Genomic DNA, 208373 nt, shown 5'->3' on the forward strand with positions numbered 1-208373 from the left:
TTTGGTAGCAGGTTTGTTGTTTTCTCTGCAATTGGACCCTTTGTAATAAAACCCTTTTGTAATAACAAGACAAAGATGAAGGGGGAGCCTATCCAATATAAACTCCAACTGCCTTGTTTTTGGCCCATTTTGCGTGTGTGGAGAACTTCATGATCAAAGGTTCGGTGTTGAACACAAAGAAATGTGAAATTATGATAAAGGAGCTCCTGTTGCAATTACGGAGAGGTTGAACTTTTCCCCCCGCAGCGATGATTGAGCATTGACCTCAAAAGTTATGCTTTTCGTGATGAAGATCCCTGATAGGCTTTGTAGAGATATCACCGCGACACACAAAACCGTGTATTTTCAGGCAAATGTCGGACATTTTCACAGAGATTTGGACTCGGTTTTTATACAATATTACACTTAACAAACTAGTCAGTTTACCCTGTATTGCAGGGGTCTCAAACATGCGGCCCACTGGCCAAATGTGGTCCGCAGTACACTAGTTTGAGGCCCCCGCCTTGATATAAAAGTTTAATGTTAGTGCGGCCCGCGCAAGTTTGATATGGATGCTGAATGGTATCATGTACCCAGAAAAAATTATTACGTTTGATTAATGTTCATGTTAAAGGTTAAATAACTGTTAATAGTTATCCTCCCTATCCGTGTGGAAGTGGTAAGTTTTTGGCTATTTAAGTTTAAAGGAAATAACTTGAAGGCTACTGTTTAGGTCGCTAGCTCTCGAGTTTGCGAGTCTCAAGACCCTGCAGTTGCGCAATATGTCGTAAGTAAAAAAGCATAAATGTGACTATAGTCGTGTTTTGTCTACAGGGCTCTAATAATGCTTTAATTTTAATCTGAAAAAATAATTTGTCTACCCACCAACTATATGTGGTTTCTTAGGTTTTTATTATTTGCCGTTTTATTATTATTATTATAATATTTATTTATTCATTACTGATTGATTGATTTTCTTTATTCTTGATTTGTTTATTTATTTTTCATCTTATTTTGTGTAGAAAAATAAAAAGTAAGATATTTGAGAACAGTGGAATGTTTTATCAGAGCTTTTCTTGTAGAAAATTGGAACCAAAGCAAAGTTTTTTTAATTTTTTTGTTTTTAATAAATGCGTTGTTTTTTTTTTGTTTTTTTTAAAAAACCTAATGCGGCCCAGTCTCACCCAGACCCGAGCTCCAGCGGCCCCCAAGTAAATTGAGTTTGAGACCCCTGCTGTATTGTATCTCTTCACAAAACGGAATGCCTGAATAAAAATAAAATAAACCGCCACGGGGCCAAAGAAAGTTGAGCGTACCATCACATTGATAAAGGCTGTGAGAATCACGATTAGTGTCGTCTGGATGTACGGGAAGTCCAACAAGGCACAAGTTATTTTGGATTGTTTTACGCATGTAAAAACAAAAAGTTAAACTATTTTATTCTATTGCAACCCTACTCTATAAACACACTACACATATATGGAATATTTCTTAATGGTTGGCTTCCCTCTTCCTAGCTACTTTTTCCAGCTCCTCCAACGACCAGATTGGGTGACAAAAACTTGCTGATCCTTGAATTAGCATGTTAGCATAGCTACAGTATGTGAGTTACGCTCACATATTGGGTCAGCCTATTGGCTCAAGATAAGTCAAACCGTCAAACTCCACTGATTAATCAGCTCCACTGATTAACGGTTAGTGAGCAACGCTATGGTCTTTATTTTAAGATGTGTAGTGAAGCCTGCTTTTTTTTCCCTTCATGGCACTTCTTTTAAGCCTGCAGCTGCATTTTCACACAACCTTCTCCTGTATGCATGGGAACGTGTCCTTTTCCCCCTGTAGCCCCCCCCCCCCCCCCCACCCCCTCCACTTCCACTTCCTACTATCTTCAGGGCCAATCTGCAGCCACACTATTACAAGTCCTGTACTCTCGGTGTGTTGGCGGCCGATTTAGAACATCAACACCATCAATCAAAGCGAGTGATGGGGGCGGGGGGGCAACCAGCTGGCTGGACCATCCTGTCCCACTGCAGGACGATTTGTCATCAGGCAAGGCCAAGTTGGCCTTGAAGCACTCAACACTGCTCTTCGCTCCTTCTTGTTCAAAACTTATTTTGATGACTTTTTAACTCAGCCTTTTTCTTTCAGGCTTGGCCCGGCGCTCTTTCACACGGCTTGTTTTCTTTCTTTCTTTTCTTAATTTATTTCAGACATGCATACTATGTTACATTATTCTTTCTCACATATACACTTACAATATCTATTTATATATACGTATATACGTATATGTATATACACATACATACACACATATATACATACATATACATACACACATATCTACATATATATACATACACATACATGCACACACACAACACCTCATTACTACACATGTCTGAAAAGGAGCAGGAAGAAGCAAAGCTTATCAAATCCTACCCCTTCTCCACGCCATAGCAGTTACCAATTCAATATGTCCTCATTCATTCATTTTCTACCGCTTTTTCCTCACGAGGGTCGTGGGGGTGCTGGAGCCTATCCCAGCTGTCTTCGGGCGAGAGGCGGGGTACACCCTGGACTGGTCGCCAGCCAATCACAGGGCACATATAGACAAACAACCATTCACACTCACATTCATACCTATGGACAATTTGGAGTCGCCGATTAACCTAGCATGTTTTTGGAATGTGGGAGGAAACCGGAGTACCCGGAGAAAACCCACGCATGCACGGGGAGAACATGCAAACTCCACACAGAGATGGCCGAGGGTGGGAATTGAACCCTGGTCTCCTAGCTGTGAGGTCTGTGCGCTAACCACTCGACCGCCGTGCCCAATTCAATATGTGATTTTTTTTTTTTCACACAGAATCTTACATAAGACAAAACAACAAAAGAAGAGTGGGAACATCGGACACCCCAACAAAAACCCCAGGACATTGCTGAAGCACACCACCAACCCCGCCAGTCAACCCACCTGGCCCCGACCCCCCTAGCCCCTTTACAATATGGCAAACAAATAGAAAAGAAAACATTAGTCAACATTGGATATGGTTACCTTTGCTTGCGTAAACACGTTTTGTATCTTTTTAACCTAAATAAAAATCATCAGAAAATGAACACAATTCCAACAACACCAAAGTGTCAATCAGCGCAACAAGTGCAGCACAGTGCTCGGTGGCCCGTCGCAGCCCCCCTGCTACGCTTTCCCCGTGTCTTTGCACCACGGCTGTGCACAGCCAGACCGCCAGCTGCATGACCGGCTGCCCCTTTACCAGTTTAATCAGCCGAGGTCACCGACAATCAAGCGGTGATGATGCACATGTGTGTGTCTGTACAACAGGCGGGAAGGTACTGACTTCTTTCAATAAAACAGTCATTTATTTCCCCGGCTCCACGTAGAAAGCTTACTCCGGCCAAACTTTGCAAGTGAGTGTGTGAGGGATTAACAAGAGTCTTGAGGGAGAATTAAACAGAACCATACACACCAAAACTGGGCGCCCTTTAAGCCGGTCGCACGCAACTTTATTTGCCTGTAAATAATTTTCCTACATCCCATTCAGGAATCGGCGCCTTTGATTTCAGTTTTATGAGTTTTATAAACACTACACGGGCCAAAAGAAACTTGTACCTGGCAGTCATACTAAACTGGCTTTGCACTGTTAATGAAGGCTGATTCAAGATCAGATTCGTTCTGAGTCAGGGCCAAAAAAATATTGCATGACAACTGAGCCTCAACTTCATTTCGACACATGAAACTATTTAGGCTTCTGTCAGTCTGATGAATTGAAGGTGCTGGACGATCGTTTATGTCATGTCTTACTGGCTACTTGAGGTAACTACCAAGAAAAAGTACCCAAAAAGGTGTAGGTGGAGAAATTGGAGTGCAATTATGACGTAAATTAGATTTTTGTCTGGTCTTCAATGAGGATGAATGACAAATCATCACTTTTCATTTCACTGGTTGACCTGCAAAGATGGAGTGGAGCATTTTATCATTGGGTTTGAGAAGGCTTTTTTGTAGGTAAGTAAATGTAATTAAATTAAAAAATATATCAATATAAATTAAATTATTTCATAATTATTCATTATTTAATTATATTTAATTAAATAGATTAATTTAATTAATTCATGAAATAAAGTAAATCCATCAAAACAGCAAAAACTGCATGGAGTAAAGCACTAATTTTTTCAATGATAAAATCAAATCAAACCAAACCAAACCAAATTAAATTAAATTAAATTAAATTAAATTAAATTAAATTAAATTAAATTAAATTAAATTAAATTAAATTAAATTAAATTAAATTAAATTAAATTAAATTAAATTAAATTAAATTAAATTAAATTAAATTAAATTAAATTAAATTAAATTAAATTAAATTAAATTAAATTAAATTAAATTAAATTAAATTAAATTAAATTAAATTAAATTAAATTAAATTAAATTAAATTAAATTAAATTAAATTAAATTGTCACAAGAATGGGTGCAAAAATGCAAGTCAGAAAAGCTGTACGGCATAAAAGTCATTTTTAAAAATGATACCAAACCAATTAAATTAAACATTAAAATTGTTATTAAATGACAAAAAAATGCATTTTTAAATTACTTAAAAATAACAAATTATATTCAGAATAATACAAATAAAAAATTAAATAAACAGTTTTTTATAATCGGACTGAAACGTATTTCATCTGTGTTATTTTTGTTCTGCAATTCAATGCCTCTGCCTGAAAGATATTAAACAGACACAGTGCACCTTGGTATTAGAATTCAATGAAGGAGAAGAAGCAATCAAGAGAAAGTAATGCCTACACCTTCCTTGCTGTTTTATCATTAGGTTTTCCTTTGCAGTACAATAACGCCGATGACGAAGCCAATCGAATGTTAATAGGGACTGGGAAAACACTGCATTTAATCCCAAAGCATCTTTATCTGTTGGGTAAAGTTGGACTGGTAACAAATAAAAACAACAGGGGTTGTTTTGATAAAGCGCAAATAATTACACCTCTTTGCCCCGTGCAGGCTGAGCAAACACACAACCGTTGACCTCAACGGAGTGGATTGTGTCTCGTTTCACACATGAAACCACAGTCAGATCTGACGGATGACGGAGGGATGCCAAAGCCCCCCCCCCCCCCCCCCCCCCCCAAAAAAAAAGGAGGTCCAGGTGACCACCGGCATTGGCTGTCTGCAGCCTCGTCTTGAAGCCCTAACTACTTAATAAGTAGCTGTCCCAGGTTTCCTGTACATTGTCCAGACACACTGAGGCCCCCGTCCCAGCGGACGCCCAACAGCATGGAGGGAGAGGGGGGCTTCATTTATCAATCACGTAGACTTTTCCTGGTCTTGGGATGACCACATGCGCGGGATTATGTGCATGGGATTCAGTATATAAATTGTAGACATTTAGTCAGTGAGAGATCAACAATGAAAAGACCAGGATTACCTGGCATTAGGTCTCAATCAATCATCTGTCAATGGGGCTTCAATAGGCAACGTATTGGGACATTTGAGCCAATCCGCATGCCAGATAAAAGTTCATCTGCAAAGCGTGGAGTAGGTAATTATCCACCCGACAGAAAGAGTGAGGTGAGCTGTCACCCTCACCTCTGCTATCTGCTCATTTCCATATTCGCCGGCTGCACCCTGATGACAGTCGAGGAAGAAGAACAGAGCAGGTCTTGTCACTCATCCGCTGAGGGACATGCACTCTTTGACATACATAACAAGGGGGAGAGGGAGGAGTGTCTCTTTGCGGGTGTGATCGACGGAGAAACCACTGGGAATAGGAGACGAGAGACAAAAGGGAGCGATGATAGATACGTATGCAGTGAGGATATGTAATTAGCTGCTTAAAATAGCATGTGGACAACACAAAAAAAGAAGGCAGGATATATTTGTTAGGCAGTGAAAGTGTTTAAGTGAAGGTATTATATGGACAGCGTGATCCGTGGACTTGTCACAGCACAATACACGCACTTGAAAATGATCTCTCAAGCCGGGGGTCTCAAACACGCGGCCCGCGGGCCAAATGTGACCCACAGGACACTAGTTTGAGGCCCCCGCCTTGATATGAAAGTTTAATTTTAGTGCGGCCCGCGCAAGTTTGATATGGATGCTGTATGGTATCATGTACCCAGAAAAAAATATTAAGTTTGATTAATGTTCATGCTAAAGGTTAAATAACATTTAATAGTTATCCTCCCTATCTGTGTGGAAGTGGTAAGTTTTTGGCTTTTTAAGTTTAAAGGAAATAACTTGGAGGCTACCGTTTAGGTTGCTAGCTCTCTAGTTTGCGAGTTAGCATGTGTCTCAAGACCCTGCAGTTGCACAATATGTTGTAAATAAAAAGAGTATAATTGTGACTATAGTCGTGTTTTGTCATGTCTACAGGGCTCTAATAATGCTTTGTTCATTTTAATCTGAAAAAAAAATTTGTCTACCCACCAACTATATGTGGTTTCTCAATTTTTAATTATTTGCCGTTTTATTATATTATATTTATTTATTACTGATTGATTGATTTTCTTTATTCTTGATCTTATTTTGTGTAGAAAAATAAAAATGAAGATATGTGAGAACAGTGGAATGTTTTATCAGAGCTTTTCTTGTAGAAAATCAGAACCAAAGCAAAGTTTATTCATTTTTCTGTTTTTAATAAATGCGTTTTTTTTTTTTTGGAAAACCTGATGTGGCCCAGCCTTGCCCAGACCCTAGCTCTAGTGCCCCCCAGGTAAATTTTGAGTTTGAGACCCCTGTCTCAAGCCAACAGAAAGGTGCCTTACATCAAGCTATTTCCGTAATTATACATCGTATTGTATTTTTTTTAATGCTGCAAATTGTGTTGTTGCTATTCCCATTCTTTAATCCATCTCATTTATTAGCAGCAGTCAATGAACATTTGTTTCCATTCATCATACCAAAAAATAAAAAAATAAAAAATACAATGACTTTTTTACACAGAGGACAACTTAAGCTAATGACTTTGTGTCAGCACAAGGATAGACTTTGCAGATAATGGGTACTTCCAATTAGAGTGCTTTTCACAGAGGGGGTTATCACCTATGGTGAGAGCGTGTGAGTGCTTTTTCACATACAGTATAGGGCCAGGGCATTGGAGCATGGACGCAGGGCTATTACACTGTTAGTACACTGGGAATAAATTGTTTTCTTTTTTTTTTTAGAATTGATTTAAATTTCGTTTTTTGGGTGGAGGGGTCTAAACATGCAGTATATACATGGGTTTGAATCTCCACTCGGGGATCTTTGCATGCTCTCCTGAGTACTCCGGTTTCCTCCCACATTCCAAAAACATGCTAGGTTCATTGGCGACTCCAAATTGTCCATAGGTATGAATGTGAGTGTGAATGGTTAGCGTGCAGGCCTCACAGCTAGGAGACCCAAGTTCAATTCCACCCTCAGCCATCTCTGTGTGGAGTTTACATGTTCTCTCTGTGGGTTTTCTCCGGGTACTCCGGTTTCCTCCCACATTCCAAAAACATGCTAGGTTAATTGGCGACTCCAAATTGTCCATAGGTATGAATGTGAGTGTGAATGGTTGTTTGTCTATATGTGCCCTGTGATTGGCTGGTGACCAGTCCAGGGTGTACCCCGCCTCTCGCCTGAAGACAGCTGGGATAGGCTCCAGCACCCCTGCAACCCTCGTGAGGAAAAGCGGTAGAAAATGAATGAATGAATGAACTGTAGTTTATGACAACGTACAAGCCACCAGTTCTATCTGAAATATGCAGGAATCTCTCTCGGAAGTGGAAGTGGAAGAGAAATTTCATTGACTTTTGCATCAGAGTTTCTTGGAATTGACAAGGCAGATCATTATAAGCAGCTGGTGGCAAAACTCCTGATGGGATTCTTACAAGAATTAATATTTACACTGTCTTCCCAAGCATGACCCATCATGTCTATCCTTTTTTCAGCACTACTCTCTACATTACACAATCCACCAATAGAGATGTCATTGTTCTGATTTCAGTTGGACCCCCCATATTTCATTTCTCCCCCGCTGATAGCATTTATCAGCAGTGACCTGATAAAAAAAAAGACAAAATATGCAACTTAAGCCCCGGCAGGGCTAAGCCACTGATTTGGCCAGGATTACCTTGGAGGCCAGACAGGACAGGCATCAGATTGTAGCATCATAAAGGGCCATTAGGCTCTCGGTAAACTGTACCTCAAGCCCGGGATGACAGAGCGTTTCAAGACGGACAGGGGAGGCAAAATATGAAAGTTCAATTCTTCTTGACAGACGTCTCAATGAATAGAGACTTCTAAATCAGATCATTGCGCTTTTATTCTCTAAGTCCATTTGATACCATTTTAGGACTACATAGATCATCAACATCCTCCACTCGGTTTTTTTTTTTTTTTTTTGGTACAAAAAGGCAGCCACACAACAGACAATAGAGCAGACTTACTGACTGGCTGGGATTAAATTTAATACAGGAGCTTGACAGACATATCCTGGAAGCATAGTTTGATCCTTGCAGACTTCCTTTGAGCAAAGCTTACATGTTTTTTCTTGGGATTTGCTTCATTAATTGAAAGGTTAAGCCTCCTAAGTCATGATCACTGCCTTTTAAGATCATATATCTCATCACGTTCCCCTCTTAAGGTTTGATGAGTTCATCACAGGAATTTTGTGAGAAAAATTGAAATGTGCAATGTCAAAAATGCTCCTATTATGCTTTTTCCGCTATTCTGACCCATAAATGTAGTTAGAATGTTGTATTCTGGTGTTAAACCATGCCAACGCTTCAGATAATGTGGTTTTACGCATTTGGAAGTGAGCCCTGAAAGAAGTTTGGGATGGCTCAAAACGCTCGGTTTCAGAAGGCGTGGTAAAACCGCCCCTTTGTGATGTCACAAAGGAGCAGACTTCCTTATATGGCTGTGGCTATAAGCCAGATAAGCTCTCTGGCCTCCCCCAAGCTCTGTTTTTTGGTTTACATTGCTAGCAATGGCTTGTAAGGGAAAGCCACATTTATTTATAATTCCGAAAGACGCCACCATCAGGCACAAGTGGATGGAGTTCCTGATTCCCTACCAGCAAAAGAAATGCATTTTAATCTGACAACGGCATTTCACACTGGACTGTTTTGTGAACACGGGCCAGTATGCAGCTGGACTAGCTGACAAACTTGCCTTTCCAACTTTACTTGGTCGTGGGGAAGAGTCAGAAGAGAAAGCAGTTTATTTTGTGTAAGTCATAGAGCAAAAGCGCTTGCATGTGTAGCATTATAGAGTGTGCATACAGGAAGTGGGGTTGCTAATAGCCGTTTCACACCACAATGATTGTCTCTACATAAGTTTTTTTTTTAAACACCGGTAGTCCTGCAAAAATCATTACACATTTTGATAACTGTTTAACGTTGACGCTAAAATGCTAAAGCTACTTAACATTGACAGACGTCCGGAAGAAACCTTTTTTAATTGAGAAAGTTTAGACTGTCCAGTCTCTATTTTATGATCAACTCCTGTACCGTTTATGAACTCCGTGACCAACCACAGTGAAGTTGGCATGCCTGGAGGTGGGCCCTGGGTGGACTAGATTACAACAGACCGTTTTTGCAGGAAGCACAAAATCCAAAGAAATACAGATGAATAGGTGCAGATTCTGGAAGAACTAAAAAACTTTCCAAAATGTGTCTCTTTTTCAAAATTTTTGCCCTGGTTATACAATATTACATGCAACAAAGTTTTATTTTAACCTTTGGCAGGCTGAATTGAAAGATGTACTCCCAGTATTGGTCGTTTATCCAGTCATCATAGATCACAAACAGCAAATCTAAGGCCCTAAGAAATCTCCAATTCATCTCATGCTATTAAAATTTCTTCTATATAAGCTGTCCTCTCTCTATGGTGCGCTCTTCTCCAGCAGACATCTACAGCTGTGTGTCGGACGGACCCACCTGATGTCTTTCCCTGCCTAATCAATCTTGACAATGTTGCCCATGAACGTGGAACTCACCCCATGGTGGTAGACAAGAACAATAGGTATATTTGAGTCATTAACTTAACACTGGTTTGGACGACTCAGCATAGACGACACAGCAGACGGACGGCGGTACCCCTTTGGAAGGTAATCCTCCCGTGCTGTATACATGCCCCCCCCCCCTTCCCAGCGTGCACTGTCTCAAGGCTACAAGCCAAGCCTGTGATAAAGAGAACCGTAGTAGACAGTATCTATGAGGAATGTACAGTGTCTCTTCCAATGTACTTGTAGCTGCTGCCGACCTGTCCCTCCCCAGGGGGCTCTGTCTCAGGACAGAAATGTGATGCTGCTACTCAGACACAAGCCAAGGTGGATGGAGGCTGTATGTACTGTGGTAGCCACTCTTTTGTGAACCTCCCCACTACTTTCTTTTTGGGAGGGGGGAGCTGGGAGACTGCAGGCGCCAGCCACAATGTAACTGCAGTCTCAGGTATGCTGGGCGGACGAGAAGGACACTTTCTGGTGCTTCACCTGTAAAGACTGAGGGACTTTGGCATCACAGTCAACTCCACATTCTCTATCATAAGTCATGCTTTTGTCAATTGCACTGGCAAGGGATGAAAACATAGCCTTTTAAGCACGACATGCTTTTCCCCCCATTCATACCAAGTCCTTGTATACACAATTTGATGAAGAAAAAACCCAAATAATATCATATACATTCATGCATTTCTCCAACAAACATGTCTCTCTGCCTTGCCAAGGAATGTTGCGGCACTGTCATGTGGAAATGCTTAGGATGATGACATAATGATGTACAAAAACCAAAATATTCTTAGGTTGAGGTTAGCTCCATCTGTCATCAGATGTCTTCATTGTGTATACAAGAGGTTTTGTAGTACATTAGCCTCATTTATCTTGAATGCATTTACAAACTGTGGTTGATGCTTTATTTATTATACAAAAGATACGATGCTTTAGTTGATTGTACACAAACGTATTCAGAAAATGTGTCAATATCTTATTTTATGCTTTATCTTCAGTAATCGCTTGTATATACCATTCAAAGCTGCATGCTGCGCTTCACTGCGCATTCCGCGCAGTTATGACCCGCTTGAAGCATTTCTCTTTCCCACAATCCTTTGCGCGCCAGTCACTCAACAGCAACGGGTGAGCACCCTCGCATCCCGCCGGTGAGCATGTCAGACAAAAAGCAAACCGTTGACCTGGGTTTACTGGAGGAGGACGATGAGTTTGAAGAATTCCCAGCTGAAGGTTAGTATATGTATAGTTCTATGTATATGCTGTGACTAATATTTATTTTACTAACGCATGCTCGACCGTATGACAGTGACTCAACTAGCCTTGTCATGCTAGCTTTAGCAATACCTAGCGATGCTAGCGAAATAGTATTTAAGGAATGGTTAGTTAACTTGCCTTTTATTTGCAGAGCATAGCGCTCCGTTTTATATCATAATATTTTGTTAGTATGTTCATATTAAAATTGATAGACAGTATATGGCTATGACTACATTGTCAATATGAGCTACACTAGCGCCTATAATGCTAGCTAGCAGCTTACCCGTTCCACTGTGTGTGTGTACACGGTGTTACTTGCTATGTTACGACAACTGGGCAAGGCGTGTGCTTAAAGACTTATTCCTCACCTTCTCATCATTTGCTTCGGTCAAGACCGCTTTTAACGTGCTGTTTGCGGTCCACTATGAATTTATCCAGATTGGACAGGTCTGGACGAGGATGAAGATGCACATGTTTGGGAAGACAACTGGGATGATGACAATGTGGAGGATGACTTCTCAAACCAGTTAAGGTATGTTTGTCTATAAACGTCTGCTGAAATGTGCGGGGGATCAGGATGACACAAGCACAGTAAATAGTTAGGAATGCCATTATTTACATAAGCACAATAAATAGCAGTTAGGAATGATATTGTCTACACAAGCACAGTAAATAGGAATGACATTGCTTATAGAAGCACTGTAAATAGTTAGGAATTACATTATGAGTTAAAAGCAGTGGGTTGAATGTTTTGCAAGTCCCTTTAGTCAATACACAGAAAAAAATATTAATATATACTTACATGATATTTTTGAGAATTTAGAAATGCACCATGAGATCCGTTTGAAGTTGTGTGACGATAAGAATGCTCAGTTGTGATTTGACACGGTTAAAGAGGTGTTAATTTTACACCTCTCTTTATTATTGAGGTTGTAGTTTGCAGTGCATCATACTGACAGCTGTTGTATGACACGGGAACCTTTTTTATGTAATTATGTTCCAAATAATCAAAACAATACATGTTTCTCTAAGAAATAATGTAAAGCCTATCCGTTCAGGGCACATTTTACACATTGTGCTTATTAGAGGAAGGAAGGAGACAGATACGAGTTATTCATCATTCTGTGTGTCTTCTATGAACAAACAAACCACACACAAACACATCATGAAGATGATTAAAGGATGACCTGGCCGAAGTCTTGTCTATGGTGTCCCACTATCCATTCTTCACAGAGACGTGTGGGTGATTTTGTTTGAGCACTTGACTCCGCAGACCAGTTTAGCCGTACGATAACTAATGTACTTTAACACAAAACGTTGTCCAAAACCAAGGTTCTACTCTATTTTGGTTAACTAACTTAGTGGCACATCAGTATGATGCAGTGTTGAGCACTATTACCTTACAAAGACAGAATTTAACATCTGTTTTAAATGCTATAGTTTTGTGCGGGTAGATCTAATAAAGTGTCCTTTTAGTTCAGCTTTAAGTGATGCTTGCACGTCATTGCCAGACCTTTCATCTTAACGTACCGTAATGTTCTTCCAATATTAAGTGACAATGACTTGAATTTTAAGTTATACATATTGTTTTTCTCCCTTCCTGCAGAGCCGAGCTAGAAAAACACGGCTACAAGATGGAGACGTCGTAGTCGCTGACAAGTTTTGGGACAGCTTTGGATAGTACGGACATTTCTATGTGAATATTACAGGTTGGCCACAAAAGAGAGAAGAAAAGGTGTTCTTTCATGTGTTCATTTGTTTCGTTTTTGTAAGAGTTGCTGATGGAAGTAAAATGTTTAGAGAAAACATTGTCTATTTGTATTTACTCATTTTGATACCATTGTCGTCTTGCTTGAATTATTTGGGTTGACATATTTGCAGCCCTAAAAGATCTGTAACAAGTAGTTCTCAGAATTATTCAAGTGGAAAAGCGCTAACTTTTATTCATTGGCATGTTATAATTTTTTTTTCCTACCTAAACTGCTTTCATGTAAAATAACTAAAAAAAATTCATTAGTGTATGAAGACAATTAGTTATTTACTTTAGTGTACATTCTTGTCATTGATATGCAGCCTATAGCACACTAATTAGGTTGCCATAAAAATTCCCAACATATATTTTTAGCTTGTGTTGAAGCTGTCAAAGCGCTGTCTACTTGAAGTGTGCGTGCGTGTGTGTGTGTGTACAGTGTAGTCCCCTTCCCCTTTCAGGCCTGCAACACCGGGCCAAGACCCTGAAGGAGAGATTATCCACTGGCGTGTTTGTCAGAGGTAGGGAGGGGGTCCCAGCATGGGGCCCTCGAGTCCGCCTTGCCTGGGCCTGCCTCCGCTGCCAGTCGGGCCCTGCTCTTCCGCACGGCACAGCGGGGTTTCTTGTACTGAACCAGAGGCCAATTTATCCTCTCCACGCTCCCTCTGCAAAATAGTTTTCTTGCAGTGTTTTGTCCTTTCTGGCTTCTGGGGGTCTTTTAATGTGGTGAAATGGATGCCAGTGTGAGCAGGATCAGCTTTCGTCCCCTTCGGATGAAGCCACAAATAGGAAATAACACTCAAATTGGATTATTTACATAGACGACATGATTTCTGCCAACCCATGTTGTGATTTGGGTACCTTATTTAGCAATCCAATAAGAGTTACACAATATTACACCACCTTTTATATGGGCTAATGTATTGGATCTCAGATGTGTAGCTAAGTGGTTCTAATGTTGTTTGGCCCGATGTTTAATTTATTTATGTAACTATCCGATAAAGCCAGGATGTACAGTGGTGATACACATACCAATGACAGAAATCAATGTGTTATAAATGTGATATGAACCAGTGGCATGTTTTTCAATTAACAATAGCTGTGTGTGTCTGTGCCCCTCTCGGCCCTGTTGATTATTATTGGCTGGTTGTGAAGGCACTCAACCGAGGTAATCGTTAAGTGCGAGCAACAGAAGACAAACCCTCGGCCATTTTGTTTGTGCTGAGAGGTAAGATTATTCCCTTGTGTTTGACGCAGTGAGGGCCTCCACGGGCCCACGTCGTGTATTCAACCCCTGCATACCCCACCCCCTCCGCACTATAGTTTTTGTCTTTGATGCTGCGTAATCAGCTATTTAATTTGTGCGAGCATTTTGTTGTTTCTTTTGTGACCCCTCCTGATTCAAACATGAAAGTGAAAGCTGATGTTGACTGATGAAAGGATGATAATTTGCTGGGTTGAACACGTGCGTTTTAAATATGGAAGCCATCTCTCTCTGTGCTGATTTTAGAGGTGCCAAAAAGCGACCATCCATATATTCACCAGACAGATGGATGGATAGACTTTAATAATCCCTTGAGGGAAATTAGGGAACTAATTGTGTGCTTACATTCTATGTTGTCAGTCATTATAATACTCTCTTTGGACACAGTCTCCTTAATGATGCCGAATTCGAAGAAAAATAATGCAGCGTTATTACTATGTTAAAAGCAGATTTCGGTTCCTGTCTTGGAGCTTGACTAATAATTAATTAATGTTAAATATAACATCACAAAATAGGCTTTGTATATAAAATATAATAATTCTCCACTTTTGAGAGAAGTGTTCAAACAGTTGGTTTAACCCTCTTTCCTCGAGGAGATGATACCACCTCTGACCCACCCTGAGCGGAATCTGTCTGCCCAGTGTATGCACCAACAGGCTTCGCCACACATCTTAAAATGTGCAAGTAAACTACTGTAAGTTTGACCATTTAGGTTTTTTTTTGTTTTCAGATAATATGTTAACCTAACATGATGATGCCGTTAAAATGTGAGTGTAATGTTAGCACAGTAGCACACATAACTATGCTAGTTTTGCTTGCATTTTTGCTCTCCTGTCCCACTTCTTAATGTTATGTTGTTTTATCTACTATATGGCATCTATATCACTGGACAAGTGCAGCATTACGGTGTATGAATACAGTAAAAAGTGCACAATAGTGCTTCTTGGAGACACACACCCTATCACTAAAGCAACATATTGACAAAACGGCATGGTCCCAGCAGGTCTTACTAAGAGCACTTCGATTGTGGGACCTCTAAGACTTGAAAATGGAAAATGATTGAAAAAGACATTTTAATCAAAATCAAGCTGAAAATCTTTGTAGGCAGCAAAGAAAGACACTATTAAATGATGATGCTTGACAAAATGGATGCTTATTCAAATGTTTATGAAGATGCGATTGCAATTCTTCAGCCATGGCGGTGGTCTGTGCTGTACTGCGTGTGCCCCTTCTAGTTCAAAAGAGCATTTTCCTACTTGCAAATCAACCCACACAGCGGTGAACCACATGACTGCATGCGAGCGAGCAGCCAATGGAGCTGCGGCGAGGCCTTTTTTTTTTTCATAACGCTTCACGTTGGGAGATGGCAGATCCATTGTTCTCAAAGCCTGCGAGCCTGTGGGCGAGACTCCCCGCTGCGTCTTCACTGAAGAAACACACCACTCTCACAGGCCTTATTTTCTTGTCTTTCCTGCACATGCTGGAGGCCACTTTGACCGTTCCATGCTTCTGTAAAAACTCTCGTAGCCAGGGAGAAGACGGCGCTGTCGTTGTGCGGCTGGGGAGCACACAGCTGCCGCTATAATAGCCCTAATTGCACGTTGCTTTTGTCGGGTTGAAATTAGCAACTGGGCTACAATGCTACTACTAAACCCCCCCCCCCCAAAAAAAGTAGCGATGGAGTGGAGTGAGCGAGAGAGCTAATCGCAATAAAAAAAAAAAGACTCTCGGGGGGTGCACGCACTAGTGAGTCGACCGAATGGCCCACACCTGCACACTTGCACCCCTGCTAAAATAAACACAGATAATAAGGTGTAATTACTTTAGAAAATAATAACGAGGAGCAACCCTCCAGACCCCCCTTCCTGCTGGTGACAAAGGCCTGCCTGTTTATTGTGGGGGTGAAACAGGCCCAAAGGATGCTGGCGAGTGCCCTATCAAAAGACCTGAAGGCCGGACTGAGGGTCCCTTATAAGACAGTCATCAGTGTCAAAGGGAGGGGGGGGCTTTAAGTCTCTTGCAGCCTAACTGCCTGAATTAAGCAGTCTGAACTGACCACAGGCTACTTTCTATATCATGGAAATCATCCATGACCTTCTCTAGCAAAGAAATGGCGCTGAAATTTGATTGAAACGCTACATTTAATTGTTTCTCTGCAGAAAGCTGATACATGGATTTCATATAATGTCTATTACTTCACTAAACAACACAACCAAAAGCAATCCCCGCTGCCTGTTATTCCCCCAAAATAGCATAATATGACACCATCATTACTGTGATTCCTGGAAACGTAAGCCATCATGTTGACCCTTGAGTGAGCATTTTGACCTTAAATGTCACGTATGCTATGGAAATATTCACACAGACTAAAAAAGCGGGTATTATTTCACACTTTCTTCTGATTTTCTTTTCCTCAGAGCAATTGCACCCGACCATCGGATCATCGAAGAGGTGTATGATGCTGCCGTGGCCTCACTGTCACTTACGCCCGTCCAGGTTTTAACCCGATCCGACATGTAGGCACACAGATGGGTATGTTTCACGTTAACACTATCCTGGTGCTTATGTCATTACGCAAACGCCAGACTTTAATCTGATGTCAGCATGCATTAGGAGTGCCTTGCTTGTAGACATGTAGTTTCTGACATGGGCCATCTTGCAGAACATGAAGCACAAGGAAAGCATAAAATAGGTTAAAGGGGACCCATAATGGTTCATAAATCGCTGTTTATTATCAAGTCCTATAAAGTTGGGTTCGCAGCTAGCGGCACTCGGAAGTGTGACCAACCACAGCGGAGTAGGCGTGCCTGGAGGCGGGCCGTGGGTGGAATACATTAAAACAGACCGTTTTCACAGGAAGCACAAAATCCAAATAATTACAGCTGAATAGGTGCAGATACTGGAAGAACTAGAAAGCTTTCTGTGCTGGTTATCATGTGTAGCTGCTATACAGGAGTCCACAAAGGGCTGAAAAATGAGCATAAATCCCGGGGAATATGAAACACTGTTGACCTAGTATAACACTAAGCAACACCAAATCCGATATTGCTTTATTCATCCATGACAAATCTAAATTGTAAATACGCCTTTTAACATTATTAGAGGTGTCTAGACATTGCACAACACCTCGATTTAGCCACCGTGACGCTAGAAGCAACAAAGCAGGCTTAATGTTATTATCATCACTGGGGAATTATCAACCCTCTGATAATTGTAATTAATCAATCAGCAGTCATTTCAGATCTGCTTGAGCGGTGTTGACCAAAAGAATCAGTGTGCAGCCACCATTCATGCAACAGCTTCCTCAAGTTGTCCGACCAAGTAATTAGTACGTGATTAATTGCATGTCACAGTATCTGCATCATCGCCGCATGAGGGAGCGAGACCATGTCAAACACTAACATCGCATCTTTTTATTCGCGGGAACATAAAACATCACTGTATTTACTCCCCCCAAAAAAGTGGCGCACACTGACAGAGATTACATTCTTCTTCTCTGCTTTTCATCACTTTCTCACTCACACACGTCTAGAGGGACAGGGTGGGAGGCCTTGGCCCAGCCACAGTCCAACCGGTCCTCGCTCGAAACGAGGAAACAATTAATCATGTGTGAGCGCCTGTCGGAGTGTCTGCGCTCTGGACAACAACAACACTCCGCCATTTATCTCTTTTCACACATGCTTTCAGCGTAGGTGTAGCACGTGCACACGCTGGGATGCACCCAGAGCACATTAATGCAGGCGCATGGACGGGACATTGAGTCAGGCAACAGGTGCGTGTTGTTTGGTCAGCTGAAGCCGACATGGTACTCGAATGGTTACAGTCAACCTGATGTATACAAACTACATGTTATAGTGTCATATTTACAGTATGTGACATTGCGGCTGTTAATAGAGTCATACTCACTAATGCTAATTCAGTGTACTACATATCTGTCCATGCTTTTATCGATATCTGATGCTGGTGTATTGGTAATATATTGCGATATTAATGTTTTTCCTGCCCTGTGATTGGCTGGTGACCAGTCCAGGGTGTACCCCGCCTCTCGCCCAAAGACAGCTGGGATAGGTTCCAGCACCCCCTGCAACCCTTGTGAGGAAAAAGCTGTAGAAAATGAATGAATGAATGATGTTTTTCCCCCACGACCAATCTGCAAAGCAGGTTAAAGTTGAGCTTGAAATACGTCTCATTTATTCCAGTTACATGAACGAGCATCCGCAAACGCAGACGGGAGTGCATGTGTGCTTGTACCGTAAAGTGTAAACCTCAAGTGAAGCAAACAAAGAGGCCGGTGTGAGTTTCAGTGGTGTGGCACCTGGATGGCATCAAGGGAGAGTAGCAGATTGGTGGTGACAAACAAGGTAGTGCACAGGTCCCTGGTGGGAAATACATCTTTAGTGGAAGAGGGGCTACAGTATATTCCATGTTTTTACGGCTACACCACCCATATCGATGGAATCAGTAGAAATCGGACATCTTGAAAAGTGACTTCAACAAACGAAGTTTACAAACACCCCAGACTATGGTTCGGTATTGTTGACATATTATCCGATACCAGTGCCAAATCGGTATCGGACGAGGAACACAGACACACTCATTTTCATTTATTGTGTGATTAATTGATTAATTATCATCCCAGGATGATACCCACTAGACTTCTTGTCACATTTTAATCTTGTGAGATCTTGTGACACCACTGCCTCTGCCATGTTTGTGGAGTTATCATTCCTTTTGCACGCCGACACAAAGTATATATGACTTCCTTCCAAATACTTGTCGGTTTAGGATATGCAGGATAGTTCACCACCAAGACACGTTCAAAGACTAATGAATGCCAGATCCTTCCCGTTTGACTGTTTTTCAATGATATCTTCTGCATGCAGGGGTGTTGATAGAGGGCGTGGACTTTTTACAGTATGGATCGTGCCAGAAAAGACGCTTCCTGTGTTCCTGTTTTTTCTGCAGCAGCGACTTCCATCATAATGTGGCATGAAAAAGCACAAATGAATGATAATTGTATTATGATATAGTTTGACAGGTGCAACCAGGTATGGTTCTATTGCATGGAAGTGTGTTGTCAATATTCTCATTTTTAATGATTTCTTTCAAAGGGAACAGGTACTGCATAGGATCCGTTTGTAGAGTGACAGCTCAGCATCAAGCTACTGTTAAAATGAATAGCTATCCACATCATTTAGTCACACTATTCATACCACAGTCTAAAACTCCATGCATCACCAGGATCTTCAATTAAGCAATTAAGACAAACGTGAGCATGCTCTCAATCATGCCATCGCTCCCTCTTTCAGCCCAGGTGGCAGCTTGACAGGAAGAGGAACAGGAAAAGACTTAAAGATTTGCTGCTGCTGCTCTCATTCGCCTTCAAAGGCAAATGCCCCTCTGATCATTTCCCACAATGCACGTCGCACACGCAGGCGTCTGTGATCAGCGCTTATGAGAAAGTGCAGGAATCTGACAGACAACCAGGCAAGGAGGGGGAGGGGGGGGGGGTGCACACGGAGGGGCCCTCCCCCTCATCCTCCCCACTTGCTCATTCCCTCATCCTGCTCCCATCTGGGTTCACTTATCCCAGCCCGGGCCAGCCGGAGGACCCCTGTGCCCTCTCGGGTTGCAGGGTCTGAGTGTGCTTCAGTGTGGGTCCTTGTTTTTGTGAAAGGGAAGCGCTTGAGCCGGCCCACAATGCCTGTCTGGACCATCTCACAGCTCCCACCCAAGTCTCGTAGCCAACCCAGATGCCCTGAAGGCATGGTTAGTGTTTTGCCTCATCACAACTGAAAGATACTAAACAGATTCACCCAGAAGCTCCTCCATAGACAGTCCACCTTGAGGCGGAATTTCACCAAAAGGAAGCAAAGCTGGCACTTTGAATTAATTCATACAGCTGGCAGATATCCACTAAATGTTCCATGTTTATGGAGTGCACACACATGCATTTGCATATCCAGACATGCGGATGTGCACTGCGTTTGTAAAGCGTGTGCAGGAAGTGCCCTCCCGTGTGTGTTTGGAGCACAGGTGAAACCACCGAGAAGTCCACTCAGCCCAATGTTTGGAATAATCCACCATCCAATCCAAGCTAGACGTCAATCTGGGTTATCGCGCTGCACCGCTGAATGGAAGCAGAGCGAGCCGGGACTGCTTACTTAAAGTCATTGAGAAGTTATTCAAACACTCCGTTATTGTGGACTAAACAAAGGCAGCCTGTCACTCTCTATTACACATATGCTGTTTGCAGGATGATGCCTGACAACTAACTGATTGGACCGATGACATTGTATTGTTGTTCAATATACAGCAGTGCACAGTGGACTGTTATTTAGCTAATCAGCTCCATGTTTGACACCGCAGCAAATGATATGGTACAATTAATGCAAACAACCATTTTGCATAATATAACAATTGTAATTGTAATGAAACGGAGCCATTTGTTCTTAACTCCCCCATTGTATTATTTTCTAATTAAAAAAATAGTTTTTTTCAAAAATAATTTCCACACATGTTCAATATTTACTCAGGATTTCTAAGCGATGCTTCATCTGCAATGGTAGCCATAATTGCACTGCCTATTGAGAGGTGCTACATAGGTTAAAGTCACAGATATTTAAATATTAGATGAAAAAACAGGCTTTATGCAAAGAACAAAACAACCTTAATTAGGTACACCCGCGTTATCTAATGTCAAGATTCTAAAATGTAAAAAAAAAAATAGCAGAATAATTCATTTTGATTCATATTCCAAGGAAGGAAGAACTGTACGTACTGCATGCTTTCTCCTGTATATAGCTATATATTTTTAAAATATCGGACTCTATGCAAAAAATAATGACTAAGGTTTGATGATTGAAATGTTGCAATAACCGAATTACATACTGACATGCCACCCTCAACCTCGCTTTCCTCTTATTTGTCACAATGCACGTATGTAATAGATAAAGTACCAGTATTTCTTCTGTAACTGTACTTCCTTGACACATTTTTGGACTAATAAACCACCCGTTTTATAGCTCGTCAGTGCTTGTTGAGATGTCAAGTGACAGATCACCACTTTTCTCTATTCCCCACATGTGAAAATGACAAAGCAGTAGGAGTAAGTGGCTGGGAAACACTATTATGTAGTAGTGGTACTCAAGAACAAAGCCCGTAACCGCAAGATTTTTACAGACCAAAAATGTCTTATACGTTTGAATGTCATTATCATGCCATAAATACGACTCTTTTTGGCCTCCATTAGGCATTACAATAAGAATCCTGGCTTTGAAAAAAAATGAAAATAAAGCTTGAACATGACTGTGCAGCTGTTTTAGTTGACTTAGGAAAGATGTGAGTGAGTGACTGACAGATGATAGCAATAAAAGTATAAGAACAAACTGGCCATTTTGCTGCGGTGGAGCCATTTGAGAAGGGATTATTAACTTGTCAGCAATTCAAAGTAAGACACAACTTTTTTTTTTTTTCTCCTCGAGAGCACATCCAACATGCCCACCGTACTTTTATTAGAAAGCCTTTAAACCTTTCGACCCCAGTGGGCCTCCGTTATTGGCTGTTAATAGCGACGTGCTGGTCAATAGGGGAGACCCCAGTGGCCTAGTAATCATTTGTTTAGGGTTTTGGGCTCTATTTTGGAGGCTCTGTGTTAAAAATAGCCGATTGAGACAGGCGTCCGCCACTCATCGCTCATGCTGTCAGGACACGTGGGCCCTTGGGGACACAGGGCAGGAGACCCCTGCAGCCGTGGAAGTTCAAAGGTTACACGGTTTATCATGATTACCCACTTAGTCGGTGGCAGAATCCTTGCTAAAAGTAGGAGCGACGGACGAAAATCTGAAGGCCGTTTTAGCTGAACTGAAAGAGTTCTACAGTACCTCTGAGACGCGGTCGCTTATGCTCTCTTTGCATCTCATGAATAAAAGACGAGGACCCCAATTGTGTTTATACACACATCCTACACTAAATGCCACAAGTAAGTGAGTTACTTGCCGCAGATTGACAGCCACGGGAAATGAAAATGTCACGTATCAAATCATTAATCTTGTAAAATATTGTCATACGACGCGAGAAAATAGCAGCATGTGGAGATGGTATCGGCTGATAAAACATTACTTACGACCATTTTTCCAATAAGCCATGGACTTGAGGCTGTCAATATTTGGAGGGGATATGAGATATACCCTGCCAAAGGCCATTTTGAAAGGAGTAGAGAGCCTGCTGGGAAAAATACAGCGTCTCATGCTGGGCCTCCGGGAAGCTGAAAAGCCACTGCGGCAAAAAGCTATGAATTATTTTGAGCACAAAATACATTTTCTTTGAAGACGCTTGGGCCATTAGAGCCCCTTTGCTCCCTTTTAAATTGTTTTTATGCTGTGAGTAATGTTAACCTTTGCTTTTGTAGTCGTCACATTTTCTTTGCACCTTTTCCCCCTCTGAGCAAAAAAAGCGCAGATGGACTAGAGATGCGGTAAATAAAGTACAGGAAGCATTTACTCCACCAATTATGAGGACGGAACTATAGCTTTTAATTCTCACGGCGCTGAGAATCTAAGAATAAAAATGCACAAAAATAGTCCTGTTAATGTTCAATACCTGAAATGGAAATACCTCAAAGTGCAGAATACAAACTAATATGCCATGTACTGTATTGGGGACTTTACTTTTTTGATATACAAAAACCCAATAGAGTGATAAGAAATGATCACTGTTTTGTGGTTGACTATGGCCTATTATTATGAAAAAAATATTAAAAGCCAAGTCATATGTACTTTTGTGATCAATGACCCATGACGTTAGCTTACATGACACAGCATGGATAACGGCTATGGAGCTAGCAGAGCCCAGCCGAAATGCCATGACTCAGATCCAGTGGAAAAAAGGTTCACCTCTCATTCCGTGTGGAAGTGGTTTTTGTCTTCTTTGTCTTCCTTCCCCATACTGTCCGAAACACTTTAGATCTAGAATAAGTAAATTGGAGAGGCTACTAGTTAGCTCGCTAACTTACTATGTCAATGGCGGCTCCCTATCCCTCCAGTGATGATCACATCGCCTGAGCGATGTGATGTAAGCAAAGAATAATAGGAGTGTAACTGGGGACTATAGGGGTGTTATTTCATGTCCACTCGGCTCTAATAATGTCGAACCTGTATCAAGAAAGCCATAAAGAGATTTTCTATGCTCTCACTACTATTTGTCAACATTGAATCCTACTACTGAATACAATTTAATGGGACAGGTGTTAGAATTTAAGTTATAAATGTAGGTTTGTGTTCGTGGTAGTCTTTCAGCCAGCAGAGAAGGCTTTGCTGGCCCCGACGGCACACCGCTGCATAAACTAAAACAAAATCATTCAGTTTCTAACAGCCCCACGAGCATGTCAGAGGATCCATTCAAAAATACTCAAACCACGCCATTGCAAAAATGACCCGCACTTCAGTTTTTTTGTCAAGCGGTCTTGTTTTACTGTCAAGCGTGCTTGAACAGCTTTAGCGATAATGTAGCTTAATAATGATAAGGCTAATTGATTAGCAAAATAGCTGCAGTTTAGCTTTAAGTTGATCAGCTAATCATCTAATCGCTGCAGCGTTGATGATCACACTCACGGAGATGGCATAAGAGCTGATTACACACACACACACACACAGAGGATAGATGATGATTTAGCCGATTCATGCTTGATACAACACTTGAGTAAATTCACACATGCTCATGTACACACGTACAGTGGTGTACAATTATGATCATGAAAGAGTAATAGACGCATAGTTGACCTGTCTTTGCAGAAATAGCAGAAGCTTTATGCACTATTTTTGACTTACGGTAGGGATGTGTGTCTCACATGATTCGCTGTAAGATAGTAGTAACTTTGGAAGTCTGGAAGCTGATACTGTATATTGCCAAGCGTGTCGACATGCATACAGTATAATGTTATCCCTTTGATTTGTACTTTAATTAAACCGACCTATGACTGTGAATGCTTTGGAGTGCACATGGTGTTGTTCATACTTCAATCATATGGTGAGGAGACATCAAACCACCAAAGGCCGCTTCAGTTGTTTCCCTCTTTGTAGATGCACCCCTCTCCTCCATCAATTTCACACTTACTCCTCCTGCAATCCCCACCACCACCACCACCACCACCCCTGTTTTTTTGCATTAATATGTATGTATTTAATGATACATAATGATAGGTAATAAAATGTTAGGGTAAGTATAAAAAAAAGGAGAAAAAATATCACCATGGTTACCACCTGGGCTTCTACAAAGAGCAAAGTGCACATGGCTGTGTCGTTCCTCACTATTACATCTGCTTTAAGGTGTGTGTGTGGAGTAGTGGGGGGTTGGAATTGGGGAAAAAAAACGCAGGAGAGAGAGAGGAGCAAGGCACGCACACAAAAACACACACATGCACTGTAATTGGCCGTGCCATTCAGGAGCACTCGGCTGCATTGTGCGCCTTTGGAACAGGATAAATGGCGGCTGTACCATCAGGCTTAATCTATTAGGAACCTATGACCCAGGTTCTCTATACAAACCTCATTTTGATTTTTGCACAGGAAATGGACAGAAATTGCAAGGAAAAAGTTGAGGAAATAATTTTGGAATATACGCGTACGGCGGAAGCCGTTCATGTCGACTTAAGCGGTTGTCGACAGCTGAAATCAAAACTGAAACTAGACATTGCTTGCACATTTATTTGTGACGTTCACTGGAGACATACGGAGATCTTAGAACACAAGGATTTTAGAACTTAAAGCAGTTTTTTTGCATGTTTTTATTATTATTGTATGTCTCTCAGGGCCGGCGAGCAGGCCCTGAATCTGAAATGTGATGGGTTAAAGTTATCGTTAAAGTTATAGTTTAGCATTCAGTTTCTCCATGCGAACTTCAGGAACAGATTTAAATACAAATATTTTCAACTGGCGATGGTTTACTTTTTATATCTGACTGCCACGCCCCGCTTTTACTCATGTTTTAACTGTGTATTAACAGATGAATGTTGTATTTTAATGTATCTGTTACTCTGTTTACTTACTTTTATTCAACTCCATTCTTCTGTAAAGTGTCTTTGAGTATTTTGAAAAGCGCTATACAAATAAAATGTATTATTATTATTATAATTATGTACAGATATGTCACTTTAGATTGGTAGATGAGTGGTACGGTATAGTAATAGTTCCTATAGCTACCGTCTTTCCAATATTTTGACTCAACTCTAGTAGAAAAGCACGAGGGGAGATGTTACGTTTTCATTCACATGTCTAGTAGTTTCACTTTCTGTTACAGTACATGTTCTTTTGGGGCACTGGCTTACTGGCTAACTTTAGATATTGACTTATCTTTTACTATTTTACTTTTAACGTGTGGCGTGGGCCACAAATAGCTGCACTTTTGATCCCCCACCCACTTATGTGGAAGTCCAATTCCTCCATCTTAAATCTTTCCGTTCCTTTGTCTCATCTTCCTGCATCTTTATATCTTAGAGGTTCAAAAAAAAAGCATTGACAAGAAAACATGCTGGGAAAATAGCCTTCTGCCAGCTGCTTGTGGGCATTCTGCACTCAGACTGGTGGGTGTCCTTTCTGAGACACCAAACAGATACCAGCTACCAGCACTCACCTGTGTGTATGTGTGTGTGTGTGTGTTGCCGCAGAGGTGTGTCAGTGTGCAAGTGCACTCTAGGTGGGTGGAAGGCTGTCAGTAATAATATCAAGATGCCAGGTACAGGGGGATTATTGCTCCTCTTTGCCACTACTATCAGCAGAGGAGAGCTGTCTTTCTATCAAGCCGGGCCTACCCCACACCATGCATTTATGTTACTTGTAAACAACGTTCCCAAACCTGAATTTTGCTTCAGAGGAGTGTAGTTATATGGCTGCTGAGAAGGGATAACAGCTAGGTGACGAAGATCAGATAAGATAAAAAAAAAAACAAAACTGTGTGGAATATACTACAAGTGGCATCACCGACTGGCGAGATTATGTTGTGTTGGCATCACTCAGCTGACATTGTGAAGAGTGTGCAACTTGCCTGTTTAAAAGTGTTTTAAACATAAAAACACAGTTGGCATAGGCAGGTGATATAATCTCACAACAGTTTAAAGGGGTAGTTTAGATTTTTTGACATGAAGTTCTATGACTCCCCCATCAGTTGCTGGGGTCTCTTAAGTTAAGCCTTTTCCATTCTAAAGAGTAATACATTTGCATCACACTGTTGCCCACAAAAAAGTCCGACCTCTCAGTCGCTCTCTGTTCGTGTGCCGGAACTGCTTTCCTCCACAAGAAAACCAATCAGAACTCCGCTTACGGGACGAAGTGGGGTAAATGTCACTGTTGATGCACTGGGGACGTCATACAACCTCCAAACTATTCCTTTAAAGGTTCTTTTTTATGCAAAATAGACTTTCTAAAGATGTTATAACATCACTGTGGGTCCCTAGAACGTGTTTATGAGAATCAAATTTGAGAAATCGCCTTAAAGGGGGACCAAAAATGACCAAAACAGACCAAAAATGATCTGTTTAATTTGCTCCACCCCCGGCCCACTGCGCCGTGATTGGTCACACTTCCAAGTGCTCCAGAGGACTTCCAGATATGTACTAGGTCCACGTTTACTGAGGGCAGGCAATCTGTAGCCCATATAAGGAAGTCTCAATTGCATTGATGCCACTAGAACTCAGCAAAACCGAGCATTCAGAGTGATTCAAAACTTCAGGGTTTACTTCCAGATGCGCAAACCTCATTATCTGACACTATGGCATTGTTTAACACGAGAATACAACATTTATCGGTCAGAAAAGTGGAAAACGCATCATAGGTCACCTTACCGACCTAACTAATTAGCCTCCAATGTAATCATTCATTCATTTTCTACCGCTTATCCTCACGAAGGTCGTGGGGGGTGCTGGAGCCTATCCCACCTGTCTTCGGGCGAGAGGCGGGGTACACCCCGGAGTGGTCGCCAGCCAATCACAGGGCACATATAGACAAACAACCATTCACACTCACATTCATACCTATGGACAATTTGGAGTCGCCAATTAACCTAGCATGTTTTTGGAATGTGGGAGGAAACCGGAGTACCGCGGAGAAAACCCACACATACACGGGGAGAACATGCAAACTCCACAAAGTGATGGCCGAGGGTGGGATTGAACTCCTAGCTTCCTCCTAGCTGTGAGGTCTGCGCGCTAACCACTCGAACGCCGTGCAGCCAGCCTCCAATGTATTTATGCTAAACTGACGAAGAGGAAAGAAGGACAAAGTAAGAAGTTAAAAACCTACCACTTCCACACAGAATGGGAGGACAACTAGTTTTTAGTGTGTTGCCAACTAGCACTAAAATAAAATTTGGTTTTCAAAAAGGAGAGGGAAGAAAAAGAGAAAAATGGTTAGGGCTGAATCGTTTGTCACAATTTGAAAATAGTCTAAAATCAAAAATCAAATTCTTTCTGCTCTGTCACTAATAACAATAATGTTTTCCATAATAAACACATACAGCTAAATTCTCCAAACAGACCCTCATCTGAGTCATCCTATATTCAAGCCATGAATATAGGATGACTCAGTTTTGCTCTCCAAGTTCATCCTGGGTTGCGTCCATGGGCTGAGCTGGACTCAAGCCACGGCAGTTGATGGTTGGGAGAGGTTGTCGGTTGATTTGAGGCTGGTCTGCGTAGAAACAAGTAAGACCTCACCCGCTCACCCCCCTTCTCTCAAGGTAATCATTTTCCCGCCGACATGGCGCTGCTAATCAACCATCATAATCTTCCTCCCTTGGCTGCGCCGCTGTGTGTAGAAAAGTTAAGCAGTGGGCCTGTCAGAGAGATGCCCCCTGGATCTTGTCCGGACTTTCTGGTCCAATCCCATCGTGATCAGCGGCCTACTCGGTTACACTAATATGCTGATTATGTGTGTCTGGGAAAACACAGACGGGACGTCCAGATTGCATGTAAATTGATGTGAGGTCTTTTCCTCAGTTCTGTGTCTGCACCGCCGCGTAAATGTCTTTGTTAACCTCTCTGAGGTATAAATCATGAACGTACTTTACATCTGCCACCAAGAAATGAACATTATTCATGAATTTGATAGTATTCCAGCAGCCTTACAAGCTCAGCTTTGTTGATCACAATGAATCTACAAACGCAGCAGTGTGCTTTTGTGCCCCCTTCCACCTACTTGCCATCAGCCATGCTCGGCTATTAAGAATTACCTGCTTGGTTAATAACAATTGGTCTTGACTTGACGGGAATTGAGGCAGTGCAATTAAAAAGTAATTAAATATTATCAATGTCGCAGTATGGCGAAGTGCAATATTCAAATTGTGTGAGCTGTACCTTTTTTTTTTGACAGCGTTAAAAAGTGTGACAACATATTATTATGAATTAAGCACTACAGAGATACCCGAGGCTAAAAATATTTCTATTGCTTTTGTTATAGTAAAACGGAAATTCCTCAAATTGGTCAAAACTGTTTATGTTTTCAACATATTTTTTTTTCTCAATTTAATTAGCAACAGAATTAATTGCAAAACACAGAAAAACACAATGGTGTCCAACCCTTCCCTCGAATTTAAAATAGGTTTCATAGATGAATGTTCTGGGGCCACTTATTAGCACTGATCCCTTCTGTAATTATAAGATCCATTTGTGATATTCATAATGCAACTGCAAAGCAGGCCTTCCATAATAAGGGCTGGACTGCGTGGTCCAGGTCTCTCCCAAAGGGGCCCTCAGTGGGTTGTTTGTGTTTATTTTTTTTATTGATGGTGCAATGTGGGCATTTGTCTTGCTGTGGCGAGGCGGCAGATGAAGTCGTATTTATCATAACACCGACACTTGGAGAAAGTGCAACTCATTTTTCATTTAGTTGCCTTTCCTTATTAATGTCTGACTTTTCATCAAGCGGCCTAATCACATAGAAATCTTGATATTTAATCCGTTTTCTGCTTCTGAGTTAAATGCCAGTTGCCAACTCAAGACACTCAGTGAGCCTTTTATCCATTTGTTATTACTGTCACACATAACGTAACGTAACCACTACTCATAGTCATAGTATAGTATTGCATAGTATTGACTCTCGGCGTATGAGCCTTAGTTCCATAGCAACTACTCTAAATGTATGTGCTTTAATTCCTCAGTAACTATTCTACTCATTAGTTGCTCATTATTTGTGAGTTCCTCAGTAACTACTCTAAATGTATGTGCTTCAGTTCCTCGGTAACTAATATACTCATTCGTTCTTCATCAGTTCCTCAGTAACTACTCTAATGAACTCTAATGTACGTATGTGCCTTAGTCATTAGTTCTTTAGTAACTACTCTAAATGTATGTGCCTTAGTCATCAGTTCCTTGTTAGTTCTCCAGTAGGTCTTCAGTAACTACTATAAATTTGTTTCCTCGTCATTAGTTCTTCATTAGTTCCTCAGTAACTACTCTAAATTTGTACCTTAGTTATTAGTTTGTCATTAGTTCCTCAGCAACTACTCTTAATGTATGTACCTTAGTCATTAGTTCCTTGTTAGTTCTTAATTAGTTCCTCTGTAGCTACTCTAAATTTATACCTTAGTCATTTTTTTGTGTTAGTTCATCTGTAACTACTCTAAATGTATTTGCCTTAGTCATTAGTTCTTCATTACTTAATTGGTTCCTCTGTAGCTACTCTAAAATTGTACATTGTTCATTACTTTTGTGTTCATCTGTAACTACTCTAAATGTATGTGCCTTAGTCATTAGGTCTTCAGTAACCACTCTAAATATGTGCCTTCATCATTAGTTCTTCATTAGTTCCTCGGTAACTACTGCACATTCATGTGCCTTAGTCATTAGTTCTTCATTAGTTCCTTGGTAACTACTCTAAATCTATGTGCCTTAGTCATTAGTTCTTCATTAGTTCTTAATTAGTTCCTCTGTAGCTACTCTAAATTTGTACATTTGTCATTACTTTTGTGTTAGTTCCTCTGTAACTACTCTAAATGTATGTGCCTTAGTCATTAGGTCCTCAGTAAGCACTCTAAATATGTGCCTTCATCATTAGTTCTTCATTAGTTCCTCGGTAACTACTCCACATGCATGTACCTTAGTCATTAGTTCCTCATTAGTTCCTTGGTAACTACTCTAAATCTATGTGCCTTAGTCATTAGTTTTTCATTAGTTCCTCAGTAACTACTGTAATTGGTCCCCTTTAATAAAAACACGTTCTACCGTTCTACTCACTTCCTGTCCACCTGCCTCTGTCGTCAGTCATTCCACTTGTCTTTTTGCAGCCACAATGACCAAGGCCACTTGTCCGTAACGCTGCACGGTTTGCACTTGCTTTCAAACTATGTATAAATAGAAGAACACGGGCCGCAAACAGTTTCAGGTTTGATAAATCAAATTACGGATGCAAAAAGATCACATTTGCTTCTTCTCCTCCCATTATTTTGCACATTGTGATTATTACTGTAGATGTGGATGATTGGCACCATTACCCTCATGCCAAGAAGTTTGCAGGAGAAACGACATTTATTACCGCTGCTTATTTCCCATTTGCCTAATTGACTTAAACAAATGGAATGCCAGCCAGCCTGCTGTATATGTGAGGCGTGAGCACATTAGGCATGATTTGAAATGCGAGGGCGCCCATCCCGCTAAACATTTTGTTGTAATCGTTGCTGTTGACAGTGTTCATTGCAGGCGATTATTTATGCACATATGTAAATTTTCCTATTTAAAAGGATCAATTAGAGTGACGTTTTCTTCTGTGGCAAATTAAAAGGTCTGCTGTTTTAAAGGTTAATGAATATCCTGATGCCTGTGAGCTATGCGGCTTGCATACAAGTGGAAAATTGCATGAAAAACATAAAAAAAAAGTGCATCACGCCACGCGCAAACACTGAGTGCAGTGTGTGCCACTTGCAGCAGGGCTTCCATTCCTCTAAAAGTAAATAACCTCTGACTGAGATTATAGGCTTGTCAAAGTTGCTTTATTGTGACACACTGCAGCATTCGCCCCCTTTTTCTCCATTGGTTTGATTGGAATCACTAAGGAAATATAAAGAACTGCACTCTTTATTGCCTATTACGAGCATTAATGGCTGTAGCTTATGTTGCTTTAAAGCCCCATTTGTTTTCTTATTCAATAAACGTCTCTAGTCTTGATTTCTTTTTCTTTTACTTCTCTGTAAAAGCATTTTATTTGATAATAACCATCGTCATTTTTCTAACATGTAGGCGGCATGGGCTGTGAGTTTTACATTTTTTTTTGTTTCGCTCATAAAATTTGCAACATAACACCGTGCATGAAATGGTAATTGAACCCGAGCCAGAATATAAACTAAATAATAAATAAATAAATGTGACGGAGTGTTGACAGGTCTATAAAAGCAGATCACATAAACGACAGGTTCTCGAGCGGCCTCCCCCTTTAAAGACTTGTATATTTATTGCCTCATTAAAGTGTAAAGAAAAAAAACACAACAACGCCTAAGCTGTCTCCCTGTGTAAGGTAAGGCAGAGCTGAGGTAAATATGGCCACTTTCCTACGTTCCCCTACTCGTTCGCCACAGCTTGTTTGGTAATAAGAAACAGGTCGCTCTATTGGTTTGTTTTTGTTTCTTTAGTAAGGCTGTAATTTAGGACTCATGTTCAGTGTCTCTCCACTCCAATGGCTGTGGAAGCTTAGTGGGTTCAGGCTGCGGGACATAAGCGAGAGGAGACGCCAACACGGCTCGAACAAGTTCTGCCATGTGTCATTCAGTCTTAATCAGCGTCCAATTGTTCTCCTGGGATTGACATTTTGTCATAATCACTAATAATAAAAAAAGAGAAATAATGACTTACAAAATGGTACACAGATGCTATTTGTTATAGCTTGTAGCCAACACATTTGAGGTGTTAATTAGAGCAAGCAGAAAGACATATTTGATAATTGTTTTCAGAAGGGAACCATGCTGTAGTGTGAATCTAAAACAGAGTTTATGTTATGTAATTATAGTAACTGGGTTGTTGATTTGGCTCCCTGGTTTTTAATGGGTTATCATATTGTTGTATTTTTTTGCAGTGGGGGGAAAATGGGCCCAAGAACAGGTGTAACCCTTGCAAAAAGTTTTCCCTTTCATTTCAATTGATCAGTTATAACAAGAAACAAAAACAGACATGGGTTCGAATCTCCATTTGGGCATCTCTGTGTGGAGTTTGCATGTTCTCCCCGTGCATGCGTGGGTTTTCTCCGGGTACTCCGGTTTCCTCCCACATTCCAAAAACATGCTAGGTTAATTAGCGACTCCAAATTGTCCATAGGTATGAATGTGAGTGTGAATGGTTGTTTGTCTATATGTGCCCTGTGATTGGCTGGCGACCAGTCCAGGGTGTACCCCGCCTCTCGCCTGAAGACAGCTGGGGTAGGCTCAGCACCCCCCGCAACCCTCGTGAGGAAAAAGTGGTAGAAAATGAATGAATGAATCAATGCTAACTGAGGTTATGCTAACTGAGGTTCCACAATACTTATTTACAACTTATTTCCTTAGTGGATGGAAACAGTCAAATAATACAAATGTGTGAATTGGCGACTCCAAATTGTCCATAGGTATTGATTGTGAATGTGAATTGTTGTTTGTCTATATGTGCAGTCTAGGGTGTAACCTGCCTCTCGCTCCAAAATCAGCTGGGATAGGCTCCATCATACCCGCGACCCTAGTGAGGATAAGCGGCATAGAAAATGGATGCATGGATATTATTATTCAATAATAATGTTGCTTTCATCAAATTAAAACTGTTTGAGACCTACCTTCACCGGAACAAACAGTCGCAGTTGTACACAATGCTCTGAGTGACACAGAAGGAGAGGGGAAGAACATAGTAAAACATAACAAAACATAGTACAGTCGGACAGGAAGTGACATTCTTCTGATGTTCTCCAACATAGTTTTGTTGTCCAAATCATAGTGCTTATCTATCTGTTTATTCAAACTACCTTATGTGTTCCCCCCAGAAATTGATTTGATTTATCCAAATATCTGTTTCTCCTCCACCAGCACATCATCTTCATGTTTGTACACAATGATACTACATAATTTTTTTTTAACCTATACTCATTGAATTTGGCACTAAATTGAAGCATGTACTGTAAGCGCTTGAGTGATTATGGTTCACACTTGTGGCGTGTGAGCCATTTTCAATATGATGTCTAGACTCAAACTGCATGGTGACGCAAGGGCCCCGCGCTGAGCCAAGTTTGCATCCACGCTCGCTATGCATCTGAATGAGCTTTTTATATGACATATAACCTAGTCCAGATGTGGGCAGCCATACATGCATTGGATGCAATGTGTTTCTCAGCACCGTATGCATGCTTTTGCATTTGATTTATTCCCACCATATGTATATTTGTTTTCCAAATGTGTGGTGTTGCAGTTTTACATACTGAAGTTACATACTGTATCCTGTTTTTTTCCCCCTCAAATACAATCCTGCATTTTATATTCAACCATTTTGTTTTTTCTACCGCAAATTTCAAACTGTGAAACAGTGAAGAGATAGATAGACTCTCAAAAATGGAACTAGCCTTGAGCCGGAGGATCCGATTGGCTGTATGTAAAGACACAGGACCATCGTCTATCCAAATGAAGGTTGTTGCGAGTGCCAAGCGAAGGCTAATAACCATCAGACGCCATCTTGATCTGGGAAGTTTTTCCTTCAGTGGAACAATGTAGCTTCAGTTTGTGCAGGGGCGTCAAATGGCAGCTGTTGATGTGGAGATGTTGCAGGGGGAATCTGTCATAACAGAAGGCCCTCAACCATGTGGTAATAACAAAGGACTTCTTCCTGAGGAATAACTAACCTCACTAATAATAATGCAATGTGCTCTAATAACGATTTCACATTTAAGTGTGCATGTTAAAGTTATATTTTCAATAATTCTTTTTAGTACACCCTGCCACCCTTTACTTCCTCTCTATACTTCCCTACTATGCGTACAGTGTGTGCTTATTTTGTTTTGGTGCCACTTTAACCACACCGCTGCCAGACGCTCACAAGATGGGATTATCAGGGAAAACGTTTGCGCCCGCCGCATATTTCTCACAAGGGCTCTCTCTGGCCAATTACTGTCCTGATGGAAACCAGAGATTCTCACCAATTACATGCATTTTTCCAGTCGCACACGTGGACGCTGGCCAAGGCTTAGCTATCGTACGCTGTCGGCTCTGCTTTGACTTGTCGCATATTGCGTCTTGTTATGTTTCAGCATGCTTTGCGGTGTTTCCGAATATACTGGATCCCCACACGTTCGTGAATCAGTGTTCACCATTTGTATTTTTGTACAAAAAAAAATAGCTTGTGTATTCTGCAGAAAACACATCTTGTTCAACATAATGTAAATACATGATAATACAGGTAAAATATACAGCATATATTATTGCGGTTAATTGATTCCAGACTGTGATAAGTGAACTACCACAAAATTCAATATTAATAAATGGAATATTTTCATAGGTAAAGCATAGAATCCCTTTCTAAATACAGTTTTTATTAGAGTCCTGTAGACATGAAATAACAACCCTATAGTCACTACTATTATTAACACATTATTACTATTATTATTATTAACACATTGCTCAACTGTACAGAATGTGCAGGCTACAGGATCGATGCAGGGATATAGCACATAGCAACCTACCAAGGTAACTACGGTAGTCAGCCTCTAATTTATTTGTTCTAAACTTGAATTTAGGGATGTTTGATATTGGCTTTTTTGTTGAAAACCAATATGCCGATATTGTTGAACTCTGAATTTCTGGTTTGGTAGAACTACATGCTTGAGTCGTACCTTCAGCAGTAGCCACTACAACGTCAGGAGGACGGGAGTGTACATTTTGTCGCAATGTATAACTTGAAAGAAAGGCTTCTTGGATTAAAGCATAGCAATTTGTTTCTAGCACGTAATTATACGCTTCATTATTAAAAACATGATCCGATATATATATATATGTATGTATATATATATGGTGTCTCTTTAACTAATGAATATTTCAGGGCCCCTTGTTGCTGATTTTTCCCCTGATTAATTGTTTCATTATTTGCTTAAAAATACACACGAATGCCTGACCAACAATCAGTGAATGCGAAGAGTAAACCAAAAAAGTGTTGGTTGACTAATTGAACACTTTCGCTTTATGATTACTATATGAAGAACAGCTCTCAAGGAACTCTTGTTGCTGGTATGATTCAAGAGCTCATTGGCTAATTAAATGTAGTACGTTGCTTATTATGACTTATCTTATGCTTTAATTTTGCTTTGCTGTAGATTTTGCTGTAGGTGTGTTTGAGTCCAAGTAAGAACTGGTATCATGGTTTGTTTACATCGTCCCTCTGCAGAATTGCGCTTGCAGGTACCGCAGATAATGGCTGCTAATTTCAAAATCCTGATGGGAAATGTCCCTGTGGGCCTTTTGAGTGTGTGTGCAAGAAGAAGAAAAAAACTGAGCAGTTAGTTGATTAGCCATCTTGCCTGTACGTGCACGTCTGTCTATCTGTGTGTGTTTGTGCGGGTCTCCCTCAAGTGGTTTTAACTCGGGACGGTGTGAAAAGCCCCTGTGACTCCCCACTGAGGCAGGCCACCGCTCATGGGACGACACAGGCCTCGATGTCTGCTTTAACACCTGAGAAGGGGCTCTGGGACCGGGGGCCCGTCTAAGTTGCATATGAGAGTGAAATAATGTGTATTTAATTGTATGACACTAATGGGGTATACGTCATTTGGTACTCCTGCAGAATTGAATGGGATCTAATACAAGAACTATGTCAAAATGTTATATTGATTATAATATTGGTTGTTTGCATTCATAGATTAAAACAATGCATGCAAACACGGCATCAATTTGTAGCTTTGGAAACACTCCTTGGTTGTAACATTAGGCAGTCCTTCCATAGTGCATCTTACTAAGTGGTGTTTCCGTTTTGATCCGTATGTCACACTTGTGCTATGGTTATTATCACACTCCTCTAACAAACTACAACCAATAACACACACTTGGCTCAATACATATGTAAAATAACATGTTTTATCAAATAGTTACAGTCGTCTCTTTTTTTCTTTCATTGCAGATGCATCTCAAACATGCCGGCCACATGCTTTTATGCACCCGATCAGGCATCATCATCAGGCGGCGCACACTCGCATCATTTCTGGATGAATGCTTTACTGCGGTACGTTTTTGCCATTTACTGCAGTCCCGGGTTATCCCAGTGAATTTCAATGAGTTGCTCCTCTGAATTTTTATATTATAATATTGGCTAGAATGTAATATTGGTTGATATTGATAGTGATATCCACACAGTATGCTGAGTATTTGTACGGTTGTACTTTGGATTTGACTTTATACTTATACACCCTGGATGTTTGTGCAACTTTCCAAATTGTAGTCGGCCAACATTACTTAATTTGATTCTTATTTGTGAATTAAATGTAGTACCATATTGGTAGCATTTTTTCAGGCACTTAGATTGTCTTATTCTGCATTAACAATGTTTCTTTATGAAATGCATCCAGTGCCATCACGGTAAAAGATGCATACATAATGTTGTTCATTCATTACACCAGATGTAAGAGCTGCCGCCTAGATATCAGTATTCGAAATGAAGTACTACACAATATCGGTGATAAAGCCGATATCAAGCATCTCTAATATACGTATATCTCCTAATGAAATCATTTCACATCACATGTAAAACTGCTCTCTATCCCTCTGTACCCTGCATTTCCCCGTCCATGTAGCCATCTATCCCTCCTTTCATCCGTCCTCTTTCCTTCCCTCCCTCCATTCCCTTCCTCTTTCGCTCCCTCCCTCCCCTCACGTCTCTGTCTCTTCCCCAACATGTCATTAAGTCTAACCTCTGTGGCAGCGTCAAAGCCAAGCAGGCCAGCGAAATGGGCCCATCGAGACAGAGATAGATGGGGGTGGTGGTGGTGGGGTGGTGGGGGGGTGCTTTGCAGTCCGTCCTCTTACTCTTTATGTGTGTGTGCGTGTGTGTCACGATTTTTTCGAGTGTGTTGCCTCGTGCCTTGTGTTGGTGTCTTTCCCCCCATTTCATAAACACCTTGTTGACTCTGTCATTCTCTCCGTTGTTTACTTCTCTGACCAGACATCTTGGTGTGATGTGCATAAAGTCTGCACACACACACACACACACACACACATGCACGCAGTTAAAAGCCCATAAACACTGCAGATGCATCAAAGTAGTGTTGTAGAAGGTCATAACAATGTAACAGCACCCTACAACAAACATGATAATTGATAAGCATCACACTCCCGTCCAGGAGGATGGTGTGTTTGATATTATGGGGACCTCATGCCATTCAGGACATAAATACAAGACATAAACAAATACAAAATTCTTCTCTTGTTTGGAGCAGTTAAAGCTTCTATTCCCACCCCCTTTCCCCCCCCCCATTGGAAGCCTTGAGCAGGCATGCTTCTGCAAAGCAAACAGTGCCATCTAGTGAAAGGTCTGGTCCGTCAATAAAAGCCTTCACTGTTACCTGATTTTCCAAAAAGCAGGCAAAACATTTAGAAAAAATATCGATCATACCTATTTAGTCACGCTTCACAACTTGGAGCTCACACACAACATTTTGTGAGTCTTCTGGAATGTTCTTTTTTTAATTTCCTACCTTTCCTCTCTATTTTCTGGACTTTTACCACTTCCTCCACCTCGTAAAAAGACTTAATTTACTTCTGTTTTTTTGTGTAGTCGGAAAATGTTGCAGGAAAACATTTTGTTGTCCTTGAGAAGAAAGAGTACATGCAGGAACTTGACGTACAGGTTATGTGAAAGTACAGTTAAAAAAAAAAACTTCCCTTGCCATCAATCCTCAAATGTTCTCAGTCATGAGGGATGCCCCGTGCAACATTTCCACATAGCCAGCTGCTGTTTGACGCCCCTGCACAACATGAACCTCCATTGTTCCATTGAAAGAAAAAGCTCCCCAGATCATGATGGTGCCCCCTCAACTGTGTAGTATGTGAAACATCTCAGGTGGGATCTTCTTGTCATGCCATGAGGCCTGTCAAGAATCCATTTTATTAGGTTACTTAGTTTTCTAATTGACAGTGTTATGGGGGGTAACTTCTTTTTGTTTGCCATGTAAATGTCCATGCTGGACATCTCACGTATTCTGTCCACACAATCTCTAATGGAAGGGACACACCTTGGCACTAGTTTGCTTGAGAGACTCTAAAATCTGACAGGAAAAGATTTTATTTTCATAAACCAATTTGCACTCGCTCTGTATGGCCCTGGAGCCAATGTAGTGTAGCTTCATGATGCTATCTGGGGGCTTATCAGGGGTGTGGAAAGTACTAAGCTCCAGACCAAAGACCCGCAACACTCCCCTGGCTGTTCCCACCAAGGCCAGGTTCAGCTCAACCCACAGTGGCACCACCAACCCCTCCTTAAGTCATTAAGGCCTCCTTGGGGACTGCCAGTGCTTAGCTTAATTTTGTATTGGCCCTCACACACACACATAAACCTGTATGCAGTATGTACATACTGTATTTGTCAATACACCATTTTAATACAATTTGTCTGTGTTGGTTTCTGTGTACAGTGCGACCTCGGTTTTCATTCAATGAAAACTGAGGCAATCTTTCCTACAGGGAATAATTTAAATCCCATTAGAAACCCAAAATGATAACAAAAATGCATTCTAGTTTTACATGCAGAAAACAATGTAAAATCATTATACATGATGACTGGAGGGCGGCACGGTGGTCGAGTGGTTAGCGCGCAGACCTCACAGCTAGGAGACCAGGGTTCATTTCCACCCTCGGCCATCTCTGTGTGGAGTTTGCATGTTCTCCCCGTGCATGCGTGGGTTTTCTCCGGGTACTCCGCTTTCCTCCCACATTCCAAAAACATGTGGACAACAACGGAGACAGCTGTGATAGGCTCCAGCACCCCCGCGACCCTTGTGAGGAAAAGCGGGAGAAAATGTATGAATGAATGCATGATGACTGGATGGAACATATTGTTGGCACTCACAACTTCCTTTGGCCCCGTGGCGGGTTACTAAGCAGTTGCACAGACAGACGGTGAATCAGCGTAGCGTGTTTTACAGTACAGGGCAAACAGACTACTTTGTTACGTGCAATAGTGTACGAAAAGCGAGGCAGTTTCTGAAAAGCGAGGCAACTGAAGACAAAAGTTTCATCGGAAACCCAATCATCTGATATACGAAGTTTGACTGTACTATGTGTAGCGTGTATTGCTGAGTGTGTATGCTGTGTAACATGCCTGTTAACAATATTGTCTGGAGAGCCTGTTTTCACATGAGATAGATTTCCATGCCCCTCCCCCCCAAAAAAATGCATTGTAATTATCCTTCAGCTTATGCTCACTGGGGTCGGTTATGCTGGAGCTGTCTTTGGGTGAGAGGCGAGGTACACCTGGACTGGTCGCCAGCCAATCACAGGACACATAGAGACAAACAACCATTCACACTCCCATTTAAATTCAAGGCCTGTGGGCCAGATGTGGCCCACAACATCATTTTATGTGACCCGCAAAAGCTTTGGAATAATGTGTGTCAATCATGCACGTCAAATTTTTCCTTCGTGCCTGAAAACCGAATGTAGTTCTTCTAAACGTCAATCTTATCTGATAATTCAACAACATATTCCACTTGAAGGTCTGCTCGTCACCTTGACTTTCTTACGTCACTTCTTATTTCAAAACAGAGTTTGACACCTCTGATGTCCAGTATGTGAATAAGAGTAAACTGAGCCTCCAAGCGGGTTAATAGCTCAAGTCAATGACGACTTTGTCACAACCTTAGTCTGCTGCTTATAGAATAAGGCGGGTCTAACAAAGCGGACTCCTCCACCGTAAGCCACCCTAGAGTCAACCTGCTCATTGTTACGCCAACAAAAGCTCAGCACTTAAGTTACTGCATTACTCAAGAGTCCCCTCAAAGGGGCTCATCTCTGGACTTTCTGGCTTTGAAGAGTCAGTGTCATCTACAGTCATGGGCAAAAATATTGGCACATCATTGTTTTGGGCCATGACTGTATAAATGAGGCTGTTTTGGTTGTTTTCCATACAGGCATGGCCAAAATCATTGGCACTATTTTTGGCTGTAACTGTAGTTTGTGATATAAAGACAAACATGATGTCATGTTGCATTTATTATGAAAATAATATCCCATCGCCCTCGTGCTCCCTCACCTCTAGTGTGCTCCAAAACGTTGTAGCCCCAGCCTGGGATTGTTATTCCTGGGCAAGGGGATACTTTAATAGCCTTCTCTGCTGCCCTCGATTGACGATGTGACAGATAATAGCTCGAATATTCTACTGAGGAAAAATGGAAGGGGTTTGTGTTCCCCATTCTCTCAGTTTGGGGAAGTCAAGTACCGTCATATAGCGATCTGATGAAAAGATTCAGAAAGACTGAATAGGTTCCATTCCTAGTATTGGATGTCTTTGTTTTGCTTGGATGGCGGTGTAAACGACTCCTTTAGATCAGTTGGCTCACTGGGTCATAAGTGAAAGTCGTTTCACATTGAGGGCAGGGAAATGTCTTCAATCATGAAGTCACCACAGACTGACGATGTGCAAAGGTTATACAATGACCAGAGATTTTACACTGGCCAAACACTTATTTAAAGCTATTTTCCAACACCCATTTACTTTTCCTTAAGCCAAGTCTGCTCACGCAACACTTCCTCATAAATATCGATATGGTACACCAATTGGATCTGTTCTGTGCTTCGTCATATTGAGAGGTGTTTCTAATGTTTTGGTTACTTCAATTAGCTTAGTGTAAATCTATGTATATGTGCTCTGTGATTGGCTGGATGTACACCTCTCAGCTGTGATAGGCTCCAGCTCACTCGTGACCCTAACGAGGACAAGCGGTCTAGAAGATGAATGGAACTAGTGAAGTAGCGCAAAAATCCATACCAAAGTCACATTTCCATAGCATATAACTTACAAAGAGACTTTCTTCCCAGAAATCCCTGCCTTACCTCTCCTTGACATGCACTTGAAGTCTTAAAGAAAACACTCAAATCCATAGCATTAAAGGTTTTTCACTGCAGCCGCTAGAGTTGACAGTCAGTAGGGCTTTGGCGGGCTGTTTGGTCTGAGCCCATTTGGTCCGTTCCCCATGGTGTGTTCCAACGCTCCAGTGAGGCCCTGGCCTGGACGTACTGGATCAGTCTGGGGCCAAAGGGGAGAAAGCAAAGGGACCCAAGTCTACACAGACGCCAGTCCCACCACAATGAGCCACTTTAGGCCCTTGTGGTTAAGCCTCAGAGGCTGTCGGCCAGCTAGCCGCAGCTCCCTCCATCTTCTGCTTGTTCTCTCGACTCCCCTCTCTGATTTTTTTTCTTTCCTTTTTTTGTACCATTTTGACTTTGTATTTTGTCTCCCTTTAATACTCCTTGCCAAGAGTCATCAGTCATTGGGCAGGATGGGAGAAGTGGAAGTGAATGTGGGGGGTGGGGGGGGGGGGGGGGGGGGAATAGGGGGAAAAAGAAACCTCAGAGTTAATTCTGACAGATGGACCTGTTCTGGAGAACCCCCACCCCTCTCTCTCTCTCTCTCTCACACACACACACACATATATATATATATATATATATATATATATATATATATATATATATATATATATATATATATTGTGCACTCCCCAATTCCCTCCCCCAGTGTCAAAAGGTCAGGACTTGGGGGACCAGACAAAGCAACAGGTACCTCAGGTGGAGGGAAGTTTTTTTCTTTCTAAAATCTAAGAATCTATTCTCATTTAAAAACGTTGATTGGTTTGAAACTTCTCAAACACAAAATGAAGCATTTAGAAGCTAGAACAGTGGTTTCCAAAGGTTCTGTGTGTTTTAAAGGTATAAAAACAGATAAAAAGAGGCAGCTAAGACTGCACCTAATGGGATGCACCGGTCTCACTTTACAATAAGGTACTAAAAAATACAGTGGTTACTGAGGAACTAAGGCACATACATTTTGACTAGTTACTGAAGGACTAAAGAAGAACTAATGAGTAGATGGGTTACTGAGGAACTAAGGCAGACACATTTAGAGTAGTTACGAACAAACCAATGCTAAACTTATGAGGAACTAATGACTAAGGCACATATAATTTAGAGTAGTTACTGATGAACTAATGAAGAACTAACAATGAACTAATGACTGAGGCACATACATCAAGAGGAGTTACTGAGGAACTAAGGACTAAGGCACATATATTTAGAGTAGTTGCTGAGGAACAAATGAAGAACCAATGGGGAGAGTAGTTACTGAGGAACTAAGGCACATGCATTTAGAGTAGTTACTGAAGGACAAAATAAGAACTAATGAGTAGAGGAGTTACTGAGGAACTAAGGAAGATTAATTTAGAGTAGTTATTGAGGAACTAATGATGAACTAATGAGGCACTAACGACTAAGGCACATGCATTTAAGAGTAGTTACCAAGTTACAAATTAAGAACTGATGAGGAACTAATGGCAAAGACACATACATTTAGAGTAGTTACCAAGGAACTAATGAGGAACTAAGACACATGCATTTAGAGTAGTTACTGAAGGACGAAATAAGAACTAATGAGTAGAGGAGTTACTGAGGAAGTAAGGAAAATTCGTTTAGAGTAGTTACTGAGGAACTAATGAAGAACTAATGAGGCACTAACGACTAAGGCACATGCATTTAAGAGTAGTTACAGAGGAAGTAAATAAGAACTAATGAGGAACTACTGACTAAGACACATACATTTAGAGTAGTTATCAAGGAACTAATGAGGAACTAATGACTAAGGGACATACATTTAGAGTAGTTACAGAGGAACTAGTGATGGACTAATGAGGAACTAATGACTAAGGCACATACATTTAGAGTTGTTACTGAGGAACTAATGAGGAGAGTAGTTACTGAGAAACCAAGGCACATACATTTAGAGTAGTTACTGATGAACTAATGAAGAACTAATGAGTAGAGGAGTTACTGAGGAACTAAGGAAGGTTAATTTAGAGTAGTTATTGAGATTGGTTCTTCATTAACGACTGTAGTTTTGTCTACATTATTGTAAAGTGTTCCTATTCCGCCATGTGAAAAAAGCTCCAAAAACCGCCAACCAGGCTGTATTTACATAATGACATATTATCTGCATATTACCAAAGCTTCAGCTTCTTCTTTACATACGTGTGTCTTCTGTGGGTTCCTTCCACAACACGTGTCTGTTTTTATGCTAACCTTTCTGTGTGAACACCAACACTCCTCGCTGCCTCTCAGTCTTGCGTCAATGGCAGGGGGTAAAGTTCACGGGCCATTGGTTCCCTGCATACCTTCATCCCAACAGCCTACCTGCCCCTCATCCTGTGTTCCTCACAAGACAAGGTTGTGAGAGGGAGAACAATGGCCCCTCTATTGCCCTCTCCTTAGCCTGGAGGAGCAACAGTTTGTCCTCTGCTTAAAGAGAAATGCTCCCACTCTTTCTTCTTCCCGCTATCTTTCCCGTCGTCCCTCATCCGTCTGTCTCTGGACATACTTATGGAGATTCTTTTGTACCTGTTTGAGTGATCAGAAGAGTCAGAGTGGGGGCGAGGGGGGAGGAAGGGGAAGCTTGGGTCGCCCACCTTGTGATGGACTCCCCACTAGTCTTTCCTACTCCTCCTCTTCCTCCCTTGTCATCCTCCTTCTATCTCAAGGGAGACAGTGTAATAAGGAGGTATGGTTTTGCCATCCCTTCTTCTCTCTCTAATTAAGTCTGTCGCCTTGGGTTGCTTTATGTTTGTGTCCGTCTGACACGTGGCTAAAAACGCTTTGACGTCTTTCTTAACGTAAATCCCTCACACATAGCCACTTCATCCTCTTAAAGGGTCACTTTACTCTTTCTCCACAGTCTAGTCTTCAGTTGTTTTCGACACGAAAAAAGGGGTGGCCTGACATAGTGCACATGCATTAAATATGCACAAATATTAAATCACGCTGAGCAAGTGATGAAACGTATATGGGTTTTTGTCCTTGTGTTGGAGTCTTGACCGGAGTCTTGACCTGAGGTCTTTTGAGGTATGGGTAATGTCTTGTATGACATTTTCCTCCGGATTTTAGTCCATCTTGGAATCAGCGACTGTCGAGGTTCCACTACAATGAACTCCAAGGTACCCCAAAATGTACTTTTTCCCCTGAGAACTTTTCAAGTGATTCATTCATTCATTCATTCATTCATTTTCTACCGTTTTTTTCCTCACGAGGGTCGCGGGGGGTGCTGGAGCCTATCCCAGCTGTCTTCGGGCAAGAGGCGGGGTACACCCTGGACTGGTCGCCAGCCAATCACAGGGATATATAGTCAAACAACCATTCACACTCACATTCATACCTATGGACAATTTGGAGTTGCCAATTAACCTAGCATGTTTTTGGAATGTGGGAGGAATCCGGAGTACCGGAGGAAACCCACGCATGCACGGGGAGAACATGCAAATTCCTATAAACTATGGTATTTACTGTACACATGCAAAGGACTCATCTCAGTACAGCTCTTATCCTCGCCATTAGAACCTTCCACATTCTGTGGTGCCAAAGTGCTCACCACTGAAGCGCTGATGCTTTTTGGCATATCACAGCAACTACAGCATTACCATGGTTACCGGGTCATGCTGGAGTACTGTGCAGGCACAAGGCGGTGCACGGTATTAGCCAAAAATTCAAGCAAATGTGTGAAAATAAGACTCAAGTAGGTTCTCCGATTTTTCAAAGAAGAAGAAGAAAGGCTTGGTGGTGACAGAAGACAAAAGGGGAGGCATGAGAAGAAAAGTGTCAGGTGGGCAGGAGGGCTTACTTCACCTCCGTGGTGACCTGTTTCCTTTTGAAGTGATTACCTGGCTGCTTGGGGACTTTCTGCACAGGACAACGAACACCGCATACTTTAAGGCCTGTGTCACCATGTGCTGATGTCTAGACTTATACACACTCGTGCACCCATATGCAGGCGACGACTTGGGCTTGCAGGTAGACACATACCATAAAGTCCCTAATGAATACCTGCTCGCTCGTCCAGAATTGGGGGGGGGGGGGGGGGGGGGGGGGTTGGTGTGTCTGCGTCTTTATTGTTCAGGAGAACTGAAAGAACAGCTTTTATGAATCAATGGCGACCCCCACCCTTCCACCTTAAAAAAAAAATCAAGGTTTTGATTGACAGTGCAGATCTCCCGGGAGGAAAGTTGAACGCTTGAGTTTCTGTCGGAAACACAAAAGGGCGCTCAGATTAGAAAGACCTCAGTGACACACAGGAAGAAAAGTCTGGCTCCGGAGAGATGGCCAGACTGCTCCCAGGAGTGCCAAACAGCAGTTATGTAACATAAGCTGGAACGCCTTCACTGTCAGGAAAGAGGAAAGAATGTGGAAGCAGCATCAAGGATTCACATTTTTCCTTTCGGGCTCACATCATTGCTGGATATGCTCTACATGCACCTTATGGCAATTTCAATGTTTTAATATGATATGACGGCGGCACGGCGGTTGAGTGGTTAGCGCGCAGACCTCACAGCTAGGAGACCAGGGTTCAATTCCACCCTCGACCATCTCTGTGTGGAGTTTGCATGTTCTCCCCATGCATGCGTGGGTTTTCTCCGGGTACTTCGGTTTCCTCCCACATTCCAAAAACATGCTAGGTTAATTGGTGACTCCAAATTGTCCATAGCTATGAATGTGAGTGTGAATGGTTGTTTGTCTATATGTGCCCTGTGATTGGCTGGCGACCAGTCCAGGATGTACCCCGCCTCTCGCCCAAAGACAGCACCCCCGCGACCCTCGTGAGGAAAAAGCGGTAGAAAATGAATGAATGAATGAATATGATATGACAGTACTTCAGTCTGGTGTACTTCATGGTGCATTCAAAGGATGCCACTGCATCACCTGTCAGTCAAACAGTGTACTTATAGGTACATACTTGCAATTAACAAACCATGTTCTCCGGAGGAAGGACGGCATACTTCAACATATTATTGCTATGTGTTAATTTAACAATTTAACAGGACACAAACTTTCTGTAAACATATAGAATATTCATCTTATAAAATGACAAAAAAATGCTTTATTTGAGATAAGAAATTGAATCTATTCATTCATTTTCTACCTCTTATCCTCACAAGGGTCGCAGGGGGTGCTGGAGCCTATCCCAGCTGTCTTCGGGCGAGAGGCGGGGTACACCCTGGACTGGTCGCCAGCCAATCACAGGGCACATATAGACAAACAACCATTCACACTCACATTCATACCTATGGACAATTTGGAGTCGCCAATTAACCTAGCATGTTTTTGGAATGTGGGAGGAAACCGGAGTACCCGGAGAAAACCCACGCATGCACGGGGAGAACATGCAAACTCCATACACAGATGGCCGAGGGTGGAATTGAATTCGGGTCTCCTACCTGTGAGGCCTGCACGCTGGTTTGATACCAGACAAACCATGTGATGATCTTATTATTACATACAATTTAATCATGAGCTTATTATCACGTACTATTTAATCAAAAGACCATTTTGTTTCCAGAAAACTTTCAGTTTATTACATGAATTATATCTAAACAGTGTAAACACAATAATTGCAAAAATATTTCGACAATAATATTTTATCAACAGTCTTATCTTATCAATGTCTGTCCTCCTCATTAATGGTGATAAAATGTTCCATTTCTAATATTCTGTTTGCTATTTTCCCTATTTGTCTTTCGCCGGGAGTGTCAACCGCTGACATGTTGACATGTTGACAGAGCACAGACGGCAACAAAACAAACGCTGTGTGTTCACGCTTGTGCGCTGTTCTCTGATTGGTTGTTTCAGGGGCACGATACCAGAGCAGCGCTCTCTGAGTGGACAGCTGATACTGGACATGGTAAAACTCTATATTTTATCAGTATCACTGCCCTGGGCTTTGACACAGTATCATTTCGGCCTTTTCCTGTATCATTCATGGACGGTTTCTAGGGTACAGGGCCAATTAATACTGTAGTATGTGATAATATAGGATACACTGGTGTGCAGTGATATCAACACTTTTCCATCCTCAGCGTCTGCAGTAATGCGGTTGCTGTAGCGGACCATCGTGGTGAAAAGAGTGGATGGATGATTGCATGGTACTAGCTCTCACTGTGTTTGGCGAAAAAAACAAATTTAAATGGTACACTTCCTATTCTTACAAGGAACATAAAGAGGACACCTGCAGCTCATAGCACTCAATACTGTTTTGGACTCAATATCATCATTTCCTGGAACTCTAGTAAACATTCTCTATGTTGGAAAGAAGAAAGTGTTTGTGTACCTAATGTGTCCACCTTGACTCACTTAGTTTCAAATAGATAAGACCCCAAGCTGTGTTTTTTTTTTTTACTGTGTTGTGTTTATTTGTATCCAGCTTCTAATTAAGCTCTGAAGAAATGTTTTGGTTGCTTTTATACTTTTTCCTACTCTGGGAATCCAGCCCTCTTTTATTTCCTCTCCTTACACCTTTTCTTTCTCCTCTTCCATGCTGATGTTGCCTCGCTCCACATCAGTCGACTTCATCAACGTCTTGCAGGGTCGAACACACGCAGCTTCATGTGGAGTCAGTAGAAGTGTGTAGTGTGTGTGTGTGTGTGTGTGTGTGTGTGTGTGAGAGAGAGAGAGAGAGAGTGGGGGGACCGCAGCACTCTTTTTTTTTTTTTCTAATCATATCGTCGTTTTCCTAATGATAGGTCTGGTGCCACAGCTACTGGGTGTGGCGCCGGAGCGAGCCTTAAAGCTCATACATGCAAGGCAATGTGTCAGTACGTCAACGTCATGTATGCATGCATGTTCATCCAAATGGATTTATGTCCCAAATGTGCAAAACATCTCCCGTTCAGAAGTATTGATACCCTGGTTTATGACACAAGTCAATAATCAATGGCATAGACATTAGTAGTTAGTAGGTAGTTGACTACCAGGTTATGGTGTGTTTCTATTCGGACTTTGGCTCATTCCTCCTTTGAAATTCTTTCCAGGTCCTTCAGATTGGATGGATTTCTTGCACTGATCTTCACCTTGAGTTCCCGTCAAGGTTCGGCTTTGGCTTGGCTACTCCAAAACATTGATTGTATTGTCCTCAAACCACTTTTTTGGAGGTATTTTTGGGGTCCTTATGTTGTTGGGGCATCCAAGTTTCGTAGCAGACTGTTGGGATGTTCTGCCTGGAGGATCCCGATGTACCGTTCCTTCCGCACGATGCCGTTCACTTTAACGAGGTTCCTGTCTAGCTCGCCGAGATATTTACCTCGTCCAGGTATTTTTTTGAGTCCAGACGAACTCTCGTGCCCTATTCAATATCCTCTGAGTGTCTGTCTTGAGATACAGGTTCCCTTGTCACTGAGACAATGCACGTTATACAGGGGTCAATGGTGGTGACCCGTACAAATTTTCTTGCCTGCCCGGCCGAGACTTTAGTCTTCCTTCCGGGGTCTTTTCAGGTTCTTCACTGTCTGAAATTCTTTAAACTCCTTAATGATGCCATGGACTGTAGCCGTATGGACCTGAAATGCTTGGATATTGCTTTGGAGCCCAAACCTTCCTTGTGTGCATCCACAGTATCCTCACTCAGTTCTTTCTTCTTGACTATTGTGGAGAATCCTGCGATAACTAGGAACTGACAGTGACCTCACCAATACTTCTCAATTTATAGGGTCCAAGGAACTTGGATTTGTTGCCCAACATTTCAGGGACCAACAGGACACATCTTGGGAGTGGCAAAATACATGAACAATGAAAAACAGATGACTTTGTACTTGAAGAAGGGTATGAATACTTTTGTAAATAGAAATGTTATCATCCGCATCAACCCAAATCAAATGTGATTTGGATTGTTGCATAACAACTATGTATGTCTAACTGAGTCTAGGTGTATTCCTAACATCCATGCCCAATTGTAGAAAATCATTGAACATTACTAGATTTTGATTTTTCAAAGGGGTATGAATACTCCAATAACTCCCACTACTGTGAAAGCTAACCAAAGTCATCCGCTGTCCGAACTCCACAAGTCACAATGAGTCAGTGATGCCTCCTCTCTTCATGGAGTCTTCTCTTCAGAGCTCACAGTGGTGTAATGATGCTTTAGGCGAAAGTACACAGACACATCTGAGTGACGCCCTGTCTGACAGTCAAACACACACACACACACACACACACACACACATGCCATGTCACGGTTTGTTGATGGAATGTACAGAGATTGCACTGAAAACAGCCTAAGCGCTACAAACTGTGCAGGTTTTTCTCATGATGCTCATGCATGACAGACATGCAGTCTAACAGAGTGAACAGACCAGCATTTTTTCCAGCTAAAATGTCCCCATGATAACATTGGATGTGAAAACATACACACACCTGCATACTTAATACCAGGTATTTGGTGCCTGGGCCTTCAGCAGACACTGTGAGAGCCAGTATCATCAAAAATATGTATATATAATATTAATTGTCTAATAACTTATAATATTAATTTATTTTTAAATTTTATGAATTTCCCGGACGCCTCCCTGGTGAGGTGTTCCGGGCATGCCCAGCCGGGAAAAGGCCCCAGGGCAGACCTAGGACACACTGGTGGGACTATGTCCCACAGCTGGCCTGGGAACGCCTTGGCGTCCTCCCGGTGGAGCTGGAGGAGGTGGCCGGGGACCATGCAGTCTTAGTCTTCCCGACTAAGACTGCTGCCCCCGCGGCCCGGACCTGGATAAGCGGAGGAAAATGGATGGATTTTATTAATTTATCTAATAACTTGACAAAAATATGTTTTCTCTAAATCACATCCACACACCAGAAATATATTTTTTCTCCTCAGTCAGCCATTGTGGGTGTAACTTGGCTTGTTAAAGGTTCGTTCTCATCAACCAATCGGAGGATGGGCAAAATGCTGATTTCGAATCAGCATCACGCAAATCGGAAATCTGATCGCCCCATTGCTAATAGTATATATGTGACATGGGCCAGCACCTTTGATTGTGAAGGCTCTGGGCATTACATTGATATGGCAACATATAGAGGCTGAAATCTGATTGGAAAAAAATATAAAAAATCAATACAATGTTATCTGAGCCACACAAACACATTGTGAGTGGTTGTTTCAGCCAAATGAAAGGAAGTCTTTGAGTCCAGTCTTTTTTTGATACACATGATTCCATTGGGGGCGGCATGGTGATCGAGTGGTTAGCACGCAGACCTCACAGCTTGGAGACCAGGGTTCAATTCCACCCTCGGCCATCTCTGTGTGGAGTTTGCATGTTCTCCCCGTGCATGCGTGGGTTTTCTCCGGGTAATTGGTGAATTGGTAATTGAATTGGTCTAAATTGTCCATAGGTATGAATGTGAGTGTGAATGGTTGTTTGTCTATATGTGCCCTGTGATTGGCTGGCCACCAGTCCAGGGTGTACCCCAACTCTCGCCCAAAGACAGCTGGGATAGGCTCCAGCACCCCCGCGACCCTCACGAGGAAAAAGCGGTAGAAAATGAATGAATGAATGATTCCATTGGCCCATTCAGGTGACCTTATGAGATATGTTTAAACACAATATATACACAATATACCTTGTGAGAAATAGCTTGTTAGACATTCCTTGTGGATCAGAACCAGAACAGAAGCATAGTGAGAGGATAAATGGAGAGGAGAGGAGTGTGGATAGATGGATTTTTCCTCTCCCACCGCACCCCCCCCACACCCCCACTGCCCTTGTGAGATGCAGTGACAGCTCCTTTCATCCTGGCTGAGGCCCCTGTGTTAATGCTGGCTGGCACCGCACTCTGCCTGCCACTTTACCTGACACACATATACACACGTAGAAGTGTGTTAGTCCAGCCGCTATACATGGAATCTGTTTGGATCCTTTTGCTAGCTGTGAAAGCTTTGGACCACAGTGTCAGGCTCGGAGCCAGCCAATAGTTGAGACAACTCATTCAGGAGATGCGATTTAGGATTAACGCTGTGTTTTTTTTGTGTAATTTGACCCCCATAGCTATTGTATACCCTAGCTTCTAGCTATTGTATACCCTAGCCTCTAGCTATTGTATACCCTAGCTTCTAGCTATTGTATACCCTAGCTTCTAGCTATTGTATACCCTAGCTTCTAGCTATTGTATACCCTAGCTTCTAGCTATTGTATACCCTAGCTTCTAGCTATTGTATACCCTAGCTTCTAGCTATTGTATACCCTAGCTTCTAGCTATTGTATACCCTAGATCAGGGGTGCTCACACTTTTTCAGCATGCGAGCTACTTTTAAAATGACCGAGTCAAAATGATCTACCCACTACAAAAATGCAAAACATCTATTTATTTTCAAATGTATTGAGGATTATTTGTACGTACAACGTATGTCGATGTACCTTACATAACCAAATGAGCCAATATTGCAAAACACACATAATTAACTATTAAATTTTTTTGTAATTACCTGAGTTTACTTTGATGACTTGCACTGAATTGAACCAGCCAGGGATGCATAGTCCGGACAGTAGCTGCTGATAGCCAGCCTCAAGCACACTTCCAAATGTTTATCAGTCATGGATAATATCCGTATCACAATATCCGTATAATATTCCATATCCGTATGGAAGTGATATGTTTTTTGCCTTTTTACTTGGTCCAGCTCCTTCACTCATTTTAGTGACCATAAACTTTAGCGAGGGCTTTAAAATCTCGCAATTCGCCGACTAGCTTAGCACTTTGCATCGTTGTTTACGCATGAGCGGTGACCTAAAGGTCAAAATTCAGTTGTCATCTGATTGGTTGTCCTGTATGTCAATCAAGCAACGGGGATGGATCATAAGTTCTGCTGCACTTAGAGACGTTGTTTGATTTGATTGGTCACCCAAAGGGCAACATTCAGTTGTCATCTGAATGGCTGCCCTGTATATCAATCAAGTGACGGCATTGATGCTGGGATGATATTTTTTTAATGTCACGCCGCGATCGACCAGCAATCGACCAGTACCACCTCCGCGATCGACCGGTAGCTCGCGATCGACTTAATGAGCACCCCTGCCCTAGATTCTAGCTATTGTATACCCTAGCTTCTCGCTATTGTATACCCTAGCTTCTAGCTATTGTATACCCTAGCTTCTAGCTATTGTATACCCTAGCTTCTAGCTATTGTATACCCTAGCTTCTAGCTATTGTATACCCTAGTTTCTAGCTATTGTATACCCTAGCTTCTAGCTATTGTATACCCTAGCTTCTAGCTATTGTATACCCTAGCTTCTAGCTATTGTATACCCTAGCTTCTAGCTATTGTATACCCTAGCTTCTAGCTATTGTATACCCTAGCTTCTAGCTATTGTATACCCTAGCTCCTAGCTATTGTATACCCTAGCTTCTAGCTATTGTATACCCTAGCTTCTAGCCATTGTATACCCTAGCTTCTAGCCATTGTATACCCTAGCTTCTAGCTATTGTATACCCTAGCTTCTAGCTATTGTATACCCTAGCTTCTTGCTATTGTATACCCTAGCTTCTTGCTATTGTATACCCTAGCGTCTTGCTTTGCAGCTGGAAGGAGTTCAATTAACATGCGTGATGATGGTGATGACACAAACACCAACTATTGTTATTCAATTTGGAAACTTCCTGTACTTTGTCAAAGTTATCCCTCACTTTATTGCTGGTTTTCAAAAATGTATTAATTCATGGTAAAATGCATATAAGTTACATCACATGTGATTGGGTTGAGTTGTGGCTGATAGCAGCTCCTGTGTTTCAACACCTGTTAAAAAAGTGACATTTTGCACTGTTGGATATTAAGGAGGTTGTAAGCAGAGCTTGGGAATAAGTTTTTTTTTTTAAAATGTTGAGTAAGTTGAATAAGCAATTTATCGCAAACCACCATTCTAGTGAAATAGGCTGCTCATCCCGCTGATCAACAGTTTGAGACCATAGCTCAGAAAAACTTTGAGATTAGTTTTCTTACTTTTTCATATTTAGACTTAGCATTCATTTTGATCAAATGATCTGAGAAACATTGTGCTTGTGTGCATGAGGTGCTTCCCGTTGCAGGTTTCCAAGCATCACCTTGCCTTGTAATTACCTGGGAATCATCAGAGAGCAGCCGACGCTGTCACTCCATAATAACCACCTTCAGCTCTGTTGAACTCAACCTCTTCTTGTTTAAACTTCTCCTCTGTCTGCTTTGGTCCCACTTACCAAATCTCATTAGCTGTCTCATTTTGACCCGTCTTCCCCCCTCTGACATTTGACCATGCAGCCGCAATTCAGCTTCCCAACTCTTATTTATAATCGGATGGCAGAATCTCTCGTTGAATATTCTGGACTCCTTTTGTATCAAGCTGAATTATATTGTGTAATTGTTGACATTAATAATCAATTAATGGTATCTCATATAACATACACACTAGTAAATATACACACAAATGTCATAGGATGCTATGCATTGGGATGTAAACTAAATATTATTTCAATTTGTGCACACCATGATACAAAATACACGTGGCATTTCCATTTGGTGATGTAATGACCTCAATGACGTCTGTTGCCTATATTAGTCTCACGCTTGGATCGTTGTGGTTCCGCACAAGCCATTTGTTTTTCTTTTTCCTATTCTCAGGTTATCTGTGTGTGTGTTTGTTTTTTTTAGGCCTAATTGCCAGCTCATCTCTCCAAACAGTGCTGTTGTTTGTTCACAACAGTGTCTCCGGTCCATTTAGCATCCAGGGGAAGCGGGCCAGCGCTGCTGGAGGCCAGCAGCAATAGCCTCTTAACGCGTGTGCTATTAGCCAGCGTGTAATCAACTGGGTTATTTCCATAAAACAAGTCATAAAGAGTTAGCCGTGAAAGTCTCTTGTCTGGCCCGCATGGATGCCAAAGTCTGTTAAAAAAGCAACCACACACGGCAAGATAGTTATGATCCTACTTCCTCACTTTTCTAATGGCACAAAAATGCAGCAGGGTCCAAATAATGAATCCGAATCAGCAGGCAAACAATAACAGAAACATAAGTGGGATCCTTCTGGGTTATCATATATGTGGATTATTTTTAAAAACATTTTATCACCAGTCCAAAGCACGTTTTTTTTCATTGGCACAATCTAAAAGTATCATTTAAATTAAAATTTTAATTATTAGAAGACAATTTACAAGAAGAGAGATGGAAAAGTTGAAGAATAGAGAAAAAAACAACAACAAAAGGAATGTGAAAAAACAGCTGTAATTTTATGAAAATGAAGTCAAAATATTAAGGGAAAAATATTGTATTCTATCAAGAATTTTCATCCGTAAAATAAACCTGTAATTTTGAAAAAAATGTCATTTTATTAGCATCATATTAATTATTAACTAAAACTGGTTTTTAAAGTCATAAGAAAAACAAACCAAATTAGTTTTTTAAGAGAAAGTTGGAATTGTTGGGGAAAAGAAAAAAACAACAGCAAAAATGGGAAAAACAGCTGTAATTTTATAAAAAAAGAAGTAAATTTTTCTTATTCTAACAAGAAAAAAGTAGCAATTTTACAAAAATAAATCTCTAATATTATGAAAAGTCATAATATTATGAGAAGAAAATTTACAAAGAGAAATAGTTAGAAAATAAAAAAAACAACAGCATAATTGGGAAAAACAACTGTAATTTCTTTTTAAAAGAAGCAAAAATATGAAAATAAAAATGGACTCTAATAAGAAAAAAAGCAATTTTATGAACATAAACCCGTAGTATTATGAAAACAAATTTATTAACACTGAATTAAAATATTAAAGATGTTTTTAAAGTCATAATATAAGAAACAAACAAAACAAAATAAAGTTGTTGTTTTTTTAATTAGCTTGGAGAAAAGTAAATGGCACTATGGGAATAAAGTCATAATATTACATATACAACATAAAGATTATTTATGAAGAAAGCTGCAATATTTGGAAAATTTAAAAATAGCAAAAATGGGGGACAAAAAGTCCATACTAATGATATACTTTTTCACCTGTATCACAAAGCAGAGATGCAGTACTTGTGTTGCAAGTGTCCCTTGCATACTTTCATTTTTCATTTTTTGTGGGGCCCGCTCACAAAAACATATTCACCACTATGCCGATGTACTGACTTTATTGCATATCAAGAAACAAAAGACGTCATAAATAAACATGATCACTACCATTCTATTTAATATTGTTTGTGTGTGTTTGGAGCTCTGAAATAGTTAGGACCAATGTTGCTACGCTACCTTTTCCTTAATAGCAACTTATATGAAAGACGCCATTGTGGGGGCAACATGATGACAGAGGACAAGATCTAACAGGGATAATGATGTACATCGCAGCAAACAAAGGTGGGGCAGAATTGGTTTGGTTGTCCCGTTCCTTCTTTTTGCTCACAGTGACAGTCGCTGTTGGCGAGCACTCGCTGTAAGAAAAGGTGAGAATAGTTCAGACAGACGACACGGGAAGAGAGTCCAAAAGACATTTGGTAAAAATGCTGAAACATCGCAAGCGTGAGCTTCCACAGTGTTGTCAGATTCATTCGTCTCGTCACGAATGCAGCTACCACTTTTCCCCATAAGGCCAAGAAGACGCTAGTCTCAACTTGCTGCTTGTAAAGTACTGTTTTTTGGAACAGAAGTGCTGGTCCTTGCTGGGGGGGGGGCGGGGGGGCTGAGCCAGCACTATTCCGACCTACGTATATTGATGGATGAAACACTATAGTCCTGCAATTCACTCTCATTCATTCATTCATTCATTTTCTACCGCTTTTCCTCACGAGGGTCGCGGGGGGTGCTGGAGCCTATCCCAGCTGTCTTCGGGCGAGAGGCGGGGTACACCCTGGACTGGTCGCCAGCCAATCACAGGGCACATATAGACAAACAACCATTCACACTCACATTCATACCTATGGACAATTTGGAGTCGCCAATTAACCTAGCATGTTTTTGGAATGTGGGAGGAAACCGGAGTACCCGGAGAAAACCCACGCATGCACGGGGAGAACATGCAAACTCCACACAGAGATGGCCGAGGGCGAAATTGAACCCTGGTCTCCTAGCTGTGAGGTCTGTGCGCTAACCACTCGACCGCCGTGCCGCCAATTCACTCTCTATTCATCATATTTCTTTTTGCAGAGGTCACATCAGGGTCAAGGGTCACTCTGCCAGCAGGTAGCTTGTGCTTGACTGGACTTTACAAGGTGCCAAATTGCTGCTTTGGACATGCTGGTAAATGTCTTCACTCACTGGACACATGCAAATATTTACATAACATTCTGCATTTATTGTTTATATTCATTGTCAGTTTATATTTGCAGCCTGTGATTTACTAATTGATGACACGTTTAAGTATTTATATTAATGTGTTGTTAGTTAAAACAGGAAATATAATTATATTACCGCATAAAAATATTTCATCCATCATATGTACATTCTATGATATTTCAATCCCATTAACATTTAACCAATAATTGAATTATTGACTGTACATATGATCTGGTGCCAACAATACCACACACAATTCATGCCTAAAAGCTGTCTTTAAGGCTAATTGCAATAAGTGGTATTTTCCAAGTGCACAGAAATTACAGTGCACCCTTTGTGGTGTGAAAGTGCGTGGAAGATTAGAATGTCACATCAGGGCCAAATATAGTGTATCATTCATGTATAAATATTGTGACCTCTCTGGGCTACTAATGGAGGCTGTTGTAGCAGGCCACATTAGGGAAATTCATTCCATTTAGTAGGATTCGCAGTGTAGAAGGTAGAGCGGGTGGTCCAAAAAACGGAAGGCTGATGGTTCGATTCTTGTTCCACCTCCACTGGTGTAAGATCATGCACAACCAATGTTGTAAATGCATCGTTTCAGATCTTTTGCCATGACCTTATGTCATTTCTAACAAGAAGATACCCATTGAAATATTGCCAGGGTATATATTGTAAAAAAAAAGTTTTTTAAAGTCATACAAAAAACAAACCAAATTAAGTTTTTTAGAGAAAGTTAGAATTGTTGGAAAATAAAAAAAACAACAACAAAAATGGGAAAAAAACAGCTGTAATTTTATAAAAAATTAAGTAAATTGTTCTTATTTTAACAAGAAAAAAAGCATCAATTTTACAAAAATAAATCTGTAATATTATGAAAAACTATGTCACCTTATTAGCATCTAATTAAAATATTAAATAAAACTATATTTTCCTTAAAGTCATAAGAAACACATTTTTTAAAATTAATAATTCAATTCTTTTTTATAGTATTATGGGAATAAAGTCATAATATTATGAGAAGAAAATTTACAAAGAGAAATAGTTGGAAAATAAAAAACTAAACCAGAATTGGGAATTTTTTTTAAAGAAGCAAAAATATGAAAATAAAAAATGGACTCTAATAAGAAAAAAAGCAGCAATTTTATGAACATAAACCTGTAGTATTATGAAAACAAATTTTATTAACACTGAATTGAAATATTAAAGAATGTTTTTTAAGTCATAAGAAACAAACAAAACAAAATAAAGTTGTTTTTTTAATTAGCTTGGAGAAAAATATATGGCACTATGGGAATAAAGTCATAATATTACATGAAGAACATATAAACAGGAAATAGATTTAGCAGGATGGAAATGGAAATGGATCATGGGGGGGAAATCCCCCAGTTGAGTTTCGGCCTCATGGGGGGGCATAACACAGGCATGATTCAGGACCAGTTTGTTTGTTTGTGTGCAACTTCCTGTGCCCACTAAGATATCAACCTGGATGAGCATCCTCACACTGCATGCTAAATCCATTTGTAGCATCATAAGAGCTGATCGATGATGCCAGTTGTATTGAGTTGAATGAACTTGATCCAGGTTTTGACCTCTGTAAAGCAGGTACTTTGTGGACTTCACCGAAGGCTTCAGTAAATCTTTTGGCTCTTTTTTAACAAGGCTGTAAAAGCACGTGGAGCCTCCTCTTGTCTCGCCAACATGTCTCGGTAATTTACGACCGTGCTGGCATGTGCGCGCCGATATAACCTGGCTTACCTGTACGAGTCATGTGCACACTCTCGCGTGCATCTCGCACAGGGGACAAAGTGCATTGATAAAGCATGCAGCGCAGGGAGGCGGAGGAGACGAGCTACGGCCTGCAAGCCCCAGACGGCATGGCTCCGCCGGGGCTGCACCCAGGCACAGAGCCGCCTTTGTCAGGCTAATTATCCTGACGCTCAGCCTCCTCTTCGGACGGAGCTCGCAGGTTGGCTTACGCTCTAGCGCCACCATTCATCGCCGGGGGAAAGCTGTCAGTGTAGCGACATGGATGAAAGTGTGTGCCGACAGCATTACCTGGAGAGCTTTCAGCAGCACCGGGCGATCTGCCAGGCAACAGAAGGGACATGCAGACACCAAGGGGGGAAAATGATAGCCTGGTTATCTCTCTGTGTGTGTGTGTGTGTGTGTGTGCAAAGCATCCCCTCACCAGAGTTAAACAAGGCTCATCCGCAATCAAAAGGCCCCGCTGAAGGCCTGTTGTTGACTCTACTTACTGTACTAAGGTGGTGACACCAGGGAATCCAATAAATTTGATCATCTACAGCAGGCATCCTCCATTGTTTTGAACCATACTTATAATAAGTGTGACTGTGTGGGGATGCTGCACTGTGCTTCCGTCTGCCGCCATAACACAGGCTTGCTTGATCTGGTCTGCACCCCTTAATTATGTGAAGAAATGTAACCTAATTAATGAAAAAAAATTCTTTTTGACAGCCCTTAAGGAAATATTTTTTTATTATTTAATTATTGTATTAATTTAAAAAGATAAAAAAATATTAATAAAATATTATTAATAATATATATATATATTATATCTAATTATATATATTACATATATATATATATTAAAGTATTATTATAATTATAATATAATATAATAATTATTATAATTATAATATAATATAATATATATTATAATTATAATAATTATTTTATTATATTATAATTATAAAAATACTATAATCATAATAATTTTATATTTAAAAACATATTTTTCTATTTAAAAAAATGCAGTTTTTTCATCTCTATGGAAGAACGACCATGAATTATTTAAAATGTTAATTATTATATTTATATATATTATATCTAATCATATTATATATATATATTAATAATATAATTATGATAATAATTATTATATTATATTATAATTATAATAATACTTTAATCGTAATAATTTTATATTTAAAAACAGATTTTTTCATAAAAATGCAGTTTTTTCATCTCTATGGAATTATTATATAATGGGAATTATTATATAATTATTATATAATTAATTGAAAATGGAAAAATGAAGTATGATACTACACTTTTGTATGCTAAAATGTCTAAAATCATTTGTAAAACCTCCATGGTCAACCAAAAAGTAGGAAGTGCTGGTTCTCGGCGTTGACGGCATGAGAGATCCATGTCGGTGGGAGCCAGGCCGCCTGTGACCGCAGGCTCCACGGCGGTCGCTGCTAATTGGAGCGCTGCTGCCTGATTGGGGGACTGTTTTCTTGTAGCCTGCCAGCAGCCATGCCGGCGGGGTGGCTTTCCAACCCTAATGTGTTGTTCATGCACGTACAAAGACTGACTGCAGGCGTGTGCAATGTTTTGGAAGATGTACTAAGCATGCACTAGTAGTTTTGAAGCCTGATGGTTTTCATGAGGAATTGATCACATCTGGTCCTGATATGTTATAGTGTAAGTGATTCATGGGTATGTCACATGGTATTGTGGAAACATGAAACATTTGCATAAAGATTTGTTCTACGTCGACTCGGAAAAATCCTTCATTCCATTTTTCTTTGCTTTCTCACCACAAGACTGGAAGTCACAGACTGCAGAGCCATGATTTCTGCCTGCTTGTCATCATTGCGACACTTTATCCTCCCTGTTCCACATTTATTTATCAGCGGTTTCAGCAGTTTGGCAATTAGTGTTTCAGCGTCCGCGCAGGAAATTGAATTACTTGCTCGGTTTGTCGAGCATCATTGCTGCGTCGGTGAAAAAGTCACCGCTGGCCTGGAAGCCTCGCAGATGGAGCCGTTGGATGCTGCGCGGTCCATCAGGGGTTGTAAACTTTCCCAAACTGTGTGCTACTTGTGATGCTACACGATATAACGTTACTGCTGAGGTTAACGTGGCCTCGTGGTGTTAAATGAGCTAAATCAGCACAACAGGCTGCAAACTACAACTACTTTCCACATGGTGTCTAAAACCCAATTGAAAGTAACTTTTCTTTCATTTTATTGCACAAGTAAAGGAGATAGTGTAATGAAAAGCATATTTTTTGAGTAATGGCCACAAATTTCTTGCACAAATTCTGCACATTCTGTGTTATTTTTCCTTGTTTTGCAAACAACAAAAGGTTAAAATATAATTAATTCATTCAAATAATATTATAAATAGGATTAATGACATAAATAATAATAAAATATAAATAAATAAATATTATATATAAATATTATTAATAATGTAAATATGATTCAATGTATTTTGTGTGTATTTAAATATATATAAATATTTTTTAATAATATGAATAATACAATCTAATTAATTAATGTAATTTTAAAGCAAGGACAAATAAGGTCAAATATTGTTAATATATTACATATTATTTTTAAAGTTTTGAATATTAATATATAAATTAAGATAGAAATATTCTTGATAATATCAATTATTACTATTTTCATATATTAGCAAGATTTTTTAATGCTAAAATACAATTGAACTCATTAATTATCATTCAATCAAAATATGTTACTGACATATAAGGGTGAATTCATATTGAATATAATAAAATACAAATAAAAAAATAAAAATCGCAACAGAAATAATTAAAAATACATAGAGTATTTAATGAAAAGTAATAACATTTACATGTGCATTTATGCAGAAAATCATTTTAAAATATACATATCTACATGTCAGTAAATATTACTCACATATAAATATATATGCAAATGTTATTATTACTTAAAATGTTTGACTTGAGTTGAAGCAGCTTTACCGGTCTGAGTACTTTGTGACTTCCCATCCAAATAAGTGATACCTTTCAGAAAATCATGTAACTGTGAGTATGCACGGAAGCCACATACGTGCTACACTACATGGTCATGTGGTGGCCGGGTGCGGGTGGTCAGTCTCTCCCAGGTGGCCGTGGCTGACCTCCTGACTAGTTCGCCTCAAAAAGCAAAAAGTAGTCAGGAGTAAATTGTCAAGAGGTGCAGTTGATAGTAATGATGATTGAGCCCATTCATGCACAAGTGGACGGGGGGGGTGCAATGTAGTCACTGGCCTCAGTCCGCCAGTCACTTTGACAGTGTGCATTGCTCTCATTACCTTCCATTGTCTGGCCCCCCTTCTGAGAAGGAGCAGAGGGAAAAAGGGCTAGTGATGAAATAATGACCTTGCCACTGGATTTCTTTTTATGTAATACACTGTGGCCGTGCTTATACTGTACTGTGTGTGTGTGGCGCACATCCCGCATGATCACTAACAACCTTGAAGAAGGTGTAGCGCGATAATACAACCCCCTCAATCAGAAATGCTTGATTAGATTTGAGATTTCAATAGATTGCTGATTTGGAGATGTGATTTTAAACACGTCTGGCGGTATGGAGGAGCTGTTGTATGCTTCTCCACGGGGATGCAGTCCAAGGGTGGCCAGAACATCTCCACTGGGGGAAAGCAGCTTTGTTTACGCACCGTCTTTCATTATTACATAAGAAGCAATTCATGATAAGGAGTTAGTCATTTGTAATTAGTAGGAGTAGCAATTCATTCCCCTTACGTCAGTAGTCATTTAGAAATACGTGATAACAGAGGTCAAATGTCATAAATGCAACTTTAACTAATATTCTATAACTTTATTCAATGGCAGTTTCATCCCAACACCATGTACTGTATGTATCTCCAACTTACAAACACACCTCTTGTCTGCTCGACATCCAAACGACGTGTCACAAGGCGACTATTAGGTGCGTTCAAGGATACTCCGAACAGATTGTGCGTGTATGTGTGGTCTACATTAACAGTACTTCTAGTTGTGCTATGTGAGTGGTAGTGTCATGGAAGGCTATTAGACCAAACCTCAATATCTAATAAATAGGGATGTCCGATATAGTTTTTTTTTTTGCAGAAAACTGATATGCTGATATTGTCCAACTCTCAATTTCAGATACCGATATGTGTAACATGACATATCTCCTGTGATGGAATGAACACATACGTGTTGTATACACCATTTTTTTAAATCTCAGTTTTCGTGATCAGGAAAAAAACTATATTTCATTTTTATGCTCATATCGGGCCGATAATTATCGGTACCAATAATAATAATCGGACATCCCTAATAATAATTACCGTATTTTCTGGACTATAAGTCGCTCCGGAGTATAAGTCGCACAAGGCCAAAAATGCATCATTAGATAGAAAAAAAACATACATAAGTCACACCGGTGTATAAGTGGCATTTTTTGTGGGTAATTTATTTTACAAACTACTTGACCAAAACAGACATTACGTCCTCTTGGAAGGCAAGTTGTAACAATAAAAGAATAGCGAACAGGCTGAATAGGTGTAAGATATGCTAACACAATGCTTATTCAGCTACACAAAAAATAAACATGAACAGAAAAGGTGTCTTTAATTAATAAGCCGCTCTGGAGTATAAGTCACAGGAACAGCCAACCTATGAAAAAAAGTGCGACTTATAGTCCGGAAAATACGGTATAAGTAACATGGTCTCATAGTGACAATAGACCGGTGTTGGTGTTTGGACCCTCGCTTTGACACAGACACTGAACCTTGCATTGCTAGTTCTGTAACACAGTAAGTTTGATCTAAGATGTGACAAAATAAGCATTGGACACTTCTAGCTGTTAATTAAAGATGCCCACTAAACAACCTAAACCATTGGAATACTAGCATTTCAAAGCTGTTGTGCAGATGTGTACATAGAAAAGGACCAGTGAATTGAACGTGTGCTCATACACAGTCTATTTATTCCAGGGTGTACAAACATTGAAGTAAAAGCCGAGGAGGAAACCAAAGACAACAAGCTCTCCGCATTACCAGGTATGAAACTGTTGTCATCCGTGATGGAATTTTAAAGTTACACACCGAGATGACGCCAAAACCCACATGTGACAAGCACGCAATATCATCTGTGGAATACTCATGGGATGTGGCGCATGCAAGAAGCATGATGTGAAGTGATGGTGATGTTTGTAAACAGTTGATTACGATTTCCAAGGCAGAAGGGAGGCACAGCAGCTTGAGAAACTGATTTTGTGGGACATTTGAAGGCAAAATGAATGTATATTTAATTATTACATTGGGAGAGTACATAACATATGCTCCACGGGAGGTTCACTATGCCACACTACAGGTCTTAGGCTTTTCCCACTTGAGTACGGTATGACCCACCCAATAATAGACAGTACAGGGGAGCAGTATCAGAACATACAGTAACAGCACACCAGAACCACACCCAAAGTAAACATGCTACAGTCGACACTGAGATGTTTGAAGGCGTTGCTCTATGAAGCCAGCTCCATAGGCCCCTCCTCCTCGCCATCAGCACGGTTGGCACGGATCTCCATCAGTGTACGGGCGAAGCGAGTCCAGTCGTCACTGTGGGCCACTGACAGCTGGAGGGAAAATATGATTAAATATGTTGGCCGTAAAAAGGACTTTGTTGTCATAGTCGGGATGATGACTCCACATTTTCTAGGAATGTCCCATATTGGCTTTTTTTTGTCAAAAACCCATATGCCGATATTGTCCAAATCTCAATTACCGATAACTGCCGATACCGATATGTGTAACATGAGATCTATCGTGAAATTTTTTTCATACCGGTTTTCATGATCGATATTAACCGATATCAATTTTTTTTGCTGATATCGGACATCCCTAGTATTTTTCACATTTTCTTCAGTAAAAACTGCTCATTTATTTCTACAGACTCTGTCTTTAATGTAAGCGTAACATCTTTATTCTTGCTAATCAGGTAATAAAATTTACAGAAATGTCATACGGGAGCATCGTGAGCTTGTGCTTGTCACGGCCGTTCTTCCATAGAGATGAAAAACTAGCATTTTTTTGTTTATTTTGACAACTGGACAGCAACAAATCCCAAAGAACACAACATTCATTCCTTCATTTTCTACCGCTTTTTTCTCACAAGGGTCGCAGGGGTGCTGGAGCCTATCCCAGCTGTCTTCGGGCGAGAGGCGGGGTACACCCTGGACTGGTCGCCAGCCAATCACAGGGCACATATAGACAAACAACCATTCACACTCACATTCATACCTATGGACAATTTGGAGTCACCAATTAACCTAGCATGTTTTTGGAATGTGGGAGGAAACCGGAGTACCCGGAGAAAACCCACGCATGCACGGGGAGAACATGCAAACTCCACACAGAGATGGCCGAGGGTGGAATTGAACTCTGGTCTCTTAGCTGTGAGGTCTGCGTGCTAACCACTCAACCACCATGCAGCCCTGTATAACATGACATGTATCATGTAATTTTTTTGCAGTTTTCATGATCGATATCAACCGAAATCAAATTTTTTTTTGCTGATATCGGACATCCCTAGTATTTTTCACATTTTTACACTAATCAGGTAATATGGGAGCATCCTGAGCTGGTGCTTGTCACGGCCGTTCTTCCAAAGAGATGAAAAACCAGAGTTTTTGCTTTTTTTGACAACTGGACAGCAACAAATTCCAAAGAACACAACATTTTTCAGTTAAATAAATGAGACTAAGAAGTATTTGAAAACATTTCTCTTAATGAGCAACCCTCCAAAAGAGGCAGCGCCTCACCAGCCATGAACCTCACCGCACGTCACTGGTGGTAGTGCACTCGAAATGTCTTGCTGGAGTGCTTCTGTGTGGGTCCGAGCTAGCAAGACAGAAATTATGGCCGCCACCCAGGGTGTCTGCGGCCACTTTATGCTCAGGTTGTAATTAAAAAAGAATCTGAGGGAGAGCGCAAATATTTAGAGCTATCCACCCCCCCCCCCCCCCCCCAAGGCGGCACAGTAGCTAAGTATTACTGTACACAACATTTTGTACATTCGCTACATCATCCCATACAAAAGTTGCATGAAACATTCTGCCCTTATTTACTGACTTTATGAAATGTAGTATTTATACATTTATGAATGTAGTATTTATACATTTATGAATGTAGTATTTATACACCAGTCATCCCGTGTTTATTGTGGTCAATTAGTTCCAGACCCGACTGTGAGAAGTGAACTTCCACCTAAAAGGATTTCTTATTTATAAATGGAATATTTTCATAGTTACAGATATGCCTATATATGTTTATAAACATTATTAGAGCCCTCTAGACATGAAATAACACCCCTATAGTTACCTTTAGGCTTGTTTTACCCAATATAGTAGATATAATAACAGAAAGTCAGCCACGTGGGACAAAATTATAATTATTGCTATGATAGTTGCTATTGTTTTAGTGTATTTTTATCATAGTTTGTTGTACATTTGTACTTTACATATATAAATACTGTAAGTATAGTGATAGGTCATCATTAAAGCACCAGGCCGCACAGGTGAGCATCAAGGCCTTTTGTTTCGTGATGACGCTTTGTTATGGCGGTCGTACATAACAAGAGCATGCTAAAATTAGCTGAAGCGCAGACACACAGCGCTCCTTAAAAAGCCCGCCCGCTAACATCGGCGGCGTGCTCGGCCGCTTTGTGTAACGATGGAGAAGTCATGCGGAGGCGATTTTACAAGAACGCCAAGAAGAAGAAGAAGAAGGAGGAGGGAGGGGGGGGGGATCAAACACACGCATCCATAGCAGTTGTGACATTTGGGTAAACACGGGGGACTAAAAGTCCTAAAAGGATCCGTTGTGGTGCTTTTGGAGGCTTTTACCGTAGCATAAAGTACTTGATGATTTGAGCTCATTTTGCTTGTCTTTCACCAGAAGCCCAAACATACATGAAACATCACGAGAGGTCAGCGTTCACAGCATGAAGTCGGTTATGTGCAATTTTACCACATTGTTTCCCGCCACATGTTGGCATCTCCATGAAAAAGGCATTTCTGATGTTTCATTTAACAACCGGCAATTCCAAAAACTGTTGGGCTCTTTTATACACGACACGGACCTAAGTGTTGGAACATTACTCCGACAGGAAGCAAAGTGCTTTTACTCTTCTGGGAAGACTTTCTACAAGACTTTGGTCTGTGGGATTCATCCAGAAGAACATTTGTCATAGATATGATTTGAATCAGATCTCTGGCAGACTATATACCCTGTCAATGTCAGCCTGGTGTAATAAGTCATTATTTACACCCACAGTAAATACAAATACACCCATGGTTAAAGCATGGAACATTCCAATTATTAAGGCACATATTTTTTCTTTTACAAAAAAATATTTTAAAAAAATCTTATTTTAAGAATAAAGTCAGAAATTTACGAGAAGAAAATTAGACGGCTATGAAAAGAGGAGACTTGACCTTTGGCCCTTAGGAGGGCAGAAGTGAGAAGGGCTAGACATGCTAATCTATTTATGCTAATAATATTTTTTATAATATTTTTTATTTTTTATAATTATAAATAAAAGCTCGTCTGGAGCAAGAGGAAAGTGTATTTTCTCTCTGACATGTATAACACAATGACATCTACATTTACGTCTTTATTCACATAAATTTACAAAAAAAAATTCTTGTAAATTTTTGATTTTATTCTTGTAAATGTTTAAGTTTCTTCTCAAAATATTACAACCTTTTGTTTTGTAAATGTTATCGTTTTTTCGCAAATTTACAATTTTATTCTCAAAATATTACGTCTTTTTCTTGTGTACATTTTTACATTTTGTCTCGTAAATTTATGACGGTGTTCTCAAAATGTTCACAACTTTTTTCTTGTAAATTTGCGAGAATAAAGTAAATTACGACTTATTCTCTAAATTACGACTTTATTCTCGTAACTTTTTTGTCTCATACATTTATAACTTAATTCTCAAAAATTCACAACAGTTTTCTTGTGATTTTACGACCCAATATTGTGACGTTATTCTCGTAAATGTATGACTTTTTTCTTGTAAATATACGACTTTATTCTCATAAATGTACAACTTTCTTGTCAGAATATTATGACTCTTTCTCTTGTAAATGTACGACTTTATAATTTACTACTTTTTTTCTGGGAAATTAACAACTTTATTCTCGTAATGTTACAAGTTTTTGCAGGGGGTGGAAGCTGCGCCTTTGGTTGGCTTGCCGTGGCTGGATGTAACTTTTGTTGCCATTCAGATTAATGACTTTTTGTCTCATAATTTTATTCATCTCATAAATTAAATCAACTTTTCTTCTTGTGAATTTGAGGACTTTATTCCCGGAAATTGACGACTTTATTCTCAAAGTCTCACTGATGTCATCAGTGGTTGACTGTCAGAAATGTTAACACACAACCAAGGTTTCGATGTATATCATAAAATATGCTGTCAAATATGATATGTGGCGTAACAGCTGTCAGTTCCTGACAGTAGTCATTTTCATATTTATGTTGGTTTTTTATCTGTATTTTGAGTGTTTGTTCTGGCTTTAGTATTGAAATCTAAAGACCTGAGACGTAACCTTGCATATATCCACGTACGATATAACACTATGGCATTTTTGTGTGTCTTATTTAGTACCTCTCCGGTATCGTAGACCCAAACCCGTCCTTCTGAGTCTCCCACAGCCACCTCCTTGCCTCCAGACGACCAGCGCACTCTGTTCAAGGCCGACGCACCTTCGATAGTGGCACTGGCGGTGGGTACCTGCCACACAATACAACATTACATCTCTTATTGTGTGTGCTTGTGTTGTACCTTTTTTTTAAAGCTTAAAAAACACACAACATTTGAAGGCTTTGCGTATAAACTGTTCCTGACATGTGGCAGGCGAGTCTGACATATGTCACCAGTGGAGACAGAGAGGCCTTGGCATCACGTCGCCTCACACAACGAGCTGCTGCTGCGTATTTAAAGCAGCACTAACCACAGACTGACTGCCATTAACCCGCTTGCTCCGCCCCAGTAGATCGGAACGCAGCGCTTTCAATTGACTGTATATAAATGTGTGTGTGTATGTGTGTGGATATCTGCTGGAAATGAGAACCAGGCGCTCTGCACTTCTCCGTTAATGCTGTTATGACTGTGTGTTTTTAATATGATGCTAACAATGGAAGTCTGTTGCTATTAGACTGTGTGTGTGTGTGTGTGTGTGTACCTTCTGTACGTGTGTGTGTGTGTGTGTGTGTGTGTGTGAGAACGAGAGAGAGAGAGCAAATGTTTCTCATAAAGCACATTGTTAGGCCAGTTAGGACGTCTATAATGAACTCTTCCTCTGTGGAAGAAAAGGTCCCTGTTGAGGGAACCATGGGAAAGCCGTCATCAACCACCCAGCGTTGCTGATGACATCATTACTCATCATCGGCTTGCATTCGTTGGCAATATTCAATATTGCAGTGATTATTATTGCCACATCACGCGTCAAATTTCATGGCTTCACACAATCACGTTTTTTTTTTTTTTTAATATATTAATAAATCATGCTGTTTTATAGCTGGCACGGCGGTCGAGTGGTTAGCGCACAGACCTCACAGCTAGGAGACCAGGGTTCAATTCCACCCTCGGCTATCTCTGTGTGGGTTTTCTCCGGGTACTCCGGTTTCCTCCCACATTCCAAAAACATGCTAGGTTAATTGGCGACTCCAAATTGTCCATAGGTATGAATGTGAGTGTGAATGGTTGTTTGTCTATATGTGCCCTGTGATTGGCTGGTCACCCCCGCCTCTCGCCCAAAGACAGCTGGGATAGGCTCCAGCACCCCCTGCGACCCTCGTGAGGAAAAAGCGGTAGAAAATGAATGAATGAATGAATGTTTTATAGCTCAATTATTATAATAATAAAATATGTGCAAGTAAGCAATATACTGTATTTTTTATAATAATAATCAGCCATATTGAGCCCGAAACAGCATGATTTATTGATATATTTTGAAAGTGTTGCGTCAGTAATGTTCGGTGAGACACACAAGCACCAGACTTGATGGTCGGAACAGCAGGCTTTGAATTATTTCACAATAATCCCGAACACGGACTACTATGGCGACCCCCTGACCTCACTTCCTGTCCGCTTTTAGCACGGTAGCACATTTACAGCAACGCACACAAGTCTTATTTATATCGTATATGGCTTATTTACTCTTACGTATGTTTACTATATTGGGTAATATGAGTATAAAGGTGACTATATGGGTGTTTCCTGAACAAGCTTGTGCTACGAGTTACCAGCTTGAGTCCTACGTCGCGGAAATTCACTTATGACCAGATGTGGAACCAATTAACCGTTATAAACGAGGGATTACTGTCAAGTATCTCAAACATTTGCATTTCTTTCAAAACTAAAGTGTAGTTTCTGACATTTTATTTAGTGGTCTGACATCAATCAGCAATATTTCCAAACAATTTTGAGGAGGTTTGATTTGTTCACTTGTCAGTATTTGTTATAAATCATCCAAGACTGAAGTGGTTGATGAATCTCCAAATAAATATCACATCCTGCAGCTTAACTCCTACACGTTTCGGTCTCCAGCGTGTGATTGCAAGGCCCGAGAGGAGTGGCGATGCTGAGGTTGCGTGAATGTTGTACAGGAGTTGGAGGAATGTCAGCATGGTAGCTGGGAGGGAACGGGGACGAGAAGATGTCACCCTGTGTGATTTAAAGCCAGGGCTTGTGGGAAACGCCCACGGGGCAACGAGGGAGGGGAAAGCTAGGGTGTTTGGTTGTGTGGTTCAGGTTGAGGCGTAGCAACGGGCCCTCAGGACACACACACACACACACACACACATACATCAACATGGAGAAAACACACCCATGATGACCTTCAATCACCCATCCATCATGGAAAAAACACACACCTCTGTGTCATTGTTGAGGTTCCACAGGTCGAGACGACCCATGCCGTCCACCGAGGCAAAGATTGCAGGGTGCACAGGTGACCACATGACATCATACACATAATCTGCGTTGTCCTCAAAAGAGTAGAGAGGCTTGTTTTGCTGAAAAAAGAACGATCACACAACGTTTATGATGAGGAAAAGAGTCAGTGTTCAGACTTACAGTTTTTGACTGGCTATAGACGTTGGAAAAAAAAAAGAAAAAAAAAGAGAGAGAACGGAGCGAGGGAGTGAGCGAGCTTCAGACAGAGTGGCGCTGCCTCAGCCTTGGGGCCTGTCTGGGTGTACAGCCTAATTAAAAAGCCTAGCACATTCACACAGCGCCATAAAACCGCTGGGAGAGATGAAAGAGTGCGCCCCTCCACAAGGTGTACTGTAACCTCAACACAACAGCTGTCTGACAGAGGGATGGCATGATGTAGAAAAAAAAATCAATTCCTCTCCCACTTTTCCCCAGTATTTCATGTAATACAAAGGTGGCTGCATATTGATACTTTTGTAAATTTAAGTTTTATGCAGCAATCTTGTTTACTAGATGTGACAAATCTTAAGTGTAGAATTACTCCAGCTTCTGTTTGGACTGCGGTAAAAAGTGCCTTGATTCTCATCATCTGCGCTAACGAGTGATGCCGGGAACATCGCGCTGACGTTAGGATTGCAAGGTTTATAGCATGTCTTTCTTTATAGTGTATCCACTGTCATCAACAGGTTTCGACAGGCCGGATGAGTGTATGATAAAGGAAACAGCTCAAGCAAAAGGTCTAATTTGCATCGATATGACAATGACACCGGAACAACAAAAGAGCGAGGGAGGCTGACAAAGTGTGTGACGAACGAATTCTGAGAATTCTGAAGCCGAATGACTTTTCAGGTAGGATTCTGTTTAATTAACCGTGTCACACAAATCGGCGGCTGATGGACCGGTGCAGCCTACATATGTACATTTTTTTTTCCTCTTATATTATCTATAGTGGATGCCTCTTGAATACCGGAGTGCTTAATACTCCGGAAATTATGGTGTTTCTAGACATATTTTGTCCTTTTGTTTTTTACATTTTTTAAATTGTTCCAAAAGTACCAATTTGTAAAATGTAAACGATACCCAATCTGGCAACACAAGTGATTGCACCTCATAATGAGCGTCCAATATTTTTCGTATATCCAGTTTTCATTTCTACAGTATGATATTCATGAGATTCAGTATATTCAACTGCTTGCATTGAATTGAGTTAGAAACTATTCACACCTTTGCGGTATGAGGTCACACTATTTACTGTACATAGTTGACGCATTCATCAGAACCGCGGGTCTGATCAGGGTTCATTGGTGTGATTTGTACTAAACAAAGCAAACCAAAATGAATCGTACCACTTATTGTAAATGTGGTGGAACCAATCAGATAATAATATCAAGAGCACTCAGTAAAGCGCAGACCTCCGCTAAGGCTAAATAACAGTCATTTCCTCCACCCTGCTAGCTTAGAGAATATCGTAATAAATAGGCCCAGCCTTGGTGTGAATTTGATTAGCCCTATATGTTGGATGGTAAGGAAAAAAAAAACCCACATACACCCACCTTAGTGCTCCAAAGTTTGACGGTCCAGTCAAAGGAGGAAGTGATAAAAAGATGGGAAAAGTCAACAGCGCCCACTGCATTGTGACAGCTGATCCCTGTCACGGGCCCCTGGTGGCCCTCAAACATCTCACAGATCCCCGCCTTACTAAAAGGAGAAGAGAACAGGTTATGGCATGGATGACATTGAATGACATTGACTCCGTAGCTCTGAGGCAAATATGTCGACCACCTATACCTATGTCCATACTCTTACTCTATAGAAGTATCACACTTGACTGGGTTCTGTGTGAAAGGCACAGGTTCTTAAATAGGTACGTAGATGCAGGATCTCTGTGGTTAAAAAAAAAAAAACCTCCATACTCAAAATTGGAGAAAGACATTAAAATTTTTGGCCAATTTTTCCATCTACATGCGGGTGTGCTGGAGCCTATCCTGGAGCCATTAATGAACAGTTGATGTCTAATTAGAACCTGACATTTTACAACCATAAGGCGCCAGTAAACACTTTTAACATGCAACATGCATGACAGCATGTGTATATATACACTATGTGTGTGTTCAACTACTGTACCTGCCATGTCTGGATGCAGTATACACCGTGCCCTCCTCACTCCCTACAACATAATTGTTTACGTCTCCAGTAGGAAAGGCCATGCCGGTTACTGCCACTGGTTTGGATTTATTGTACACCAGTTCCATTGTCTCCTACAAACACACACACACACACACATACAGTACATGACATGTGACATTATGCGATATTGTATCGTTGACGTGTGTAGCGTACCTGAGGCTGAGACAGCATGTCCAGACTCCAGGAGCACATCCTGCCGTCTGTAGACACAGTGATCAGGTTGTTGGCATTCTGGGTGCCCACCACATTCACAGAGTACACAGGGTGCTACATACAAGGAGCATACACAAAATGGCCACAAAAAGTATATTTTATATACAAGAAAATACTATGAAAATGTAGTTATAGTAAACAAAATATTTAAGAATAACATCACTGTTTTGGGGCACTGTTAGTTGATTTAGCAATGCTAAAATGACCCTGTACAATTTATTTGACACTTTTAAACAATATTACAACCCCCACCATATCTGTTGGTCACTTTCCAGGAGGGGAGGGCACTGACATCCAAAATCTGCTATTAATGGCTGTGGCTCTCTGACTGGAGTAGCTGTGTGGGTACAGTACAGATGTACACTAAACATGTGTACATTTGTACAACTGTACTGAATGTAAAATGTAACTGTAACAGGAATGTAAAATCTGCTATTAATGGCTGTGGCTCTCTGACCGGAGCAGCTGTGTGGGTACAGTACAGTTCTAAGGCTGTGGAGCTGAAACTATGTATATAACTGGAATGTAAAATCTGTTATTAATGGCTGTGGCTCTCTGACTGGAGCAGCTGTATGGGTACAGTACAGTTGTACAGATGTACAGCAAACATCTGTACAACTGTACAACACAACTGTACTGAATGTAAAATGTAACTGTAACAGGAATGTAAAATCTGCTATTAATGGCTGTGGCTCTCTGACCGGAGCAGCTGTGTGGGTACAGTACAGTTGTACAGATGTACAGCAAACATGTGTACATCTGTACAACACAACTGTACTGAATGTAAAATGTAACTGTAATTGGAATGTAAAATCTGCTATTAACGGTTGTGGCTCTGTGACCGGAGCAGCTGTGTGGGTACAGTACAGTTCTAAGGCTGTGGAGCTGAAACCTTGTATATAACTGAAATGTAAAATCTGCTATTAATGGAATGTAAAATCTGCTATTAATGACTGTGGCTCTCTGACCGGAGCAGCTGTGTGGGTACAGTACAGTTGTACAGATGTACAGATGTTTGCTGTACATCTGTACAGTTATATACAGAGTTTCAGCTCCACAGCCTTAGAAGCAGAATTGCCATTAATAGCAGATTTTACATTCCAGTTATATCCATACTTTCAGCCTTAGAACATAGATTATAGCTGTATCCTAAAATTCTACCTTTATAGTCATGACATCATTCATTACGTTGGTAGCGCTAAGCAGGCTCCCATGCTCAGTGCAGTCGCCTTTAAATGGACTCTACATCTGGTTACTGCTGTGCAAATCCACAGGAGTGTGTGAAACCATAATGTCATTACTGGGTAGTAATTGATTTGTGTCCCGGGCCACACAAAGAATCCTTTCAGCAATCAGCACCACTCTAAGCCGCCTTGGTCTGCCTGAGTGGAGAGGACATGAGCGAAGGCCTCGTTATTCGGCATATACTATAAGCCAACTACGTGTACGGCATTGTTGGTGTGTGCGTGTGTGTATCTACTGAACCTCCTGGAGATGTGATTATACGTGACTCTGGTTCTTATGATGTTACCCGTGTGAAGTATATGGGTCAGCTGTTTATTGGGGGTCAGAGAGTGCAGTGTGTGGATCCTTGTGTGTGTAGTGGGGTCAATGTGGCAGTGGAAATATATACTGTATATGTTTTTATATATTGACAGTATATGGAAATATAGTATATACAATATACAATTTGGGGCGGCACCGCGGTCGAGTGGTTAGCGTGCAGACCTCACAGCTAGGAGACCAGGGTTCAATTCCACCCTCGGCCATCTCTGTGTGGAGTTTGCATGTTCTCCCCGTGCATGCGTGGGTTTTCTCCGGGTACTCCAGTTTCCTCCCGCATTCCAAAAACATGCTAGGTTAATTGGCGACTCCAAATTGTCCATAGGTATGAATGTGAGTGTGAATGGTTGTTTGTCTATATGTGCCCTGTGATTGGCTGGCGACCAGTCCAGGGTGTACCCTGCCTCTCGCCCGAATAGGGGACCCTCGTGAGGATAAGTGGTAGAAAATGAATGAATGAATGAATATACAATTTATACTTCAGTGTTGCTGTGGTCATCAGCTTCTGTTTATGACAGGTTAGGCTTACAGTGTGCGCAGCAGCCGACAGGGGAGTCCTCTGGACGGGGGTTCTTCTGTGACTGCGGTTGTCCCACAGGACAATCTGCCCCGAGTAGGTGCCCCCTACCACCAGGTTGGGGTGAAACTTCGCAAAACCCACAGACACCACTGGAGACTGCGGAAAAAGAGGATGAGGAGAGCGAGATAACAGCATGTTATTGTGGTGTGATGCTGGATAGGGGGAAGGTGATGAGAACACAAGGACTGGTCAGAGGAACAGATATGAACCAGAGAAGTGTAACACTAGCTGTAGTGTGAGGGAGGGAGGAGCGATGAAGGCTTTGCTTTGGGTGGCAGACATGAGGAGACAAGACGGCAGAGAGATGATGAGTTTGGCAATGGCGAGGCTCCGCCAAGAAGGGGTGACGCTGGGGCGGAGGCCAGACAAAGAGGGGAATTGTAGTCCTCTTTCCCCCTCAGCCGTTTCACATTACAGCATCAAAAACCCCAGCAGCCACTGGAGCGCTCACTGTAGCCTCCATCATGACAAGCGCACCCCCTCAAAGACACACACACACACACACACACACCCTCCCAATGCAGTGTTTATTGCATTTGGGTTCCTCTTCACTGCTTTTCCCCTTCAGGCTTTCGGCATGCTCCAGCCAGCACTCCCTGACCCACAGCCACTGTAGCATCTATTCTTAGGATCGGGGAAAAAAGCAATGTACTGTTTGCTAGGATGTATTCACCCCTTTTATCCGTGAGCCAACATATTCATGCAACAACAAGACCTTCAATCTGTGCATTGTATGCTACACTAACGTTAAAAACCTACAGTGACAATTTGAAAATCTCTAATTGTGTAAAATATGTTTACATTATATCGTTACTGCTGTCAGTTTGCCTCCATTCGTCCCGCCATCCCCACTTGTCGCCCTCTTTTGAATCAGGCTTTTAACTAATATTTTTAAACTTTTCTTATGTTTTTATCTTTTTAGTCATATTTTTTGCTCTTGGTCTTCAGCTTTTAACTCCAGTGTTATGTTTTTATCTTTTTAGTCCTATTTTATGCTTTTAGTCTTCAGCTTCTAACTCCAGTGTTTCCTCAGAGGGGTCCTCCACACTGGGGGCTGTGTCGGGTCTGCTGAAGGGGTGCCATCCTTGGGTCCCTTCGACACGGCCGGCTGGGGGGTTCCTCCCTTTGATGTGGGGGTCCGCCCGTCTATCGGAGTCGGGGGGGCCCGGGTGCTGGTCCTCCGATGGCACGGCCTGCAGCTCCTCCCAGTGTGGACGGGCCCCAAAGGTGGCGTTTCCTTGTTCCTCAGTGCCATGCCATGTCTCCCTACTGTGTGTGACTGTGTGTGTGCGTGTGTGGGTCTAGTTTGGAGGGTGGGAAGGAGGGGCTTTCTTTCGTTTCATTGTTTTTTTCCTTTTAATTGTGGAAATTGTTTTAATTCTGTAAAGCACTTTGTGTTGCATTTCTTTGCAGGAAAAGTGCTATACAAATAAAGTTGATTTGATTTGATTTGATCTATGCAGACGACTACTGCGCCATGTGCACAACAGCCGACTTCCAAACCGGAGTACACTTTGTAAAGGAGACTGGAAAAGAAACCAGAAGGAAAGCAAACACTCTTTCTCTCTTTTTATGGTTTTCTTCTGAAGAGTCCCTGGCTTCCAGAGGAATGGCGCGGGACTCAGATGTCAGAACTCAAAATAAACTCAACTTCTGTGGTGAAAATAAAGTTGCTCGTAAGCCGGCGAAGGAGGCCCTCGATGAACAGTTTATTTATACGGTTAGATAAAGAGGGATATGGCTGCGTTGACGCCGCAAGTAGAGTCGAACCGGTCAAAAGATATTGAAATAGAAATGTTCAAAGCGTGTCTTGACTCTGTGTTGAACATATCAAGTGCGGTGGCATCACAAGGATGATCTGTCACACTCCCATACATGGATGAAACGTACATGAACGACTCTATCTTTTACTTCACTGAGATGCACATTAAGATAAGCACTGTGGTTGTCTGACTGGCTGCTGTTTGAAGTCTCTGCCTCCATCATAAACTCAGTGGAGACAATCATGCGTCGCTATAGCGCCGCCACAACAATCATTGTCTTTGTTTAAGGAGTGTGACGAGTACGGAAGGCTAAAATAAAGGACGACTCATTCATCTCGTGTACCACTAATTCAAAAGGACAGTGGCAACTGTTCAATATTTCACGACTGTTGGCGCAACTTGCTGTTCTCTAACGAGACGTTGGCCCGTTATTGAGATATCATTTTGTAAAAGCAACTGCTTAAGACCAAGATAAACCCATTAATACATAAACATTTTATTATCTTCGATTGACCAAACATTCTGTTTTCTCAGGACGTGTACTTGAAATAAGTCTGGTGCTTGTGTGTCTCACCCAACATTACAGTAACATTACTGACACCTAGTGACCAATGTAGTATATTATATATCAGAGGTTCCCAAACCGTTCACAGTTGCGTAACTTTCATTTTTATTCATGTATCCCCTATGACAGTTAGTGTACCCCTGGGGACCTTGGCTATGTCATTACGTCTTTGAATGCATCTTCTGAATGCCTTATATTTGTATTATTTGTATTATTTGTATTGGGGAGGAGTGACTGTATTTCATATTTTTTTGTGGTTTATTGGTCCATTCATCTGTGATTGGCTGGCGACCAGTCCGGGGTGTAACCCGCCTCACGCCCGAAGACAGCTGGGATAGGCTCCAGCACCCCCTGCGACCCTTGTGAGGAAAAAAGCGGTAGAAAATGAATGAATGAATGAATGAATGGTCCATTCATTCATTCATTCATTCATTCATTTTCTAGCGCGTAGCTGGAGCCTATCCCAGCTGTCTTCGGGTCCAGTTAACTAACAGATTCAAGGCTTAAAAAGTGAGCTATTATTTTTTAATATAAACATTTTCTATGAGGCACTATAAGGCATCTTTGAGTAGTCTCATTTGGGTATCCCATTGCCGGTCCGAGTATCCTGATTTTCGGTAATCCAAATATGGTCAGCCTATATTATCTCCATTGATATTATTGCTGTGTGTGACTAATAACAGCAAAGTAAAATCAAATAAACAGCACTTCTTATGTGCTAGTAATGTCATTATTGTTATAATGAATCGAGGGAGGCAGCATGGTGTGGTAGTGGTTAGCACGTCTACTACTTGAAATAACTTTGAATGTATTTGTTGCATTTATTAGGAGTCGATCCTTCTACAGCATCTTACTCTCTTCCTTCCACTCTTTTATTCATACATCTGGACACGCCAGCAGCACATCTGTCTAAATAACACCGTAACAGCTCTCACATGTGATTGCATTGCCAAATCAGGCTTGACGTTTCTTTTTTTTTTTTTTTTCAAACACCATGTGGCTTTTGTGGATGATTCTCAACTTGCATGCAGCACGGGCCGGACCCCACAGCCCCCCACATCAACACTTGACAGGCAGGTTGTGAAGGGTGAGGGAGGGCGTGACAGGTTGTAAGGTAGCGGTGGAAGCCATGTCTGAATATGCCGAATATATGAAGTGATGTAGATGGGAAGTGTTGTGTTAAGGATGGATGAAAGATAGTACCCGGTGAAGGATGAGGGAGGAATGAAGGAATGATAAAGAGAGAAAAGGACGCTGGCGTGCGAGGACCACTCCCTCTTTTGTTGCCTTTTTTTTTCCCTGGCTTCTGAAGTCATATTGGAGAGGAAGAGATGTTGAGAAAAGAATAGGAAGTGAAGTCAAGTGGGGGGGGGGGGGGGGGTATGCAGACAGCAGATACTGTAGATCCACACTCCATCCCCATCCAGCCCACTGCTCCATCTTCACCGCACTCATCTGTTTTCCACTCTGCCTTATCAGGACCAGATGGATATGTCTTCTTCTGCGTCCCCCCCACGCCCCCATCCTCACCACCACCTCCCCTGACTTTGCTCGTTTATGACACCCCACAGATTTTGTCACTCTGCGGTTTTAGGCTCGGAAAAAGAAAATACCAGGCACGGTCTCTATTTTAACCAGGCCAAGAATAAAAGCCTTAAAAATACTTCTCTCTTTCCCTTTATGGTCTAATGTAGCTTTTGCTGTTTCTATACTAAATATTATCAACTGGTGGTATTGATACATAAATATTTCAACCAACTTCAGTATTCACTGTAAATTTGTAATTTTAACCTTCATGTTATTATTATGATTTTGTCCCTTGAAGGTATCTTTTAAACTATTTAGGTTACATTGTGTTAAAATATACAGTATACAGTAATCCTTTGTTTATCGGGGTTGATTGATCCTAGACCTGACAGTGATAAGTGAATTTCTGCAAAGTAGAACTCTTTTTTATAAGGTAATAAATGATTTCTGTAATTAGAGCAGAGAAACCTGCTTAAGACTTTCTGAATAAAATTTCAAACATTATTAGAGCCCTCTAGACATGAATTAACACCCCTATAGTCACCTTTACTCTCGTATTACTCAATATAGTAGTCATAATAACAGAAAATAAGCCATTTAAGACACCCAATAAGAGTAAATGGGTTCCACTGTTGGACAGGAAGAGTTGATGTTTAACTTGGCGTGGGTTACCACAGTACCCGGATTATTCAAACCTGCAATAAATTCCTGTTTTTTCCGGTGATCAAGTCCCCTCACTTGTTGCTAGGCAGGGTTCATGGCGCTCAATTATGACTGCCCCATAGGAAGGGATCACTACTTGTGATGACTTCTGTATTAAAGTTAACAAATAGTGCTGCATCCGCATCATCCGAAATTATCTTTACCACCTAGAAAACTTACATGCTGATGTTCAGTACCACATCAAACGCCTCTTGGTCCAATGTTAACAAAGGTTGTCGATCGAGTCCCTCAAACTCTTGTCTCTGCTTTCTCCTCGTCAGTACTTAATCAACAGTTAACCGCATGCTAAAAGGCCTATGGAGACATGTGAGGCAATCGAGGTATTAATACAGAAAAATTGACTGAGTTCAATGGGATATGACAGTAGCAGTGGGGGTTGTTACTGGGAAGCGTGTGGTTTTAAGGCGGGGGGGGGGGGGGGGGGGTTCGGCATTGGTTTTAAGTCAAACGGGCTCTTTAATGTGGAGTGACTTCGCCCACTTGAGAGGCTGGTGTGAAGTTACAAGATTGGACCTAACTGGGATGAGGCTATGATAGGTTCACTGGCCGGGACAGCTACGCCTCTCACAAGAACCACTTGGAGTATGACGACTCTCCAAAAATAAAAAAAAAGTATTGTTGTGATTTAAGACCTCCAATTTATAAAACACTTACTTACTAGAATGGCACCCGGTACATTTTGCCTCAACAAAATAGCCATAAAAAAAAAAATGGATGGATGGCACTGTGATGTTGTCTCTGTCCAACAGGGGGAGCCAGAGGAGCCCAGATCCCAGAAAGGGGCTGATGTCATTGCAGCACCCCGATGAATGCGTTGCTCAGATGCAATGCATTATGCGAAAATGAGATTAGAATTTAGCCATAAATTATCTGTACCGTAGTATCAGTTCCAGGGTTCAAAGTTTAAAAAAAATCTAAAGTAATAAAATTGTTTCTTATACACCAACAATTACAGTGTTAAAGGAAGATGCCTTACTACTCCCTTGAAAATATTTACAATCTGTATTCAATGAGAGTATGAATGGTCGTTTGTCTGTATGTGCACTGATTGGCCGGTGACCTTTTTTAGCGTCTACTCTGGGATAGGCTTTAGCTTATCCAATGCCCCTCGACTGGAGATGTCCAAAGCCTGGAGAACTGGTACGCCAAATATAATGCATATAACTGCATTATTTAACAGCAACAGCACCTCAACATAATCTCACAAATAAGACTACTAAGTGTCCTAAATGTCACCAAAACCAAATCTAAACAGTTTTAGCACAAACAGGAAGCAAGATGCATTTGAAAGGACTGTTTCTGCATCTCTATGCCCATTCACTTGCCTTAGCAGAAAATATAGGAGACCAAAACCTCAACTGAAACATCAAACCGTCTGTAAGCCTAAAACAATAAAGCCCCAAAATGAACCAGACTTCAACCACAAACCCCAAAGACTCAGCAGCACTGTCTTTCTTTTCTATCAACCCCCCCCCCCCCCCCCCACACACACACACCCATTTATAGCTTTCAACCATCTACCTATCCATACACCAGTTGAAAAATCCTTCTGTGGGCATGTTATATAAACAAAAATGGATGAAATGCCACGAAAGCGTTTCTCTGGGTGTGCCAACGGCAACAGAAAGGATCTGCCAAACCAACTCATGCATACGTGTATGCGTGTACTGCAGGGGTCTCAAACACGCGGCCCGCAGGCCAAATGTGGCCCGCAGGACGTTAGTTTAGGACCCCTAGTTTGCGAGTTAGCATGTGTCTCAAGACCCTGCAGTTGCGCAATATGTTGTAAATAAAAAAAAGTATAAATGTGACTATAGTCGTGTTTTGTCATGTCTACAGGGCTCTAATAATGCTTTGTTAATTTTAATCTGAAAAAAATAATTTGTCTACCCACCAACTATATGTGGTTTCTTAAGTTTTTATTATTTTCCGTTTTATTATTATTATTATATTTATTTATTTATTACTGATTGATTGATTTTCTTTATTCTTGATTTGTTTATTTATTTTTCATCTTATTTTGTGCAGAAAAATAAAAATTAAGATATTTGAGAACAGTGGAATGTTTTATCAGCGCTTTTATTGTAGAAAATCAGAACCAAAGCACTGAAAAAGTTTGTATATTTTTCTGTTTTTAATAAATGCGTTTTTTTTTTTTTTTGGAAAACCTGATGCGGCCCAGCTTCGCCCAGACCCTATAGCTCCAGTGGCCCCCAGGTAAATTGAGTTTGAGACCCCTGGTGTACTGCATGCATATACAGTAAATACTGTGTTTGTTTGATCACGGATGTACAGTATATTAAATATTTGTTACTTTTAATTCAAACGGGATGTGGAGTGCAAACAGAAGAAGAGGACAACATGGAGAAAGTGGGGCTTAGTTGTTTGGCGAGGTGAAATGGCACAGCATTCATGCATGTTCAATAAATATTTAATCCATTACGATCGCTACAGAGCCATCACGTCTTTTTGCTAAATATTTTACCAGGTCGTGCAAACAGTCACAGGGGTGACATATGATAAGGGCGTGCAACTTCAAGTATAACATGTATCCTGCTTGGATATTATTGCTCTGATGTGATGCACTGATCATACCTAACCTGTAAACAGTGTCTGTATGGAGGTGCTGTGCGTCATTTTCTGAAATCCTTTTTATTGCACACAGGTGCAAATGTGGTCCTGCAAGCATTACAACGCAGCTCAACTGTTGCGTGGACTTGGCTGCCCCTACTTCATGCATGGATCACTTGCTTGCCCAAACAATATTTCATTATGACTACAACTAAATAGGTTCGGAAAGTCGCTTGTTGATAAAGTCATATATACAAGACGTATTTGGACTAAGAAATGGACATACAATCCATCCATAAAACCACCAGATTTGAGCAGCTGTATAAATTACAGCAGTCAAACAATGAACTGCTGACAGAGGAGGTTGGAGTAGACTGGCTAGCTGCATGCAGTCCAAGCAGTGTGATCGATGCTCCCGATATTAATATTTTTTGTGGATGATTTCCATATTTAGGCTGCATGGCGGCGGAGTGGTTAGCGCACAGACCTCACAGCTAGGAGACCCGAGTTCGATTCCACCCTCGGGCATCTCTGTGTGGAGTTTGCATGTTCTCCTTGTGTTCGGGTACTCCGGTTTCCTCCCACATTCCAAAAACATGCTAGGTTAATTAGCGACTCCAAATTGTCCATAGGTATGAATGTGAGTGTGAATGGTTGTTTGTCTATATGTGCGCTGTGATTGGCTGGCCACCAGTCCAGGGTGTACCCCGCCTCTCGCCCGAAGACAGCTGGGATAGGCTCCAGCATCCCCCGCGACCCTCGTGAGTAAAAAGCGTTAGAAAATGAATGAATGATTTCCATATTTAGGCTGTACGGTGGACGAGTGGTTAGCGCACAGACCTCATAGCTAGGAGACCCGAGTTCGATTCCACCCTCGGGCATCTCTGTGTGGAGTTTGCATGTTCTCCTTGTGTTCGGGTACTCCGGTTTCCTCCCACATTCCAAAAACATGCTAAGTTACTTAGCGACTCCAAATTGTCCATAGGTATGAATGTGAGTGTGAATGGTTGTTTGTCTATATATGCCCTGTGATTGGCTGGCGACCAGTCCAGGGTGTACCCCGCCTCTCGACCTCAAGACAGCTGGTATAGGCTCCAGCAACCCCCGCGACTCGTGAGGATAAGCGGTAGAAATTGAATGAATGAATTTCCATATTTCTACCCATGGTCGTAATTGGGGAAACACGGGAGGGCTCACATCAAACACGGCAAGCATCGTTGTGGGTGGGCCAACACTCACACACATGTTGTGGCGTCAGATTAGGAAGTGGTAGGCCACATCATTTTACTACCCAGAAGTTTCTGCAAAGGCTCCCCGGTCTACCCCCGCCCCCATCCGTCAGTCATCAACCGAGCGTCTACCATTTACTAACTGTCACTTGCTATTACCATCACACCTGTCAGGGAAGTGGCCTCCGGTAGCAGCGTGCTTATTATTGAAGATGGTGGATGCTTTGTTTGGTGGTCTTAAGTCAAACATAGAAATATTGGAGTTCGTTTCTAGACTGGGGGGGGATCAGTAAAAATGTACCAAATGTGGTTGTTACTCTATTACTGCATTCAATAGAACTTTTCCCACCAAAGTCCACATACTGAAATATGAAAGGATGCACTTTGGACACCCCTTCAATAGAATAGCAAAGCAGAGTGTACCTGACAGTGAAAGATGTACTCTGGTGTGGCCTTTTTGAACTTGATGTTCCACACCAGGGCGACACCATCTGGCTCATGGGGGGCATCTTCATTGTTATTATAGGAGGCAACGAGCAGCTCAGGATACTACGGTAAAAGGTAGAGAGTAAAATGTAATAATGATCATATTGTGTTGTTTCATAAAATGAAGGTCTCACCTGAGGGGACCAGTCAAGACAGGTGACAACACGATGTTTGGACCAGTGTTCATCATAGAAAAGTCTACTGAAGGACAAACTGGAGCCACCAGCTAGATCTCTAGAAACACACAACAGAGATGACGTGAATCTTACCAGCTTCAAGACAACTAAGAATTACGGTACACCTTTTTCTTTGTAGCGCTGCATCCGCAAATAAGACATAATCATACCAGACTCACCCTTCCTTGTCCTCCAGGGCTCGACCGCTGTAGTCGAAGAAGATGTCACTGCTTTCGGCAAGAGCTCTCTCCATCACCCGGATGCTGCAGTCGAAGAAACTCTGGAACTCAGTAGAGTGAAGTATCTGCTGCCTTTCCTCCTCCGTCAGCTCCCGCAGCGTGGGGAAAGGACCTGCTGGTAGGAATAATTGATGTCCTCTTACTTTCAATACTTTCAACTTTCAATATTTGGCCTATAAAAACAAGTAGCACAGTTTAACATTTAATCTTTTTTGGTCAAGAGATGGCAGAACTTGATGAAAATGAAGAGAAAATAATTATATATCCTATTGAAAAGGTATTGAACAGTACTCCATCACAGTCTTGTGGTTCGCTCCCTCACTGTATGCCTTTTTTCCACCAAAAGATCGCTTTTCTGTGCTAGACCATGATCAATTATGACTCAAAACAAATCGAAATACACCTGATATGTTGTATTCCGGTCACTAGGTGGCAGTAATGTCACATTACGTTACCTCACCTTGCACTCGATGGATGCAGAGTGAAAAAACGTTCTCCTCCCATTCCGATTGGAAGTGGTACATTTTTGGCTTCTTTTTCACCTTAGAAGAAATACATTTGAGGCTAGCTGGTTAGCTCACTCGCTTGTTAGCTGGCTAGCTTGCTCCTCCGGAATAAGAGTCGAGAACTGTGTTGTAAACAAAGAATAATGGGAGTGTAATGGTGACTATAGGGGTGTTATTTCATTTCTACAGGGCTCTAATATTTATTTTATTTTATTTTATTTTATTTTATTTTATTTTATTTTATTTTATTTTATTTTATTTTATTTTATTTTATTTTATTTTATTTTATTTTATTTTATTTTATTTTATTTTATTTTATTTTATATAAAACATTTTCTATACTCTAACTTTGAAAATATATAGAATTAATCTCTATGAAGGAGGAACGACTATTAGCATAACAGCAATAAGTAATCAGCAATCATATTAATCAATCAGAATTCTTTCATGACCGTTGGCCATTAAAGATCATTCTGATACAGAATGTCAGCCAATATTGATAGCCAACAAGATGACAAGTGAAGACTACATAAAAGCGTCTTTGAGTACTCTGAAAAGCGCTATACAAATAAAATGTATTATTATTATTATTATTATTATTATTATTACATCATGTGCTCCTTGTAGCATGTTCAGCAGATCCAGAACAACAAGCAGGACCTAATGAACTACAAACAGTTCCTAATGCAGGTTTAATAAAATACCACAATAAAGAACTTCATAAAACGGACAAAAACAATACGGCTTCCCTTTGAACATAATGCTTGCACAGCATGGCGTTCACTTATTGAAGTCACTGTCCCCGAGCACACACACACGCACACACGGCATTTTAGAGTGTGGCGTGCTCAAACACACAAATACGGACCTTTCCCCTGCCTCTTGACTTTGATCCCCCTCATCCATTTGTGTTTGTTACGAGTTGTCAGAAAAGACCGAATAGAGTGGAACACATCAAAGGGGGGGACCTTCTAACGGGCCGCGATGGAGACGAGACGGATGACTGTGTGTTTATGACTGCATATGTGTGTGCTTGAGTCACGCACGGCTCGCTGATGATTATGCATGTGTGCATTTGAATATGGTCATCTCTCATCAAGTCCTTTATGTGTTGCGTTTGAGTGCATTTCCTTATTACTAAAAAAACTCCACAGAAGCATACGCACGCGCTCTGTTGTTCTTGGCTTTGAAGTACGGTCCGGGGGTCATGTGGAAGGTTTTTCATCAGCGCTGACCTCTACATGCCAGAGAGTTGATACGGCGGATGAGCCTTAACCCCAAGCTAACCCCCTCACCTCCCACTCTTCCATCTGATACACTCGCTAACACGGTTGCAGACAATGGGGCTGTGTTTGGTGACAGCTTGAACAGCTTACATGTGAGAAGTCAAGGGACATAACGCGTGCAAGGGATTGGATGCAATCATATACACTCACCAGACACAACATTAGAAACACCCACACATCTATACCATTTATCCTCACGTGGGTCGCGGGTATGCTGGAGCCTATCCCAACTGTCTTCGGGCGAGAGGCCAGTTAATCACAGGGCACATATAGACAAACAACCATTCACACTCACATTCATACCTATGGTATTAACCTAGCATGTTTTTGGAAAATCCACACACAGACGGGGAGAACATGCAAACATAGAGATACCCGAACGGAGAATCTCCGAGATGTGAGGCCTGCGCGCTAACCACTCGTCCACCCAACCGTGCGGCCACCCATTGACAATAAAATACCTTAATTTCCAGTGTATAAGACGCTACTTTTCCTTAAACTAGTGGATGAGGACAGTGATGAACGACTAGCCTTTCACATGCACTGTTTGTGTACAAAATATGCCGTGTGGCTTATATATATTTATATATATATATATATATATATATATATATATATATGTACAAATCTTTTTGTCTCTTTAAATATAGTGGGTACGACTTATATACGACTATGCTGTTGTCCAGAAATTACAGTAATCGTCATCATTTTGTTCGTCATTTATTATTATTATTATTATTATTTAACACATTCCTATTTTGTCACTTTTGTTCAATTTGCATTCATTCATTCATTTTCTACCGCTTATCCTCACGAGGGTCGCGGGGTTGCTGGAGCTTATCCCAGCTGTCTTCGGGCGAGAGGCGCGGTACACCCTGGACTGGTTGCCAGCCAATCACAGGGCACATATAGACAAACAACCATTCACACTCACATTCATACCTATGGACAATTTGGAGTCGCCAATTAACCTAGCATGTTTTTGGAATGTGAGGGTGGAATTGAACTCGGGTCTCCTAGCTGTGAGGTCTGCGTGCTAACCACTCGCACGCCGTGCAGCCCTTGTTCAATTTTAATACTTTTATTTCCTTTTCCTTAACACTGTACTGACTGCTGACCATTCAGGGTGTAATAAACTGGGATAGGCTCCAACTCTCCACAGCTCAGAACAGGATTCAAAAGTATTATTTTTTAAATGGCTGGAAAAGACAGGAGTCACTATAGTACTGCAGTCCCTGTTCCATCCTTTACCTTCTTTATTTTCCTTGTCATCTTCATCCTGAAGCTCCAGCTCAGGGCCTGGTTTTGTCTCCATCAGTTCTTCATCTTCGTCTTCCTCCTCTACTGAGAAAAAGAACAAGAGATGGAGAGGTGGCTTGTGTTAATCAACAGCTGTTCCAATTTTCTTTGACCTCCCGCTGTGCCCTTCCTCCCACCCCCTTTCTTACCAAAATAATCTTTGCCAGACATGTACTACGGTACACCTGACTTTCTAACATTTGCTCCACTTTTTTTTATTTTAAACCTGAGGGACTGACCTGATATGAGTGTAGAAAGTGAGCAGTATGTGCATTTAAACATAAACAAGATCATTTCCGTGCTGTGCTTAGCATGTGTTCATGTGGTCCACATGTGTGCACTGCTCATATGCATGTAAAAAAAAAAAAAAAAAAAAAGGAAATAGGAACTACTTGTGTGAAGGCCTCCCCTTCATGTCTTTCCGTCACCTTTGACCCCACGCAATGGGATGTGTGAGTAAAAGGGGATTCCCTTTACATTCCCTCCAATCAGGCTCGGCAATTACACTTGACTCTGCAGGATTTCTTCACAGTGTGTGTTTGGAAGCGGGTGGGAGTTCAAGCATGAAAGGTTACTGTCAACACAGACACCTGCTTGTCAGCTACTGACCCCCCGAAACCCCCCCACAACACCCCTCAGGCCGTGTGTTGGTAACCCTTGCCAACTTCCCCTCCTCTTTTCTTTTGCGGCCTCCCTCTAAAACAGATGCTGAGAGTCAGGGGGGTGGGGGGTGGGGGGGCTCTCTGAAGACTATCCCGACACTGCTGCCAGACACCTGTGGTCTGCCAACACACACACACACAACACGGGGCCCTCGCCCACAGTACCAGGGGTGGTAAGGGGTTAACTGGCGCAGGGTCAAACTGACAACAGGCGCTTAGTCCAGTGGAAGGAAGTGACTGCATCACACTCTCAGACGTGACACCCTCCCTCCCTTTACACACACACACACACAGTCAGGGTGTGTTTAACTCAGCTGGAGTATGGCCTTGGGCAATGTTAAAGCACTCGCTTAAAGTTGCTGCTTCGCCGGATGAACAGTCTGTTTATCACTTCGCCAAGTCGCCGAAGCTGTTCATGACCTCATTGCCACCTGCTAGTCAAGACGGCCAATCTCATTCTTTATTGTTATTGTTGATGTCTAATTTCCATATGTGACGTGCACATCGTGAAAAAAACACAACAAATCACAAGTTTGGTCCTTCCAAATGTATATACTCCAGTTAGCTCATTGCATCAGTGACTACTCTGCAAACTGTGGAAAAATAACATAAGCATGGTATCCTCTCCTGTTTCCCTCTGTTATGTCTGTCCTATTTTCTTGACCCTGTCATGTCCAGACCAGTGGTTAAGGAATGTGTGGTGAGTAAGATGGGAGGAGCGAGAAGAGAGGACACATCGACCGCATCGAAGGGGCGATCAAACTGTCAAATCCCAGGAGGGCCACAAGGCCTCTCTATACTGTAGCGCGAGGCTGTGTGATTCATAGCCGATGGGTTACCTCACTGATGGCTTGACAGTCCAGTTCTCCCATGAAGGAATGGTTGATGTTGCTGCCATTTGCCATACATCAAGTTCCTCTGTCACGATCCCGCACCAAAAATATCAGCGCTGTTTCTTTTGGATGGAAACATACATTCATGTGTGCTTGAGTTGTACCAGTATGACGCTGAGAAGTAGGTCTTCTTTGCTGATAAATGATTCGAGTAAAGGGAAGGGGAACCTCTTAGGCTAAAGTTAACTTCACTTTGCTGTGATACACTTTCATCTGACAAGGCCAGACCAGATAGGGATGGATATATAAATACGGGCAAACCTCGGTTTTTGTATGCCCTGATTTTTATATACTTACTGAATAGTGCATTTTCTATTGTGATTCAATGTGAATGCTAAATAACATGCCATGGGGGCAAAGAAAGTTGTGTTTCCAATGTATTGTAATGACATTTCCATCAAAATTGGAATACTGTCAGTCACTGTTCATCCAGTCGTTGGTCGGTCTACAGACATGTACAGACATTTGTCCAAGGGCCAGAATTTTTCTGAGCAGAAACTGTGAGGACCAGATGGAATTGTTTTAAGAAAAATGGCCATACTACTATAAGCTAGATAAGTTTAAACAGGGGCGGTTGAGTGGTTAGCGCACAGACCTCACAGCTAGGAGACCAAGGTTCAATTCCCACCCTCGGCCATCTCTGTGTGGAGTTTGCATGTTCTCCCCGTACTTGTGTGGGTTTTCTCCGGGTACTCTTCCCACATTCCAAAAACATGCTAGATTAATTGGCCACTCCAAATTGTCAATAGGTATGAATGTGAGTGTGAATGGTTGTTTGTCTATATGTGCCCTGTGATTGGCTGGCGACCAGTCCGGGGTCTACCCTGCCTCTCGCCCAAAAACAGCTGGGATAGGCTCCAGCACCCCCTGCGACCCTTGTGAGGAAAAGCGGTAGAAAATGAATTAATGAATGAATGGTTATAAATTTATAATTCCAAGCGTGACATTCATGTGGTTTACACTCACGTCATGATATTTTGCACAGGTATGGAAAGTTCCATGCATCCATCTGCTGGAAATGCTGCCTGATGTGCCTTCTCAGACGGAAGGTTTGGAGAAGACATAACGTCCAGCAATACACCGCTCTGTTTCCTATCTGAATTTTGACAAGAGGTATGTACGTATATTTCCACTTTAACAGCCTTTACCTCATACAGCTTTGCGTATCACGACAGAGACGATAATAGGACTAGCTGGATTTTGCAGACTTTGTCATTTCTACACATGTCAAATGTGCTAATCCTAATAACATCAGAGTTGCTATGTGAGTGGAGGTGGTGGAGGAAACAGGGCAGATGGATTTTGGGGGATGCTATGCACTGGGAATAACCCGGGATGATGATAAATGCACTTGTAGTGGCACGCACACATAAACACATAGTTCGCAGGGGTCCTGGGAGGTTGGCTGGAGAACAGACCACAACACACGCACTACGCAGAGGAGTAGGAGGAGGCCAGCTCGACTTGAAAGACTTCTCTAATGTGGCACTGGCACGACACACACAAAACAGTCCCGATGAGAACGACTCTTATACTGTTGGAGTCATACACATGTTGCATATATATAACCCCATGCAACATGGGAATTTTTATTCATTCAATTTACAGCTATTTAATCCTTGTAGTACAGAGGTATGTGTGTTTGCAACAGCAAGTTAAATGTTGCCTGAAAAAGGCAGTATAACTAGGGATATGTCGATATTTCCGATACCGATATCAGCCGATACATGTAACATGTGGTGGAATGGGTTTTCAGAATCGGGAAGAGAAAAAAAAATCTAATACCGATAGCGACCGATATCACATTTTGATACTGATATTGGGCCAATAATTATCAGCACCAATATTTATCGGAAATGCAGTATAATTAGGGATATGTCGCTATTTCCGATACCGATATCAGCCGATACATGTAACATGCGGTGGAATGGGTTTTCAGGATCGGGAAGAAAAAAAAAATATAATACCGATATCGACCGATATCACATTTTGATAATGATATTGGGCCAATAATTATCATTACCAATATTTATCGGAAATGCAGTATAATTAGGATATGTCCTAATAATTAGGATACTAATACTTAATAATACTTAATAATAATAATATTAATACTTAATAATTATACTAATTATGATATTAGTATAATTAGTATACATATAGTAATATATAGTATATATTACAATGTATTAGTAATATGTATATATATAATATCTATTATATTATATTATATAATAGTATAAAAAATCTAATACCAATATCACATTTTGATACTGATATTGGGCCAATAATTATCAGTACCAATAATTATCGGACATCCCCGAGTATAATATGTTTATATTATATATATATACGTATATTATATTATATTATATTTATATTATGTCCAAAGTGCAGCCCAGGGTAGAAGTAAAAAATAAGCCAAAAATTGGAAAAATATACCAAAAAGGTTAAATGTAAAGAGAAGAAGCTGCCATTTACAAAAACAAATGTAAATACTCAAAAATATCAAAGTGGACCCTTGCTTCCTTAGATTTTTAGCATGCTGCCCTCTGTGGAATTTTTTTTTTTTAATTTTTGTATCTAATTTATTTAGGTTGTTTATTATAATGCAAAAAGAAAAGCAACAAAGACCATTAAAAAGGTCAAGTTGGATGATTCTCCTTTTAAATGTCTCCTTAATAGGAAACAAAAGTTCATCATGGTTTATCAAGACAATATTGCCCCCGCAGGGCTCACACACACACACACACACACACACACACACACACACATTAGCAGCAGGACCTGAGTCAAATGCTGAGACCAAAAAGCCACAGGATGATTGAGTTAGTTTTCGCCACCGCATTTCTTCACACTGATGAGAACAATGAAATGTGTACACGTTTGCACACGTGCATGGCCGCACATAATCCCATTCCATTAAAGGAGTCTATTCAGCCCATTGGTGGTCTGGGGGCCACTCTGCTGTGTGCAGCGGCGGCAGACTGATCCTCTCACCTATCTTTTCCCTCCACTCTCTCTCGCTCTCGCTCTCTCTAGCAGTGGCACCCAGGCTTGGCCCCCGGCCCAGACCCACATCTTTAAACTGAGCCATCATACCACACCACGGCATGCTCTGAGCCCAGCCGCAAGGCCCTGATTAAAACCCATGACTTCAAACTTTCCAAACTGTCAAAAGAGAGAGGAGAGCAACAGAAAGGCCTTACATAAAATCACCGCCATGCAGGCGTTTTGTGTCACTCAGAAAGAGTTGTTTGAATCTGTGTGTGTCTTTCGGTGATTGGCCGAGTGCACTCACTTGCAAGGCGGTGGTGTTGGTTCTTATTTTAATAAATAGTGGGTGGCCAGATTTTTATAGGCCCGGTTATGTATAATCCTAATAATATAATATACAGATCAACTATATTAATACGTTTACAAAAGTCTGCTGCGCCTGTATTCATACATTAAATTATTAATACTAAATGACCTCTTTAATGTAATCCTATTTATGAAAACCTTTGACACTTGGCAGAGTATCAGACCGCCTTTTGAGCATTGCTGTATGTGCCAAGAGTGCCCCCTACTGGAGAACCTTAATATAGCACATCCAACCCCAGCAGCACAGTGAACCGGCACAGTCATCACATTTCTTTTCGCTCAACTGGCAAGCCATAAACCATGATGATGATTTGGAAATTAAGGCGCGGATCAGTTGCAACTCGAACAGACCATTTCAATGCATATTGAATTGCTAATGTTCCCCCCCCCCCCCCACCCTCACCACCACCACCACAGACATAACATGTTTATGCCAACCTTTGCAGCTGCCTCACACTTTTTTTTAAACTTCATTTCCCCGACTGAAAGTGTAAAACTACAATCACCAACCACTTTTAGAAAAGGTTTAATGGACATTAAACTGGCAGTGAACCGACAACCCTCTCAAACGGACAACCTGTGGACCACCCAAGTACACGTCTTAGGCCCACTGTTGTTTTCCACACAAATTAAAAGTGGCACACATGTCAAAAAGTCAAGAATTGAAGGGCGAGGTGATAAATATTCTTTTGGACAATGCATCGGGGGTCCGCGTACCTTATATACGCTGCTCTGAGGGAAAATTACAATCATCTGTGGCTCATTCGGAATGCCTTTCGACATCGCTTTTCACAACATACTTCCAGAAGCCGCTCTGACGTTCCACTAAAATCGGACAGTCCCCAAATGCAAAGTGACAATTTCTCCATACGCTTTCAGTAGAATAAATTTGTAATATAACAAACATAGTACATTTTGTTCAGCTTCCCGTGCGCTGTGGTTAGCCTCAATGTGAATTTTGCCTTTGGAAAACACAAGTACACACACGCACGTACATGCATGCGGCCTGTTGTTAGCCGCCTTGCTGGAACAACAACAATGTAAGAGAGAACGACTTCCATATGTGGCTGCATACACCCAGATAGCGAAGCATATACAGTAACTACCTAACCATACAAAACTCATGAAACCACACTCCTCTTTGCAGAACCTTGAAAAGTGGCCACAAAGCCCGCAGTCATGTGTGTTTCATATTGATGGGGCGTGTGTTACATTCACTTTGATTTGGAATTGCAGCGCTGCTTCACTGGACACAAAGGAGAACTCTGGGCTGAGGGACGACCTTGTAAATGTTTGGCATAAGACCGACACCGTCAGACCTTCCTTACGGCTCACGTCTTGGATTTGTAAACTTCACCAAGCAGCACATGCAATCCATTCTTTTCCTGGATGAGCATGTAAACACACCGACAGATCCCCACTGGGTAACTATTTCATGTCTAGAGAGCTCTAATAATGTTTAAAAAAAAGGTCATAAACATGTTTATGTTTTCTATGCTCTAACTACAAAAATACTCCATTTAGAAATAAGGAATCCAACTTCACTGCGATCCACTTGGTCGGGTCTGGAACAGATTAACAGCACTAAACAAGAGATTACTGGGAGAAGCCACCCCTCGTCACTCTTATTTTTTACAAACAGGCTTTGATTGTCGAAGTGCTGTCCGTTATTTTGACTTTTGGTCTGAATCTGTCACCCTTATTATGAATGGTTGTGAATTTCATGCTATAAGTAATATTGGTTCCACCCCTCGTCACTCCCCGGCCACCCCACATTTCAGGTACCAATTTATTACCACTCCTATGTGAGTAATTGTCTCACCTTGGCCACCCCAATCAAACATTTCCGGCTCTGCCACCCTAAAAACTGCTTCCTGTGTAACCCCAGAAGAGTTTCCATTTTACGCATCTCCCAGCATGCTTTGCTGTAGTTAAAATTATGACTTTTGATTTTTTTTGGTCTTATTTTTTACAAACAGGCTGTGATTGTTGAAGTGTTGTCCGTTATTTTGACTTTTGGTCTGAATCTGTCACCCTTATTATGAATGGTTGTGAATTTCATGCTATATCTAATATTGGTTCCAGTTGCATAATTACGCAGATCGCTGCAAGCACTTTGTCTGATAAGGTCCATAAGGTCCGGATGAAAGTTTGATACATGTGCTCTACTCCAAATGATTCAAAGATTCATTACGTTTACAGTGGGGTTTGCATTTTACGGCATTTTAGCCACCCAGAAATGTTTTATTTGACACTGGAACAGATTATTTCTAATTCCCTGACTTGTTATTCGGGAAATGTGTGTTTTCGGCCTCAGATGTTCCACTATAAATCGATGTAAGCTGTGTGAAAGATGCTGAAACACCTAAGTAGATCAATTTGCAGTTTTAGATTGTTGGAGCGGTCGGTACGGTACAGGACAAGTAATGATTACTTTTATGAAATGTAATACTTACATTACTACACATGTAAAGCGCAAGGGTGTCTTTTTAGAAGTGTTTTTTTTTAAGCAATTAGCAGCAATTACCATCCACAGCATGTCAAAAGCCAGCATTTTCTTGCAGTAAATATACTTAAGGAGTGAATTACCGTCCAACTATACACTCAAGCTGTACAGACCCTGAAAGCTAATGGTCCAGAAAACACTATAAGAGGATAGACAGATGCACAAACATTTACCCACTCTGCAGACTCCGTGAACTTTTAACCCTAAGAAGGGTTTTTCCAAACTTGCAATATCGCATTAGAACACACAAGGAGCTGTTTTGCTGATGGCCCGCTTGTTGCTTCACTGCAAACAATTACTGATGGAATCATAACTCAGGGTTTCCTCCTGTGTGTTGAAAGTCTGGTGGTCCAGGAAGGTCGGAAGGTGACTCGAGATAGGCCTCAGAAAGTGGATTTGGTTTTATTGTTATACAGTGGAACCAGCCACAGGTTGTATATGACACATTCAATGTCTTTTTTTTTTACTATAGCTGTTATTTTTGTATTATTGAATGATTTGAGGGCAAAATAAGTTTATTTTATGTATTATTTTGGACCTATGTTGTTGTTTTTTTCTCTCCCTTGCTCACATTTCACATTCCACGTTTCTTTCTATTTTTGCAAGTGCCATTGTGGTCCATTACAGCTCTTTTAAGGCACCGCTGAGCAGAACCAATTTACTAAGGTCACGTTCACACTGCACACATGGATACGTGCACAACCACAAGCCTACAATTTCCTTGACCTTTCCATCCACTGCCAACATCTTGCCTAAGCACACCCAGCGATAGTTATCTGCAGACTGGGATCACTTGAGTCCAGACTTGAGTTGTGATCACCGCCAAAGGAGGTTTGAATGGAGAAACAAAGACAGATAGAAAGAAAGGTTGGCCGTATTATGCTCGAATCGCCCGTTTGCTGTGTGAGGCAAATAATGCAACATGCCAGATATTGTGGTGTAGCAATTGGTAGCAACATTAATGAAGACATTCATTCATTCATTTTCTATCGCTTATCTTCACAAGGGTCACGGGTACGCTGGAGCCTATCCCAGCTGTCTACGGGCGAGAGGCGGGGTACACCCTGGACTGGTCGCCAGCCAATCACAGGGCACATATAGACAAACAACCATTCACACTCACATTCATACCTACGGACAATTTGGAGTTGCCAATTAACCTAGCATGTTTTTGGAATGTGGGAGGAAACCGAATTGCCCAGAGAGAACATGCAAACTCCACACAGAGATGGCAGAGGGTGGAATTGAACTCGGGTTTCCTAGCTGTGAGGCCTGCGTGCTAACCACTCTTCGGCGTGCAGCCTAATGAAGACATAACTCTCTCAAATTTGGTGAGAATCTGGATAGAAGTGAGGCTGGAGGTTGTTGTTTTTTTTAACTCATACATACTGTTACCAGGCTGCACGGTGAACGAGTGGTTAGCACGCAGACCTGAGACCTGACCTGAGCAGCTTGGAGACCTGACTTCAATCCCAGCCTCGGCCATCTCTGTGTGGAGTTTGCATGTTCTCCCCGTGTATGCGTGGATTTAGTCCGGACACTCTGGTTTCCAAAAACATGCTAGGTTAATTGGCGGTATGAATGAGGTATGAATGTGAGTGTGAATGGTTGTTAAAGGTTAAAGTTAAAGGTGGGGGGGCTGCATGGCGGACGAATGGTTAGTACGCAGGCCTCACAGATAGGAGACCGGAGTTCAATTCCACCTTCGGCCATCTCTGTGTGGAGTTTGCATGTTCTCCAAAAACATGCTAGGTTAATTGGCGACTCCAAATTGTCCATAGGTATGAATGTGAGTGTGAATGGTTGTTTGTCTACATGTGCCCTGTGATTGGCTGGTGACGAGTCTAGAGTGTACCCCGCCTCTTGCCCAAAGACAGCTGGGATAGGCTCCAGCTCCCCCGTGACCCTTGTGAGGATAAGCGGTAGAAAATGAATGAATGAATACTGTTACCATTTGACACTGTAAATCAAATATGTTGGCATGAACCATAATATATTTTTTACTTGCATCTTCTTCCTTGGTATCTACCATTCATTCATTCATTCATTCATTTTCTACCGCTTTTTCCTCACGAGGGTCGCGGGGGTGCTGGAGCCTATCCCAGCTGTCTTCGGGCAAGAGGCAGGCGGGGTACACCCTGGACTGGTCACCAGCCAATCACAGGGCACATATAGACAAACAACCATTCACACTCACATTCATACCTATGGACAATTTGGAGTCACCAATTAACCTAGCATGTTTTTGGAATGTGGGAGGAAACCGGAGTACCCGGAGAAAACCCACGCATGCATGGGGAGAACATGCAAACTCCACACAGAGATGGCAGAGGGTGGAATTGAACCCTGGTCTCCTAGCTAACCACTCGACCGCCGTGCCGCCCTGGTATCTACCAGTGCTTTTCAAATAGTGGGGCAGCCAATTCAAAAAATGACTGAATGGAAAATGCTGAAATAAAGACTCTTTTATATGGAACGCTTTAACATGGACAGTAGCATAAGCATGCAACTATACCGTCCACACACACTTTGTTTGACCTCAGTAGATTAGCTTACTATCACACAGCATTTTAGAGCTTTTATTTCCCTGCTGTGTCCTGAGGCAAGTGCACGACAAGCATCCCCATTCAAAACCATTAAGCAAACAGTAAATAACTGGAGCCAACCGTGACTGGGGCTAATCTGATTGAGCGACACAATGGACACTCGGGACAAACCGATGACTGAGAAGCTGTTGGGGAAACGGTCAGCAAACATAGACGGCTACTCATGACGATGACAGGGAATGGAATTGGTCACGGAAGTGAAAAGCCTCATCATTAAGTGGCAGAAATAAAAGTCACATGCGCAAACTTCACACACACGTCAACTTAAATGTGACATCTAGCGCACACATAAACTCGTATGTTGAAACACAACGGGAAGAGGTCAGAAGTTCGCAAGGACTTGAAGCCATGAGAATCTGTGAGTGAAGCATCAGAGTCTTAAAGCAATTACGACGACGGCGACACACAAACACACACACACACACACACAATGTCAACACTTAAGTTACATGTAATATCATTAAGGATTATCCACAGGGGGAATTCTGTTCCTAATAACAGTTAATAGAGATCACACTCAAGACTAACTTACGGACTACAGTTGTCACTCGTCCTTACAATCCTTTTAACATCTGTTGGGCAGTCAAACCTCGGTTTTTGTTGAAATTTTGCCTAGGTTTTCATGCACTACTCTGTTTATCTACTGCAGGGGTCTCAAACACGCGGCCCACGGGGCAAATGTGGCCGGCAGGACACTATTTTGAGGCCCCCGCCTTGATATGAAAGTTAGTGTGGCCTGCGCAAGTTTGATATGGATGCAGTATGGTATCATGTACCCAGAAAAAATTATTACGTTTGATTAATGTTCATGTTAAAGGTTAAATAACTGTTAATAGTTATCCTCCCTATCCGCGTGGAAGTGTAAGTTTTTGGCTATTTAAGTTTAAAGGAAATAACTTGAAGGCTACCGTTTAGGTCGCTAGCTCTCTAGTTTGCGAGTTAGCATGTGTCTCAAGACCCTGCAGTTGCACAATATGTTGTAAATAAAAAAAGTATAAATGTGACTATAGTCGTGTTTTGTCATGTCTACAGGGCTCTAATAATGCTTTGTTCATTTTAATCTGAAAAAAATAATTTAGTATAATAATTTAGTAAAATAATTTAATTTAAGTATTGGATGACATTTTTAGGTAATTGGTTATTTTTAGCCTTATGCATTATTTTAACTGTTTGAAGATTAACTATATCAGCAAGTATTTGTGATTTTAGAAATTTAGAAAGGAATTGAACAGGTCTGATGTATAGCTTCAAAATACAGCACGGAATAAGAAGCTAAGAATGTTGTTTGTGTTAGATGTAGTAATCAACAAAATCTGGGCTAAACAAACACACGGCCAGACAGCCAGAAACACGGGCAGGTGGTAACATCACTTTTTTTCTTCTTTGCTGCACACACACTGGCTTTGTAGTAATCTGCAAAGCAAGGTCTCCTAAGGCCAGGGTCAGCTCCCCATAGACCAGCACGCCTCGGTTCTGGCTCCCAGATGTTCTTTTACACACGTACACACACACACACACACACTCAGTCACTCTCTATCATCTTCTCTATCTTCCTCCCTCTAGTTGCTAAGACAGCTGGCAGCCATGTGACTGTAGGGGTTGTACTTCCTGCTTCCTGTCATTATAATACATGGTCTGGTGTGCAGGATTCCAGTGCCCCCTTCTACCAGCAACCGCCAAGCACACACACACACACACACATATACATCTGTCCTCATCAGCATCCCGCCTTTGCCCCTCCCATTTCCTTGACAGATCTAGGAATAGATCATCACCACCATGTGCATACAATGTGTACTAAGGACATACAGTAGACACACTCGCCACCCGCAGTTTTAGCTAAAATGGTGGAGTTTAGTGAGAACCAATACAAGGTCATACAGGTATTCAGTTTAAAATTAATCCCTCCTTTATTACAGTTCATTGATTAAGTGTATGATTCCTTGTTTATAAAAAGAACGATTTCATAGTTTGAGCATTGAAAATCTTCTAAATATTGTTTTTGACATTATTAGAGCCCTCTAGACATAAAATAACACCCCTATAGTCCCATTTAAGCTTAATTCATTCATTAATTTTCTACCGCTTATCCTCAAGAGGGTCGCGGGGGTGCTGGAGCCTATCCCAGCTGTCTTCGAGCGAGAGGCAGGTGGGGTACACCCTGGACTAGTCACCAGTCAATCACAGGGCACATATAGACAAACAACCATTCACACTCACATTCATACCTATGGACAATTTGGAGTCGCCAATTAACCTAGCATGTTTTTGGAATGTGGGAGGAAACCGGAGTACCCGGAGAAAACCCACGCATGCACGGGGAGAACATGCAAACTCCACACAGAGATGGCCGAGGGTGGAATTGAACCTGGGTCTCCTCGCTGTGAGGTCTGCGCGCTAACCACACGACCCCCATTTAAGCTTGATTTACCCAATATAGTAGACATAATAATATGCATGGTTGTGTGTGTTGCTCTAAATGGATGAGTGGAGCTTAGTGGGGGGGCTGATGGGAAGTGACGTTGTGGGTTCGGATTTGAGTTTTAAACCATTTTTGTGTGTGTATGTTGGGGGGTTGCGTAACTATGCATATTTCTTACAAATAATAGGCCATATTCAACCACAAAACGGCCTGATTTATTCATGAATACACAATAGAGCGGTGTGGGATTACTGCATTGCATTTGTAGTTTGCATTGGTGTACAAGTACGCTGCCAACAGTTTTTTTTTTTGTTCTAAATTGATTTGCCCTTCACCTGTCCAATAAAAACAAATTTGTGTAGAATCAAACCTTGGTTTTAACCATATGGATATGCTTAGGACTCACAGTGCATATGCATACAAAACCTCACACGCCTCAATTAATATCTAAACACACTTGGAGAAACGTAGTCAGCCTAGAACATCCATCAGGAATCATTTTTGGGGTCATCTTTCCATCTACAGAATCTGCCTGTTTCTACTTAGAACCCAGGAGTCACAACCATTCTGCGCTATGTTTCAAGACACAACAATTGACAGGCAGACATTGTCTTTCTGCCCTCTTTCTCTGTTTTTTGTGAGGTCTTTAAATCACTCCAGGTTTGCAGGCTGTGAACTTGGCTAACCAAAAGGAGTATCAAATTTAACCGCCCAAAGAGGACAGTTTAATGCAACGTGAAACCCTGTGCCTTTAACTTCTGGAGCCCCTCTATACTTGACCCTGAAAATATCATAATTACACGATTTGACCGTGAGAGCCTTTTGTGTTTATTATTTATTGACGAACACCACTATTTACCTTCAGATAGGTGGGCAGTGAGCGGGGTTTGTGTCTCCTTGCTGTACAAGACCACTTCCTTTGGCTGAAAGTCCACCTGCGTGATCTTAGAGGCTCCTAGCTTCTGCAACCTCCGTCTAGGAAACAAATAAAAGGTGTTTACAAAATGCACTATTACATGCCATGTTTTTGCAATGTTACATTTGTTCTTTTCTTGTGTTTTTTTGCTTCCTAGACAACATACCCAAGCTCAGAATCAGCCTGCAGCTGCAGCACTGTGGGGTCTGTGTCCCACTGCAGTGTCCTTGCATGGCCAGCGGAGGGGGTAAGAGAGCATAAACCAACAGTTATATCAACAAAACACACTGGCACAAACACACACCGCCACAAATGGAGATGCTCACAATGAATCAATCCAGAATGGATTTGTGAGAAGCAAGCGTATTTCGTTCCAGGTACTACAACTAGCTCACCAATTATTTTTTATTATTATTATTTTTTGATGAATTCTAACCCTGGCTACACACAAGTATCATCACTCACACAAACACCTCAACAGATAGCTGCCAGTGTGGAGCACACGTGATGTGCTTGATGACCACCCTTACAACAAAAAGATATTACTGTTCAGTTTTGATCATAGACCAGGGTTCAATTCCACCCTCGGTCATCTCTGTGTGGAGTTTGCATGTTCTCCCCGTGCATGCGTGGGTTTTCTCCGGGTACTCCGGTTTCCTCCCACATTCCAAAAACATGCTAGGTTAATTGGCGACTCCAAATTGTCCATAGGTATGAATGTGATTGGCTGGCGACCAGTCCAGGGTGTACCCCGCCTCTCACCCAAAGACAGCTGGGATAGGCTCCAGCACCCCCGCGACCCTCATGAGGAAAAAGCGGTAGAAAATGAATGAATGAATGAATGAGTTTCGATCATCCTTGTCGGGATACTGAGGCAATGGTAATGTTATGTAAGAAACACCTCTTGGTATGATGCAATGCAAACTCTGATTGATACCTCAGATTCAGTGCTCATAGACTTACAAACAGGGCAAAACGTACTCATTTTGCATACAATCTAGGTGTCTCCACCAAAATGTTGTTATTCCAACTACAATAATCCCTCGGTTGACCCGACCATGTTTCTAAATGAAATATTTTCATGATTATCACATACTACAGTATTAATTGGCCCTGTACCCTAGAAACCGCCCATGAATGATACGGGAAAAGGCCGAAATGATACTGTGTCAAAGCCCAGGGCAGTGATACTGATAAAATATAGAGTTTAACCATGTCCAATATCAGCCCCCGTAGCTGTCCAATCAGAGCGCGCTGCTCTGGTATCGTGCCCGTGAAACAACCAATCAGAGAACAGTGCACGAGTGCTTAGTGCCTAGTGCTTCTCCAGTCACCAAAAAACCCAAACTTGATTAATGGAACTTTAATTGTCAGACATTGATAAGATAAGACTGTTGATAAAATATTATTGTTGAAATATTTTTGCAATTATCGTGTTTACACTGTTTAGATATAATACATGTAATAAACTGAACATTTTATGGAAACAAAATGGTCTTTTGATTAAATAGTACGTGATAATAAGCTCATGATTAAATAGTATGTGATAATAAGATCATCACATGGTTTGTCTGGTATCATGCTACTGGGCTACCATGATACTGGGTATCATGGTAGCCCAGTAGCATGATACCTTGATCAGGCTACCATGATACTGGGCCTGATACCAAACAAACCATGTGATAACCTATAATTAGAGCATAGGAAACTTGTTTACAACCTACTAAATATATTTTACATAATTCTAGACATCAAATAAGCAACGCTGTTCAAAACTGAGCAGTAAAGTTGTCAGAATTAGTTCGCTGGATGGATGGGATGTATTTGGGCTTATATTTTCACTAACAGCCGCAGAGGCTACTGTTTGTGTTCAGTGGTCATCAGAACACCAGACACTGTGACACAGCACATAGAAGACTATAATGATTCTTACCTAAATCTGTGGTGTCATGAGCAAAACAAGAGGGAGAATACATGTCAAAATAAACCATAATGAAGCAATATTATTCTCATCCCAGAATACATGGATACATGACATTTGGCCTGCATCATAATGGTATTAAATCAAATAATGCGGTGTATGTTATGATGGTTGAAATGCTTCAAATGTTCTTGAGTGCCTTGTGTATTGTACCGTACCTGCCTGCTGCTCCCCCCTCTGCTGAATCCTGACTCCCCGTTTCGCTGGGTGTGCTCATTGATTTGGACGGGGACAAAGGATTTGGCACTACAGGGAATCACAAAAATAGTGGTTTGACATTACTGGATGTTCGGCTCATGTTCACCGCTTGTGTTTAACTAATTTTTTTTTACAGATGCATTAAAAATAACTCCATCTTTTATGGCTGTGACCCAATTGTGAAGTGTTGAAGGGTGTTGTTGCATCATCAGACCACTAGAGAAAGCTTCTCAGAGAGCAGGAAGGAGTCAGATTCATCTAAATCAGCAGTCTCAAACACGCGGCCCGCGGGCCAAATGTGGCCCGCAGGACACTAGTTTGAGGCCCCCGCCTTGATATGAAAGTTTAATGTTAGTGCGGCCCTCACAAGTTTGATATGGATGCTGTATATAAAAAAATACTACGTTTGATTAATGTTCATGTTAAGGGTTAACTAACTGTTAATAGTTATCCTCCCTATCCATGTGGAAGTGGTAAGTTTTTGGCTTTTTAAGTTTAAAGGAAATACCTTGGAGGCTACCGTTTAGGTTGCTAGCTCTCTAGTTTGTGAGTTAGCATGTGTCTCAAGACCCTGCAGTTGCACAATATGTTGTAAATAAAAAGAGTATAAATGTGACTATAGTCGTGTTTTGTCATGTCTACAGGGCTCTAATAATACTTTGTTCATTTTAATCTGAAAAAAATAATTTTTCTACCCACCAACTATATGTGGTTTCTTAATTTTTAATTATTTGCCGTTTTATTATTATTATTATTATATTTATTTATTACTGATTGATTGATTTTCTTTATTCTTGATCTTATTTTGTGCAGAAAAATAAAAAGTAAGATATTTGAGAACAGTGGAATGTTTTATCAGAGCTTTTCTTGTAGAAAATCGGAAAACCTGATGCGGCCTCGCCTCGCCCAGACCCTAGCTCCAGTGGCCCCCCAGGTAAATTGAGTTTGAGACCCCTGATCTAAATGAAGGGCTTCCAATGAGACAGCTAACTCATAATATCCTCATAGCATGCTTTCATTGTTAAAGGTATTAAAGTGTATAAACCTAGGGGCGGCTCAGGTGAAATGCCAATACTCTGCAGCAGGGCCTCAGTCTCTCGACGCTTGCGGTCCAAGTCTGAATCCTCTGGGGTCATGTCTGTCTTCTGCTGGTTTTCTGCCTGCAACAGGAAGATTAATTTTCCATATACCAAAAATAGAGAGAATGCCCACTTGTGCAGCATACTTACTTTTTTGGTGACCTCTTTCTTCTTCCTTTCCTCTTCTTTTCTCTTTTTCTCCTCCCTGATCTGGGCGAGGCGCTGCTTTTTGCGTTCCAGCTCCGCTTTTAGGTCACTTTTGTCTGACATGGTCTTCAGTGGGGCTTTGGGAAATATGACACCATGTTATATGCAAAATGCATATAAATGCCACAGTGTATGATTATTATATCATACACTATGGAGAATGTGCCTTTTTCTCATGTTAGACCTCATTTGCATAATTCACTGCTTATAAATGCATGCCACAATTCAGAACAAGTGACCATGCATCTTATGCTACGTTAAAATAGCATTGCAACGCCAAGTTCATCTGCCTTTAACCAACATGGCAGCTTCAAAAACTGTCAATTTTACTCACATTCTAACCTTTACACATTTATACTGACGTTAAAAAAACATACTAGCAAATGTACATCAGAACGTTCCACTCGTACCTTGTCCACGCGTGATGATAATGACGTATCACCGGAAAAAGATGCTGTCTCACTGCTGCGCCCAAGCGGTTTTAGCACATCCTTTATCCAAATGACATTTAAACCGAGCTGTTTTAATTTAAATGCTACTGGGAGCAGCGATTGACACAGAGCATTTCGGCGGTGGGTGACTAATCAAACATAAAGCAGGTGGTCCAGAGGAGGATGGAAAATGATGATGCTGAGACGGAGGAGGAAATCCCACCTCCCTGTGAGAAGAACGCGCCTATTGTAAGTAGCTTTTGCTACACTGCCATCTTCTGGACACATGGAGAAGTTCATTACAGTTCTTTTGTAATGGCTTTTGCTACACTGCCATCTTCTGGACACACGGAGAAGTGAATTAACCAACTATGTGGTTACCAGACGTCCTAATTTAGCCAACAAATTGTATATTTTAACACAAATACTCTCTGGGGATTTGGAAATTGTTCACACATCCATTCTTAATTCATACTTTGCGCCTTGACTCCCGTTTGTGTTTGTCCTCGCTCCTATTTCAAGGACTTTGGTTGTAGACGTATCCTATTGGCCATATTACAGGTAAATCAATATATCTGTGCAACGTCACCGCGTTTTATGCCACTATTGGCCAGATGACATGTCAATCATTGTACGTCGCTTTTGTGATGCCTGCCTGTAACCAGTTTACCTACAGTTAAGCTACTGTGACGTAATTTCGTAAAAGAAGATACATATAGTACTTTATGTACTTGATGCATTTCGTCGTTGGTTTGGTGAACAATGCTAGCAACCTTGCAAAAACATTACACTAAGATCCGCCCTCGTCCAGCAAACACGGCTGCCATTGGTGCGATTGAATGTCAATCTGTCATCGTCTCCGCCCAACAACAGTACAAACAGTTCATTTTGAAGGGTTCAACCACGCGAGTCGAAGAGGCTTGGAGTAAACGAAGATTTGAGAGCAGCCACCTTTAAAAGATGAGACAATGTTAGCCAAGGGGGTTCTTTTTTTGTGTATATGCTAGGTAAAAGGCAGCAACCAAACATGTCACTTGCGCGCTGACACTTGGGCATCTTAACAGCAACCATGAAGTTCGCTCAGTTTTTGATGAAAAACAGCTCGGTGGCCAGCATACCCAAGCAAGTGGAGAGGTTTTCCAAGTTCTCTCCATCGCCTTTGTCAATGAAACAATTCATTGACTTCGGTAAGTGTGTTTTGTCTGTCATTTATTGGACAAGGTCTTCTTCTATTCAATGCAAGGGTAGCTATGCTGAAAGAAGACCATCCATACTGATTCAGCAAAAAAAATACACTTTTGGTATTTTGTACTCGACACTCCCAAGAGTTCTCTCAATTTCTGTGGATTTAAAAGATAAAAACAAACAAATGGAATCAATGGACCTTTGAGACAAGGCTACTTCAAATCCATAATCACTAAATTTGACAGAACTGGGTCAAAGTTTGTTTGTTTGCTAAGTGAATTTTTATGCCCCCCCACGTGACTGCAGGCTCGGCCAATGCGTGTGAGAAGACCTCCTTTGTGTTCCTGCGGCAGGAGCTCCCTGTCAGACTGGCTAACATCATGAAGGAAATTGATTTCCTCCCAGACAAGCTCCTCAGCACTCCTTCCCTAAAACTCCTCACCAGTTGGTAGGATACGCCACACATCATCATTTACAGTAACTTTTTCACAAAGTAAATGCCACGCATCTTTGTGGTCATTTGTGTCAGCCATTGTTGTTTTGTTGACTCCGGCAGTAACATTCAGACGGGGCAGGTTTACACTCGCATGTTTGAGGCCGTACACGTTCATATCAAGGTACTTGTGCGTACATGGCCTCAAGTATAGAAGATGATGCACACAGAGGGAACACCCAAACATCAGTCATTCCCATTCATTCACCTTCCTATCCATCCCAAGGCAATAAATCACACTAATTTGACATCCATTCATTCAGCAAACAGTACATAACTTTCTTTGCAATTCCATACAAGTATGCCAGAAAAGCACTTTTCCATGACAGACATTTCCCGAGTATGACGGTTATTTTGTCATCACTCCCTTGTTATGTGTTTGTGCACGAGTCACGTGAAGTCACAAGAAAAGGTCAGCACCCCTCCCCCACTATTCCCCCAACGGTGTCCTATCGCTATATTTGGCACCCGTGCCAACTGTACCCTTTGTGCTGCTCAAGAATATGATTTTTGCAGCACAGTTTCATCCTAATGAACTGCAGATGAGTGCAAACCAGTAGTTATGTTAGTTATGTTTTTACAACAGGAAATAGAGAAGTGGAGGTCAGTTCACGGGCAAGCCCGGCAAAGACACATCCTTGCTGTTCACCTTTCACCTACTTTCTCCTGCACTTGAGTGTGTGTGTTTCTGTCATTCGCAAGTTCCATATTGCAGTCTCCTTCCTTCACTGGCCTCAACTCCAGATATCAAACATGAAGAACTGTACTTTTCAGTGATTTTGCATGAAGCCTTACACATATAAACAATCTTAATGATTCTGAAGGGTTGTTTGCTTTTGCTTCCCTCAGGTATTCACAGAGTTTGTTGGAGCTTATAGAGTTTTTGGAGAAAGATCCAAATGATAAAGACGTCCTGACTAGGTAAGGAATCCACTCACACAAACATAAACAATAGTCCAGGTTGTTGTGAAGAAAAACTGGATTGAGTTGTCTGACAGTCCCAAAAAGCTACTGTCAAAAGATTGATGATGCTATTGTGGCTATAGATACTGTTACACAACCAGAAATGAGTGCCTACAAAATGATTACACAGTAGAACCTTGCTATTCACACTAACTGTAATAGAGAGGCCCGTGAAAATGTCTATTCATGGTCTACACTGCTGCATCAAGGCTCTGCTGTCGATAACTCTGATTTGCTTTAGGAGGTCAGTTTTATTATCGTCAAACCGAATGCCTCACTCGTTCACGGTGCAACCAAAAATAAATGGAACTGTGCTTGGACCATTTTTGGTGGAGTTAAATACACAAATGGCCTAAAATCCAGCATCCAGACAGTGATAGAGATCACCCCCAAAATTGAATCAGTTATTCTATATCCCAAGTCCTGACAATTTCATCAAAATCCATTCAGACCTTTTCAAGTTATTTTGAACGCGAACAAACAATCAGCAAAAACATAATGAAAAAAATAAAAAAAATAAACATAATAAGTGGGCATACAATATAACTGCACCACATGGACTACATAGGTATGGAAACAAATGTTTACACTATAATATACCTGCAAAACAATACTGTTTTACATGGAATTGTAACCCTCGAGGCATGCTTGGTAATTTTCTTTTGGCGGTATGTGAGTGTGGGCTTCCCAGAATGCCTTGCGGTTTGTAAACTGGTAATGTTTTGTATGTATATTAGTGTGTAAGGAACCCGCATATTCCATATGGCAGTTACACTATGTGTTCCACATGTGGAAATAAATAAAACAGCAACCTTTGTTCAACAATAAAAATCATAAAGGTCATAAAGACAGTGATGATTAATTAATGCTCTTTTTCAACGTACAGTTTGTGTTGTTTATTTAAGCTGTTCTGTTGGAGCTCAAATACTAACACTACATCCATCATGTCTTTATCCTCAGCTTCACGCAGAATCTGATTACAATCCGCAATCGGCACAACAATGTGGTGCCCACGATGGCTCAGGGTGTGGTGGAGTACAAGGAGGCCTTTGGCGTGGACCCCGTGACCAACCAGAATGTCCAGTACTTTCTGGACCGCTTCTACATGAGCCGCATCTCCACACGCATGCTCATGAACCAGCACAGTCAGTATAGTACTCGGTGATTATCAGTGAGTTCATCATCACATTAGATTTTGTTAGAAACCTTCATTGCGACCCACATCACTCCACTGTTGTCTATGAAATATACTCATCTTATTTTCGTGTGCACTTTACTGACTTCAGCGTTGTTTCGCACTGTGTCCTGTAGCTTTAATCTTCGACGGCAGCGTGAACCCGGCCCACCCCAAGCATATCGGTGGCATTGATCCCACCTGCGATGTGGGGGAGGTTGTAAAAGGTAATGAATGATGGTTCAATCCTCCAGACACATACTGGATGGATCATCTGTTGTCAAGCACCAGTTGTTTGTACAGATTCATGTCTGAATTTAATCACATTTTTATAGTGGGTATAAAGTATGGAGTGCGTGCTATATATATTCAGGACATAAACGGGTCTGTTTGTTGCGTTGAAGAGTTCATTTAAGGGAGTGAAAACACAATGTTTACACATCGAGTTACTTGTATTTCTTCCACATAGATGCATATGAAACGTCAAAGATGCTGTGTGAGCAGTATTACCTGACTTCCCCTGAAATGGAAATCACACAAGTCAATTGTAAGTATTTGCCGTATATTTAAATGAATTTATACTTGAGAACTTGCCATAAGTTACTCCGTAACTCTGCCACCCTTCCCATCTTCAAATCTAAACTCAAAACTCATCTGTTCAAACTTGCCTATTCCCTTTAACTGCTTCACATGGTCCCCCCTCCCCCGATTTATTGTATGCTCTTATTTATTGTATGTTGTCTTTTATCTTGTATTTTATATTGGTGTTTTTATCTCCTGTACAGCGACCTTGGGTGTCCTGAAAGGCGCTTTTAAATAAAATGTATTATTATTATTATTATTATAAGTTTCTCTCAAAAAATAAGCCATTTACAACATAAATACGACCCGTGCTTGTGTGTGTTGGTGGCGGTGGACAGGAAGTGACTGCGTTGGTTATGGCCGCAATGGTAACCTGTTTTGGATCATTTAAACCTGCAATTGTTCTGGTGATGGGCGGCACGGCGGTCTAGTGGTTAGCGCGCAGACCTCACAGCTAGGAGACTAGGGTTCAATTCCACCCTTGGGCATCTCTGTGTGGAGTTTGCATGTTCTCCCCGTTTTCTCCGGGTACTCCGGTTTCCTCCCACATTCCAAAAACATGCTAGGTTAATTGGCGACTCCAAATTGTCCATAGGTATGAATGTGAGTGTGAATGGTTGTTTGTCTCTATGTGCCCTGTGATTGGCTGGCGACCAGTCCAGGGTGTACCCCGCCTCTTGCCCAAAGACAGCTGGGATAGGCTCCAGCACCCCCCACGACCCTCGTGAGGAAAAAGCGGAATGAATGAATGAATGTTCTGGTGATCAAACCTGATGCAAACCTGATGATTAGTGACACTTAGTAGGTTATCTTCAATGATGAAACAACATGATAGAGTGAATTGTGAATTGCTGTAATTCCAACATGTTGTGTTTTTTTTTCCCCCCATCATGTTACTCGATGTCACACAGCCAAAAACCCTGACCAGCCCCTCCACATTGTTTATGTGCCATCGCACCTCTACCATATGCTGTTTGAGCTCTTCAAGGTACAGTGAGCAATAGCATACCAGGCAAAGCAAAACACTCCGACGACCTCCTGTATTATGTTGTCCATCAGAATGCCATGCGAGCTACAGTAGAGACCCACGAGTCAAGTCCAGTGTTGCCTGCCATCAAAGTACGAGTCTCACTGGGCGCCGAGGACCTGACTATCAAGGTAGATAAGTCCAAAAGTTATGACCTTGTAGATAAACTAGTAATCTATTTCCTTACATAGCATGTGTTTCCTTCATTTCTTTTATTTTTAGATGTCTGACAGAGGAGGAGGAGTCCCTCTGAGGAAGATTGAGCGTCTCTTCAGCTACATGTACTCCACAGCTCCCAGTCCTGTACATATAGACAATGCTCGCAACGCTCCTCTGGTGAGCCTTCTGATTCCCATTGACTGTGTTTCTTAACACTTCTCTAGCCTAAAGCTTGTGTTTGCTTTTTAAATATGACATCCAGCACCGTGTCATTGCGTTATGGGAGCGGTGCGGCTTAATCAGCTTGTTAATCAACATATTACAAGGTGCAGTCCCAAAACTGCAAAGCAATCCCTAACTATTTAACGGTTTGTTTTTGTTAGTTTGTTTTAACTTCCTACTGTAAACACAGTAGGGTTGTTATCCTGATCTTACCTTCCTCCGCCCCCAGGCCGGTTTCGGTTACGGCCTCCCCATCTCCCGTCTGTATGCCAGATATTTCCAAGGAGACCTGCAGCTCTACTCGATGGAGGGCTACGGAACCTCAGCTGTCATATACTTGAAGGTGACAACAGCACAGCCGTCCGAACTATGTCAAAAATAACCCATCAGCTGCTCACGTACGCAGCCTCGACACGTGCCAAGGAATGATGTAACACAGATGATACTGGATGTGCCCTTTTGTCAGCGCTCTCATGTGTTTGAACTCCTTCACAGGCCCTGTCCTCGGAGTCGGTGGAGAGGCTGCCCGTGTTCAACAAGTCGGCTTTGCGCCACTACCAGGCCACCACGGAGGCTGACGACTGGTGCATGCCTAGCAAGGAGCCAAAGAAGCTGGGCAGAAGCGAGAGGACACACTCATAATGGATTGAAGGAGGTAGTGCAGAAAATAACGGGACTGAAAAAAAAAATAGAGGAAACAAGAGTTTGGCCAGTTCCAATCAGAAGGTGACATCATTTCAATTGAGTGGCCATTTGCCACTATCCGCTTTTAACGTATTCACCGCTTGAAGTTAGCTGTGTTGAATTATGCTTTGTCATTTTTCAAAAATCTATAATGTTTCTGGAGAAATGCACATAATTGACAGTCTTTTAAATTGAAAACAGATTCATTACATTTGTAGGTGGTTTAGAAGCGGGTTATAAAACAAATACTGTGTTAAAGGTGCTATTTGTAAAAGCCAGTGTTGTCACATCACTTTAATATCCAACATAGTAAAACAGATCATAGGATCCTTTTTATTTAATTTTTTTACACAATCTTGTACAGTTAACGTTTGACTATTTTTTTTTTTTTACAGTTTTTCATGCAAGTACTGACTCTTTGTTTATTGCAACAGCCTTTGGCATCTCATCCTTTTGGTAAAGGGACCGGCAGATACTACCTAGCTTTTTACATTTAGCATCTTTAATTACATATTATAGCTAACACGCATTCTGCTGTTTGGCAGCAACATTTCTTCAACATAGGTGGTAGCGGTTTTACATACAAAAGAAAAAAAAAGGATAAGTGAATGCTATTTAATTTTAAAATAAGTTATGACATTTTTACTTTTAGCTGATACACTCTGCTTCCCATCAAGTTGAGGTCATATGAATGTCAACCAAAAGGCCTATTCCAAACAGAACCACCCCTCCAGTATTTTGCCATGGTGGTTCTGTTCATTTGATGATTTCATTATTTGCCTTCATCTACGTAGTCACTCTCTCTGTTATATGTCTCTGCCATTGTGGCCCAACTTATCAACAATCCAAACAAATTCAACCACTGGAAAATTTCATGGATAAGACCGCTGATGAATGTAAACTGAGCTGTGCCATATTTTAGTATATTTGCGTGAATGTGCTCCACGAATGTTCAATTCCATATGGAAAAAGTAGATGTGCTGTTATGTAATGTGAAGATGTTTGAACAACTGAAATAAGAGGAGAGATGCTGTATTATTTGCACGTGAGCACTTTCCTACTGTAGCCAGAAGGAAGTGTTATCTAATATCAAATGGCCTTTGGAACTAACCCGCATATACTCTACTTTATGCTGACAAACAATACATCACTTTATATGCATATTAGGGAAGCTGTATATTGCATTTTTACCTCTCCCTGTATTCATTTCATTATCATTTACATACATTTCCTCTTACCTAAAGGTTTCCATTTCACAAGTTAACAAAGTCTCTGTCATCATGATCTGGTTCAACACTAACCCCCCAAAAATAAAATAACAAAACTAAGAAAATACAAAAAAAAAAACACCACTGCTCCAATGTGTTGTTCTTTCCTCCAGCAGATTCGTCGTACACAGTTTGGCAAGAGTTAGATAAAGCAAATATTTCATAGAGCTACGTGCCATCACAGTGTGTATTAGGGAAGATGCAGCAGACACAGTCCACTGGCTATGTTTGCTCCCTTCATTAGTGGGCTGTTATGTCATGACCCAACCTGGTTATGTTCACATCAATTATTTGCATGATAGCGCCAGCCAGATAGATAATGTTCTGTCAACTGTAGTCTAGTCCAAAAGTATTTGCCTGAAGGACCTCAAGCACAAGGGTACTTTAGGACAGTTTTGAAAGTTGTTTTTTCTTCAACATTTATGTTTACTTTTGGAAGGAATTAATAATGGGTACTTTACCAATTCCTTTCCATTGAAAATAAGGTCAACTCTATTAACACACGCAAAAATACACAGGAAATACATTAATTCATTTTCTACCGCTTTTTCCTCGCGGGGGTGCTGGAGCCTATCCCAGCTGTCTTTGGGCGAGAGGCGGGGTACACCCTGGACTCGTCGCCAGCCAATCACAGGGCAGGAAATACATTACATATGAAATAATTTGAGTTTTACACAAAGGATGGAACTTAGTGTTGATGCAGACGTCTGGTATTTTTAATTAATTTTTTTAATTAATTAAATAATTAAATAGTTTCTCTCAGAAATTGCTATCAACCGGAACTTTATTTTGCCCCATGGCGGTTTACTTTGCAGTCAGTGCGTCAGCAACCCTTTTTACGGTACAAATACCTGGCAAACAGACCAGTTTGTTACATGAGGCAACAGTCAGTCCTTCAGCAGGCTTATGCTTCCCATAGATCAATTAATTGAACACACCATAAATGAAAATTAACTCAATAATTTTTGCTGGGTTCAATATATTGCCATGTGCATGCGTGTCTGTTTTCCTCATCTCTCACCCCCAAACAGGCAAGAAGATGGTATACTCCACGCATTGGTTTCAGCACCTTGACGCGTTTCTTCCGTAGAACAACAGCATGAACGGAGTGAACCCCTTTTTCAGTCATACAATCTTGGTCGGTGAAGACAGTGCCAGTGACATACACAGTGGCATATCCTTGTGAGGAGCAATGCAAGGTAATGTATTTTTCATTTTTTTTCCTACCTCTTTTTTTCATGTTAAAATCTCATTCTCGTGTATCGTCCTGTCCCATGAAGTGAGTGTCTCTTGACGTCCCTACTTATGTATGTATGAGTGCAGTCCACTGTGTTTGTCAAGTGTTTGTTCTTGCAAATATCTGCAGGCTGGTTGCCAGGTAGGTAAAGAGAAAGTAACAAGGCTTGTCATCCTCCCGACTGGTATTGAATGTTCTTAGTTCACATCCTCTTTTGTCCAGGAGTCAGTACAGTATCCCCTCAGGTTTCAACAACAAATAGCTCTTAATGCTGGATGGTAATGGGAGATGAGCTACACCTCTTTCGCAGCCGCCGCCCATACTGCCTCTTATGGCACATCTGGTCAGGTGCAGCAAGCTACGAGGGGTGTTGGTACAAACGGCGTACAAAGAGTCGTAGAATTCCTTATGTCGCTGAGATAGGACAGAGAAAACATGATTAAAAGACAGGAGAGTCTATGAAAGTCTTCATTTTGGAGTTACCTCATAGCAGTCATCAGGAATGGCAGTTCTCCACTTTCTTGTAGGCTTCAAACGTCCATAAGAGTTGACCATGATCTCGACAACTTTCGGGTAGTCGTGGCAGGACTGCAAGACCTGCACAGGAAAACATGATACACACAAGCTTTCCAATCCACCACCATGGTCTCCGTACCTTGTGGAACTGTGGTGGATAGATCCTAGCTGCGTTGTAGTTGAGCAGCAGCTGATAGCAGATCTCAGGTAAGGCCGTGTGCCTTACATCAGTCACTTTGATGAGATACTGAATGGGAGAACAGCCGTTCATGTCCATGGCTCGTGTACCTGCTCCGGCTTCTAGCAACATCTGCATCAAGATATGATCGCAGTTCCAGGCTGCCTTGTGAAGAGCAGTTTTCTGGTCCTCCTCTTGAAGGTTGGCATCTGCAAGAAAACATCAAAATGAGCCTGCAGTTCTGTATACTGATTATGAGGGGAAATTGCATCCAGACCTGCTTTGTGATCCAACAGGAGGCGGGCGACCAGATGGTGATCTTGGCTGTAGGTTTGTTCTTTGGGGTCAAAGGCCCAAAAGGCGGCGGTCATCAGGGCGCTCTCTTGGAAAGAGTTGAGTCCATCTACACATGCTCCGTGGGCTAAATAGAGGGCCACTAGCTCTGGGATTCCAAATCTGGCTGCGGTGTGTAGCGGTGTGTCTTCTTCGTTGTTGTGGCTGGGGGCGTTAACTTTGGCACCTCCATGAGAGAAGAAAGATATTCCTGTGTCTTTTTGGTACAAACCTATGAATGGGCTTTTTTTTTTGCCTTCAAGGTTCTCAATGTGCTTTGACACAGTCATGATCATGAGTCATTCGGAAAGACAAACAAATACGGAAGGAAACCAGAGTACCCACAGAAACCCTCCCATTGACAAACCTCCTTATGGGTTACTAACCTTTCAGGATGAGCAACTTGGCACATTCCACTGACTCTTTGGTGATGCAGTAGTGTAGCGCTGCGTGTCCGCTCAGTGACAGACTGTTGACCTTTGCGCCGTGCTCTAACAGCAGAGCCACACAGTCGGCGTTGGACACCTCGCAGGCCACGTGCAAGGGCGTCTTCCCGTTGGGCATTCGGTTAACGGCAGCACCTTCCTCAAGGAGTACCAGTGCAGTTTCCACAGCGTTGTACATCATGCAAACGTGAAGACCCATCGCCCAGGATTTCTCCAGTTTGTAGCCCGGTAACCAGTACCCTGTTGCGAATCAGACACACTGTACATGTATGACTTCCTAGCACCATCTAGTGGATAAACTACACAATGGTTTACCTTACCTTGTTTGTAAGAAGCCAGGACCATCCTTGGGTCCTCCACCTCCAGCACAGTGTCAATATCGAGCTTGCTCGTGTGCAGAATCCGAAGGACCTCCTGTGCATCGTTGGTCTGCAAGGCCGCCAAGTACTGCTGCTTCAGCTGTTTGACAGCCACTTGTTTCGAGCTCAAATCCTCCATGAACACCTCTTGACAAGAGGGCCCTCGGCCTATATTAGCTACACCAGCTAACTCAGCCACAAATACTCTTCTCACCGCATGGAGGATATTGGAAATACATGTGCAAAGAACGATAATGAAAGATTCAAGCATTACCCGCACTGGAAGCTTTGCAAAGGTTTCCACGCCATAAGCCACAATGTATAATGGAAAACAACAAAAACAACGCAAGGCAACAAGTGGCAGGAGAGGGAAATTGAAGCAGAGTGAAATATAAATAGAAGGGGAGGGACTGCAGAGACTGGAGCCATGTGTGTTTGAATTTGGGTCAGGGAGTCTGCAGGCCACATGCTGAAAGCTATTCATTTTAACATGCTAATTAGTATTGTTTTCAGCACATTCCAAAAACTACCCAACTGATTTCCATGACAGTTTTGGGACAGATAGAACATGAGCGGAGCCAGAATATTAAACATCAGGATTAATATGGATTTTTTTTCTTGCGGTGAACTCAAACTAAACTGGGAGTGATTCTGCCAGTTTATTCTCTTATTCTGCTGTGTGCTGTCAGACATCATGGCAACAGTTCACTCGTGCTGGTTTGGTGCTAAATGGGTTATGGCAGCTGTGAGAATCCTTTGCACATTTGCAGAGAATGCGCCCCCTTTTTGCAAAATGGGCCCCCTGTGGATGGGCGGCTTATTTTATGACCCCGAGACTTGGCAGAGGGCCTTCATATCAATTATCTTAATACATAATTTAGTGGGGGAGACGAAAAAACGAATAAAATCCAACCACTTCCTAAAATCACACCAGTTTTAGCAAAGAATAATCCAACACATCAGTGACAGCACATTTTATTGGGTGTGACAGGTTAATCATAGCTGCCCTTTCAAACTTTTTCAGAATGCAAAAAACTTGAGCAAGATAAAGGAAGAGGAACATAAGCATACTGTGGCAACTATGTGAAAGACAAAATGTCAACTCAGCCCTTTATGGGCACGACTCAAACATTGTTTTTGTTTTGGCCTGCCATGAGCACCAGTGTCTCATCTATATACGTTGGATTCATCACACCAAGTGGGATAAATTCTCCCGTACGCATCCTCAATTTCCTTAAAATGCCTTAACATTTTTGCTCAAACAGTAATTTATATAACATTTGGGGGGTGAAATTAATTCCACAATCCAGGATAAATAATTGTGATTTAGTTTAAATACAGAAATAAATAAAGATGGACTGCATTATTGCACGGAAGCAACTAATCGGAATCCTGTTGAAAGAAATCAAACAGTGTTGCTCTGGTAGGGATTGCATGTCCTTTCCAGTGTAACATCAAAGTCTAGATTTTTTTTTTATCACAATGCCTGAGCACAGAGGAGAACCTTACACATCATATATATATATACTGTATATGGCTGCCGTCCTAAATATATTTGTAGTCTTACATCATTTGTGATTTTTCTGTCAGGAAAAAAAAAAAAAAGATCACTGTAGGGAAATTTTCTAAAATTTCTAAAGGCAGCATTTGGGTATTTAAAGTGAATAGAAAAAGAGGTCAAAGCGGGTTTACAAGCAACAGTATATTGTATATATCAGAGGGAAGTATTAGGTGATTTTTTTTTTTTGTATTTGTTTTTTATGGAATAGGTTTGGTCATTTACAAATTTCTCCATTAGAATCAGTCATAAAGTGTTGGGTACATTTATGCTGCAAGGACCTAACGTTACATTTACAGTATTTGCACTTCCAGTGTTGAAAAGTTCCAGTCAAACAAAGCAGCATGGCGACACCTAGTGGTGATATCCGAGCACTGCCTCCGTATGGTCCAGCTTCTGTCGAATCATACCATGTTCTACTAGTGATCTAGGTATCAGAGTAGCATAAAGAGGAATATTATTAAAATGGCACATCAGTAATCCTCACTGTACAGGGTTGATGCATCCAAAGGTCCTGGAAGGGCTAAAACAGGTAGCTCTGCATTGGATATAGGATAAAGACGCAATGACTATTTCACATGTTCTGAAGGTGAATAAATAAAACCAATGAACAGCAACAAACATTAAAATAAATTAGAAGAGAGTCATTTTGTAAATGCCTAAAAAGAATCAATGTAAAATGAGACAAAATGAAAGGGCAGAATCCTTTAACCCAGCTTTTTGTTTTGGTTTAAATTGCTTGGTGGTAGAAAAAGTTCTCCCCAAAATCTCCAACAGTAATTTTGGAGCTTAAACCTGTAAGAAGGCATCCCACACGGTTCATTTGTGGGGCCTTTTGACTTTCGGTACCCACGAGTAATACGCGATACAAGTTGTCTTATCGGGCTTCTTTCTGCTGCTGCTGCTCCTGCTCTCTCTTTCGGAGTTTCTCACGTTGTTTCTCCACTTTCTCACGGTTCCTCTTGGCCTTCTCCATCAGAACCTTAAGATCCTTAATCTTTTTCTTGATCAAGGTGCGGTCCTGGGAAGAAGTGACTCCAAGGACCTGGAATAAGGACAACACAGATGTTCATTCATTCATTTTCTACTGCTTTTTCCTCACGAGGGTCGCTGGGGTGCTGTCTTCGGGTGAGAGGCAGGGTACACCCTGGACTGGTCGCCAGCCAATCACAGGGCACATATAGACAAACAACCATTCACACTCACATTCATACCTATGGACAATTTGGAGTCACCAATTAACCTAGCATGTTTTTGGAATGTGGGAGGAAACCGGAGTACCCGGAGAAAACCCACGCATGCACGGGGAGAACATGCAAACTCCACACAGAGATGGCCGAGGGTGGAATTGAACCCTGGTCTCCTAGATGTGAGGTCTGCGCGCTAACCACTACACCGCCGTGCCGCCAACACAGATGTCAAAATATTAAAATAAATATGTAATATTATTAGGAAAAATGTGTCATTTTAGTAGCATTAAGTTGAAATATTAAAGACAGTAACGTAAACAACAAATTAATTTGGAATTTTTGGAAAAATCTAAATATCTACATATCAAAATGGCCCTCGCATCCTTTCATTTTACTATGTGGCCCTCGGTGGAAAAAGTTTGGACACCCCAGATCCAACAGCACTACCTCCCTCAGGTACTTATTTAAGACATTTACCTTGAGGTCAGCACTTTCCAGTTGTAGCAGCTGTTCACCATCTATGTTTTTGGCAGTGAATTCTGGGATATGTTGCTCCAAATTGAGGCCCATGAGCCAGCGGGACACTTGCTGAATGGTCCACTCTGCGACGCTGCGGTTCTGCCACTGATACTGCTTGGAAAGCCGGCCTTCATCCAGGATCTGTAGATGAAGCTTGGTGAGTCCAACACAGTGATACCCCAATCATATTTGACCATGATTTTCAAATGTACAATCAAATACAATACAAGACACTGTATTGTATGACACGGATAAGAATTCTCCACTGGATCTTTCACCGAGTTCTCAGACTTCAGCTGTTATTTAGTGTGATTTGGCTCACAACAAATCCAGTTGTGAAGAATTCAACAAGTGCTGCTCACGCTGCTGTATCAATGTTTGGTAGTCATAGGCACAAATTGGCAGCCACATTTTCATCAGACTACCCCTGGGCAGCTGTATCTACAGATGTACAATACCACCACCAGTATGTGACTTAGGAGTGAATGAACAATGGGTGCTTTGGGTGCCTTGAAAAGTGCTATAAAAAATAATCCATTATTAATATTCATTCATTCATTCATTTTCTCCCGCTTTTCCTCCTGAGGGTCGCGGTGGGTGCTGAAGCCTATCCCAGCTGTCTTCGAGCAAGAGGCGGGGTACACCCTGGACTGGTCGCCAGCCAATCACAGGGCACATATAGACAAACAACCATTCACACTCACATTCATACCTATGGACAATTTGGAGTTGCCAATTAACCTAGCATGTTTTTGGTATGTAGGAGGAAACCCACGCATGCACAGGGAGAACATGCAAAATCCACACAGAGATGGCCGAAGGAGGGATTGAACTCAGGTCTCCTAGCTGTGAGGTCTGCGCGCTAACCACTCGACCGCTGTGCAGCCCCATTATTATTAGTAAATATAAATTAAGACGGGCTGCACGGCGGTCTAGTGGTTAGCGCACAGACCTCACAGCTAGGAATTCAATTCCACCCTCGGCCATCTCTGTGTGGAGTTTGCGTGTTCTCCCTGTGCATGCGTGGGTTTTCTCCGGGTACTCCGGTTTCCTCCCACATTCCAAAAACATGCTAGGTTAATTGGCGACTCATACCTATGGCCAAATTGTCCATAGGTATGAATGTGAGTGTGAATGGTTGTTTGTCTATATGTGCCCTGTGATTGGCTGGTGAACAGTCCAGGGTGTACCCCGCTTCTCGCCCAAAGACAGCTGGGATAGGCTCCAGCACTCCCCGCGACCCTCGTCAGGATAAGCGGTAGAGAATAAATGAATGAATGAAGTTAAAGGTGACCATAGGGGTGTTATTTTATGGCTAGAGGGCTCTAATAAAGACAGCTGGGACAGGCTCCAGGCAGTAGAAAATGAATGAATGAATAAATGAAGAAGACTGACGGGAGAACATAGCATTTAGTGTTGTGAAAAACACATTTTAGATCAACACTGGTGTACCTAATGTTGTGAAAAGCAATGAGAATAAACATTTATTGTTCTCACCTCATCATCTATCATATCCAGACTCTGCAAGTGGCAGCACGGGAAAACAAACCAAAAGGACAGACGCGGGTTGTAAACAGTTCAATAATCCGCATGATTTTTGTGTATTGATCAGACAAACGTGTGCGTCTGATGCATTAAACGATGACTCGTGCAGCATTTCCTAAGAGACCGTACCTCATCAGAAGAGAGCGCCAAGTTGTGTCCCAATGTTTTGGCTTCGCTGAGCAGCCCGCTGGTCTCCACCGAGCTGCTGCTGCTGGCACTCAGATCCTCACTCAGAGTGGGTCCCTGATAAAGCACAAACACAATTAGAAACTCACAGTGGGATCCATCTGTGAGCACCGGGAGGCTGAATGTGCTTAATTGGACAAAAAGGCCTCTATGTTATTGATGTTTCCTTGAAATGTTATTGATTAGTGTGTTGAGCTTGCAAATGTAATCAAGGCTGGGTGATTCACTGTGTGGTTTAAACAAGGAGGCAGGATGAGGAGTGGGTGCATCAGGCGATGCGGCGCTGATTATGTCCGCGTATGAAATGACTGATTCATTTAGTAAAAGTTCATCAGGAGTCTAATAAAGACAGGATTGGCCATATCGGTCATTGTTCAAGTGGTACTGCAGGAAATGATGCCAGTCCGTGTCCTAGTTAGAGTGACGTTCAACCAGATTTGATAGATTTTCCTTCAGAATCACTCAAATGGAATGGATTAAAATGTCACAGCACTAAACACTACATGAAATACAGTACCAGGTAATATGAATAGGAGAAGAAGTGTGGCCGTGTAAACAAAGTCTGTTTAAGACAAAATATAAACGTCAACATCAGTTATATGTACTCTGGCCACAACATTAGGTGCAAGTATGATTACAGTATATAATCAGGAGACATTACCATAGAAATGAAGCCTGGATGTACTTTAGAGTAGACCGTGATTTACTATCCACTGAAAATGACTCAACACACAGCCATTACTATCTTAATAGCTGGTAGTCATGGTCTGGGGCTGCATGAGTGCTACCGGCATTGCGGAAACATGAATTCTAATCTGTACGATCCACATTCTGAAGTACAACATTGTGTGACGTGAATTCACTAGCTATCCCGCTATACAAATTGTGCACTGACTAGTCTTAAATCAAGTAGTTACTGAAATCAGATTACCTGAACTCACTTTATCACTTTACATACTGTAAAGTTTACTGAAGGTTTTATGTTACATTAAAATTGTGCTTCTCAAACAGTGGGGCGGGCCCCCCTGGGGGGAACACAAGAGGCTTTTAAAAAAAATTCCAGTACGTACTCAACATGCAATTTGACTCTTGAATATGCTTGTTCAGTCTGTACAGTACAGATTAATAATAATAATAACACATTTTATTTGTATAGCGCTTTTCAGAGTACTCAAAAACGCTTTACAGTAGAAAAAAAGAAATAAAAATAGAGTTGAGTAAAAACGGAGTCAAAGATGCATTAAAATACAATATCCAAACATTCATTCAGAGCTAAAACAAGGCTAAAAATGTATTTAAAAATGAATAAATATTATCAGTTTCTCTAGTATTTCAAACCGGGGGGGGGGTATTTCTGTCTTTTAGGGGGGAACGTGACAGAAAATAATTGAGAAGCACTGCATAAAAATAATGTATCAAATGTCCAATAATGTATATTTGTTGCAATTTTACCTTGAATTTCCGTGGGCTGTCCTCTGCTGATGGCTCAGTGCAACTGAAAGACATTAATACACAATCCCTTGACTTTACTAAATAATCATATCTGATGTAAAACAAAAATACAACCCTTTTTGGTTTCTTAATATTGCCAATATTCATTATAAGCATTAACAATATTCTCAATATTGTTAATGCTTTGATAATGTAGATATCACTTCTTGTTTATAATAATAATAATATAATAATAATATAATAATAATAAAAAACAGCAACACCCTCAAAGTCTTCAGCATCTCACCCAGAATCAGGGGCGGGTCTCTGCTCCTCCCCACGTCGAGAGGGGCTCGACGTTGCAAGACAACCTATGATCAAAAGCACTGCAAGGTCACTATTCTAACAGTCCAATGCCAGTATTGTTTTGTATAAGGTAGCACATATTTGTAGCTGTGATCTGTTTACAGGTGTTCAAACCTTCGTTGAGTCGCCGGGGGGAGCCTTCAGCACTGGCCGGACCCTTGGGGGCCGCTCCATCCACAGAAGACACACTACGAATGGAACCGGAGCGACTATGCGCTGGACTGCTGCGCCCCTCTGAGACCTGAGGATGTAAAGGGGTGAGTTGAAGTTACATAGTTACCATAGTTACAAAAATAAGAAGCAAAATAGAGCGGAAAAGTAAAAAAAGTCACAAAACAAACTTCTATCATTTGTAATTCCGTCTACTCTTTTTTCCCCCTCGGAAGCCGTGTTTTTGACTCGCTGCCGATCGGGATTCTGAAGTTGTTTATCTAATCTGAACTACTTCCCGTCTCAAGCTGTGTTAAAAGTGACAACACTACCCAGACGAGAGCCTTTCATCCACAAACATACTGCGGCTCTCATCACGGTCGCAGAGGGAAAACGAGATGTGACAGCGCCGTACACTCAATTAGTGCGGCTGAGTGACACGCAGCAATTAATCCATTAAATGAAGAGAAGGAATAGAGCTTAGAGACACGTGATACACTAACAGTCATTAAACACAATGTGTTGACCTTTATGGTATAATAAGGGTTGGGGGGGGTGGATCTGCTTTCGTGATAATGGACACATTTGAAGACATGTTGTGTGATCCAGAGGCTTGTCGGAATGCACATTCTTGTCTGTCTATCTTTGTGTGGACATGCAGGAAGGTCCCCACTAGGGAAATAATTGGATGAGCTCTATTCACTCTATTCAACTGTGTGTGTGTGTGTGTGTGTGTGTGTAGGTGTGTGTGTGTGTGTGTGTGTGTGTGTGTGTGGCAAAACACAAACCTCTCCCTCCGTGGAACTGATGCTGTCTCCTCTGAAGCCCTTCAATTTCCTGGGTGAGTGGGGAGAGCCCTCCCTCAGTTCTACGCACACACACACACAGAGAAAAACAAGTTACTGTAATAGTTGGTCAGACACACAAGCACCAGACTTATCTCACAATAGGTTGCAGCCGGAATCCATGCCAAGCTAAAACTTGAATTTTCCAAGAACCTTGATGTCACTTCCTGTCCGCCCCCCACTCAGCTCCTCTAGTCCCGGAACACTTTTACCGCAACATGCATGAGCCTTACTTATGTCTTAGGCTTGTTTGTGGTTTCTTTGTTGTTAAAGCTACAATATTGGGTAATACAAGTTAAAGTTGGGGGCTGCACGGCGGTCGAGTGGTTAGCCTCGCAGCTAGGAAACCCGAGTTCAATTCCACCCTCGGCCATTTCTGTGTGGAGTTTGCATGTTCTCTCCGGGTACTCCGGTTTCCTCCCACATTCCAAAAACATGCTAGGTTAATTGGCCACTCCAAATTGTCCATAGGTATGAATGTGAGTGTGAATGGTTGTTTGTCTATATGTGCCCTGTGATTGGCTGGCCACCAGTCCAGGGTGTACCCCGCTTCTCGCCCGGCTCCAGCACTCCCCGCGACCCTCGTGAGGATAAGCCGTAGAGAATAAATGAATGAATGAAGTTAAAGGTGACCATAGGGGTGTTATTTCATGGCTAGAGGGCTCTAATAATGTTAAAACCCTTATTTACAAGGTCACGAAAATATTTGATTTATAAATAGGGAATCTTACTTTGCAGAAATGAGTATGACTAATAACGATTCAGGCTGCTGATACAAAAATACAAAATCGTACAAAATGTCAGGTCAATGTTCTTCATTGTTTTCTAGCTAAGTTATAATCACTATCAGTCTAATTCCAACCTTGTTTCAACAAAAAACTAACATTATTAATTAGTCATATATATCATTTACAAAGATTACAAGCACCGATATGTCATTACACTGAACCAATTTTAATTTCTAAGAGATTCTGTCTGCAGATTTCTCTCTCCTCCTCCCACATGCTCCCATTTCTCTCATGTCCCAGCTGTCTCCTTTGCCACCTCAGTTTTAATATTGCATAATAGGCCAGCGTCATTTGGATCAGTACAGAACAGATTCAGTCACGCCATTATCCTGCCTCTACTGGTCAGACATGTCACTTTACCATGTGTGACAGAAAGCCAACTGAGCACGAGAGGAGAGCAAAAAAAAAAAAAAAACCCTGCATAAACAGGCTTCAAGTTTGTTGTTCAGACAGAGCCTTAATAGTCATTATCTGCCGCTTGATCCTTTTGAAGCATTAAAACGGGGATACACTGACCTCTGCCTGGCGCCGCAGCTTTGATGGGACTGTGCGGCAGAGCGCGATGCCTCTCGGCGCTGTTGCTGTTGTTGTTGTTGACCTGGATGTTGTTCTGCTTCATCAGCTGCATCAGCTCTGACTCCAATGTTGCAATCTGGTGAGAGGAGGGAGCCGATCAATGTTAATCAGCTGTGCGCGTGGTACAACCTGAACAAAATGATGACTGACACCCAGGATAACATGTGAACAGTTAACGGCAACAAGGGGCGCGATATCAGCATAAAAATGTAACAGTGAAAGGAGCTTTTCCCTTCACTGTCGCCTGTGTGTTTTTAACCTAGGTGGAGTTGCAGCCTGCATGTGCGAAGAATAATAATGATACAGCACATTTGGCCGCACTGGCGATCTAGCTGAGCAGACAATAACACTTCTGTCATGTTATACGGCGAGGAAAGCAAAAAAAAAAAAAAAAAAAGTCAACTTGACGTGTGACAACAGAGCTGACCACATGCTATGAGGACAGCCGTGACATCTGCTCTCAGTGTGAACTGAGCTGACAGCTTTGCAAAAGAAAAACAAAAAAACAATCTTACAGGGATGCTGATTTTTATTTTTATTTTTTAAAGGAACTGCAGAGTTAATTAGCTTAGCGTCACAACATCTGCAGCATATTATTTAGTTTCCTTTGGAGACCACTTAGAAGAATTTGGCAGACGTATTTAGAATAACTACATAAAACGTCAGACATAAACAGATAATATATGCAGGCTTTACCCTGACTTGCAGTTCCTGGATCTCAGCCAGGTGAGCTTTCTCCGCCTCCTCCAGTCGCTTCCTCTCTGCGTCTTCCTTTTGGACAAACTCCACCTCCCTGGAGGTGGAAAAATGGACAAGGTGGTTGAACAGTGGTGAGCAGGACTATACTAACAAAATATATAATGTCCTACATTTATATATTTTTTTGTATATTTTTGTGGATAATACTGTCCAATAATTAATGTAATAAAAATGAAAATAATATCATAAAATCAAAAGAAATTTTAGTAATATACTATTTTTTTATTCATGACTTTCCGTAATGTGAAATGCGAATACTCCCAAATATACTAGCCATGAAATGAAACTAATGTAATGCAATTACATTAGTAATATTATTTATGTGAGCATTACTTTCCAAAATGTCTTTGTGTAAATATCTTTAAAGTACAGTAAAAATTGTATACAGCATACATCATAGAAAACCAGTTTACCACCTTCTAAATACATTTTCTGATGTTATTAGAGCCCTCTAAACATGAAATAACACCCCTATAGTCAACTGTAGACTCGTATTATGCAATATAGTAGACATAATAAGAGTAAGTAAGCCATTTTAGACATGAATAAGACTTGTGCCCGTATGTGTTGTTATTAATGTGTTCCCAAGGTGAGGTGAGTGGGGGGGCAGACAGGAATTGACATTTATCTATTATCTATTATCATATTAACAATAGCCTTCATTTTTATTTGGGATTTATTCTGGATTATTGTGCGATCAAGTCTGGTGCTTGTGTGTCTCATTGAAAATTACAGTGACATTACTGACACCGGGTGAATAGTGTAAAATACGAATGCCTTATACTTTATTTGTATTCTAGTACATTTGGCCATTTGGCAAAAAAAGTACCTCCCAATATCTTAAATTTGCATACGTTTTGACTATATTCAAGCACAAAGCACCAGGATTTATGAATGCATTGTTGGAAAGCTGCAAAGGAGCTGCCAAATTTGAACCGTAAAGTGGCCAGGGACGACTGTGATGCGTTTATCCTTGGCCCATGTCCGACCCCTTGGAAGAAAATCCTGGAAATCGGCATACTGTCTATAAAAACACTGACGCTTTTTCCTGCATGCCAACTCCCCCCATACTGTAGTTCTTCCTCTGCAGACATCTCTTTGTTACAGATCAGTCTGTTTTTCGCCTGGCTTTGGCCTGCAGGTTGAGAGCCAATTAGATGTAGTCAGACTGGAGCAGAGCAGTTGAAGTTGTGAAGGGGCTCACAAAACGACAAGTTGTGCCGCAGAGGAGTGGAAAGTCAGCTCTTTGTGCCGTGATGGGATAAGATCTTGCCTATAAAAAAGTGTAACGCTGCCTGACAGATGGGATTGCCGAGGATATTCACATTCTGTGCGCGCTGATGCAAGCAAAGATTGCAGTAAAAGGAATTCTTTGGACATTATTCATCTGACTACATTAAGAGTCAGGATGGAGGCAAGGGACTCGTTTAGAAATGTACACGTGCTTCAAGTGTAGGAGTTATAATACATGTGTCAGTGCTATATTATGGAGGCAGTACTGTCGTGAAGCAAGGCAAGGTACTGCAATTGATCATACTTCTGCTGGAAGTCCTTGATGAGTTTCTTGGCTTTGTTGTACTTCTTCTCTAAGGTCTGATACTGCGCCTGGGCCTCCTTCAGGTGTTCGTTGACAGTGTGGCAGAGGGTCTGCGCCTCGATCCAGTAGCTCTCTAGCTTCAGCATCCTTTCCTTGTTCTCCTCGATGCTGGCCTTCAGCTGGCTCTTCTCTTTCTCCCAGCGTTGCTTCTCTCTCTCTACGGAGGCAAGCTGGAAGAGATGCAATGAATACTTTGGAATAAAGTCAAAAAATAATGGTTAAAAAAAAAGATAAATAATAAAAAAAAATAATGAATTAATACCATGAAAAATGTATTACATTAAATAAATATTATTATTATTAATGTTAATATTAATATTCATTCATTCATGTATTAATATTAATAATTAACCATATTAATAATATTAATATTATTAGATATTATAATTATTAATACGTGCATTAATTACATTTATTTATTTTTAGAAAATACATAGATTTTGAAAAAATTTATCAAATAAATGAATTAATTAGTGTGGAAGTGGTATTAATTCACAAATTACGTTGCAGCCAATCAGTGCACACTGTACATAACTACAACAATGCAACAGCATATCAGCAATGAATACAAATTCACAGTTAATCCTGCTGCTGCAAAGAACATTCTCCAATCAGGTTAAAAAGATTTGGATTCTCAAATGATGCATCAAAAATGACCATGCATTTCAAAACTTCAAACTTTAACCAACTCAACCTACAAGTCACATTAGGAGTTCTGATGGCCTACCTTGTTTTTAAGCTTCTGGATCTCGGCCTCGGTCACCGTGTGTTTGATCTGGAGCTGTTGGTAAAAAGAGAGAATAGAGGAGAGGAGAGGAGTAGAGAGAGGACGGTCAGATAATCAAACGCATGGCTGGGCAGGCTCGATACAATGTGACGGACCGAGGCGGACGGTCCAATAGCAGCGATGACATGCTCTCTCGGGGGAGAGGCAAAACAGGGGGGCATGGGATGAGATTTCAACTTTGAAACAAAACTTTTCGTACTTTTATTCATCAAAATTGTACCATTACTAAGATAACACTTCTCAGTTCTTATTTACACTTTTAGATTTTATAGGGCTATCCAAAATGCAACCCGGGGGACGTTTGTGGTCTATGGCTATTTTTTTATTGGACCGCAGCACATTCTAAAAATATACTTTAACAAGACTCAGTCGTCATCTTACAAAATAAAATGAAAATATTAAGATAAATCTGTTGTTATCTAGGGCTGCACTAACCGAGTGGTTAGCACGCAGGCCACACAGCTAGGAGACCCGAGTTCGAATCCACCCTCGGCCATCTCTGTGTGGAGTTTGCATGTTCTCCCCGTGCATGCGTGGGTTTTCTCCGGGTACTCCGGTTTCCTCCCACATTCCAAAAACATGCTAGGTTAATTGGCGACTCCAAATTGTCCATAGGTATGAATGTGAGTGTGAATGGTTGTTTGTCTATATGTGCCCTGTGATTGTCTGGCCACCAGTCCAGGGTGTACTCTTGCCCAAAGACAGCTGGGATAGGCTCCAGCACCCCTCGCGACCCTCGTGAGGATAAACGGTAGAAAATGAATGAATGAAAAAGATGTAAAAATGACGTCCTTTTTATCGCACAAAGCTGAAATAAGAAAAAGTGATGTTTCCGAAAAGTTGACTGCATAATCCAAACGAAACATACATAAAGCAGGATTATTCCTTCCACGTCTGCTCAAAGCTCTGTACGACATATTTGGTATTTGAGCGCATCTTGGCCTGATTAGAATGTAAAAAGTCAGCAGCAATTTGCTGGCTTTCTGGGTCAGTGAAACATGAAACTGACAAATGTAAATGCATGGCAACTGCATATGTACTGTATTCCGCTTGTCTGCTTCACCGGTGGAGCGTGCAGTGCAATTACATTGTTTACAGACACATCACGGCAGCAGCGTAAACAAGTCGGCAGAGAATAAACCATTATTTAAGTCTTCCATTTTAGTTTTGCTCAAGTACAAAAGATAACATTCATCCATTCATTCATTTTCTACCGCTTTTTCCTCACGAGGGTTGCGGGGGTTGCTGGAGCCTATCCCAGCTGTCTTCGGGCGAGAGGCGGGGTACACCCTGGACTGGTCGCCAGCCAATCACAGGGCACATATAGACAAACAACCATTCACACTCACATTCATACCTATGGACAATTTGGAGTCGCCAATTAACCTAGCATGTTTTTGGAATGTGGGAGGAAACCGGAGTACCCGGAGAAAACCCACGCATGCACGGGGAGAACATGCAAACTCCACACAGAGATGGCCGAGGGTGGAATTGAACCCTGGTCTCCTAGCTGTGAGGTCTGCGCGCTAACCACTAGACCGCCGTGCCGCCAAAAGATAACATGATGTTGATAAATCGGATGTATATTCTCCAAAAAAAAAGTTCTTATTACCTCTCTGAATTTCTGGTAGAGTTTGGTGGCGTCCAAATCAGAAGGGGACAGGACGTCATCCGTTTCCGGGAGGTCGAACACTTCTATGCTCTTCTCCCCGCTCGCCGCGGTAGGCCCCGCCTCCTCGTCATCCGTGGCATACTCACCTGTCTGCTTGAAGAACAAGAAGTGCAAAGTCAGCAAGGATGGAGGAAAGAGGTATTCATACGGCAAGTTTATGATTATGGGTGTAGTTTTGCAGCACTGTATTGTCCCAACCGCATTTTCCCCCTCAAATATCCATCCATCCATCCATCCATTTTCCTCCGTTTATCCTGGTCTGGGTCGCGGGGGCAGCAGTCTTAGTAGGGAAGCCCAGACTTCCCGGTCCCCGGCCACCTCCTCCAGCTCCACCGGGAGGACACCAAGGCATTCCCAGGCCAGCTGTGAGACATAATCCCTCCAGCGTGTCCTAGGTCTGCCCCGGGGCCTTTTCCCGGCTGGGCATGCCCGGAACACCTCACCAGAGAGGCGTCCGGGAGGCATCCGGACTAGATGCCCGAGCCACCTCAACTGACTCCTCTCGATGTGACGGAGAAGCGTCTCTACTCTGAGCCCCTCCCGGATGGCTGAGCTCCTCACCCTATCTCTTAGGATGAGTCCAGCTACCCTACGGAGGAAACTCATTTCAGCCCCTCAAATGTAAATAACCAAAATATTAGAAACAGTAGTACAGCGCTTGCTAGCTCACAACTTTGCTTCTTCGGGCTACATGAGTCAGATCCGCTTCACACTGCATGTCAACGCTCTCCCAAAAGTCAGCTTTTCATCTTCCTCCGACTTCCTCGTTTTCACTTCACGCATAAATAATGCTGCTTTAATGCTACAAAATCCACATAACCCATTCTGTTTCCCTAAAATGACTGTTTAGGGGTTAGAATAGGGGGTTAAAAAGATCCCATTAATGTTCCCTACACATGAGGTTACATGTATGTCAGTCTGAGATAAAGAGTGGCATCCATTGCCTTTGCATCTAAGCACATCAATCGATGAATTGATTTGGCCCATGACCGACAGAGCACCGTTGTATCATCACACCATCAATCAACCCATCTGATGTGTAAACTCTTGCCTTCACAAAAAATGCAAATATCGCACCCATCATGGTAGCCTGCCCTGCTCCTCCTCTCATCCCCTCGTCCTTGCACCGCTCTTCATCCAAATCCCACTCATAATAACAGGCCTGATATGTTAGCATGCATGGCTACAATAGGCCCGTCTGTTGCCATGGCACCGGCATCCTATATTAGGGTCCCATTCAATGAAGGCAGAGTGCCACAACAACGTTATAGTGTGATGAATAAACAGGCGCTACATTCATCATTGCAGGAAAGAGGTTTGAATCCATGGGCGTGGCAACAAAAAACTATGTTAATCGAGTTTCCAGAATGAAAGTGTAAAGTGTACGAATATACTCTAGCATATTCAAGTATTAATATTTTCATTTGAGAATCGATTTTAGAGCATAAAGGCATATCGATATTTCAGTATCAATCCACACTAAAATCATGTGAAACAAGCAAACTAGTGATATTCATAACAAAATGCCATGACAATTTCCCTCAAGTGTGCACATTCCCGTTTAACACACGACATATGATAATGCTTGTGTATCAGATGACTAATAATTCCACATAAAAGTAGGCTGCTGTGTGAGAGACGTGCATCCTTCTCTTGGGACCGGATGCCAATAAAGAGCTGTCTGTCACATCAGGCCACGCGGCGTTGAGAGTGAGAATTACCCTTCATTCTATCCCACCCAGGGAAGGAATTGCTGTAAAATTTATAGCCATTTTAATATTGATGAGCTCTACTTATTGCCCCTTAGATCTGGGTAATGCTTTGTAACGGTTTATCCTACAAAGCTATGAATGAACACAAAGTGTTTGCAATCTGTATGCAGATTGAAAATTGCTAGAAAATTCAAAAATTGGTGTTAGCCCACATTATTATTATTAATTCATTCATTCATTTTCTACTGCTTATCCTCACAAGTGTCGCGGGGGTGCTGGAGCCTATCCCAGCTGTTTTCGGGCGAGAGGCGGGGTACACCCTGGACTGGTGGCCAGCCAATCACAGGGCACATATAGACAAACAACCATTCACACTCACATTCATACCTATGGACAATTTGGAGTGGCCAATTAACCTAGCATGTTTTTGGAATGTGGGAGGAAACCGGAGTACCCGGAGAAAACCCACGCATGCATGGGGAGAACATGCAAACTCCACACAGAGATGGCCGAGGGTGGGATTGAACTCGGATCTCCTAGCTGTGAGGTCTGCACGCTAACCATTAGCCCTATTGTTATTATTACAAACCTTCATTATAATTTTAATGATTAACCACAAGAAATGATTAAGTGACTAGTATATTTCCCTCCTCTGACTACCCGCCTCTTCGTCGTCCTGGCGCCGCTGTTGCGTTTCTGTATCCTTGTTAAAACATATTGCTCCTGTCGTCGTATCTTCCCATACATGTCTGTGCGGAACATTTCGCCGACATTGTGGGTGTTGTCAGGGATAAAACTTAAAGCACTTCAGAGTAACACTGCTAGTAATCCAACATTTATGTAAATTTGACGGTCTACAGTCCCTTAGCCAATCAGGACGCAGGACACAATACATGTTCATAGCTATAGAAGAAAAAAATATATATTTGGCAAGTCAGCGAAGGACATACCGTTCTTGATAGTGTTTTTTTTTTTCAGCGAACAACGTATACGTTCTAATAGCAAATCCAATTAAGACTGTGTGCCTTGGTGGAGGTCTGTGCCCCACATTGAACATTGTACATAGAATGTGAAATGGTGTCAGACAATGGGACGATACAGGAAGTCGTGTTCCTTTGCATGTCCAAACGTGACTGTTCAGTCCATGAAGTCCCTCTCCAAAAGGACCTTAATTAGAACAGACAGCCTTTCATGTGTGTGTGTTCTTGGGATTATGTCAGCCATGAGAGAAGCCTCCATGGCCTGGAGAAGAGTTTCCAGTGCATGACAAGCCCCTCTGCACTGCCCACCATGAAATGGGAGACTTTGAATGGCACTGATGATAGCAAGCAAGCAGAGGGAAGGGATGTGTGTGTGTGTGTGTGTGTCAATGGTGTGTGTTTAGCGGTCGCCCGCTATGTATTGATTGATGTAGGGCAGGGCACGTGTTAGTGTTGCAGAATCATAGAGGGACATTATGGTGGAATGGTGTGGGTGTGTGTTAGAGCAGCAGTTCCCATGTCCTTGACTCATAGTACTACAGTTGCAAAAGAATAGGACACAAATGCAGGTTTTAAAATACCTGATTATGGAATTCTCATGAAGTGTGTGGTGTCCATTCCGGTCAATGCCATGCCCCCCCCCCCCCCCCCCCCCCCCCACACACACACCCAAGACGACTGAATCATCTTGAGTATAGTCATTACCTCATCATCATCAGCGTCGTAGTGAGCGTACTGCTGCTCCAGGAGCTCTCGCTGTCGCCTCTCCTGCTCCAGGGTCTGCTGGATGAGCGTGGCCACCTCACTCTGCTGGCCCGGTCGCTCTCGGCCAATGACAAACCTGCAATTACACACAGTGTGTTGCTTTTACGGCACGTTTATGGCACAATCTTTTGAATTTCACACGTCACAACTTTAGGGTGGGCTGCACGGCAGTCGAGTGGTTACCGCGCAGACCTCACAGCCAGGGTTCAATTCCACCCTCGGCCATCTCTGTGTGGAGTTTGCATGTTCTCCCCGTGCATGTGTGAGTTTTCTCCGGGTACATTCCAAAAACATGCTAGGTCCAAATTGTCCATAGGTATGAATGTGAGTGTGAATGGTTGTTTGTCTATATGTGCCCTGTGATTGGCTGGCAACCATTCCAGGGTGTACCCCGCCTCTCGCCCGAAGACAGCTGGGATAGGCTCCAGCACCCCCCGCGACCCTTGTGAGGAAAAGCAATAGAAAATGAATGAATGAATGAATGGATGAACAACTTTAGGATCTACAATGGTAATCTGAGACCGCTGCTCTCTGCTGTTGGTTGTGTTGTCTTAAAAATGGCGGCCAGAGAGTGTTTTTTCAACCCACGGTAAAACATCAATGAGAAGATTTTTTCAATTTTCAGTTGAGCTAAAGACCTATCTCACGGTCATTGCTTCCCAGTTTGCAAATAGTTTGCATGATTCCACATGTAAGAGACAGGCAATCCAAACTATTTTAAAATACATTGAAAATAGGTTATATATATTGCAGAATATTCCAAGAAAGCTTTACTCTAGGATGGACCCTATAACTAACTGTGTGTGTGTCCTTTCGGTGTAGCTGTAATATGAAGGCAATGCAGACATGGCGCTACGCTCCAACAGAAAGGCCGCTTCCATAATTTGATCTACATGTGAAGGAACAACTGAGCGAGGAAAAATACACAGTCATAGTGGTGGAAACCTCTGGACGGCAAGGAGGACAAACAAGCTGCCGACAGACCTTCTATCTGTAACGATTCCATTTTTTATTACTGCACACTGGACAGTCGCAACATTGGGTGCATCTATGTAGTACAATAAGATGCAGTACTGCGCTGGATACCTGTTGTGATTTGGTTGTGTGCAGTATATAATCTTATAAAAACGTACAAGCATTGGATGTATGTGGATGGGACTTCAAACTACACAACCTTGACAATTTGAAAAGTTAAATATAGATAAAACGTCTAATGTAGGACAGCCGGCTGTAAAACTTCCAAGAGGGAAGGATTTACCGAGAAAGAGGAGGGTGACATGATGGAGAGAGCGAGAGAAAAGCTCGGAGTTGGAAGAGGTCTGGTGATACACTTTAACCCTTTCATGTACTCTCATCATATCATATCAACCATTAGTTCAGCATCTTGTACCGCTTCTGGAATTTCTCGCCTTAAAAAATAAATATATCTAACCAAATTGTACATATTTTTAGACAATAATGAAGTAAAATACAGGTCAAATACAACAGGCACTATGAGAATAACATAATAGTAATTACAGGCTGTTGTTGCCGCCACACCAAGCTTAAACTCTTCTCTGAACCTCCGATGTCACTTCCTGTCCGCCACCCATTCTTAAATCTGTCTTAAATTGCTTATTTTCTCTGCACTGCTGTTTTTCTTTGTATATTCTCTATACACTATAATGTATTGTGTAATATAATTACATCTTACCTTACAGTTCCAGATGTGTTCCGCAGGACGGAGGCGGCAAAACTCTGTGTGACACCCACCAGGCTGGTGCCATCCACCTCCACTATCTGGTCGTTCACCTTGATCCTAAAACATGGACAAGAAAATCAGACACTTAAAAGGCGAGAGAGTGAATGTCATTGTCTCTGCATGAATTAAAACAGCTCATATAGTTCATAATTTCCTTCTTGAAAATGAAAATCGGAAAGGACATGTCAATATGACATGCATGACAAGTAGGGGAGAGACAAAAGTAGCCAATCATGCACATTATTTTTCAGGATTGGGATTGATGTCAGGAATAAAATCCCCTCTGATGGCTCCAGACTTGTTTGAATCCACGAGACGAGGAGGAAATGAGGCACCAAACAAACATGGAGGTCGAACAAGGACACAGTGGCCACAGCCTGCCTTTCGCCCTGAGCTACAACACAACCGCCGTGTTTGGTCCATTCTGGACTGACAAGATGACCTCAGATGAACACCGCTACAGATCATCTCCTATTCATAGGAACAACAGAATTGTGAGTGAAATCCCTTTCATTGATTATCATTCACATCTGCATTAAAACCATTCATTCATTCATTCATTTTCTACCGCTTTTTCCTCACAAGGGTCGCGGGGGTGCTGGGGCCTATCCCAGCTGTCGCCAGCCAATCACAGGGCACATATAGACAAACAACCATTCACACTCACATTCATACCGATGGAAAATTTGGAGGCAGCAATTAACCTAGCATGTTTTTGGAATGTGGGAGGAAACCCACGCATGCACGGGGAGAACATGCAAACTCCTCTTCGGGCGAGAGGCGGGGTACACCCGGGACTGGTCGCCAGCCAATCAGAAGGCACATATAGACAAACAACCATTCACACTCACATTCATACCTATGGACAATTTGGAGTCGCCAATTAACCTAGCATGTTTTTGGAATGTGAGAGGAAACCCACGCATGCACGGGGAGAACATGCAAACTCCACACAGAGATGGCCGAGGGTGAAATTGAACCCTGGTCTCCTAGCTGTGAGGTCTGCGCGCTAACCACTAGACCGCCGTGCCGCCCTGCATTAAAACCAGACAAAGATAATTAGTGTTTGCTTTGACGCATGTATGACTTCCATTTAACCTCCCAGTAAAGACTACGCAAAGTGAAAAATTGATGGATGTTGGGAGTGTACAGCAGCTCCAGAGCCGGGATTACCCGTGACACTGCAGACGTGGAACAGACCTGTCACATCCACCTAACACAACACGCTGGTTGTGTGTCAGCCATCCACTGCAGCTGCTTCTGGCATAAACATTGCCAAGACGGTGAAGGGGTGGTGAATTAGAAAAAAAATAACGTGACTGTGTGTCATCATAGCCGCACACAAAGTAGCAGTGCGCATCGGTCGAGCTCATCGATCCGTCTGCATGCCATTGTGTGCCTTAGACCATGAAACCCGACTCAGCAAAAGAGCGTCCACATACGCGCACAGCTGATGGAGCGGTACTAACTGAACCGTGAGTGTGTTGTTGTAGAGCTTTTACAGTCGGTGTTAAGGGTTTTTATTTGTCACAGATATCCGGCAAATAAACTACAGAGCCATTTAGGGGACATAGTAGTGTTATGTCAGTTACGTGAACCACTACACTTCCGCTTCTGCTCGATAATAAGAAGCACGCTTTCATGCACAATGTAGGAATCCAATCAGGAGAGACACCATTCTGCATATTCCATCACATGTGCCTCTCTGCGTGGATCTAATCTCAACCCCTGCTGCTAAATCTGACAGGAACTGGGGTGGGAGGGGGGGGGGTAATAAGAGAACAAGCCTCACCTGGCATCCCTCTCTGCAGCTCCGCCCTCGATGACAGTTTTGACGAAGATGCCCAGTTTCTCCAGGCCTGCATCTGCACCCACGCCCATCCCGATGATACTGATCCCCAAACCGTCATCATCTGGAGGTACAGTTGTACGGAACACACAAATAAGCATGACATAGGTAACATATTGATTTATTCATGAAAACGAGGGAAGGGACCTCCACTTAGCGTACGCTGACCTTCACTCACACAAGAGTTGCTCCATTCCTGTCTGCTATCCTCCCCATTTGTATTCCACATTCATTATTCATAAGAGCTTACAGTTACATAACAGTGACTGGAAGGTGATAACCCACAACACAAAGCCACTCTATTTTAGGTCAGGGCCACAAATGGACAACAAAAGCACCAACGGTGTGCTTTATGTTTAAATATGCAGCATCAAAGCATCAATCCAAAAGAATAAACGACAGAAAAGGGAAACGGAACAAAAGAAAATCTGCATGGACCTCTTAGGAAATCCAACACCTCACAAAAGGGTTTTTGTGCCTTTTGTAATATTTTCCTTCCCACCTTTCTCCAGCTCCACAGGGAAGAGCTCCAGCTTCTCCACTCTCTTCTCCAGCTCGTATTCCGCTGAGGAAGCCACAGGATCCACCTCTTCATTACGTCGGTCATAATCCTCGTTGGAGTAGGTGTTGAACACCTGCAGAGGTAACAAACATTATAGTGCTGTATGAAAGGCAATCATTAACATAACATTGTTGGAATATGAGGAAAAACATTATTAAAATAAAAATACATTACATTAAAAATAAGATTAATTAAAGTTCAAATATTACAGAAAAAAGACACAAAAATAAAAAAAATTGGTTGGTCCGAGAATAAAGTCAAAATATCGAAATAAAGTAATAAATAATATAAAATAATATAAAAAATATTATAAAAAACATAATATAAAAAATATTATAAAAACATAATATAAAAAATATTATAAAAACATAATATAAAAAGGAAATATTTATGTTGAAATGTGTGACAAATATTCAGTAAAATAACAACAAAAAAGTGTGATTAATATTAACAAAGGTGCAAAGGTGTGATTAACAAAGGTGCAGGCTGTTTTTTCGTACTTACTGAAAAAAAAAATCAATGGCCCGTCCAATCTTTGATGTTTTATTATGCGGCCTGGTTTGGACACCCCCTACCCTTGCGTATATATATATATATATATATATAACCACATTAATAAACACATTTATTGGCATTGTGCATCACTATGCAATGGCAGAAAGGCTCTCATTTCATTATGTGGGTCTGGCTGATGTTGTGGCCCTCGTGGGATTAGAATCTGTATTAATAAATACACGCAAAGTGAAATAAACTGCTGCAAATATTCCACAAATCTCCCCCAACCACAGATAAGCATATTTACTGACAACATGCTGCACTACACAGAAGCATTCAGGGCTGTTTCCTTTTTCTCTAAGCCTCACGAGAGGCTCTCCTCCTCTCCAAGAGTCAGCTGTCACTTTACATCTCATCCCAGCCAGCAGGATGCCCTCACAGCTCCCTTCACCGGGGAAGGAGGAGAGCGCTATCGCTGTTGAGAGCTAGCTGAGCGCTGCTTCACAAGCTGCCTCCAAGAAACGTGCTCTGTTGTCGCATGTACGATGCAAAAAGCCAATAGGGTAATATTAATATATAATAAATGAAACATACATGCAAACGATGTATTGGTTGCAAAAGTTGATGCACACTGTGATGCGACTTTCCGCCGCTGCAGCTTTGTTTCTATTCTTTCCTCCGTGTGAGCTCTGTCGATGACCTTCCTGTCATCAATCATTCAGTGTGATCAGCAGCCATGCATTATTGACGCTCAAACATACACACACACTGAGTATGTGTGTGTAAAGCCTTTGTGCACAGCTCTACAAAATTGTTTTGATGGTAAACAAGTCATTTATCATAAATGTTATAGCCACAAAATAAAGGATATTAATATAAAAAAAACATTTGGGTTAAATCGGACTAAAAGAGTAGCAAGAAATGAGAATGTTTTGGGCCCGTGTTCCAGGGGGGGTTTGCCCTCTCAATTAGGCATTCCATCTTGTCATGCCTCAGAGGCAAACAAATACAAACTACACAATAATCTCGCCAATATGGTCTTGCCTCTGGGGAACTCAACACAAATAAAAATAAGTGCTAAAATCCTCACAAGGCAATAGTAGGCTTTCACACAGAAACTCATGTACTGTATTTTGTAAAAGTTCCTTTTTTTCAGTTTACTTGAATGCATACTTGATGATATGAAAATACTGAAGCGGTAGTATTTATAACTACTAGGGATGTCTGATATCAGCATAAAATGCGATATCAGGTGATACTGTTATGGGATTAAAACCACAAATGATACAGTATGTCATCTTACACATATCTGTATCAGTATCGAGAGTTGGACAATATCGGCATAAGGGTTTTTGGGAAAAAAGCCAATATCGGACATCCCTAATTACTACTACTCCATTGTAATATTAAAAAAAAACAAATGGGATGAAAATCCATCGCATTTCAATGATTTATGGTAATCCCTCGCCAGTTTGTGCTTCAATTTCAATTCAATTTCATTTCATGGCTTCACTATTCCAATTATTCAAAAGTATAATCATAAATCATGCTGTTTTGTGCTTGAAAATGGCCTATTATTAAAAATATGCATACTGTACATCGGTTTTCCCTAACACTATGCCTACACTATGTAGTATTCTACTGTACACTACATCAGTAGTTGCTATAATGTACTGTGAGACACAAAAGCACGATAATCCGCACTGTACTGTTGCAGCCGTAACTCGACCCCCAACGTCACTTTCTGTCTGCCCTGCACTCAGCTCTCCTCGCAGTGGAACACATTTACAGCAACACACACAAGCACAATCGTATTTATATCATAAATGATGCTGCTTTTCTGTTACTATGTCCACTCTATTGGATAAAACCAGTGTACAGGCCACTATAGGGGTGTTAGTTCATGTGTAGGGGGCTCTAATAATGTTAAAAAAATTTACATAGAAGGTTGTAAATATTCAATTCGGTCGGGTCTGGTACCAATTAACAAGGAATGCATCACTATAATGAAATAATATTGTATAAAGCCGTAATGATGGAAAAGTCTAGTATACGCCACACGCATACAATTAGGACAAATCCCTGTTAAGCCTCCCCAATTAAAATCTCAGTCAGATCCAATAAATCCAATACATTTTTCCTTAATCCGAGTAACACTGAGGTTGTTTCTGTTGCTGATTGATTGAGATGCTGTACATCGGGCGGCCGTCTGAGTGATGACTGACTGCTTCTGGAGGTTTCTCGTAACTGCACAGATGCTACCTTTTTGGCAGTCAGTGCTAGCTCTAATGGCTTTTCTCAGTCACTGAAGGCTGGAGCTACAAACACATTATCATGTGCAGAAGGGAGGAGGTTAGGAAGAGGGATTGAGGACAGATGAGGGTCAATCTTGAAAAGAAGACGTGCGGAATAGGTGTCATCAACGACGGGCTTGGTAAAATAATATATAACTAGATGCCCCTTTGGTGTATTACTCCGATGCTGCAGCTGCCCCACACATTTGTGCCTCTTATGTGTTTGCAGAAAAAAATGCATGCCAGGCATTCTGGTGGCAACAATAGAAAGAAAAGGTATGCATGTGGGATTTGTGGCTTCCTTGCAGGTGCGAGTCTATACATGCTAGTGTAACAAAACAAGTGTGCTGAAGACTCATCTTAGCATGAAAATGAAAATGTCAGTCAGCCTCCCAGTGGGAGGAAAGAGCAGATCCCCACAGGGAAGCAGAAAATGGGCGAGCACATGTGGAGGAGGTTCTAAATACAGAAAAGGACACTGCAAGTGTGGATGGTGGGTGGGTGATGAGGGATTGAAGGAGTAGCAATTCCATAGGAACAGTCCAGTTCTTAAGCGATGGTTTAGACGCATGGTTTAGAGCAGCATCGCACAGAGATGCAACTGATGATTGGTCAGGCGGTAGGAGAGAAAAGTTGAATAGTGTCTCAAGATGGGAGTAATTTGCGTTCCTTTGCGTTCCATCTTCTTCTGACGGGCCTTTGTCCACACTGTTGTCTCTTAAAGTCACAGTGGTTCCTATTAGATTGTACAATTACTGTATTTTCTGTGTGTGTGTTGGGATAATAACCAATGTGTCGCAAAGACAGAAAAAAATAGTATGAGTGAAATCAACTGATTTTGGATCAACATTTGCAAGTTTCAAGTCTAAAATGTAACACTGATGAATGATAATGTAAGATGAAGGTGTACATGTTGTACATAAGTTTCACTTTTGCTTCTCACAGCAACTATGGTGTATTGAAGGAAGTGCTGAACTACGCTCGATGAGGATACATCATTGCATCACAGCGGTAAGTACACTTATAAATGATGTGCTTTGACCCAAAATGTGTGCCTGTGAACCACTGTACATTATATAAAAATATGTATTTATTAAAATAATAATGCTTCAGGGCTGCACGGCGGTCGAGTGGTTAGCACGCAGACCTCCAAGTTCAATCCCAACCTCGGCCATCTCTGTGTGGAGTTTGCATGTTCTCCCCGTGTATGCGTGGGTTTTCTCCGGGTAGTCCGGTTTTGTCACTTCGGTACGTGACAAAAATTTAATTAAAAAAAAAAAATTAAATGAAAAAAATTCAACTATATCAGGAAAGCAGGAAGTGAACAAATGTAACAGTTACTGATTGTAAAAGTACCAGATGGAGGGGTAGGATTTAATAAGCTTTGCTTCTTCCTACTCCTTGTGGACATGTGGAACTGTGAACTGATTATGTGATGCATTCAATTGTAATCGGATGCATGTTCAAATGAAATAAAACCATTACCACTACATTCCAAAAACATGCTAGGTTAATTGGCGACTCCAAATTGTCCATAGGTATGAATGTGAGTATGAATGGTTGTTTGTCTACATGTGCCCTGTGATTGGCTGGCGACCAGTCCAGGGTGTACCCCGCCTCTCGCCCGAAGACAGCTGGGATAGGCTCCAGCACCCCCGCCACCCTCGTGAGGATAAGCGGTAGAAAATGAATGAATGAATGAATGACTAATATGTGATAATGTCAAGCATAAATCACAGTGGAGCTCAGTCATTCCTTTAATTCTACCTGTGACCACTCGCCCTCACACATCCTGTCGCGCTAAGCTGCAGCCACTGAGGGGGATGATGAGGCAAATGCATGCCTGTCTCACAGGGAGTCTAAGACTGACCTTGACAGACATAAGGAGGTGTGAAGACAGGGAGAGCAGTCTTATGTAAAAGATAAGTGACGGGGCGAGAGTGACCAGTCCAGTTGAAGGCCAAACTTCCTGTCATCTTACCAAGCATCATCCTGCGTGTGAGGAAGTTGACACTGACATCTGACATGTCGGGAACGCCAATAAGCTTAGTCAGCATTGGCTTATTTTTAGGAGTGCACACAAAGAGAAGTCACAGTTTTTTTGGTGGGCAGGAAAAATGGCTGAGGTGTTCATAATACAATAAAAAAAAAAAAATACGAGTTGATGCCAACTGCCATGACCCCCCCACCTACTCGGTCAAGTGGACAAAGACGACAAAGGGGAGCTCCCAGACTACAACATGGGGGCAGAGAATAGTAAACAAGCACAATTCATTGAGGGGAGACAATGCATTGCTTTATGCACTGTGTGTATCGTCATGGATGGAGAGGGAGGGGGGGTTAATAGTACCATAACAACAGTGTTACATGGCGTGGTCACCACTACAGTATTATTATGATTATCTTTTTACTATAAAATCAGATACTTACAGGTACTACGTCCAGACGTTTGTGGCTAGAAATGGCCACTTTGCTTCAGTTGTCTGTTTTCTTGTTGCCCTCAGTCCCCTCTAGTCTATATTAAGTAAATACAGGAGATGCGTTTCCATTTTCCAAAACAAGATGCTAGTACTATTTCTGAAACTTTGCAGCTAGAAGTGACAAAAATAAACATAAAGTTACATCAGGATCAATTGAGTGTTGGGTTGAGTTTTGAGTGTTGGGCAGTAAGTCCAGCATTACTGATTCTGAAGGCCATGGGCAGATTACATTGGCATGGCAACACATACAAGATGAAATCTGATTGGACAATAAAAACATCTAACCAACACACAGCCATAAAATATAGATAGCTTCTGATAGTGTTCAGGCCAGCAGAGAAGACTTTGCTGGCCCTGACCGCAAACCTTTTGTTGTTGTTGTGGAAAAAATTTCTATCATCCTAAGTAGGATAGAGAATGCCTGAAATAAATACATAGCTCTGGCAGTTTTTATTATTTTTGCAAAACAAAGGGGTCAGACAACACACAGTATGCATGGCGGTCTGTAGGTGTCTGGCCAAGAGTGGTCTCTTGGCGGGAACTTTTATACTCCATAGCATGCAAATGAATTACATTACAAGAGAAAAGAGACTTTCTTGTCACTCCCCCGATGCCACCCTCATGTATGGGGGTTAGCCTTCACACCCATTCTTCTGGCACGGTTTGTCACACCCATGCGAGACAACCTCCTAGGGTCAGCCATTTGGTGGGACATCCTGATGTCCCCTTATCCCATGAAGGTAAAGCTTTGATCAAAGAATGACCTCCTCCGACACTGCCCCTAACCCCAGGTTACAGATAGCCTCCTGCTGTGCCACCATCTTTGAAGGGACAGCAGGATGTGCTCGGATGCAAATGTTGAAGCTCCACAAAAGGCCTTAAAGTAATTCAAACAATGTGTAACCTATGTTATACCTGTGAAATATAAAATTTTCCATCACACTCCTCCCTTTTGATTATTAATTAATCACGAATTACAGTAGATAAACAAACATCAGACCGGGGTTGTCAGTAAATTAATTATGAAAATTAGGATTGTGGAAAACCGTGTTATAATGTGTTCAATTGTTGTGATAGATGGTGCAGGTGTTGATCGACAGTCAGTTCAATTTGATATTTGGTGTCTGCCATGTGATTGGTTGGCAGACCGTGCATCCTCTTGCCCAAAGTCAACCGGGATAGGCTCCAGCCTACCCGCGATCCCAATGAGAATCCAAATTATGTCGAAGTCCTTGTGCCTCTGTTGATGGCTTGCTGTTGTTCTATTGTGTTGTATTCAATCAGTCAGTCAGTCAGCCAATCCTCTTGATTGAAGCCCTTGTTCTTCGGTTGCCGGAGCTTGCGGTGCAAACTCGTGAACTCCATCCAAACACGCAGTTGAGACGGTTGAGTGCGTCATGGACATTTCTTTTGTTCTGGTTGTCGTTGTAGTTGTAGTCCTCTAGTGTTCAGGTAGTGTCTTTCTGCCTTGACCGATCTGTGTGCAGGTCTCTCATATGACCACGCTGACAGTGGAGTCTTCCCTCTGCTGGAACTCCAACACGTCCTCTCTATGGCCCCCAGGGCCAACAGATGTCAGGTCACTCGACACCCACCAAGAACATAGAAAGAAATGAATGAGCAACACAACATTTTACATCTACGTGATACATGTCAGATGTGTTCTCTACACATGACTAATCTCGCTAATCTCGAGAGCAGTAGGCAACCATCATGTAGTGTCTGACTGAATACGACACTTTGTTCATATTTTGGCCATTGACGTCGATTGTAAATGAGCCTTAAAATTTTCAAATTGTCAGGAGAAAGCCAGCGTAAGCATGAGGAGAACGTGAAACTCCACACAGAAAGGTTCTCAAACCTTCTTGCTGTGAGACAGCAGTGCTAATCACTCTGCCATCATGCCACCAATATCTATTTTAACTTTAATTTTAACATCCAGCTCTGCATTTAAGTTTTTGCCAAACAACACAAGGTTTCACTGAATTTAAACCAACACACCATCTGGTCTGAATTTGCATTAAGATGGACATTGTCACACTGTAGTAGTGTTCCTTGCTCACAGCTGGAAATTTGGGTTTCAATGAACCATTTGCTCTCATTAGCATGACCATTGGCACTATGGAAGGCAAAGTACCAAATACTATAATATAGTCAAGAAAAAACAAGATACAGTAACTTACCAAAATCTTCAGCATGTTGTACAATCCATGGAGTGTCAATACTACTGCTGATCACTGATCATTATCAACCTCTAATGTTGGAACTCATACCTACCTTTGTTTCACTCACTTTGGTTTTGGAGAAAACCAATTCTAGCAAAAAAAATATATCATGTCCAATTGTTAACCATGATTATTCAACAAAATGACAATCTCCCCCCTTTTGACACATGTACTTCCCATGTGTCAACTTCCAAAAGTATTGGAAGTTCCCTGTAAAATCAAATGATGGTTATATTTTTTTTATACATCTGCAAACAGTAATCTGTGAAGCAGGACACATCAAACAAAGTTCAACAATTCAAACTCTGGATCCTGAAGAAGTGTCCTGTGGAACAAACTGAAGTTGAAACGATGACACACCCTCCCAGGTGTGTGAATGACCTCAAGTGTTACAGTGTTAATGTTAGTACATGTTAGTACTGTTAAACAGTTTTAAACAAAAAAGATGTCATGTTTCGGCCACATATGACATTTGTCTTCTCCTCCTCCAGGAGAATGTGCTTTCCTAATGTGGAACAATGAAGGTTAGGCTGAAATAGTTCATAGTAGTTTATGTCTTTCCACAACACAAGAACAACCCTGAAAGAACAATTAACACATTTAAATTTCAGTCAATTTAAATTTTAGTCACAGTCCACTGTCCCCCATGAAGAACCCTGCTGTCGGTGTGTCGCACTCATAGTCGTCATGTCAGGATGTCATTTGCAACATTTAAAAGGTCCAAGTTCCTTTGAAAGTCGGATTGTCCTAATTTACAAGGCCTTTTTCGGAATAGCTAATTTTTAGATGAAGGTTCTGCATACCCTAAATGAACTATCTACATTTTAGCAGATTTAATTTATGCCTATTGATGCTAAAAGAGCAGAACAGCCTAATATGTTCTTTGCATGCGTCTATTAGTAAACTAATCATTGGGTTTGTTCTGTATTGCAATACATTTGTTTCCCTTTCCCAAAGTGATGGTCAGAGATGGCTTCAGCCTCACATTCACTCTCACACAGACGGACAAGACAACACAACAATGAAAAACCAGCTGGACAGTCCTTTCTGAGTGTATTTTTGCCGAAAACACTTTTCAAAAAATCCAATTGCGGACTGTAATAAATTAACAAATTGTTTTTGCATTCCCAATCGAATGTAAAATAGCATGCTTGTACAAAAAAAAAAGGCCCACAATATTCCATTTGTCACTGTGTCTCTTTTAGATAGAGACCCATGAGGAATGGAATCATTGACGTAAAAAAAAAAAAATGGTACCTGAGTACCCCAAATGTGCATCAAGGCAGCACTTATGCCCAGAACAAAATATTTGTGAGATAAACATTCCCCTAACAGCTATCCCTATGTCAATATCTTTTATTAAATTTCTCATCACCATAGAAAGGTATGATGTGCATTGAAGACCTTGCAGAGCATCAATTTGCATTAATTGTGTGTGTGTGTGTGTGTGCGTGTGAGAAAGTACATTCTTAACCTCCTCCACCAGTTGAGCACTCATGTCACCAGTTTGCATTTTCCTTTGATATGCATACAGCTGATTGGCATCTTGCTTCACCAAAGTGTGAACATCAGGGTCAGTGTCAGTTTTTACAACTTCACCTCCATCTGAATTAGAAAATAGGCCATTTGGTCCTTTGCACCATATGCCAACCAACTTAATTTTTGAAGTTGAATTTTCTCTTCAACAGAAAATCCAATGGTGACTTGTCTTTGGTCCACCTCACCTGATTGACCAACAAAGTTAACATAATTGCCATTCAACTTTGGAGAGGTTAGGAATTTGTCACTCTTAGTGAGTGTGTTTCATCAGAAAGGAAAAGAAATAACCTTGCCATATTTTGTATACTACGTCTTCTTATAGCATATTCTAAAAGAGAGAAGTAGATCATATTCTACATAGTTATCAGCAAGAGGGGCTGATTTAAGCCAAGACTCTAAACAAAAGGAAGAAAAGGACAGAGCATGTAGATGTGTATGTGTGTGTGTGTTACTGTCAACTTCAGTATCATCCTTGGCATCAGATGAGTCAGAGTAGCCATGATCCTATCACGCCCCACCTCCTTGCTTCCTTCCACCATGCTTGTTAAGAAAGTCCTCCATCAAGTCTTTGGTCCAAAGTCTCCTTTGCTGCACATGCCAGGGTCATATTGCTGTCCCAGTCTCTTCTCTGGATGTCCTCCTTGCAGGTGGCCATTTGTTGCCACCCATGGATTCTGGTGCATGGCTTGTCCTTGCATCAAAGGTGTGATCCATCCGGTCAAAAGTGTGATCCATCCAGTTCTAATTCGGCCACATTCCGCTTTAGTGGCTGGTGATGTGATTGTCGTCACCGTGAACACCATGTCAGCAAACATCTTCAGAACTCCTCAGTCGTCAGGGAAAGTGGGACAACTTCACTAAACACAAGCAGGGCTGTTATGGCCTCCCCACACGCCTTCCTTACACCATTGTCCCACTCATGGTCTCCACCATCAGTCACAGGATACTTGCTAAGCATCCGTTTGGATACGAGCGACAATGCATGTCTGGAAGGGATCGTTTGCAGTTAGAACACAGCTCATGTGTTGGATCTTCTTCAGGTCTTGGTGAAGATGAAACTGGACATAATGGCATGGCTGATGATATTGGACTCATCGTGCATGTTGTTGTATCAGGATGTTGTTGTCAGGTTGTTGGCAGAGCAAGGGTGGAGGTGTGCGATCAAGATCACGGTCCACTCTGAGGCACTGAGGCACTGTAGGAGAAAGAGAAGGAAGACCTATTCTGAGAAGTCTTGTCTGTTCTTTTCATGTCAGTGTGTGTTGCAGATCTTCATCATCTATGTAACGATCATCATTGCAAGTCTCAGTTGCAAGCAGTGCTCTCTGCCCTCAATGGTTTTTAGCCTTTTTCATTTTTTTTTTTTCCCAAAGAGTCCATGCCCTAAACACAATTCTTGAATGCTCTTTGATTTTCTCTCAAATAAATAAATATTTTTTTTCTTTTAAACAATGCAATGTGATTTTTTTTTCCCTTATCACCACTTTTCCCAACAAAAATCTCACTTATCTATTTTGTTTAACTCACTTTCTCTTGTTCTCAAAAGTTCCCCATATTAGGGTTTTTTTAATGCATGCTTTCCCCATTTTTTTTTCTTCTTTACCTATAGTTGCTTGTTTACCAGATTTCCCATATTTACAGATGTCACTCGGTTGTGCACAATTCCCTTAAGACAAGGTCGTCACCCCGAATCCGTGTTGTTCCTTCGGCACAATCCACGACAAAGCCGAGCTGTATCCAATGAATAATGCGTAATCCACTCTTTATCACTTCAAGATTTTGTTCGCATTAATGTATATTCAATATACAATTGTGCATGATTCACTCCTATTGTCTAATCTATTACTATCTATTAATCTATTACTGAGGTATCATCAGCACAAAACAGCTACAAGCGCAACTCACTCTTTGTTGTTACAGAGGTCTTGTTCGCCCAATGGTGCGCGACTCACTCACAATTTTTTTGGTTTATTTTTTATATTATTGAGGTCTTGTCCGCCCATACCATGCGTAACTCACTCAATGTTGTTACTGAGATCTTATTAGCATGAAAGTATACCCAGTATACTCTGATACGCGATTCACTCATGTTCCAGAGATCTTATCCGTACCGACAAGTGACCAAATGTGCATATGGGAAACACTACAACACTTACATATAAACATGCAACTAATGCTCAAATATAGTAATTATTTCAGGATTCTCACCATCAAAAAAAACGTAGTTCCACTCTTGATAAGAGATTCCAGTGGTGATGGTCTGGAATCCTGGACGGTCAGCCCTGAAAATCTCTGAATGTCACTGACAGAGAGGCTGGAGGAAAAAATTAATTCCAGGATGATCAATCGCTGTCCGCCACAGGTCCAGATCCAATCAGCCAAGGAATCCCACTTCTGACACCAAATTGTTGTGGAAAAAATTTCTATCATCCTAAGTAGGATCGAGAATGCCTGAAATAAATACATAGCTCTGGCAGTTTTTATTACCTTTGCAAAACAAAGGGGTCAGACAACACACAGTATGCATGGCGGTCTGTAGGTGTCTGGCCAAGAGTGGTCTCTTGGCGGGAACTTTTATACTCCATAGCATGCAAATGAATTACATTACAAGAGAAAAGAGACTTTCTTGTCACTCCCCCGATGCCACCCTCATGTATGGGGGTTAGCCTTCACACCCATTCTTCTGGCACGGTTTGTCACACCCATGCGAGACAACCTCCTAGGGTCAGCCATTTGGTGGGACATCCTGATGTCCCCTTATCCCATGAAGGTAAAGCTTTGATCAAAGAATGACCTCCTCCGACACTGCCCCTAACCCCAGGTTACAGATAGCCTCCTGCTGTGCCACCATCTTTGAAGGGACAGCAGGATGTGCTCGGATGCAAATGTTGAAGCTCCACAAAAGGCCTTAAAGTAATTCAAACAATGTGTAACCTATGTTATACCTGTGAAATATAAAATTTTCCATCACACTGTTTATTAGTGTTAGTGTCTCATTGTGTTGCGTTCAAAGCAGCGTGTTTTTCCCGCAATGAAGCGCCCAAAATTAAGTGGCACAAAATGCCGGGTTTGGGACTACCCTTTGTTTTGATAATAATAATAATAACGCACATAACACAACATTCATTCATTCATTCATTTTCTACCGCTTTTTCCTCACGAGGGTCGCGGGGGTGCTGGAGCCTATCCCAGCTGTCTTCGGGCGAGAGGCGGGGTACACCCTGGACTGGTCGCCAGCCAATCACAGGGCACATATAGACAAACAACCATTCACACTCGCATTCATACCTATGGACAATTTGGAGTGGCCAATTAAGCATGTTTTTGGAATGTGGGAGGAAACCGGAGTACCCGGAGAAAACCCACGCATGCACGGGGAGAACATGCAAACTCCACACAGAGATGGCCGAGGGCGGGGACCGAACCCTGGTCTCCTAGCTGTGAGGTCTGCGCACTAACCACCAGACCGCCGTGCCGCCATAACACAACAATCCAAAAAATATACATGGACACATGTTTTGATCACTGAGATAGGCATAAAAATTGGCATTCCACTGACAAGACTATTAAAATAAAAGTGCAGTGATACGTAAATATTAGGCTCATGACAGAGTATGAGGTGGAAACTGACCAGGATGGAAGCAAGGCATGGCTCGACTTTCATTGATCATTAAAATTGCATCCCCGTGGGATTATCAGGTGGCAGAGACACAAGCAAACAAAAACACCCAATCATGAATGATTCAGTGACTATACACGCATATATCCAACCTAGAACTCGGAGCTTTCCTAACTCAGGAATCAAAACTAATGTACTGTACTCCCATTTTCACCTCAGTGATAAACATCTCATGTGTAAAGACAACACAAGTTCAACGCGTCTTGATCATTTGGAAGGAGTCAAGCTGTTAGTGAAAGATTTGGATTCAGCCGCTTTGAAAAGAAGCTTAGCTAAAATGCTGTTTAATACCAACTTGCTTTTTGCTGTCGACTGTTATTAATGGCGTCACACTTGACGCCAAGATAGAATAGCCTAGATAAACAGGAATTTACAGTTATTCCAAAAATACTGTTCATTCAATCACAGGGGATATGTCATGTTACACATGTCGGTATCGGCGGATATCGGTATCGGAAATTTAGAGTTGGACAATATCGGCGTATCTGTTTTCGGCAAAAAAAAAAAAAAATTGAACGTTCCTGATATGGGAAACTAAATCGAAACAAGCATACCATCGCCCAAGAAGGGTTTGTTGCGGTTCCACTGTATATATCATGGTGCCAAACGATGCCACTAAAGTGGAGTAATCCTCACAATCAGAGCCCGGTCAGAGAGCAAAGTTCTTGGCTGTTGGCCCACCTCATTTCAGTTTGGGAATCGCAAGCCTGCATTAAGAGAGTTGCTTCGGATACAGCAGCTATAACAGCAATGTATGCCGATGTAGGACTAAAGCCAGGGGTCTCAAACACGCGACCCTCGGGCCAAATGTGGCCCGCAGGACACTACTTTGAGGCCCCCGCCTTGATATGAAAGTTTAATATTAGTGCGGCCCGCACAAGTTTGATATGGATGCTGTATGGTATCATGTACCCAGAAAAAACTATTACGTTTGATTAATGTTCATGTTAAAGGTTAAATAACTGTTAATAGTTATCCTCCCTATCCGTGTGGAAGTGGTAAGTTTTTGGCTATTTAGGTTTAAAGGAAATAACTTGAAGGCTACCGTTTAGGTCGCTAGCTCTCTCGTTTGCGAGTTAGCATGTGTCTCAAGACCATGCAGTTGCGCAATATGTTGTAAATAAAAAGAGTATAAATGTGACTATAGTCGTGTTTTGTCATGTCTACAGGGCTCTAAAAATGCTTTGTTAATTTTAATCTGAAAAAATAATTTGTCTACCCACCAACTATATGTGGTTTCTTAAGTTTTTATTATTTGCCGTTTTATTATTATTATTATTATTATTATATTTATTTATTACTGATTGATTGATTTTCTTTATTCTTGATTTGTTTATTTATTTTTCATCTTATTTTGTGCAGAAAAATAAAAATTAAGATATTTGAGAACAGTGGAATGTTTTATCAGAGCTTTTCTTGTAGAAAATCGGAACCAAAGCACTGAAATAGTTTGTATATTTTTCTGTTTTTCATAAATGCGTTTGGTTTTTTTTTGGAAAACCTGATGCGGCCCAGCCTTGCCCAGAACCTAGCTCCAGTGGCCCCCAGGTAAATTGAGTTTGAGACCCCTGAATTAGGCAAACTGCTACAGTACGTGGATGTGGATAACATGGTGTGTTCAGGGAGCAGGATGAAGAAGCTGTCAACTTAGCTCCCAAATCAGCATTGGACATAACTTTTAAGTCCAAGCTGCAAGCGTAAAATGGCACAGGCAGGGGTGTTAGTTTCCAATTTCTCAGATTCCAAGCATCAGCAACTAGAGAATGGCTTTTTGTTCCTTCATGCTCCACTAAAGTACTTGCTGAGCCTGTGAAAATGCGGAGGTGCAAAAAACATGTAAAGCTTGTTGTTGTGTTGCTTTTCGTACACTGTCTTGTCACAGTATCGCCCAACAAACTAGTCTATCAAGAGCTTAAATAAAGCATCCACGTGTTGGTGACTCGGTCTCTGTGAAGAATAGATTGTTTTAAAGTTGGGGCACAATAGACAGATTCCGACTAGGGAATCCTGACATCTTTATTATATGTGTGTGTGCTTTATTTGAGCTCACACAGAACAATGAACAACTCGTATCTGTCTCCTTCCGTCCTCCTAATAAGCACAGTGCAGCGTACGCTAATGAGGCTTTCAAGAGGACTGCATATTTCTGTGTTGTGTTACAGGAATCTGGGGGCTTTTGTCCAATTAAACTTGGCTGCAAAAAAAGATGCAAAAGTAGCGAGGGAGAACTGTATTCATAATGAAGAGAACCCTAGCCTTCCACATGGCTAATATTATGTTAGCAAGGCGTATTAATGTTAGTCGCACTGATTTGCCTTATGTTCATTTGCTCCGTTCTAGATGTTTCTGGAGGTGCTGTTGGTGTGTTGGTGTGTTGGAGGTGTTCAACTTGCTCTTTAGTCTGAAACACTCCCACACTTTCCACATTTACCTACCTTTTGAGTGTTAAGTTGCTGTGTGATGATTTTAGCGTTATTTCTAAGATAAGATGAGCTTGTTGCTTTATAGCTTGTGATTAGCCAAAGAAAGAGTCATTGTTTCCTCAATGACTCGCGAGTCAATGTGTCACAAGATTAGAACATGGCCATAATTAAGCAATTCACACCCTTGCATTGGATTAAAAGGGACCAACGCACAGTATTAGACACCAAATTCCCCCTGTGGACCATATCATACAAATGTAAAACATCAGACACGTTTATTTCTTCAGAAGTAGAGGGACCTGGTGTGGTTTTATCACAAACCACACCAGTTAAATAATGCAGTCCAGACATTTTGCCACAGGGAAGAGGACTGACACACATCTATCATATTGATGAGACTACTCAGCAGTCCCCAAATGGAGCAGCAGCACAATCTAATAGACAAACCCCTTTTTTTTTATTCACTAATCCATCCAGTGGAGGAGCCTTTAATGGAACTGTTTGTTTACCTGAAGCTCCACTCTCCACATGGGCTGCTTCACTCTTCTTCTTTTTTTTTTTTTTTAGCAAAATATCACCAGAGATAAAAATGCCCTCCATGCAATAAATTGATTTCAAGTAGAGAAGGAGGTGGGGGTGAAAACAAGCATGCAGAGGGAGAGGGCCTGCTTTGTCAAACTCCTGCAGTGTGAGTCGATAACGGAGAGGAAGTAAAAGCAAAGAAAGAATTCAGGCCTCAAGTGTGAGACGGAAGTTTGATCAAACATGTTTGACACCCTGACTACCAGACAGGAGCAAGTGCATGGCGATAAGTGTGATACGCCCTCATGAAACATCCTATTCTCAGCCATAAAAGCATTGCGGTGTGGAAAAGGGGGGCATGGAAAGCGTGACTTGAGTAAGCGGCACATCAATCCGAAGGCATGAGCAAGGCGACCTAGAGAGAGACTAATGCCAAGGATAAAAACCAGTTGCTTGAATGAACATGTGATAGGATTCTTTTCTGTAGGTCAGTGCCTTCGGGAAGGCGTGCTGTCTTTTTCCTCACATAGCCCACTAAAGTCACTTCTCACTGGGTCAGTATCTTACGGTGAAAGGATGTGGAAGGAATCATGGACTAAAAATATAGATTGTAGATACACCTGCACAATCTAAGGTGATCCAAAATATTAGTTCATGTGTTTAATTTTCTTGTAAATATTACCTATATGGCACTTATTTATTCATGTATTGTTTTTTCACTCTACTAGTATGTCTTACGTATATGTTAAATAAATTAGAATGAAAATATTTTTTAAATATCATCATTCCGATTTATTCAGGTTTTTAAATATTTATTTTTTGTTATTTCACAATATACACATTTAAATATTTATTTTAATTTTATTTTTATTTCATATTTCCGTTTTGTGGACGTTTCGACATTGTTTTTTCACTCTACTAGTATGTCTTGTGTATATGTTAAATAAATTAGAATGAAAATATTTTTTTAATATCATCATTCTGATTTATTCAGGTTTTTAAATATTAAATTTTTTGTTATTTCAAAATATACACATTTAAATATTTATTTTCATTTTATTTTTATTTCATATTTCCGTTTTGTGGACGTTTCGACATTGTTTTTTCACTCTACTAGTATGTCTTGTGTATATGTTAAATAAATTAGAATGAAAATATTTTTTTAATATCATCATTCTGATTTATTCAGGTTTTTAAATATTAAATTTTTTGTTATTTCAAAATATACACATTTAAATATTTATTTTCATTTTATTTTTATTTCATATTTTTGTTTTGTGGATGTTTTGACATTGTTTTTTCACTCTACTAGTATGTCTTGCGTATATGTTAAATAAATTAGAATGAAAATATTTTTTAATATCATCATTCCGATTTATTTAGGTTTTATAATATTTAATTTTTTGTTATTTCAAAATATATACATTTAAATATTTATTTTATTTGCATTTTTTTTATTTCATATTTCCGTTTTGTGGGTGTTTTAACAAAAAAAGCAAACTTTAACCAAATTAATATATTTTTATGTATATATATTCAATAGTATTGTTAATAATACCAATATTAATATAAATATTAACATTGGTAATATTTTTGTCAGATTTTATTATATTTATTATATTCTTTTATTTACATTTTTGATATCTATTTTTATTTTCTGGTGATATATTTGGAGCAGATGTCATGATTATGTAGGCATACCTGCCACTAAAGCATTTCGAACCCCTATTAATATTAAACATTCATTAAAGAATATTAAAAAAAGAATACTGTAAATGCTGTTCTCAAACAGCGGCAATCAGGTTGTTGACAAACTGTTGCCAAAAAGCTTGTTTTGCATCATCTCTTCCCAGCAGCTGCACTGACTGATTTCTAAATCAATTAAGGCTGCAAAGCTGGGATGTTAAAATGATTTATCCGCTTTAGGGAGCGCCACTAAGAAATATTACAAGAAGTGTTAAGATTAAAAGATGGTGGGCTATTTTTCTTTTTTGCCTCTCTGGCGGTCCCCTCCCTGTGGGGGGTCAAGCTGGACTCGTACAGGGTTGCAAAAAAATGGCTTTGTCTCCTTCACTATATGGACGAACAAAAGACAGAACCCTGTTTGTGCCTTGTGTGCTGAGGGGAGGGGCGTTGGTTGATGGAAATGAGGGAGGGGGTGCATGTCTGATTGTGAGGCCGCGTGTGCTGGTCTTAAATATTCTATATGATGAATGAGCGTCAGTCCCTTTCATAGAAAACACAGGCCATTAAATAGGAGACAGCACCAATAGGAGTGTCTATCGTTGACCTCAATGTCTTTTTATGTCCCAATTTGTCTGTGTACAAAAAAACACATGGTTTACTACCACAAAAATGTGTGTAGCTTCAATTTAAGAGGTACAACATCAACTACTTCAAAAAATGAAATGATGTTTCCAAAAAGATATATTCGGACTAAGCTGCACATTGGAAAAAAAACAATAACTTAAATCTAGTGCTTGTAGCATCCCAAACCGTGTAATGATGACTAATGGCAACACTCAATACTTGTAGTGTGTAAATTGCACAGAAACATCTCCTCATAAGTGCCTCTACATCATGATACATATGCAAATATGAATTTAGTTGAAGGGAACTGCGAGCACGTCCATTTGGTTCTACAGTAAACCTCTGATATATCGGATTCAATTGTTCCTACTGGTTTTGTCCGATATAAGCGAAATCCGTTATATGCGTATACCGGAAAATGTCAGTTTTACGCATATATCGGATTTATATCCGATATATGCGTAAATCGGATTTCATCCGTTATAAAAAGGCACTTCCTTGACTATGTTTCCAATGTACCTGGACTGGGCAATGAAAAGAGACGTAAGGTAATGAGAATTGAACTTTATTGGACTCTGAGCATAACAAATTGTTAATTAAGCTAGGCCCTGTTACGCCCGTCAGGCCTACGTTATTTCCAATAGTGAGGTTAAGATCTCATTCCCTGCTGTGCTAGTATTATTGACGTCACTCACTTTTATATTTGTCCTAAATCTGGAGCCAGGAGAAAGACAATAGCCAGTGACATCAACAAGATTAGCATAACGATGCGGCCATCCGATACATGCAAGGGAAATTTAATGGAAATGCATTGGAACGGGACTGGAGATTTTGTCCGAAATAGGCGAAATCTGTTATAAAAAATCCGATATATGCAATGAATTTTTATTGGAAATGCATGACAGAAAAATCGGTTCTTTTTTATCTGTCCGTTGTGAGCGAATTTCCGATATATCCGAGGTTTACTGTATTTGTGTTCCGATAAATATTGTAATAAAAATCTTTGCAAGCTTACTTTAGTCCAATCAATATATACGATATCGATACAGTCACCACACACACCCTAAAAAGAAGTTTAAAAAAACACAATTTCACTTAAATATGCTGTTTACTACCACAAACGTTAAGCTTGTTGATTCTAAAGGCTTGAGGATTACTAGTGGAAAATATTTCCCGTAATCTTCCAAATCCAGTTTCGCAATTCCCAACCTACACTCGCCTCATTGTGTCCAAAATAAGCACAAAACTCCAAGTCAGATGATGCAACAACTACTGAGACGCACAATGTACCTTACTGTAGACTGATTGGAATCAGTACCTGCAGATATGTGGAGATATGGCTGACTTGAAAGAGATTGGCAACACACCATCATGTGTGGAAAAAGTGTGTAGGTGAACAACCGGCACGACTAACACATGCGCAGATGCTCGTGAATGCTGGTCTGTTTCCCAGGGGGGGTCAGAAGCTTTTGCATCATAAAACACCCACAACCCAGAGCTCCACAGATGATCATGATCATGTGTTTTATCTAGCATCATGGAGAACCGAGGTCTAACAAGGACAAGGTTCATAAAGCGCGTAGTAATCATAGGAAGCTTTGCTTTCTCTGTTCTCTAATCTACTTGTGAAAAGACCTAAAAAGGGTTTAGGTGTTTGATCGGCGCCCAACTTACAGTAATAGGAGCAGTGCTGAAGCAGATCTTCCTCTTTGCAGGGATGTCCTCTTTGTTTTCCTCTGGAAGACCAGGAATCTGTGTCATATCAGAGCCCGGATCGTAGACGATATCTTCATCATCGCCATATAAGTCGTCCTCTGGGTCAGTGCAACTTTCCCCCCAACCCTGGTAACATGCGTCCCCGTCTGCGTTAAAAATCACTCGCTCATTCCCGGTGTATTCCTCATCAGGTTCCTCCGCTTCTTTGGGTGATTCCGTAGACTTGTCTTCTCTGGTAAGATCCTCTTGGTCAACTGGAGAACTCGGGGTGGCCTCAGGTGTTGCATCCTTAAAATGTTTGTTGTTAATCACATCAGTAGTTGAGTCGTCAATGTCCTCCTCGATGTATTGTCTTGTTCCCGAGGACTTCTCCTCCTCATCATCACACGAGCCATTAAACTGGCTTCCATTGGTGGTGGCACCAGAAAGTTGCCTCCTTACAGCTTTGTCTTCCATGTCTCGTAGGACCGGTTTTCGCTCTGCAGTCTCCACCCCTGGACTTGGACTCAGTAGGTCCTCGGCAGACAACGACGTAGGGAACTTACCCCCTATCCTATTTCGGTACGTTCCACGTATTGGCGATTGTCGTGCGTCATCCTCACTCAGATCCCCTCCTTGGCGATGGAACCCGTCCGGTGAGTACAAGGCCCGTCTGCTGACCCCTCTGAAGGGCATACCCTGGTTCTGTTGGTCGGCATTTTCAAAAACAGCGCTAAGTTGGCTAACAGTCGGCGATGAAGCCTCGGTTCTGGAGCACAGTGAGTCCAGCGAGTCCGTACTGCCTCTGTTGGACCTCGCACCCCGCCAATCATCGAGGTGCTCATGAGAACCCCTTTTATCACGTCCGTAAGGATAGACTGGTGATTGGGACTGGTCGCGTGACTGCTGTTCAAACAACTTCCTGGTTTCAGAGAACTTTGCTCCGGCGCCCCCTACCCGTTCCGCTGATGAGGAATGCTGGAGTTTTATCACAGATCCATCAGCCTTGTTAATGAAGTTAGTGGGCTTGACCAGCTTTTGAGGTGAGGTCTCATCCTGCCCTCTTGTCTTGCCGCTGGCATTTTCCGAGCCCATCTGCATGAACATGTCTTTAATCCGGCTGACATGTGTGCCATACTGGCGGCCCCTCGGTTGTTTCGCTCGTTCAAGGTCCTTCGGTTTGGAATTTCCATCGATTTGAGGCTGGTCGAAAGCCTTCTTGAGAGCCTGAAACTCGGCACGGTAGGCATTGCGGTGAGGGGAGGCACTCCGGAGGCTGGTCCTCTCCGCCGTGGCCTCCGTCTTCAGCATGATGATGTCTTTGAATTCAGTGGGGGTGTCAGCATCGCCGTGGCCTCATTAGAACGCAGGAGTGAGCGGCCTCGTTTGACCTACTGCAGTGCTGCCAAATCGATTTTTTTCGGGTCTTTTTTCCAATTCTTTCAGGACTGCTCACACCTGCAGAGATAGAGACATTTTGTAAGGAGACATCATCTATGGAAGACATGCAACATAGACGTATCATCATGGGGGCACAATGTTTTGCACCGTTTAGACCAAAAGTAACGAAAATCCAGGTTTTAATAATAATTCTAGACTCGTCCCTCAGTTTAAAGCTAGCTATTATAGCTTGTTCAGTGATCGGCTGCTTTATACTCATGTAGCCCAATGTGAAGCGGGAATAATAGGTCACCGAATTTATATTTGAGACTAGGGACGTCCGATATTGGCTTGCCTAAAATCAATATGCCGATTTCCAATACCGACATGACATATTTCCTGTGGTGGAATGAACACATATACGTATGTTGTATACATCATTTATCGGTTTTCAAGATCGGGGAAAACAGATACCGATATCAACCGATATTGGTAATGGTTTTATTCCATTTGAACATGCATCAGATTACAATTGAATGCATCACATAATCATTCACAGTACCACATGTCCAAAAGGAGTAGGAAGAAGCAAAGCTTATTAAATCCTACCCCTCCATCTGGTACTTCAGTAACTGTTACATTTGTTCACTTCCTGCTTTCCATCGTACAGGTTTTTTTTTTGACCATACAATGACATAATGGGTACCATAGCAACTGTCAATATAGTGGATATTGCATTTTTATGCTGATATCGGGTCGATAACTCGCTGTACCGATAATTATTGGACATCCCTACTTGAAACATGTGTTTCATTACATAAACGCGAAAAAACAACATGGTTGTAAAGAGCTTATCAGTTTAGTATGAAAAGTATGGCAGTCCTTAAGGCACAAAACAAAAAACTATCACATCACTGGTTACTTAATCTTGTTTTCAAGTCATTTAATACTGTAAACGATGACTTCATTAATTATACCACCCACACACCAAATGAACTGAAAGTGTTAACATGTTCTGTACCACCAGGATGGAAGGCAACGGAGTTACAAAAAAATTCCATACCTACATCCATTAATGTTTAATCCTGCTTGGCAATACATTCCAGGGGGGCAGAGAGGGGCACACACACACAATACATACTCTGATCTGTGACGTGCAGCAGCATTGGCTGAAATCTAGTGTCCTGTTTTAATATTCATTGTTTACCATGCTGGATTGTGCACCCTGGAATGTTGTGTGTGTAAAAACGCATACTGTTCAAATGCAAATAAGAGTCCCGACCTGCATGGGGAATTGGACATTTGCATCGAGGAAAGTTGAGGGTTTTTAATAATATTGGATGAGACAAACAGGCGGTGCAATGCACATCAGCCACACTGCATACAATATGACAGCTCCGGTTCCCTTTATGTGTCTGTTTACGGACCTAACTGACTGCGGGAGGATCTACCACAACACTGCACACGTAAAAAAAATAAGTTTAACGCCTAACCACAATCCCACGCAGCAACAAAAACAAAAGAGTCCCACTTACAGTCATGGCTTCGGCTCCGGTTGACGATTGATGCACATGAAGTGAAAGCACCGAGATGTGCACAAAGCAACACTCCAACGCTCTCGCTGCACAACCTTTCCAAACGAACATTTCCAGCCCACGTTTTTTTTAAAGAGTCCCAGTCCACTACGGAGCCCTTATGAACACACTTGGAAGCGGCTACAGCGCCATTGCAGGCGGTGTGCGATGCTGCCCGCTCTCACCGTGGGGGTACCGGCGCAGCTTGGACGCGCATCATCGCCGTAGCTCCTCGGCTGCGGATGTCCACAGGGCGGCAGCGTCCCAAATACTCCCACGGTACCGCAAAGTAGACACCCGTATCCGCAATATAAGCTCTTTTTTCTTTAGTGTACCGCCTGGTGTCTGCAGGTGTTAGAACCCGGAGAGCTGGAATGGTTTGGTCCGATAAGCTGTTGGCCGCCTGCGCGGTGGGCTGCAGTCTGGCACAAATAGCAGCACGCAGCTTCTGCAACTTCACACGCTGCCTGCTGCACATCAGTGGGTTGTGGGTGGGGTAAGCAGGGTCAAGGACCACTCGGGAAAATGTGGGAAATATGGCTTAGCGGGATGGATGAATTATGTGCAACTTGCTTAGCGTGAATATATAAATGTAAATGCAAATGACAGAATTATAGCACTTCATTACTAATCAACTACAAAACTCATCATCTGGAGCTGTTAAAAATCAATATCTCCTAACATATATGGCAAAAAAAAGGCCAATATTGGCTATTTTATGAGGTCCTTTGTCACTTCCATTGTGATGGCTTTCCTTTTCTTTGCCGCACTGCTGCTTGGGAGACATAATGAAATCCAAAAAGTAAGCGATATTAGCTTTATTCTTGCATAGTGCGTCTGCACAGGTACACACTGTAAATAGTATTATTAGTAGTAGTATTAGTAGTAGTATTAAATCTGTTTTTAGTGTCTAACTTTTTATACCTGACTGTTGTGCCCCGCTTTTACCCATGTTTTAGCTGCGTATAAACAAATGAATGTTGTATTTTAATGTATCTTTTACTTTGTTTACTTTTACTTTTATTCAACTCCATTTTTCTGTAAAGCGTCTTTGAGTATTTTGAAAAGCGCTATACAAATAAAATAAATGTTTTATTATTAGTAGTATTATTAGGCTTTATTAGATATTTTGTTGTTGTCAAATTTGGAGCGCCCAGACCAGAGCAGGAGGGGATAGAAAAGAAGAAAAAAGAAAACAGAGGGGGGAGTGCGGGGACAACAGGGGGACAAAAACAGACAAGAACAACAGTATAAACGCTGAATTCACGTGTGTTCTTCGCGAAAATAATATTTTTCATTTATGGGAGCACACTTGTAACATTGAATATTGTAAACCGAGGATCATCTGGATTCTTTGTAAACAATATAATATTTAACAACAACACAACAATAAAATATAAAATTGAGCCGATACTGATACTACACATGTTATTGATACTACATTGATAATAAATCACTCAACCACCCCTGGTTACCAGTGCCCGCCTCCCTGATAGTCAAGTTTGTTGTTTGTTTATTGTTTTGGCGTTATTAACAGTTATTATTTTTGCTGTTTTCTGCTGCATCCACAATGCTACAACTACCTAAAATGTGTTTTGTCTGGGTGTGCTGCACCGTGTATTGCCTACATACAATTCAATACTGAACATGACTCCAGAAAAGCTTACAAATACACAAAAAAGAGAGTATTGGTAGTTCCAAATGTACTTTGGCAACACCGCATGAGGAGCTTACAATCTGTCCAAATCAGGGCTCTATAGTTGCAAGCTTCATATACGATCTTCATACACATCTTAAAGGATGCATTGACCTATATAAGGAGCGTCGTGTCACACAGCCTCAACGCTGGTGATGTTGCTAAGCAACTTAAAAATAATCGCAAGGGTGAGAACAGAACGGCAACACTGCCAATGGATGTGAATCAGCAGGCAAGGGAAGCATGCAGTGTGTTTTTTTTTTTTTTTATTAGATTTTTTGTTTGTTGGATCGAAGTGTTCCTTTCAGTGGTCATTAACCAAGAGAGCATGGGGCTGAATAAAGGGCCCTGCAGCCCTGATTAGGAGCCAAGGGGCCAAAACATGACCATCTGTCTGATGGGACCATCTCTGCAGGGGGTCTGGACAGACTGTTCTGGCTAAGGTCTTAGCGGTTATACAGCTGAATGTAAGGGTTCTAGCCACTAAGGAGAAAGCCTTTCACACAGATATTCTGCAAAATTACAGAAAATGTGGTGGGTTTCCCTTTCAAACATCTCTTACGTTTCGGACGCTACCTCAGAAATCAGAAAATTGGAAAGAGCTTTGTTATCTGCTGTTCCGTGTACTGGTCATACAGAACAACCACATAAATAAAGGGGCAATATGAAAGGAGTAAATGCTGTAATGTATATAAGCAAACTGTCAAAAATAACAGTATAATCTTGCATTATGTTATTTTCCTACTTGTATTCATTCATTCATTCATTTTCTACCGCTTTTCCTCACGAGGGTCGCGGGGGTGCTGGAGCCTATCCCAGCTGTCTTCGGGCGTGAGGCGGGGTACACCCTGGACTGGTCGCCAGCCAATCACAGGGCACATATAGACAAACAACCATTCACACTCACATTCATACCTATGGACAATTTGGAGTCACCAATTAACCTAGCATGTTTTTGGAATGTGGGAGGAAACCGGAGTACCCGGAGAAAACCCACGCATGCACGGGGAGAACATACAAACTACACACAGAGATGACCGAGGGTGGAATTGAGCCCTGGTCTCCTAGCTGTGAGGTCTGCGTGCTAACCACTAGACCGCCGTGCAGCCCTTACTTGTATTGTATTTTTTAATCCCTTTTACATCATGTTTATTTTCTATTGCCACTGTTTGCCAAGTTCCCCAATGTGAGCTAAATAAAGTCTGTTATCTTAATAAAAAACGTTTTTAATATGTTAGTAAGAGCTATCTAGCTATCTAGCTAATTTCCATATTTGGAAAATCAGTCACGTGGCTCACTGGACCAAAGTGTCGTCTTTGAGGTCAATTGAGGAGAGAAAAAGCGTATTTTGTGTATTTAAAATATTTTCGAGACACACTAAGCCATTTTCTTTCTCTCCCTGATGATGTCGAAGGCGTGGTGTAAATAGAGCGTTCCATCCCAACCCGTATTTTACAACATTTTCCCCTTTTAGTGACGGCCGTCTTTTTCCATACAGATGTGTCAGCCAGCCAGTGAGAGCGAAGGAAGGAGGCGGAGGAAGGAATGCTGCAGGATGCTTTTTAACATCATGATTGTCAAACCCAGTGGCGATTTGAGAAGAAACATCTAGCTTCATGTGAGACTCGGGACAAAGGACAAAGCACCATGTCGGCTGCAGTCGTCGCTGTGTGGCTGGCGACCGGTATGTAACGAAATGTTGACGTTCGATGCGGTCTCCATGACAGGAAGCCTGCTAGCGAGCTACCTAGCTAGTTAGCACGCAGTGGAAGGGTCATGGAAAATGGCTAACGTTTCAAATGCAGCTTAACCGCTACTCGGGTGGAGTGCCTTCAACGCTAAGCCTGTAATAACACTCTTTGGCGTGTTTCATTGCGTTGCTTCGTGACACGTTATTCATTGTAAACTACCATTAAAATAACAATTAATATGTGATGGCGCGTGCCTTGGTTTGAATGACAGGTTTATGCTAATTGGCTCGTGTGGGCAGCTGTGAAAAGATAATTGGAGCACCCATTTTGTTTGTTTCTAGCACGCTTGTCATTCATTCACAACATAAGGCTACTAAATATTACAAAATGGAGGCAAGTTAAGCTTTGAATGTTAATGCAAATAATTGTAAAATGTGCAAGTAGATACTAGAATGTCAGTAAACACGTTGACATTCTCAGTTTTTGCATTGACATTTGCAATAAAAGTTGCAACTAGTTGGAAATATTACGTTAGATTCAGCTTCATAACCCTCTCTCTTTGATTGTTGTCCACTCTTGTTCAAAATACATAATCTAGGTTTAATTGTGCCTAAACACAACCTGAAGGCTTAAAAAACAGAGTAAAAATAATGCAATTTAGTAGTTCAAATATTAACGAAAAGAACAGTTGTAACAAAGTTGTAATTAGGTTGAGGAAAAGGTTTTATTATAGGAATAAAGTCATAATATGAAAATTAACAAGAATGACATTGAAATATTTGGAAAATTATATATTTTTTAAACAATTATTATTTTTTTATTTTACAAGAATATAGTCAAAATATTACAGGATATTTTTTTTTACAAGAATAAACTTGTACTATTATGGGGAAAAATAACAAAATTTTAGTCGCATGCAGTGGAATTATTAAAGAAATAAGTCTTTCTATTTTTACAAAATAACTAGCATTAAAAAATATCAAAGTGGTCCTTGCATCCTTTCATTTTTCACTATGTGGCCCTCGCTTGGAAAATTTTGGACACCTGTGGGCTAGCGCATCCCACAGCAACTATGGTGTGTTCAAAGGCTGCTGAACAAAGTGTGAACAAACATGATCAGAAAAGTGTCAAGACATAAACGTTTTTTTTAACCAAAAAAATGGCACCTCTTCGACCTTTTATTGTTGTTTTATGTGTATTGTTCAGCAAAGCTTACATTTACTAAGCTTGTCATTCATTCATAACACCAGTTTTGCTGTATAACCTCATTTTATATCGTCAACAAGCTGTTTATGTCTCGCTAAACTTAAAATGGAGGCAAATTCAGGCCTGAATGTTATGCAAATCATTATAAAAGGTGCCCTAAATTGTAGCTGCTGCCATCATCATATAATCTGTCCTTGTCCTATAATCTGACGTTGCTACAATGAACTCAGATGCTGTTATTCTTCATGGTCATATCACAACTATGTTAGGTTTAGGTGCAATTGAAGAAAGTATTGCAATAATTAATTTGCTCTGTCATTGACAAATGGCCACTCTTTCATCCACTGATCCTCCAGTCTACATTGTGCATGCCAGTAGCGTCATGCATGAGAGACATGTCCAAAAGGAGAGAACCGTGGGCTGGAGGCAGAGAACAGCCTTGTACAGAAATGGTGAGTGGGCATGTGCAGTGGTACACTTCATGTGTTGACCCGCTGTCCCTCCCTCCCCACTGCCCTCCTCCTTGCTGTCATAACACAATGTCACGCTCAACTGGTTCCCCCCATTAATACTGGCATGAATGTTTTCAGTTGTTTACCGGCTCCAACAGTTAAACTCAACTTGAAATGGTCACATAGACACACGGGCCTACTCCAAAACTAGCGAATGATAATAGTTGACTTAGATTTAGCTTACCTTCAGTTCTGCTCGTCTGCCATCGCCGTCAGTCTACTTTCACTTCCAGGTTGTGCTCTCAGTGGCGACTCAGCACCGGCACAAAGCCAAAGCGTTGATCTCAACAGTAGCGATCGTTGTTTTCCTCACTACCCAGCCGAACACCAAAGCACCACATGCATTCCTCCTGACTGGAGCGACTTGCACACATGAAGCTGAAGGAACTAAAGGATGTTCTTGCCTTGACTGTGCGTCAGCTTGCTGGAGGCCTCTCAGCCCAGTTTAGGTACAATGGCATCACGCCTGAGACTTCAGCTTGCACAAGGTTAGTTATTTCCAAAATACCCCCAAGGCCTGTTAGTCATTAATGGGAATCGCTTTTAATAACGGTTAGTGTGGTATTTTCTGAAATGTAAAGAGAATAAGTCTGTACATGACTAGCAGAAGACAGTTGGCTGCACATTCCAGACCTTTTTTTTTGTCTTTCTATACATTAGAAAGCTCTGTTGGATCAGATGCCGCAGTCTATATTGGACAGTTACGCATTAACCGGGAATGGCTGATGTATTACATACAGTAAGAACCCTGCAGACCATCTTGGCAGAGAGTCAGGATGCCATGATTTGTCAGCAGAGCCTCACAGTGGCTCAGTCCATCATAGTCAACCACATTGATATCCTATTAGCTAGAGAAGCTAGCTAACAGCGAAACAGCGAACTTGCTTCCGTCTACCACTGAGAGAACAGACATGGCACCTGGAAAGATGACTCTGAAATACGCTATTACGCTTTGCTGCTTTAGGTACACATTTTGGTTTCATTTAATCTTTCTGTCGTCGATAATAATAATAATTAAAACACGAGACAGAGCTCTGGGGACTGTTTTCTGCCTGTGGCTATTTTTTTTCCTTGGCCGCTGCATAAAATTAAGCAAAAATGGGGAAACAATACAGCAGAAGGCATCTAATGTAACTTTGTGTCCCTTGTTTATCAGGATTCCAGATCTGCATGTACACGTGAATTTACACAAAATAGGATTCAATATTAGTAATTGGTAATGGTAATGGTTTTATTTCATTTGAACATGCATCAGATTACAATTGAGTGCATCACATAATCAGTTCACAGTTCCACATGTCCAAAAGGAGTAGGAAGAAGCAAAGCTTATTAAATCCTACCCCTCCATCTGGTACTTTTACAATCAGTAACTGTTACATTTGTTCACTTCCTGCTTTCCTAATATAATTTAAGTTTTTTAATTTTTATTTATTTATTTATTTTTATTTTATTTTTGTACCGAAGTACGAGGTGATATGACCATCCAATGACATAATGGGTACCATAGTAAGTGTCAATATAGTGATATATATAGCACATCATGACTGGTTCAAGACTCTTCATCCTTGTATTTAGCAAACATCAACTGCTTGTATTGTATTGGTATATTTTCTGTAGTTATGGCATTAAAAAAACATTTATTTTCTTCTAAATACAGGTTTAAACATTTTTACAGCCTTCTGGACATGAAATAAGACTCATACAGTCACCTTTAGAGTTGTGATTGACATTAAAAAAATACATTGTACATTATGTGTGGATGGGCTGTTCGTGGAATAGCCGGTTCTTGAGCTTGAGTGCAAGCTGGAGGCCCTTTGTCTCTTTTGTGTGCTGACTGAAGGGGTGGGTAATAGAATAGAATGTGTAAGTGTGGGTTTGTGGAGGGCATCAACCATTGTGTGTATTTTCGGTCTTGTAATGTTAGGGAGCTGTCGTAAAAAAAAAAACACCAGCCACGACGTTGGGTATTATCTAATGCTGATTGATATGCTATCCTTTGTTTACATATCAAATGCAAACCAAAGCATTTTCAGAAAAATCTGGCCTGATTTATCCAAGTAACACCATGGCAAGTGTCATGAAAAATTCCATTGATTATACCCAGCTGTGACTGAGCCCTCAGGGACATCAGACATATGGCCGGGTCAGCGTCTGTGTCAGATGTTGCCCCATTTAACATGCGCGTGCTTGCGCTTTAGACTTCTCACAGCTCCTCAATGCACTTTAGGGAGACTACAGTTTAATAATCCAAATCTAGCAGTGACCCTTCATCATTGTTTTAACCTCTCTGACTTTGGTCGCTCTCAACAATGGTGATTTCCTCTTTCGTGGCCACGGATTAGAAGCTAAATCCTCTATTAATCTGTTCATGAGATTCTCCTTGGAATCTTCCTCAGTCCCCTTCTTATGTGATAGTGGCAGTTGGGTTAGCAATGCCAGTTTGATGCTGATTAGAATACAAAACATGTACAGTATATTTACAGACATCCACTGTATGCGTGCCGAGCTGTGTGTCTGCAGGCACGTTTCCCGACCACACTTGCTTTTCTTTTCCCACTACTCTTTTTTTTTTTTTTTCTCTTTCCTTGTGCACTCAGTCTCCGATGGCGATTAAAGAAAGAGTGCCCACCCACTGCAGGACATAAAGGGGGAAATAGAAATGAAGGGATGATAAGTGGGTAGAAGAGTAGGGCTGGCTGACTTGAGAAAAAGGAACAAATAACCTCCAGCCTTTAATTGCGGACACGTGATTGATTGTGTTTCCTCCTTCTTATTCCAAAAATGCAATGGCCAGGAAAATTATGAAACCACTTCAATGCGTCTCTGCTTTACTTCTTCCTCCATGGCTCCTGCTACACTTTTCACAGTTGACAACAGTTTCTTCAAGGACTCCGGTCTGTGACCATCAGGACCTCTTTACTGAATGCCAGTGTTTTAAGGAATATTTATATATTCAAAGCCATACAAATAATAGCAGAGACACTAATCATCACTAGCGTACTAGCAACATGATAATAATTAAAACATGCAAACTCTTGTTTCAGTGCTCACCATCTTGTCGAGGTCCCACGCAGACCGTAACGTGTACCCATCAGCGGGAGTGTTGTTTGTCCACGTTTTGGAAAGAGAATACTTCAAAGGGGAATTTCCTCTCTACCCCAAATCAGGTAGAGTATTTCCAAATGTGGTGATTTAGTGTGTTGGAATACTTTACAGTTCATGCAGCTTGTTGAAAGTCATGCTCTATAAATGCTAAAGCACCGTTCATAATATTCCACCCGAGGAAAAGTGCTTTGCTGGCAACACTTTCACATTCCGTCCCGTAGATCTAAATGAACATTAGATAGGTCAGAACATTGGAGTACATCTCATTAAGATACTGTGCCCGCAGGTGATGCCGCTAGCGACCCCATCACTTTCAGTACCAACCTGATGGGTTTCCCAGACCGGCCCGGCTGGCTGCGCTACATCCAGAGGAGTCCTCATAGTGATGGGGTGCTCTACGGCTCCCCCACCGCCGAGCATGTGGGCAAGCCCACAGTCATAGAGGTGTGTCATCCATTCTAAGTAGACACCATTTCTCAACTGATCAAGGTGTGTCATCCACTTGAAACAAATAAAAACTTTCCCTAGAAAATAGTCACTTCACACTGTACGTATATGCTATTATCTTATGTTGCTAACCGAAACAGCAAAAGACACGAGACACATTAGCTTGACACAGAAGTTGCCTGTATAGACTAAGGGTGTGGAAAATATTCAATATTAATCGATGTGTGCAATGCAAGTGCATCGGTCATTCACTGGGTATGGCAATTGGCGGGTGAAATCTAGATTCATCTTGATGCATTTGTGGGTAATATCCGATGCAAGCGCCATTTTATTAATGTTAAACCTCGCCCCATATGCTTTTGGACCAGAAAAGTGCATTAAAAGCAAGTTGAAAAATATGAAAAAAAAACGACATACTAACCCCTTACGTTTTTTTCAAAATTCACTAAATTCAAAATCTGGCATTTTATGCCATTTTTGGATGCTTCTGGGTCCCCTGTTGAGTGTGTGTGAGGTTTCCACTTTTATTTTTGATGGAAAAGTGCTTTAAAAGCAAGTTGAAAAAATGAAAAAAACGACATACTAACCCCTTACGTTTTTTTCCAAAATCACCAAATTCAAAATCTGGCATTTTATGCCATTTTTGGATGCTTCTGGGTCCCCTGTTGAGTGTGTGTGAGGTTTCCACTTTTATTTTTGATGGAAAAGTGCTTTAAAAGCAAGTTGAAAAAAATGAAAAAAAAAAAAAAAACGACATACTAACCCCTTACGTTTTTTGTCAAAAATTACCAAATTCAAAATCTGGCATTTTATGCCATTTTTGGATGCTTCTGGGTCCCCTGTTGAGTGTGTGTGAGGTTTCCACTTTTATTTTTGACAGAAAAGAGCAATAAAAGCAAGTTGAAAAAAATGAAAAAAAACGACATACTAACCTCTTACGTTTTTTTCCAAAATCACCAAATTCAAAATCTGGCATTTTATGCCAGTTTTGGATGCTTCTGGGTCCCCTGTTGCGTGTGTGTGAGGTTTCCACTTTTATTTTTGATGGAAAAGTGCTTTAAAAGCAAGTTGAAAAAAATGAAAAAAAACGACATACTAACCCCTTACGTTTTTTGTCAAAAATTACCAAATTCAAAATCTGGCATTTTATGCCATTTTTGGATGCTTCTGGGTCCCCTGTTGAGTTTGTGTGAGGTTTCCACTTTTATTTTTGACAGAAAAGAGCAATAAAAGCAAGTTGAAAAAAATGAAAAAAACGACATACTAACCCCTTACGTTTTTTTCAAAAATCACCAAATTCAAAATCTGGCATTTTATGTCAGTTTTGGATGTTTCTGGGTCCCCTGTTGAGTTTGTGTGAGGTTTCCACTTTTATTTTTAACAGAAAAGTGCTTTAAAAGCAAGTTGAAAAAAATGAAAAAAACGACATACTAACCCCTTACGTTTTTTTCAAAAATCACCAAATTCAAAATCTGGCATTTTATGCCATTTTTGGATGCTTCTGGGTCCCCTGTTGAGTGTGTGTGAGGTTTCCACTTTTATTTTTGACAGAAAAGAGCAATAAAAGCAAGTTGAAAAAAATGAAAAAAACGACATACTAACCCCTTACGTTTTTTTCAAAAATCACTAAATTCAAAATCTGGCATTTTATGCCAGTTTTGGATGCTTCTGGGTCCCCTGTTGCGTGTGTGTGAGGTTTCCACTTTTATTTTTGATGGAAAAGTGCTTTAAAAGCAAGTTGAAAAAAATGAAAAAAAACGACATACTAACCCCTTACGTTTTTTGTCAAAAATTACCAAATTCAAAATCTGGCATTTTATGCCAGTTTTGGATGCTTCTGGGTCCCCTGTTGAGTGTGTGTGTGAGGTTTCCACTTTTATTTTTGACAGAAAAGAGCAATAAAAGCAAGTTGAAAAAAATGAAAAAAACGACATACTAACCCCTTACGTTTTTTTCCAAAATCACCAAATTCAAAATCTGGCATTTTATGCCATTTTTGGATGCTTCTGGGTCCCCTGTTGAGTGTGTGTGAGGTTTCCACTTTTATTTTTGACAGAAAAGAGCAATAAAAGCAAGTTGAAAAAAATGAAAAAAACGACATACTAACCCCTTACGTTTTTTGTCAAAAATCACCAAATTCAAAATCTGGCATTTTATGCCATTTTTGGACGCTTCTGGGTCCCCTGTTGAGTGTGTGTGAGGTTTCCACTTTTATTTTTAACAGAAAAGTGCTTTAAAAGCAAGTTGAAAAAATGAAAAAAACGACATACTAACCCCTTATGTTTTTTTCAAAAATCACCAAATTCAAAATCTGGCATTTTATGCCATTTTTGGATGCTTCTGGGTCCCCTGTTGAGTGTGTGTGAGGTTTCCACTTTTATTTTTGACAGAAAAGAGCAATAAAAGCAAGTTGAAAAAAATGAAAAAAACGACATACTAACCCCTTACGTTTTTTGTCAAAAATTACCAAATTCAAAATCTGGCATTTTATGCCAGTTTTGGATGCTTCTGGGTCCCCTGTTGAGTGTGTGTGAGGTTTCCACTTTTTTTTTTGACAGAAAAGAGCAATAAAAGCAAGTTGAAAAAATGAAAAAAACGACATACTAACCCCTTACGTTTTTTTCCAAAATCACCAAATTCAAAATCTGGCATTTTATGCCATTTTTGGATGCTTCTGGGTCCCCTGTTGAGTGTGTGTGAGGTTTCCACTTTTATTTTTGACAGAAAAGAGCAATAAAAGCAAGTTGAAAAAAATGAAAAAAACGACATACTAACCCCTTACGTTTTTTTCCAAAATCACCAAATTCAAAATCTGGCATTTTATGCCATTTTTGGATGCTTCTGGGTCCCCTGTTGAGTGTGTGTGAGGTTTCCACTTTTATTTTTGACAGAAAAGAGCAATAAAAGCAAGTTGAAAAAAATGAAAAAAACGACATACTAACCCCTTATGTTTTTTTCAAAAATCACCAAATTCAAAATCTGGCATTTTATGCCATTTTTGGACGCTTCTGGGTCCCCTGTTGAGTGTGTGTGAGGTTTCCACTTTTATTTTTAACAGAAAAGTGCTTTAAAAGCAAGTTGAAAAAAATGAAAAAAACGACATACTAACCCCTTACGTTTTTTTCAAAAATCACTAAATTCAAAATCTGGCATTTTATGCCATTTTTGGATGCTTCTGGGTCCCCTGTTGAGTGTGTGTGAGGTTTCCACTTTTATTTTTGACAGAAAAGTGCTTTAAAAGCAAGTTGAAAACAACGAAAAAAACGACATACTAACCCCTTACGTTTTTTTCAAAAATCACCAAATTCAAAATCTGGCATTTTATGTCAGTTTTGGATGTTTCTGGGTCCCCTGTTGAGTTTGTGTGAGGTTTCCACTTTTATTTTTAACAGAAAAGTGCTTTAAAAGCAAGTTGAAAAAAATGAAAAAAACGACATACTAACCCCTTACGTTTTTTTCAAAAATCACCAAATTCAAAATCTGGCATTTTATGCCATTTTTGGATGCTTCTGGGTCCCCTGTTGAGTGTGTGTGAGGTTTCCACTTTTATTTTTGACAGAAAAGAGCAATAAAAGCAAGTTGAAAAAAATGAAAAAAACGACATACTAACCCCTTACGTTTTTTTCAAAAATCACCAAATTCAAAATCTGGCATTTTATGCCATTTTTGGATGCTTCTGGGTCCCCTGTTGCGTGTGTGTGAGGTTTCCACTTTTATTTTTGATGGAAAAGTGCTTTAAAAGCAAGTTGAAAAAAATGAAAAAAAACGACATACTAACCCCTTACGTTTTTTGTCAAAAATTACCAAATTCAAAATCTGGCATTTTATGCCAGTTTTGGATGCTTCTGGGTCCCCTGTTGAGTGTGTGTGAGGTTTCCACTTTTATTTTTGACAGAAAAGAGCAATAAAAGCAAGTTGAAAAAAATGAAAAAAACGACATACTAACCCCTTACGTTTTTTTCAAAAATCACTAAATTCAAAATCTGGCATTTTATGCCATTTTTGGATGCTTCTGGGCCCCCTGTTGAGTGTGTGTGAGGTTTCCACTTTTATTTTTGACAGAAAAGAGCAATAAAAGCAAGTTGAAAAAAATGAAAAAAACGACATACTAACCCCTTACGTTTTTTTCCAAAATCACCAAATTCAAAATCTGGCATTTTATGCCATTTTTGGATGCTTCTGGGTCCCCTGTTGAGTGTGTGTGAGGTTTCCACTTTTATTTTTAACAGAAAAGTGCTTTAAAAGCAAGTTGAAAAAAATGAAAAAAACGACATACTAACCCCATACGTTTTTTTCAAAAATCACTAAATTCAAAATCTGGCATTTTATGCCATTTTTGGATGCTTCTGGGCCCCCTGTTGAGTGTGTGTGAGGTTTCCACTTTTATTTTTGACAGAAAAGTGCTTTAAAAGCAAGTTGAAAACAACGAAAAAAACGACATACTAACCCCTTACGTTTTTTTCAAAAATCACCAAATTCAAAATCTGGCATTTTATGTCAGTTTTGGATGTTTCTGGGTCCCCTGTTGAGTTTGTGTGAGGTTTCCACTTTTATTTTTAACAGAAAAGTGCTTTAAAAGCAAGTTGAAAAAAATGAAAAAAACGACATACTAACCCCTTACGTTTTTTTCAAAAATCACCAAATTCAAAATCTGGCATTTTATGCCATTTTTGGATGCTTCTGGGTCCCCTGTTGAGTGTGTGTGAGGTTTCCACTTTTATTTTTGACAGAAAAGAGCAATAAAAGCAAGTTGAAAAAAATGAAAAAAACGACATACTAACCCCTTATGTTTTTTTCAAAAATCACTAAATTCAAAATCTGGCATTTTATGCCATTTTTGGATGCTTCTGGGTCCCCTGTTGAGTGTGTGTGAGGTTTCCACTTTTATTTTTGACAGAAAAGAGCAATAAAAGCAAGTTGAAAAAAACGACATACTAACCCCTTACGTTTTTTTCAAAAATCACCAAATTCAAAATCTGGCATTTTATGCCATTTTTGGATGCTTCTGGGTCCCCTGTTGAGTGTGTGTGAGGTTTCCACTTTTATTTTTGATGGAAAAGTGCTTTAAAAGCAAGTTGAAAAAAATGAAAAAAAACGACATACTAACCCCTTACGTTTTTTGTCAAAAATTACCAAATTCAAAATCTGGCATTTTATGCCATTTTTGGATGCTTCTGGGTCCCCTGTTGAGTGTGTGTGAGGTTTCCACTTTTATTTTTGACAGAAAAGAGCAATAAAAGCAAGTTGAAAAAAATGAAAAAAACGACATACTAACCCCTTACGTTTTTTTCCAAAATCACCAAATTCAAAATCTGGCATTTTATGCCATTTTTGGATGCTTCTGGGTCCCCTGTTGAGTGTGTGTGAGGTTTCCACTTTTATTTTTAACAGAAAAGTGCTTTAAAAGCAAGTTGAAAAAAATGAAAAAAACGACATACTAACCCCATACGTTTTTTTCAAAAATCACTAAATTCAAAATCTGGCATTTTATGCCATTTTTGGATGCTTCTGGGCCCCCTGTTGAGTGTGTGTGAGGTTTCCACTTTTATTTTTGACAGAAAAGTGCTTTAAAAGCAAGTTGAAAACAACGAAAAAAACGACATACTAACCCCTTACGTTTTTTTCAAAAATCACCAAATTCAAAATCTGGCATTTTATGTCAGTTTTGGATGTTTCTGGGTCCCCTGTTGAGTTTGTGTGAGGTTTCCACTTTTATTTTTAACAGAAAAGTGCTTTAAAAGCAAGTTGAAAAAAATGAAAAAAACGACATACTAACCCCTTACGTTTTTTTCAAAAATCACCAAATTCAAAATCTGGCATTTTATGCCATTTTTGGATGCTTCTGGGTCCCCTGTTGAGTGTGTGTGAGGTTTCCACTTTTATTTTTGACAGAAAAGAGCAATAAAAGCAAGTTGAAAAAAATGAAAAAAACGACATACTAACCCCTTATGTTTTTTTCAAAAATCACTAAATTCAAAATCTGGCATTATATGCCATTTTTGGATGCTTCTGGGTCCCCTGTTGAGTGTGTGTGAGGTTTCCACTTTTATTTTTAACAGAAAAGTGCTTTAAAAGCAAGTTGAAAAAAATGAAAAAAACGACATACTAACCCCTTACGTTTTTTTCAAAAATCACTAAATTCAAAATCTGGCATTTTATGCCATTTTTGGATGCTTCTGGGCCCCCTGTTGAGTGTGTGTGAGGTTTCCACTTTTATTTTTGACAGAAAAGTGCTTTAAAAGCAAGTTGAAAACAACGACAAAAACGACATACTAACCCCTTACGTTTTTTTCAAAAATCACCAAATTCAAAATCTGGCATTTTATGTCAGTTTTGGATGTTTCTGGGTCCCCTGTTGAGTGTGTGTGAGGTTTCCACTTTTATTTTTGATGGAAAAGTGCTTTAAAAGCAAGTTGAAAAAAATGAAAAAAAACGACATACTAACCCCTTACGTTTTTTGTCAAAAATTACCAAATTCAAAATCTGGCATTTTATGCCATTTTTGGATGCTTCTGGGTCCCCTGTTGAGTGTGTGTGAGGTTTCCACTTTTATTTTTGACAGAAAAGAGCAATAAAAGCAAGTTGAAAAAAATGAAAAAAACGACATACTAACCCCTTATGTTTTTTTCAAAAATCACTAAATTCAAAATCTGGCATTTTATGCCATTTTTGGATGCTTCTGGGTCCCCTGTTGAGTGTGTGTGAGGTTTCCACTTTTATTTTTGACAGAAAAGAGCAATAAAAGCAAGTTGAAAAAAATGAAAAAAACGACATACTAACCCCTTACGTTTTTTTCAAAAATCACTAAATTCAAAATCTGGCATTTTATGCCAGTTTTGGATGCTTCTGGGTCCCCTGTTGCGTGTGTGTGAGGTTTCCACTTTTATTTTTGACAGAAAAGTGCTTTAAAAGCAAGTTGAAAACAACGAAAAAAACGACATACTAACCCCTTACGTTTTTTTCAAAAATCACTAAATTCAAAATCTGGCATTTTATGCCATTTTTGGATGCTTCTGGGTCCCCTGTTGAGTGTGTGTGAGGTTTCCACTTTTATTTTTGACAGAAAAGAGCAATAAAAGCAAGTTGAAAAAAATGAAAAAAACGACATACTAACCCCTTACGTTTTTTTCCAAAATCACCAAATTCAAAATCTGGCATTTTATGCCATTTTTGGATGCTTCTGGGTCCCCTGTTGAGTGTGTGTGAGGTTTCCACTTTTATTTTTAACAGAAAAGTGCTTTAAAAGCAAGTTGAAAACAACGAAAAAAACGACATACTAACCCCTTACGTTTTTTTCAAAAATCACCAAATTCAAAATCTGGCATTTTATGTCAGTTTTGGATGTTTCTGGGTCCCCTGTTGAGTTTGTGTGAGGTTTCCACTTTTATTTTTAACAGAAAAGTGCTTTAAAAGCAAGTTGAAAAAAATGAAAAAAACGACATACTAACAACCCCTTACGTTTTTTTCAAAAATCACCAAATTCAAAATCTGGCATTTTATGCCATTTTTGGATGCTTCTGGGTCCCCTGTTGAGTGTGTGTGAGGTTTCCACTTTTATTTTTGACAGAAAAGAGCAATAAAAGCAAGTTGAAAAAAATGAAAAAAACGACATACTAACCCCTTATGTTTTTTTCAAAAATCACTAAATTCAAAATCTGGCATTTTATGCCATTTTTGGATGCTTCTGGGTCCCCTGTTGAGTGTGTGTGAGGTTTCCACTTTTATTTTTGACAGAAAAGAGCAATAAAAGCAAGTTGAAAAAAATGAAAAAAACGACATACTAACCCCTTACGTTTTTTTCAAAAATCACCAAATTCAAAATCTGGCATTTTATGCCATTTTTGGATGCTTCTGGGTCCCCTGTTGAGTGTGTGTGAGGTTTCCACTTTTATTTTTGACAGAAAAGAGCAATAAAAGCAAGTTGAAAAAAATGAAAAAAACGACATACTAACCCCTTACGTTTTTTTCAAAAATCACCAAATTCAAAATCTGGCATTTTATGCCATTTTTGGACGCTTCTGGGTCCCCTGTTGAGTGTGTGTGAGGTTTCCACTTTTATTTTTAACAGAAAAGTGCTTTAAAAGCAAGTTGAAAAAAATGAAAAAAAACGACATACTAACCACTTACGTTTTTTTCAAAAATCACTAAATTCAAAATCTGGCATTTTATGCCAGTTTTGGATGCTTCTGGGTCCCCTGTTGCGTGTGTGTGAGGTTTCCACTTTTATTTTTGATGGAAAAGTGCTTTAAAAGCAAGTTGAAAAAAATGAAAAAAAACGACATACTAACCCCTTACGTTTTTTTCAAAAATCACTAAATTCAAAATCTGGCATTTTATGCCATTTTTGGATGCTTCTGGGCCCCCTGTTGAGTGTGTGTGAGGTTTCCACTTTTATTTTTGACAGAAAAGTGCTTTAAAAGCAAGTTGAAAACAACGAAAAAAACGACATACTAACCCCTTACGTTTTTTTCAAAAATCACCAAATTCAAAATCTGGCATTTTATGCCATTTTTGGATGCTTCTGGGTCCCCTGTTGAGTGTGTGTGAGGTTTCCACTTTTATTTTTGACAGAAAAGAGCAATAAAAGCAAGTTGAAAAAAATGAAAAAAACGACATACTAACCCCTTACGTTTTTTGTCAAAAATTACCAAATTCAAAATTTGGCATTTTATGCCAGTTTTGGATGCTTCTGGGTCCCCTGTTGAGTGTGTGTGAGGTTTCCACTTTTATTTTTGACAGAAAAGAGCAATAAAAGCAAGTTGAAAACAACGAAAAAAACGACATACTAACCCCTTACGTTTTTTGTCAAAAATCACCAAATTCAAAATTTGCTTGCTAACTGCTAGCACTCTTCCTGTGGATCCACACTCATAGCCCCGCCTCCAGGTACTGTGACAAAGGCTGACATGAGGGTTCCTTCTCTCCTTTCATTCCACTATAGAACCAATGCAGAGTGGGAGATATAGTGCTGTTTACTGAGCTCAGCTAATTTGCTGTAATTAGCATGACACAATGTTCTGCTTTTTGGGCTTAATGCCATTACGTTGTTTGTGCTTTCTTTGTAAGCTACAGCAGAAATTCCTTTCCCAAAAGGCTTAGTGGTCCCAGCATGCTCCTCCTCCACGCAGCGTCCCGGCTGGGTGTAGAGAGGCCTACCCAGCTCAGGCCCGTCCAGAGAACCGCTGTTGTATAAGCTTCACTGATCTGAGCTTAAACCCTCAACCCTCTGTGTGTGTTGCAGATTACCGCCTATAACCGACGCACTTTCGAGACGGCACGGCACAACTTGGTCATAAACATCATGGCCACCGAGGGTAAGCGGCGCCAACGTGGGAGCTTAACACACACACACTCAAACATCCTGATTAAACACTGGGCGTAAAATCACTTGTGGAATGGTGTCATTTTATATGAAACATATTCATCATTAATATATATAAGACATTACTAAGACTAATGTCTTATACGTAATATTGATGACAATGTTTGATTGTATTTAATAATGAAAATAAGCGACAATGGCACGTCACGATTAATGATACAATCTTGTAGTGGAAAGATGGCGGTTTCAGGGAACCAGCTGTTCCATGTTATGCCTGGACCAGCACCTCACATGTGTGCACGTATGTGCTACTGTACACGGAACTGTACTACCATGCTCCATCTGGCCCAGCAGGATGTGCCGAGATCTCCTGGTCAGAGCTTTCTGGATTAACATTTGCCCTCGTCCCCTCTCTCGCCTTTTCATCTCCACCGCCAGAGTTCCCGCTGCCCTACCAGGCTGAGTTTTACATCAAAAACATGAACGTTGAGGAGATGCTGGCCAGTGAGGTGCTGGGGGACTTCCTAGGTGCCGTGAAGAACGTATGGCAACCCGAGCGCCTGAACGCCATCAACATCACATCAGCGTTGGACCGTGGCGGGCGTGTGCCACTGCCCATTAATAACCTGAAGGAAGGGTGAGCGTTTAGAACTGTAGGAAATCTTACCTCTGATGCAGACCACAAGAAAGTGTCATGTGACTTACTTGTGCACAGCGTGTACGTGATGGTCGGTGCAGACGTTCCCTTTTCGTCGTGCCTACGCGAGGTGGAGAGCCCTCACAACCAGCTCCGCTGCAGCCAGGAGATGGAACCCGTCATCAGCTGTGACAAGAAGTTCCGAGCTCAGTTTCACATCGACTGGTGTAAAATCTCCCTGGTGAGGAAGCGGCACGTGTTAGCCTCGTGTTAGCATGCACTTAACACGCAATTTGTCTCGTGTAGGTCGACATCAACAAAGTGGTTCCGGTGTATGTTACACGCGTCGAACCGGGCCCTGGAATCCTGCCTGAATTCGGGGAGTACAACCCACCGTCTGAGTCCCTGAAGAGCCGGGACTACTTCACAGACTTCATTGTGACGCTGGCGGTCCCCGCCGCGGTGGCGGTCGCGCTCCTCTTCATCCTTGGCTACACTATGTGCTGCCGAAGGGAGGGGGTGTAAGTGTGTCTCTTTGTATTTTGGTATGCAATACAGGTAGGGTGGGGGGTGGGGGGGATGTAGCTAGGGAGTTAGCGCCAATCGGGACCGGGAACTGCAGCTTTTCATGACCATTCACTTGTGTAGTGTTGCCATAGCGATGGCTGTTCATCAACCCCAATGTCATCATTTCACCTTTCACAGGCTTGGGAGAGGTGTGTCCACTCCATCGTGTGTGTGTGTGTGTGTGTGTGTGTGTGTGTGTGGGTTACTACTGCTATTAGTATTTAATTCACCCATTTTTGTTTTGTTTCTAGGCAAAAAAGAAACATGCAAACATCAGCGTAAGTCTTTCACCTCTCCTGTGTCTTATTTATTTTTTTGTCCTCCATGTTGCTTTTTTCATCAGCATCTTGTTCATTCTGTGTGTTAGCATCCATTCATCTAGTGGGCTGCCCCTAAATCTAGTTTCAATAGTAAACAATTAAAAAGAATATTAAAAAGCTTCTGTGATGTAAGACATGGCTGAACAACATGAATGTAACGTGTGTGTGTCTACCGTCTACCATCTCCAGGATCCAGCTGGTCCACCACAGCTCCATCCAAAAGTCCACCAAAGAGATGCGCAGCATGTCTAAGAACCGGGAAATCTCATGGCCGCTCTCCACGCTACCTGTCTTCAATCCCGTCAGCGGAGAAGTAGTCCCGCCCATCCACCCGGACAACTACGAGACCACCAGCATGCCACTCATGCAGACGCAGACGTGAGTACAGCTTCTAATCACCTTTGTTTTTTTTTTTCCCTCAAGAGGTTTAAGGTGTCCCATGATGTGGACTAATGAGTTGGAGCAGACAAATATGTGGAACATGTTTTTCACATGTGGATTAAAGCTCTTGCATGTGCGTTTCTACTTCAGGAACCTGCAAAATCAGATTACTATACCACAACAGCAGCCATCAGGTGTGTGTTACATATGCATGACATATGTGCATGCGTTGCTTGCATGTAGGAATAATCCTGGACTCAGTCTTATTCTACTTTTAATTCCAGCTATGTAATCACAAAGCTACTAATTTTGCTGCGATTGCGCCCTCTTGTGGTGTGCATGGTGCACTAACACGCTCCTCTTTCTTTTCACTGCTAACAAAGGAGATAACTATGTCATGTCTACATTTAGAAGGTTGGAGGTAGGGCTGGAAATCCATTTATTTGGACTACTTGGTCTACATTTTTTTTTTAACTGTTGATTAATCGCATGCAAAGACTTGCAGTAACTTACTTGTATTTTCCTTGTTTTTAGGTAAATGGTATTCCTGAGGAGAGAAAGGTGGCGGAAGCACTGAATTTGTAACTGAAAAAATGCCATGTTTGTCCACCTACGTAACTAACATCTGTGCCAATCAGCATGCCTCCAAAGTGTCTTAAAGGGAACATTTCAATATTGTTGTTTGCAAAAAGTCACGCATATTTATACTTTCTTTGCACAAGGAAAATGGATTTTTCCACTAAACGCACACTATTAATTCACTCATTTTGTCCCAATATTCAGTAAACAAACAACAATAGAATGCAAAAGTGCACATTTTATCAAGTTATTACCAACATTATGAACAGCAGAATAAAGGCATTTATAAATATGGATACATTTCACATTTTTTTTTTAAGACATCACAAAAAAAGGTTACTCGTGTAACATTTCAAAGAGTATAAATAGTTGTTGCTTTTACACTACCAAAACCAACAATTAAGGCCAGAGACCAAAAGTAGCGCTGTACTGCAATGAGAAAGTAAACAAGTGAAACGCTGACATGACTGGAAGTGATCCATGTAATAATGTATTATTACAAATGTAAAAAAGCATCAGTCTTTTCATTTTCTTAATAAAAGTTGGATTGAGTGCAGAAAATTAGCTGCACGTCCAACTCATTTTTTTACATTAAATAAAAGTGCTAAATCCTGCCTTTACCTTTAAATCGGAGAGGATAACAAAAAGAATATTTGCGTGGTAGTCGGGCCAGTCAGTGCATGTTGGTACATGAGGCTACGTTGTAGAGTGAAGCGCTGCTTGTTAACCTTTTTGGAGTCGTGTTCTATGAGGCAGACTGAGCACTAAAACACAGCTGGAGCACTGCAATACTTTTCTTCACTTGACAAAAAGTACAAAATAAAAGAAAAAAAGTATAAAATATAAGCTTCATTTTAAATAATTAAATACTGTACATATCACATAGAATTTCAGAGCTACAGCAGAATGACCACAGTACCAGATTACTCCAACATTATTAGCAAAAATATGTCAAAGGGGGCGTGTGTGTGGGGGGGTTTGTTCTCGTTCTGTGTGTTGCATATTTTCCTGTTTAAAGTCAAATACTCACACAGTCTCGGTGGAAGCAGAGAATGCAGCACGTGTTGAGAAGTGGACGGAGTTTGTAGTTAGGAGATCCTTTCCTGCAGGGACGTCCAGTGCGGAGCTGAAACAATCTCTTCTACATGGAAGTTGTTGTTCAGTGTGCGACTATCACAGCAGTCAGAAAAGTCAGCGTTTTCAGCAGCCTTTCAAAAAAGGTGGCCCCTCCGCCCCCCCCTCGTACCGTCTCAAGAGTGAGTCAGCGGGTTTCAGTCACACCCTGTGGTCAAACTTGGTCCAGCTGTCTCTGGTCGTCAGCTGTACCAGCAGAGCCAGGACCCCCACAGCCCCCACCCTCTTGAGCAGAGCGGCGGTGTCCTTGGGGATGATCACCTGGGCCAGGTCGTTGGTGATGAGGGAGATCTCGTGAGCGACGCACACAAAGATGAACGAGCTGACCATGATGTTCAGAGATGGGTTTCCGGGGATCAGGATCAGGATCCCCTTGGTGTCTGCCGCCAGCCAGATGTGGTACTGGCAGATGAACAGCTGCAAGGACACATTTGGCCGCCAGGTGGCAGCAAAACAGACAAGTTAGGTGCTGTTTTTATGGCATGTGTTTGTGTACACAGCAAATATGAAATAATGTGTCAATAATTATATAGAGGAAAAGTTCATCTTAACAAGTATGCTACTACAATATTTGTACATAGAATCCAAGGTATTGCAGCAAGGCAGGACAACAGTTTCATCATCACAACCTAGCTAATTAATATTTTATTTTATAATCTATTATTAAATAGAGATGTCAAATGGTGGTGGTTTACTGTTGCAAGGTCCATAATATGATGAGTTATCACCTATTAATATTTTATGTTATTGTTGGGCCTATGCAAATGTAATGAAACTGGAGCTAAAATTAGCATTTTATAATCCCAATTTTCGATGTTTTACTCACGTATGTGCTATTTTAATGGCACATTTAGCGTAGTCCCGTTTCATTGAGTTCTACATTGGAGCCATTCAGGTTTGTCTTACCTCCAGAGAGATCTTCCCAAACCAGGCAAAGAAGGAGCTGTAGATGGAGCGGGCGTAGCCGGGAATGTTCCTAATTAGAATGAAGGCTAAGATCTGAGGATGACACAGCAAACACCTCCCTTAGATCCTGGCGTGAAGGTTTGAAACCGGATCCATGAAGGAGCACGCGTACCTGCACCACAGAGATGTACGGATGCATCTCGTTGCACTCGCTTTTGCTGTTGCAGTTGCTCGCCCACACGGAATATGTCTGGAATGAACGCAGAAGAAAGCCTTTAATCCTTTGCTCACAATAATATGGTTTGGGTTTGTTTTTTTTTATGATTTTGTAACCGAGATGAAGAGATTGAGGAAGATTATTCCTGATCAAGCCAGTTGACTTTAGTAATTAGAATAATTGAAGGATTAGGTACACCAGCGCTGCCTTTGCAACCAAAATATTAACTTAATACTATAACTTATTATCCACACAAGAAATTGTAACAAATGTAGGCCTGAATTTATTACAGTGGAACCTGTTTGTCGACGCCCCTTGGATTGCCTGATGTAAACATAAGTGGTTGTCAACACAACCAATTTCTTGCACATTTACTTGTGACATTGGCCAAAGGATTTTTGGTTTTCCTCCATTTTTAGCTGAATTCTTCTGTTTTATGATATTCCCTATGCTGGTCAGCCATTGGTTTGTACGTCTTGACTACAGTGACAATAAAGCTTTCAGAGCATCCACCATAAACGATAAAACCGAGGTAAAAAAGCTACAAGTTCCAAGTTGAAACATTATAGAGTTGTCTTACGATGAAGGTGATGACTGAGAGGAAGAGGAGCAGGTTGGAGATCCTCGCTGAGAAGAGCGTCTCTCCTTTGCCCTCGGACAGCACCTGGCGCTTCTGTAGAACCAGGTAGATGAAGGCAAACAACATGCCGTGTATCACCGCCTGCAACACAACACATCCAAAGCGGTCGGCTCCCAAAAGGAAAAATGGCATCCATCTGATGCCAGTGTTTCCCTGATGGGACACCACTTACAAATCTGTCCAGCTTCCATCGGAACCACCACTCACTGATGCTTCCGTTCAGCTCAAACAGCTTGGAGATGGGCCAGGCTGAGAAGATACTGTCAAAGAAACCCTAGGAAGCACAAGGACCAGATGATGACACGAACAGGTGACGGCTTGGTTTGACAGCAGGTATTTAAGGCTGACCTGCGAGTACGCAAAGATGCAGATGAACACCAGGAGGCCCAGAAGCTTGGCCAGGACACAAAGGTGCCACATGCTGCTAGCTGCACAAAATACAGAAGATAAGCTCAAATCCAAACACATTTCAACGTCTTTGAGGTCAGGCACGTACCGTTGGCCCTCTTCTGGAGGATCTGAGGCCACATGGCCAACGTGCCGTAGATGATGACGAACCAGAAGGTGACCAGTGGAACAAAGTAGTAGAACTGGTACGGCCTGTCCATCACCACACACAACACCAACACCAGGAAGTTGAGACGAAAAAGAACCTGGAGGAAGAGAATAGACAATAATTGACCGTGCTGATGGCTTGGTCCTGTGCAGATAAAGTCTCACCTGGCACACTCGATACAGTCCAAAGTCTCCCTTCAGCCAAAAAAAGGAAAAGTGTCCGTATCCGGTCTGGAAAAGGTAGGCGGCCACCAACACCCGCACGTGCATGTACACTGGAATGAACTAAAAGGCAGTCATTGACTTTGTATTAAAGCCCGTTCCTAAGACGCGTGTAGTAATGATATTAGAAGGACTCACAGCGCTGGCGCCTGATATGTGATAGATGAGGATGACCAGCTGCATCCAGCCTTTCCACTCATCCGTTTGCTCTCGATTTAATAATTTGGTCTGCGGGGAAAGGAAAGAACTTCAGTAAAGTCTCCATGGAGGCACAACTAAAAGTTATCTCAGGACCTCTTTGCTGTTCTCACTGTAGAACACCCCCAGGACAAATATATAGATGAGCGGAATGAAGAACGTGGAGTGTGTGTAGAACTTCTGCTCCTTCATGAACACATCGGCCCGGTCACAGAGGTAAAAGTACGCCATGATGACTCCCATCTTGCAGAGGGTCTGCAACGTGGCCTTCAGACCCAGCGGGGCAGCTGCAGTGGCTGGCTTTTTCTCTTCCAGACTCTCCACGTCTGGCGGAACGGGCCGGTGGTGGCGGTTGTTGCAGAGGAGGTGAAGGGTCAGCAGGACGAGGGCGGAACCCACGAAGAAGCACGCGGATAGTTTCTGGAGGAAGTTGGGCGGCGGTAACGTCTGGCAGCAGGAGCCGTCGATGGGCCTCAGGCGCTTGTTGCACACGGCGTTCATCAGGACCATGGCTCCCTGACATGACACAGCAGTTATGACAGACATTATGATATTATTCAACTGGTCCACTAATGTGAATATTAATTAATATGAATTAATATGAATCCAACGAACCACATTCCTGCTGCTTTCTGGGACGTGCAGTCCGTCGTCTGACTGGCTGATCATCTCTAATGCCGCCAGGCGGGACGCAGAGAGCAGCTTGACTCCGGACCCGTTGGAACCCTTGCCGCTGCGGAGGGCGTGCACGGCCGCCTCATTGTACTGGTCCAACTGCTGGTTGGTGATCATCTTCCTGTCGCTGCGCAACACTTCCTCATTGACTGGGTCTAAAAGGTAAAGGTAATTAGGTCACTAAGGAGGAACTGTCAGGTTTCATCGGCTGTTTTTGGAAATGACACAACCACATAGATCTTACACCACCTTACATCTCTATTGCCTAAATTCTAACAAAGATACATGCATGCACCAAGATCAGACAATCGTGACGTTAATAACTTGAGGCGAGAGATGATCTAGGTCTCATAATCCAATGAGGTTGATATGGTCCATCATACAGTCATGTACTGTATCATGGTCATCATACAGTACATGGAATCAAACTAGCCAACTCTGCTCTGCAAAAGAACCTGTTTGGAACGATCTGGCTCACTCCAGATGTATCAGGTTTCAAGCTGAAGACATACAAAGACAATGTATGTCATGCCGTGTGTGCCCACGAGTGGAGAAAATGGCCACCATTTTTAGTATGTGAAGATTCCACAAAGACCGCCCAGTGCCATATGTGGCCTGGTTCCAACCTGCATCGGAATTTGGACCTGCATCCAAAAGGCGGAAGCAGAACTTGGTAACATCCGAGATCTTGTCAATAGTTGAATGGACCCCAGTAACTAAGAAGGAAATACTGAAGGCGTTGGAATATACGGTGACTTTTAAGTGACCCTACATGTTTTCAAAAGACTGGCTTAGCACAAGCCTACCTACAAATGAAAGTGGAGGAGCCACACAGGAAATTCCTCATTATGAAACACTCCTGAAGGACTCTGTAAGCAGCATCTCAGCAGCACGACAGAAACTGATGGCTAAAGTGGTAAAAAGGTATTCCAGGTTACCGTGATGACATCATCATTATCGCAGCTACAAGACGACAACGTCCACCTGGAGAACCTCAAATGACTTGCTTGGCTAATATGGCCTATACATTTGAGTTTTAAATACCCTCAAAAACTCAATCTCAGACTGTGGACACATCATTGACAAGCACGCATATAGCAACAGAGAAAATAGAAATCGTGTCACAGCCGACGTTATATAATTAATTATTAATTTCTCCCAAACTGAACTAATCTGAACCCAATAAATGCACTGATGCAGACCAATGCAAAGTGGGTGTGGTCTGAGGTATGTGAGAAAGCACTTAAGGAGGCCGTGTCAGATGAGCTGCTCACCCATTTTGCCCGGCTAAAACCCATCAGACTGGCCTGTGACGCTAGTATTTATGGCATCTGTTGTGTTTTCTCACATACCGTGAAAGACAGCTCTGAAAAGGACAATCGCATGTCCGTCAAGATCACTGATAAGCAGAGGACGCAACTATGCACAGATGGACTATGAAATGCCATAAGCCTTGTAAGGGAGATTAAAAAGTTCCACAACTACTTTTATGCACAGATTGTGTACATTGGGTATTATTAACATGTAGCGAACGACAATGTCTGTGAGCGTGCACCATTTGGTTTAGATTTACTTTGCCAACAAAACACCTCAGTAAAGGTTGACTATCGGGATGAAGACTCTGCGGCACAACATAATTGTGATGATTGCAAAGACAAATGAGCCTGAAAAAACACAAAGTCAACTCTGTGGTTAAATGGCATGTGCTATGACTGTGGCAATCACATGGGAGATTCATCACTGAGGTGAAAGGGAAACGCCAGCAGCCGTATTTTACTTTGACTTTAGTGAATTAGAAGCAGACCTTGCAGGACCCAATAGATCTCCCCGTGCTTGGCCAGTCTCTCCAGGTGAATGCCGATGGCTGTCATGTTGTCTTTGTACTGCTGCAGCGTCTCACCGCAGCCTCCGTGCAACTTGATAGACCACTGTGGTAAATAATGAAATCGAGAGAATGAAGGGTGGGTATGCTTTCAGTTTAAAAATGTGCCATTGGACTTATTTTTTTTTTTAGGGCGTACCGTTGCAGCACCGAGGATGACAACATCTGGCTTTGCTGAACCTTCCTGCAAAAACAATGCATAAGTTGCGGAAAAAATTTCAGAATATTAAAATCAACAATATCCATACATACCCGTGTCCATGATATCACACGCTCCTTCATTGAATTATTTGCCTCAGGATACCACAGGAAGTCCTTGAAACACAAAGAAAGGCGGATGTTTTTCCTCTGCTGTCAGATGATGGCCACGGCTTATATAAAACCACATCTACAAATAGCTCACCACGTAAAGAGAGGAGCTCTTTTCTTCAAAAGAAATCTCTGCATGCTTCAGTCGGTCGGACATGGGGACACAAAAGGACGTCTGTTACAAACAGAGCGTGACTCTCCAGCTTGAACTCAAACCGGAAAGCTTTTGTTGCGGGTAGCAATTGACTAATACTAAGTATGTTGCCTGGAATTCTTTCAATGGCATTTCAGGAATGGGAATAATAGTTGATTGAAGGATCATGAAGAACTGAGCTGACTGATTTTCCAAGGCATACAGAATATTGTGTTCTGAGCTATATTGACATTGTATGTACCCCCCCAAAAAAAGGGAGTAGACTCTCATCTGAGACAAATGTGGCCGTATATATTTAGCCAAAATGTCTAAACAACGATGCCACGACATAACCAACACATAATTAAAAAAACAAAAACAAATATAACACCATAAACAGGTTCAATCTCCTTCACACAACACAGTGAGATGCCTTTTCACTTCCTGGTTTGTATTTCAATGGAAGAGATACAGGCCGAGTTTTTATAAAATGATTGGGTTTTTTTGTGGCTTAAAACTGCCCATTCCTATACAATACATAATACCACACATACCTTATTACCCTCTTCTCTTTGACCAGGGTCAATAACTTTGATGAAGGAATAAAACAACTGCCTTATTCGGGAATCTCCGAGAAAGGCCACTCGCTTTTCTGAAAGGCATGTTTTAGCTTCACTGTGAAACAAAGAAAGAGAGTCACACACTACAAATGCACAAGCAAGGCCCATTGTCTACTTAGTTTCACATGCACTTACACTATCCCCCACAGTTGGTGCTACTCACATGCTTCTGTATTTGTGCATCATGCAGCCATAAGGCTGCCAAACGTTCTCCCCCAAGTAACGTCCGCTGGACAGCAGCCATTCACATGAATCTCCGCCTGGGGGTGAGGGGGCAGAACACAGAGAAGCTACTGGTAAGACCGGGCTCTAAACAATGCTCTGCATTCTCAAATAATTTCCATCAGCCTGAATGAAGCTTCCCCTATCTGTACCCACTCGGTGCTATCAGTAACACTGGGCTCCGCTATGGAGAAGGGCACAAAATAAAGCAAGCCTTCGGAGACAGACGTTTATTTGTGTGCGCCAAATGAGAAGAGTCATCTGCAATTGAATCAATCAATAGGAAGAGCGACTATGGAAGGTTTGGCAGAGTGCAGAGAGACATGGCCATTTAGTGTCATCACAAGATGCAGCAGCTGCTCTCCGCGTGTAAACAAAGCTCCCTTCCCACGAACACAATCCCATGTGCTGTATATACATTCAATCACCAGACACTTTATTAGGCACACCTGTTTGGCTTGTCCATGAACAATGGCTTTATTCAAACCAAACAGTCGCGTTCAACTGAAACTACAGCTGCAACAATTAATCCATGACCCAATTAATCGACAACTATTTTGGTAATCACAGTAGTTTTTAGTTCATTCATTCATTTTCTACCGCTTTTCCTCATGAGGGTTGCGGGGGTGCTCGAGCCTATCCCAGCTGTCTTCGGGCGAGAGGCGGGGTACACGCTGGACTGGTCGCCAGCCAATCACAGGGCACATATAGACAAACAACCATTCACACTCACATTCATACCTATTGACAATTTGGAGTCGCCAATTAACCTAGCATGTTTTTGGAATGTGGGAGGAAACCGGAGTACCCGGAGAAAACCCACACATGCACGGGGAGAACATGCAAACTCCACATGGCCGAGGGTGGAATTGCACCCAGGTCTAGTTTTTAGTAAAATATGCAAATATCCTCTGATGCTGTCAGTTTTCGTAATTAGTTACATTGATTAATCAGGAAAAAAAATTAATCGACCCATTAATCGGTTGCAGCCCTAACCAACACCATACCAAAATACAGCCACAGCCTGCACCCATAAAAAAGCTCCCTCTCCCTCATTTAGGACCTCTTGCATTTTCTGCCTAAAGAGTTCTCGTTTCAAACTGTCAGACTACTCACAAAGATTTCCCAATACGTAAACACAAATGTGCTAAGTTAACACATGCACAAGTTAAGTATGTTTGCTGTCCGGGACTGTTAGCGATTTGACAAAGTTTAGCTGCCAGCACTCGCTACCATTGAACTGTCCATCATAAATAAACACACAATGAATGTATGTGCATGCACTACCCACATGTATGTGTATAGTCTAGCCGACATGCATGAACAGTGTAAGTGACTGGGCTCCACATGATAGCGGAGGAGGACAAGATGTTGCTCCAAGAGTTGTGGGTGTGGATGCTAACAGCATGCAATGTCTGGCAGGAATAACAAGCAACACCTGTCGTTGTCATAAATTTCGACAACAGAAAAAACAAGGTAGCATTGGAAGCACATGATACTCTGATACCTTTCCCACACCTTTTCACACAGGAAGTGAACACAATTTCAAAATGCAAAATGTTGCAAAGCCATGCTTCTCCATTTACTCTGGTTATGACTTTTGTCGGGGTTTTAAGCAATAAAAATCCCCTACCGCCAAGCTGTTCAAGTAAATGACAGTGTACAATATTTATGCGGATAACTGAAATAAAACCGTTTTCGCTTAACTTCATTCACCATTCAGTTCTTTTGCAGAAGTGAAGCGGTCAAGCATGCTGTCAGGAGCATGTAAACACCGTTAAGTGAACGTTAGCGCTGGCTCGACTGTGTTAGCCAAGACCGCAAATACCAGTCAGCTTTGTCGCCTAAAGCTATCTAACTTCATACTTGAAAGCCACACCTCCACCTTACAGGTAACGCGAGCGTAACGGGACTGCACCCAAGGTGGGTGAAAAGGTAGACATAAACAACCAGCTTACTAGCTTTAGCATTAGCATGTGTCAAGCCTTCGCTCTATAGAACTTTAAAGGAAAGGGCGACCACTCACCTCCAAAATACCGCGAAACCGCGTGGAATATGACGAGTAAAATAACAAGCGCCAGCGATATCAGCTTGGCGTTTTTAATGGTAAAATGTTGGTTTATTTCTCGCTTGCCCAGGCTATAGGCAAGACCCGCCATCTTTGCTCCTCCATGACAACAAGCAGCTGTGAGCTCCACCGACGCGTCAGACGCCACGACCCCCCTCCCTTCTTCCGTCGTCAGACCCATCCTAGGCTGCAACAAGAGTAGTTCTCCTTCTTCTTCTACGACTGTTCTTTATTGGCGGTTGGCAAGCAGCCTTTGGTGTGCACTACCGCCACCTTCTGAACAGGAGGTTCATATGTCCAGAAAATGTTACTGCTGGTCCTTCTTTGCTTGATCGACTCTTATTTGAATGGTGTACCTACCTTTCGATTCTCTTCCTGACACTTCTTTAAAAGCCTCTCAATTACCTTAATGTCTGAATGACAACAATTCTCCAAAGACGAGTGGTCTTTGTATCATGAAGATACCTCATCAAACCATCATCGTGACCAGTCCAACAAAGACAAAAAAATACCAATATTTAAATCATAGTGCTTACTTTTGCTGTTAGGCTTACTGCGCAGGACATAACCGAAAGAGTGACAACACTGCCCTCTAGAGGTCTACGTAGGATTGCAGCGTTGGTCGCAGAGTACTAATGTACTAATACAGCGGTGGTATTTATGTTTTAGCTGCTTTGAATTATATATGAAATTCGAAATTTGAATGGATAACACTATTTCTTATGACTATAAAGTTTTATAATTTGTTTCCATTTCCTGAATGAGACGCTTATTTAGAAAATGCCAAAGGGCTGACTGCAATCCATATTTATTTGGATGCAAAAGCAGTAATAGGCAAGGAGGATGCAACCGTACAAGAAGAGACATGTTAGTAATCACACATTGGCATGGATGGGGTGAGCATGTTTTCACTGATGTTGATCCGTCAGTCATCAGTCAAACTAAAAGGAAAAGTAAGTGACACCCAACTTTTGTGTCAACAGGAAAGCACTTAAGTCAGTGAGTAGTGTGTTTTGGAACATTGGACATGCTTTATTTCAGAACTTTTCACAATTTATTTAAACATCTCACATATACAAAATAGGTACAATAGACTTTGTGATGTCATTTGTTTGAGAGCGAGAGCGAGAGAGATCAGTGGCCTAAAATCCATTCAGAATGGGATGGAAAAAAAAATGGATGTCAGTATGAACTCTGGATGTGGGGTGTGAAGGGTAAAAAGCCTGAACAAAAACCCAAAACAAACTAAAAATTTCATGACAAACAAAAAAAAAACATAAAACAAAACACTAGACATCAGATTTAGGAGTATTCCACCTGCTTAAAGTGGGAGAGTACCAGAGGACCAATGCGAGACTCTTTAAAGATCAATACAAAGTAATACAGAATCAAGTGGTTTTGTCCACAGCTGCATATTAGCACCATTGATCTCCGCTTGACGTTACCGAGCACCTTTGTATACGCTTGAAGCATTAGAAGCCCAAACATCTCTGTTGTGGATCCGCGGTTGTGCCTATTTAAGTACATGCATGAGGTAGTTTAAACCTTATTTTCATGGAAATTGTGGTTTTAAACCTCCTCTTTGGAAGATATACAAAGACCACAAAGTGATGCGTACTTTCAGCGTTTTTATTACACTTCTTTGATTTTTTACAAAAGGATGACATGATGTCCCACAACAAGGTGTTTTCCCGCGTCCCTTTGGGGTTGCTGTATTAATTTGCATTGCACAATCGCTCCTTTCAGTCCGTTCAGTCCTCTCCGATAGTTGCCCATCTTAAGCAAGTGGATGCGCAGTGAGAAAACAGCATTTAAAAAAAAAAAAACACAGAAAGGGCAGAGATTTCTTTTTTTTTCGTTCTTTCTCTCTTTTGGGGTGTTAATTTATCATGAGTCTATTTATTTGAAACAGACTGGGCCAATGTCCAAACCAAACTCCTGATCAGCTCCACCAATGTCCAAAGGTGCAATGTCGAGGATGGGCAGACGAGATGGTTTATTTGTTCTGTACTCAATCACTGTCTTGCTCCACTCACCAGTGTGTCTCTGCGGGGAGGAGGAGGGGGAGAGTAGGGGGGTGAGCGAGGAGGAAAAGAGACCCAGTTTGAGTATGGTGTTCAGCAAGGCTAAGTGGGTGTACGGAGAATAACGATAAAGAACGCTACTCACAGTGCAACCGTCCTCCAGCACAGAGAAGGTGAAGCGGCTGTTGCCCTCGGCCCTCAGCTCCACGTCGTTGGAGCCGCCAAGAACCACGGCCTTCTTCAGGTTGCCGGTCTCGGCATCCATGTAGGCAACGCTGTTCTTGCAGTGGTAGGTGATGTTCTGGCTAGCCTGGTTGGACAGCAGGCGCATGAAGGCCAGCTGGGTGGCCATGCTCTGAGGGCTGAGGGTCTCGTCGTTGTAGGTGAACTGTAAAAACACACCACATGTAACACTTGTAACACTGTAACATTGAACTGCAGTGACAATTAGTCAAAACGTGCACCACGATTGTGTCGTCTGTGCTGCTCACCTCAGTGCCACCATTGATGGTCTCTCCGAACCAGACGTGCTTCATGCTCTCTGTGCTTCTGTACCAGTTCTTCTTGGCGATGCTCTCAGGGTGGGCATGGATGCAAGTCTCACGAGTGGTGAAGTCGCAGAAGACCTTGATGGCGTCATTGATGCAACCCTGGTTGGGGTCGATCCAGTAGAATCCTACAGATCAGGAAGATGGTGGATTGGTTACTCTGCACGATTTAAAGCAGAGCATGACTTCTGGAAGATTGCGAACGTACCGCTGGTCCATTCAGGGTGACCGAGCTTGATGTCACGGCATGTGCGGGCAGGGTTCTTCCTGGAGCCCTCGGGGGTGAGCAGGTTCTCGATCTGAGTGTTCAGGGACTTGATGGTGGCATCAACCTCGTAATCCTTAGCTCTCATGGCGGGCTGATCAGCTCTGTACTCATCGTATCCAGACAGATCATAGCCACCACCAGCAGGGCCGGGAGGTCCGGGCAGACCGGGAGGTCCAGCGGGACCCTAATGGTGACAAGATAAGGCTTTGTGATGAATCTCATTCATGTAAAACAAGTAATCTGTCTGGTTTTCCAAAATATACTTACAACAGGTCCGATGTGTCCTGGGGCTCCACGAGCACCAGCAGCACCAATAGAACCATGGGCACCAGCTCTACCATCCTTACCAGGGGGTCCGTGGGGTCCGGCGGGGCCCTGAAGAAGGAAATCAACATTTTTTTATCACATATGTCTATCAGTATGATACTATACCTATTACTATGTGTTATGCTGAGAATACACAAGTCCAGTACATAAGTACTATAATCAGTATTGCACTTACACGAGGTCCAGCGTGTCCATGAGGACCAGCAGCTCCGGTGTCACCAGGAGGTCCCTAAAGGGAGATAGGTCAATATAAATGACATTGAAGTAATACAATACTGCATTATGTTTGATGGCGGTAGGTATGTTTCACTCACAGAAGGTCCTGGCATTCCCTGGAGACCAGGGTGTCCACGAAGACCCTTCATTCCTCTCTCTCCTCTATCTCCAGCACCTCCCTTCTCACCACGGACACCAGCGGGTCCCTAGAACACATGCACGCACCATGTTTGAAGACATCCTAGAATGGCACTCCGATACCATAATCCCCTTGACATGAGGCTACTTACAGCGGCACCTCTAGCTCCAGCGGCTCCAGCAGGTCCAGTGGGGCCAGTGTGGCCCTGTTGATGCAGAAAGACATCATCAATCATCAGTCATTGATGGAAATGCGTTGAAAAACTTCTCTGTGCAAAACATACAGAATCTCCACGGTTTCCAGGTCTTCCAGAAGCTCCACTTGGGCCAGCAGGTCCGGGAGCACCAGCAAGTCCCATGGCACCACCGGGACCAGGGTCACCACGGTCTCCCTAAAAACATCAGAAGAGGGCAAGTGAAGGTCAGAAGAGAATGTATTTTCTGTACAATGCATGTTCAGGTGCTGGAGAGGACAGTACCTTGACTCCAGGAATACCAGGACGACCAGGAGGTCCATCGTTACCAGGGCTACCCTGTCAATTTGACATCATATACATTAACACCAAGCTCTTGTACAAGTTCTATTCAAAACAGCATGGAGGTGAATCGAACTCTGTACCTCACGTCCAGCCTCTCCCTGAGGTCCGGTCATACCAGGCATGCCAATGTTGCCAGGGGCACCACGAGCTCCAGCGGGACCAGCGGGTCCAACTCTACCAGGCTCTCCCTACGATGATCAAAACAAAGTAACACACATTTGATGACTTGTCTCAAATACGCTCCAAAGAAGGTTTTAAAGTCAGAAATCAGTACTTACAAGAGCACCGGGACCACCAGGAGTACCACGATCTCCTCTAGCTCCAGGAAGACCAACAAATCCTTGAAGTCCAAGAGGTCCAGATGCTCCAGGAGGACCAGGAGGACCCTAAGCCGCATGAATTACGATTATGAAGATGGACCATGTGACCATCTGACGAGTGCACTCCGACTTACAGCAGGACCAGACTCTCCGGAAGGACCCTTCTCTCCAGATGCACCAGGGGGTCCGACCATACCCTGCTCTCCACTGGGACCAGCGGGACCAACGTCACCACGAAGACCACGAGGACCATCCTTACCAGCGGCACCGGCAGCGCCAGGGGGGCCAACAATACCCTGATAGTGGAGAAGGGAAGAGGAGATAATATCAAATGTTGAATATCATTTTTTATGCTTGGTGTCGGCCATCTAAAATGTACTCACAGCAGGACCAGCAGGTCCAACTCTGCCAGCAGCTCCAGGGAAACCAGTCAGACCCTAACATGAAAAAAGTCACAAGCTCAATCATTCCTCAAAAAAAAATCCCATAAAAGATGAATTTACCTGAAATATAAAAGTAACTATTACAAGATGTAGTCATGGATACAAATACACAAATCCCTCATTTATTGCACTTCATTGATTCTAGAATTAGTAGGGTTCCTTATTTATGAATGAAACATTTTCATAGTGAAACCTGTTTACAAGGGGCTTTAACATTATTAGAGCCCTCTAGACATAAAATAACACCCCTATAGTAACATTTACACTCATATTATGTAATAGTGTATAACATAATGAGTAAACAAGCCACAAGACAGGAATAAGAGTCATGCTTATGGTTGCCTAAAAGAGCAGAGTAAGTGGCAGACAGGAAGTGATGTCAAGGGGTTCAGAGATGAGTTTCAGCGTGGCGTGGCTTGGGTTAAGGCCTGCAACTGTGTTTAGAGATTATTGTGCCGGTTGTGAGATAATTCACAAGTCTGGTGCTTGTGTGTCTCTCACAATACAATAATAGTTGATACATTAGAATAATTGGTATTTTAGTTCTATCAGAATTTTTTTCTTCTTATGCTTCATTTAAGCCAATAATACATAATATTAAATATTAAATATATATATTAAATATGCATATGTTTTGACTAATAATGACTATACTTGGTAGTAACAGAAACATATAACGAGAATACAAAATACTACCCTTTGTTTTGGTAATAGGATTGTCCAAGTGGAACACTATTAAGGTGCTGGCATGGTTAGGTACTGCTGGGGTTCCAACGTACTTGCTCAGCCATGACTGCTTATGGTCGGTAGCTTTTCTGAGACTGTGTATGTGTATTTTAGCGCGACAGGCATGATTGAGTGACAGCCATTGATGCCGCTCACCCACAAATCTCATTCAGTTCATCTGATGATTGTAAAGAATATAAGTATACCTTTGTACAATCTGTTCTATGAAACCACTTTTGGAAATATATGCTAGCTGGTAGTAGTGTTCTTATACTGTATTATTTAATACTCACAGGAGGACCGTTGTCTCCACGGGCACCAGGGGGTCCAGCAGGTCCGGAAGGACCCTGAAAAGCAGGTAAAATAATCACATTTAATCCATACTGGCGTCTTGTGAATTTAATTGAAAAAAACCCAGAATGAACGTTATACTAACAGCAGGTCCAGATTGTCCAGAGGGTCCAGCAGGGCCAGAGGGTCCAACATCTCCCTTTCCTCCAGCAGGTCCACGCTCTCCTCTTGCTCCAGTCTGACCATTAGCGCCCTGTAGAGACAAGCAGGCTTAGCAATGCTTTCTGATGATGTATTTCAGTGTTTACTCATATGTAAGATTGTTATGCTCAGACAGGATGTGCTTGTAAGTGTGCTGGCTTACAGGGGGTCCGGCGAATCCAGGAGCTCCAGCAGGTCCGACCTCTCCACGCTCGCCCTATGTCCAGAAAAAGAGATGCAACCTCAGCAAAATAATGCAGACTGCTGAAAACAATACAAAGGTTGATATGAATAAAAATGGCAACTTACAGGGGCACCACGGACTCCGGCTGGGCCAGAGGGTCCGAAGGATCCAGCCTCACCCTGCAAATGACAATTGCTATGAAGCGTGGACATGGGACATGGTGGGATGTCTACTATAATACCAATCCCAGACCAAAACCACATGATATGAATGCTACTTTTTGGTTCTTATTTCTACTTAATGACGATGCCGAGATATACGTAGCCTTGTTGGAATTGACTGTTAGCATAATTGTTTGATTAACAGGGTTAAGAGGAGATCATGTGATAATCCAAAAACACTTGCCTTGTCACCGTTGGCTCCTGTGGGTCCAGGGGGTCCACCAGGTCCGGGGAGACCCTACAACGCAGGACGGCAGAAGATGTTAAACCTCTGCTTTTTGACAATTCGGAGCGTCAGGAGCTTGAGCATGGAAGATGCACTTACACGGGCGCCATCTCTGCCGTGATTGCCGTCAGGTCCTTTGTGTCCAACCTCTCCCTGTGGAAGAACGAAGAGCAAAGTTGAAGCCAAATCTTATACTGAAATTCCACAGAGGATGCAAATACTTTTTTTGGATGCAGACCTTCTCTCCCTTGACTCCGGGGGGACCAGCAGCTCCACGCTCTCCGGGCATGCCACCAGCTCCTTGGTGTCCAGGGGCACCAGCAAGTCCAACAGGGCCAGGCTCTCCCTGGAAATAACGTTGATTTTTTATATCTAAAATATCTAAAATAGAGGATTCCTCTACAATAACTTCATATTTATGCTCTGCTTAAGCTGAAGTGTCTGGTCTCCTTCGCTCAGTTGCACTACGAGCGTGGCAGCAAACTAGTCACCTTCACCAAACTAGTCTACCACAACCAACATCCTACCTTGCCACCATCAGCGCCAGCAGGTCCAGCAGGTCCACGGGCTCCAATAGGTCCCTGAGGTCCAGCAGATCCAGCAGCACCTGGGTTACCACGCTCACCCTGCAAGAACACACACACAGAGTTGGCGGAAAGTCTAGCAGCGCGTGGTCTTGTGTGTGTGTGTGTGTGTGTGTGTGTGTGAATAGATACTCTATGGTTATTATCATCATGATGCTCTTACATACCTTGGCACCAGCAGGTCCAGCGATTCCTTGGTCTCCTGGGATACCCTGTTAGGGACACACCATGCTGGTTAGTACACGTCGTAAGCTTTGAAAGTGGTTTTGCGTTTGCAATATTTGTGTTTCTGATGGTTTCTTACTCTGTCTCCGGGCTTGCCAGCCTCTCCAGCGCCACCAGCGGGACCAGGCAGACCCTGAATGTGTCAAGCAGTGACTTCAGTGGCATTTAATGGTAATGGTTTAGTATATTTTTAGAACATAAAACTCTAACATGTAGTTAGAATTAACTACATTCACACTATCACAAAGGAAGGATTACTTTCAAAAACACAAAGAATGATTTGTTACTATTAAACCTGATTGACGCATTAAACCTCATTTGACTTTATCTATACATGTGAATGCAGACTGAACGCTCTAAACACTTTCGGAAGCTAGAAACAGATCCAAACCTGGAAACCAGGAGCGCCAGAAGGTCCCTGCTCTCCCTTCTCACCAGGACCGCCCTGTAGCAAAGAAAAAGCGAACCACGATTAAAGACACCGTGTTAAAAGTCCACGAAGCTGCTATCAATCAAAATAAATGACTTCTTTAAACTGTTAAATGGCCGCAAGCATACTTACAGCAATTCCCATGGGGCCGGTGGCTCCATTGTTGCCATCAGCGCCAGGGGCACCCTACACACAGAGATCACGCAATTCAATAACTGCTTATAATAAATCATCATTTATAATATCTCTATATGTAACTGACTTACTCTCAGTCCAGTAGGTCCAGTAGATCCCTTCTCTCCGGGTTTGCCGGGCTCACCCTAAAAGATACAAACAGGGAAAGATGATTTTTATATCATAAATATATAATGTTTATATATTGTGTATGTTGTCATTGCATCTACTTACAGAAGGTCCCTTGGGTCCAGGGAAGCCGATGTTTCCGGGCTGGCCTCTAGGTCCAGTTGGGCCGGGAGGACCGGTGCGGCCATCTTGTCCAGCAGGACCCTAGATAAGGAAACAGGAAGTCCTTGTGATTAGTATGAAATACATAATTTGACTGAATTTTTGTCACTCACAGAAGGTCCCTCCTTTCCTGGGGGTCCAGAGCTTCCGGGGCTTCCGGGGAGACCCTGTTGAGATGAAGAAGTTGAATGTTATAGCAATTTTACTTTGGAGTGCTGGGCTATCAGTGAGAAATTCCACAAAATACCCACCCTGAGACCAGCGGGACCAGGCTCACCACCACGGCCAGCATCTCCAGGGGGTCCGCGAGCTCCAGCAGAGCCAGTGGAACCACGAGCACCAGGCATGCCCTACGTGGGACGGACCGGGAGATACGTCAGAAAAACGAGGAGCATGTTTCACTCCACGTGTGAAGCTCGACTTACAATTGGGCCGGTTCTTCCCTCAACACCAGGCATTCCACGGCTACCGGGAGAACCCTATTGGAGAGACACCATTAAGACCAATGTCAGTGGTGATCCAAGAAAAATGATACTGCTAACTCCAACGGTCACTCACTCTAGATCCACGGCTACCAGCAGGGCCGCTAGCACCGATCTCGCCAGTGGGTCCGCGTTTGCCCTCCTCACCCTGAGATCCGGGGGCTCCCTGAGGTCCAGCGCTACCCTGTGGAAAGCATCAGATACACAGCAATGTATTTAATCACGATATGAAAAAAAACTCAAAAAACATAAGCTGGATGTGGTTAAATCTTACAGGCTCTCCCTTGGCACCAACATCTCCCTTCACACCCTGAACGCCAGGATCTCCCTAAAACCGATGCAGACACACCAGAAGCATTCAGTACAAATACTATCCAAGTACACAATGTTTTTTCTGGGCATGTGTACTTACAGCCAAGCCTCTGGGACCAGCGGCACCCTGAGGTCCCTGAGGTCCAGGTCCTCCTCTGGGTCCGGGGAAGCCAGGAGCTCCAGCAGCACCAGGGGTACCCTAAAACGGCAGCCATGATGGACTCTTGAGTATCACTTTGCAGAAAATCAAAGAAGTCCTATTTGAAGACTTACAGTAGCTCCCTTGGCTCCATTCAGGCCATTAGCACCAGGGTTACCCTAGGAAAGAGCATCAATAATATTTATTCAACAAAGTGTAAATACCAGCAACATTATTCACTTCAATCTTCAGAATGAATAGAGTTATTATAGAGAAACATGAAAAACACAAAAGGGAATATACATGATTTAAATGATAGTTAAAGGGCTATGGGTAGCGAATAATGACACATGAAAAAGTGCACTTACAGCAGGTCCAACGGGGCCAACAGCACCATTGGGACCAGGCTCTCCTCTTGCTCCCTGAGGTCCAGAGGGACCAGAGGCACCAACAGCTCCAACCTCTCCCTGTCAATGAGCACATACATCCAATCAATACACATCCCAGTTCCCTATAAAACACTGCTCAACATTAGACTAGTAGTTTAAATTACAACTGATTTAAACGCCTAAAAAAGTATAGAATGTGAAGATAGACCCACCTTGGGTCCGGGGCCACCGGGGAAACCTGGGGCACCAGCAGAACCAACGGGTCCCTGCGGAGAGTAAGTAAAGTGTCAGAATGTACAGTAAACTCCCCAAATTAGCCTCTACCCTGGGAAGCTACTTACAGCAGCACCAGCAGGTCCAGTGTTGCCATCAGCACCACGAGCACCGGCAGGGCCAGCAGGGCCGGCACGGCCTCTCTCACCAGACAGACCACGAGGTCCCTAAATGTGGGGAGACACGGACGATACATGGATGGTGAGAGGAAATAACACTAGTATATGATGGCCGTGGAGCTGGATGCAACACTTACAACAAGTCCGGGTCTTCCAGCAGCTCCATGGGCACCGGGCTCACCCTACATGAGAAAAAAGAAAACAACGTAAAATATATACATCTGCAATAGCAGAGGAGGATGATTATTGCCTATTGATCGCTTTCCTACCTTGGCACCAGCGGCACCAGACTCTCCCTTGCGTCCATCCAAGCCATTGTAACCCTGAAACAAGCAAAAGGCAAAGAAAAAGGAAGACATTTTATAATATGCTAAGAATGCTAAGAAAATCTTGCACACTATTTCTCTTTTGTTGTGCCGAGTGTATCTAAGCTTCCACTCACTCTGTGTCCCTTCATTCCAGGAAGTCCAGGGGTTCCGGGGAATCCACGAGCACCCTGTAATTACAAAAAAAACATACTATTAGCGAGAGGTGTTGTTAATTATTCCTCCTAAACAAGCGTGAGTGCTGCCTACCTGAGGGCCGGGGGTACCTCTGTCTCCAGGCTTGCCAGGTCTGCCATTGTTACCCTGAAAGCCAAAAATCACTCAATTTAATCCCAAGAGAGAGAACTTTTAAGTTTTACTGTGCTTCCATTCTGACAAAATGTTTACTTACATCCTCTCCAGCTTTGCCAGGAGGTCCTGGGGGGCCACGAGGACCAACGGGGCCCTACAACAGACAATCGATATTATTCACCAAACATTTAGGGATTGCTTGGTGGAGTGTTTTATATAACCAAATAATCTTACAGTCTGTCCAGGCTCTCCGGGCTCACCAGGGTGTCCGGTGTGTCCTTGAGAACCCTGTTACAACAAATCCAAGATGGAACAATCAGTCGTGCTAAAGTTACAGCAACAACTGGGATTTGAGTGAAAATGCCAACTTACAGGGGGTCCAGGAGGTCCGGGTGGGCCTCTGTTTCCCATCATACCCTAAAGAGAAGCAATGGTTTAGCATTTTTGTTCAAATAATTCAATCAGCTTTGGTTAAATTGAGCGCTTCTCACCATGGGTCCGGGGCCGGGATCAGGAGCCTTAACGCCATCATACTGAGCAGCAAAGTTCTGCAACAACAAAAATGGGGTCAATTATGGACACAGTGTAGGCCTGTAATACTACAGTATGAATGTCAATCATTTAAGAGGACACACGGCTGAACTTTGGATCAGATTGTGTGTTTGCATTAATACATTGCAATTTGCAATTGCAATGCATTTTCTACATTTTTATTCCATATGCTGCTCTCTGTGTCCTTTAAATTGCCCCTCGGGGATAAATAAAGTGTTTTTGAACTTTTGAACTTGAACTACACAGGTGATCACACGCTGTCAATACATGATATGATATATATATAAACTTACTCCTCCAAGTCCAGGGGGACCAGGGGGACCAGGGGGGCCAGGGAGTCCGGGTTTTCCATCTTTTCCATCAGGTCCCTGGGGACCCTGGAGAAGAGCAAAATGTGTCCATGAGATGCTTGTGTTGCTGTCATGTCCATGATTAGCAAGCAGACATGATTAGCAGGCAGGTATTAAGTACATAAACTACGCAAAATGAGCCTTGACCTAATTAACTCTACGTGCTGTGTTTCACATCTCAAAACATTCGACAATATTCAAAATGATCCGATTCACTTGAACTCACCCTGTCACCTCGAGGTCCTTTGTCTCCTCGGGGGCCCTGCAGTAGGAAAACACAGTCAGTCAGCTTAAAATACACTCCAGATGTCTCTCCGCCTAACTGCTTCAAAGCGGGCCTCTCCTTTCCTTGCTTAGGTAGCCCAAATAGAACTGAATAAAGCACGCTATAGACGCACACAGCATGTATATCAAAATGTGCATGTGAACAAACTTGACCTTACAAGACGCAGGACAAGCAAGTTAGGACACATTGCCAAGTGACGTGACACGACAAAATATTGCCCTCTGACCTCGTCTAGGCTAAACCTATTGCTGTGATGTGCCATGCTGGTGGTGTTAAAGCACACATAAGAACAACATTATGTGCTCACCTTCATGCTGCCCTAAATAAGAAAAGAAGATAAATACATGTAAATGTTATGTATTTCTTCACTCCTTAAGTCTGCTTTGCAAAAAGCATGAGGTGCATGTGTGGCTATACAATAACTGAACATCTAAATGTCATGTAAACGGAGCAGCAGTAAGAGCATCATAGTCCACATAAGTCACTTCAAGAGTCTACTAATGCAGCTGAAGTTGCAAACATGTATTCCGCCATTATAGTTTGGGCAATCTCAATTGTGAGTTGAAATGTGCCATCGTCAGGTACAGCTTCGACTTCGCTATTGAGATCAAGCTTCATTTGCTGGTCTGGGATGAGATATTATCCTGAAGTGTATTGGCTGCCCTTAGAAAGGATCCTTTGTGCCATGCAGGCCCCAGCGGGCGCCTCAGCACAGGCGGTTTAAGCTTTCACTGACACTCTTTAGCCAATCGGACCCTCACCCAGACACAGTCATTTCGGCGAGGGGGGCACAAGTTTGGCTGAAGTTGAGATTGCTCAAAAGAGGACCAGTACGAGAGGTATCCTTCGCTTGGGCATTTAGTTGCAAGACAAGGTAAGTCATGTGGTGTTCATGATTGCATGCATGCATGTACTAACCGAGTCTGTGGCGATGGACAGGTGAAGAGGAGGCAGAGGGAGAAGAGCAGGGTGGGGGAGAGAAAAGGGAATATTCCATTAGAACACAAGCAACTTAAGAGCAACAATGTCATTTTTATATCATTTACATCTATTTATACATTGTATTACCAGATAGCGGAACTGCAAGGTTATGTGCGGAGCTTTATTTACTAGAAATGTGCACCAGATCTTGATCATAGCTTACTTTAAAATGTCTTCAACAACAATGTAAATCAAAGCATTCCAGGCAGGAATTAGGCTGTGAACAGGCCTCAGCATGTATATAGTCCATGTCCTTTAGACATGTATAGTCAGCCTGCAAACGACATAAGGACTACAGCATTTGCAGATAGGAATATGTCAAATTAGATACATGTGTAATATTATGCCAATATTATTCCATTTGGGTGAAAAGTAAGTCAAATTAGTTCTTCAAATTGTTTAAAAATAGTTTAATGACGATTGTTTTTATGTCTTATCTCACAGTGCTACGATCTTTGCATCTCTGAATGTGGACCAGCTGGTTCTGGTTGGGTACTGGCTGGGCAGGACCTCCCCCTGAACTCGAAAGCGTCGTGTCCTATATACACCACAAGGTGGCGCCAATGGGCCCACCAGGTGACTTGAGGTTGTTTATGTAAAGTGTTTCAGGCATTTCAACGTTAAAACACGTGCTACGTTTACATTACAACCGCATATCTCATGCATATTCTCTACATAATTACATTAAACCTTCAACAATTACATTTAAATTTCTAATTTATACAAAGTCAAATCTAACCCCAAAATAATTGCATGATAAATAAAAAAAAATACAATATAATATTAGTGCTATTTCTACTTGAATTTACATCAAACATTAATACATCAATTTGGTTCCAAGTTGTAGTTTGCACTAGTGACCACCAGGGGGACCCCTTGCAGTTTTCCTATACTAAATCTTCATCCCTGAATGTCTGCATGGAACAATAAGTACAACGCCCCAAATCTTTTCATCTCTGAATTCTTCCCAAACTACAAATCTAATCGCACTAAAATGAATCTAAGACAACTACTTTCGATGTCTCACTCAATAACAACTTTCTGTTTTTTTTTTTTAGGAGTGCAACTACTCCTATGATAATGATTGTATCCGTGGAAAAAAAGAGAAGATTCCTCTGCATGAACTCATTCCGTCGCCTTTTTTTTTTAAATACCAGCAAGATTTGAGCTGTCTTCATGTTGATGTAAGTTCCAAACCAAAGCCAAAAAAAAAGATCCTCAAGCAGCGTGGGTGTAAATATCCATGAGAGAAAAGATCAGATAATGAAACTTACATTGACATGTTGCTAGGTATGAAGTTACTGCAAGCAGCAACAGAATCCGGGTATCCACAAAGCTGAGCATGTCTACGCAGACATGCAGACTCCTTGTGCTGCTGTGCCCCTGTTTTTAAACCACCTTCAAGCAGGCATACAGTTGAGGTGACGCTAGTAACTCCAAACTGAGCAGAAGCCTGCAGCCGTGATGCTAGAATAATAAAGTTCTATCGGGCTTATTTATATGGCAGGAGGGTCCCGGGTCTGCGTGTCAAAAGTCGGCCCACCGGCCAATGAGAGAGGAGAAACCCAATCTGACTCCCATCCCTCTCTCGCTCGCAGTCAGTCATGTGGTCCTGCATCTCCCAGCCTCCTCTGCACCACCACCACCACCACTAGAGACCGTTTGGCAAAACTTGAGCCGTGATGACGAGTGCATCGATTTAATTAGATCCATTCTTTTTGAGGACGTGGACAGCGTAGAGGCTTAAAAAGGAGAGGAAGGCCCACGTCTTGCTTCTTCTTTTGAGCGGCGCGGGGAGACCGGACGGTCAACTCGGCGCGCTTTTGGCTGCGCGTCCGCGCGTAAAATGTACCCAAGGTGCGCAATGGCTTTTGGATTTTAAGTATATTGTAGCTTTTCTAAATGTTTGCTTTTTTTTGCAGACATACTAGTCAGTATTCCAACTCCTCGTTTTTTGGTTATGAAGTATATTTTTAAAACAATTTTACAATGTTTTTGATCCACGAAACACTCAACAGGAAAAGCCCATTAATGGAATGTATATGAAATAAAACATACAACATATACTGCAGCTCTCTCACTATACAGCTGACATCTTCACATGACCAGACTTGCCATCCCCTCACTAGGAACACCATGTTCTGATTCACACAATATTCTATGTAAATACATGAATATGCTGTATATATATATTCAAATATGCACAAACATTGACCTGGCAAATGAGGCCTATAAGAGACACTTCACTTTTGCTGCTTTCATGTATGGACTCTTCCACTCCCAACCCCCTCTGTGCAACCATTGAACACTCCCAGATTCACCTCGCTACTTCCCTCAGTCAAAGAAAGGACGGAGATGTACAGAGAGAAAAGAAGCAGCAACCAAAGAGGGGCGGGCAGAGATGAAACGTGTTTTAAAGATGGCCGAGCTCCCACTCCATGCACAGTTACATTCTCATGATAGCTTCAAGCAGCGGGGAGGAAAAAAAAAGAACTGAGAATGAAGCTCCACATCATCAGTGTGTTTCAACATTTGACTAAAGCATCTGAAGGAGCCCTGTGGGTCGTGACTTATAGTTTTAGATACCTGATACTAAGTCTGCCAACGTCTGGTTGAAGCTCAGTGGCTTTTTCACAAACTAGTTTGACCTCTCAGGCCAACTTTAGGCAGATAGTGCCTGGAAATACCAGATAAGTACTTGCATTTGTTCATCTTTGCTGTAAAAATCAGCCATTTTGACTTTCTAACGGCATATCTGAGTCCGGCAGATTCCTCCAGATGTGCAGTACTCCTCTCATCTCCCCCACCAACCTCAAGACTCTGTGTGTCTCATATTTCTCATCATGAGGCAGCAGCAAATGCAGGGGATTCTAGGCGGAGCCTGTCCGGGGTGACTGTTCACCTGTTGGCCAGATGGCAAGACGGGCAAAAAACTAAAGAGATTTGAATTTAAAAAAAGAACTCAGTAATTGATGTCGCTATAAATTGAAAAAGCGGCAGCTTTACATGAACCACTACGTTACCGATAGGACTGTTACAGCACCAATTTACACAGGAAGCCAAATACACTTAGCAATCATTAAAGTAGTCAGTGTACAGCTTCTGCAGCAGTATAGATTTAATATCTACTGTTAATAAGTCAGCTGCATGGTGGACAAGTGGCGAAGGCCTCACAGCTAAGAGACCCGAGTTCGATTCCACCCTCGGCCATCTCTGTGTGGAGTTTGCATGTTCTCCCCATGCATGCGTGGGTTTTCTCCGGGTACTCCGGTTTCCTCCCACATTCCAAAAACATGCTAGGTTAATTGGCCACTCCAAATTGTCTATAGGTATGAATGTGAGTGTGAATGGTTGTTTGTCTATATGTGCCCTGTGATTGGCTGGCGACCAGTCCAGGGTGTACCCCGCCTCTCGCCTGAAGACAGCTGGGGTAGGCTCCAGCAGGTGAGGATAAGCAATAGAAAATGAATGAATGAATGTAAACGAGTCAACAAATAGCCATTGTTGTTTAAATAACTGACTACACCTCACAGCAAACATGTCACCACCATTCTTATGTAGCACTGCCTTAAACCTCTTGGGCGTGAAATTCAGAGCTACACAGGTTGTTACTGGGATCTTCCATTCCTCCATGATGACATCACTGGAGGAGCTGGTGGATGTTAGATACTTATGCAAGAGCAGAGGTGTCCAAAGTGCAGCACATATATTCTAAGAAGTGAATGGAAAAAAATATAAACAACAGCAGGATAAATAAAGTCAAAATAGCTGAAGAAGATGGTAATATTTTGAGTAAAAATAACATCATTTTAGTTGCATGAAGTTGAAATATTGACAAAAATATGTAATATTATGAGAAACAAACAAAACAAAATAAAGTTGGATAAATAATGTTGGGGAAATTGTTCTAGTATAATGGGAATAAAGTCCAAATATAATGGGAATAAAGCAATAATATTACAGAAAGAAAATTTACCAAAAAGATTGAAATATTTTGAAAAAAAAACATCAAAAATGTAAAAAGACTGAAGTTCATACTAACAATCACTTTTTCACCTACAGTATAACATATAATGTTGGAGAAATTGTTCTTATATTATGGGAATAAAGTCCAAATATAATGGGAATAAAGCAATAATATTACAGAAAGAAAATTTAGCAAAAAGATTGAAATATTTTGAAAAAAACCCATCAAAAATGTGAAAAGACTGAAGTTTATACTAACAATCACTTTTTCACCTACAGTATAACATATAATGTTGGGGAAATTGTTCTTATAGTATGGGAATAAAGTCCAAATATAATGGGAATAAAGCAATAAAATTACAGAAAGAAAATTTACCAAAAAGATTGAAATATTTTGAAAAAAAAAACATCAAAAATGTAAAAAGACTGAAGTTCATACTAACAATCACTTTTTCACCTACAGTATAACATAAAGCTGAGATGCAGTTATATCTTAAAACATACTTATTAGCATAACGTCCCGTGTTGGATGCCCTGCAGGTACTCATTTATGGACACATATGTACAGTGGTATGAAAAAGTTTGGGCACCCCTGATCATTTCAGTTAAGTATATCATATAGCAGACAAACACACGGCAGTACGACAAATTCAGACATGTTGGCAGGTCTGCACTAATACTGAAAGTCCTCCCTGCCTCTCACACCCCCACAACAGTTCACCACACCCGCCCCACTATTTGAAAAGCACCGCTATAGAGAAAGTTTGACGGTTAAGCACTGGGCAGTAGTGTAGTAGTACACCGACTGTACACACATACAGTATCTTCATAGGCTTGTAGTAGCCAAAATGGAATCACAGATATACCTGTAGCGGAGGATGGATAAGAAGGCTGAGACACACTGCCCTCTCTGACTCCCTCACGGAGATGGAGGAGCTAATTAAAGAGAGCGATACAGACGCACGCACACACACACACAGCAGACATTTATGGCGGTTGAGGTTTTTCAAATTACAGTCTGTATTCTTGGCAGATTTTTCTTTCTCTCTCTCGTTGCAGTGAACTTTTCACAAAGGAGGACAAACTGTGAGATTTGCTCCTCTGTGAATGAGTTGCTTTTTTCTTAAAGGAAGATAATTTTTAATTAGCCTTAATGATGCAGCTACACTTCAGAATGGCACTTTGTGGCCTTTAGACTTAAATCTGGGCCAACTATCATGGAGACCAAACATATGAGGCACTGTTCAATACACCGTTCAATTATGTTGCTATAATTATGTTATCATTTTGGCATGATACGTTCCTATAAAATCCTAAAAAATATCATATCGCCGTCATCACTTATACTTGATAAAATTGCTGAAAACTCCGCCTTTTTCCTGGTTGCTTTTTGTGTGTGATGTGCACCCGCACAGAAAGCAGGAGGGGTGGAAATAGCATCATCATCATCAGTAACGTTCACAGTCACACTAAAAGAAAAGAAACACTATTGAATTCAATGTGTTCTAAACTGATTCATTGTATTTTCATTACTTCTTATGGGAAAAAATCATTTGTTTGGAGTATGTTTCCATTTGAGAGGAACGTATTAATGACGCTAACCAAGGTGGATATTCATGTTATAGCAAAGTGATAAAAATACAGATGAGGGGGTTTAAAAGAAAGTGGTTTACGCATATAAAAAACTAATACACAGTACAAATATTGTCTTGAAGCATCTTCTTTGCTCCTAAGCGGAGTCAAAGAATTCACTAGCTCACGTTTTTTTTTTTTTTTTTCGGTTGGCCCAACAGGCCTGAGCACATATCAGCATGCTGAGACCGAC

At 41.6% G+C, this 208373-nt stretch overlaps 8 protein-coding genes and 1 long non-coding RNA gene across 25 annotated transcripts; 4 read left to right on the forward strand and 5 right to left on the reverse strand.

The window, feature by feature from the left end:
- The first annotated feature begins 11038 nt into the window (after positions 1-11038).
- On the forward strand, positions 11039-13035 carry sem1 (SEM1 26S proteasome subunit). The gene is made up of 3 exons (XM_058047862.1): positions 11039-11205; positions 11668-11761; positions 12836-13035. The coding sequence occupies exons 1-3, from the start codon at positions 11130-11132 to the stop codon at positions 12876-12878; spliced, it is 213 nt and encodes a 70-aa protein (XP_057903845.1). The 5' UTR covers positions 11039-11129; the 3' UTR covers positions 12879-13035.
- Positions 13036-16664: 3629 nt separating this feature from the next.
- LOC131102298 (uncharacterized) lies at positions 16665-100614 on the forward strand. 2 transcript variants are annotated; one of them, XR_009119421.1, is made up of 10 exons: positions 16665-16775; positions 36337-36438; positions 63254-63319; positions 67932-68052; positions 70952-71114; positions 83800-83967; positions 84045-84205; positions 89719-89846; positions 93333-93520; positions 100496-100614. It is a non-coding gene; the product is annotated as an uncharacterized LOC131102298 (long non-coding RNA). The 2 variants fall into 2 exon arrangements; XR_009119420.1 differs by lacking the exon at positions 100496-100614 and adding an exon at positions 93621-93923.
- LOC131102235 (cytoplasmic dynein 1 intermediate chain 1) lies at positions 63218-104689 on the reverse strand. 4 transcript variants are annotated; one of them, XM_058047781.1, is made up of 17 exons: positions 104422-104689; positions 103955-104088; positions 103771-103885; positions 102686-102773; positions 100713-100772; positions 100490-100605; positions 87131-87220; positions 84028-84199; positions 83807-83906; positions 83610-83735; positions 74758-74904; positions 72606-72719; positions 72390-72523; positions 71819-71963; positions 70205-70345; positions 67935-68060; positions 63218-63894 (listed from the first exon to the last, which is right to left on the reverse strand). In XM_058047781.1, exons 2-17 carry the CDS (start codon positions 104072-104074, stop codon positions 63784-63786), a joined length of 1905 nt encoding a protein of 634 aa, XP_057903764.1. In that variant the 5' UTR covers positions 104075-104088; positions 104422-104689; the 3' UTR covers positions 63218-63783. The 4 variants fall into 4 exon arrangements, with proteins under 4 accessions (XP_057903764.1, XP_057903762.1, XP_057903763.1 ...); XM_058047779.1 differs by having other exon boundaries at positions 84028-84202; XM_058047780.1 differs by having other exon boundaries at positions 87131-87223.
- A 632-nt stretch (positions 104690-105321) lies between these two features.
- On the forward strand, positions 105322-112278 carry pdk4 (pyruvate dehydrogenase kinase, isozyme 4). Of its 3 annotated transcripts, XM_058047808.1 has the most exons (11): positions 105322-105629; positions 105934-106075; positions 106970-107041; positions 108044-108228; positions 108395-108484; positions 108727-108804; positions 109751-109827; positions 109899-109997; positions 110089-110202; positions 110477-110590; positions 110743-112278. In XM_058047808.1, exons 1-11 carry the CDS (start codon positions 105512-105514, stop codon positions 110887-110889), a joined length of 1236 nt encoding a protein of 411 aa, XP_057903791.1. In that variant the 5' UTR covers positions 105322-105511; the 3' UTR covers positions 110890-112278. The 3 variants fall into 3 exon arrangements, 1 of the variants encoding a protein (XP_057903791.1); XR_009119413.1 differs by lacking the exons at positions 109899-109997; positions 110089-110202; positions 110477-110590; positions 110743-112278 and having other exon boundaries at positions 108044-108244; positions 109751-109820; XR_009119414.1 differs by lacking the exons at positions 109751-109827; positions 109899-109997; positions 110089-110202; positions 110477-110590; positions 110743-112278 and having other exon boundaries at positions 108044-108254; positions 108727-108765.
- On the reverse strand, positions 112223-115657 carry asb4 (ankyrin repeat and SOCS box containing 4). The gene is made up of 6 exons (XM_058047796.1): positions 115230-115657; positions 114850-115149; positions 114408-114650; positions 114092-114339; positions 113920-114033; positions 112223-113850 (listed from the first exon to the last, which is right to left on the reverse strand). The coding sequence occupies exons 1-6, from the start codon at positions 115537-115539 to the stop codon at positions 113662-113664; spliced, it is 1404 nt and encodes a 467-aa protein (XP_057903779.1). The 5' UTR covers positions 115540-115657; the 3' UTR covers positions 112223-113661.
- Positions 115658-116227: 570 nt separating this feature from the next.
- ppp1r9a (protein phosphatase 1, regulatory subunit 9A) lies at positions 116228-159901 on the reverse strand. Of its 5 annotated transcripts, none has more exons than XM_058047743.1 (19): positions 159648-159901; positions 156488-157966; positions 136787-136919; positions 136228-136348; positions 134388-134492; positions 132635-132770; positions 129178-129330; positions 127506-127559; positions 126719-126948; positions 125119-125215; positions 124363-124498; positions 123002-123081; positions 122178-122304; positions 122005-122068; positions 121719-121761; positions 120210-120323; positions 120033-120056; positions 118494-118676; positions 116228-117871 (listed from the first exon to the last, which is right to left on the reverse strand). In XM_058047743.1, exons 2-19 carry the CDS (start codon positions 157817-157819, stop codon positions 117704-117706), a joined length of 3300 nt encoding a protein of 1099 aa, XP_057903726.1. In that variant the 5' UTR covers positions 157820-157966; positions 159648-159901; the 3' UTR covers positions 116228-117703. The 5 variants fall into 5 exon arrangements, with proteins under 5 accessions (XP_057903726.1, XP_057903727.1, XP_057903725.1 ...); XM_058047744.1 differs by having other exon boundaries at positions 129178-129327; positions 159424-159901; XM_058047742.1 differs by having other exon boundaries at positions 159424-159901.
- Positions 159902-162462: 2561 nt separating this feature from the next.
- sgce (sarcoglycan, epsilon) lies at positions 162463-180221 on the forward strand. Of its 5 annotated transcripts, XM_058047789.1 has the most exons (13): positions 162463-162842; positions 164412-164507; positions 167612-167734; positions 167959-168116; positions 177361-177433; positions 177880-178078; positions 178157-178319; positions 178385-178599; positions 178897-178923; positions 179155-179343; positions 179497-179540; positions 179730-179767; positions 179881-180221. In XM_058047789.1, exons 1-13 carry the CDS (start codon positions 162806-162808, stop codon positions 179929-179931), a joined length of 1413 nt encoding a protein of 470 aa, XP_057903772.1. In that variant the 5' UTR covers positions 162463-162805; the 3' UTR covers positions 179932-180221. The 5 variants fall into 5 exon arrangements, with proteins under 5 accessions (XP_057903772.1, XP_057903776.1, XP_057903774.1 ...); XM_058047791.1 differs by lacking the exon at positions 179730-179767 and having other exon boundaries at positions 162467-162842; XM_058047790.1 differs by lacking the exon at positions 178897-178923 and having other exon boundaries at positions 162467-162842.
- On the reverse strand, positions 179990-189909 carry casd1 (CAS1 domain containing 1). 2 transcript variants are annotated; one of them, XM_058047767.1, is made up of 18 exons: positions 189665-189909; positions 187580-187676; positions 187351-187471; positions 186758-186802; positions 186607-186669; positions 186494-186538; positions 186277-186400; positions 184413-184627; positions 183894-184313; positions 183738-183827; positions 183543-183662; positions 183319-183475; positions 183171-183250; positions 182995-183096; positions 182763-182903; positions 182138-182215; positions 181966-182058; positions 180129-181476 (listed from the first exon to the last, which is right to left on the reverse strand). In XM_058047767.1, the coding sequence occupies exons 1-18, from the start codon at positions 189885-189887 to the stop codon at positions 181201-181203; spliced, it is 2490 nt and encodes an 829-aa protein (XP_057903750.1). In that variant the 5' UTR covers positions 189888-189909; the 3' UTR covers positions 180129-181200. The 2 variants fall into 2 exon arrangements, with proteins under 2 accessions (XP_057903751.1, XP_057903750.1); XM_058047768.1 differs by lacking the exons at positions 187351-187471; positions 187580-187676 and having other exon boundaries at positions 179990-181476; positions 189665-189798.
- Positions 189910-190732: 823 nt separating this feature from the next.
- On the reverse strand, positions 190733-204393 carry col1a2 (collagen, type I, alpha 2). 2 transcript variants are annotated; one of them, XM_058047741.1, is made up of 50 exons: positions 203857-204393; positions 202187-202188; positions 201542-201577; positions 201259-201342; positions 200905-200961; positions 200786-200830; positions 200648-200701; positions 200514-200567; positions 200372-200425; positions 200239-200292; positions 200066-200119; positions 199934-199978; positions 199746-199844; positions 199617-199670; positions 199384-199482; positions 199150-199194; positions 198977-199075; positions 198839-198892; positions 198641-198748; positions 198508-198561; positions 198334-198432; positions 198196-198249; positions 198026-198124; positions 197884-197937; positions 197750-197803; positions 197579-197632; positions 197267-197320; positions 197130-197174; positions 196906-197004; positions 196617-196724; positions 196478-196531; positions 196337-196390; positions 196057-196110; positions 195911-195964; positions 195692-195799; positions 195549-195602; positions 194470-194523; positions 194221-194382; positions 194045-194152; positions 193847-193954; positions 193707-193760; positions 193512-193619; positions 193380-193433; positions 193188-193295; positions 193049-193102; positions 192814-192921; positions 192487-192730; positions 192222-192406; positions 191876-192118; positions 190733-191752 (listed from the first exon to the last, which is right to left on the reverse strand). In XM_058047741.1, exons 1-50 carry the CDS (start codon positions 203924-203926, stop codon positions 191606-191608), a joined length of 4056 nt encoding a protein of 1351 aa, XP_057903724.1. In that variant the 5' UTR covers positions 203927-204393; the 3' UTR covers positions 190733-191605. The 2 variants fall into 2 exon arrangements, with proteins under 2 accessions (XP_057903724.1, XP_057903723.1); XM_058047740.1 differs by lacking the exons at positions 202187-202188; positions 203857-204393 and adding an exon at positions 201909-201915.
- Between the last annotated feature and the right edge of the window lie 3980 nt (positions 204394-208373).

This window comes from Doryrhamphus excisus, chromosome 14 (assembly GCF_030265055.1).
Source record: "Doryrhamphus excisus isolate RoL2022-K1 chromosome 14, RoL_Dexc_1.0, whole genome shotgun sequence".
NCBI lineage: Eukaryota > Metazoa > Chordata > Actinopteri > Syngnathiformes > Syngnathidae > Doryrhamphus > Doryrhamphus excisus.

What these genes read in the sequence shown, in the direction of transcription:
- sem1 (XM_058047862.1), top strand. Translation starts at nt 11,130, where the DNA reads ATGTCAGACAAAAAGCAAACCGTTGACCTGGGTTTACTGGAGGAGGAC. An exon ending in TGAAGAATTCCCAGCTGAAG is followed by an intron (nt 11,206 to 11,667) that starts GTTAGTATATGT and finishes GAATTTATCCAG; the next exon opens with ATTGGACAGGTCTGGACGAG. An exon ending in GACTTCTCAAACCAGTTAAG is followed by an intron (nt 11,762 to 12,835) that starts GTATGTTTGTCT and finishes CCCTTCCTGCAG; the next exon opens with AGCCGAGCTAGAAAAACACG.
- LOC131102235 (XM_058047778.1), bottom strand. Translation starts at nt 104,074, where the DNA reads ATGTCAGACAAAAGTGACCTAAAAGCGGAGCTGGAACGCAAAAAGCAG. An exon ending in AGTACATCTTTCACTGTCAG is followed by an intron (nt 74,905 to 83,609) that starts GTACACTCTGCT and finishes CTTTTTCCGCAG; the next exon opens with TCTCCAGTGGTGTCTGTGGG. An exon ending in ACTGCATCCAGACATGGCAG is followed by an intron (nt 71,964 to 72,389) that starts GTACAGTAGTTG and finishes TTCTCCTTTTAG; the next exon opens with TAAGGCGGGGATCTGTGAGA.
- pdk4 (XM_058047808.1), top strand. Translation starts at nt 105,512, where the DNA reads ATGAAGTTCGCTCAGTTTTTGATGAAAAACAGCTCGGTGGCCAGCATA. An exon ending in GAAACAATTCATTGACTTCG is followed by an intron (nt 105,630 to 105,933) that starts GTAAGTGTGTTT and finishes ACGTGACTGCAG; the next exon opens with GCTCGGCCAATGCGTGTGAG. An exon ending in CTAAAACTCCTCACCAGTTG is followed by an intron (nt 106,076 to 106,969) that starts GTAGGATACGCC and finishes TGCTTCCCTCAG; the next exon opens with GTATTCACAGAGTTTGTTGG.
- asb4 (XM_058047796.1), bottom strand. Translation starts at nt 115,539, where the DNA reads ATGCTTGAATCTTTCATTATCGTTCTTTGCACATGTATTTCCAATATC. An exon ending in CCTGGCTTCTTACAAACAAG is followed by an intron (nt 115,150 to 115,229) that starts GTAAGGTAAACC and finishes GATTCGCAACAG; the next exon opens with GGTACTGGTTACCGGGCTAC. An exon ending in CAAGTTGCTCATCCTGAAAG is followed by an intron (nt 114,651 to 114,849) that starts GTTAGTAACCCA and finishes TCTCTCATGGAG; the next exon opens with GTGCCAAAGTTAACGCCCCC.
- ppp1r9a (XM_058047743.1), bottom strand. Translation starts at nt 157,819, where the DNA reads ATGCTGAAGACGGAGGCCACGGCGGAGAGGACCAGCCTCCGGAGTGCC. An exon ending in TCCAGGAACTGCAAGTCAGG is followed by an intron (nt 124,499 to 125,118) that starts GTAAAGCCTGCA and finishes TCCTCTCACCAG; the next exon opens with ATTGCAACATTGGAGTCAGA. An exon ending in TGGATATGATAGATGATGAG is followed by an intron (nt 118,677 to 120,032) that starts GTGAGAACAATA and finishes CTTCATCTACAG; the next exon opens with ATCCTGGATGAAGGCCGGCT.
- sgce (XM_058047789.1), top strand. Translation starts at nt 162,806, where the DNA reads ATGTCGGCTGCAGTCGTCGCTGTGTGGCTGGCGACCG. An exon ending in GCAAGCCCACAGTCATAGAG is followed by an intron (nt 168,117 to 177,360) that starts GTGTGTCATCCA and finishes TGTGTGTTGCAG; the next exon opens with ATTACCGCCTATAACCGACG. An exon ending in AGAAACATGCAAACATCAGC is followed by an intron (nt 178,924 to 179,154) that starts GTAAGTCTTTCA and finishes TACCATCTCCAG; the next exon opens with GATCCAGCTGGTCCACCACA.
- casd1 (XM_058047767.1), bottom strand. Translation starts at nt 189,887, where the DNA reads ATGGGTCTGACGACGGAAGAAGGGAGGGGGGTCGTGGCGTCTGACGCG. An exon ending in GGTTTCGCGGTATTTTGGAG is followed by an intron (nt 187,677 to 189,664) that starts GTGAGTGGTCGC and finishes CCTCACCCCCAG; the next exon opens with GCGGAGATTCATGTGAATGG. An exon ending in GCATCTTTGCGTACTCGCAG is followed by an intron (nt 183,097 to 183,170) that starts GTCAGCCTTAAA and finishes TGTGCTTCCTAG; the next exon opens with GGTTTCTTTGACAGTATCTT.
- col1a2 (XM_058047741.1), bottom strand. Translation starts at nt 203,926, where the DNA reads ATGCTCAGCTTTGTGGATACCCGGATTCTGTTGCTGCTTGCAGTAACT. An exon ending in CCGGACCTCCTGGACCCCCT is followed by an intron (nt 200,702 to 200,785) that starts GTAAGTTGGCAT and finishes TTGTTGTAACAG; the next exon opens with GGTTCTCAAGGACACACCGG. An exon ending in CCGGAGTCAAGGGAGAGAAG is followed by an intron (nt 196,532 to 196,616) that starts GTCTGCATCCAA and finishes GTTCTTCCACAG; the next exon opens with GGAGAGGTTGGACACAAAGG.